Source organism: Pteropus medius, unplaced genomic scaffold (genome assembly GCF_902729225.1).
Source record: "Pteropus medius unplaced genomic scaffold, Ma_sr-lr_union100, whole genome shotgun sequence".
In the NCBI taxonomy this organism is placed as follows: Eukaryota; Metazoa; Chordata; class Mammalia; order Chiroptera; family Pteropodidae; genus Pteropus; species Pteropus medius.
Window position 1 is genome coordinate 14302502 of NW_024354499.1, and position 261016 is coordinate 14563517.

Genomic DNA, 261016 nt, shown 5'->3' on the forward strand with positions numbered 1-261016 from the left:
CTGAGTCACAGCAAAAAAAAACACCTGGTTCCAGACATGTGTTCCAAAACCACAACGTCAAGGACAGAGCCTCTGAATCTGCAAGCAAGTTGCCTCTCCTATGGGTCACCATGAGATGCAGCTCCCTGAAGAGGAGCAGAAGGCTGTGTTCATTTGACAATAGTTAGTGACACTCCTGAGAAAAGCTGGAGAGGCCAGGGTTTGCAAATATAAATAGGAGCAGCCTAGAAGAATGGACTGATGTTATCAATCATATCTCTGAGTGGTGGGATTAACTAATAATTTTATATTTTTGATATGTCCATATTTTCTAAATTTCTTTTCCTGAATAGATATCACTTAAAAAATTCTTATTAAGGAAAATTCAAATATATTAAAAGTAAAGAGACTACTAAAATGAACCTTCGTGTGTCCATCACTCTGTTTCAACCATTCTCACTCAACACTCTGCCCATCTTATTTCATCTATTCATATCCCAACTTTGTTTTTTCTGGAGTATTTCAGAAATTCCAGTTGCCCCATCTTAGGCAGTGGAAACCCCTTCGTGTTGCCTCCTGTGTCCTTTTGAAATGCCTCCATTAGTTTCCGATAGCTTCTGTGCTTTCTGACACAATGAAAGGCCCCCACTTGTGGTAGATTTTATTAAATGGTCATAAATTCCCCTCACCCCTGCATGAGTGCTCTTTGCAATATGACTTTGCAGCTTCTCCCATCAAGAGGTAGCAATCATTTCTCCTTCCTTTAGATCTTGGCTTGACCATGTGACTTGCTTTGGTCAATGGGACATTACTGGCAGTACATAGTGATACTGAGTTCATTTAGCCAAGTCCATTCTCAGTTTTGACAGGAGATGGAGAGGTCACTGATAAAGAGTGATCTCTGTACTGCAGAGAAGATGGTAAGCTCATGATGTCAGTTCTAATCTGTATTTGTGATCTATTGCTGTATAACGAATGACTCTGAAATTGACAAATATTTATCATGTCACAGTTGCTGTGGTCAGCTTAGGAAGGTGGTTCTGGCTCAGGATTTCTCATGAAGTTGCAGTCAAGATATCAGCTAGGGATTCAGTCATCTAAAGGCGTGACAGGGGCTGGAAGATACACTTCCAAGATGGCTTCCTCACTTGGCTATTGGAAGGAGGCCTTAGTTTCTCATTGTGGGACTCGTTATAAGGCCGTTTGAGTATTCTTACAACATGGCTGCTAGTTTCCCCCAGAGTGTGTGATCTGAGAGGGCAAGGAGGAAGCCACAATGCCTTGTATGTCCTAATCTTGAACATCATACACTGTCACTTCTGCCACGTGCTATTCATTAAGTGAGTCAATAAAAATAGCTCACACTGGAGGGGAGGAGGATTAGACTCCACTTTTTGAAGGGAAAAGTATCAAAAAAATTGTGGACATATTGTAAAACACTATACTGTCCACTCAAATTTCCTTTCCCATTTTCTTCTTACATACTGCTATCTTACTCACAGTGCAAACAAGCCTTACCAGTTTAATAGAATATAAAAGAGAAAATTCATTCTGAAGAAGAAATTTAGTAACTTAACTACGTCCGCCCCTGTAATTTTTTGCAGTTATTTTAAATATTTCAAAATGCGTATTGCATGTTAGAAGTGATGTATGTCATTATGCATTCATTTTTTTTTTTTTTTGGTTTTCTCATGTAAATATTTAATATAGCCTTCTGGTTTACATTGCATTAGCACTTGCATTTGTGTTTTACAAACATATTTGACAGTCCAGTTTGGTGATTTTTAAAGATACAGTGTGAAAATGAAAAGAAGAATTGTAGGCCTAGGTTTATAGATGTTTCTGATCAAGTTAATGGTGAAGATTTTCAGTCTTCTGTGTTATTTCAATGATTTAAGGACGATGGACATGAAAAAGTTAATTTATAATGAAAGGTATTTGTGAATGGGTTTTACATGGGCTGGTAATTTGAGGTGTTCTGTTCCTTTATGTATTGTCTGCAGTGAGCAACTTACACCTTCAGCAATGGCTCTACCTTAGTCCATTTGGACTGATATAACAGAATACCATAGGCTAAGCAGCCTATAAACAGTAGAAATTTATTTCTTACAGTTTTGGAGGCTGGGAAGTCCAAGATCAGGACACCAGCAGATTCAGTGTCTGGTGAGAACCTACTTCCCTGGTTTATAGACAGCTTTCTTCACATAGTAGAAGGGGCAAAAGAAAGGTTGCTTTTATAGGGGCACTAATCATATTCCTAAGGATTCCTCTCATGACCTAATCACTCCCAAAGTCCTTACCTCCAAATACCATCATACTAGGCATTGGGATTTAACATATGGTTCTTGAGGCGACACAAACATTTAGTCTATAGCAGGTTCTCAAACTGAAAGATACTTAACTACAAGTAACAGCCATTTGACAAAGGAAGGAGCTAATTATTATAAATGGCCACTGAAGTCTCCAAACAGAGCAAAGTTTTTATTTTAAAAAGTCAAAAACAGTGAAAAGTCTCATGAAGCAAATAATTTAGTAGCAGGACTTATTGCTCAGGAATGAAAAAGTTATGTAGTTGGTGAGAATCTAATAATGCCAGGTGCAAAATTAGAGTTGACTGAACTCTAAACAAGATATAGTGTGAGAAAGTGGAAAGAATTTTTTCCCAAAAAAACACAATACATTGTGCTGATGACTAATCACATGATACCAAAAAGGTTTTGTGTAATATGCTAAAATCAACAATATCTCTATCCAGGCTAATGAGTCAACATATTTTACCAATAAATATCATACCTTAATATTTATGATATTTATAAATTTAAGACCACTATTTCTGCTATAAAGAGCTGCTTTATTAAGAAAATATAACAATGATAAACACATATGCAGCTAACAACAAAGCTCCAAAATAGATGAAGCAAAAAATGACAGAATTAAAGAGAGATATAGCCAATTCAAAAATAATAGCTGGAGACTTCAAAACTTTATTTTAAATAACAGACAAAACAATGAGACAGAAGATCAACCAAGATAGAGAAGGTTTGAACAGCATTATTAATCAACTGTACCTAACAGGAATCTACAGAACACTAGGTGGACCTAACAACAACAAAATAGAACTTCTCTACCACACACGAAACATTCTCAAGATACACAAATGCTAGATAATAAAACAAACCTCAATGCATTTAAAAGGAAAGAAGTAATTCAAAGTACATTTTCCAACCACAATAAAATGGAATTAGAAATCAACAGAAAAAAATTGAAGACACAGAAATATGTGAAAATTAAACAACACACTCCTAAATAACAATTGGGTCAATGAAGAAATGAAAAGGAAAGTCAGAAAATACTTTGAAGTGGATAAAAATGAAGACACAAAATACCAAGACTTATGAGATGCAGTAAAAACACTTCTTAGAGAAATGCCTATATTTAAAAAAAGAATCTCAAATGAATAACTTAACTTTCTGTCTTGTAAAGTAGAAAGAGAAGTGCAAACCAAATCCAAAGTATGTGGAAGGAAGAAATTAACAAAGGTTAGAATGGAGATAAATGAAATAAGAATATTTTAAAAATACAGAAAATCAACAAAACCACAAAGATCAACAAAACTGACAAACATTTAGTAAGACTGACCAAGAAAAAAAGAGACATTTCAAATTGCTAAAATTAGGAATGGAAAAGGAGACCTTACTAATAATTTTACAAAAATAAAAAAATTTATAAGATAATACTATGAGCAATTACATGCCAACAAACTAGATAACTTAGATGAAATGTAAAAATTCCTAGATAGACACAAACTGCTAAAATGGATAAAAAGAAATATAAAATCTGAATAAATTTGTAACAGGAGATTGAGTCGGTAATTTTAAAACTTCCAACAAAGAAAAGCCCAGAACGAGATGATTTCATTGCTGAATTCCACCAAGTATTTGAATAAGAACTAATACTGAATCTTCTCAAACTCTTTCAAAAAAATAAGAGAAGGGACACCTCCTAACTCATTCTATGAAGCCAGTATTATCCTGATACCAAAGACATCACAAGAAAAGAAAACTACACACCAATATTCCTTATGAAATAGACACAAATATCCATAATAAAATACTATCAAACCAAATCTAGCAATATATAAAAAGGTTTATACAAAATGACCAAGTGGGATTTATCCCAGGAATGCAAGTTTAGTTCAATATGTGAAAATTAGCTAATGTACCATATCAATGAAAGAAAGGACAAAAACCACATGATCATCTCAACAGATGCAGGAAAAGCATCCAACAAAATCCAACACCCTTTCATGATAAAAACACTTAAACTAGGAAGAGAAGGAAATCTTCTCAATCTGATAAAGGACATGTACAAAAACCCCACAGTTAATATCATACTTAATGGTGAAAGACTGGATGCTTTCCCCCTAAACTCAGGAACAAAACAAGGATGTTCACGCTCGCCAACTGTATTCAACATCGTACTGGAGGATCTAATCAGAGTAGTTATCAAGAAAATATAATTAAAGTCATCAAGATGAAAAGGAAGAAATAAAACTATCTTAATTTAAAGATATTGTATATAGAAAATCCTAAGGAATCCACTAAAAAAACTATTAGAACTAATAAACAAGTTCAGTGAGGTTGCAGGATACAAGATTGAAATATAAAAATCTAAGTATTTCTATATATTTGTGATAAATAATCTGAAGATAAAATTAAGAAAACTATCCTATATTCAATAGCATTGTAAAGAATAAAATCCTGTGAATACATTTAACAAAAGCATAAAATTTATACTCTGAAAACTACAAAATATTGTTGAACTAAAAAATAATTAAAGGGAAAATATTGCATGTTCGTTGATCAGAAGACTTAATATTATGAAGATGACAATGCTCCCCAAATTGATCTACAGATTAAATGCAATCCCTGTTGAAATTCCAGCTGACTCCTTTGTAGAAATTGACAAACTGATTCTAAAATTCACTCAGAATGGAAAGGGATCTAGAATAGCAAAAACATTCTTGCAAAAGAAGAACAAAGTTGGAAGATTTACACTTCCTGATTTCAAAGCTTACTACAAAGCAACAGTAATCAAGATAGAGTAGTATTGGCATTAGGGTAGACATACTGATCAACGGAATAGAATTGAGAGTTCAGAAATAAAACCATTTGTCTATAGGCAACTGATTTTTAACAAAAGTGCCAAGATCATTCAGTGGAGAAACAATCACTTCAATAAATGATGCTGTGACGACTGGATAGCTACATGTAAAAGAGTGACGTTGGTACCTTACCACACAACATATAAAAAACTAACAAAATGGATCAAAGACCTAAATATAAGAGCTAAAACTATTAAAGCCTTAGAAGATAACATTTTTTACCTTGGATTTGGCAATGAATTCTTAGATGTGACACTAAAAGCACAAGCAACAAAAGAAAAAATAGATAAATTAGTCTTCACTCAAATTTAAAATGTGTGTTTCAAGAAACACAGCCAAGAAAGTGAAAAAACAGCCCACAGAATGAGAGAAAATATTTGCAAACCGTATATCTAATAAGGGATTTGTTATCTAGAACATATAAAGAACTCTTAAAATTCAACTCATTAATGAAATACAAAAAAAATTTTTTAATGGACAAAGAATGGCAATGTGAATGTACTTAACACTGTTGAACTGTACACTTAAAATAATTAAGATGAGTTTTATGTTATGTGTATTATAGGACAATTTAAAAAATGTCTTTAATGGGCAAATGTTCTGAATAGATACTTCTCCAAAAAAGATATACGAATGGCCAATAAGCACATAAAAAGATGCTTGACATCATTAGTCATTGGGGAAATGCAAATCAAAAACTACTAATGAGATACCACTTCACACCCTCAAGTATGGCTATAATGAAAAATACATATAATAAGTGTCAGTGACTTAAGGAAGGAGGGTGGTAGATAAAACAAGAAGGGCAGGTGGTTAACTATTGAAGCTCGGTGATGGGTACATGGGAATTCTTTGTTCCCTTCTCTCTACTTTTATGTGTGTTTGCACATTTTCTAATAGAAAGTTCCTATACATGTTTTCAAACATTTGCATGTGACAAGATAATACTTCTTAAATGTAGATAAACAAAAGGTTATAAATCACCTGCAATCTGTGGCTATACAGAGTAACTACCATTGACTTTGCCAACATACGCTTCAAATTTTGTCTTATTTGGTTTGGTTTTTTTGTGTGTGTCAGTCTTTCCATGTTGATAAATGGGTTTCTATTCTCATTTTAATGCTTCCCAGTAAGTATTTAAATAAGTAAATAAATAAACAATGTTTTTGCTCATCTTGAAAAAAACAAGTGTCAGTGAGGATGTAGAGAAATTGGAATCCTCATGCACTGCTGGTGATAATGTAAAATGGTGTAGCCACTTTGGAAAACAGTATGGTATTTCTTCAAATGATAATTCATACAGCTAACACACAATCCAGCAATTCCACTCCTAGGTATATGCCCAAGAGAATTTAAAACATATGTTCATATAAAAACTTGCACATGAATGTTTAAAGATAGCATCATTACTTATAATGGTCAAAAGGTAAGAACAGCCCAAATGTCTATTGTCATAAATTTATAAATAAAATGTGGTATACCCATACGATGGAATATTATTAATCCATAAGAAGGAATGAAGTACTGATACATGCTACAGTGTGGATGAGCCCTGAAAACATTAAGCGAAAGAAGTCAGTCACAAAAGGCCACATGGTATACAATTCCATTTAGGAGACTGGTGGTTGCCTTGGGCTGGGGGAATAGGGGAGAAGAGATCATAGCTAAAGGGTATGGGTTTTCTCTTTGAGATAATGTAAATGTTCTAAATTTGACTGTGGCGATAGTTGCACATATATGTAACTGTAATAAAGACCACCAAAGTATACACTGGCAATGGGTAAATTGCGTGGTATGTGAGTTACATCTCAATAAAGCTGTTTAAAGATTTTGTGAAAAAGAAAGAAATCTATTGATTTCCAGAAAGGTAAGCTAAGCTTGACTACTTTTTTTTTCCAACAAAGTTTGGCTAATGTGTTATTTTCAGTTTTCAATGGGGAGACAAAACCATGCATACCACATACCTCCTTGACATTTTGTATGGCAGAAATTCATAATCGGACTTTAGATTTGCTTGGATATTATAAAATAATCAAGTAGTAAAAAATTTTAAATGAAAGGCTGAAGATTCTTTTACTTACACTAGTGATTTGCATTGGAGTTGATACCCTTTGTGGATTAGAGGAACCACGTGCGCATGCACTCACACACACACACACAAGAGGGTGATAATAAGTTAAGCAAAATGCACAGTCTACAGGAAAAAATAACATTTTTTACTCAAAAGGGCATCGTCAATTATTATTGGGTGGTTATATCTACATTTTAATAATCATGCTAATGTACTGTGAGCTGTAGCTATAAGTTTAATGCAGGGTTCTCTGAGACCTAAACCTTATTTTAAGAGTTCTGGAATAAACAGATTGGAAAAGACTGCTCTGCAGGTAACTATGCTTTCATTGTTTCTTTATGAAAATATCAGCAAATGTATTTGTATATTCATATTTCCACATTTTTCTTACCCAAAGAATAGTAGCACACTATTCATTATTCTGTATCTTTTTTTTTTCCCATTTAGCAACATATAGAATCACTCCATAGAGATAGATAGGTATCTTAGGCAGTTAGAGCTGCCATAAGAAAATACCATAGATGTGACAGCTTATACAACAAAAACTGATTTTCTCACAGTTCTGGAGGATGAAAGTCCAAGATCAGGATATCAGCATGGCTGGTTCCTGGTGAGGACTCTCTTCTAGCAGATAGATTGCCACCTGCTCTGTGTCCTCACATGGTAGGGAGACATAGTTAGCTTTCTGGTGCCTCTTCTTATAAAGGCACTAATACCATCATGAGGGCCCCACCATCATGACCTCACCTAAACCTAACTATCTGCCAAAGGCCCCATCTCCAAATATTATCCCATCGGCGGGTAGGGCTTCAAATCATGAATTTTGAGGGGATACGGTTCAGTCCATAGCAGTGGAGAATCTTATTGTTTTTTAGATTGATATAATACTCTATTGCATGGCTGTAACATTCAACCAGTCCCTTTTTGATGAAAATTTGCAGTATTTAGAGTCTTTTTTTTTTAATTACAAATTGTTCTGCAATAAATTCCTTGATTGCATGTTGTTTCATAATTTTACCTGTGAGTCTTTGCGATAGATTCCTAGAAGTAGAATTGCTAAATCAAAGGATAAATAAATATTTAATTTTGCTAGATATTGCCAAATTGCCTTTCTAATGATTGTATCGCTTTACATTGAATGAACAATGTATGAAGGAGCCTGACTCTCACCATCAGAGTATGTTGTCAAACTTTTGGAATTTTGCCAATCTAATAGGGGAGAAATGTTATCTCAGGATAATTTTAATATACACTTCCCTTATTAAGAAAAAGATCGAGCATCTTTGCCATTTGCATTTCTTTTTCTACTATTTTCATATATTTTTGTTGTTTAAAAAATCAGAAACTTTATATATTAGGAGTATTGGCCTTTTTGTGATATAAGTTGTAAATACCTTTTCCCAGTTTGTCAATTTGTCTTTTGAAAATTTATGGTGATTCCTCTCAATCTCTCTTCTGTAAAAGCTCACAGGCATGCCTAGGAGATATCTGTGGATTCAGTTCCAGATGACTGCAATAAAGTAACTATCGTAATAGAGTAACAAATTTTTTGGTTTTCCAATGCATATAAAAGTTGTTTACACTATACTGTAGTCTATTAAGTGTATAATAGCATTATGTCTTAAAAAATGTACAAACCTTACTTTAAAAAATAGTTTATTGCTAAAAAATGCTAACCATCATCTTAGCCTTCAGCGAGTCATAATTATTTTGCTGATGGAGGGTCTTGCCTCAATGTTGAAGAAGGGGAGTCCACACATCTGTTCCATCCAAAAACCGTTGAAGCAAGAGGCAGATCTGTAAGACCACTGGGCACCCTGCTAAATCCCTTCCTTTTTTATTATTATATCTCTTATTTAATATGCTTTCTCTTGTATAGTATGTGTTGGCTAATACTTCCAAAATGATGTTAAATCACAGTGGAGAGAGTAGCATTATTCCTGACTTCAATATTTCTACATTAAGTAAGAAAGATGCTAACTGTTGGGTAGATATCAATAGATGATAGATAGATGATTGATAGATAGATAGATAGATAGATAGATAGATAGATAGATAGATAGACAGACAGACAGACCAGATATATGTGTGTGTGTATATATGTGTGTGTGTGTGTGTGGGTGTGGGTGTGTGTATACCAGATTTGAATTATGTCACATGCCTTTTTTACATTATCTTGTGGATTCCCCTGAAAACAGACAAAGGATTGTGTGCAAATAGTTTTTTGGGGGAAGGTGATCCCCAGGAACAAGAGTGAGGAATAAGAGAGAGTGAAACAGGGAAAAAGAGAAAGCCAATGATACAAGGATGCATGAGCAAATCGAGCACTACTATAGGTAACTAGTGCCTCATTCTGTGGCACCATCTGGAAGCCTTGCAAAATGTGCTTCAGAACCATTTGCAGGTAATGAAAGAGAGAAGCTTTTATCCCCCATTGATCAAGATACCTCATACCTCAGAGTTGCACACATGTAAATGCTGAGGGTTCTGCAGGCATGCCATGCCACCGCATCACAGAAGCCCTGGAGCAGACAGTAATTTTTTGTCTCACAGTTTCTCTGGGTCAGAAATGCAGAAGCAACTTAGCTGGGTGGTTCTGGCTCAGGCTCTCTCGCGGGATGACACTCGGGATGTCCACAGGTCTTACAGTCATTTGAAGGCTTAATCGGCGCTGGAGAATTCGCATTACGTTCACGTTCCTAGGAAGCCTCAGTACCTCATCACCTGGGTCTCTCCACTGGTTACTTGCATGTCCTCACAATATGGCAACTAACTTCCCTGAGAACTAGTAATCTACAAGGGGAGAGAAATTAGGCTCTACCTCCTGAAGCAAAAAATATGAAATAATTTATAGATGTATTTTAAATGCAGCATGCCATCCTAACATAGTCCAAAAAGATCTGGACCATTTGAACATTCTAAAGAGCATCACATTGGTCTGTTATGTCAATAGCATCATGTTAATTGGAGCACATGAGCCAGAAGTGGCAAGTATGTTGTACATGCTCTCCAGAGAATGGGAGATAAATCCTAGGAATGTCCTGGGGGTCACTATATTAGTAAAGTGTTTAGTGATCCACTGAAAAGGAAGTACAACACTTGGTAGCCTCTTTGGGTTCTGTAGATAGCATGTTTCATACTGGGCAGAACTGTTCTGACCTATTTATTGGATCACATGGAGGAGTGACAACTTCGAGTGGGGTCCAGAGCAAGAAAAGGCTCTGTAACTGGTTCATGTGACCTTACAAACAACCTTGCTACTGGGGCCATGTAATCCAGGAGACTTTGTGATACTGGGATTTCTATGGTGAAAAAAGACCTGTAAAGAGAGCGTATGTCAAGCCTGAGACAATTATAGCTATTCAAAAATAGCTCCTGGCATGCTCTTAGGCCATGATAGAGATGGAACGTCTGACTATAAGACATCAAGTAATCATGTGGCCTCCACTGTCGCACTGATACCTCTTCATGAGATTACTAGCTGATGGAAAAGCAAAAGTCCAGGGTTGATTCTTGGATAAATTGCCTTGACATATGTGTGTTAGCCAGAAGTGAATGGCTGATACAGTACTGCCTCACTTACAGGTGACCCTGAAAGAGTATTGAGGAGAAATCCTTCCAATAGTCAGAGCTTTGGGCAATACATCTGCTCATCTGCTTTGTGTAGAAAGAAAAGTGGCCCAAGATAAAAATATATACAGACTTGAAGGTAGTGGCAAATGTATTAATGGATCAAGGACTTGAGAGGAAAATTGGGGACAAGGAAGTATTGGAAAGAAGCATGAAGATCTGAAAACTTTTTCTACAAAGGGTGAGAGTAAATATTTTACACTTATGGGCCACATGGCTTCTGTTGCAACTATTCGACTCTGCTGTTCTAGTGCAAAAGCAGCCACAGACAATATGTAAATAAATTATCATGGTTTTGTTTTCAGAAAACTTTATTTACAAAACAGGCAGTGGGTGGATTTGGCTTGTGGGCTTTAGTTTGCCGACTCCTGGTATTGATAGACCTAAGGAAGTGGGCAAAAAGTGTGCATATCCTTGTGCTATATTTCAGTGACCACATGACAGCATCCATCCACAAAAGAACCACCAGACAACCAAACAGACAGAAAGACTCAGCCAGTTGATGGCGGCCAGCCTCTGTCATCACCCATCCCATTGCTGGCACGATTGGCTCAGATGGAATTGTCATTATAGCAGAGTTGGAGGCTCTGAATGGGCCCCTATGGCACTCCAGCTTCTACTGCTATGCAATGCCCAGCCTGCCAACAGCAGAGGCCAATGCTGGGTCCCCAGTACAATGCCATTCCTCAAAGAGACCAGCTAGCCACTTAGCGCCAAGCTGATCATTGGGCCCTTCTGGAAGAATTGTTGATTTCATCTTGAATTGCATTCTAGATATAGTCTTGCTTTTCTATCTGTTGTGCCTTGGCCATATCCTATGTGATGACTTACAGAGTAATCTACCAGTAGGGAATTCTGCGTCACATCACCTCTGACCACAAAACCCAACTTACAGCAAGGGAGGTATGGCAATGGCCACGTGATAATGAGTCACTGATCCTATCGCATACCACATAACACAGAAACTTCTAGACTAATAAAGTGATAGAATAGCCTTTTGAAAGTATAGCTAAGGTACCAGCTTAGAGATGATACTCAGTAAGAATGAGACATTATCCTCTAGGATGTAATATATACCCTAAATCAATGACAATTTTAGGTTATCGTGTCCACAATAGACAGACGGCAGAAAGTTGAAAACCAAAGAATAAAGTAGGAATGGTCTCGCTGCCCATCACTCCCATTGGTCAGTTTGGGGAATTTGAGCTTCCTATCACATCAATTTTAAGTTCTAGAGATCCTGGTTTGCAGAGGGGAATGCTTCCACTGGGGAACATAGTAAAAGTTCCCTACACCTGTTGTCCAGTCACTTTGGGCTCCTTGTGCCAAGAGACTAGCAAGAAAAGAAAAGAATAACCATACTGTCATGAGTAATTAATTGGTCACGATCATCAGAAGGAGCTAAGACTGCTTTTACTCAGTGAGGTAGGGAAGATTGCATTTTGCACACAAGTGATTCACTGAGAAATCTCTTGGTACTCCCTTACTCATCTCGTTTGAAGATGAGAAATCTGGAATTCTAGCTTAGAATGTGTATTTGGTGCAGGAGATTGTGGCTTGAGACCAGCTGAAGCAGTGAGGGCTATGGTTTGTCCCCCTATCCTTTCTCTCAAAACTTTTCTCATAAAGAGATTATTCAGAACCCTGGGGCTGTTCCCAGATGGAATAGACTGCCTCTACAAAGGAAGCAGATCTAGGTGGCACAAGGGAGAGACTGTAGTGGATGCTGTGGTGTGCCACACTGAATTCCCCCTTTAGGTCTGAGGTACTCATTTCCTCAGCCGTCAGGAGTATTGGCTGCCGGCGGCTCATAGCTAAACCTTTCTCTAGAAATTGCTCTGGGCAAAAGAGGGCTGCATTGCCCCAGACTGTGTCCCCACTCTGCTGGCGCCCATATTCAATGACTAGTCAGGCCTCTTGCCTCAATTTGAGGCAAGTCTAAAAGAATATTTCAGCTACAAAGTTCCTGTGGGATCTGCTGAATACTCTGTTGCAACTGCTTTGCAGTTTAACTTTTCCATCTATCCTGTTACTGCCTTCCTCACTCACTTACGGATATTCCTCAGACCATTCCCTAATAACCCTGCACACAAATCTGCATCTCAGAGTCTGTTTCCTGGGAGTGTGACCTAGAACTGCTCTTGCCGCTCTTGCTCTCCCAGTCTCCCTTGCAGCTATGCGACATAGGCTTCAACAAACAGACATATTCACTCTGAACTTTGAATCAGGAGTTAATAATGCGAAGGAGCAGAACCATGGCATGTGCCCTTTGGCGCACTGGTGGTTACAGCCTGACTGAGTTCCCCTGGGGCATAAGGCACCAGCACCAGCTAGTGTTTAGAGCCAGTGGTGTGTGTGATGAAATTGTGATGTACGATGCCAGCCATGACAAACATCTTGCCTATACCATTCTGCAACATACTTTTACATCTTTTTATCTTTCATTCTTCTTTCAATATTTTATTAATTGTACATTTTCTATAACAAGCACAAATTTTTAAAAATATTTATTGTTTTTGAACTGAATACATATCTATATGTACATATACATTTAGCTTATCTCCAGAAAACAGCACTGCTCACTGCTTGGTGGGTATTGCTTCAGACTTCTTTTTTATGTGGCCAATATTCTTTTCATAATTTGGAAAAATAATAATAGATTAATACTATTTTACAAAGCAAAAGATGACAAAAAATGGGATTAGAAACTAATACCAGAATTTAGTTCATCACTGGGCTCTTGGCAGCAAAATTTAACTCCTTTTATCAAAACTGGGCTCCAGCTACTGGAATACTATTTAAGCTGCAATTAGAAGAACATGCTAGAGTGTCATCTCCCCTTTCAAAATCAGACAGAAAGGAAAATAAAGCATATGTAATTTTGCCAGGAACAATAACACAAAATTATCAGAAGCCAGAAAGTCCATAGTAAACTGAGAAAGGAAAGTGAAAATACTAAATAGTAAGACATATAATTATCATCTCCTCTATACCGATATCAATCATGTTCAGATTTCCCCCAGTTGATCTCAAAGTGTCCTTTACAGATGATTTGTCTGTATAATCAGGACCAGAGAGGCATCTTGTGGTTCTGTTTCCCTGTTTCATAGATGAGGAAACCAAAGCTTCATGATACGAAGTTGACTTGTGCAGAGTTACATAATAATAATCAGAACCCAAATGCAAACCCAAATCCTATGACCTTGATTTACCATAGTCTTGAGAACCACAGGAAAGATGGGTATATTGTACAACTTTATTTTCAAAATCCAGAGAATGCTTAACAGCCATTTATTAGGATGATTCAGTGGGATTTTTATAGATGGGAAAATTCTTTAACTCATGGAATAAGTAAGCTGTGTACTCTTGCTCAAATATCAACCCATCCATATTTGCAAAAAGACTAAATGGCGTAACTGGAAAATTTCTTTATGACCACAGTAGATTTGTCATGAACAGAACTTAAAATGTATACCTCTATATGAAGCTGGTGTTACATGCCAAGAAACTTTTGGACCACCTGAAAGGAGTATTTATTCCTTCAGAAATGGTTATCCCAAAAAATGCAATTTAGGAAGAACTTTTTATGGGTAATTAATGCTATGTGAAAGGAATCCAAAACAAACAAAAAAAATGTAAATAACCTTGGACTTTATAGTAAACATAGGAACAAAACAAATCTCCACTTCCTCACCACCCTCACTGCTTCCACTCATGGTGTATTATCAGAACCACCATCAGTGATTGCTGCAAGAAATTATCCTAGATAGAACAAGAACGAAAAAAAACCTGTTATGTTTCACACTTCATTTGTCAGTTTGCAGATAATGCTCAATTATGTGGTCATATGGACCAAAAAAATGCAGATTTATTCATATAGTCTACTAACTAGAAAATAATATTAGCTTTTATTTATTTATTTTTATTTTTTCCCCTCTTTAATTCCTCCTTACCCCGACTTCCACCCCTGACCTACAGATATTGCTGTCTGTTTCCCCTTAAGAACTGGATCTCTGAAGGCAGGGCGTCTCCTCCCATGCACTTGCAGTATGCAGCACCTAGCCTGGTTCATTCTGGGTATGGTTCGTGGCTCCACCTGGGGCGCAAACCCAGAACCTTCTGCGTGTAAGCAGACGTGCTACCACTACACTATGAAGCCACCCCTAATTAGTTTTTAAATTAGCAACACAAAACTGGGCTTAGGAGCAGTTTCAAATTGGCATTCCACTATGTTCATGTTCTATGAAATTTTTGTGTGACTTTTGTGTATTGCTAAAACATCAAGGGAATAACAATAGATTCAGTGTGATCCCCATCAAAATACCAATGGCAATTTTTTAGAGAGCTAGAAAAAATAATCCTAAAATTTATATGGAGCCATAAAAGACCCTGAATAGCCACGGCAATCTTGAGAAAGAACAAAGCTGGAGGTATCACGCTACCTGATATCAAACTATGCTACAAGGCTACAGTAATCAAAACAGCATGGTACTGGCAAAAAAAAAAAAAAAACCCCACAAAAAAACAAATAACAAAAAACCCAGATACATTGATCAATGGAACAGAATAGAAAGCCCAGAAGTAAATCCACATCTATACGCTTACTTAATATATGACAAAGAAGGCAAGAATATACAATGGAGTAAAGATAGTCTCTTCAATAAATGATGCTAGGAAAATTGGACAGATATATGCAAAAGAAAAAAAAAGAAACTGGACCACATTCTTATGCTGTATACAATAATAGACTCAAAACGGATTAAAGACTTAAATGTAAGACCCAAAACCATAACATTTCTAGAAGAAAACATAGGCAGAAAACTCTCTGATACTGCTAACAGGAATTTATTTTCAGATATGTCGCCTCGGGCAAGGGAAATAAAAGAAAAAATAAATGGGACTACATCAAACTAAAAAGTTTTTGTACAGCAAAAGAAATCATAAACAAAATGAAAAGACAGCCTACTGAATGGGAGAAGATATTTGCTAATGATACATATAATAAGAGGTTAATATCCAAAATATATACAGAACTCATACAACTCAACAACCAAAAACAATCCATTTAAAAAATAGGCAGAAGACCTGAACAGATATTTTACTAAAGAGGAAATACGGATGGCCAATAGACATATGAAAAGATGTTCAAGGTCACTAAAATCATCAGAGAAATGCAAATTAAAACCACAATGAGATATCACCTCACAACTGTCAGAATGGCTATCATCAATAAATCAAAGAACAACAAGTGTTGTCAAGGACATAGAAAAAGGGAATTCTCACACATTGTTGGTGAGATTACAAATTGGTACAGCCACTATAGAAAATAGTCTCAAAAAAATTAAAAATGGATATACTTTTTGACCCAGCAATTGCATTTCTGGGTATTTATCCAAGAAAACCAAAATAGTAATTCATGAAGATCTATGCACCCCTATGTTCATGGCAACACAATTTACAATAGCCAAGATAAGGAAGCTACCTAAATGCCCATCAACAGACAATTGGATAAAGAAATTATGATTCATATATACAATGGAATATTACTCAGCCATTAAAAAAATGAAATCCTACCACTTGCAATGACATGGATTGACCTAAAGGTTATTATGCTGAGTGAAATAAGTCAGACAGACAATGATAAACACCATATGATTTCACTTATATACAGAATCTAAGGAACAAAAAGAACAAACTAATCAAAAACACACTCACAAATATAAAGGACAATCTGGTAATGGCCAGAGGAGAGTGGACTTGGGGGCTGGGAGAAAGGGGTGAAGGGTTAAAGAAGTACAAATTAGTAGTTGATAGATGGTCATGAAGATGAGGAGCAGGGCATAAGGAATGCAGTTAGCACTAATGTAATGGCTAGGTGGAGGGCCAGAGGAGAGAAAGAGCAATCAGGGGGATTGTTTTATAAACTATATAAATGTCTAACCAGTATACTGTTTACTTGAAACTAATAACAAAATAAAATTTTAAAAAAGAGAATATTAAAGGATATTTTGCAAAGAGGTAGGGTACTTTCTCTACCACATGAATCTTGAAATGTTTTAAGGATTTACATATCTATATATAGGAACATACAGATATATAGATAGTACATAATAAAAATATATTATATAGAGATATATATGTATTCCTGTACATAGGAGTACATATATATGTACTTATATACTTATATACAATTTATATAATATACATAATATAACAATGTATTATACATCTAGTCCTAAATTTCTAATTCCATTATAATTTACAAACTCAGAATAAGAATATTGCATGGCTTACTCCCCAAATCTCATTGCAAAAGGTCAGCAGGTTAAGCGCTCTATATCACTAAGCATTTATTTTAACCTTTTAAACAACACATTGTAGCAAGAGTTTGGGATGAAAAGTCCAGGTTTTATCAAATCTATTCCTATCCTTTTGTCTTTTGAGCATTTTTGTCATCATTTTATCTTAATTTATTAATAAAGATCTTTTAAGGAAAATCCTATCTGATCTCAGCAGAAGAAGGAGATGAAAGAATTTGTCCTCTTCCAGGCCGTGAAAGTCAGGGAGAACTGAAGGCCCAAGAGGTCAGGTGCAAGGGTGGCAGAGGTGATGGGAGCGGCAGGCGCACTGGTCATGAGGTGTGCCTGGAATCTGCAGTTGAACCAGATGGGGTAGAGAAAGGTAAAAATGAGGTGCTGTCTCTGGGCACTAGTGCAGTAGTCGTGTACCCTGGTCTACCTTCCTGACAGACGGCAAATGCCCCCAGGCACAAATTTTATCACATACTTAGCATTCTGTTAATAGCTGTTCAATTAATAAGCAAATATATAAATGAATTTCTGTCTTAGAGAAAGTTTCGAGACGTTATAGAACAGTGTATATAATAATAGCTATTATTAAGTCATTAATTTATTAACTCAATAAGTATTCATTGTACACCTTCTATGTGCCTTGGCCAAGTATTGTACTAGGAAGTACTGGAAACACAGCAATGAACAAAACAAAGCAAAACAACACTGCCATTCTCATGGAACTTACTTACATTATAGTGAGGGGGAAATTGATTGAGCACCTACTATGCTGCCCCTCAACTCCTGTCCCCTTGTCTGTATTACGAGCTTTGGCATTTACTAATATGCTATATTGAACTGGGAATCGTAATTTCATGTATGTATGCACTGTCTCTGAGGCCATATCTTACCCCGAGTACATTGCAGGATAGATTGGCCAGGAGTGATGAGAGAAACTTGTCCCTACTAGTTAAGGTACTAATGCTGTTGTTTTGGCTTGATCTGAACTAGAATGGGCCAATGGGAATGGATTGAATAAAAGAATCTAGGGCTCTAAGAAAATTTATAAGGAAAGGTCAAGAGAACTTGCATATTGAAGAAGGGGGAATTATCTAGAACGATTCTGAGGTTTTAAGCCAAAGATGATGAGAACTACGTATCACTGACCAACAGAAAATTAGGAGGCTTAGTTATCAGTAAGGAGAGTACTTCCTTTTTAAAGTAAATTGTTATTGACGTCAAACATATGTACACAAAAGTGCAAAAAGTGTGAGTGTACAGCTGGATAAATTTTCACACACTAAACACATCTGTGTAATGCCCACCCAGATGAAGATATAGAACGTTAAGAACAAACCTCATGCTCTTCTCAGTCTTTACTTCTGAAAAGTCCCGATTCTCATTCCTATCATCATAGACTAGTTTTGCTTGTTTTTGAACTTCATATACATGGAATCATACAGTATATACTCTTTTGTGTCTGACTTCTCTTGCTCAGTTTTATTTCTATGAGATTTATCTGTGTTATTGCATGTAGCAGTAGGCTTTTTTTCTGTTTTGAATTGCTGTATAATACATCATATGAACATACCATAGTTTATGTATTCATTTTTTTGTTGATGGATATTTGGGTTGTTTCACATTTTTGACTAATACAATAATGCTACTAGAAACATTGGTCTCCACATTACTGGATACCCACTTTCATTGAGTACAAAGCTAGGAATATGATTGCTGGGTTGTGGAATATGCATTTGTTCAGTCCAAGTAAATATTCTCAATGAGTTTTCCAAAATGGTCGTACCGATTTATATTCCCACTGATAATGTATCACTGCTCCACATTCTTGACCATTCCTAGCATTTCCAATACATATTTTAATACCTTCAGCCACTCTGGTGGGTGTATATTAGTAAATCGTTATAGTTTTCATTTATATTTCCCGACTGTCTTTTGTTGACTGTCTTTTCATTTGTATAGATATTCTCTTCTATGAGGTACCTGTTTAAGTCTTTTGCCTATTTTCCTTTTGTGTTAACTGTTTATTTCTTATGGGCTTGCCTGAATTCTTTATATATTCTGGATATGAGTATCTTGTCGGATATATATAATGCAAATATTTTCTTCTGGTTAGTGGTTTGCCATTTCACTGTAATAATGATGTCATTCGAAAAACAGAATTCTTAAGTTTAATATAGTCCAGTTTGTCATTGTTTTTCTTTATCATTAGTGCTTTGGGGTCCTATTTAAGAAATCTTTGCTTACCTCAAAGATATGAAAATATTCTTCTATGTTACGTTCTAAAAGCTTTACTGCTTTACTTTAAGTTTAGATTAATAATCCATCTGAAATATATTTTAGTGTATGACTTGAATTAGGGGTCAAGGTCCTCCCTTCCATATGTATGGTTGACAGTGCCATCCTTTCCCCTTTCATTGTGACGGCATATTTATGATAAATCATAACTGTAAGTGTGGGTCTGTCTCTAGATTTTTCCCCTCAGTTTATTTGTCTAAACTAGCATCAGTAACACGTTATAGATGTATTACAAGTCTTGAAATCTGTCAGTGAAAGTCCTTCCACTTTGTTCTTCAAGATCATCTCTGCTATTTTTGGTCTTTTCAATGCTATACTGTTTTAAAATGTAGGTTTTATTATTATTAAGGTATAATGAGGCCAACAGATCAGGAGATGACTCCCTTTGAAAAGATAGTCTGTGACTCATAGTTCCAAGGGGAGGGGGCATGCCATGTCAGGCAGGGCCACACAGGAAAGAACGAGGGTTGATTAGGAGGCTAACGGAGCAAGGAGAAAGCACTGACAAAAACTTTTATTGTGATATTCATAGGAAGGAATGGGTGAGGCCGGGTAAGCAAGCTAAGTGGTTTAGGATTGGCTAGTTTGAATAATTTTAGCAGGCTCTGGGGGGTCAGCAGGAGCTGTCTTGAATTATCTGGTCTCTGGCTCTGGATAGATTAGGGTAGGGAAATGTTGGCCTAGAGTATAAGAGCCCAGTGAGGGGCCAGTAAAGGAAGTAGTTGGGGGGTAAAGGCTTTGGATTGGTTGATTTGCATATGAAAGCCTCATTCGCAGGGGAACCATTTGCTATTTCCAAGAATTAGCTAGCTATGGGAGGGGCAGTCTCTCCTGACTTGGCAAGGACCACAACATGTCAAAGCATCATGAAATACAGAAAATAAAAAACATGATTAATACATGTCAATTTTAGAATAAGTTTGTCAAATTTCACCAAAAGAAAAATTCTGGAATTTTATTATTAATTTTGCATTGAATCTGTAGATCAATTTACAAAGAATTAATATTTGTATAATAATAAGTCTTCCAGTTGATAAAACCAGAATATTCCCATCTTTTATTTTTAGTGGAAGTCATTTTCAATTTCTGTGAATGATATTTTTTATTTTTCTATGTAAAGAATTTACACATTTTTTGTTTAACTTATTTCTAGGTATTTTGATATATTTTGATGGTATCTAAATAGTACCTTTTTTTTCATTTTCTCATTGTTTATTGTTAGTATATAAAATTACAATTGATTTTTGTACTATTGACTTTGTATCTAGTGACTTTCCTAATTTCACTTATTCATTCTAATAGTTTTCTATAAATTATTTTTAAGTTTCTTACATACACAATGATGTTGTCTGAGAGTAACAATAGTTTTATTTCTTTCTTTCCAATTCATATACTTGTTAATTCTTTTGCTTGTCTTATTGTATAGTCTAGGGTCTACAGGTTACAATGAGGATAGAAGTGATATTAGCAGGGATTCTTTTCTTATTACCAGTCATAGAGTGAGAGCTTTCAATATTTCACCATCAAGCATGATGCTGCTGTAAAATTTTTTGATTGACGGTGTTTATCATAGTAAGAAAGTTCTCTTATATTTGTAGTTTTCAAAGAGTTTTTTTAAATATCATAAGTGATTGTCAAATTTTATAAAATTTTTTTTATATCTATTGAGATGATCATATGATTTTGCTCCTTTATACTGTAGTGTGATAAATTATATTGATTTAATTTTTGAATGATAAACCAACCTTGCATTCCTGGAATAAATCCTATTAGTCATATTACCCTTTTAATACAAAGCTGGATTCAGTATATTATTTTGAATTTTTACATCTATGATGAGAAAGACTTGCTTCTAACTTTCCTTTCTTATAATGTCTTTATTAGTTGTAGTATCAAGATTATGCTGACCTCATAAAATTGGTAAATAAAGTTGGTAAGAATTTCTGTTTTTCTGTTTGGAAGAGTTTATATAAAATTGTATAGTAGTATCCTAGGGCTGGTCTAACAAAGCAACACAATCTGGGTAGCTTAAAACAATAGAAATGTATTCTTTCACAATTCAGGAGGCTAAAAGTCCAAAATCAAGGTGTCAGCAGAGTTGGTTTCTTCTGAAGGCTCTGAGGGAAAATCTGTTCCATGCCTCTCCTGATGGTTAATTTTATATGTCAACTTCTCTGGGCACAGGGGGCCGAGATTAACATTATTTCTGGGTGTGTCTGTGAGGGTGTTTCTGGGTGAGATCGACCTCTGAATCAGTGGACACTGTAAAGTAGATTGCCCTCCCCAAAGTGAGTGGGCATCGTCCAATCCATTGAGGGCTTGAAAAGAACAAAAAGATGGAGAAAGGGAGAATTCATTCCCTCCTGCCTGCTTGAGCTGAGACATCAGTCTTTTCATGTCCCTGGGCTAGGATTTACACCATCAGCTCCCTGGTTCCCAGGCCTGCAGAGTTGGATTGGAATTATACCATGGGCTTTTCTGGGTCTCCAACTTGGCAGTGGCAAATCATGGGACATTTCAGTCTCCATAATTGTGTAACCCAATTCCTCATAACACATCTCAATCAGTCTCTCTCTCTCTCTCTCTTCATATACATATACACACACACACATATATGCATGTATGTATACATATATATACGTGTGTGTGTGTAGTTTCTCTGGAGAACCCTGACTAAAATACCTCTCACCTCTCTCCTAGCTTCAAGTGTTAGTCAACAATCCTTGGTGTTCCTTGACTTGTAGATACATCATTACAATCTCTGCCTCCTTTTTCACATGGCATTCTTTGGGTATGTGTCATCACGTGGCTGTCTTCTTATAAGGACTCAAGACATATTCGATTAGGGGCCTATCCTACTCCAGTATGACTTCATCTGTAAGTAATTACATTTGCAGTGACCCTATTTCCAAATGAGGTCACATTCTGAGATGCTGGGGGTTAGGACTTCAACATATTCGTTTGGGGGAGACGCTGTTCAACCCATAAGAGATTATGTTATTTTTTTCTTAAAAGTTTGAAAGAATTAATCAGTTAAATCATCTGAGCTTGGAGTTTATATTGTGGGAAGATTTTAAATTACAGGTTCTACTCCTTTAATAGTATTCAGATTTTTCAGATTTTTCAGTTCTTCTTATGTTAGTTTTGGTAAGTTGAGGTTTTTAAAGGAATTTTTCCATTCATCTAAATTTTCGAATTTATTAGTATAGTTACTTGTTCATAATATTTTCTTACTTTTTAAATGTTAATATGTTTAATGTCTGATATCCTCATTTCATTACTATCTATACCTTCTCTCTTTCAAAGTATATTGCCTAATTCCCAAACATTTGGAGATTTTCTAATTTATTTTTCCTTTTTAAATTGTTTTTTAGCTTATCTCCACTGTGATCAAAGAACATAGTTTGTATGGCAATTCTTTGAAATTTGCATATATATGTAAAAAGCATGCAGAGTCTTTAGTTGTTAGTGAAATGCTTTGTATATATGTCAAGCTTGTGAATTGCATTGTTTAAGTCTTCTATATCCTTATTGATTTTTTTTGTTGCTTATTCTATTAGTTACATTAAGATGTATGTTGAGATTGGCAGCTAAGCTTGTAGTTTTGTCTATTTCTCCTTTTAGTTCTGTTTTTCTCTGCATGTATTTTGAAGCCATATTATTAGGTAAGTACAAACTTTCAATTGTATGTCTTCCTCTTTTATAATCATGGAATGCATCTTTTATCTCTGGTAATATTCTTGTTGTAAAGTCTACTTTGTCTAATGGTAGTTTAGATGACTCAGCTTTTTAAAGTTACTGTTTTATGTTTATCTTATTCCATTCTTTTACTGTATCCTTTACTTCAATCCATTGCATCCTCACATTACAGGTGTACTTTTATAAGCAGCATATAGTTCCTTTTGAAAACTACAATCTAAGAATCTTATCTTTAAATTTGGAGTATTTAGATAATATTTAATATAATTAATAATTACTGACACATTAGATTTTAATCTATCATCTTAATGTTTTTATTTGTCCCATTTGTCCATTTTTTTCTCCTTTCTTGCTCATTAGTTTGTTAGTAATACATTCTTTAATTACATTTTGTGAATATTAGCCTAGAGATGACAACATGCAACTTGACTTAGTAGAGTATACATTAAATTAGTAATTTTACCACTTCTCAGATAACTGTATTACAGTTTAATTCTGTTATCCCTCCTTTGCTTTTGTGCTACCATTGTCATATCTTTTAATTCTACATATATTTTAAGCCACACAAAAAATTAGATTATTTTTTCAAACAATCAATAATCATTTATATTTACCCATATACTTCCCTATTCTGATGTCCTTCATTACTTCCTGTTTTACCATGCTCTTTCTTGGGATCGTTCTCTTTCTGCAAAGAATTCCCTTTAATATTTCTTCCAGAAGAGGTCTACGGGCAATCAATTCTCACAGTTTTTCCTTGTTTATAGTTGCCTTTATTTTGCCTTCTTCTTCAGTTCAGTGCCTCCATTTTCACAGATATCATATTCTAGTTTGACAGTTATTTTTCTCAACACTTAAAGATGCCATTCCATTGTTTCCCTTGAAAAGTTAGCTGCTGTTGTTACCATGAGTCTTTTTTGCTGGGTTCTTTTCAAGATTTTCTTTTAGCCTTTGGATTTCAGAAGTTTGACTGTGATGTGTCTAGTTGTATTTTTGTTTTGTTTTGTTTGTTTGTTTGTTTTAATCTTGCTGGTATCTGTTTAGCTTCCTGAATCATCTGGGACTTTAGTCAATGTTGGAAAAGTCCCAGCTGGAGTCTCTTCAAATATTACTTTTGCCCTATTTTATCTCTCTTTTTTCTGGACTCTAATTAAACACAAGTTAGACATTTCACTATATTCATATGTCTCGTATACACTTTTGTTTTTTCATCTTTTCTTTTTTTGTGCTTCAATCTAGACTATTTTCTACTGTCTGATTATGATAGGCAGAATTTTAATATGGCTCCCATGACCTTTGTCTTCTAGGGTTACTTCCATGATTATGTTATCTATGTGTAGACATACGTTCTCAACTCTTTTGATATATACCTAGAAGTGGGACTGCTGGGTCATGTGGTAACTATGTTTAACCATATGATAAACTGCCAGACAATTTTCCAAAGTGGGTGCACTATTTCACAGTGCTACCAGCACTCATGAGGCTTCTCATTTCTTTGCATCTTCACCAGCACCTGTTATTAGCTCTCTTTTAGCCATCCTAATGGATGCGAAGTAGTTTCTCATTTTGGTTCTGATTGGTCTAAGATATATAATATGTTGAACAACATTCATTTACCTGCTTTGGTAAAATGTCTGTTCGGATCCTTTGCCAATTTTAATATTGGGTTATTTGTCTTCTTATTATTGAGTTGTAATATTCCTTAGATATGCTAGATACAAGTACCTTATTAGAAAATGATTTGTAAAAGTTTCCTCCCATTCTATGGATTGTCTTTTCACTTTCTTGATGGTGTCCTTTGAAGCACACACAAAAAAATTAATTTTGGTGATGCCCAATTTATTAACTTTTTCCTTTGCTGCTCATACGTATGGTAACATATCAACTGCAACTTTATATGAAAATGCAGACCTCACTTTTGATTTTAATTTCTGGCAACATGGCAACTTTTTAAGCAGCTCAAGAGGACTTGTGATTCAAACAACATTAGTTGTCATCAAGATTACTGCGGTGTGCATTTCACATATAAGAGCTTTTTTCCTTTTTAATTTTAGGTTAATTCATTTAGTAAGATTACCAAGACTACAGCAAAAGCTATTTTTCAAAGCCATTTAATGTTTGATGTTAACAGTTGAGAGCAGTTGTTCTCATTTAAAAAAATTTTCAATCACAGTCCTGAGCTCAAAAAGATTACAATAAAATTTTATCATTGCAAGCCATTAAACTGCTGTGCAGTAGGGCAAGTCAGGATAGTCAGCTTATATTTCTGACAAAAATTCACAAAACTAATGGTAGTTACATCCACCAGAGCAAATAAAGTTCACCGCTACTGGTTCAGTAACATACAATAGATTCAAGTATTTTCTGCAAAGTACTCGCTGGTAATAACGTCATGAACACCACAGGATATAAACACCTTGCTTTTCCATAAGCTTTGTAAATTTGTCCAGGTAAGCTTTTTTCTGCCACACCTATTTTGACTACTATCAGTTGTAATACACCTTAGCAGATTCTACTTCAGACTGCAATGGATTAGTGTTTTCTCAACTTCTTTGAAAATATTCTTGCTTATAGCTATTCCACACAGACTATTCATGATGGCTAGTTCTTCCGTCACTTCAAATTTGTCATTGACTTTGTGAATAAACAATAACTGAATAGTATTGTCAACATATGTCAATTCATCGAGAACCAAGGAAAACCACTTGAGATCATTTGCCTTGCTTTCTAATTGACAACTGATGTTGTTTCCAGTGTCTCAACTCTTTAAGCAATACTAAAAGGCTAATAGTTCTGTGCAAGTTATTTTCTTGGGACACAATTTTTTTGGCTACTGCAATCAAATTTAATTAACTCACCATCGGTAAAAAGCTTTCTTTGCTTGACTAACAAATGAGCCTCTAGGAAACTTACTTTGTGAAGACGTTTTTCTGTGATAAAATATTCTGTTTTCAATTTTCCAATTTTTTTGACCCTTTCATATCAGTTGAAAAAAATTGTGCTGCATGTTTAATCTTTTAATGGCGACACATATTCTTTTACCAGAGCTGGTGTCGTTGCATAATAAAATACTTTATCATCTAATTTGATAATAAAATAGTCCACACATACTATGCCTTAAAGCACAGCATTCATAGTCTAATTTTATTTTCTTGTTTTGACATACTGGGTATGCATCTGTTAATAAAAGAAATAAAATAAAATATCATGGTACAGTATTATATATGGCACTCAAAACACGGCATCACTACAATTTGTAGTGCAGTAAGCAGAGGTATAAAGCAATGAAAGCGCCACATACAGTCTTTGTTGAAACTTCTAAATTCTGGCATTATAGTGTGAAAGCAGCCATAGGCAAATGTAAACTAATGAGTGTGGCTATCTTCCAATAAAACTTTATCAACACTGAAATTTGAATTTCGTATAATTGTCACATGATAAACTATATCTTTCTTTGATTTTTTTGAACCATTTAAAAATGTGAACAACATTCTTAGCTCATGGGCCCTACAGAAACAGGCAGCAGGCTATCGTCTGCCTCTCTAGACAGTTGCTTTTTGTTTGTTCATTATGCCTGGTGTTGCAAATCACCAGACGTTAGGAAAGGATAAAACATCAGTAAATATAAACTCATGTCAGTGAACTTCCTTATCTTTGATATTTTGACTCCTTAAGTCCTGGCTGGTTTGGTTCATCCTAATGCCTTCAAATCGGCTAGGTGATGTTTTATGTGGTTATTTTATCCAGCATTTACAGTTGTTTTTGATGGAAGGGTCAATCTGATATCAACACTTCATTAGAATGGAAAGCAAAGTCTATGAATGTTAACTTTAATCTGTTACTTTCAGTCACTATCATGAGCTTCTTTCCACACTGACACTTTTTCATAATGTTATAGCATTTCACTGGATGAATGCACCATGGCTTTATTTAACAATTCCCTATTTGGGGACATTGAGATGTTTCCAGCTTTTCACCATAATGAAGACACTTCTACAAGTTTCCTTGTATATCTGGTTAGTTCCCAGTATAAAATTCTAGAAGTGCATAGATGAGTCAGGGGTTCACACTTTTAAAGGTTTTTCATAGGTATTGCCAAACTTTCCTTCAGAAATGTCACACAGTGGCATGACCAGATGCTGTATTTTTCTTAGCACAGGAGCCAATGCTGGGTGTTGTTATTTGTTTCTACTTTTGCCAATCCGACAGATGAAAAATGATATCTCTGTGCTGTTTCAATTTGCATTTCTTCAAGGTATGGTAAGCTGATAATGGCTCACTCCAAAGATATGTCCCTGTACTAATCCCCAGAATCTGTGAATGTTACCTTAAAAGGAAAAGGGGTCTTTGCAGATGTGATTAAGTTAAAGCTCTTGAGTGGGGAGATTATCCAAGATTATCTAGGTGGGTCCTAAACGACAATGCAAGTGTCTTTCCTTATAAGAGGCAGAGAAAAATTTGACAAAGACAAAGGAGAAGGCAATGTGACCACAGAGGCAGAAATTGGGGTGGTGAGATCTCAAGAAATGATTGTAACCACCAGTATCTGGAAGAGACAAGGAATATATTCTCCCTAGAGTCTCAGGAGAGAATATGGCCCTGCCAACACGTTGATTTTGATTTAGTGAAACTTGTTTCAGACTTCTGGCCTCCAGAACAGTAAGAGAATGCATTTCTGGTGTTTTAAGGCACCAAGTTTGCAGTGATTTGTTATAGGAACCATAGAAAACTAATACAATAGATTTTCATATGTTTATGGACCATATGAAAAACCTTTTGATTTTTAAAAACTTATAAAAATGAAATATCACACAACAATAGGAACAGTATAATTCATTTATGTGCAAGTAAATCTGAATATCTGTATATGTGTTTACATGTGTACATAACTGCCTAGGAATATGTCTGGAAGGATGTATATCAAATCAGTAACAGGAGGGAGGTTAACTGGAGGGAGGAAAGGGAAGCAGGGAAAAAGGAACTTTTACTTTTTGTTCAAGATACTACTCAACATCTGTTTGAAAAAGTTTTATGAGAATGCATTCATGTGTTAATTGTATAAAAAATAGATAAGGCATATATGTTTGTTATATACAATAAAATATGTAGAAAGTAAAACAAAAAGACTGTTCCTCTCCTCTTGCCTATCTCTTTTTCCAAAATTATTGATAATTTGGTGTGCATCTTCGCAGACTTTATGCAGAAATAAATATGTGTATGTAATTTTTTAAAATGAAAGAGTGTTACATATATTGTTTTTAGAGGTGTTTCTCCAAAATCATTCCAAGATCCATATGTGCAGGGGCCTTATTCTGTTGAGCTGGTAAGAAAGACCCCAAACTCATTTTACAGACCTCCCTGCTGCTTTGAACTTTCTTGGATCTGTGACTTTGTCCATATGTGGGGCGATAGCTGTGGAAAACTACCCTGTCAGTTATATTTAAAATAGTTTTAGGTATTGCCATAGTGCCTTACAGTTTGCTTTAAAACGTATGCTCTCAGTAGTAGTTCCCCACTAAGGATGACACAAGATTCACTTTTTCAAACTTTCCCAAACCGGTTGGAGAAGGATGTTATCTTAGCGTTATTACAACAGACATTTTTTTAAGTATGCGGCTGGTTGGGCATTTTTCATATATTCATTGGCTACGGAGACAGATTTGTGAATAGGCATTCTGGGCAGAGAATTTTCCTTCCAACGAACCAAATCCGAATTCTTTCTGAACCCTGGGCCGTGAGTCATTTGGTTAAAGACCTAGTGCGGAACCATGGGGCGAAAGCGGTCTTTGGGATTTCAGGTGACTCTGGACACCTGAACAAAGTCAAAACCCTAAACTTAGGGCAGGGGGCACGTTGGAACCCCACAGGAAAGAGGATCGGGGGCCTCCCAACATATTCCAGGGTGCCGTAAATTTCCCTTATTCTCTGCTCTATGTATCCAGCGAGTGCGACCAGGCTGGGCGGGATCCCGCGCTCTGAGCAACTCCAGGCAGCGAGCGTCGCCGGCCTGTCTGTGTCCGAAGTTTTCCCACAGGGGGCAGTACCGCCCTCCAGCGCGCCGCTATGGTGGGAGGGGGTGTGGGATCTGTGCAGAGTTCTGGGGGTTCTTTGGAAGAAAGTTAGGGGCTGCCTAAGGGTGTGGGCGGGACTCCAGCGGTTCGCGGCGGGTGGGGGAGGGCCGCCGGGGGTGTGAGGGGGGCAGGGGAGGGGGGCCGGAGTGAGGCTGGGGGTGAGGGCGGGGCGCGCGTTGGGGAGATGCAGCCCCCGGAAGGTGTGAGCGAGCGGTGTGCGAGTGTAAATGCGAGTGAGTGTGTGCGCGCCGGAGCTGGCGGGGCTCCGCGGGGCGCGCGGGTGTCAGCTTGCAGCCGGGCTCCTCCCTCCAGCCCCCCTGCCCAGCCCGGCGGGCCCTCCTTCCTGCCCCACTCGCCCCTCCCCGGCGGGCCAGGCGCTGGGACGCCCCGGCGGAGCAGGCGGCGGCGGCGAGTTGGGGAGCCCTGGGCTCGGCGCTGCCGGTGGGGCCCCAGCCGAGCCGACCCCGCTCGGCCCGGCTGCGCCGACCCCGCTTCCCGCCGGGCCACGCCCTGTCAAACTTTGTTGCTGCGGCCGCCGCGGCCGCGAGCAGAGCAGCCGGGCGAGCGGGAGGGAGGGGCGCCGGGCCGGGCCGGGCCGGGCGCGGGCGGCGCGGGGCTCGGAGAGCGGCGGCCCCGGCCCGCGGCCCCACCATGCCCCAGCTCGGCGGCGGCGGTGGCGGCGGCGGGGGAAGCGGCAGCGGCGGCTCGGGCGCCGGAGCGGCCGGAGGAGGAGACGACCTCGGGGCGAACGACGAGCTGATCCCTTTCCAGGACGAAGGGGGCGAGGAGCAGGAGCCGAGCAGCGACAGCGTCTCGGCGCAGCGGGACCTGGACGAGGTCAAGTCGTCTCTGGTCAACGAGTCGGAGAACCAGAGCAGCAGCTCGGACTCGGAGGTAAGGAGGCTCCGGCAGCCGACCCCGAGGACCCCGGCTCGGCGCCCGCTCACCCGCCCTCGCCTTTGTGTCTCCTCTGCAGGCGGAGAGGCGCCCGCAGCCTGCTCGGGACGCCTTCCAGAAGCCGCGGGACTATTTCGCCGAAGGTACGTGCCGGCGGGGACAGCCTCCGTTCCCGGTTCCCCGAGGCCGTGCCCCAGCTCTTTGCCCCTCTCGCCGGCAGCCGTCCTGGGGCGCGCGTGGGGGGCGCTCGGGTCCTGGGGCCCCTCCGGGGACCCCTGCAGCTGCGCTGTCGCGGGGGCCGGGTCTCACCCCCGCTTTGGTCTTGCCTGCAGTGAGAAGGCCCCAGGACGGCACGTTCTTTAAGGGCCCTCCGTACCCAGGGTACCCCTTTCTGATGATCCCGGACCTGAGCAGCCCTTACCTCCCCAACGGACCCCTGTCTCCCGGAGGAGCGCGCACGGTGAGCGCCTGTCGGACCGCGCCGGGGCGGGTGGGAGGCCGGGCCGGCGTGTTGTGCCCCCGGGCTCGGTGACGGGGTGGGGGATGGGGCCGTCCCGGGAGGATCCCCGGCAGAACTTGTTTTCAGAGTTGAACGACTCTGTGGCGGCCAAATGTTAGGCTGCGCTGGCCAGTGCCTGGGTGAAAGTAACGTTCCTTTAAATTCTCCCCTTTTGCTGGGGAGAGGCTTTTAGGTCCACGTCTGGAGTCTCCCTTGGCTTCCAAAATTCTTTGCTCGCGCTACAGGAAAACTTGGATTTGTGCCGGCTTTGAGGGGCAGGGAGGGGTCTTGCTTTTCTTCCTGGAAGTGGGTCAACTTTCCCTGGCATTTGGGCAATGGGCCGGGAAATCCGTATTAACGGCGTTGCCCCCCGACCTTGGTTTCACTGGGCTGTTACCTCCCAACCTCGGTTTCAGTTCCCAAGAAACCCAGTATTCGTGGCGGGTTATCACACACCCCTCTTCCCACCCTCGGCCCTCGCGCAGGGGCCTCAACTTTTCTGTGGAGCTCGGGATTTAAAACTTGCCGAGATGATTTCAGGGCAACCCGCGGCATTCTTCAAGTTGAGAAACTTGGCTTTTTTCCCCTTTGTTGCCTACTTTTCTCATTTAAAGCGAGCGCTGAGACACTTAAAACCTGTTAATGGGCGCGCATTGTGTGCTGCGCGCTGGCATTTAGAGCCGTGATTAAGCAAATTGACGGGGCCCCAGACGACGTGCAAATGAGGGCGGATTCCATCTTCCCCTCCCTGGCTCTGAACTCCTGCCCCCCGCATGGCAAGGGGCGCAGCCCGCGGCTGGCTAGGCTTTTGTATCCCCCGAGCCGCCACCCGACCTCAGGGCCCCCTGCCCATATGCTAGGTCCGATGGCAGATCTTGGGCGAGCGCCTGTCTACTACGTGCCAGGCTCTAGCGTGCTGCCCCTTGGGCGCCGCGCGCACGGTAGTGGTTCTTTTTGCTTCCCGCTCAGCCTCCCAGTGCGGGTCAGTGCGTGCTTGATTCGGGGCGGGAAGTGTTGGCGCCTTAGGAACGGGGTCCGACAAATGCACATCATGCTTAAGCTATCTTTAAATAATGATCACAATTAAATGTCTTCCCTGAGAAACGCTCGGTGCTGAATGGATGATCCCCGCTGTCATGGTCCGTGGAGAGCTGAGGCATCTGTTCAGTCGTTCAGTGGTGCGCTCTCTTGGCTTGTTGGGATGAAGGAGTGGAGGTGGCGGGGCTCTGACCAATGGAAAGGGGAATGGGACCACACAGCCCTCACTGTTAAAGCTGGGAAGACCTATGGCTTTTGTTAGCCCTGCTTTGGAGCACCCCAGGAACTTCTGAATATAATAAGCTGGATGTGGGCCTCAGGCTGTTGCCTTTTTCTCATTCGTATTTAAAGAAAAAAGGTGCGAGTAGAAGTTGGTCAATAAAAGCTGCAGCAACTTCGTTTAGGTTTTCACTGATTCCCTTACATGTCCACAGATGTAGCTCTCAGTTCTGAGAACTTTGGTAGGGTTCCTGTAACTTGTGTGAGAGCGTTATGCTACCGAAGTCTCATTTTCCCATTTCCCATTGGCTGTCTGGAAAGAGGGCAGGCATTAACATTGGTGAGTGAGCACTGATCCAGGGCCTGGTGCAGATAGTCACCAGACATGTTACAAAATGACCAATTATTTACCTCCAGTGGCCTATTCCTTCCAGCTAGCCATTTCTCATTAGGGCATTTGGGTTCTTCCTCTTTGGTGACTCTGACAACTGCCTGTCTTCATTGGCTGCCCCCCAGGGAAGAACTCCAGTGGGACAGCTTTTGTTTGTGTTAGTTCCCTCCTCTCTTCCTTCTACCACCTTCTACCACCCTTCCTTCTTTCTACCATCTTACATGTTCTTTTGCTTAAAAACTTCGCAAGGTGGGTCCCTCCTGGTCCTGAGGATTCCTGTACTAAATGCAGCCCTGCGTGGGTTTCCCAGAGCCCTCCTTGGGGAAGCCGACCTTTCCCCTCTGCATGCCTCTGACTGCCTTTCGGTCCCTGCAGCTGTTCCCTGCCCTGTCCCATACCACAATCCCTGTTTCAAGCCTCCGAAGAACTTACCCTCTTTCTGTTCACACTTTATAAGGGACTATGTCCTGGCCTGTTCTCATACCTGAATCTTGTCTCCCTGGTGGTGAATTGCCCTTGCAGAAAAGTAAGTTCAATTCCCCCATTGTTTCTGTGCCCCTTAAGAGCCTGCCTGCTTACAGAGTTCATTGATATAGGAGTGACCTTTCCTACAGTTCAGGCAGCTCAGCTGCTTTTTGGCCCTGTCCTTGGGCATCATGGGCTGTTAGGAAAGCAAGTGAGAAAACCCTAAAGTCATCATCTGGGCTATAGAGTTGAGGTGGTGCTTTCTTCTGGATGATTCTATTATGTAGTCGACGTGATTTTCACTTTAGGCAAACTATAGACTCTCTGTTGGTGTCCCAGCCTCGTAAAATGAATGTAGATAGATAATGGGGCAGAGGGCTAGGGAAGGAGGTGGCCAAAATGGGGGAAGGGTGCCTCGAATATATAATCTGGTCTTTCTTTTGGCATCCTAGGTCTGTTTTTATGTTATCTCTAAATTTCACAGCCTTAGGCTTTGCTGCTCTAAGGCCTATAAGTGGTATAAAATTGGGTGAGCTCAGTTCTCTGTTGCTCTACCACTTTCTGGAAATACTAAGCCAGAAGCAAAAGTGCTGATTGGCTGGAGTGTTTTAAGGGTGTTAATTGACCCTGGGAATAACAAGCAGCAGGGCTGCAACACCCTCACCACTGGCATAATTCCTGCTAGGACGATTGGGGGCCGGCCAGTCCTGCTGTGGGGCCATCTCCTCCCCCGGGCATTACCTTTGCCCTCCACTTTGGTTTGGCTGGAAGGCTGGGAAGTGGCCTCTTCCTGAGGCTCTTTAGAGAAGAGGTCCCCTTAACCTGGGGTGTGTGCCAAGCCTTTGAGCTGTGAGTCATTCCCATCTGGAGCCCTGGGTACCCTGCGGCCTAGGAAGAGAGGAATAACTGTCACAAACCATCTTTCACTCCTTCAAATAGTCACCCTGAAATGATACATTCATTCTTGAAAAGGCTTCACAAGTTTGCTGAACCACCTTAGTGCTGTTGACTAGAATTTTGTTAGGAAAATATAAGTCAACACTGAAGAAAGTGGATGTCAAAAATAGTTTGAGTAATAAGAGCCAAAAAGAAAATTTTGACTGTGGTTCAGCAAGCTAGCTACAAAGTGATGGAGAGTAGTTTGACTATGACCACAATTTTAGCACTAATGCCATTTTGAAAAGAGTACCACTTCTAGGTAGATTGCTGAGGGGATCTATAGTTTTTGTGTCCAGTTTACAAATTTAAGAGCTGCTCTTGCACAACTCAAGTACCATGTTACTCACACCTTTCTCAGACCATCTCAGCTCTTGTTTCTGTATGAAATTGTTTTGTTCTCCAAACGTGTGCTTGTTTTTAAGTCCTTCGTTTCCCACTGCTTCCCACGGGCAGTCTTGCCGATATCCTGGGTGCTCCTGTTTTCTTTCTGACATAAAGAACCCAAGCAGAAATCCTTGTGTCCTTGTGGAGAAGTTGTCTGTTTTTAGGGGTTGTATGTAAAAGCTAAGTAAAACCTTTTCTTTTGGAAGATCAGTATAAAGATGCTGCTTTTGGTAAAATTCTTTTATGCTATTTCATCTAAATATAACTTCTGTTCCATTTTTTTCTAAATATAACTCAGGGTTTAATGAGGGCTTTTCACATGGAACAAGCTTGGAGGGCCCTGCCTGTGTTGTTGAAGTTTTGGCATTTGGATTGCTGGGGAGACAATTGGTGACAAACCCTGTGGAGGGACTCGAACCCTGACAGTCTTTTTTCTTCGAATGGATGGATCTGGCAGGGAATACCTGCTTCCTTTGTTATAATTTTAGAAAGTTATAGGTGGTCTCATTCTTCACTGATCTCACTTCTATGGATTTTCCAGGAGAAAGTAGGCTAGCATGCGTGCACACACACGCACACACATCCACACACACATAATCTAACCTTTAGAGTGTTCCAGCCTTTACAGTGATGTGCAAAGTTAACAACAAAAAAGTTGGCATAAAAAAGAATTTAAATGATTAACTCATTGGAAAATCTATAATGCAAAGATCCTACTTATATTCCAATTTAGAGCTAACTTTTATTTGCTAAACTGGGGATATTTAGGTTGGCATCCTTAAGATTAAACTGTAATTCCTCAACCTTATCTTATGTTTATTGAAGACCCATCATGGGCAATGGCTACTGGACTGTGGGAGATGGGGTGAATTGGACCCAACTTTGCCCTAAAGGATTTAAAAATTGAGTTAGAAGTAGTGTTAGCACAAACAGCTATAATAGAAAGTCTATGTTAATAGTACATAAAGTCCACAGAAGAATTTTGAGAATAACGAGAATAGAAAAATTGTTTTGGGCTGGCATGTTCAAGGAAGGCAAGTAGAGGAAGTTTTTTTTAAACTAGTTCCTGAAACTCGGTCCTTCTTTAATTCAAAGTAATTCTTGTTAATAATAAAAAAATGTAAATAATACAGAGAGATTTAGAGGGAAAAGTAGACGTTTTCCTTCATCCTCGTCTTGAAGTTGAGACCAGCACAGTCAGAGCAGGGGCATAGAGGGAAGAAGAAAGTTCAGGGCTATTTGAGTAATAAAAGTTACTCCATTTACTTGGAAGGATAAGGGACCAGACAGACCTCAAATGCCAGTGAAGGAGTCCAGTCTTATTCAGGAAGCAGCAGAGAACCATCGAAAGTTATGCTGGAAAGTGATGTGACTCATACATGTTCTTAGAAGGAGAATAGTGATTGGAGGGAGAGGACCTGGAAGGAGCTAGAACTGGTAGGAGACTCACAGGAGTCCATGGGTGATATGAAAAGGGCTTAAGATATTGAAATGGAAAGGATAGGAGAGACTGGAATGGTTGGTTGAATTTGTGCCAGAAGGGGCAGTACCAGAGGCAGAAAGTGAGGTGACTGATGTCACAGTCAACTCCTGGTGTCTGAGCCCGGGTGACCTGGGGGAATGACTTGTAGGTGTGGCCCTGGCCTGCTGTCTTTGCCTCCCAAGTGCTGGACAGATGGCTCATTGACTACTTTGGCAATAACAAAGTCCATGTAGTCTGTGAGAGGCTCTCACTTGGAGAAACTGCTAAGTTTCCTTGGAGACACATTGGATTTGAGGGAATATTGAAGGAATAGTAGAAACTACAGCAACCGGGCGATGTAAGGGAGTAAGAGAAGAAAGGGACAGGATTCCCAGAGCAGAGAAAGAAGTCACCGAAGGAGTATGGAAAAGTGCACTTGCCAAAGCGGGAGGAGAGGTTAGGTACTGTGACATCAAGGAAAGTGTAGCAGAATCTTCAGTGTCAGATGCCACAGAGGGGAGGGGAAGGAAAGATGGAGGAGTCAAGAGGAGCTTTGGGAATTCACTAGTTAGGAAGTCAGTGGTTCCCACAGAGAGAAGTATTCCAGGCAGGTTGTGGTGATAAAGATCGGGAGGCAGAGACACTATCTTAGGGCTTTCCAATCAAGTGCCAAGGCACTGTGCCTTGGACTGGTCTTGGGTGTGGCCCATCCCTGGCTCCTCAGCCAGAACCCCAGATCAGACTCCCGCAGTGGCAAGCAGCCTCCTTTGTCTTCCCCTGTGTACCTTACACATTTCACTTTCTGTTCTACCGTAACCTGGAAGATGTTGGAAAACCAGACTCAAGACTACCATTTAAGAAGATTGGCTGTGGCATGAAGGGGGAAGGTAAGAGCTGCAGGCTTTGGAAAGTATATTTAGGATGCTGGAGTGGGACTTGTAGGAGCAGCAGGGCAGGGTGGAAGGTAAATCGGGGAGAAGGTAGGAAGAAGAGGAGACGAGACTGGGAAAAAAAGCAGTCATCTGCCTTCATTGATGGAGGATGCTTGACAGTAGGTGGTGTTCTTCTAATTTTGTAGAGTAGCTCAAGAGTTGAAGATGAGGATGTAGAAAAATGCAGAGGTGGAGTTGGTAGAAAATGAGGGGAAAGTGCATTGGACAGCTAGATGGCTTTGAGACTCTCAGTAAAACCAAGAATTTGGAATTTTGCTGGCATTAGGGAGACTACAGGCCTTTCTCTGTACCCCCATTATAAGGCTGAAAGTGTTGGGACTCTTAGCTACATGTTAAATAATGAAACATTTATGCATGGACTCAAAGATATGACGTACTTGGGAGAATTATCTTCTTTTTATTGTCTGGAGCTGGCTAATTTTGAAGGGGGATAGAGATGGGAATCAAAATACAACTCCTTTGTAGTTAGGAAAAGATACTGGGATGTGACAAGTACTTGGGGATGGGAAAGGACCGACCGCTTAAAAGCATGTATGTAGAAAATGGCCTCAAAATGGCTAATCTAATAATGGATTTTTGGAGGAGGTTTTTATATGTCCTATGTTTTATTATCTTCTCTCAAAGTGGATTGGATTCAGAAAACAATGAAATAAATGCAGTTTTCCAAAACCGTGGTATTTGGGAATGTAGGGAACATGAGGGAATGAGGGGACTTGCCTTTTCTTCTGTACTGTGTGCGCTGCCCAGTGAACACCTTTGGAGTACTTACTGTACAGCTTCTTTCTGAGACTCATAGGTGTTAGAGATGTTCTGAGTTACCTCGACTGATAGATACCTTTAAGGTTCTAAGATAAATTTCAGAATCCTAAATCTTTCCTTTTCATTGTCTGTATAGCCTACAGATTTTCATGGGCAAGTGAACATTTAGTTTAGAAATACACTTCAGAGTTTGAAAATTATAAAAATGGTTTTCTAAACATGGCCTTTTCAAGAGTTTTTGTGGAAGTGATGAGGGGTGATAAACTTAGTTACCTGGAGTACTCAGGACAGGAAATGATCTCACAGTCATACTCTCAAATGGTTATAGTATTTTAGAAATCTGTTTCATTTAAGAGGAGCAACAAGGCCCCAGGTGTTCCCCCTAATTGTGGAAAATAAACGTAAAATAAATATAAACAAAAAATTCACAAAAGAAGAAAATACAAATGACCACCAGACATGTGAAACTATGTTCAACCTCCCAGGTAGTCAAAAAATGCTAATAAAATCAAGAGCCATTTTTGGCCCACCAAATTCACAAAGATTTTGTCTTCATAAGACTTTTGGTGCTGGCAAATGTGTGATAAAGTAGGTGCTCTCACTTGCTGTTCCTGAAGGGAGTTAATAGCCCCACTCTGTTTGGAAAGCGCTTGGCAATGGCTGCTAAAACCTTAACATTTTTCATAGCTTCTGATCTCCTAGGAAGTAGGTACTCGTTATTCCTATTTCACTGCCTTGCAGACAGACTTGTAGAGGTCAAGCATCTTGTTCAAGATCACACTACTGGTAATTGACAGCACAAAGATTTGCACTTGGTTGTGAGTCCAAAGTCTAGGTCTTCCCTTTCCACCCTTGTGACTTTACACAAATGCCTGATAGAAGCAGCTCCTCCTCCTCTCCGGAGAAAGGCAGCTGACCTTTGTTTTCCGGTTCAGAAATCCTGATGTGAGTTATCAGTCGGGGCTGGAGGGTGGGTAGACTTGTTCCGACTCTACAGAGTGGACCTGGGAATGTATTTTCCCAAATAATCAGTTATATGAGTGAACGAGTGGCTGTGGTTTAAGTCGTTCCTCCAGTACTGCACTCCAGAGAAGTGAAATGACCTTTAGTGGGTGGCCCCAGGAACTTCACCTCCACGTTGCCCTCTTTCGGAGGAAAAAGTGATTATCTACTAACATTTGAACTATTTTGAACTTGCGGACTGTTTTTCCTTGTTGAAATTGATGAGGGTTGGAAAAATACACCAATGTGTCTTTAGTGTGGAAGAAGGTGGGAGCAGTACACTGGCTCACTACCCCTGCAATTTGGATTACAACATAGTTTGGTTAACAAACCAAGCTCCAGTGGACCAAGTGTGCAAACATTATTTCCTTATTGTTAATTTTACAAAATATTTTATTATTTGGTTGCTTTTTAAAATTTTCTAAGTTAAAAAGCAGTCCCAATCATCTATAACTATTTCAGTAAATTGACTACTAAATGTTTACACAGAGAATTGCAGAGAATGTATTAGTCTCCCCCTCTGTGTGTGTGTGTGTGTGTGTGTGTATTGTGTGTATGATGGTTTGAAATTAGGAAAAGAATCAGGTAATTCAGTGCTTTTTCTTTCACTTCCCAAATTTCCATATGGTCTCTTTCGGAAAACAGCATGGTGGGAAGATTAATAGGAGGACTTCTGAGTATGGTTGAGGGGGCGGTACTTGGGTTCCTAGCTAAGTCTTCCTGGAAATCTGGATATTGCAAGGCACTAAATATTAGTGAGATAAATGTCTTATACCTCATAAAGTAAAGGGAGCCATTATTTGTAGCAATGTCTATAGAAAATGTGTGGAAAAACAGAAAGGAGTAAATATGAGCGATAACTGTGATTAAGAGATAGATGGATCTGATGATAAGGGAGAAAATCAAAAGGAGTATAAATGAGTGGTGTGAAAAGCTAATCAATTTACAAATCCAGATTTGTTGGCAGATATGATTTCTGATGTTTGGAACAATACTCTTTTTTCCATAAATTCCAAGAAGAACATATCGAGGTCACTAAAATCAGTTGTATTTATAGCACATACCTTCTGGGGGTGGGTTGGGTGTTCCTCCCTGAGATTCTAATGCAAGGACCCGGTATGGGTATCCCGTATCCCTTAGAGCACAAGGGGCACCATCCAGCCCATCTCACCAGTGAGGAACACAAGCTCAGGGAAATTGTGAACCTGCCCCAGATCGAACGGTCATGAATGATGGGAAGAGGACCAGAGCCCAGCTGCACTCCCTGGAGCTTTAACGTCTCCACTACCTAGGGGGCTCCACAGCAAGTCCGACAGAAAGCAGCGCTACAGAAAAGATACATCTCAAAATACTTCTTTATTAAACCATAACACTTGACCCATGATAAGTGATTCATAGACATTTGTTGAATGTTGACAGCATGAATATTTAAACATCACTATTTTTAAAAAACAGCCCTGTAGTCACCTGTAGTGTTCCAGGGCATTCTATCACATCATTTACAACTGTTACCACATTCAACACTTGCACATCTGAGATTATAATTTCTGTTTTATCCATGAGGAAGTTAAGACTGAGAGAGTAAGTGAGGGGCCTAGAGTCACCTCTCCAGAAGGCGGTAAAGCCATTATTCTAGCCATAATGCTGCAATTTCCCTTCTACCTAAAGTTGACAGCCAAATTAATGTGAAGATGCCATTGGGAGCAAGATACAAAGAAACGGTGTGTACAAATGCAGTAAAAAATGAGTAATGAGTAACATCTCTATTCATTTTTTTTGGTGGCATTTCCAGCCCTTTCACTTAGGGGGCACTTTTAATCATTGCTTCTGCCTGAGGTAGAGTCAGACCCTTAATGGCTGGTCTCTTTACAGTTTCAGAGAAACGGTGATCATTGTAGTTTTAATTTTCTTTGCTTTTCTGTACTCTGTAGCTCCATTTAATCTCCTTTTCCCCTCCAACTTCCCTGCATTTTTCTTCTGACATTAGGTGGTAAACTTGGTTCTTCATTTTTGTTTTCTCCCTCTTCTTTAATTTACCACCTCCCCCCTCACTGCCACTTCCACCCCTGACTTGTGGATGTTGTCGTTTCCCCTTAAGAACTAGATCTCTGAAGACGGGGCATCTCCTCCCACACGCTTGTGGTGTACACCCAGGGCCTGGCGCACCCGGAGCACCCGGGGCATGGTCCGTGGCTCCACCTGGGGCGCGAACCCAGGACCTTCTGTCTGTAAAGCGGACATGCTAACCACTACACTATGGAGCCACCTCCAGTTGGTTCTTTAGATGCCATGATGTCTCGCATTGTTATGAGCAGCTGTTGACTTGGCTCGTTGCCTGCTTCCTACTCCTGACCAGCTCCACTTTCTTGTACATGTATGAATATTATTTTACATGTAAATTGGATACGGTCATTGTTCATTAATTATATTATCGTTTTATATTGTTTTCTAGGGTGGGATGCGTAAAGGAGAGGTATAGGAGGAATATTAGAGATACGTGAGATAAAAACACTTTATACTTTACAACATAAGCTTTTCTGTTATAGAAGGCGTGTTAGGGAGAGAGACACTTGTGCTGAAGCTTTGGAGTGGGAAACAGGTCACCTTTGCAAGGTGTTCCCAGGCTTTCTTAAAGAGAGTGAATTCAGGAAGGGACTGGGATGATGAGTCTGGAGTTGGGGGGAGCCCTTAAGAGATTCCTTTGACCTTGTGCTGAAAGCGAGGAGAGAGGAACATGTGTGGAGAGAAGCCTAAGGCTTGAGGGATGAAGGAGCATCCTCCACCGACAATCCACCTGTTTTTCCTTGGGGTGCCAGTATGACTAAGGGGTCTGGGACTTGGGTTTGGACACTGTCGGCCAGGCCTTGAGTCTCAGCGTAGCCATGGTCTGGCTCTGTGCCCCTATGCCCCAGGGCCCTCTTCAGCAAAATGGGGATAATGTTAGTATTTAAAGGTCGCTGAATTAACATTTTGGCTGAATGGACTGCATTTTAAAACCAGGATTTGTCCAAGGCTAAAACTAAATAGCAACATCATAGAACAAATCTCTGGGATATAAAAAGAAATGAAAAGTGTCATCAAAATAATGTACGCTATTATTATAACTTTATTAAGATGTTCAGTGGCCAAAAAAGTTTAACCAATATTTCAGTAAGTGGACATTTTCTTGCAGTGTTTTAAACTATTTGTATAGGAAATGATTGAATAGTATATAGTCAGGGGAAACCAGAAATGCTGAACAAAAGTAATTAGTACATCAACTTTCGTACTTAGTGTAGGTTTTGCATTTACATGGTTATCAATTCCCTTTGCAAAGACTTACATATAACTCTAACAGATTTGCCAGTTTGTGAGAATTCTTAATCAAAGGGCTATCAAGAGGATGATATAATATATAATTAATTCATATATGTGGAATTTATATACAGTTGGCCCTTGAACAGCACAGAAGTTAGGGGCGCTGATCCCCGTGCAGTCAAAACTCCAGGTATAACTTTTGACTCTCCCCAAATTTACCCTCAGTCAGCCCTTGCAACTGCAGATGCGAAACCTGCGGATACGAAGGGCTGGCTGTATTTATTTTTAAAAATCTGCATATAAGTGGACATGTGCAATTCAAACCCGTGTTGTTCAGGGGTCAACTGTATATAAATTAAAATTAATTTAACTTTTTATTTTGGAATAATTTCAGACACAGAAGATGCAAAGTAGTATGAAAGATTCTCATGTAATTTTCTCTAGGCTTTCCAAAACATTAACATTGACTACATTTCCTTTATCTTTTTGTCCTTCTATAACTTTTTTCTGAGCCATTTGAGAATAAGTTGCAGACACAATGCCCTTTATTCCTAGATAACTTCATGTGTGTGTCCTAAAACCAAGGAGATTCACCACAATATAGTTATCTAAATCAGGAAATTAATACAGACCTCATTCAGATTTTGTCAGTTGTCTTCCTAGTCTTCCTAATGTCTTTTGTAGCAAAAGAAAACATTAAAACTTTTTGGTCGGGGGTTGGTACAGGGTGAGTCCACATGTGTTATACTTAGTTATCTCTTTAGTCTCCTTCAGTCTAGAACAGCTCTGTCTGTGTCCCTTGTGTTTTTGACTTTTGAAAATTGCAAACCATTTATTTTGTAGAAGGACCTTGAATTCTGCTTTTTTTCAGATCTTTCTTCATGAGTAGATTCAGGTTGTATATTTTGGCCAAGAACACTGCATAGTTGATGTGGTGTTGTGATGTCCTTCTCAGTGCTTCTCGTCAGGAGGCACCATCTATTGTCCCATTACAGGTGATGTTAATTTTGTTCACTTGGTTAAAATTATATATCAGGTTTCTGGAAGGAAGTTACTATTTTTTTTCCTTTTTGTAATTAATAAGTATCTTGTGGAGAGATACTTTTTGACCATACAAATATCTCATTTCACATCAGACTTTTACCCACTGGTTTTATTATCCATTGATGTTTCTTGCCAGAATAATTGTTTCTGTGGTAGTGGCCAAATTAATGGTCATATTTTTAAAGTTTGACATTATAGCACAGGAACAGTAATTTCTCTGCTCTATAAGTTGCTAGATTGTTTCTGTGATGCTCTATCGTATATTTGTGAATACTAAATGAGATGAAATAAAAATAAACAAGGTATTTTTGGTTCCACATATTTTAAAAAACAGTTTCTTCTCTTCATAGTTTTTATAGTCTTTATTATGTCTGGGTCAAAGATGGTTTATCAAGAAATTATGGTACATGATTTTGAAATCTTGTGAAATATTGAGGTAGCAAGGTTGACATTCTGCTCTGCATTCTAAATAGGATGTAAAGAACTTTCTAATTAGGTTTTGAGTTTTTTATCTGATGACTCCTGTGGAGTTTTTCACAGTCTGGGTTTTGTTAAATGCAACCCCATGATGTCTTTTAACATGTTTTCTGACCCCTGTAGTTCTTGAAAATTGTTAGCTGGATTTAGACTTGATCAAGCTTTAGGGTTCTCTCTTTCTCCCTCCTTTTAAATTTATTTTTGCAAGATTCTTTTATATATGTTGTCCTTACATCATGAGACACTTAATGTCTGGTTGTCTCTGATATTAGCAGCTACTGATGATCATCACCTGCATCCATTACTTCATCAGCAATTTCAAAAATGGTAATAGTCTATTTGTATCATTTTTTTCATCTATCGACTGTAATATTTTTAAAAAGAGAAACTACCCCTCGACTATTTGTTACCTTACATTAGATGTCAGCAAACTAAGGTCCACAGGCTAAATCCAAACCACTACTTATTTTTGTAAATAAAGTTTTATTAGAAAACAGCCATGTTCAGTCATTTGCATATTGTCTGTGGCTGCTTTTGGACTACAAGGCTGAGTTGAGTAGTTGTGATGAGGCCATACCTGGTCTACAGAGCTGAAAAAATCTGGCCCTGTATAGAAAAAAATTTCTAACCTCTGCTTTAGACCATATGGGCAAAGCAATTTAAATGCTTGATTCTTTCTCTTTATTTTCCAGTTTTCAGTTGGTTTTCTATTAACCCTGCAAAGATGACCAACAAAGTTATTTTTTTATTGTGATAAACTCATAGATTTAAATTTATTTGGTGTATTTCAATCCATTTGTGATTATTAACCTGATTGATACTCAGATTGCCCTATCTTTTAGGAGCCTCTTCAGGTTGGCTCCTCAGTCCTTTTGACACAGTCCAAGTGGTCTTCGATGCTCCCCTGCTTGCTGGAATGGCTGGTAGGATGTTCCAAGCTCTTCTTGTGCATTTCCTATCCCCCACCTGGAGCCAGCCATTTCGAGAAGGAGCTCTGATTCCTTTAATGAAATATGTTACTTAGAGACCATAGTCTGAACGCTAAATGTTATTATGTTTACTGTTATAAGTACACCAAGCAGTTCCATACAGTTTAAAAGTATACAGTTGACCCTTGGACCACAACAAGTTTGAACTGCATGGGTCTACTTATATGTGGACCTGTGAATAAGTGGACCCATGCAGTTCAAACCTGTGTTGTTCAAGAGAGTCAACTGTAGAATATAATATGCCTACTGTGATTTAAAAACATTTAATAAATGCTTGCTCTAAAAATATATAATGTCCTTTTAAAAAATGTACTCTTAATATTAGTAATACTGTTAATTAATGCTATTTATTTAATAATTGTAGTTGCATATTGCAGTTGCTTTCTATGTAAAATTAATATCTTTAATTCTAACATTTTATTCTTTCAATAAAAATGTACATATATACTTCTGCCAATTGATAGCCTTTCACCAGCTAAAGCTCATAAGGAGATTTCCACTCAAGTTAAATGTAAAATGTGTCCCTTTTTTTGAAAGGGCATATTTAGATAATGACAGCAAATCAAACATGCTTTGTTTTCTTAGTTCTCATGGTTACATTAATTAGATATGTCGGTCACCTCTGTGACCACGTGTCATTGGTCAGGCAGATGTTCAGGCCTTCTCGAGATCGAAGCCATAGCTGAGGAACAGATTTCCGCTGAATGCTGAGTGCAAGGCTATATTTTGATACATTCCTAGGTCCTACTTTATTGTTGCAAAGATGAAATAAGGTCATGCACAAGTGCACAGTAAGGGCTTTTTCAAGGTAAATTCATTAATAGCTTTAGTGGTCCTGGGTTTTCAGGACTGCCCTAGCCCCTATAAAATTTAGTCTCTACACTGTACCAGCTCCTGGGCACTTACTTATATTCAGTTTTGTATTTCTAGTTTTCTAGGATCCATATTTCTAAGAACCTTAGTTGTCATATTTTTCTTTTGCATACCGTTGCCCCTAGCACAGTGCCTTGCACTTAAAATCTGCACATGTGTGAACGCTTTTTATTATTTATTTACATTCTCCTCTTTTTTATGTGTAGTGTGTAATAAACAGTAAAATTCAGTCTTCTTCCTGGACATTTTTAGGCTAACAAGGGAAATTATTTTTCACTTTGGGTATTTTTCAGGGTGTAATCTGTCATAAGTTCATCATTGATGATTGATCATTTTTATTTTACTTTTTATAAAAGTTTTATCATTTTATCCCAGTATTGAGGCTTGTACATCCTTTTAAAAATAAAGCAAATGTCTGTGTTAGAGGTAGAACTTTGAATCTATCCTATTAGTTTGTAACTGTGGACTTTATTTCATCTGTGATACTGGGAGATGTGGAAGCCATATGTTTTTATAGGCCTGTGCCAAGGAAAATACTTTAGAATTACATTAGCAACTCTGAGGTATTTTGGCTGTTCTGAGAGGACACATGATAGTTTTCCAGTTATACGAACAAGAGCTTTTGTTTTATGCAGAAGTTTCTTATGGGCTATGAGAACAATAGTGCCTCTATCAGCATTTCCCGGAGTAACATCCTTGAGATGTTAATAGGTGGGACATCCCGGGCTTCATTTCTGCATGGCTTCTTGGGCCTTTAACATGCCAGCATGTACCAGGAATCTCTTAGAGGGGAGTCATATTGTGCAGGATTCCTCCAGCTCATTTGACCAAGGCTTTCCTTGTATTTTGAATACTCTCTCCCCACCCTATGCAGAAGTCTCACTTCACACTCCCTTTCTCCCAGTCTTAGATACGGTTCTCTGCTGCAAATTCTCAGCTCCCTGTATGTGAGCACATTTCACTGATGGTAAATATGTGGCCTACTAATGATCCGATACACACTGCTTCCTCTGGATCCTAAACTCACTGAAGAAGGCAGAATTAAGGTCTGTTTTGTCCTCTATTGTAGTCTCAGCACCAGGCATGTAGAAGGTCCTCAATAAATATTTGTTGGATGAGTGAAGGAACCATAGAACTCTTTATTTCCAAGTAGCACCTCATGGGTTTAGTGCTCTACAAATCTGCCTTGGGAACCATAGTTGGGTCTGTGGTACCATCCTATTCTTGGTACTTTGTTTTTGATATGAATAATTAGAATTCTGTAGATCTTCATAATTCTGCTTAATTTACTCAGTGCATCCAGCTGGCAGGAAAGTGTCAATGTATTAAAGATGAGGCTCGATGCTTGAAATAACTTGTCTCAGAGGTCCATAATGAATCAGCTGGTTTTAGAACCTTAATTTCCTGATACCTGTCTTAGGGTCATTACCCAGAGGCCCGGCTCTAGCCTATTCTACATAAATAGGAACTAGTGTTTGAGACTGTTGGGGGAGGGGGAAATCAGATGCCCCTTTGTACACTCATTAACGCAGGCAGAACGAAAGGCCCAGCTTGGTTTTCAAGTTCAGGTTTGGCTCATATGTGGACCTCAGTAAAGATTATGATCTTGGATAAATGAAAAACAAATGTTAAAGAAGTCATAATGATGTAGAAAGGGAGTTCAGGATTCTTGTTTTTAGAAGCTTCGGGTAAACAGACCTCTTCTTAAAGCAAACATTCATCTCCTTTCCTCCACTTTACCTCTGAGTTCCATCTTTATGATTACTCTCCATTTTTACTTACATTAGCAAGGTGGGTAGATATGTACCTGTGGTCTCAAGACACTGTGCACAAGCCTCATTCGCCAAGCCACTAGCTCTTCTGAACTGGGAAAACAGAAGGTCAGTCAAATCCGCTCACACGTTTGGCAAAATGCCCTCCTCTTAGGAATGACCCCCAGTGGCCTGCTGCCCAAGGCGCTCCCTTTTCCTCGGTGTTTGAGTGCTGGGGAGGGAGCACACAGAATCCCACTGTGTCTTCCCCTGGGCCGAGTTCCCCAGCACATTCTAGAGTAGAGCTGGGAGCCTGGGGCCTGGCAGGTTTAGGGACTAAATGGGACTCTGTATGTATAAGCCAAATTAAGTCTGCGGGCAGTCTTTACGAGCACAGTAACCGTTTTACAGATGTAAAGAAGCTCAAAGGTACTGTGCATGTTTGTAGTCTCAATTCCAGCAAAGTTTCCATGAGCACATTGGCGGGGCTCTGTACACAGAATTTACTTTCTCTCTTCTCATTCTGCTCACCTCTTCACTCTGTCAAAGTATGCAGCATATTATTTCATGTCTCTCTCTCTCTTTTTTAAACAAGGGACCTTAGAGATTTCAGTTGCAGTTGAAGAAACTGAGGCCCAGAGAGGTGAAGAGAGTTCCTAACGTCAGAGCTAGTGAGAAACACAGCAGAACTGTTACCCGAGCTTCTCTTTTCTCTGAATAGCACCTTTTGCAGTGAAAATTTTATTCCTTTTGCGTGTTTCTCTATGTCCCAGAGGAGTATTGCAGGCATTAACTCATTTAATCCTCAGAATGGCCCTGCGAGTGGGGACGGTGGTTATTCCTCCTTTCTTCCAGAGGAAGTCTAAGTGCTGAGAGGTCAAGATCCTTGCTTGAGGCCACTGAGCAATCCAGGGCAAGGACAGACATAGAACCCAGATTTGCCCAGCTCCTACCATGTGTGCCACCGCCCCGTGGGCCACGCTGATGGCTTGCGTGAGCTTGAGGGACATTACCTGTACAGGCGAAGACGCTGAACTGGATCACCCAGGGGTTCCTTTCAGTGGTTGCATTCTAAGGCTCCATTTTGAAACTGGTCGAGAATGCCTGAACTTTTTCTCTAAGAAACCCAGGACTATAGGACCTACAGAGCTGCGCGTCTCACTGCCTTTTGGGGGGCGTCCAGAGGGTCTGCAGCACCTTCTGAGGAGGCCTCTGGGTGGAAAGCAGGAGCAGTGGTGGCAGATTAGTCTTCATGGACCCAGGAGGAGCTGGGTGGAGCGGGACGGGAGAGACCCTGACTGGCTTTCTTGCCTTCCCCTCTTTCTACCTTCCTTCCCTCCTTAGAGGCGGTTTTGGGGTTAGTAAGAGGTGAGGGGAATTAGTGATAATTACTCATAGTTTGTACAGACAGCAGGCCTAGCATCAGAGGTGCCTTCTGGGACAGAGAGAGGCTGAGCACTCTAGTCAGAATGTCACATGGAGGACCCAGAAGATAGCAAGGGTTCCATGGGAAGGAGGGAAGGTGCAGTTGCCTGTTAGGGAGGTCAGCTTTGGATCCTCTCAATAATAAACAGGGAACCAGTCCCACAGCCGTGTAAGTGCTGGCTGTGTGAGCAGAAGGCAGGGGCAGCGGCTAAGAGAGCTGGCGGGAAGCGGGGTATAGCCTATGACATCAGCCCAGAGCTACTCTCAGCCTAGTCCAGGACTCCGGCTCCTGTGGCCAAACCCTAGGCACTGACCCTTTGTCACCTCCGGCATAGGGACTTTACAACACAGATGGTCCCATTCCCTTAGTCTGGGACCCCCTTGTCCTTTTGGGTTTGGTGTCCAGGAGACCATTACACAAGTCTGTGTGCAGCTGAAACCTGTCCAGAGCTTTGAGGTCCCAACTTTTCTGTGGGCTGTTTTAGCACTTTTTAGATGTATTTTGTTGTGAGGAGCTAGGAGCCTGTTGAAAAATGTCTGACCGAACCTTTTGCCGAGAGAAGTCTGAAGGCAGAGAGGATGCCCACATTATACGTCCTGAGAAAAATTGTTTGAACTGCCAAAATCACTATAGTTTAGGCTATATTAGTTTTAGGGGATAATAAAGTTTTCTGTCTTTTTTTGGAAAAAAAAAAATTCTGGGTTTTTTTACTATGGTTCTATCTTTTATCTACGTGTACTGCTTTGATAAAATGTTATTATGGCTCTCTTTAAGTGGATAATTGAGCAGAATAGCATGTTAATTTATCTCTCCGTCAGGCCCGTGGTAAGGCCTACTTCTTTGGAAATGATCCCAAACCAAATAGCCACAGCTCACCTGCAGAAGGGCCTCCTGGCACCGGGCTGGGCCGGAACCCCTGCCATACTTTTCTGACTGTCCTTAGAAGATGGTTCCCACCTTAACAAAGGTCTCCGTTATTGAAGGTCCAGGCCTTCAAATCTGACTGTTTCCATCCCTGGTACAGATTGTCTTCCCTCAGGCAAGTTTCTGTCTCAGAGTTGGCTGTGAGGATATGGAAGCACAATCAGGCTTTGTGGTGCAGGAGGGCTTTGCGGTGCCCTGGAAGGTGGGGTTTAGCCTTGTATAAATAAATAGCAGCAGGCTCTAGCTTCAGGAAAAGGGGATTCCTGGAATGAGAGAGACTGGTGCTCAAGACGGGAAGCTCTTCCCGGCTTTTCTGCAGCCTCTGCAGCTTCTCCTAGCCCCACTGTCCTTTCACATGGCCTACGGGCAGCCTGCTGTTCTCCTGGAGCTGCCCTGACTCCCAGAGCACCTGGGACCAACCACTGACCCTCAGGAACTCGGCTGGCTCCCCTTTCGTCGTCCACAGAGACACACTTTGCTCCTTGTGAGGCTCATCTTGAGCTTGGTAGTTCTAGCTGTTGGCTGTTCCAGTCACTCAGCAACCTGTCAGGCAGACGCCCACCCCGCTTTGGCATTTCTCTGCATCTGCGTGGTGATCATTGCTGCCCAGTGGCACCCTCTCCAGAGCAAACCTGGAGGCCATGAGGGGCATCTGCAGCTGCCTGCACTCTGGAAGATCTGGCTGGGGGTGAAGGGAGAAGGCTGCAACCATTCCTACTGCTTTCGTATGCCGCCTGCTCCTGGCTGTTTAGGGGTGTTGGCCCTTTGACATCAGACAGAGATGGGAGCAGCCCTGAAGGGATGAAAGACCAGATTCAGGCTTTCTTGGCCCAAGGCCCCTGGAAGACTTGATGAAGGGGATCCTTAAGGCGAAGTGTGACATATGGTTTTTCAAGGCCCCCTCGTAGCCGGCCTGGTCTTAAACCAAGTATCCTGCTGGTCTCACTGCCCTGGCAGTCTCCTCCTGCCATGCCCGCCAGTTGCCTTCTGCCCCTCATAAAGTCCTTCTTTGCTCACTCTCTCCATCTGTTTAGCGGGCTCCGCTTCCTCCCAAAGCTTCTCTGTTGTCTTGGCTCACTCGTCCCCAGCGTTCCCCAGCGCTCTGACTGATGGTCACTTGGTTTTCTGGGTTTCGGAGCCCACCGGCCAAGGAGACCTTTGCCAAGTGAGCCCAAGTGGAGCCCTGGGACACTGTCACATGAGTGAGGAAGGACGTTAGCCACCATGTCCTGTCTCCAGCCAGCACTTTTCTCCCTCTACCTAAAGACTTTGTTGTTGATTTTTTTCTTTTCAAACCTAAAAAAAAAAAATAGCATACAGGAAAATTGTCGGAGTTCAGTTTTATAAGTTTTAACACAGATTTGTGTAACCGCCGCTACAATTCCGAGTCCCTAAAACTCCTTGAGCCGCGCCCCTGTGGTCGTGCCCTACCTCCCACCTCTTTCCCCAGTCAACCATGGCTCTGTTCTCCCGCTCCCCACAGCGATTTGTTGGTCACATTATGTGTATCTTCTCAGAAGTTTCATTGGTACCTATTAGTGTAAGATAAAAAGATAAAAATCAAGACCACACTCCTAAAAGCCTCCCGCCTTCCTTTGCCCCTTATTTTGTGCTGAGCTCTGACACCTACTTTAGAACCTCTTCACCGGACAGGTCAACATTAACTCAGCGTTCCCCCTCCCACCTCCTCGGCTGTGTGTACAGTTCAGTATTTTTTAAATTTATTCTGTCCCTGTTTTCCTGCTCATAGCAAAAATGTTTCTCTTAGTTCAGTGCTTCAAAATTATGTGTTATAGGAAGAAGCAGATGAATTCTAAGTTTCAAGGAATGCTGTCTGTAATAATAACCCTAAGCTGGAGATTGCCCAAGGGAAAAAGAAGAGTTGAAAAATAGTGCACAGGAAACTCTTGACAATGGATTTGAGCCCATCTTTTATTTTTTAAGCCTTGGTTCATCTTTTAAAAAAAAAAAGGTTGAGAGGCTTAATTTTGTTCCAGAAGATCATTTGCAAACCTCAGTGAGAACGCACAAACCATTCCTGTTTAATTGGAGTCAGACAAGGGGTGGTTGTTGAGGTCTGATGAGGCTCCCTTTGCTGATGTGGAAGAAACAGACCTGCAGACGTGGGATCCATCAGTCCACAGACGTATGAATGCCCTTACTGGGCTGGCTTTGGGACATGTGCCAGTGCTCGTCTGGCTAAGGATTTACCATCCACCTTGCCCTCAGGAAAAAACCTTCCCTGCCCACCTCCTCCTGAGTACTGTAACAGCTCCACTCAGGAGAGAGGCTTTTCTCATTTAATGAAGTGTCGACTCCAGAGTCTCCAGAATAAGTTGCAGTTGCCCAATTTCCTGGTAAATTCTCAGATTCTCTTGTGGTTTGAAGGTGTGAGTGAACTCAGGATATTTTTTTAGGGTAAATAAAGTCTATAAAGTGTGATTTGGGTGCTTGGTTTTCAGTGCCAGAACTTGGTTTTCAGCGATTGGCTCCTATGAGAGGGGAACAGAAGTCAGTCTGAAGGCTGTAATTTTCTTGAAGGTGAGAACTGGATTCTGAGCTGTGAGCAAAGGGAGGTGTGCCTGGGTAGGTGGAGCTGGTTCCCTGGACATGGATGGGGTTCTCCCTTGGGCCCAGCCCTTGCCCCTCCTGCGTCCTGGGAACAGATAGTTAGTTGACTTAGGAGGAAGGGGATGAAGATGCTGGCTGTGCGCAGAGGATGAATACTTCCCTGCGGTGGTGGTCTTCAGTCTGTGGGGCCAGGTTAATGGGTGAAGCACGTGGGACATAAAAGAAGATCCTGTTTGTACCCTTGTGCATAGTCAATGCACATGAAAGGGTGAGAATGATTTTCCATACTGTGGGCTGAGGGTTTGTGGTGATTAACTCATGGAGGGGCCTGTACTCTGAAGGCGACCCTGTGGCCAGGTCGGTGCCAAGACTGTGGCCTGGGAGCAAAAGCCAGAGCTGGAAAGGGAGCCGGGCCTGGCTAGGTCCTTACAGGAAGAACTCAGGCTCCTGGTGGTCAGCCTCCTAGGGTGGGAGCCAGGTGAGCAGCCCCACAAGGAGGGGGGGAGGGCATGGTAGTGGGTGTGATGGAGGCTGAGGGTCTAAGTAGGCCGGCCCAGCAAGGCCAGCCAGTGGTGGACCACAGGCCTGGCAAACTGCTCTCAGGAACAGAGGTTTGGAGAGCAAAGCCAGGAGGTGCCCTAAAGGTTGAAAATGACTGGCCCGTGAGAATTCCCTGGACCCGTGTGTTTTTTTTAAGTACATATGCCTGACCTTTGTGCCCAGAATCTCTAGGTTGTAGGGCCCCAGAACATATATTTATTAAAAGCTCCCTTTTAAATGTTGGTGCACAGCTAGGATTTAGACACACAACCCCACCCCTACCTCAGGCCACAGTGGGATCTGGAGGCTGCATTGCAGATACTGGCAGAAGCCAGCCCCAGCTGGAAGATCAGAGAACCATGTCGGGCACTGCCTTACCCGAACCAGGCCACCCCTGTTAACTGCCATATTCACAGAGCAATGGTTCTCATGTTTTCTTCATCTCTGCAGACGTATCATCTCTTCTGTTTCTAGCTGAACAAAATCTTTTCGGCCTCTCATGGATCAAGCCTTCCTATACTTTTTTTTCGCTCGTGGAAAACATTCTTGTTTCTCCTTTAAAATCACCTGAGTCACCTCCTGTTGTTTGTGGGGTAGTGACTTGATTCCCTTTCCTATATGTACCTCAATTGTGGTACTTCTCACTTTAACAGCTGTCACCTTGTTTCTGGAATGAGACTGAGCTTCTGGAGGTCTAGCTAGTAGGTATTTTTTATGGTTCATCTCTGAGTTCCTGGAGCTTAGGAGCATTGTAACCAAAGCTTAGTGAATTGATGTTTTAATGAAAGGACAAAAGGCATTTTTAACTCTCTCTCCTCTTTGCCACCATCCCCCCCATTCATCGGAATTAGTCCTCCGCTCGTACCCAATACAGGCCACTGTAGCCTGGGCCTGGAGGAAAAGAGACCGAGGCTGCGCCCAGCACGCTCCTGAGAACCACTAAGATAAACACAAAATGCACTCTCTCCGAATTCTGAGAAGACAAGGCCCTCAGAGGTCATAGGGTTCAGTGTCTCTCAACCCTAGCTGTGCATTAGAATCATCCAGGGAGCTTTTAAAAAATGCTCATGCCCAGCCCCCACCCCCAGAGATTTTGATCCAGCTGGTCTGGGGTGGGGCTCAGGCTTGGGCGGAATTTTCTTAAAGCTCCCCAGGGGCTTCTGCATATGCAGCCAAGTTTGTGAACCACTGCTCTGTCCAGAGCTCCTCACTGAGTATTTGAATGAAAGGATTAACCAGATCCCTGCCTGGTGAAGTGATGGCCCCCCAGTGGGACCATGGTCTGGTGGTAGAGTCACCAACAATGTACCCTGGATGCTGTAAGCCCTTCCTTTGGCCAGTCCTGTCATCTAACAGAATTGGACTTTGACCATCCCTCTTGCTCAGAGGCCAGAAGCAGACTGAACAAAATCTAGTTTTAAACTGATTAGTGGCAAACATAAGGAGACAGGATGTGATGGGCTCTGAATTAAAATCTTTTTTTTCAGGCCATTTATTTGACTTTGAATATCGTATTAATTTGTTAGGGCTGCTGTAACAAAGTACCACAAATTGGGTGGCTTAAACAACAGGAATTGTCTCACAGTCTGGAGACTGGAAGTCTGAAACCAAGGTGTTGGCAAGGTTGGTTCCTTCTGAGGGCCGTGAGAGAAGGGTCTGTTCCAGGCCCCTCTCCTTGGCTTGTAGATGCTGTTTTCTCCCTGCGTCTCTTCACATCTGCTTTCCTTTGTGTGTGTCTATGTCCAAGTTTCTTCCTTTTGTAAGGACACCAGTCATTGGATTAGGGCCTACTCTAATGATCTCTCTTAAGCTTGATTCCCTCTGTAAAGACCTTATCTTTAAATAAGGTCAAATCTGAGGTACTGGGGGTTAGGACTTTAACATATCTTTCGGGGGAGCATACAATTCAGCCTTTTACTAATACCATCTAAGCTTCCCACCTTAACTGTACCTTTTAAAAATATTCTCTTTTTTTTTTCCTTTACACCCACTCCCAGCATCAGATCACTCAGAACCTGGGGCCCAGGGCTGCTGCTTGTAGGCATGCGGCACCAACTTGCCAGCCACCAAGGCTGACATCTGTTCCCTGGTTATGGGTAAACTTGGAGGATGATGGTTTATATTCAGGCTCCCCCAAAGGTGGATATAATTGCTCTAATTTCTTCACAATAGCAGGAGCAGTTTAGTCAAGAGGCTGAAAGAAAAGGGGAGCTAGAGATGGGCCTCCCCTGCCCGAAATAAAGGCCCAAGTCAGGTGCTAATGTTAAACATCTATTTGAGTGGATGCGTGAAAACTAATGAAAACTGATGAGCAGGCTAGTACTGTGTGACGGCTTTTCTTTGGAATGTATATAATTATTGGTAAACAGGTGAGGGGGAGACATGATGTGGAGAGGAAGTGGTGTTTCATTCCTGTGAAAGTTGTGTATCAACTGCTTACTCCAGAGCTGCTTCATGAGTCAACCCACAGGCAGAATTCAGAGGAGGGCCAAAAACTTAGATGGAAAAAATTACATTTGATTTTCACTAATTGAAATTTTGCATGCTTTTGATTGTGAATGTAGACAACAAACCATACTGTATTAGCAGTACCTGTGATGGCCACCACTAGGAATTGCTGAAAAAAAAAAATGTTTTTTTTAAATATGATAAGAGTCATAGATATCTCAAAGTATCATTATCCTCATCACTACTTCAAAATTAAGATGCTTATCCCTCTAGGTCTTATATAATATGTTAATTATATATTAACCATAGCAAAAATATTTTGATAACATTTTATTGTAATTGGTTTTCTTTGCAAGGCTATGTATTTATTTTGTGCATTTAATAGCATTCTGAGGAGGATCCATAAGCTTCCCTAGACTTCCGGGGGCTCTGGGGCACTGAACAGGAGGCTTTGGTTTGTTTGTAATAACCCCTTCCTGTCCCCAGTGGGTGAATAACTCCTATCAGTAAAGTTTAGATTACAGTTTTGATAATCGCTGACTTAGTTAATATTCGTAACTTATTTTTGGCTCCTTGGGGCTAAACTGTGTGTGCATATGTGTGTGTACGCTGTGTGTAGGTGTGGTGTTTGTGTACATATAGGTGTATATATGTGCATGTGCAATGTGTGTGTGTATGTATGTATGTCTGCCTTTATGTGTATGCACATGCACTCACATGGACTTGGACTCATCTTTTTTTCAAAGATGTCAAAGATTGGGTAGACATTTTAAAAGAAACCCAGGTTTAAATTTGCCATTCAGCCAAAGCTGGTCCCTGTTTAGCCAATCAGTCTCTAATGAGTGGGGCTTCGAAGAGGGGCTTTTGGCAAAATAACCACCTGCTTCTCCCAGAACCAAATGCACTGGGATGTGCTTTTCTTGGTCACTCTGGAACTGTGCAAGCCTGCGCTGGTGCCTGAGCTGCCTGTGTTGGAAATGAAAGCTGGGCTCGAAAGACCAGTTCCAGATGGCCTGAAAAAATATATAATGGCACCAGCTCACAGGTCTTAATGGGTATGAAAATGATCTGAATATAGATGATTAGGTTTATGGGTTTGGGTTTTGGGAGTGTTTTGGGGTTTTGTTTGCTTTTTACTTTTCTTTTGAAATAATTGCTATCAGATAGTTGCAAAAATAGTACATAAGAGTCCTGGGAACTCTTCCCACAGTTTCCCACAAGGTGATATGTCATAGAGCTCAAGCTCAATATCAAAGCCAGGACATTGACACTAGTACATTACTGTTAACTAGATTACAGGTCTTATTCAGTTCCTGCCATTCTTCATATGCCTTCACTGTGCGTGTGTTTGTACACTTCTATGCAATTTTATCCCATGTAGAGATCTGTACGACCACAACCACGATCACAATACAGAACTGTTTACAGAACATATTTTCTAAACTTGGTTGTGAGGCATGTCATACAGTGAATTATTATCAGTTGTTCTGTTAATCAGAGCACTGTCTGTCAGCCTCGGGGCTGGAAGTAGTGATTGCATGTGTTCAGGGACCTGGGTGGAATTTGGATGTCAGTACTAGGCGTGGTGGCCATTGACAAGACCCAGTCTGGACTTGGAGCCCTGCTGCAAGAGTCTTAGGTGGCGATGTTGGTTGCACTCTGCAGGAAGGCATCCTGTGTCCTGGGCTTGGGATCAGAGTGTTTCTCTGGGCTAGGAAAGGAGAGTAAAGCAAGAGAGAGGCAAGAAACAAAGGCAGCAGCCAGCTCGGGTTCAGAGAGGAGCTCAAGGCCTCATAGGAGATGGGGGGAACAGGTAGGGAATAGAGACACCCCAGCTGGGCCTGAGAAGACATGGTGAGGGCTGTGGTGAAGGGTGCCTAGGGGCCCTGCTCATCCTTCTCTGCACCCCTGAACTGAGTACCCACTCTGCTGGGCCTGGCTTCCAGATGCAGGATGAGAACGATAGCTACCCAAGGCCCATGCTGTTGTGAGGCCCGGTCTCCATGGTAGGAGAAGGAGATACGTGATACAAATCTCAGAGCACACCTAAAACGAAGGTGGTGATTTTTTCCCAACTCCAGCCCTGTGCTTACTGTGCCTTTGGCACCTCCTAGTTAGCCAGGACATCTGATTAAGTGGGATACTCCAGTCTCCAGCCACAGGATAAGAGTGCTTTACCGTGCCTGGGGATGTTGGTGCATGTGTGTCTTTTTATTTTTTGTTTGCTGGTTTTTCCAGTTTCTTTGGTTAAGGTGTTCAGCAAGGCACTCAACCTTTATAGTCAGATATAAATCCTTGCTCCATAGCTGCAGCCATACCTCCCACTCCACGCCCCCCCCTCCCTTTTTTTTGGTTCATTCCAGCAACATGGGGCTGCCTGGTGGGAAGAGCTAGTACATGGTACAAGACCAGCTCCCAGGAGCAAGTGCTGGGACACAAGACTAAAGATGCAGAGAGAGGGAGGCAATGACGGTTTGGACAAGCCAGCCCCACCCTCCATGAGGAGGCTCCAGGGGGGCTCCATGAACCCAGGTCACAAACAAGGAGGGCCTCACAGTGCCAGAGAATTGGGGGAGCGTAGGTGTTGCCAGGTACGAGCGCCACCAAACAATTGGCAAAGCTGGGGGTTAGACAGTCTAGGAGTTGCAACCCTGGGCAGGTTATCAGAGGAAAGCCTCAGATCCATTTGGAAATACAATTTTTGAAACTGAACTTGTGGCAGGGGACCAAGGCTACCACCATCCCCAGGCAGAAATCTAATTGAGATAACATCCTGCCTCCATTTCCTTTATTCAGCTTGCCCTGCCCATGGGTATCAGTTCCCTCTTCTCCACACACCATCATCCTATAACTTCATTTTTAGGAAAGTAGCCATTGCTCCCTTTCACTTCACACACCAAGTCTAAACTTCTCTACCTACTTCTCAAGGCCTCCCACATCTGACCTCACTCAGCTGGATGAATCCCATCATTCAGCAGGCTCTCATCCAACCCCTGTGTGTCTGCTTCCCTCCCAGACTCCATCCCACAACATTCTGTCCCTTTTCTAACAACAATGGCTTTGATGACCCAAACCCCAGATTAGCCCACTGTCACATTTTCTTCTACATACCTCACAGTCAAACACAATTGGTTTGTTATGTCATGGTATTGTCTTATAACTCCTATATGTTACTTATCTATATGTGATTAATGAACAAGACAAAGCATATTGTGTTGTTCTCTAATTGTTTCTCTGTGTAGGCCTTGTCTCCTTAACTAGGAGGAGGGCAGGGCCCCTGTGCTGTATATTTTGTCCACTCTGGGAGCCCAGTGTGGCCATGTTCATGTTCTATTGATGCCGGCTGAGTGGTAGATTCCGCCAACTCCCATCATGAAGTGCCAGACAGCTCTGTTTGGGGTCCTTATTTTGCATACTCTTCCAGAACAGATTGGAATTTAAGCTACAGGCTTCTTGATTAATAGTCATTATCCTGGAATGTAAGAGGCTGGCAATCGAGATGTTTTAGCGAATGGTTAAGCTTTACTTTAGCGAATGGTTAGGTGTGAAATAGTTAAACTCATTTTGAGATAACTGTGATAGATCAGAATTGGAAAAAAAGGACAATATTTTCTTGTAATTAATAGTTGAGGTAGCTGAATTCTGCTTTTCTAGAGCATGACAAAGTAGGCTTGAAAGTAGTATTTCAGAGGGCAGAAGATGAGATCCCAAAGGTCAACAGTGTGCTGACTCTGGAAGGGCTCCATCAGCCAGTGTGTGGAGATGTCTACACCGCCTTCCCTTTGGTGTGGAGAGGGGAGCTGACTTCACCGTCAGTGTTACGGTTGGAGCAGACACCGTGTGTCCATAGGTGGCCCTCATTTTCAGAAGCATCAAGTCTAGCATTTTCAACAAAGTGAGCAATCTGACTATAAGATTAAGGCAGTTGGTGGAGGGGAAGTCATACATATTCATCAGAAGAAAATTGAGCAACACAGAAAATTGAGATAGTAAAAAAAAAAATTAAGAAGCAAATAACTTTGTTCATGATTTTATTGCCAAATCACGGGTTGCTCCTGGCTGCCATTAAACTCTGTTCTAAAACAAGCCAGGATTTCCACTAAGAGTCAGTAGGTCCTCCTTGCTAATTTTTGCCTCCGCCTTCCTGCTGCTCTCCAGACTTCCCTTGTAAAGGAGAGAGCTCTCTCTGACTCTTCCTACCTCTGTCTGTAATTGAAGTGGCTTCTCATACACATCTTAGTACTGAGTGTCTCTAGAAAGAAAAATGGTACCTGGGAAACTCGCCTCGAGTGGAGCCTTGAAAATTGGTTTTTTTTTTCCCGCCTGCAAGAAGCCAGCACACGGTAGGTGTGGAGGTAGCTCCTCTTCTGTGATCACTTCCCGACTGGAGCCTCAGCAGGGAACATAAGTGCAGGTGGCCTGTGGATTCCTTTGGATTTTTCTGCCCAGGAACATTTCGAAAAATACACAGCTTGAAATTAGTTTCCACTTACCAAAGGAATAGTGAGGCAGTTAGATTTTCAGACCTTCTTCGGGCAGGATTGTGTCAGAGTGATGTGGGATAGTGGGCAGGCATCCTAGAATGCAGATTGCTGGACTTCTGATCCAGAAAGGCCAGGCTGGAAATCTGTAAGGACTCCTGGGGTGGTTCTGACCACAGTTTTGCCAGACTCCGAAACTTTGTTGTGTGCTCTCAACTCACAGGCTCTGACTTAATGAGAAGTTCTAGAAGTTCTGCCTCCGGGGAGAAGCTTCAGAGCTTATTTTGTGGGTAACTATTGAGAGTTTCAAGCCTCTCCATGTGGTCCTGGTGAAGCAGCCATTCTTGTAGTTCAGAATTAGTTGCTGATTCAACAGTTCCATGTGATCAGACTGATAGAAAGATCCATGAAGTGAAGCCCACTTGGGCTTGAAACCGAGCATCATCCATCTGCTAGCTTTACAGCTTTAGCCAAGTCACTGGGCCTTTTCAAGTTTCCATCTTGTCACCTGTAGAATGAGAATTGTAACTTTACCTTTGCCGGATTATCATAAAACATGGAGATCACACACGTCGGGTGTCTCTGGTACTCTCGGTAACTGCTCTTTTTATCCTGTTGAGATAACATTCCCATTTTCCCCCACCTCACTCGTCACTCTAAAACACATTCCTTATTACTACTTGAGTCCCAGTAGTTCTTTGGGGAGACCAGTTTCTCGGTCTTCATTGCTCCGGTGTGTTCTCTCAGACTATTCAGTGAGGTGGGCAGTGCCATCTCTCACAGCCTGGTTGAAACGTTGTCTTAGTATTGCCTCCAGAAGGCAGATGCCAGTCATGTGTCCACCAGGAGCCCCCCACGGTACTTCTTACCTCAGGTCACGCTCAGTTGTGTGTCCAGCTAAGTACACCCAACAGGGTTGCATGGCAGGCACCAGATAGTGATGTCCCTCCCGGTAGCAAGGTTACGTTGAGGTACCAATGAGGTAATCGTCCTCTCACTCAGCGTAGAAGCCAGAGCTCTTCCTATCTGAGCTGACCTCCCCATGACCACTCTGGCCTCCACTCTCTCACCCACTTTGTTCAATCCAGATCTCTTATTCTCAAACACACTTGGCAGGCACTCTCTTGTCTTTGCACTTGTTCTGCGCTCCCACCACCTGGAGCATTCTCCCCTCTAACTGCATGGCTTGTTCACGCCCCTCCTTTGGTTTGATTGTCACATCAGCGAGCCCTTCCCCGACCACTCTATTTAAAATTGTAGTGCTCCTCCCTCAACCCTCTTTGTCCCCTACTTATCTCCTAAATCCCAATTTGCCTACTTTCCCCACACAAACCTTGTTTCCAGAGAAAAACTCGTCAAATAAATCTTTCAAAAAGAAAATGAAGATAACATAGTTATCTTCTCCCCCTTTTTCTGCTCGGTCTCAGCAGAGGGGCCTCACCCAGGTGCCTGATTGACACGATTCGTTCTGAGCATTGCCACAAGCTCGGGCCTGCACTCGCACAGCTGAGGTGTGTGGGGAGGCAGCGTCCCAACAGCAGGTAGGTGTTGGCTGGCAGCCTGACAGCGAGCACTGGAGACAGAAACAAAAAAGGGGGCACCATGCAGGGTATTCAGAAGCACTTCAGTGAGGGGCACATTATTTTAATTATAATCAGTGGTGCCCATTGATTGATAATTAAAATGATGACCCTTAATTATTAATAGTCAGTTGAATCAGATATACCTTCTCTATGAAGATAGGGGACTAGCAAACATATTTAGAAAAACTCCCGTCAAGCCAGTTTTTAAAATAACAGCTTTATCGGGATATAATTCTCATACCACGAAATTTATTTTTTTAAAGGTACAATTCAGTGGTTTTTAGTGTATTCCCAGAGTTGTGCAACCATCACCACTGTATAAATTTGGTACATTTTTATCACCCTATAAGTAATCTCCATTCTCTTCCCCCAACCATTGGCAACCACTAATCAAATTTCTTTCTACGTTCTGGATGTCCCATATAAATGGAATCATGCAACTTGTGGTTGTCATGACTGGCTTCTTTCATGTAGTGTAGTGTTTTCAAGGTTCACCCACGGTGTGGTGTGGATCAGTACTTTATTCCTTTTTTATGGCTGAATAATAGTCCATTGTATGGCTATGCCATGTTTTATTTATCCATTCATCTACTGACGAACATTTGCGTTCTTTCTGCTTTGGGGCTTCCACTGAGCCATTCTGAAACGTAACAAAAGGCTCGATGCTGATGGGGTTTCCTCGTTCCTGAAATGAAGGCGATGTTGCCACCTCCCAGGTGGGTGTCAGGATCTGCAAAGGTGCAGACATCTCTTCTAGCTGGTCATTGTCCACTCTGAGAGTGGAACTCCCCCACTCCTCTGGTCTTTCTCCACTGGTATACAATGTGCGATTTTATCAAAGTGTTCCTTTCCTCTGACCTGTGGGTCAAATCTGAACTTACTAGCTTCCCCCACTTCCCACTGTCTCCACTCCTGCCCCACTGGTTTCTCCACAGTCTGCTTTAACACCTCCAGCTCTCCCCAGCTTGGTGTCCCTGCTGAGTGTCCTGGACTTCTGCAGCCACTCCCAGTCCCTGCCCAAACCTACCTTCTCCTCAGGACCCTTCTGTTAGGGACTTTTTGACATTACTGTCTCAACTGTTACTTGTGTATAAGTGTACATTTTTGTGCTTATGTGTTATGATGTTTTCTTGCCTTATGGCCTCAACCAAACCATACCTATGACATGGCACAGACAGTGTCTTCTTGATGTCCTTGTCCCTCGGCCCGCCCCATGCAGCGCACAGTGGGCTCTCTATGACTGCTGCCTGGAGGTGTGTGGGAGTTGTGAGCCCTTTGCCATGTAACTGGAGAGGGTGGAATGTGTGAATGGAGGCACCTGCTCAGCTGTACAATGGTCTTCGGAGGGGGATCAGGTTAAATCATTTCGAATCCTGCTTTAACCTTCTATTGTTAATTCCTAAAAGTGCATAGCTGAACTGGCTGAGTTTTGATCAAAAATTAAACCTTGGATATTCTTTTGGACTATGCATATCTGTGTAAATTCCACAGAATAGCAACCCGTGCCTGGCCACCTTTCAGTGGGGACCTTTGAGAACTCCCATTCTCTTCCCTACAAATCACAGACTTGAACCTTCTCGGTTAGGATTAGGGGCGGGCCGCGACTTGAGATAACCAAATCAATAGCAGTGAGATACACCCCGTTCTTTGTCGGCCTGTCTTTCTCTGTCTTCCAGACAGATCAGGTAATCACCATTAGCAGGTAACTTCGTTGAGTTTTTTCACCGCTTCTGTGTTATCTGTGTTCATTGTGTGCTGAGATAATAGTGACCAGAGAAAGAAGAAAATTAAAATAGGAAGCTGGGAAGGGCAGGAAGAGAATCTGTAGGCCAGTAAACAAAAGTTGGCTGTAACAGGAGCCAGGATACGGAAGTGCGACCGAGTGCTTTTGACTATCTCAGTGCAGGCCCCTCAGCATTTCCATTGTGCTTGGCTCATCTCCCTGTCTCACTGTTAGCAGGCATGTTTAGGTTGGTCTGTTCTTTATTTTTGGCTTTTTTTGTTCCTGAAGAAAAAGAGAGATGATCAGATGGATCTCTGAGATTCAGAGTTAAAGATTGGAAGGCTAGGTGGAACAATTCCTATGAAGACAGACTTCCTTCTGATAAAATATTTACTAGCTTTTGTAGGAAGCTGTCTCTTCCTGTTTGCTGTGGTGGGAGGCGCTCTCTACCTTTCCCCCTCGTGGCAAGGGTATAAAATGATGATACCTGTAGGACATACAGGGGTGGGCGCAAGGCTGGAGGCAGCCCACCCAGCAGGCGCTGGGCTAGGGCCTCTGCACTGTTTCGGACATACCCCAGCCCATTTCGAAGCCAAGAAGCACTGACTGGTTTGGAGGCTCTGGTGTGGTGGTCCAGGCCCTGGGAGGTCTGGGCTTGAGGCTTCCATTTTCCACTGACCACATGTTTACGCTGCAGCCTGTGGTGTTAAGAGGTGAGATCTGGAAGCACCTGAGCCCACCAGTTCCTGCAGGTAGATGACTGTTCAGTCCCTCCCCACACATCTGCTTGGTTGGGAGACCAGGGCTTGGCAGTTACTTCTGATGTTGGACAACTCCACTTGTGGGGAATTTCTTGCTTGTATTCAGCTATTGCCCTCTCCCTTTCTCCCTCTGGAGTCCCCCAGGGTAGGCTGCACCCTCTTCCTTGGTGTCTCAAGGTAACTGGTCCTCACGTGGCTGCGCCCTTCTTACCCGTCACCATCCTGGCAAAGTAATGGCTTTGGCAAATTACAATTTCCAAAGAAGATCAGTGGATCCTGGAAGCCTGCTGTGTTTACTATATATATTTTTTAAATTTTAAAGTGTTAAGTCACTAAATAAAAAAGGAAAGATAATAACCCCATCACCTAACCAACCTATTTTCATGTGAGTATTACCTATGTCTTTATTCTGATGCCTCCACATTATATAGTTATAATCAGAGTATATATACAAAATTTTGGCGATTTCTTCATTCTCTATAAAACAATCTCTCCCCCAGTTCTAGGCATTATAAGACAAATATCTTAAAGCTACAATAAGCACTGGGATGGCTGTACCTCGTTCTGTGGACAGTTACAGACTCATTTTTTAACCAGTGACACTGACTAGCTCTGACTAGACAGATCAGTGATGTCGTGGTCCCCTACCCCTGAGAGAAAGCAGGGGGACCTTTGCGGGGAGGGGGAAGGAAGTTATGTGAGGTCGGGCCACATTCTGTGCTCGTAGGAACATCTCCATATGTAGGACAGCGAGCTCTTTAGAGAAGAAAGGAATAAGTTTTTGAACCATTTTAATCTTTTAGAAGGAAAAAGAAAACAGTATTCTTCTTATATGCTTTTCAGAATTTCCTATGTGTCACATTAGCTGGTTACTGTTCAGGCTTCCTTTCATGGTAGTAAACACTGTTTTGTTTAGCATTTCCTTCCCCCTCAAATACCATCACTGATCAATTCTGCCTTTGCCTGAGTCAGACATCCACAAGTCTCTTTCCTTCGCCTCTCTCCCCTAATTCACTCCATTTATTCAGCTCCTGCTGTGCACTCAAGATTCCAGAAGGGGATGTGGTTGGAGTTTGAGGGAGAAGGGTGTTGGAGGGCAGTGGGTGCTGGAACCCCAGCTTCCAGATGCTTCTACCCCCTCTCCCAGAGGATTCATTCTCTCCAGGCCAGGAATTGATGACATTTCATGAATGCTTACTAGATAGCTATTTGTCCATTTTGTAGATAGGGAAATCGAGGGCTAGTTGAGTCGCTGGAATCAGAGGTCACCGTGCCTCACTAAAGCCCAGGTTTGACCATAGTTTCCACCTGCCCTGTCTGAGCTCTGAGAGCCGTGGAGACAGATGGTCAGTGATGCGATTTTAAACACTTGTCTTAGGTGTCTTGAGTTAGAGGACACTGTGGGCCCTCGGCCGGCTCTGCTGGGGTTGGGTCTCCTGGCTGCAGCCTGTTGTGGGTGAGTGGAGTATGGGTGGAGGAGCCAGTCAAGAGGAGAGCAGATAGGAGGAGGAAGGAGCTGGCGAACCTGAGGTTAGATAAAGTGGTCAGCCTGTGAGATGGGGCTTTCAGACTCCTTGCTAGGAAAGGCAGGGGTCGTGGAAGGCTGTTCCTCGGACACCGTTGAGCTGCGTTCCCTCCAAAGCCACCCATATGCTGCAGGCATTGTCTTCTTTTCCTCCAGAATAGCAAAAAGACAGTAGTTGCTTCTACCGCCATGTTAAAATCAGTAGAGCCACTCACCTTGAACTCAAAATGACGTTGACCTTTCCAATATAATTAGGAACACCTGGAGTTTATTTCCTACCAACTAGGAACAGAACAATTTCTGGTTTTCGTTGAAGTGGAACAGAGCTTCAGTGCCGGAGTGAGTAATGGTTCTCAAATGCACCAGAATCACCTGCAGGGCCCGGGAGCACACTGCTGGGCTCCACCCCCAGAGCTTCTGATTCAATAGGTCCGGGGCGGAGCCCTGAGAACTTGCACTTCTATTAAGTTCTCAGTGATGCTGATGCTGCTGGTCCAGGGCCACACTTTGAGAACCTCTGTCCTAGGGCACCTTTCAGGTTTGGGCCTTTGTTCCCATCTTCATCCCCAAAACCAATACATTAAGTGTGGTAAGAAAAAGAAAATTCTCCAAAAGAGGATTTCTTTCCTTTCAGTGTAGTCAAGAGAGTTCGGCTAAGTCTCAGAGCCGAACTGTCCCCAGCCCTGCCCACACACCCCCTGCCCCCACTGGGCCCTTCCATGACCTGCCGCCCAGTGTAGGGGTTAGAATGGGGCTGAGTGAGCTGCCCAAGTGCTGAGAGGCCGTGCTGCACTATTGGTTTAGCTCCTTTTCACATGCATAAGTGCATAAAAAGATTTCTTATTCTTTTTTGAAAAAGAAATATAACTCTTCTCTTGAGTCATAACTATTATTAGATGCTGAATGAAAAAAAGACAGTTACTGTTCTGTTCTTCTAAACAATTTTCTCTGACTTTCCTTAGCTCTAGAAGATCTATTGAGTTTGAAAAACTTAACTGGAGACAATAAATGGGCTTTTTAGTTTTGTTTTGAGTAAGTATTCCTGATGCTTGGGGCCCAGGATGCCATTTCGATAGAGAAAATAGAAGCTTCCCAAAGTCTCTCTTGCTCCTGAGAAGAAAAGCTGAAACCGGAACAGAGTGGGGGAGCAGAACAGGGTCTGGGAGGGCTGCTGGAGGGGCCTTAGTGTTCTCCTGCCCATCAGATCACCTGGGGGATATTGGGTCAGACTTCAAAAGGGACCTAGACAACTGGAGCTTGTGAGAGTGCGGATGGTCAAGGTGCCATGGGGTCCTAAACTTTACTAGAGGAGATGGCACTTTGCTGAGCTCAGGAGAAAAGAGAGGAAGGGGACAACAGCTGTGCCTCAGATGGTTGAAGGATGTCACAGGGTGCCGATTCGACTCTTAATAAGGGAGAACAACCAAAAAGTCTGATCTGTCCTAAGGCGGGATAATAACCCACTGTAAATAATATAAAGCTGATTTTTTTTGTGGGGCACTTTATAGTTCACAAAGCACTTGCATGGAAGGTGGTGAGCCCTCCTCCTCTGGAGGGATTCAAGTTCACGAAGGCATGTTGGGATCGAGGGGGTTCAGGCCCTCCTGAGACTAACGTGGATCCAGATGGGTGTCTTCCAAATGTGTATCAGAATTATATGCACTGCTTAGAAATACTTGGTGTTTTGGGGGGTTTGCCCAGATCTACTAAATCAGCAGCTCAGGGTGGGGGAGGGGGAGGTCAGGCAGCTGGTCTGCCCAGCACCCCTGGGAAGAACCCTGCCTGGCATGTTCACCGCTGAGTCCTGCTGCATGCCACAGAATGGTAGGAGCTCGACAAGTGTTTGCTGAGTCCATGTGCTGACATTTGCCAACATAATTTTATGTCCTGATTTACTGCCTTCTTCCATGTTGTCTACAGTGCAGCCAGCCCAGGCTCTCTCCTGCTCTTTAACCACTACATAACATTCACTCCTCCCAGCCTTTGCTCACACTGTTTCTTCCACCGGCCCTCTTCTCTGCTTTTTCTACTACCAAAGTCCCAAGTTTTTGTTGCACGCTGTTGGTGTAACGAGCTCTGTGCTAGATGCGGTAACCCTAGCCAGCCCGCCACATGTGCTGCCTTCTTCGAGGATCTTCCCTATCCCCTTTGTCTCCACAAGGGAAAGAAGTCCTCTGGGCTTCTCTCAGACTGTAACATTCTTTATCATCCAGGTGCCCTTCCTGGTGCTTATCAGTGAAAGATATTTGCAAGCACAAAAAAATATATGTATGAAAAAAATATATGTGTACACGTACATGTTGATGTGTATATACCCATGTATACATTTTTAAAAAATTAGTCTTCAAAATTGAAATGAATAAGTAATCGAATCTATTGTGTAATTAAATGGCTTCTAACTGTGAAGTCATCACTGCCAGCTTAGTAAATTACTACTCAACCCAAGTCCTGGACGAAGGATTCAAAAGGACTGAGCTCTGTCCAGCATCATAATTGTGAAGTTTTCCAGATGTTCTTCCATGGAGGTCAGGGTTCTGGAAAGTTCTGTGGCCTTTGTCTTCTGGCCTACAATGGTCTCTCTACTCCTTGTCTTTCACATTCTTCAGACGTTAGTGACCCCCTAAAGTGAGGCTTGAGAAGTTAATAATCACAGTAAGAGTAAGAGTTGACCTCTGTGGAGTGTTCCCTATGCACCAGTTACTGTTCCACGTGTCTATGTTTATTTGCTCATGTAATCTTTACAGCAGCCCGAGGAGGTTAATGTATATTAGCCCTATTTGCAGGTGGAGAAACTGAGATGCTGTGAGGTTTTATAATTTGCTCAACAGCACATGGCCTGCAAATAACAAGTAGCTAGACTGCCTCCTCACTTGCAGGTCTGAAGCACATGATCCCCAGCTTGCTGGGGCTCCCGACAGGCATGCACCTTATTCCGCTGGCATGCGGAATAGCTGCTCTCTGCTGCCTGACAGGCAGTCATTGATTTCTCCTGATGGAAGGAGAGAAAACGGAGGATGGTGGTTTCAGGTTTCATAAATCTTTGAGGCAGGCAGCCGTGTGGTCTCAACTGGCTTGGGGCTTATTTTGGGGGATTGGGGAAGAGATTTGCAAAAGATAGAAGAACAGTGAGGAGGGGCACCAGGTGAGCAGACCTGCCTAACAGGAGTGGCCAGCATGCCTGGGGGTGGAGGGAATTCTTTCCTTGTCCATTTTGGTGTGTGGCCAAGAACCAAGTGTAAGTCAGCCACATCCTTTAAAACTGCTCAGGGGAAGGCCCCGCTATAGAAGGTAGTGAATATGGGAGGCTCACAGAGCTATGTGTGCTTCTGTGCAGGGCCTGGGCCCTACTTGCTGGGGACAGCAGCAAAGGACATAAATAAATAGCTCATAGGAAAAAGAATATGTGGTGGGGAGAGAGGTCAATACAGCAAGGGAGCCCCGGGTGGCTCTCAGAGCCAAGGGGACATGTCCCTTTTGTGCTTGAATAATCATAGTGGGGAGCAAGAGCCGGCTGGAGGAGAAGAAAGAGAGCTCTGCTCGGATGAGAAAGTGTGGGGCCAAAGTGTGCCCCCAGGAAAGAAGACTGGTCTGTGTCTCTGTGTCTTAAATCTCAGTTTACTGGTCCTGCGGGTATATGCACAGTGTCATCAAGGTGCTCACCTGGGTGTTGCCGACCTTCCAAGTCCCTCATTAACCAGTCACTAAGCAAGCATTTAGTGAGTGCCAGTTTAATGAGTGCCGTATGTCTGGTGCCAAGGTTAAGGGTACATGGAGGATGTGCAAAACACAGCCCTCAAGAACTGTGTTTTAATGGGGAGGCACAGAACTTCATATAAAGCAGTTAACCTGAATGGTGTGGGCCCTTTGATGTCTGAGGCCACAATGAGTCTCAGACATAGAGTGTCTAAAGACACAGGAGAAGGGGGCGGTCAGTGGACTTGTGGGAGAGGCCAGATGTGTACGTGTGTGGTGAGGGGTGCTTGAGGGATAAGTGGGATTACATTTAGAGAGGAAAGGGGAAGATGGCAAAGAGAGATAAGGGCCTCAAAACTGAACCTGCGTGTCACAGATGGAAAGGAAAGATGGACTTCTAAGCTTCTTAAGACAGCCTGGGGCCTGGTTTGTTTTGCCACAGTAACTGCTGGCCTGCGGGAGCTGCAGGCACAGGGTCCCTGATACTTTCTGTGACTTAGGGCCCAGATGCGGGCTCTAGACGCCCTTAACTGACAAGCAGGCAGGTGCTGGCTCGGGGTGCCATGAAGCCTGTGTTAAGCAAGAGTGCTGGAGGGAGACAGGAATGTGTTAACACCAGCAGCTGGCTGCTATCTGATCCTGGCCCTGCAGTGACTTCCGCTTCCCCCATTGTTAACATACCAACCAGACTGTGAACGAATGAATGAGTGAGTGGGTAGGAAGAGTTGCTGTGCAGGCTGTCACAGCCAGGATAAAATAACCCCAGCTCACTGCTCTCCAGAGAGCTTGCCCTGCCAGCCTTTGACATTAGGAAATCCCAGATGGGAAATGGCCCCAGAGGGTAGAACAGACCTGAAGCCCAGTGTGATTATCCGTGGTTTAGTTGGGGCAGAACACCTGCTTTACAAAATAACCCCCAAAATGGCTGAAGACAGTACGAGTTTATTTCTGTCTCCAGAGTGGATCTGTAGCACTGCTCCATTCGTTCGGAGACCCAGAATTTTCTGTCTGAGAGCTCTGCCGCCTTCTGGAGCAGTGGGTCCCAGCTTTAAGTAGGTGTCTGAACCACCCGAGGGCTTATTCAAACACAGATCGTAGGGCCCCACTCCCACAGCAGTGGGCCTGAGAATTTGCATTTCGAACAAGTTCCTGCTGCTGCTGCTGCTGCATCAGGGACCTAAAACCACTGTTCTAGGGCTTTCTCCATAGTTCTCCAGAGGCGCTTCTGCATCCACCCTGGAGATGAGGGATGGCAGAGAGCAGATGTCAGTCACAGTGCAAGGGTGCCTGAGAAATGTGGTCCTTTTGTGGGCTCAGGAGGAAAATGAAGTGGCGCTGTCTATGCCACAATTAAAAAGGGCAGCCCAGATCCTGAGTGCACCTGATATTTGTCTGAAATACTCAATTTCAAAATGCATTTCAAACATGTGGAGCAAGTCGACCAAGTATTTACTCATGGCATTAGTGTCTCTCATAAAGGCCGAACCTTGATGGAGCTCATTATTCAATTTCCAGATTGTCCCCCCATGCTAGTACAGATGCGAGTCATTTGAAACTCATGTTGCTGTGATGGATGGTTTGTAGTCCAACCTTTATATCTCAGGCCTATGGAAGAAGGCTGCAAACAGTAGTCAGATAATTATTGTACATAATGGACTTTGTTATGAATGTTCCCAGTTCCTTCTTGGTGTCTTTCTTTGTCTTTGTTGCCTGATGGCTCTCAGAGCCTATCACCTTGTTTGCTTACATAGGGCAGGAAGTGTTTTTAGTCAGAATTTCAGCCATGGTGATTAGGCAAGTCGTATAGTCAGGCCTGATTTGGGGCAAAATCAACGGGTAAATGAATCAGCTGATAGTTGTATGCCTGTCAGTGCCCAGCACTCCGGAGGGTGCAGGAGAACACGGTTCAGGCCATTTTCAATGAACTTATTTAGTCATGGAGATCAAAGCAACCCAAATACGATAAGTGATGGCTATAAGTGTATTGGCCAGTGGTTGGATATTAGAGCCCAGCTTGAGGTAGAGAATGGCCCAGACAACTCGTACTGCTCCACCCACTTCTGCAGTTTGAGGCTTAGCTCTGGGAGCTGCAGCTTCCACAGGCCTTAGACACACAGATGGTAATGAGCAGTCTGTGGGGGGCCCTGGCCTGGAAAACAGGTGGGTGATGGGGCTCCTCGGCCATCAGCCATCGTTGACCTCAGTGAAGCTGGGCTGTGGCCGTGGGAGGAGGGTTGAGGTCATTTGTAATTTGAGACATGGGGGCGGGGGGCAAGAACTACGGTTAAGTGGGAGTCAGACAGAGTGAGGTGGATCTTTGACTAGGGGTGTGGCAGGAGAACTTTTGAACCGCTGTGGCAGTGCAAAAGCACAGTGCACTACTGCCTTGCACAGCACCTGGACTTGGATTCCATGTTAAGGCAATGTCTTTGGGAGAGAAGTTGGTCTAGAAGTGTCTACGTGGGCAGGAAGTCTTGAAGGACCTTTTCTGTGAAGCAGATTTTCAGCCAAACTACAGAGGCCTGGCTGGACCTGGGTGGATAGAAGGAGGGGAGGGTTTCACAATATATACATGCATCAAATCATATAAATTTATGCAATGTTATATATGTCAGGTATAGCTTAGTGTAGCTGGGTGGAATAAAGAAGAAGGCATTCTAGTCAGCAGACAGGCACTGTGGGTGGAGCACAGAGGAGAGGGCCTGAGGACTGGCCTGAGCAGGCCTTGGTGGCTAAGAAATGGGGCTGGACCAGGCCTAGCAGAGGTAGCGTTCTGGAAAGTGGAGTCTGGCTGAGGATTTGGGATCTTCCAGGGTAAACGTGACCTGGAGGTGGTTTTAAAAGTTTGGTGGCATGTGCCCAGACTGGGTACTGGAGGAGAATGAATGGACAAGGGGCACATTTAATAGCCAGCTTGCAAGAAAAAAATCCTGCAGCCATGGAGTCCTTTGTAGTTCTGGCATCTGTATGATGATGATTATGAAGAGGCCTCCCTGTAACTCCAGCCCTCCGAGCGTGAAGGTTGGAGGCCAGCTTTTTTACCTGGAGAGCCCAGTGGAAGCTGATCTCATCAGCCCACCCCTTTCTTGGCCTGACCTGCTGGGTATGAGGACAAGGCGGCAGCCCTTGAACTCTCTCCTGGTGGATGCTGCTCTGCCTGGGCCGAAAGGGTGGCCCTGCTGATGCTCCCTGCCCCTGCGGATGGGGGCAGGATGGGGTGAGGCAGGCCCAGTGACTGTGCTTGCTTCCGCTCGAATGCCAAGTCCTGCGCTGTTCTACCCAGACTGCCCATGTCAGGAAGCCAGGCCTTTGCTGTTGGATTCGGCCCATGAGTTCCTGTTATGACCTGGAATGCTGTGCTCTCAAAAGAGTCCTCCCTTCTGATCCTCTTGGCACTCCCGCGAGGTAAAGACTCCTACCATCTCACAGAGGTCAAGGGCCGGCCCCAAGGTGTCACAGTAACGTTGAGTGTCAGGTTCTGCCTGTGTCTCAGTTTTCTGACTCCACATCTGGAGCTTGTTCCAGCATATAGGATCTTTCGTAGCTCTGGATGAAGAATTTCACGTTCCTTAAGAATGTGACCACCTGGGCAGAGACTATCAGGAAATCAGTTTTAAGCAAGTGTGCACTGGGAACGATGTTTGGAATCATAATAACAGCCTGTGCTGAGGGCCTGCTCATGAGTCTGTGTCACCGCGTTTTACAGATGAGATGACTGAGGCACGGAAAGGCTCCGTGGGCTGCCCGTTCCCGAGCAGGAGTCAGGCGTTCGAAGTGCCTTCACACTTAACTTCGGGGCACCTAGGGCACCTCACGAAAGCTGCATGACTCAGAGTGGCCTCAGCTCTGGAGAGCACTGTCCTGTCCTGCTTTTACGTTTTCTCAGGAGGGTGCCGTGAGTGAAAGAATGACTGTGCCTCAGCTTGAGGAGCCACACTGAACTAAGGCCGTGGTGGGTCTCTGTGACTAGCTGGTAGAGAGGAAAACTGTCAGAACTGGGAGGGCCCTGTCGTAGGCACGGCCCACTGTGGTTGAGGCTTTGCGTTCTGGTCTCTTTGTATGCTCTACTGCCTCATTTTAATGCTGAGTGGCCTGGCCAGGAGGGAAGGGTTTGGCTCCCAGTCGGGAGAGGATAAGGCAGAAATGTTTTCAGGGCCCATTGAAAGTAACGTGGAAAACTTAAGGCTCTCTGTGACCTGCTGTGGCTCCTCCTTGCCCTCGGGGGACGCCATGGAGACTTGATGCCTCTTCTCTGAACACTCCCCACTCAGATGAGAAAAGCAAGCATAGATCTCATGGGACCACATGGGAACCACTTCCTTGATTTAAATTTTTCCTTCCCGTTGTTTCTAAGATGCTTATTCTTCAGACTATATGACATAGATTTATGGTTTGGTAAATTTGATCACATGACCATATGGTTTCCATTGTGCCTTCTGAATTAGCATAGATGAAGAATTTGTTTCTATAGTGTTTTAGGATTGAAAACACTTGATCGTTTTTGATTCTTTGGGAGTTGTTAATATGCCCAATATACCTGTAACTAGAAGACTCCATTCCTCAACCATGCTGCACACAGAGTTAAAAACGAGTTCCAAAAAAAAAAAAGAAGAATTTGAGTAGTTACATAAAACATCCACATAAAAGAAATAATAAACCCAGGAAGAAAAATACTAGATATATAATAAATATATTTTCCTTACTCTTATCCTTTTTGGAACACAGAGTCTTTGTTTTGAGCTAGATACGGTCTATACTAATGAGGAAACGTCAGCAACCTCCCATCTTCTTATACCTGTATACACACTCCGCTTTGCACATGAGTTGGTAGACAGCTTGTATGACTGACTGTCTGCTCATGTTGGGTGGATGTAGTTTGGTGAAACCTCATCACCACCACCACCAGTGGTACTGAACCAGGTAGAGATTTTGGAAGAACTGATCTTAGCATTATCAAGTAGGTGGAACTTGTCAGAATGTTATATTTTTTCTCTTACTCTTTTTCACCCTCCTCAATTCTCCAAGTGCTTAGTATCTTTTTCATTTTACTTCCTTTCAGAGCCTCCTCTCAGCTCTCAGCTGGAGAGGACTTGATACTCTGATTCACCCCAAGATTTAGAGCTTATATCTTATCTCTCCCAAAGAAATTTTCTGGACAAGACCCTAAGCCAAAGGTATGACTCGTCTAATAGTGGAATTTCAGTCATTTGGGACAGACCAGAGGAGATGTGTTTAAAGGCTCTTCCTGATGTTCTGTGAATTACAGAAATCAGGAATCATATCTTCATATGTCCTATTTTTTTTTGAAGTTTTATAATTTTATGTTTTACATTTAAGTCTGTGATCCATTCTGACTTTTAGTATAAGATATGAAATTGAGGTTGGTGTCGATTTTTTTTTCCTTGAGGTTGTCCGGTTGGTTCAGCATCATTTGATCTGTGTTATCTATTCCTCTACCAATATCATGCTGTCAGAATAACTGCAGCTATATACTAATCTTTAACAATGGAAAGATTCCTTTATTGTTTTTCAAAATTACTTGGGCTCTTTTAGGGCTTTTCTCTAATGTTCACAAAGCAACTTATATATGAATGTTCGTAGCACCGTTACTCAGAATTGCCGCAAAGTGGAACTATCCAGATGTCCTTCAGCGGTGAATGGCTGGACAAACTGGTACATTCATACCATGGAGTACTACTCAGCAATGAAAAGGAACAAATTATCAACACATGCAACAACACAAAATAATAAAATTATAGAGATAGGGAACAGATGAGTAGTTGCCAGGGTTTAGGGGTTGGTGCCTCCATAAAATGGTAGCATGAGGGAGTCGGGTGGGAAGAATACAGATTAGTATCTTGATTGTGGTGGTTACACAAAGCTACACATATGATAAAAATGCAGAGCCTACCCCCTCCTCCCGTCCCCCGCCCCCCCCACACACTCACACTTGTAAAACTGGTGAAATCTGAATAAGCTCTGTGGATTATGCCGGTGTTAAGATCTTGGGTTTTCATAGTGTACTCTAGTTTTTTCTGCAAAACGTTAACACTGAGAGAGGCTGGGTGAAAGCTGCATAGGACTTCCCTGTGCATTTCTTTTCAGTTTCCTGTGAATCTATAATTATTTCAAAATAAAAACTTAAAAAAATACAAAAAACAGTATTATAGTCTGTTTATGTTGCATCGATAATGGCAAACCTATAAAAATACAGATAAGTGGTTGCCTCTGCAGGAGGGCAGTGGTTTCTTCTGGTTCCCCAACATTTTATTTCTTTAAAAAGAACAGGACCTGAAGCAAACATGACAAAATTTTAACGTTTGCACATTTGGGGTGATGGATTTATTGGCATTTATATCTTCCTCTGTTCTCTTTTTATATATTTGAATTATCTCATTATTTTAAAAATAAAATAAATGTCAACAAAACTAATAATTGTGCCAGGGTACATCTCTGTCTCCGTGTTATCTTGACCTTTTCACAGAATTGGTCTGAACATTTAATATTTTCTTAGTAAGACTGCTGCTCAGTCACAGACTTCTCTCCATGAATTACTAACTCTGGGTTGGGAAGCCTAAGAATGTAATCCATCTTTTTTATTATGACAAACTAATTTAATTTTAATTGCTCATTATAGTATTGCATTATGAGGAGGAACTATCTTTAATTATCTTTTGGGGGGTTGTTTCTAAAGTAATGTGATCTCGGAGCTGAGAAGCATCCTTTCCAAAGTAGCCACCTGACTGTGAGCTTGAAATATTTGTGTGCAGCAGTGTAAATAGACTTCTCTGCTCTTCTGACCAGCAGAGCCTGCCCTTCCCTCGAAGCAGTTAAAACAATTCCAGGTGGGTGGTGCTCCCCTTCCTGGTTCTATTTAAAAATACAGATGTTGTTTCAGAAATTTTTTTTCTTGGAAAACACCAAGTGAGTGACATAAGAATGGGACCGTGTCTGTCCAATCTTCATTTAAATATTGGCTGTGTCCTTTCGAGATCATTTTTCTTGGTGGCATGTTAAACAATCTCAGGTCAGTCCGAGTCCTTAAAGGTCGCCATGGGTGTCAGGAATGTAGCCCTAACCGGGGACAAGTTAGGCACATGGAGGCGCCCACTGGCTATTAAAGGAAAGGGTGTCTTGCTATTAAAGAAAAGGGTGTCTGTTTATATGTCGTTTATTGGATTTTAATTTCTGCCCGTAGCCCTCTCAGCCTTCTACATACAGTGCCAGCCTCTGCCGCTGTTACCCTTTGGGGTAGGGGGTGTTATGTAGTTGGCACCAGAAGATGCCACTGAATACGGAGAGAAGTCTTCATACTGTCCTTTCTGGTGGGATGGCCTCCCTTCCCGTGGGCAAACCCCAGGGCTGGAGCCCTCCCGGCTGCCCAGTGGCTTTTGTGTGTGTGCAGCTTTCAGCTCCTGTCCATCAGCCTGAATGGGCCCATTCAGGGGCATTCATGCGCCTCGGAGACCCCGGCCGCCTGGACACAATCAGCTGAGAGGGGTGCTGTGGGCCCCGCACATGAGAATGTGCCTGCTCAGCCTGCCTCCAGAAGCCTCTGATTGTTCGACGGAGCCCAGGGCCCAGGAGTGAGCCCAGAGGGGTGACTCTGGACAGCCATTTGGGGCTCATTCATTCTGTGTTCTTGGGAGCTCTGGAAGGGAGGGGCAGGAATACCTTTCAGGGTGGAAGGAATGTGCAAGCTTGGGCCTGCACGAACTTATCTTTGACTCTGACCTTCAGCTTTTATCTTTGTGTACCACCCATCTGATCCCTCCCCCGCGCCCCGCCCCCTTAAAAGACTGAGAGATCTTGTCTTTTATCTTCATAGTCCTGCATACCTGAGGCACTCAATAAGTGCTCTTGACTGGGTGAACTAAGTCGGTGCTCCTTCTGTTTAGGCCGAGGGTACACTGATGTACTTTACTGTTCCTTTGAAGAGGCTATAATGTACTCTGCCCTTGGAGATGTGGGCCCCTCTGAGGGGTTCAGGCAGCCTACTAAAAGAATTGAGATCACCTCATGTTTGGAAGGACAATAGATATGAGACCCTGAAGGGACAGAGGACATTTTCAAGGTGGGAAAAGACCATAAAGAACAGCCTTTTGACAGCCAGGAACCTACATCTGAAACTTGAAAGGCTGTGTAGGGAGTGCCCGAGGCCTCTGCAGGCTCCGCCTCCTGCGTGCAGGGAGGGGCGGTGCCTTGGGCCCACTTGAAACCAATTGGTGGTAGATGTGGATTTGGGAGCATGGACTTAACTCCCTGTGGCTTGTGCCATTTGGCAGCCAGTACCCTGGAAACCTCTGGCTCTCAGCTCTGGTTTGTGTGTCCTCACTGTGGACAGGGACCCAAGGACCATGCTGAGAACATGGGGAGAATGAGAAGCCAGGCCAAAATGCCAAGGAGGCTTTGTGTTCCCCAGTTTTACAAAATTGCGTTTGATGATCGCAGCCCCAGCAATTGTAGTTCTAGCAGAAGAAATAGTAGAATCTTTCATTTGCTGGGAACTTACTAGGCTAAATACTTTCAGGGCTGCTGTAAGCATTACTCTGGTGCAGTGTCATAAATTCTACCTCAGTTTTAAGTGTTAAGAAAAAAAGAAGAAAAGGAAACATCTTCATTGGGGCCACGGCATTCAAAAAGTAGACATCTTAAGAAGTCTTTAAGAGCCTCGCAGTTTAGTTGGAGAAATATAATATAAACATAGAAGCTGTTCCCAAACCTCCAGCAGCCAGAGTGGCGGCAGCATCTGTGCTGAAGAGAGAAGGCAAGAGCTTTTCCAGTGTCACTTAACCTGGGGAGGTGGTCACAAACCTCTTGGGATACATGCATGGCCTTTCCTTACGAGGTAGGATTTGATTTGCTCCATGGCTAATGGAGGAATGTGGGTCTACTTAATGTGATGTTGGCTTCAAAGCATCTGGCCCCCACAGCTTCTCCTATGATGCTATATAAGCTGCAGGTGCTATATAAGGTCTCACAGACTTGGTCTGGTGCCAGCTTGGCCCAGGGAAGGTCACAGAACCCAGCGGTGAAATGAGATGGCACCCCTCAGAGGGTTAGTCAGCACTTGACACATAGTGTGTGCTCAGTACTCTTTCTAATAGTGCATCAGAGGTTAACTTCTTCATTGACTGTGGCCAATTTCCTACAGAAGACCAGACCTTATATGCATCTCCATAGAGAAGCAGCTCTTCATAGGGTGGGGATAAAAATTCAACTCCAGGCCACCAAAACTAAGTGTTTTTTGCAGCATGAAACTTGGTAAAGTTTTGCTTTCACTGTGATCACAGAATCCATTTCTTCTCTCTACTAAGGGGACTGTGCCGCACATGACCAGAGTGTCCAGGGCCATGCAGCTCTCTGGGCCTTGTTCCTCGTGGCCACTGCAGCCTCGGTGGTCTCTGTTTGGAGCTTCTGCTTCCCTCTGATCCAGGGGCCTTATTTCAGCCTAGAGAAGGTTAGTTGGACTGTGAATGACAAGGTGTGTTTACTACCCTCCTTGTTTCTACTCCTGAATTTGAGCATTGGAGAGACCTTGAGCAAATTACATAACCCCTACAAACTCAGTTTCTTCATCTGCAAAATGGGATAATGGTGGAAATGTGGGGATTAGATGAGATGATGCATGTAAAACACATTGGGCTTTGACATCTGGTAATCACACAGTAAAATGAACTTCTCCGTTTTCAGTTAAGTGAAGGTGACTATGCCTGAGGGAAGCTGAAGGTTGCCAGAGTAAGCTGTGACCCCACTGGCTAATTGCCTTCAATATATAGAGCAGTCGGGGTACAATACCCATGACTTTTCTATCTTTTTATCCTCATGGGGTTGGAAAGTGGAGCCCAGAGAGAAAAGTGACTTGTCCGCTCTGGATGGTGGGTGCAATTCTCTATCCAGGGCTCTTTCCACAGATGGAATCAAAGGTTTCAGACACGTCTAGAAGCTGGCAAATTCAATCTAAACAGTGTTCAGCCTGGATTGGATCTTGGGCTATTGGCAACATTTGAATAAAGTCTGTAGACTGGATGGTATTATTGTATCAGTGTTAATTTCCTCATTAGGTAATTAAACTGGTAATGTAACAGAATGTCTTTTTTAGGAAATGCATACTGAAGTATTAGAGATAAAGGGGTATCTTGTGTGCAACATAGTCTCAAATGATTCAGAGAATAAAACAAGGAGGGGAAGAAAGAAAAGAGAAGGATAAAGCAAATTAAGTTAAATGTTAACATTTGGGGTATTTAGGTGGAAGGAGTTTATTTTACTATTGCACCTTTTTTGTAGGTCTGAAACTATTTAAAAACAAAAGGACAAAAATTTTCATGTGGCTAAGACTCATAAAAAAACAGCACTTGGTTGTTAGAGTTATTGCAGAATAAACTGGTAATCAAGGCAGTGTTTCTAGAAAATCTTGCCCCTGTGTGTGGTAGTGGCGGGTTACTATGTAAGGATGAGAGTGAGGAAGGAGCCTAGGGTTGTGGCCTTCAAGAGTAAAGAAATGACCATCCGAGTAAAAGAGGAGAAAGAGGATGAATAAACAGAAGGAAGTGGCCCCCGAAAAGTACATGGTATTTTTCTACCAACAAAGGAGGGATTTCACTCAGGAAGTGATGTGGGCAGAGAATTTAAGAAACCAAAGTTGCCAGAAGAACTAGCTCTAATTTAGGTCTTGGAGAATGAAAATTATGAGAGAACTAGGCAGGATGGATGGACAGGGCAGTGGATGGATAGGTCAGAGGATGACTGGGGCCACATGGTATTTTGAGGCCAAACTGGAGGAGCGTTATATAGAATTGGGGCTCCCAGGTGCTCTTGTCCCCAGGGTAAATAATTACTTGTGTGATTTCTACACCCAGCTGTATGTGCTGCATCACAGTAGACACCCCAGGAGTGAATTTTATCACAAGAGAACCAGGAGGAAACTCCAGGCATGAGTTTGTAGCTGAATCTTCAAGTCTTTTGAGAGGGGTGGAAGGCAGCAGCAGGAAACCAAGACAGGCTCAATGGAGTCTCAGTTGCAAGGGGCTTTAGTTTGCAAACACTCTGGTTCAGGTGTAATCCTACAAAAAACACTGCTTTATCTGAAAGTAGCACATGAATAGTTCTTGTTGCAAACGTTTCAAACAATAGAGAAGGAACACATCAGAAGCCCCCTGCAACCGTACCTCACAGTCTCATCCCAGAGACAACAGGTGTGGATAGTCTCCCTACAGCCCTTTTTCGAAGTATTTTATTGTCCTATTTCCATATAGCTGGGATTGTGGGTTCTGGGTTCATGAACCATTTCTACTACCTACAGACATTGTAACTTTGGGCAAGTTATTTACCCTTTTCTATGCCTCCGTTTTCTCATCCGTAAAATGAGAGTGATAGTACAGACTTAATAGGGTTTTTTGGAAACTAAATGAGTTGGTACCTGAAAAGAGCTTAGAACAGTGCCTGCACATGTTAAGTGCTCAAGAAATGTTAGCTGTCATTATCTATTGGCACATAAGGGCCTATTTTCTTTTTAAAAAACCAGTCCTACTCTGAGTATCTTTATCAGTAGTGTTCTCAGTTGTAAGCAATAGATGTCAACTGACTGATATCAGCAGAAAAGGAATTTCTCTAAGGGACATCAGGGTGGTTCCCAGACTCTCTTGGAAGGCTGCGTGTGGAAACAACTATGCCATAAAACCCGAATGGCGAGGGTACTGCCGCTGTTGAAGTTGCTGGCATTTGCAGCTTCCAGGGTGGAGAGGTGGATCCTGCCTCCCAACCAGGCCTCAAAAGAGGGCAGAGATTCCTTAACACAGGGAGTTCAGATGCCCTGGGGCCAAATTCTCCTTGAATAGTATATTACTCATTGGAGCTGGACAGACTATCTCACTCTTTTTCATGGTTGCATAGTCTTCCGAAGATGGACCTCAACTTGTTTAACCATACCCCTAATGATGAACTTTTAGGTCATTTTTGCTTTTTGTGCCATTACAACATGCCCCACTGAACATACTTGCACAAATGTAGCATTTCTATTGGATAGATTCTTAAGAATGGAAGAGTGTAAATGTGTTCTTTTAATTACTTTTCAAGTTAACATTGTTTCTTATACAGGCATACCTCCCTTCCTTTGCTTTTCACTTCATTGCTTCACAGATGCTGTGGTTTTTACAGAGTGAAGGCAAGACCCTCCGCCGGCAAAAAGATTACGTTTTGCTTTATGGCAGTACTCGCTTTATTGCTGTAGCTGGAACCAAAGCTGCAATAGCTCTAAGGTATGCCTGTATTCTCTGGACATTGAAAGACATCTTGAATATAAGTAAACAGTACTTTAAGCAGTTTTTAAAAATTTTATGGTAGCATACACACAACACAAAACTTACCATCTTAACCATTCTTAAGTGTATACTTCAGTTAAGCACATTCATATGGTTATGCGACTGTAACCACTATCCATGTCCAGGACTTTACCTTCCCAAACTAAAATTCTGTACGCGTTCACCTATAACGCTCCCTTCTCCCCTCTCCCCCGGGCAGCTCTCTTTCTGCTTTGAGTCTCTGTGAATTTGACTGTTAAGCAGATTTTATAGTTTTGTCAAAAGTTACCTGTACAAGAATGATGGTAGAGAGTTAAGAGATGATTTTTTTTTTTTAAAACGTCTACAGCACCTGGTCCTCCTAGGTTGTCTCCCATCCAAGTACTAACCAGGCCCGACGCTGCTTAGCTTCTGAGATCAGACAATATCAGGCACATTCAGGGTGGCATGACTGTAGACTAAGAGATGATTTTGACTGGAGGCTTGAGCATTTTTAGACAGGTGGAAGGAAAGACTGAAGACACCACTAATGGTAACACCTCGCATTTTTTTTTTTTTTTTGAGCATGTCTCTCGTTCCTGGCATTCTGCCCACGTTCTGCGACAGTGGTTATTCCCGCAGCTGGACATTAAAATAACCTAATGTCCAGGTTCCCAGGCCAGGCCTGGCAGTGAGACCCGCATGTCAGGTCAAGGTCAGGACCCACTATGTCTAGAGTATCACTGCGTTTAATCACCACCCCATCTGGGGTAGGGATTATGATTATTCCTAATTTACAGACAGGAAACCAGGTCACAGTGAGTGAGGCATTGTCACATCCCAGGCCATACCCCTAACTGTGGTGATATCACTGCTGCCTCTCTAGATGTGGAGGGCAAGAAACAAGCCCCTCCAAGAAAGAGTCCCTCTCCCGTACCCTTGGAGCTCCCGGACTCATCAGCTTGCTTTCAGGTGGCCCAAACTTCTCCATCTCTGGGTCTCCTGCTTGGCGTTTGCTCTGCCTAGAATGTTGTTAGCCTCACTCCTCACTCAGATAATTTCCACTAATCTACCCCACCCTAAATTGGGCTCCCTGATCTTTTTCCTTCCAAATGCTAGAAATAGCTTGTGATTATGTGTTTAGCTGCTTTGATTCTCCAGTTGCTGGCACATAGTAGGCATTTAGTAAATAAGAGATGAATGAGTGGGATGAAAGTAATAATGACCAGAGCACACGTGCAGGCAGAAAGTCAAGAGCACTCCCTTTTCTAAGAGTGGTGGCGAGAAAGAACAGACATAAAAGCGGTGTATTTTTCAGGTGCAAATGAGGGGATTGGACCAGCTGGGTGTGACTTTGCTCAGAGTCGGGGTTACCTTCTCAAAATAGCGACAACAAATAGAACTAGAACTGCAGCCCTCAAGCCCGCTGCACATCACATCACCCAGAGAGCTTAAAAACCAGTGCTGCCTGGGTCTTTGGTGGCGGGTCAGAGGGGGCAGGTGTGGGATGCCACAGCAGGAGGCTGTCCCAGCTGTGGGAGCAGCATCCTCAGTCAGACTAGACAGCTCAGAAAGTCATTGGGTGTTTCTCCACTAGGAGTCCAGGGCTTTGGGGGTTTCTCAAATGTCGAACTTGATTTTTCTTTTAATTCTGTTTTTTACCATGTAAAAATGTGCAACTGAAATAAAACATGTCTGATTAAATATCTCACATTTCGATATACTGGAGACCACCGGTGCATTAACTGGAGCTACTAGGGTGGCTCACAGTGAGTAAGTCCCCTGCCTCTTTCTGTCTGTGTTGGAATTTCTTATAAATATGGTATTGGTTAGGAATCTTGTTAAATATTCAGGCATGCATAACTCATCCAAATGCTCATAAATGCCCCTGGTGGGCCTGGCTTGGGGTGTCTTCACTGCTCAGTGGCCAGTTTGTTAACGTGTCACTTTGTGGAACTGTGTCATGATGAGTGGTTCCAGACTTATTGCAAGTTAGGGTGCATCTTGCTTGATTTTTATTTTTGTGATAAGGAAATGAGCATTCGTTCAGTAGCATTCAGGCCTGATTCCCAGCTCTGCCATGTGTCACATGTGTGGCCTTGGGCAAGTCATATAACTTCTCTGTGCCTCATTTTCTTTATTAAGTGAGAATACTAATAGTACTGTGAGACTTACACAAGTAAGTAGAAGTAAAATGCTTAGGAAGATGTCTGGCAAATAATTACTATTTAAGAATTTTCCATTGTTGTTTCTAGTATTATTATTTTAATGATTCTACATTGAAACACAACTTTTGTTCAATAATTTCAAGCTTTGGATCAATGAAACTCATGCATTTCAACTGGAGTGGTGTTGTCCCCAAGGGGCAAAAAAAATCTAGCAGTGACAGTGTTGTACAGCCCTCCAAGGGGCCACTATACATACACAGATATGCAGTTTATCTGTGGTATTAAGATTTCACAGATGGGGAAGAGCACAGTAAGGCAGACATGTCTACCAGTGTTCCTAAGGGAGGCAATAATGAAAGAAAGGCCAAGAAACACTGATTTAACTAAAGATCAAAAGGCAATCTCCTAACAGCCTGTTAGCGTTTGCTACCACTTATCTGTGGAAATCAAGATTTTCTCAGAAATAAATTACCAGATGATGCGGCTGATATAAGACAACTCTCAACCATAACCAAGGATTTCAGGATGCATGCAGCAGAACACCTTTTTCTTCTCGTTGATTTATCAGATTTTTATGTCAAGGATTTGTATGCCCATTGACAAAAAGGTTTCCTCCGCTGAGAGTTTGAGCAGCTTCCTGAGTGGCCAGCCCTGTGACCCCAGGTTGGTTAGGTGGCAGGTATGTCACAGAGCTCTGTGAGGGAGCCTGCCTGTGGTGGAGGCAGTTGGTCACCCTGGCTCTTGTAGAGGTGGCCATTTTGGTGAGCAGAGCCGGTGTCTCTGCCCAGAGCCTTGGGCAAGGTAGCAGACGTAGGGAGTGCAAGCAGTGGTTCTGGAGCGTGATGAGGCGATGTGGTCGGCAGGACTCTTCGGGAAGGTTCAGGCCCATGTTCGCTGTGAAGAAAGACAAAGACCCTGCTTTATAGCCACGAAGGCGGGTGGCACTGAAGCCCCCAGATGGTATACAAGCTCGAAAACCAAATCGAGTTGACCAGCGACCCTAGCTTACAGTCATGTGGCATCTCTACTACTCCTGAATTTCCCGTGTGGGGTTTTATTAGCTTTTAGTCAAAGGCGACATTGTGAAGAAACCCAGATCAGAATTCAACTTAGGAAACAGCTGAGTGAGAGAGAAAGTGGGGTGGAGAAGCCAGGGAACTGCATAGAAAATCTTTGAGAGATTACACAACTAAACCAGAACCCAAACAACTGCTGTCTGTGTGTGTTCCTTTCAAGTACGGGGGAAGGGGCACTGCGCAAGAGTCCCTCATTTCTGGTCTTTGGGGCCTGGTGTGTCCTCTGATCCGGGAAGAATTTCCCACGGGCAGTGGCTGGGTTGGGGCCCGGACAGCCTCCCACAAGTACACTAATGAACAACATGCACTGGCCACGACTTTACCAATTGGAAACAGCTTTGGTGCTCCAAAATGAATGTGACTCCTCATGTAGACCCGACGTGGGTTTCACCAGTGTAGGGGAAAATAATGAAAATCAGACAAGCAGTGTTCCAGATAAGTGACACTTTAGGATAGCTTACCTGACAAGAGGAGATGAAATCAATGTGGGCTTCCCAGCCCTGTAAGGAAAACAGGCTTGTTATTTGTGGGTGGGGGCAGGTAGAGGGGTGATTCCATTTTACCAAATCAGAAGGTGAAGACAGTAGACTTGAGAGTTTGCCGTTTTCCCGGACTGAGGCTCCATCCAGCCTCTCTGCCTCTTGTGCCAGTAACGACGCTGCCTGTCCCCACCACTGGTACTGAGTGGATGTTCCTAATGTTTCAACTGGAGTAACTAGAAAAAGAAGTGAGTTAGGTTCCCAAGCACTAAATTGTAATTTGATCCTTACCCCAACTCACTCTGGTGACCTCAGGATGTGTCTTAGCCATTTTGTACTTAAGATTCTTTGTCTGCAACCTGCTGATGTTTGTTAAAAAATGTTGAAGAGACAATAAAATAAAATTCCATATCTAACAACCAGAAACTGTCAACCATTTAGAATTTTGTTTGTCTCATGTTTACGAGAAAGGATAAAATGACGGATAATCTAAATCAACACCAGGGACTCTTTTATAAAAGCTCAAATTCTAGGGCGGCTGTTCTCAATTCTGGCTGCACATTAGCATCAGCTGGGGAACTTTTGAAAAACACTAGTCCCTATGCCCCACCCCAAGCCAATTAAATCATAACCTCTGGGAAGGAGGTCCAAGCATGTGTGTTTTTAAAAATTTCCCGGGTGATTCTATTGGGCAGCCAGGGTTGGAACCATCGTTCAAGGTATGCGAGTTGGATATCAAGATTCAGGCTTATTTCCAGAAATACTGTTCAAGATCTTTTTTTCTTTCATTTCCTTAGTGGCTTAAAATATACCCTATTTATTTTATTGAGATATAATTTCCATACCATAAAATTCACCCTTTTATTAAAGTGTGAACAAATCAGTGGTTTTAGTATATTCAGCGTTGTGTGAACCATCACTGCTCTAATTCATAAACATTTCATCACTCCAAAAAGAAACCCTTAACCATTAACAGTCACTCCCTCCAACCTCTGGCAACCACTAACCTTCTGTCTCTATGAAGTTGTCTATTCTGGATATTTCATATAAATGCAGTCATACAACATATAGCCTTTTGTGACTGGCTGCTTTTACTTAGCATACTGTTTTCAAGGTTTAGTCATTGCATTGTGAATCAGCACGCATTGCTTTTTATGGCTGAATAACATAATGTATGGATACACCACATATTGTTTATCCATTCATCAGTCGATGGACATTTGGGTTGTTCCCATTCTTTAGCTGTTGTGAATAGTGCTGTTATGTACATTCTTATCCAAGTTTTTGTGTGCACATACATTTTCTGTTTTCTTAGGTATATAGCGAGGAGTGGAATTGCTGGGTCATGTAGTAACTCTGTGTTCAAATGTTTGAGGAACTGCTAGCCTATTTTCCAAAGTGGGTACACCATTTTACATTGCCACTAGCAGTGCGTGAGGATTCCAGTTTCTCTGCATCTTTGATAGTACTTACTGTCTGTTCTTTTGATTATAGCCATCCTATTGGGTGTGAAGTGGTATCTCCTTGTGGTTTTGATCTGCATTTTCCTGATAGCTAATGATTAGCAACATCTTTTAATGTGCTTATTGGCCACTGGAATGTCTTCTTTAGAGAACTGTCCATTTAAATCTTTGACCTTTTAAAACAGGTTATTTATTTTTTTATTGTTGAACTGTAAGAGTTCTTTATGTATTCTGGACACTGGATTCTTATCAGATCTGTAATTTGTAGATATTTTCTCCCTTCCCGTGGGTTGTCTTTTCACTTTCTTGATGGTATCCTTTGGCACAAAAAGTTTTAATTACCTTTTCTTTTGTCTTTTTTGCTTTAGGTGTCATATTTAAGAAACTGTTGCCTAATCTATGCCATAAAAATTTACGATTGTGCTTCCTTCTAAGAGTTTTATTAGTTTTAGTTCTTACATTTTAGGTCTTTGGTCAGTTTTGAGTTAATTTTTGTATGTAGTATGAGGTAGATTTTATCATCTCCAAAAATTAGGGGTCCAACTTCATATTCTGTGCAAAGTAATTTGATAATCTTATAATATTAGAGCAGGCCATGGGACATGGAGGCTCCAGCCCCCTTATTGTAATGGTGAAAAACTTGAGGTACTGCATGGTTTCAATTGGGGGGCAAATACTGACCCTAGCATCCTATAGGAACCTAAACTACTTCTGACTCTTGTGAAAGGTTGGAGTATATTCTCCATGGTTTCAGTGACTTTTAATAACATTTCTAATATTTGAAAGCTAGAACTTATCCCTGAGGTACTGTGTGTATTTTAACACCAGTTCAACTAAAAGGACCAGAATACTGAATGTCCGTCCCTACCACAGATAAAATGTCAAGTCAGTATCATCTCTTTAAAGATATTAAATTTTGAGTAGCTAGGTAGTTGGGAGTACTTGAAATGCAAGTCGAGATTATACATACGTCAGATTCAAACTAAATAGAAAATGATATCATGAAAGAAAATTAATTCCAAATGGATTCAAAAGTTAGGAAGTTAAAAAAATTAAAAGGCACTTTTAAAAGTTTTTTAAAAGATGTAAAAACGTCCTATAAAACAACAGTGAGGATAATGATACAATAACACCAAAGGAACATAAGAGAGAATTCAAACAGGCTTAAGCAGATATAGAGGAAAAGATGGTTTGGGAGGGAGTAGTTAGATCTTTACTTCATACCATATTCAAGTACATCCACTGGATTAAAGATTTTATGCTTAGTAGAGAACTGCATGCTAATCGTAGCTGAACATGCAAACAATGCAAGTACAATGAAGTTCTTTCTAGACTCTCCCTTCCCCTCCCTGCCTAGGTCCACTCTACACTCTTAACAGTTCGGTGTGTATCCTTCCAGACTGGTTTACATGTGTACATATACAACTGCTGTGTATTATTTTATGTATTTATAACACAAAGAGGATCATATTATACATATTCTGTAACTTGTGGGTTTTTTTTTTCTCCCATTTAATAGCATATCTCAGAAACCTTTCCAGACCAGTACATATGGGTCTACCTCATTCTTCTTGGCTGCTGTGTTGCATTCTGAGGTAGAGATTACCTTGGTAATCATTCTCATATTAATAGACATTGAAAAAAAAATCCTCGTACATGTCTCTTCGTGCCCACAAGTTCGTGTTTCTTTAGTGGAGATTCCTAACGGCAGATTAACTGGGTCTACTAGTATGTGTGCTTTTTAACTTGTAATAAGTTCTGTTAAAATAACATCCAAAAAAAAGACTTTCTGTAAATGGATGTATAAATGGAAATTACGCTTTCATCGACAGTACCCTCATTGACTTTTTTCTATTTAAACCAATCCAATGGGCAAGATTTTCTTTGTAAGCAGAAAAATATCTTTATAAAAAAGATATTAGGTCTTTTTTTCCCCTTTACTCTCTGCAAAGAAAACTAACTGGCAGTGGAATGGGATTATGAGGACTTTTCATTTTCTAGATTTGAATAATGTTTTGAGTTGTTTTAAAATAATAAATATATATTGCTTTTGTAAGTTGAAAAATAAAGATTTTTTTAAAAGAAAAACAAAACAAAAATCCCTGAGAGATAGTTTACTGTCTCTATTTCTCTCTCAGTACAGAGCTGACCTAGAGTAAGTTGTGTATTAAAAGCCGGCAGTGGAGACACCACACCTCTGTAGGACCTGTTGTCAACTAAAGGTCGAGTGTTGGAGTGATGGATTCGTGCGTAGATAGGTTGTTGGATACACCCTCACTCTGGGGCGATTGATATATTGATAGAAGACTGGGAGCAGCAGACAGGAATGCTTGTCAGCTCGTACCCTTTATTCTAGTTTGCTCATATAATAATTTCCAAGTGGTTTTCTCCACTCCTGTACATTTGTAAAACAGCGGACAGTATGGAAAAATTCAGTGTTATCTCTTTATTGGGTCCTGGGGGATTGATAAGGATTGTCATTTGCTTGGATGTTTTCTTTGGAACCTTATTTACCAAGGTCTGACTGGCAGTTCTTTTCTTGGTGTGATTCACAGCCAGCCTTTTACCACTGACAAAGATAGTACTGAGAAGGTTCAGCCACTGGGGGACATTAACTCCCTCCTGCTGGGCTCTGCCTGGAGGTGTCACTGTTGGGGCCTATGGAAGCGATTGGAGGTGGTGTCAGAGTTCGGTATTGGCCCAATGTTGGGGGGAGGGAGAAGGTAACAATGGCACAGACATGTAGTTAGCATTTGTCCTCTGTTCTTCTGCAAATGACCACAGTGAAGAATCACGGGTCATTGAGATTTAATAGTTTTATTAAAAGTATATTTTAGAAAGACAAAGAATGCCCCAAGAAGGCACATGGTCCCAGGGCTGTAACCAACACAAAGGGGCCTAAATGGCTACAAAAGGGCAAAAAGGCCACAAAAGGCCACCAAAAAGAGAGAGAACCCAGAAGAGTGAAAGGGGAGGAGCCAGAAGGGCAAAAAGCGGGGAGAACCCAAAAGGGCAAAAGGACCCAGAAGCGGGAATATCTGTCCTATATTTGGGCCGTGATGCGTGGTTCCAAAGGCATTCCTAGGTGATTGGCAAGTGAGGTCATTTTGATGGACACCTGGCTGTCATACAACTTTGCCTAGTGCACATGTGTGTACCTAGAATTCCACTATCGTTGGGGTGTTCTTTGGGCGGTCTCTAGGCTGAGCCCCTATTCCTTTGTTCCCTTGTTGCTCATGTCTGACTAGCTGCCTAACAGAGGGGCTTGGGACAGTGGCCATGGTGAAAAATAAGAGCGGGTGGCCTGAAGGCAGTTCCTGTGACTTACCTGCTGGGATTCTGGGGAAGTTGGTGACAGTTCTTCTACCCACATGACACTGACCTTGCCTTGTTGGTGGCTCCTTTATTCCTGAGACCTTTTGTGTTGGTTCTTGAGCAGCCGGGCTCTGCAGTCCTCCTTGGCCCCATGGGGCTGTGTGACCACAGAATGGGTCAGTAGGTTAGTGGTTCTGTGCCAAGTTAAGATTCTGATAGAAGACAGTTAAGATGATAATGCAGAAGCTACATGAACAATCGTGGTTCTGCTTGCATTTTAGAGACAAAACAGTAATCCCTGCCACTACTGATTGACTGCCAAGTCCCAGGCTTCAGAATGGCTACTCTTCATAAATCATCATTTCATTTAATTTTCTGGAAAGTCAGTTCCAGAGCCTGCAATTCTACAGATAGCACATGGCAGACACTGGATTGAGAGCGGGCCTTGTGCTAAACCAGACTAGCAAAATCATTAAACTGAGGCCCTTTCATGTCATTAAACTTGTTCTGAGGGTCTCTTATGGGCCAGGCACGGCCCTCGTTACTGGGAATCCAGAGACAGTGCTGCTTTTCAGGGAGCTTAGAGTTCAATAAGGAGACCCTGATTGCACTTGAAATTGTTGCTTCTATTGTAATCTTAGGAGTAGAAAATAAACCCTAGGAAACAAACTTACTTATACGAGATAACTTGCTCTAGTAAATTAAGTCTTCTAAGGATTTGTCTCAAGGATGGTGTAAAGTAAATACAGCCTCTGAACAGGAGCATGGACTCCACTCTGATCAAAATGTCCTTCTGAACTTCGATGCGAGGCGGGGCTGTGTGGTACCCTAACACCAAAAAATGCTTTAGCTACATTTACCCTTAATAAGATTTTCTCAGACATTTAAGAAACTTGGTACAGAAATAAATGGGGATTTCAACCCATCTTTTAATATTAGTATTCTTTTATAATTGGTGTAGGAGTAAACATTTCAAGATTGTCTAGTCCTTGATTCTATAAATCTTATAAACAAAGTTGCTGCTTGATTGTCGCTGATTTATTTCCAGTGTGCCTGCCATGAGCACAGCACCGTGGCGAGGCCAGGTGTGGTCTGACTCCTTTTTGTCTTTTGTGCTACTTTCTCCTTCATTCACGACCACCAGGCTCTTCCCACCCTGGACCTTCCTGCTCGTTTCCTGTCCATGCCAGTCTTCATCTTAAAACCCCCTCTCAGCTTCCAGATCTCAGCTTAAACATCACTTACTCAGGAGAACTTCCTTGAGCCCCTAATCTTAAATAGGTCCCACCTTTTTCTTTCTCAGAGCATCTCCCCATTGTCCTTAGGCACTTATCTCAAACATAGCTTTGTATTTTATATACATACATCTGCCTGGTGTCTATCTCTCCAAGAGCAAAAACTGTGTCTATTGTCTTCTACCCATTTATAGAACATCCATCATGATGTCTATGTCATGGTCCGCATTTACTAAATGGCGGACAGATATTTGGGTGGACAGATGGACTCATAGACAGATGGGCAGGTAGATGTATTCCTTCACTGAACAAATGCTTGAGTACAGTGACATGGTAAACAAGGTACTGGGTATGTGGCCATGAATAAAATATCAACTCTAAAGTTACTTACCCTCTGGTTGGGGAGAGATAATGAGCAAATCGACAGTGCGTCAGGTGGTAATGAATAAAATCAATTGGAGCAAGGTGTGTAGAGAGGAAAGGTCAGGATACCGTTGTACGTGGGTGTCAGGAAAGGCCTCGTAGTTTGAGCAGATACCTGAAGGACATGAGGGAGTGAGCCATACCTAATTCATGGCAGAAAAGCTAAATTCTTGCCATTCCGTATTTTCAGACTGATATCTAGGTATGCGTTTATCTTGTCACATATGCAGTTTTAGTTTTTGCCACACGTCTAGAGCTGAATACTCAAAAGTCTAATGGACAGAGAGCCTCTGGAGTGATAGGAGCTGCCTCTTTTTGTGGAAGAAACAATTCTAGGAGGAAAAAAAAGATGCTACAGTTCACAGGTTTTCTATCTTCAGTTTTTATTGAGGAAGTGATGAATTATAAAAAAATTGAAATTTTTTTCTTCTCCTTGGGATTCAGTATGAAATTAATAATAGCGAAGTTACTTTTCAGAATATTCTGGACTGGGCAGGGTTAGCCCCATTTGTATGTCATTGATATCCTTTTCCTCTACATCTTTTCTAGAATTTTACAGTAGTCATTGAATAACAGGATCAGATATTTCTCTGAATCTAAAAGGTGCCACATTAAAACAGGGGAGTACACATCCAATTCAGATAGCAGACAAGTCACCCAGGAAGGACCTACCTAGATCATAAATAAGGAAGTAAATCTCCAGGCAGCGGCCCAAAGGAGGAAATTGGGGACTGTAATGAAGGGCCCCAGAAACCCAAATGACATCACTCTCCTTTGCTCAAGGCTGTGAACAAATACAGTTACACATGAGGCCATTGGCACTTGTCCTATTTGGGTACATAAATGAAACAGGAGGGCTCAGTTGGATGTTCTACAGCCCCTTCCACCCCCTGCAGTCCGGGGGTGGGGAGCATGCAGTGCCAGGAGTTATTGGTAAGCCTGCTGCTTTTCCTGTGGCTGCCCATTGCCTGTGCTCCTGAAAAGAGCTGCTCAAGCCCTAGATGTCCAGAGGGGCTTTGGGTGTCAAAAGAGGGAGTGGGGAACTCCAGGGAGGATGCTCAGAAGCTTCAAACCCGCAGAACCATCAGGGCGGTGATTCTCAAAGACTGGTCCACGGGACTCTGCTTCAGACTCTTCCCCTGTGCTGTGGAAGTGCAGATTCCTGGGTCATCTCAAGAAGCAGAAGATACAGCATTGAGACTACAGGGCTGGCTCGCAGGGCTGGTTTCCAGGGCTGACATGGGAAGCGGGCCCAGCTAATGGGGAGAAACAAAAAAAAACACCTTCGCACAGAAACCTACTGCTGCAAATATTGCATTTCCAAATTATGAGATGATCCATCTTTCCCCAAATATGTCCTATATGCCTGTTCCCAAGGAGTCTAAGTTAATAGATGTAAGGTGGTTCCACACAGGGAAATTGGTTAGAATCTTAATGAGTCAGAAAACTGTTCGCCTTCTTTGAAGGGGCCTCCATTTGAGACATGGGTCTCTTGGTAAGAAAATCTGGCATTTAGATCTCCATGTACCTAAAGTCCTGGAGGAGGACCTAGAAGGGCCTGTTCTAAGTTGTGCCTATGGGGACAGGACATCATCTTCACAGGTCAGTGTTGATTCAACAGTGCTTCTTGAGTCCTAGCCCTGTGTCAGGCCTCGTGGGAGACACTTGTAATGATACGACCATTGCCAGCTCTTTATAGTGACCTCTTCTCTGCCTCTCTCCCTGCCTCCTGAGAGGCCCCCTCTCCCACCTCCTCCCTTTTGCACACGTGCTAGGAGTCACTTTCTAGCTTCTCCTGGGAGCTGCCCGCTCTGCTTGGGAGCCCTTGGGCCTTGCACAGACACAGCTCCGTGCTGGAGCCCTACAGTTTCTCCCCTTGACAGTCATCTTTAGTGGTGTCTCAGGGTCATTGCCAGGTAGACAGGATGGATGGCCTTCTCCTTTCAGCAAACTACAAGGCTATGAAAGGGGAGAGAGGGATTGCCTTGGCTCAGTGGCCAAGACAATAAAGATTAGAAGAGGGAAAACAATCACCGTTTGCAGATTGTCTACCTGGAAAATCCAAGAGGATGAAGTGAAAACCCACCGTAAACAGTGAGGATTCCGAGACTCCTCCAGCGCAGGAAGAGTTTTCACTATGCCACTGGGGAAAGCATCAGATGACTGTGTAGGGAACTTGTTTCATTCAGGTTGTTCCCAACCCTGTGTCCTTGTCTGTTAGGGCCTCGTCCTTCCATGGAAGGTGACTAAGGAGCAGCAACTTGGGGTTCTAAATGATAACACCACATCTAGAGTGCTTGCCACGTGCCAGACATGGCTCTAAACATGTATGTCAACCAATTAAATCCTCACATCAGCTCTGAGAGACAGCGATGCCCGTTAGTACTATCTTCATCTTCCCCATTTCGTAGGTAGGGAAGCTCAAGTTTGGAAAAGCAAAGACACTGATGTTAGGGACACATAGTTCATGAGTGGGAGAGCCCAGGAGTCCGCACTGGCTCCATTCATGCTGTGCTGCCTCTTGCCCAGCACGATGGGTCTGTTCCCCAGAGACGGCTTTGCTTTTTCACTCTGAGAATGAACCACCACCCCCGCTTCTCACTCCGAGCAGGGACTTAGTAAACCTTGCTGAATAAGCCTTTATCTCTAGGGCGGTGCTCAATCTTCAGCGCCGACGACATGGCCCCGAGAGCTCTGTGAATTTGGGTATCCAGGGATCCAAGTGCTTTATTATTTACTGAGAGCCTTTCAAACATAAACAGTTCCCTCATTAATTAATTCAAAATTGATTTTCCTGCCTGGAACCGCTGAGATAGAGCATACTTACAGCTCTTCTGTGAACTGGAAGGAGCATGCGTGGTGCCGTCACTGAAGTCCGTGACTTCAAATGAGAGACTTAACTCCTCTTAACCTTCACGATCTTCATTTGTTTAAAAAGAATAAACTAGGTCAACATTACTGACATCAGCAGGTGAGGAGAAGTAAATGTGTGGATTCAGGGAAAGGTCTAGGACAGCGCCAGCACGTCGTAGGGTCTCCGTGAAGGTAAGTCTCTCCCCTGTCCTTCCCAGGAGGCCAAGGGGCTGTGTCGGATTTCACAAAACATGGTGATTCTGAGACCTGCTCCCTGTCATCCCTTAGCTTGTAATTTAGGCAAGAAAGGCTGTCTGAAACCATGAACATTTAAATCATAATTCCAGGCCACAGAAGGAGAGGCACCACTTAGTGGTGCCTGATCAGGGCATGAAGTATTGTTCATGGCAGGTGTGACCTGTGCCCACCGGCCCAGCCCCCTTTCAAATGTGGTTTGAGGCTAGAACAGTGATTTTACACAGTTAGAAAATGTCACGTAAAAATCTAGACTTCCAGCTTCTTTTGAATAAATCAGAGGTGTCATAGGGCTGGGCTTAAATTCCTGCATGGTAACAGCAGTCCCCTCTGACAAGCTGTGCCCACCCCTCCTGGAATGCCACGATGTAACAGGGCTAAGACTGGGACTAGGTTCAAACCTTGGCCCCACCACTTAGCTGCCAGCATGACCTTGAGCAGGTTATCCAACCTCTGTTTGTCTGGGCAGTGACAGTGCTTGTTGCATAGGTCTATGGTGGGTGATTTTGTGTAATGGCCTAGATACTGGGCCCACCTCTTAGGAAGCACCCGGTTATTATTGTGGCTGCTCTTACTGTGATGGGCGCTCTCTGCCTGGCCCTGGGAAGCATTCGTGTGTTTTACTGTGACACCCAAGAAGGAAGGCTTCATCACAATCTGAGATCTTGTTCTTTTTTTTCAGGGAATTGTCTTTTGAATTGAGCCTGAACCGGGAGAGGGATGAGAGAATGCCAGGAAGGGAGAGTAACAAAAGCAAAACTGGACAAGTAGGAAAGTGCGTGCTATTCTAAGTGGCTGTAAACACTTTCAGTCTTCTTTTTGTCACTGTTGACAGTTTTCTCACATGCTTCTGTGTGAGTTGCAGATAGGTTTGGGCCTAGATGCACACTAGTATTTTCAACCCCTGGGGATGCTCGCTCAGAGCTTGGGTGTGCACAGTTCTTTGGACCACAACGCTAACTCACTGAGCAGGCTGTGGTCGTGATCCCTGGGGGGTCTAGAGTCATGGGAAAGTCGGTTACAGGGTCAGAAAATAGACTGGCCTTTCAGACCCCCCCAGGACTAGAAGAGGACAAAACTTGTCCCCTGTTTGAATGGAAGAGTCCTGCAAGTTGCTGAGGTAGGAGGTAGGGTGAAAGGGAGGTACACAGGCTGAGACTGGGGAAATGGGGTGACCTAAGAAAAGCCCAGAAGATGCCTTGAGGAGGAGAACATAGAGAAGGAGGGAGAGGCACCCAGTTTCCCTGTGTGCCAGAGCAGGAGTAGGCTTTCAGAATGGACCCCAGCTCCTGTTGGACCCTAGCAGCAGTGACAGGAGACTGCTTTGGGTTTCAGAATGCTGAACTTGGGAATGGCCTATGTCCATATCGGTTTCAAGTTCTGAAATTTTCTAGCAGTCCTCATCACAGATAATAAAACATAGCTCCACAAATCAAGAATATGCTGTAATTACACTATTTCTGAATCCAAATGACACCTCTTCAATTATCTCTCACATCTAGGGGTAATGTCCAGAAATATCCCTTGTGGAATCTCATGCCCCAATGTTTTATTTGGAAGGTAGGGTTACTGTATTTATGTGTCAGCCATAAATACTTAGATGAGAGTATGAATTCCTAAGGATCTGCCACTTCCGGCTGGCAGCATTAGATCCTTTGGAGGTGTCCTGTGTCATAATATGCCAACAGATTTAGAATTTTAAAATAGTCATGGAAACAAACAGGTGCTCAGTGCAGCTAAAAATAACCGCTCTGGGAAATGAAATTGGGGCGGTGCCAAGGAGTTAAGGTGAAGAGCACTGTGCTTTAGGAAGAGGTCAAGACTGGGAGAAAGCCAAGAAAAGACCATTCTTCCCCTTCCACTGTCAGGAGTGGGTTTGCTTTTCTCAGAATCTCTTTCTGTTGTGTTAGCCTTTTTTGCATCATCTCAACTGAAACTTCTTGCAAACGCCCCCCCTGCCCCACCCCCACATATACACACACCCCTCATGAAGCTTTTCTGCCCAGATTTCTGAGTGAAAAGCCCAACCCAACAGAGGGTCCCACTGTGTGTGGATGGGGAGTGGGTGGCTGCCTCTTGCCAGGATGGGGTGCTCCCACTGAAGACCTCCCGGGGTGGTGAGAGGTGTGAGGGATGATAGGGGAGCACTTTGCCTCAGCAGCCTGAACCTGAACCTGAACCTGAGAGCACTTGGAGCCCAGACATTCCAGCCTGTTTAATCCTCCTCCTCCCACCAAGAGCCTCAACCACATCCTCCATGCCCTGCTGCCCTTCCTGAGGAGTGAAAGATGGTGGCTGTCAGTGGGTAAAGGATGAAGGGTGACAAGAGGGGTAAACACAGCTCGTTATTACCAGATCCCGTTACCAGGCAGTGCTCGAAGACAGATGGCCAGGAGCTTGTCTACCCCTTGAGGACAGGGCGTCTTAGGCACCACGTGTAACGCCACCTCTTGGGAATAGGAGTTAGGAGGGTCATGGAATAGGCTCGTGAAGCTGGCGTAAGCAGACAGGACTGACTGTTTTATCTCATGTTTTTATTGTTGGTGGTTTTGATTTGGGAGTCTTGGTTTGACCTTGAGATTAACCAAAACTGCACAAACATGTCTTTACAGCAAATATACACAGTGATTCCTTTTCCTTAAAAACAAGCAAAACTATCTGTGATGATAAAGGTTATAATAATGGCTACCTTGGGGACAGAGGAATATTGACTGGGAGGGGACATGCAAGAATTTTCTAGATCTTGTACAGGTTTATATGTATGTAAAAATTAATTGAGCTGTATATTTAAGAGGTGTGTTACTATATGTATATCTCAATAAATAAATTTAAAAATAAAGAAAAACATACATAACGAGAAGGTCTGTGAAGAAAAACACATTGGCAATGTTTGAATAGCCTAGCTTTTACCACACTTTGGAGTTTGCCATTCTTGGTCCCAGGTCTTAGAAATCTGAGTTGGTTCAGTCCAGAAATTTAAAATGCTGGCTCCTATGGAGAAATAAAATAACTATAAGTCTCTTCCAAGTTTGACAGTCACAGTAATTTGGAAACTACCAGCTCCACATCCTGAATCAGAGTTTCTCTATCACTCCGTGGTTTAATTATTATGAGGTTATTGGGGCATTAGGGTCAAGCTGACCCAGCTTTGAGTTGCTCTGCCGATGACCCTCACTGGCCTTCTAGAAAACTGTTGCCCTCAGTTTCTTTGTCTGAGAATTGAGTAATCTCTTAGGAGTACTCTGCAACCAGGGAGTAACCTGTACAGTACTTGGCTCAGTGCTTAGTACTTCACAAGTGATCAATGAATGTTAATGAATGTTTGTCACTGTCACCACTATCACTGAGTCGTGCCAGGTTCAAGGCAACCTAGGAGCCACAGTGCTCACCAGTGATAGTGCCTTGCACCTCTGCAGTGGCTCTAACAAACAGTTCCCACATGGCCCAACTTTTCCTACAGTTGGTCCGGCTCCAGGTTGCAGAAGCCCCCTCTGGCTTGGCAAGATTCTTTGACTGGAGTCTCTGCTGGTTCTCAGAGTAGCAGCGTGGTCGAGTTGGACAACAGTGTACCCATGTTGAAGCAGCTGTGGCGAACATCTGGCTCTGATTATCTGGCTGGGAATGGCTGGGGGTGGGAGCTCCATGATTTATAGATTGCTCCTCTGGCTGTAAATCCCATCTGTAATTGTGACTTCTCTGTCCCTAATTGTTTGCAGAGAAGAGAGCTCATCAGTTCTGCCAAATTCTCTGGCTAATAAAGCACGCCAAAGTAATAGTTAGGACACCACTATCTTTGTTTTGGTCCCTGCTCAGCAGTGTTTTTAAGGCCCTGTATACATTTCTCTGTATTGTTAATGTAATTTGTTCAGGCAGTGAACAGCCAAGTTCAGCTGAAGGAATCCGATACTCATAACAGAAACACCAGAGGCCAGGTTTTTGTGGTCAAATTAGGGTTTTGAGGCCTAGGAAGAGAATGAAATGTTTGAGCTGAGCAAGGGGGGCAAGCTGCCTCTCTCTCCTGTGCTGACTCCGGCCTGGGTTCAGCTGCCTTGCGGAGCTCGGCTCGGGGGCACCGAGTCTGCCACGTTCAGGACTATGTTAGGTGAGGAGCAGGGCTGCCCTTCTCTGAGAAAAGGAATGCAGATTTTATTCAAAAGGGATGAAAGGAAGCTAACAAAGTATGGGCAAGTTTGGACCCTCTCTGCCCAGCCTTCCCCTCACCCTGGCTCCAGGCACCTTTTTTCTACCCCCACTTCCCCGCCCCTGAACTATTTGACTGGTACGGAAATAATACTTGAGATCTGTTGAGAAGGTATGTGGCTGTGCAAAATGCAATTTGCCCATTTCCGTTGCCCACGAAGACCGGACAGCCCAGTTGCCGGCTGAGAACCACGCACCCTGCTGTGCTTGGAGTTTTCGGAAATGGGTGGATTCCAAACAACTTTCAGTGAGTGGTTAGTGATGTTAACGTGGTTCATCCTACCCTCTTCATTTTGCCTCAGAAAATAAAACAAACATACCAGCCCACAAACATCTTCCATGCTTTTTTTTTTGCTTCTAGAATGCGTACATGTTGTGAAATTAATCGGACAGACATTATCAACCGTCTCCCTCCCTGTCTGCCTTGGGAGAATGCCCGGTGTGCATGCATCTGTCCATCCATTTAACAATTACTGAACACCTTTTGTACTTACCAAGTAGAATATGATAGGGTCCCGGCCTCAGGAGCTCAAAATGCAGGGGAACAAATAGGAAAAGCAGTCCTTACAATACATGTGACAGGTGGCTGATAAAGCAGAACAGCAGCTGGAATACCTGAGAAAGAAGCAGCTCCAGGCCAGAGGAGTGAGGGGAGGCCCTTGCAAGGTGTTTGAGCAGATCCTTGCAAGAGAACACCACTAGCCTGCCTTCCATTCCAGTCACTGGAACCCCTGGGGAGGAGTGAGTTGCCTTCTTCTTAATGACCCTATTATCCCAGATGTCTTCAGAGGCTACTCATCTTCTGTTCAGAAGGTGAAGCGCATGTGTGTTGAGCATGATGCATGGTATAGACACCTTCTGCACTAACCACGTCCAGACATCAGCATCTTAAACTTAGGACACGTTTATGTGTTGTGGGCATTTTCACTCAGCGGTAAATGTTCATAAATGACTTGACCAAATAAGCTCATGGACTTCGTGTTCTTGATCATGGTCAAATTATATACTTGTCCCCCCAACACCCTTCACTAGCATTAAATTAGCACCAGTCAGTTTCTTTTTTGTCTCCTTTATTAGATCATGAATTCCTTGGGATCAGAAATGGTGTTCTTCTCTCCCCATGCCTAGAAGAGTACCTGAGAGGTATTCACTGTGTATTTATGGAGTAAAAACTTTCATATATATATATTTTATCCCGAAAGAAATTTCATTTTCCAGACAATAAATGCTCCCTTTTCCAAATGTTAAAATTAACATTAGCCATTTTTTATGAAAATGCTCCAAAACACAACCTACGGTTTTCTAACTTCTTAAATGATGAAGATAGTCTTTTTGTGTCATTTTGTTTTTGATGACTCACGATCAGCATTATGAACCCCAGTTTGTGTAGGGATGAATAAAATGAATTTTTCACAGGCTTTTCTGGTATTATAGGACCATTAAATGTTTAATTTGCAAGAAAAAAATCTATATCCATCAAGTTGATCTTTTTCCAGACCAGGAAAGTGAGCTGGAACCAACCAACAGCCAGGTCTGACTTCCAGCTGGGTATATTTCCCCTCATCACATGCCCTCTGCCCACCCCATCTCTCTCCACCCTGTACCCCTCCTGAGTAACTGAAGTGAGGCTACTTCGTTTCGAACACCTGCAGTTGAACGACTCAGGTCTCGGGGGCTGTGCGCCTTTTTGTCGAGGGAGGCGATGAGTTTGTAACCTCTGTCTTTCCCATGTTTCACTAGCTCCCAGAGTTGTGAGCCCGTGCTACTTATCTAGATGTTAAACTTCTAATTGCTTCAAACGTCTATATTAAAATCAAGAACTAGAAACTGTTTAGTGAAATGGGCTTTCGTGACACTGAAAAATTAGTCCTTTATTAGAGTTCTTGCTTAATAGGAGGGGGTCTCTGGGCCTTTACCAGGATTTACTGACTTCATCTAGGCTACATGGTTATTGGATTGCCTGGTCATCTGCAGATTAAGTGGCAGCTGACCAGAACAGTGCTTTGAAATGGAGAGCTGTGACAACAACATAGAAAAAGGTTAAATGTGTTCTATGCTTTCTGTTTAAAGAAAGAACAGGATCAGGGAAATGCTAATTAAAATAACAGTGAGATGACAAAAATTAAAGTCTAAGATACAGGAGTCAGCAAGGATATAGGTTAATAAACGATGCTTAGTATTCCTACTTTGAGGAATGATTTAGCAATATCTAGTAAAATTGAAGATGCACATATGAATGACCCAGCAGATCTCTTATACATGGCACAGGGGACATAAAGAAAAATAATTATTGCTGCATTGTACGCAGTAGCATAAACTGGAACAACATGTGTAGCCATCAAATAAAATAAATAGATAAATAAATCAATATGATAATTCATTTTGGTCATGCAGGAGAATGTTTTGATGCATAGGTATTGAAGGTAAGATGTCAGGATATCTACAAATTACTTTCAAATGGTTCAGCAAAAACAAAAGTGTATGTATGTATGTGTGTATATATATAGGGAAGGGAGGTAAACATAAAGCAAACTTGGAAACATGTTAATGATGGTAAATCTGGTTGAAAGACAGATGGGTTTATCCTACAACTTTCCAGTAAATTTGGAATTTTTAAAAATAAAAAGTTAAAACACCTAAATCGAGTCTGTAATTTGTGGATAATACATATTTAATGAACGTATAGAAACATGCAGAGGCACAATACACAGCATGTTTGGACAATAGTTACTTATGGGGAAGGTGGAGAAGTACATGGCTGATACTGGGTACTTTAGCTGTGTCATTAGTACTCTTTTTTAAAAGAAGTCAGGGGAGAGCTCTGAGATCACTATGGGAAAATGTTAAATTATTCAATATGAGTAATGGGCACAGTAGTATTTCCAATTATTTTCTCTACTTTTAATAAATATGTATATAGTTTTATTTATAGATATAGTTCCATAACTAAACATAATATTTTTAAGAAACTACAGAAAGCAGGTAAATGATTTTAAATTAAAAGTTATTTTTAGAAAGTATTTCTGTTCTTAAAGAATTGTGGGTCATCTCCTTCACTCTGATAGACACATATTAGATGCCCACCTGGCGTTATCTCACAGTGTGCTGGGATTACAGAGGTTCCTGGAGCAAGATGGGAGTAAACAGAACTGCAGATAAACCAGTCAGCTTTAGGAATAGCCGTCCACCCAAATCACTGTCGAAAGGGCAAGGCACACTCAGGCTTTATACCAGCCCGGATCCATGCCTGTCTGAGCATGCAGAGTTTCTAGAGGAGCAAAGTCTGTAGTCAGGTGTCTGCTGTGGTTTGGGCTACATCTCTGGTTTGCACCAGGTCCAATTCTGGGTTGGAGCTGGCCACAAGCAGGCAGGATGTCACGCCTCCAGCTAAAGGCTGAAAAAGCTTAAATCCAAAGAACAGAACCAGACTGAAAATCAAGAGACCTAGACAAAACCGATTGTACAAATACAGTAATTTGTATATCCATAGTAGGAAATGACATAAGGACCAAAAGAAGTGCCCTCCCACCCCAAAATACTGTTTTCATTAACCACGTTAGTGATGGTGGTTGTGGTGGTCTGAGTCTGTTGTGTATGTATTATGAAGGGAGTAAATGAGTAATTATGTTATTGTCACGGAGAACAGGGATTTTCAATGTGGGAGAAAGAATGTACAGATCGAAGATCAAGGAGGCTAAGAAAAAATCTTGTACTTGTCCTAAATGCAAATTGGAAGGACCAATATAAGCTCACAACATATTTTTTATATATGAAGGAAAAGTATCTTTTCTAACTCTGTCTACTGAAAAGGCCTAAAAAACAGTCATCATCTCGACAGCAATGACCAACTCTAGTGCTCAGCTTGTGTTCTCTTTCTACCATTTCCCACTTAAAACAAGGCTCCTCTGAGGGATAGGTGATTTATTGTACAAGACAAGCCCAGAGTATATTGTTATATAAGGAAGCATGAAAGCGATCCAAGACCACGGGAGACTTGGGGCTACTATCCAGGGACTCAGGTACGAGGACTACTAGGTCAGAAGGACTCGAGCCAACCTGAACAAGAGGGAAAAGATGAAATCATTTGAGCGTCAATAACATCATATTTATTTAAACCTTCAAGTGTACAATGCTATATAAACAAAACCAAACAAGCAACAACACTGGTCTCCTTTGGAGGACATCAGAGAGCTAAGTCATTATTTCAAATTTGGTAAATAAAGGGAAAGGATCAGCTGTTTGTTTTGCCTGAGCTATATGCCGTCTATCGCTGGACCACAAAATAGTCAGGAAAGTTTTTTTTACAGAAGTATACCAGCTAATAAATGAGGAAGAAATAGTCTCATTCTCTCTCCCTCATATAAAATAAAATAATGCCAAAGCTGGATTCGATCAAGCCTCTAGATCGGATTGATTTACAAAAAATAAATGGTTCAGAGGAACATGTTAAACGATACCTTGAGGATGTGAGTAGAAAAATCCGTACTGTAGAAAACTCTACAGGACCAATAACCTGATTTCTTCTATAAATAATACAGAGGGGTGGGGGGTAGGGAAGGAAGAAGAGGGTAAGTGAGAGACCCCTTAAAGATTAAGAGGCTGAAAAAGGTTAAAGGCTAAAAAAAGAAAGAGATACGTTGGCCTATGCCAAAGTATGGGCCATGGCCACATTTGGGGCTTGATTGAAATAAATTGTAGGAGGGAAAAATCATAATATAGTCAGGAAAATATAAAAGCTTAACTATATATTTCATAATATTAGAGAATTGCTAAATTTCAAAAACAAGATAATCATTTCATAGGAATTTTTTAAATTTCTGTATTCTAGAGATACATACTAAAATGCTTACCAATGAAAGATACGCTTTCTGGGATTTACTTCAAAGTGGGCAGAGTGATGGGCAGACAGGCAGAGTGCGGGTGAGGGGTCGATGAACCAAGATCAGCCATGACCTAGCTATGGAATCGGGCAAGGGCCTAGCCAGGTTCTTTATATTATTCTCTCTACTTTTATATATGTTAGAAATTTTTCAAAATAAAAAGTTTTAAATGTTTTATTTTTATTCACCTGGAAGAATCCAAGATGGGAGTTGAAGTGCTCGCCAAATAGTTGAGTATTTGAACAGCATGCACCAAGACCAGGGAGGGAGAGGCTGCTGGTGCCCGTGGAGGAAGACCTGGTCAGGAGAGTGGCAGGAAAAGGTTCTCTAAGAAGTGGGTGTGTGGATGTGGCCTTCCCCAGGTAAAACTGGATTTAGGTATGCTGAGAATGAGGAAGAAGGACCAAGAAGAGAGCAGAGCCCAGGGAGAAGTTCACCGGGGACCCTTGAGGGTAAAATACGGAAGTCTGTGTAATTCAACACTGTATGGCACACACTTTCTAGGGCTTTACAGATAAGATTGATTTCATTCCTTAAAGATAAGGTGTGTGCTGATCTTCAACCCTATTTTACACTTGGTGAAACTGAGGTGCAGATAAATTACTTGCCAGGAGTTACCCATAAGTAAGTGGCAAGGTCAAGATTTGAACCTGGACAAACCTAGAATCTGGATTCTTTATCCTTTTGCCGTGCTGCCCTTTATGTCAGTGCCACTTCCATATTTTGGCGGAAATGGAAGACTCTTAAAGTTTCTCCTTCCAACCTCTCTGTTCTTACCATCCTTCCCATTCTCCTGATCACCTAAGCTCATTGTCTTCAGCTCTTCTTTTCTTCTCTTGCTCCATAATCATCACCTGATCCCCAGATCCTACTGATCCCTGGGACTGTCCTTCAACCCCGGAGTCACCCCGAGAAGACACCGCCTGTAGACTTCAGGCCTGGCGCACTGTAGGAGTACTCCAACTGCAGCTCTTCTTTTTTGTTTATTACCCCCCCCCCTTTTTTTAAAACTTCCTAAAGCAACACTTTCTTTATATCACTGTCCTGCTTACAAACCTCCAAAGCATCCTCATGGACCATAGAATGAACACAGACAGGGTCTCGCTTCTACGACAATGAGTAGAAAAGTTAAGGAGATGGTCCTGGGTTTGCATCTACCACCTCTACCACATTTTTCACCCTGAACCTAACGTATGGTAGCCTCTCCACAAAATGGGAGCTTTGAGATGGTCAAGGCACACATCAGATGCCCAGGATAAAACTAGCTTTTGGGCCCCAGAATGAATTAGTGCTTAATTTTCCCTCCTAAGCTGTTCTGCTTTTCCGGGATCCACCTTATAAGAGCACTTTACAAAAAATCATCTACTAAGGACCTTTGGACTTCTCAAATTGTACATAAATTTAGCTTTAGAAACAATTTGCCTCCTTTTAGTCTTATTTCTACCATTTGACAGGAACCACTGATGTGTACCACATCTTTGAATGTATATATATCTTATTTCCGATCCTCATTATAAGCACTTTGGGTTCTTGGAATTTGTCTTTATTGAGAAATTTTTCATTAAATATATTTGGCTTAAAAACAGTCATAAACAGTATGGTGGTATTTGGGTATTAGTTTTTCATTCAACACGTAATCATTGGGCAGCTGCTAGCAGTCTGGCAATGTCTTAGGGACTGAGATATAAAAAAGAATTGAGTCCCCATTCTGGAGGGACTGCATCAAGTGAGGGAGACGAGTTACTGTCCAGGTACAGCTAAGGATGCGGTGCTGGAGAAGGGCAGCCTGCCTTCCAGGGGAGCTTGGAAAGAGCTGGGAAGAGCTGGGAAGAGTGGGTTGGGGCCTACTTCAAGGTAGGTAACTTGACTTGGAGTTCCCAAGGAGTTCACAATGGTTTGAATTTAGTCAGAGGAAGCAAGGAAGGAGACATTGAAATATGGGCTGTTGAGGTAACAGAAGAGGAGGAATGACAAAAGCAAAAGATGTGAACGTGCTCATGTATGTGTACAGATAGCTATACGTTCTTGAAAGGAGATGGGGAAGATTCCTGCCAGACTTGGGGAGCATCAACAGGGAGCCGTTTCCTTCTGTTAATTGAGATACTAGAAAAGAAAAAGGGAGGGAGAAGTATGTTGTTAAAAGAATATTTGGAGATTGAAGGAAGATTTTTTTTTTTTTTAATGTCACTTAATAATTCTGTCACCCAAATATAACCATTTCCGTATGCTGGTCGCATGTCTACCAGACCTTTCTTCTGTTGTGTAAGTTATGTACTTGTTTCTCTTTTCAGACAGCTTCTTCATCCTGAGGTATAATTTGGTGTCTTGCTTTTTCACGTAATATTTTTTCATAATGTTGTCTGCAGTTGACACACTCAACTGTTTCCCTATTTTTAGAAACTGGTGCGCTTCTGATATTTTACTCTATGAACAATGGTGCAAAGCATGTCTTTCATATATAAAGCCTCTTCTGAATTTAGAATTATTACCCTCTAGTAGATTCCCAGACGTGGGCTCATTGAGTGCAAGGGACACTCAAGCCATTTGTCATACTGCCACATTTCCTTGCAGTCGGCTGAACCAGCTGGTACCCATTTCTCCTGCATCCCTACAGCGCACTGTCTTTTCTGTGGGGCAGAATCAGTAGGAGTACAAGTCATTTAAAAAAAGAGCTTAAAGTCAAGTTTCTCTTGGGTCCTGGGTCTTGCATGTATACTTACACGTCAACTTAATTGTGTTGCTAGAGGAAAAGCCTGAGGGATGGGTGGCTATCTCCTTTTAATTGCTGTTAGTTTGTCGCAAAGGAACTAAGTTTGTTCCTTTTGTCGTAAGCTTTCCACAACTTAGTCTAAGCTTGGATAGATCCCTGACTTTTAAAATCTTCCTTCAGGATTTATGCTCTATTTAGAGGTAAGAACATGTAAATGTTCCCAGAAACGCTATAGGGTACTTGAAAATCCTTTGAGTCATCTGCAGGAACCTTGCTGATGGATGAGCTTGCTAAAGCTGACCAAAAGGAGCAACTCCGGCTGCTTGCTTGGATAGTCACCCGCAGTGGGAAATTGGGCCTGTTAGGGTGCCCTGGGCTGCAGGGTGCCGTCCTGTTCAGAATCTCTTCGCAGTTGTTGGACGCTTCCTCCCAGCAGCCTTGTTTTGTTTCTCCTTTGAGTTGGACCTGTGCTCTTCCAGTCCCAAATTGCTCTCTGAGACCTGAGGACCACTTCACATCTGAGAATAATTCATCGTTGGCTGAAATCACAGGGCTTTCTGGTCCAACGATTTGTTGTCTGGCCTCTGCCTGGACACCTGCAGTGATGGGGGCAGCAGAGCAAATTGAATTCCTCCTTGTCCACGTGAATGCCTTTCACTTTTCAGAAGACAGCCTTCTTGTGTTGTCTACTCTGGACCAGAACAGCATTCTTTAGGTGCCGTGGAGGATGTCAGCCCTTGAAGTAGCTTCCTTTTTCAGGCACCTACGGGGCAGAATTGACTTCCCAAAGTTATTGTCACTTGTGTAGCTGTCAGTTTGGCCAAATCCCCCCTTCCACGCCCATTCCCATCCTTAGTGGTGGGATGTCTATCGGTGTAGGACTTTATCATCTCTGTTAACCTTGGTCTTTATGGGTTGATCCCATTTTTTTTAAAACAGTGTAAGGGTTATGCACACAGACCCCAGGGTCAGAGTAGGTTCAGGTCCTACTCTGGGCTAGTCTGATAGCTTCTCTCTGTAAAATGCCCCCACCTTAGATAGCCACGGTGTGTTAATGTTAGTAAAGTACTTAAATGGTGCCTGGACTTGGTAAGATAATAGAAATGTTAGCTATTATCTATAGTTATTGCCCTTTTGAGATTCTCTGGCATCTTCATTGAGTTCTCTCCGGGTCTGACCAGGGAGCCTCCCAGATCAGCAGCCAACGTGGTCTACAGGTTCAGGCTGAGCAGCTCAGGGCTGGAGAGTTAAGACTCCTGTGCCATTCGCTCTGGTCTCTGTGTCTTTCGCTTTGAGGTTTTATTTTGTGGGGTGTTTTGTGTTTTTGTTTTTTGCTTTATGTGTTTTTGGTTTTGTAATTGGCTTAAACCTCTCAAAGAACAGTTCATAATTCTCAGTTTGACCACATGATCTGTGTAAATCCTTCATGTATTTCTTCTCCATTTCTGTTTAATCAAATATTCTCCTCTGAGCTTCTACCCTCAGACTTATTCATTAATGAGCAAACACTGATTATGCACCTCCTGTGGACCCCATATTGTTCTGGACACTGGGGCCACAGTAGTGATGTGAATGTCCTGGTGAAGCTGACAGTCCAAGGATATTGGTAAACATCTATTTGTCTCATCCTTCGAGTCCAGATGACCTCTGTGAGGTCACATTGACCCTATTCATGAAGACCTTGAATTTGCTCACCCCTCTTCAGCATATGGGCATTTATTTAACCCACTTGAGATCACAACTGTCATCTTTTCATCCTTCTTTCCACTATTTTCTCCCTTACTCATTAAGGAATGTTCCCTCCATCACATTTTTTCTTCCCATAGCATACTCAGAGAGAGCAAGGCCTCAAAAGATATAAATATTGATGTTCTTCACCCATCCTGGTTGTCATCAGGGTAGTTATCATTATCCATCCAATACTTCAATCCTTGGAATACTCATCTTTCCCTTAACTTGGTTAGCGATCACCTTGACAGGGATTGAAAGGAGTGGGCTGCACTTAGAACTTGGCAGGTATAATTTAGGAGAACAAAGTGGGTTCTTTATTGTTTTATCCTGGCCTGAAGAGTCAGCACATGATTGACTTGCTTGTTCTCTAAATTCAGAGAATTTTTTTTTTTGACATACTGTAAAATTCATTCTTCGTGGAGCAGAGTTCCATGGTTTTGACAAATCAAACCACCACAGTCATGATATAGAATAAGTCTGTTTCCCTCCCCCCAGTTCTCCTTGTAGTCAACCATCCCCTATAGTCAGTCTCAGACCCTGACAACCACTGATCTCCTCTCTGTTTCTATAGTTTTGCCTTTTCTAGAATTATGTGCAAGTTAATTCACACAGTATGTAAACTTTTGAATCTGGCTTCGTTCACTTAGTAAAATGCGTTTGAGATTTATCCATGTTGCTTCGTGGATCATGTTGCTTCGTGGATCGGTACTCCCTTTCCATTACCCAATGGTGTTCTACTGAGTGCGTTAGCCAGTGTTTGCTGATCCATTCACCTGTTGAAAGACGTTTGGATTGTTTCCAGTTTGGGGTGGTTATGTATAAAACATTCACTTAATGTTTTTGTGTGAGAGTATAAAGTTTTCACAAGGCTTTTTACTTTTTTAGTAATTTTACCGTTCAACTCTATTGTTCCACTCTGATTTTAAAGCCTGAGAATTTTAGTAAAATCTGTCTGGTAAATTAAAGGTTAGCAATGTTGTTTTTAAGGAATGCGCCCATTCTTTCAGAAAAAGGGATTTCAAGAATTCCCAGACAAATGTCAAAGAATTTCTCACCTCAAAGGCTCTTGGTTTTGAACCATATTCTCCATCCACTGGAATTTATTTTATGCCCAAAGTGGATCGCCTACTTACATTTCCATTCTGTGTCTTTGGTTGAGATCTTTCTAATCACAAAAAATACAACAGTGCTGAGCAAATGATGAAGATGCCAGAGGTCCAGGAATCTCAGAACAAAGGTTTGTTCTCTCAACTTTGGACTCTTGGGAAGGAAGGTGAGGTGAGCCAAGAGCGTGTCGACACTGGCATTATCCTAGTACAAGGGGGGAGTGTTGGGAATGTGATGAGACCTGGGGATTTAACTCGTTTCCGAAGGGCATTCCCAAATCCTGCTCTGGGATAATTCCCCCACTACCATTTAATCAGCTCCATTAAACTCTGCCCTGTCTAGTGCACTGTGCTCCAGACACAGCTCTCCTGGGCTCTCAGTAATAGCTCAATTGTGTGTAAGTGGCTGTGAAGAGGCTCTGTGTGCTGGATGAATAGGCCCCATCTCCATGGAAACCAGCACAGGCGGAAGGGCTGACCTTTGACCCACTTGTTTCCACCATACTGTTAACCACTGGTGCCTCTTGGGTGGAGAAAGAAAGCAAAGAAATGGCTGTCAAAGTTGTTTTCAGTTTCCCTCGGTTTAGGTCCGAGACCATACTAAATAGAAATAACACACCAATATTAATCCAAAGCACTTGGATATTATGTTTAATTTAATTATAGATGCTGTCTGTCCTCCCGCACTCTGCCCCAAGCCCTTTCCTTATTCTATAATACAGAAATCAACCATGTGTGGCAGGATTGGTTTATCATCCCCCTCCCAAGGTGCCCGAGAGTGTGGTTCCTAAGGGGTGGAGTGACTCCCTGGACTGGGAGTCACTGTGGTGTGGCCATGGGCACATTTCCTCATCTGTATAGTGCTGCTCTATCTTCAACCCAAAACCGTTGTGAATCTCAGTGAGAAGATGTGTCCGGAGTGTTGGAACAGTGAGGCTCTCCACTAACCAATGCACTAGCTGCCGGAGGGTGAGGGTAAACCATGTACCTTTTGGGCGATGATAAAAACTTGGCCATACAGCAACCTCACAGGTCGGCCACAATGGCTTCAGCACCCCTGAAGTGATTTCTCAGCTTGGACCCTGTCTGTATCAGCAAGAATTTTAGTCCCTGTGGCACTCTCTGCACACAATTAGATTTTTTTTCCGCACTCCATCCTTTGCTCTGGGCTGACTTGGGTCCTCGTGGTTGTCCTGGACCCCGTGAAGACATCACAGACAGAGTCAGATCTGTCATCCTCAGGTTTTCCTGCAGAGGGGCCCTGGCCTGAGTCAGACCCTGGGGGCTCCACTTCTAGGTGTGTGGTTGGAGGTCTCTGGGTGGGATAGTGTAAACCTGCCGATGTGTTTCTGGAGCCCAGAGGTAAGAGTGAGTGCTTCAAGGGAAAGCTGACAGGCAGGTGTTGGGCTTGTCAGGTTTCTGGCAGGGGCCACCCCATGAGAAAAGTCAGGTAATCTCTTGGAATATTTTTCATTCCATTAGTAGAAAAAGAAAGTGACCCTGGGTTCCTGCAGTACTAAGGTCTATGGAGGCCAGAGGGAAGGGTGTTGTATGTATTTATCATTCTGACAATGTGCATCTTGGGGGAGTGAGAACACAGAGGTAACAAGAGCCTCAGTCTGAGTTCCTTGAAGAAAGTCAGAATACAAAAATAATTCCTTCTTTAGAGACAGAAGCCTAAAAGTGCCTTGGCTTTCCAGGAATTGCAGACTGAGGAGGACAGACAAGGAAGGACTGACTTGACCTCAGGGGACATTTGCACTGACTGAGATTTCCAAATGCTTTGTTCCCTAAACCTGCTGACCACCATGGGAGTGTCAGAGCACCAGCTTCAGCCTACATTGTATCCAGACAGGTCACTAACTGCCTTGAGTTCCTTGGTGAGTACAGGTACCCTGATCCCACAGAATCCACATTAGTCCAGATACTGCTGTTACCATCCTAGGCTAATATGTGGTGCTTTCTGGAGGTCTGGTTTGATTTTCCTATCTGACCTCTACTGTAGTCAAGGAGGTGATTAATCATTTAGGGTACATTTTAGCATTGGAGAGGCCAAAAATACTTTCAGGGTCTTCAGTTGTAAGATATTTGTTAAAACTGGACGATTTGTCTAAAGGGGATTTTTTTATTTTAATTTCCTACAACTTGCCACAATATTTGATCAAGCCTTGGATTCTAGGATACTCAAATCAAGGATGTCCATTGTGATTGTCCCTGGTTGGAACCCAGTCACCTGGAGGTCTGCATGTGACCGGCCACTTTTCAGTGCTCGCTTTGTGGCGCTTAACATACCATGAACAGCTGCTCCTGTCTTGGGCTGCAGGGCTCGGTGCAGCCTGCGGAGGTGGCCACAAGATCATTTACTGTAAGCGGTTCAACATGAGTTTCCAATCCCCAGAAAGTGCCATTATCAGCATAGGGACTGTTGACAGGAGATTGAGTTGGGGTAGCATTCCCATTGCCCCAAGTTGTGAGGAGCTGGAAATACACATATATTAACCCTGGGCTTGGGGAGGGTTATTCTGCAGCTGTGTCAACAATCCAGGGGGAGAAAGCCCGAAGCTAAGGAGAATGGGGGAGAGAGGTGCTGTGGCAGGGGCTGCCCAAACAAGGGGCCTCCATAGGGGCTCTCTGAGCGTGGTGGGGGAGGGGCGAGCAAGAGCAGGAGCCTTGGCGGGGGTGGTGGGGGGCGGGCATAGGCTCCCAGGTTTTTCACAAACGGAAGACACAGTTTCATGAAAGGAGTGATGCCGAGTGATGGAAAGTATAAACAATCTAGGCCTGACTGACTGACGGAAAACAGAATGAAAGGAAGATGATGCGGGAAGGCCGGGCAGGGAAGGTGGTGGCATTCCAGATGAGAGCTTCTTCCAGCCGGTACACCTTTGGGGTCAACGTGAGGAAAGGCTCTCCTTCCCGAATCAGTCGTTTGTTCAAGCAGCAAACGATTTTTAGGCCCTGCTGGGTACCTGAAACAGTCTGCGCGGTGGCAGCGGCGAGGAGGCTGGAGACTCACTTGTAGGACCCTGTTCACTTAGAGTCCATCAGCGGATGGGAAAGAAAAGACTCCTGTCCTCCCCTTCGTGTCCTGGGAGGGGTTTGGGGGAAGGGGCGGAGCCGCGAAGTCAGGCCGTGGGAGCGGTGCAGAGGGAGGAGGCCAGAGGATCTTTCGCTGGGGCGTGTCTTCCAGATTTTAGGGGAAGGGCTGGAGCAAAAAATAAAGTAAAAGCTAGACACAGTGATAATGGAGAGAGGAGCACTGCCTAGGGGCCAGATCCAAGTTTAAATCTCAGCCCTCCCTAGGCACTTGCCTCCGAAATACAGCATCTCACCAAGTACATTGCACCTGTGGTAGGAACTCCGTCAACATGCACGGCCTGGGGCCACTCCTCGGGCTCCCTGCACTCATTCTTCAATCAGTACTAGTTTATGGGTTGCCTTCTGTGAGCTAGTCACTGTTTTAGGAGCCGAAGTCTGGGCAGAAAACCAGACAGACTAGCTCTCCGCCCCCAGGGACATCACTCTCTACTGGGGGAGACAGGGAGCAAACAAATAAAACAGCACAGTCACGATGTGCTGTGCAGACAACTAAAACAGGTCGGCATGGTAGTATTTGAGGAGCTACTTTAGATTGGGGGACAAGGAGGCTGCTGAGGCAAAAGTTGAGATGGAGTGACAAGGAACTAGTGGTGAGGAGACTCAGGGTGAGGGTGTCCCTGGCACAGGGAACAGTTAAAAGGCCATGGGCTGGGGGCAGCATAGGAGATGGAATCAGAAAGGAGTGCAGAAGCCAGATCAAACTGTACAGGTTGGATTTTATTCTAAGTGCAGAGGAATTGATTGGAGGATTTATGACAAATTTTAAAACAGTTCTCCAGCTCCTGTGTAGAAAAGGGATAGAAGAAAAGGACAGGAATTGGGTCTTAGAAGTTACCTATTTTGGAGGTGGTGTATGTATTTATCCTTTTTTTTGTAGGACACAGCTGCCAGGCTGAGGTCCCTCTGCCACCTCAATGCAGGCTGAGGTGCAACCCTGTGCAGGCTCCCCTCCAAGCAGGCCACCTCCTAGCCACCCTGGGCTCCTTGTACACTTTTCCCTGTGCTGCTGTGAGGGTTAGAGCCCTGCTCTACCATGGACACAACTGGGCAGGGGGCACCCTTCGCCTCCTTCCTGGGTGGAGTGCAGACCATTTCTCATCCTTATGCCTTGGGAAACTCTGTGCCCTCCAAACACAGTAGGAGCAGTGGATTTAGCCCAGGTCCGCTGCCAGCCTGCTAGGTGACTTTGAATTGATTCCTCTACAGCAACACTGTCCAATACAAATATAATGGAAGCCATAATTTTAAGTTATCTAGCAGCCAGCCACATTTAACAAAATTAAAAGGAAACAAGTAAATTAATTTTAATGATGTACTTTATTTAAGCCAATTTATCAATATGATCATTTCCACATATAATAAATATAAAAATTGTTTCTGAAGTGCTTCTTCTTCTTTTTCCGAACTAAATTTTTGGTGTGTGTTTTACGTGTGTTCGTTCAAGTGCTCAGAAACCACTTGTGGCCAGTGATGCTCTGAGAACTTTGCCTTTCTCCTTCCTCCCTCCCTCCCGGGGCTACTGTGAATATACAGGAGAGGAAGTCTGAGGGCTGCCTTAGACCTCAGGCTCTTATCCCAGAAGGTGTGGTTGGGAGTAAAAGGGCTGATGTGGGAACTTCTCTCCTTAAGTCTAACGGTTAATGTGTTACAAGCGAGAGAGATAACTGAGAAGCACACATTGACGATTAAAACCATAAGTTGCTTAAAATAGTGCATATACTTTTGGACTAAAGTATGCACAGGCAGAATTTAGTGTCCCACTGAAATTTGAAAAAGTAATCTTTCTGCAAAAATTAAAAAGTATTTTTTCTTAGCCATGGTAACAGTGAAAGTGTGTGATGCTTTTTGTTAAGTTGTATTTTAATGGAAATATTAAATCTGTGGCTTTTGTTTTTGTTTTTAAGGAAATGGAGAAAGGAAGGAAGCTGGAGGGTTTTAATTCGTTATGCTAGCTTTGGATTCTGCAAAATCAGGAAATCAGAAAGTACAAGTTCTCAGAGCAGTGACATTTAACTCAATTGGGAAGGGCACGCCCAAGGTCACCCTTTTAAGGGGTTTGTCTTCCTTTTCAACATTCTTACACAGCACGTCTTTTGGAGCTCAGCTTTTTTTTTTTTTTTTTTTTTTTTGGTCTTTCTTTTTCAATGTGAGAACAGAAGTTGGAACACTAGGGGTTTCTCACTTGCCTCTGAGAGTGCCCTGTCCTCAGTGCCTTCTACATGGTAGCACTCAACAGAAGTTTGTCAGTTGACCCACAGATCCTGCCTCGAGGAAGGGGAGCAGTAGGGGGGGCGCTCTTCCCTTTCTTCAATACTGGATGCATTTTTTAGCAGTCCTTGTTCTTATGAGATAATTCAGGCCCCAGGTATATATTTTATTTTATTGGCTCCATTAGAAACTTAAAAATATATATGCGGCCACTGTTTATATTTAGTGTTTTAACTGATCTCTCTGTGTTTTAGGACCTGGACAACTGCATGGGTCCAAGTATATCTTGTTTCTATTTCTCTGTACTTTCAGGTTTCTTTTTGCCCTTTTTTTTTTCTTGGCAAGGAAAGTTTTTTAATTACCTAGACTCTAAAAACATCTACCTTTAACAAGCTGATGAGAACTTTTTCCACTATCTGGATCACTTCAAATCAAACCAGACATTCACCTATGGGACCCTAGGGGAAGGGAGACTTAGATGCCATCCCGCAGGTGTTTTTCATCCCCGACATTTATGATTCCATAATTCTTCCATGGGTGCCATGAGGCTGGAAACCTTGTGGCAGCTGACTTCCCCAGGGCATTCCTGCCAGCCCTGGGCTGCCACCTGCCAGCACAACCCATGTCAGAGAAAGAACCAGCCTGGTAAAACACCAGCATCCGGCCAAACCTGCACTTGTCCTTTTGTGAACATGTGGCACTTAAGAATTTCTTTCCCTTCTTCTTATGTGAGATGCCTCAAAGAACGGAAAGAATGGTCCTACCATGCCTTGAGGTTTTGTCAGATTAACTTCTTCATCCAAGCCTGGCCAAGGCCATTAAAACAATATGAAAACAACCACCATCTCTCTTGGCCTCAGAGACACACTCTGTTCTGTGTCTGCTTTTCCTCTAGGGAACAGTCACTGAGGTTTGTCTCCAGCCATCCTCCTCCTTGAATGGAGCTTGGAATTGCAGTTTGAAGTGATGGTGTGCAGAGGGCAAGCGGGAGGCCAGCCCATTGCCCCAGGCTTATACCTCTTGAAGACGTTCTCCCTTGAGCCTCCTGCTTGCAGCACCCCTCTGCTCAGGCTTCCCTTCCATGCAGGATGTGTTGCTTCCTTCCATTTCTTCTCTGCAAATCTCTAGTTTCTGTCTCCTTCAAGAAATCTCCCACAACATTTCTATCTTCCCTCTTTCTTTGTTTCCCTTTGGTTAGATGCAGCTATTTTGCCTCAGACCTTCCTGGTATGCTGCTGCATTTTTAAAAACTTGCGTGAAAGGGCATGTTTTTCTTCCCTTTCCCCATTTAGATTACTGACTTCTCGAGGTGGAGCCTCCCACAAGTCTTAGAGGCCTCAACACAAAGTATCAGTGCACAGTAGTCATTCAACAATAAGTAACTTCAATTGGCGTCTGATTGAATTTCATGTGTCTTGGTTAACACGTGCAAAATTGATAGGCATTCAGCTCCAGTTTTTCCACCCTCAGTTTATTTTCACAGTTTGCATGCTCTTTCAGAAGAACTAATTCTATAACATGTTATAGCTACTCCTTGAGATCCCCTTGCTGTTTCTTTGTGTTTGGTGAAAAGGATCACGGTGGTGTCTACAGCTATCACCCAGAGGCAGTACAGAAGATTTGGCTATTGTAACTTATCGCCAGGAATGGTGAAGCTGAATGGAGGCTTTTCAATAACTCCGATAGGGCTTTGCACTTTGTCTTGAGTTCCTAAAGGGCCATGTTGTGCCTTACTCATGAGGAAGCATTATGTGACATAGTGCCCACCTCTGTACCAGGTGTGAGGAGAAAGGCACTGGGGACATGCCTGGTGACTCTACATGTGAAGCTGTGTTTACACATTATTCACGGAGGGATCCAGTTGTTTGAAAGTGAATGGAGAAATAAACCATTTTTCCTGTGAAACCATTGTCTGTGTCTGAATAGCACAAGAGGTACTGGAAGCTCAGCAAGGAAGGGGGTGACTGAGACCTGGGGAAGGGCTGGGATGTGAGGTGGGGAGAGTAGTGCTCCCCAGCCAAAGAGGCAGGCCTAAGGCACAGGTCTAGGGGTCTGAGAAGGTAGGATTCTTGTTCAGTGTGAAAGATGAGGCCATGTTTGCTTCACTCATTCATTCGGTTGATAAATACTGAGCCACCCACTCTATGTGCTCTGAGCCGCACGAGGAGCCAAATACATGTATTATGACACACAAGATACATATACTCCCTGTTCACAGGAAGCATACAGGCCACCAGAGTCAGCCTCCAGGGATAGACCCCTTTTAATCATGGACCACACTGTGAACAGCACCCCCTGGAGGTGTGAGATGTGGTGGCAGAGGGTTCAGGATCCATCCACAGGGAAAGAACTAATGGGCCAGCAAACTGTGGAACCAGGCCGACCACTGAGGGCTCAGAGTAAAGCTGCCAGTTCATTTGTTCATTCATTCGTTTAACAAATATTTATTCTTGGCCTCACTGGGAGGTGACTTTTCAGTATAAGCCAAAGGGAGCCAGCTGTCTAGACTCATGAGGGAAGAGCATTCTAGGCAGAGGGAACAGCAAGTGCAAAGGTCTTTAGGCAGGATCCTGTCTAGCTTGTTCAAAGGAGCGAGGGAACCAGTGTGGCTAGAGCAGAGTGGACAGGGTCAGTGGGGGAAGCATTGAAGCACGTGTGATGAGGAAGCCAGTCACAGAGGCCTTGCAGAGCGTGGCTCAGGTCTCCCTACTCCAAGTGAGATGAGGGCATTGAAGGGTTTGAGCAAAGAGGTGACATGATCTGATTTGTGGCTGCTGTGATAAAAATGGACTGAAGCGGGGCAAGGGTAGAGAATTGGAGACAAGTTAGGGGGTCAGGGTGGTTTCGATGCGGCAGTAGAAATGAGGGTGGGAAAAGTTGTCAGATTCTGGAACTGTGTTGACGGGGAAGTGGCAGGATCTGCTGATGGGGTGCTAGAGGAAGAAAAGAGTCAGGAACAGGAATGTCTCCTGAGCAGGCAAGATGGAAGTGACATGAACTGAAATGAGAGAGACTAGGGAGAAGCACAGTTGGGGAGGGAATAACCAGGAGCTCCGTTTAGGACATGATGCCTTTGAGCTGCTTTTGGGGCATCCAGTGGGGATATGAGCACTGTGGTAATTGAGTCTACGTTTCAGGAAAGAGGTCTGGGCTAGAGAGAACGACTTTAGAGTCACCATCATTTAGGTGGTACTGAAACCCAGGAGGAGCCTGGAGCAAACCCCAGGGGATGAGCCCTGGGCACTGTGGCTTTCACACGTCACACGCTGGCTGGCGAGAAGAGCTGGAACTGGTCAAAGAGACTGAGAAGCAGCAGCCAGAGCGATAGGAGGAGACCCGGAGGGTCTAGAGTCCCTGAAGCCAAGGAAACCAGCACATGAAGGGAGGAATCACCTGAGTCAGGTGCTGCTGAAGGGTCAGGTGAGCTGAGAGTTTAGTAAATGGAGATCAATTGCTGTAGAGCACTAGGAACCACAATGGGGAATTTTCGAGCTGCAAGACCAGGCCTAAATGAACCTATGGCTCTACACTGAAGGTGTTTGTCAGGTAGAAGCTGTTGGAGGGCAGCCATGGCCCTCGTGGGCAGTGCAGTGCTGGCTTTGCTTTCGTCGAGTGACTGGCCAGCTGGCCTTCCCACACAAAGTCCTCCAGCTGAGTGGCAGTCGGGTTCCTTCTGACCAGTGGCTTAGGACAGGACCATCCAGCTGCTGATTTGATACAATGGTGTTATTTATTGCCGCAGCTAGTGGTAGCGGCCGGCTTGGTTCTGGCCTCCAGGTGTAATAAAGCCATCCAGGGAGCTTAAATCATGCATCGGAAAAAAATTGGTAATGGACATCTCAACACAAGGGAATACGGCGGAGTTTCAGCTTCTAGTTACTCATAAGTCTCACAGGCTTAGAGGAACCTTAAGCTGCCCTCAGAGGAAAACTCAATTAGGTCAAAATGGATTTAATTGCTTAACCATTTCTAAATGTGTTAAAATTTAAAGGCAAGCTTGTTTGGGGGCCTGGCAGGGAGAAGTACTATGAAGAGTGTCACATGCCTTTTATGGCAGTGAAGAAGGCAGCTCACCCCCAACACACACAGCCTCATCCACAGATGTCCCAGATTATATCATGTACACTTGGGTTACTGGCTGACTGACATACCTAAGGACTCATATCTGTTATATCATTTGATCCCCAAAATAGTTTTAAGAATTAAGTGAAGCTGGTATAATCACTCCTATTTAATAGACAATGAGCTGAGGCTTATTGAAGTGACAGATTGGCCCCTGCCGGGTCCTCAACCCCGGTCTCCTGGTTTTCACATCTGGCCATTGCCAGGAGAGGGCAGCAGGAGGAAGAGGAGAGAAAGTAGCAGGAAGTAGCCCTTTTGACAAGTGTATTCACAGATATTGCCACTGGCATTTATTAATAACAGATGAGCTGAGGACTCCGCAGAATGGGAATCCTAAGGGCTTCCAAGCATTTGACTCAAGGATTTTTTTATCTTGTGAAATCATGCTATTCAGTTCTCCAATACTTGTGACCCCAAGAAGAGACCACCCAACGTCAGCTTGGAAGATTGAGGTGACTAACAACCTTCTTTCCCTCTTGGTCACTTGTTGGACTAGAACATTGCCCTATGGCTGTTGTCATCATAGGTCCTGGCTACCCACGATTCTCTATAAGGCGTGAATGCTGGTGCTCTCGGTGAGGTGCATGCCATTTGAGTTGGAGGATTTGAGTGCTGTTTCCTTCATAACTAAAACAATTGATTATACTAGTACCAAGTTCTGCTTGCTTGCCTCTCTGGGTTTGCATCCCTACAGGAGGCTCCTCCGTTCTTTCTGCAAATGTTTGAGCAAGTACGCATGCTGTGAGCAGTTCAACAGACTCCTTATTCCTGGAAAAAAACTGATAAAGTGAACAAAGCTTCCCAGGACCTTGTTTCTCCAAAGATGTCCAAATTCACAAACTACCTGTTGCTATTACAGCACATCACATATAGTGTAGTATATGTAGTACATTATAGTATATCACTGTACTATTGGAATATGACCATTGTTATGGATAGTCTCCTCTACCAACAGTCACTCTTATATATCCTATTTCAGAAGATTTATCTTCTTAAAGGCTAATAAGCTTCTCACATTTTTACTTTAATCACTGAAAACAAGTATAAGAGGCCAGAAAGCAACAACTAAGCTAGAACCTAGTCCTTAAATTCCAGTGCTTAAATTAGAAGAAATCCCTTCCAATTAGACAATTTTTTTCATTTTTTACTGTGTCAAGGTGAATATTTCGAGAACCTTTGCATCAAATCTATTCGGATATTTGTATTTAACTTGCAAAACTTAAACATGGACTTTATATATTTGCACCATTTCAGGATTCACAGAAAAAAAAAATCAGTCTCCTTAAGCAGCTAAATTTAAATTTTAGCTAAAATTGCGAGGGTTTGAAAATCGTCTTTAAATTTAGAGCATGCCCATGGTGAGGTTGTTGTGTGTCCTGTGATTCTGTGGAATTACGCTTTAATGTCGCAGCTGGATTCTGTTCCTTTGTGAACATGCAAATTAACATCTTCAGTGGCTCCCTCTATCTGAAGACTTATATACGAGTCTCCAAATGTGTTGTTATTAAAATCACCATATTTATGTGTGGGGGTTTGCAATGACTTCCCCAGGTGTGGTGACCCTAATTGTAACCATAGAAGTATTCAAACGTCCTTGGATATTGAAAACAGAAGAGAATCTAGGCCAAGGTGCACTGTTAGTTGAACGTAATGTAGACTCACGACCAGGTGCCTTGAGGCCATTTGCGTTCAGTTCTGTTATGCTCCAAGAATGTATCTTCCTATGTTGATGAAAGAAATGTACACTTGATCTGGATCCTTCCAGGTGACTTATTTTTAAATCAAGAGTCATATTTACAAATCTTTAAGCTTTACTAATATTTGCTTTTTGTGAAAAGAAAATCTAGGGAGCTTACTAACTGGCCCCCTGCAATATGGAGGACAGGTGTTCCCCAAATGTGACTTTGGGGTATCCGCAGGCTTTAATTACAAACTGTTGCCCGGTTATCTGGACTGGTGCATCTCAAACTTGCATGTACTTAGGAGTCACCTAAGGACTGGACTGAAATGCAGATTCTGCTTCAGTAGGTCTGGGGTAGGGCCTGAGACTTTGCATTTCTAACATAATCCCAGGTGATGCTGATGCTGCTGTCCCAGGGTGCAGCAAGGCCCTGGACCAAGTGAATCTGACCCAGTTTCCAAACTACAGGGGGTCAGGCCCCCAAAAGGCTGTTTCTGTCAGCCCTAGATTTTCATAGCCTCTCTCTTCCAGCTCACACATATTTACATTTGCAGAGGAAAAATTGTGAACATCTAACATTTGTTTGACTAATTTTGATTGTTGTGGGGCCCTTTGGGAGTTGAGGGAAGAAGAGCATCTCAGCCAACCACCAGTCCCCACCCCAGAACCATCAAGATTGTTGCATCCTGCTCGTATTTTCCCAAAACTGTACATGATCATGGCTCATGGCAGTTCCACCCACTTTGGCCTCAAATTAACAGAGGCCTAGCAGGCCGAAGTTTACAATTGGTCCAGAATACCCTCCCCTGGGGCAGCAGTTAGTTCTTTACTGCCCTGTTTAGACCTGGCCTAAGGACTGATATTTCCTCTTACTGTCTCAAGTGAGAACTATCCTAGGCTTCTTCCAGCAACCTCCATCTCCTCCCAGACTGCAATCTTGTGGGCGCTCCATAAATACTTGTTGACTGACTTGACTCATTCTCTGGGCAGAAAGAAAAATGAGGGGGGCGGGGGGCGGGAAGCAGGAAGAAGTAGGGAAAAGGGGAGTGGATTTGGTTTTCTGTCTCTCCTAAATATAATAAGGCAAGGCCCAACCTAATGTTTCGTTTGCAGGGTATGTCTATTTTCAACGTATCTGAAGTAGCATTAAGAAATTTAAGTTTTGTTATTCACTAACTGCAGTGTTGTGCTTGGGATGCTGAAGGCAGAAAGCAGTTCCCTCCAGAATTTCCAACTGGGAACCCAGCAGGCACACCAGCTGCCGCCGCCACTGTGACTACTTGGAAAAACTGGCCCTCGCTGTCCCGTGGTGGTGTGGGCCCGTTTCTTGTGCAGCTACCCTTGGGAGGGTGAGCAGACTTTCAGGGGGAGTGTTTGCTCTGGCGACACCCAGGTTCTTGATGGTTTAAGGGTTGGTTTTTTTCCCAGTTGTTCAGCTGTGAGAATCTAAGGATGTGTTGTTCTCTCATAATTGGATACTGTGCTTCATTTTATCTCCTCCAGAAGTGGAAAGGGCTTTCCCTGGCTTGACAAAGTATGCTGGGGGTGGCGGGGGCTGGTGGGAAGCAGGTATTACAAGAAGAAGCCTGTTGTATGTAAAAAACCCCTTTTCTCAAGCTGGCCTGAACTGCTACCCAGCTGCCCTTCCTGGGGGTCTCTGGAACCTTCCTCAGAGCTGTTATATAACTTTTATCACTTCCAAGAACCTTTCCAGGCATAAGCCTCCATAAACTCATTTGCTTTAGGATCTCAGCCCTGATGCAGCGTTTCTCTGAGGTTTTTTGCATGTGAGTGTCACCCGGGCCTTTTCTTCAGGACAATAGAAAACCCATAAACTCCTCCGTTTCCTCATCTGTGAAAAGGAGATCATAAAAGTTCTTTACCCACAATGTTGTGAGGATTAAGTGAGTTTGCATATGCAAAGACTTAGGGCAGTGCTAGATAGAATAAATTAACTGTTGATGTTATTGTGAGTCATTAGCATTATTTTCCTGCTTTATGAGCTTATTCAACTGGTCTTTGGGTTCCAGTGTCTGATTGTATGCTCAATAAATGCTTCTTTTAAGTTAATGATGGAAAAGAAGGGGGTTGGTTTCAAGCAGTGATGTTCTGGTAGAGGTTTAACAACCTGCTCCCGGGATGGAGGGCACCCTGATTTGTAGCGTTTGTCATTTTTATGGTGTAAATACTCCCACTCTGACCAATTTCAAGCTACCAACATGGCAGCACTGAACACTGAGTTAAGAAGAGAAGCTGATAAACCAATGTCAGCTTGCTCCAGTACATCCTGGGCAGGCATCTGTGACACAGGGAAGCCGTAAAGCTTCCTTGGCCTTCTCCCCCTACAGCACATATGAATGGGTAATTCGGCCTTTTAAACAAGCACTCAATGCTTTTAAACATAGCCTAGTTCAAAAGTGAGATTTTTAATAAGCCTGCATAACTTCGTAGTGCACTATTTTGTGGGGTTTTTTGTGTTAAAAAGCCCCCAAGTTGTACCGTCCTCTCCAGAGGAAGCTCTGAATGCAGGGACTTGGGCACATCTGGGCCGCAGATAAATAACCTTTGAGAGACCTTTCTAAGGCACTTAGGAAAGGGAAAGCAGAAACTGGAGTCTCTGGAGGGTACCTATTGTTCAGTCCAGCAGCAAAAAGGTGGTAAAGAAGTCATTAACAGCGTGAGTCTAAATAGCAGCGGCTAAGCGACGGTGGCCTGAGGCCACCAGCAGGGGGCAAGAGCTCCACCAGCCCCTGTGCAGGAGTGAAACAGATGTTAGCATCAAGGTCCTACTTTGTATTTAGGAGGTTTGTGTGGTTTGTTCGAGGGTTTGGGTCTAATTTTACAAGTTAGTAGTGGAAAGAAAAATTAAGCAATCGATCGTGCTGTCTGAATAATATTTTGGAATAACCGAGAATAGGTTAGTGTAACAAGTGGGTAGGTCATTGCCCCCCACTTAATGACCCACATCCAGATAGTATTTTTGTCTAGAATGATAATTAGCACTCATTCTCATCATACACAAGGAGAAGGCTTGTAGGGAAGAAAGAGAAAACCTCTGCCTTTAACTGTGCACTAAATATAGTGTAAATAATGGGTGCTTAATACATGTGTGTTTCAGTTAAGGCTTTTTCTAGCAGCTGTGCTCAGTGAGGGGAGGGCCCTGTCTAAGGTCACACTACTGGTCCGGCACAGCCAACCAAACCCAAGTCTCCAGCCCTGGCCTCATGCTGTTCACTTCTCTTAGGACCTCGTAAGAGACCAGCCGGACATAGGAACTAACAAGTGGGGCGGGGGAGTGGTTGGGTCAGACAACAGCCTTGTATTACATGCTTGCCCTTCATCTCTAGGGTCGCTCTTCAAGTCTCTGCTTCTTCATTGTTCCTTGTGACTGACATGATTCAGAAAGTGCCACAATAAGAAGCTACATCCTACTTGCTCCTTAAACGAACTGACAGTTTCCCGTTCTAGTTCAGATTGCAGTCAAGAGAAACTCTAGAAGCTTTCCTGCCGGAGGGGCTGTGCTTGAGTGTTGGAGGGCGAGGGGAGTGACCCAGGGCTGGAAGGAGGTAGTGTAACAGAAGGGACTGCAAGATTGAGTGATCTCCCAGGAAAGAGGAAGCCCCTGGGTTGGTTTCCACCCCCAAGTTAGCCTACACCTCTGATTTCCAGCGTGTCCCTTCTATTGACGCCATAGTCATGGGCCTGAATGGGCAGCTGCAGGGACTGGCTTCTGTGTAGTCACGGGACTTCCAGATAATTCCCATCCACCATTGCAGGCAGTTACACCCTTGTTATAATATGCAGACAGCTCTCCAGGCAGACAACACAAAATGAGTCCACTTCCTGTTACACCCTGATCCAGACCTCAGTGTGACCCCTTCAAAAGAGGTTCCTGCCTAGCACGGCTCTTTCCTGGGAATTTGGGGTAGTCCCTGGCTCCAGGGAGGTTGTAGCAGAACAGCCAAGAGGGAGAAGAAAGAGGCCATGAAAGAGTGGTGTGTGTAATGGTGCTGCTGTTTCTTGCAGCCCATTGCTGAAGAAGAGTTCCAGAAGCGTCATGTGAATAAACAGTGGTTCCCAGGCAACCCATACAAGCTCCCCTAGAACCCTGGGCCTCCGACCAGGCCCACCCCTGCCTGAGGAACCCTACCCCAGCCCCGACTCAGCCCCATCCAGCTGGTGGGAAAGCTTTGCTCAGAGCTAGTTCCAGCCTACTAGGGGCCCAAAAAGGTAGGCCGAACCTTCTAGGCCGAATAGATGACAGTTCAAGGAAATAGAAGCACTTTCTGATTTTAAAACCTCAGAAAACCTAAAAACTTGATCCTTGCCTGCTATAGGAAATTAAGCCTGGGAAAAACAGCACAGTGGTTTCTCAGAAGGCCTAAAATTAGACCTATACTACCCCCAAAGAGGCTGTTACTGTCCAACTGAAGCATGTCATGACCTGGAAGAAGGTGGTCCCTGACCTTATGACCCATTTCCGTAAAAACAAAGAAGGATGTATGGACAGTGCAGTAAGACTATTGAACAGTACACTCTGAGCCTGTGTCTCAGTGAATATAAATGTTAAGGATCCGTGTTTCTGAAGAAGAATCAGAAGGCCTCAAACTACATAGGTTTGTGATAGATCACAAGTGGCAGATATATTTAGTGTTGAGTTTTAAAAATAGTGTGTTGGTGGGAATTTTTATGAAGTGTTTGGTACTAGGTCAGAAATGCAATTCTTATTTTACTGTTGTTCCTAAGGACAGAAACAGAACCTGCTTACAGTAGGTGAAAGGTCTGGTCCACTGGACCCACCTGGTTATGGTGTCCATGTTTCTTTGTTGACTGGTTCATTCTGGAAAATCAGTGCAATAAATACCATGTTCCTACTGATTGCAAGCACTGGACTGAGCACGGCAGGAGGATCAAAGATGAGTAAAAAGATGACCCCATACATGTGACCTTGTGCTGTCTATCAGGGCATCAAGACTAGTAGCTGAATTGACCTCAAGGCAGAGAAAGGTCAGTGTCTCGAGAGAAAAATGATACGCTTTGTAGCCTCAAAGAATGGAGGGGCATTAGACCATCTCCCTATCTTAAAAAAAAAGTTCCTACTTTTTATTACTATTATAAGAGCTTACCTAGTCCAAGCCCTGTGCTTGTAAACATTAACTCAGTTAAACCTCAACACAGTGTTACAAACTGAGTTATACTAATACCTTTTTTAACAAATGGGAACTGAGGCTCAGAAAGGGCACCTTTAAACCAAGGTAACACAACTAATAAGGATGCAGTCAGGATTAGTCCTAGCTTGGCCAGGCCCCTTCCTCTTTCCTGGGAGATCACTGAGACCTTGCAGGGAGCAGGGAGTGACAGCAGGAGCCCTTGAGTCTTTGGGATAGGTTAGCCTTTAGACGTCTTGGGCCCGTCTTACTGTGAGGTGAGCCTGGAGCAGGTGGAGGAGCAGAAGCCCTAATGAGTGCTTTATTTAAGGTTGCTCTTACATCACTTCATTTGGAATTATGATTTGTAGACCTGCTGCCACTGCAAATGTAAGCCCTGCTCAGATTTCCTCTATAGCAGTGACTATGAAGTGATTGTCCTGGCAGCACTTCCCTTGAAATACAGTTCATTCAGATTTGGGGTGCATGTCACTATGACTTAGGGAGTCTTCTGAATTATAAAACTTTTCCAAAGGAGTACAGGTTTATTGCATCTGAACTTCACCAGGAAGTTGAGCTGGGCTGAGCAAGGGCCTGTGTGTCTCCATTGCAGGTCAGCGGTGCTCTTGCCTTGTCTGGGGGCTCAGAGGTTGTATCTCCATTACAGATCTGTTTGACATTAATTTGTATATCTGTAAAGAAAGGGTTTGACCAGTAATGATCACCTCTAGCACCCTGACCCACACTAATGAGTTTTGCCTGGGTAAACCATATTAATTGTGGTAGTTGCTTTTTAATTGTCCTTAAGTTCTTCTATGTTAACTGCCCCAGGGCTGGAACTCTGGTTTCTGTTTCCATTTGGGAGCTCTGTTCCCACCCTTATCCCAATAGCCTTACCAATCTGCACCACGCCCCCACCCACCCCGCAACTGTTATTAGTACTATGAAAACAGAATGAGGATCAGATAGATGGTCTCATTAAAAGATGGCAGAGTAGGTAAATGCTGTGCTCACCTCCTATAACCACATCAGAATTATCGCCAAACCACAGAACCATCATTGGGAATCGCTTGGAGTCTACCTGAACAGAAATCCTATAAGTAAGGATATAAAGAAGAAGCCATGTGGAGACTGGTAGGAGGGACAGAGACACAGAACAGGCTGATCCTACACCTACATGGGATGGTTAAAAATCAGGAGGGATATCTCAGCTGCAGAGGTCCCCACTAAGGAGCAAGGAGTCCCAACCCTACATCAGGCTGCCCAGTCTAGGTAGGGTTCCAGTGCCAGGAAAAGAAGTTCCCATAATTTCTGGCTATGAAAACCAGCAGAGATTGTGGTTGAGTGAGACAGAGGGTGGTGGGAATCACAGACTTTTCTCTTAAAAGTTCCCTCTTAAAGGACTTACTGGCGGACAGACTCACTCGCTCTGAGCTCCAGCACTGGGGCAGCAACTCAAAAGTCTCTAGGGACATATGAGGTATAACTGGTCTGGCTTTAGGGTGAGGGTTGGAGGGGCAGCTTTCTCCCAGACAGAAGTGCTGGCAGAAGCCATTGTTCCTTTGTTGAACCCTTTCCCCACACAGTCTGCACTCATAAGTGGGTACCATATCTGAGTCTCCATCAACCTAGCTAACACCATTTGCCCTGCCCTGGTAAATCCCTGAGAGCCCATCCCACCCAACTTTCAGGCCCAACCAAGCCACTTCCAGTGGCTTTTTCATACAAATGGCCTGTCTTGGCTCATGCTGTGGACTTTCCTAAAATCTTTCAAAGGTTCACAAACCCCAGACAAGCAGCATATAGCCTTGATATGCCCCGGCACTAGCTCAAAGCCTGGCACTAGTGGTAGCCAGCCTCATTTCACAGCTTAGCCTATCTTAAGCACCTACAAGCCCAGCACAAGTGACAACCATCTGTTGATCACTTTGTAGCTCATACCAAGTAGTCCCAGGCAGAGCACAGGCAGCAGCTGACCTCAGCCTGCAACAGAGCCCCAGAACCAACACGCCCTAGTGGCCAGCTTCAGACCACAACAGAGCACCACCCAACCACCTCCACAAATGACACACCCAAAGGGCAGACTGAGCAGGCACCAGAGCCCAGCTAAAGCCAATCCTTCTCTGTAGGGTCAGCCCCTACACAATAGCTCCTCAACTGTAGTCATGGCTAGTCCTCAAAACCAATCAGACTGGGGGTCAGTCCTTTCCATTGACATGCAAACAGCAACCAAGGCTCAGCTACAATAAGAGAACATAGAACCCACACAGGGACACACCTGGAACACCCGGCCAAGTTGACCAGGAAGATTGTACCACTGAGCTCCACAGGATGCCTACTATATAAGGCCACTCTACTAAGACAGGAAGACATAGCAGCTCTACTTAATATGTAGAAACAAACACAGTGGCAGCCAAAATGGGGAGATAGGGAAACATGTCCCAAATGAAAGAATACAACAAAGCTCCAGAAAAAGAACTAAACAAAATGGAAACAAGCAATCTACTAGATGCAGAATTCAAAACACTGGTTAATAGGATGCTCAGTGATCTCAGTGAGAACTTCAACAAAAAGATAAAAAACATAAAAATGGAGATAGAAAACAACAACCAGTCAGAAATGAAAAAATGCAATAACTGAAATAAAGAATACATTAGAGGGAATCGACAATAGATTAGAGGAAGCAGAGAATTGAATCAGAGATTTGGAAGATAAGGAACAGAAAACACCCAATCAGAACAGCAACAAGAAAAAAAAAAGATCTAAAAAAGTGAGAATAGTCATGGGCCTTTGGAACAACATCAATCATCCCAACATTTGCATCATAGGGGTACCAGAAGAAGAAGAGAGAGCAAGAAATCGAAAACCTATTTGAAGAAATAATGATGGAAAACTTCCCTAACCTAGCGAAGGAAGTAGATGTACAAGCCCAGAAAGCACAGAGTCCCAAACAAGATGAACCCAAAGAGGCCCATGCCAAGACACGTCATGATTAAAATGTGAAAGGTTAAAGACAAGGAGAGAATCTTAAAAGCAGCAAGAGAAGAAGCAGTTCATCACCTACAAGTGGGCTCCCATAAGCCTGTTAGCTGATTTCTCAACAGAGACTTTGTAGGCCAGCAGGGATTGGCATGAGATATTCGAGTGATGAAAAGCAAGGACCTACAACCAAGATTACTCTACCCAGCAAAGCTATCATTTAGTAGAATCGAAGGACAGATAAAGAGCTTCCCAGACAAGACAAAGCTAAAGGAGTTCATCACCATCAAACCATTATTACAAGAAATGTAAAAGGACTTCTTGAAGAAGAGAGAAAAAAAGAACAAAAGCATGAATAATGAAATGGCAATAACTAAATAATCTATCAACAATTACTTAAAAGTAAGTGGATTAAATCAAAAGACAGGGCGGCAGAATGGATAAGAAAACAAGACCCTCACATATGGTGCCCGTAAGAGACTGACTTCGAATTGAAAGACAGACTGAAAGTAAAGAGACAGAAAAAGATATTTCATGAAAATGGAAGTGGGAAATAAAAGCAGGTAGCAATTCTTATACCAGACAAAGGCTATAACAAGAGACCAAAAAAAAAAAAAAACACAAAAAAACCTAATTCCACTTCTGGGTATTTATCCAAAGAAACCCAAAACTCTATGCATTCCTATGTTCATTGCAGCATTATGTACAATAGCCAAGGTATGGAAGCAATCTAAGTGTCCATCAATAGACAATTTGATAAAGAAGTGGTACTTATATATAATGGAATATTAGTCAGCTATCAAGAAGAATGAAATCTCACCATCTGCAACAGCATGGATGGACTTAAGAAGGTGATATGCTAAGTGAAATAAGACAAAGACAAATACCATATGATTTCATTTATATATGGAATTAAAAAAAAACATAAACTCATAGATACGGAGAACATTTTGCTGGTTGCCTGATGGGAGGAGGTTAGAGGGGGTGGGTGGAAAAAGAGAAAGGATTAAGAAATACAAATTATAATTACAAAATAGTCATGGGGTTGTCAAGTAGAGCATAGGGAATGTAGTCAGTATAATAACTGTAAGATGTCAGGTGGGTACTAGACTTACTAGGTGCATCACCTTGTAAATTATATAAATATCTAACCACTATGTTGTACACCTGAAACATACAATATAATATTGCACGTTAGCTGTAATTTAAAAATTAAAAATTATTTTTAAATAAAAAATAAAAGTTGCCTCAAAATAAAAGAAGAAAAGTGGTCTCATTAGCATAGACTAGAAGCCTCAGACACACGGAGAAAGCAGGCGCATAAGCCGAAAGGTTTTCTCATGTGGGCCCAGAACTTCCAGGTCAAGAGAAGAGGAACTTTAGATTGTCATGGGAATCGCCTCCGTGTAAGGAAGGAAGGACTCTCAACAGAGCTGAGCAACGCTGGAACTGGCTGCCTTGAGAGAAGGTTGAAACTGAAGCCAGCCCACTGCTTGGAGCATGGGGAGGATTCAGCCTCCTGATGTCGGTGCTCGGCCTCAGTGCCTAGTACACAAAGTGGTCCTCAGATAAGCTTTACCTGGCCCCAACCTTCTGAGCCAGAATCTGCATTTTAACAAAATCCCAGTCTGGTTCATATGAATTGTCTTTGCTTTGAGGCTCTGCTTTAGGACAAAGCTGCAGTTATTTTCACCTGGAGATTTTTAAAATACTGATGCTGGGCCTTTATCATGCAACTGGAGCTGAGAAGCCACTGGTCTAGGACTTTTAAGGACATTTCCACACCTAATACTCTGGTTCTCCCTTTCCTACCCCTCTGACCTGCTGCTGCTTTTCCAAGCCGTGTGTGTGTGTGCGCGTGCATGTGCGCGCACCTACATACAAGAAAGTAAGAAAGCAGCATCGATGTGATGCCTACCAGGGGCTTTGGTGGGGCTTTGGCTTTCCCTGGGAGCCTCTGGTCGTGGCCAGAGTAACCTGCTTCCTGCTATTTCCCTTAGAGACTAAATTTTTCCAGAAGAAGGAAAAAAGTTAAACATGGTCTAGCAGGCCTGCCCGAAAGCTCCCCATCTCAACCCTTTAGTCCTGGTCCCTGCAGGCCTCTCTTCGGAGCTGGGGATTCCTTTGAGGCCTGAACTTGGTCACCACAAGGCCTGACCATCCAGATTGGTTGTCCAGATTGGACTGGGCAGGTAGTTTCCCAGTTCTTCAGGCCCTTGGTAGGGAGAACACTCAGCCCTAACTAGTCCCTTGGGCTGTGCCTGCTTCGCAGTGACTGACTGGGCCTGGAGTGGAGCCTTTGTCAAGTCCACTATCTGGTGGGTGTGTGTTAATCTGCAATACCTCCCCCACCCCACCCCCAAGCCGCCCGGCAAGTGGGAGGGCAATGTGCAAACAGCAGGGACTGTTGTCAGCCTGGGAAGCTGGACAGCAAGTAGGAGGGAAATAGTTAAAAAAATCCTATTCATGGTCCAGGAAGATGGAGGGGTGGGCTCAGGAGCAGGCGGGGCCTTGCGCTAATCTTGCTGGAATGTAACCAGTTTGGGCAGTTTCTGGCTTAGACTGCTCCCCCTACCCCACCCCTCCACCTGGTACAGGCCCAGCAGTCCAGGCGCCTGGAGGCAACTCTTTGTTTGCAGCAGCCAGACTTTAGAGGGGTCCAAGTTAGCTCGCTTGAAGGTGAGAGGACAGGGAGAACTGACTCCCCGTACTCTAGGTCCCAGGAGGATGCTCAGTGAGGCAGCTGTGCTGTCCCTGGTGCATGTGTGTAGGAGCCTACAGGCTCTCTTATCTGCTGCAGGAGTTGGATGGGGGTAGGGGTGGGCATAAGAGAATGAATGTTCAGGAGGAAGATCCCAAACCTGTTTGGTCAGGCTGCTTCATTGCCTGAAGGCCTGGGAATTTGTAATGGGGGTGTGTGTGTGTGTGTGTGTGTGCGCGCGCGCGCACGCTAGGAGGGAGGTCAAAGGGGAGGTCAGCTTACTTGTGCATTATCGCTTTACAAGGAGAGTGTATTCATGTGTCACTTCTGCAGTTTACAATTGGTTTTTAAAACCAATTGTAAACTGCAGAAGTCTTGCTCAAGGTAGTGGTTATATAATATGTACATTTTAAAAATTCATTGAGCTGTACACAGGATTTGCGTACATACCAATATACATTTTATGCCTTAGTTTAAAAGTTTTTAAAAAATCAATTTTAAAAGAAGAAAGATCTTCCTTTCCGACCAGCAAGGCCTTGCCTGGCCACCACAGCTGCGGGGAGGGGACGGGGTGCCGGCGGCTGCGGGCACCCCTACGCGCCCACACGGGAGTGGTGTGAGCTCCCGCACTGGCACTTGGAAGCCACATGAAGTTGCACAGCGGCAGATCCCACCACAGTCCTGCTCTGCTCTCAGGATTTGGAGAAAGCATCAAAGGCAGCGGCTTTAGGGAAGGACTCCCAGGGCCTTGCTCACAGAGGGCCATGAGGCCAGCTGCGGGCCACACATGCCTGCTGGGCCGCCCTGGCTGCCTGCCCTGCCCCAGTGGCTTCCTGTACACTCCAGGGAGCCTGTGCCCACTGCACATCAGGGACCGCCCAGCTGGCAGGACCCTGGATTCCTCCTCTGCACTGCCCACCAGCAAATCCACATTGGGAGGGTTGGACGTAATGACTTCCATGGTTCATTTTGGCTCAGGATCAGGAAATGATTTTCTTCTGAGTATTTTTAGGCCACGAGACTCCGTATAACGTTCAAATCCTAGCTGTGTGGCCTTGCTTAAATTAAAGTCTCCCTAATCTTAGTTTCCTCATATGTGAAATGGGAATAACAGCAATACCGAACTCAGGCTTGATGAGAGGATTAAGTGGAAACTAATGTTGTATTCATTGTCTGGGATAAAGGTTAGCCTCTGGCATCATCATAATCAAAACCACACCAACTGTGCATCACTGTCTGGTGAGTCGAATCCTCCCCTGTACAAAGTGTCACTGTGAGCAGGAGGGGCCACTGCATTGTGCCCCCACTTTAAAGGGCCCGCTCTGCCACCCTCAGCCCCCGTCTCGCCCACAGGGTAGAGCACCCATGGGGCCTATGCGGCAGGGAATGGGGTTCTGAGACTTCTGGGCCTGTGGTAGGTAGTCTCTTTCTCAGGTCGGTTGTCCTGGGCATGGGCTGAGCCCCCTGGTGTGCACTCACTCACTAGGCTGTGTTGTCTTGCCTGAGGCTGTTCCCATGTGTGGTCTTGAGACCTCATGGTACAAGGATGGAACTGGGATGGAGGAGAAAAGAGCAGCTCTGCCACCGCCAGCACATTCTGGTCCAGAAGTCAAAAGTCTAGAAATTCTAAATTTGAACCCAGCCTTTTTGTATCATTGGGAAGGTAGGAGAATGGAGCATAGGTAACAGTTTCTTAGCTCAAGCTATAACTCTTATTTTTTATTTTTACTTTATTTTATTTTATTTTTTAGGTAAGGCAACCCTCAGTTGACCTCACAGATTGCAAGGACTTGTCAACTTACCATCCCTTATTTTTTATTTTTTTTACGCTTACAGCACCTGGTTTTCCTAGGTGGTCTCCCATCCAAGTACTAACCAGGCCTGACCCTGCTTAGCTCTGGAGATCAAACGGGATCAGGCTCTGTTATATAACTTTTAAATATGTCGCTATACGGGCTTGCATCTAGATTCTTGTCCTGGGCCCCGCAGGTCTTGGGTGTGGACCTGCCTTGGGTGTGCGCCCCTCCCTCCCCGATCACAAGCACTGACCTCGGAGACCCCCTCCATAGTTGTCGCTAGGAAAACATTATCCCAGATCCTCTTAGTTCAGAACTTTTACTTATTTATTAACACATTAGTATTAGAATAGAGCTCTACTCTGTGTAAACTGTCTAGGTGGCAAGCTGGGCTCTCCATTCTTAGAAGTCTGGGTGAAATCCCACCTCTTAGCCTCTCTACGCGCTCACACACTCTATGGCATTTATCACTTGAGGCACTAGTCCTGTCTTCCCTCCCGGCCGAGGCCACCTCTCAAGCCACATTGTCTTTCTGTCCCCCACATCACTTCACGCGGTGCTCGAGCACGCTGGATGCACAGTGAGTATTTGTGGAATGAGAGGCTGCGTTCACTGCAGACTAATTAGTGTTCTCTAGGCCTGTGTTGATTTTCTCAAACTGCTGTGTCAGTAAGGCCCCCTCCATGTAAACATATTCAGACCCTAAAGAAAATCAGGCAGCCAGCCTTTAACAAGCCCAATAAACCCAGCCCTTATTTTTATTATCTTTAGGGTGGGGTGGGTTTGCCGGGGAATTTATCTGTAGAAAGTCTTAGTGTTCGCTGCTGTGAGGCAAATTTTTTGCATTCATTTATTCTTTCAGTGGTTTGGCCCTATAAAGCAGAGGGCCAGCCTGAGGGAAAATTGTGAAAGAATTTGAGTTTGTCTTTGGTGGTTAGAATTAAACAGTTTCTCTAGGCCTTGCCCTCAAACTTCAGCCCAGTTTACTATTGAAAATTGTGTCTCAGGGGGTATAGAGATCCGTGGGATAATGGAGACTGAAAAAATTAGAGATTTAGCCATTTTGTTTTCTTTTTTCCTTAGAGAATAATCCTTTGGAAAATAGTTGGATGGAGACCCTTAAAACCACATAATTTTTTAAGTCGAAGTCAAGCCTTAAGTCATCAAGCCTTGATTCATTTTTTTCTGAACAATGGACAATAATAAATGCTGGTGGAGAGATATGAAATGCCAGGATGTTGAACGAGGAAAAGGGGAGGGCAGGGTTGGCCAAGAGTGTTCCTGAGCACTGGCCAGGGACACCAGACGCTGTGTGCGTGTGCGGGAGGAGCCTCACAGAGGGACAGGCGCCCCAGCACACTTCTCAAGCTTGCACCAAACTGCAGGACTTTCTCGCTTCTCCACCTCCTGGGTGCAAATCACAGCACCTGGAACTAAGACATCCCTGCGGGGCAGGCCTTGCAAACTTGCCCTCGCTCACTGAGGCAACGCTGTTCTGTCCGCGGTGTTTTAATAACATCGACAAGGAGAATGATGATAATGGCTAATGGCTACTGAGTGTTGACAAGGAGCCAGCCCTTCATGTGTATTTCTTCATTTAACGCTCAGCACAGCCAGCCGTTTCAAAGGTTGGGAGGCTGGAATTCAAACTGAAGAAGAGATGTTGATGTTTCTGATTCATCATTTAAAGAAACCTTGCATGTGAAATTCAGATTCGGTCTGGCCATTTGTTAACACCTGTCAGAAAGATGTTTCGCTGGTCATTTAACAAACATGTATTGAGTGTTGTGCTGTGATCTGTAGCACAGATACGAAAGTCAAAAAGAAAAAAAAATCCCTCTTGCCTTCAGGAAGCTCAGTATCACCTCAGTCCTATCTAGAAAGAACAAATACATTCAAATGACAAAATTCCAACACGGTGGTCCTCGACTCTAGGATATAGAAGTAGTTCTGCTGGGATTTGGGGGTTTATCACAATTACTAAGCATTCGCTTATCCTTATTCATCATCATATCTAGATGAGATAGGCCCTGCACACGTCTTCTGAGATCCTTCCTACCAATAACCCTTCTGCTACTTTAAATTAGTATCTTCGTGGTTTAGAGTTACTGTGTTGTAGTTGAATGTATACTTAAGTATTGTTATATGTATAGAATTATTGCTGGTGTGTGTGTGGGTGTGTTTTCCAAAGCCAAAGCTATAAAGTTTACTTCTAATAATACTGGAATTATTTAAGCCCCTAAAACCCACTATAAAAGTTAATTATAATACCAGAAGGCTTGCAGGCCTGTATATGGGGGCATTTAGATTCTTTTGGGATGCATCACACATACCACACCTGGACGCCCTGCTGCTATGGCCATGCTCAACACAGGCATTAAAGGAAAGGGCATTTTTAGTAGGATTGTGATTATGAAGCACAGGAGCTCAGGGCCACGGAACCAACCTGCTGAAGGGTCTGCCGTCGACACCTCCTGATGGCGTGGGAGACAAAGGTGCCAGTCGAGGGCTGTGTACGATTCCACCACACTCGTGGGTCTTGACAGAGATTGTAAGGACAAAAGCCAGCCTAAGCAATCAGGGTGAGTAGAAGTGGATGTTGTTGAAGCTAAAAAAGAATATGATGTGACTTCAGGGCTTCCCGTCCTGAGGAAGTATCTCTGTTCCCTCAGGCCTCTGACAAACGGAGTGGAGGAAGAGAGAAAGCAGGCTGCTGGGCTCAGAGACTCTGGCTTGGAAGAAATAGCATGCCTCTAGTCCCCAGTAAAGATGTGGTGGTTCCAGGCACTGTCATCAAAGACTTGTTAAAAACCCAGGCTCAGAGTCTCCCAGAAAGATCCTTCCCTCCCCGGTGCCGAAGATATTGCCAAGATGGAAAGAAAACTGTGCAGAAGAATGAATCACTGCATACGTGGGGATACCCAGCAGCCATAGGTAGGGTGTCTTGGAAACCTTGGAAGCAATCGGAGAGTGAGGATATGGACTGTGTACCTGGAGTTGGTGCCTAGTGTTATCCTGGAGTCTGTCCTCCAGCAGATTCCCTTTGCCGTCTGATAACTACTATGGACCAGACCGAGGGAGCATTACGCTTGAAGGCAGGAACGGGAGAGTAACACTAGGTATTTGCTTACTGCTGTGTCTTCTTATAACCTGTCCTCACCCCTCACTTAGGACTCCAAAAATGATAGGCCACCAAGAGGCTTATCTTCTGTGTAGGAAGGGCCTCAGTGTCTCCCTCCTACCTCTGTACCCCCACCGCCTTCTCTCTCACACCCGTTCTCTCTTCCCTCCTCTGCCCTCACTTTGTAGTGGCTGAACGTCCTCTAAATGCAAGTGAGAAGAGCTGAGGTCCCTTCCTGGCACTTGGGCACTGACCAAAGAGGTGCCTAGGGTGGTGGTCCAGCTCCTGGCAGAAGCATGGCAGCTTTTTGCCAAAAAGTTCAGGGGCTTGGACAGTGAAATGCTCAGAGAACAGTAGTGCCAGGTGACTAGAACATGGATGGAGGGTGTTGTTGGAGGTTGGGGACAGGTGGCTGGAAGTGGAAAGGGTAGTCTGGGGCCTTAATGCTCACTGAGCAGGAAAGTTTTGTTCTGCAAGCACTGGGGAGCTGCCAACTCTCTTGGCAAGGCAATAACACAGCCAGTAGCGGCTGTGGAAGGGCTGCAGGCAGGAGGTCAGTTAGGAGTCATTGCAGAAGTCCAGGGCAGTAAGGAGGAGAATAGAAGAGGAGAAACGAGTTGAGAGACGTTTCAGAGTTAGAATGAGAGGCTTGGTCCTCCATCAGATGTAGGGATGAGAGGAGGAAAGAAGAAACCAAATTTATCTTTAGGTTTGTACAATTGTCAGGGTGACTGTATGTCCTGGTTCACATCGATTGTCTGGTATATCAGGGTGCTCCAGAGAAAGAGACCCAGTAGGGGTTTTGTGAGTATGGTGTGTGGTCTCTTAGTGTTTGTATGCACACAGTTACGGAGACTGGCATGTCTGTCAGCTGACTTAATTTGGAGAGCCATGGTTTGATTTTGGCTTTGATTTAGCCAAAGACCCGAGAACCAGGAGAGACAACGATATAGCTTCTGTGTAAAGGTCAACAGGCTCAAGACACAGGAAGAGCTGATGTCTCAGGTTAAGTCCAAAGACAGGAAAAAAGCCCATGTCCCAGTTCAAAGGTCATCAGGCAGGAAGAAATCTCTCTTACCTGGGAGAGGGTCAGCCTTTTTATTCTATTCAGGCCTTCCACTTATTAGAGGAAGCCCACCTATGTTACGAGGGTAATCTGCTTTATTCGGTCTACCGATTCAAATGACAATCTCATCAAGAAACACCCAGAGTAATGTTAACCAAATCTGAGCACCCCACACTGTGGTCCAGTCAAGTTGACACAGAATTAACCATCACATCCAGTATAATTGTTAAGAGTGTTCCCTTTTGCTTTCTAAAGAGTCCTGGTTTGTAGGATATTAGGAAACCGGATCAGTGCTGGGGTTTGGTGAGTACATGTGAGATAGAGCTGCCTGTGGCAGGATGTAGAGGAGGAAGTTGGAAGTGAGGGGTGAGGGGTGAGGGGCAGAGGTTGGGGCCAGCCACAGAGATGAGGGTGATCCGCATGTAGGTACTGACCAGCCAGCCTAGAGGTGGACAGGATTACTCAGGGAGGAGGATTGAGAAGGCCAGCATTTGAGGGGTAAGCTAATACACTAAGGGGGTGTGGTTGGTGGAAAACCAGCTGGGAGGGGTGTCCCAGAAGCTGAGGTGCTTCTTAGGGAAGAGACCTGAAAGATGACATTGCCTTTGGTTGTTAGGAGGTCAGCGGCAACTAGAACAGTGTCAGTCACATGGAAGCCAGATTGCAGTGGCCCAAGGCATCAGAAGGAGGGGGAGGGACAGCGACAGCGGTGTGGTGTTTTTGGTTTTTGTAAAAAGACTATATAAGGGAGAGATGGCAGCAGCACAGGGGCCCACCCCACTGTGGGACTCTGGCCAACTGCACTGATTTTCTTTCTCTGTGGGCAAAAATGGAAATTAAAGAGGAAGAAATTAATGACCCACTCCAACCATGACTTCGAATTTAATTCAGTATGTGTTTGAGTGACTCTGAGTGAGCATCCCTGACCTCAAAGAATTGATAAGTAGAGTGGGGCATTTAAGAATGCAACAGAGAAAATCGAGGGGTGTCAAATCAAGAGTTTGGCCAATGAACTTACAAAAACAGTGTTTAGATGAGCCGCACATACCCAGTGTGGCTCTGTGCGCATCACGGATCTTGGGACGTGGAGATGAAGTTGTCACTCAATTTAGTGATCACCTTTCAGAGTCAGTGGATAGGAACCAGGGTCCCAGGAAGGAAGTGGAAGATATCTTAGGGTCATCAGACACAGGCAACACAGGCACTGAGCAAGACCTGATCACCTCCCAGTCCCGCTCCCCAAACAGCTGCTTGCAAAAGTTAAGTTCTGTGACCAGGCTCATGCACAGGCTCTGCCTAAGCTGATATGCTACCAGGCCACTTGGGGGATGACATGAGATTCAAGAAATGTTTTTAAGGCTTCTGTGCTCTGAAATGTACCCCCCCTGCCCTAACCCAATTAGCCTGGCCCGGATGCTTGAAATTCCATTAAGACCAAGCCCTGGATTTGGTTGGAGGGGTTGATGCTTTGCAGCCCCTCTCCCAACCCAGAAATAGGGCACATGACAAGCTGACGCCATTAGGAATGTTAAAGGAGTGCTGGCTGTGATGGTGAGTTTGCCCTGTAACACCAGCAGGAATTACGGTGCAGGCGTTTCCTCTCTCCCCTCCTGACGGTTCATTTATGAGACCCTACAAGCGTGGACCTCAGGTTGAGGATTCTCCACATTTACCAGAAACTTCTACTTGGAGCCTATCCATATAATCGTTCCTCTGTAATACAGATAGTATTCTGGTCAAGGATTTGGGCAGGGACAAACAAACCATGGTACTGGCAAACAATAGCACTAAAAAATGTTTAGTGAGCAGCTGGGTAGATGCCTGCTGTGGGTGATAAGGGTGTAAAAGAGATAGGACCGTGGGTCCTTGGAGGTCATCTTTGAACAAGAAGCCCAAGTTGTGAGTAGAAACTACATAAGTTATTGGGGTGATGAGTTGTTAGCACATGGGTCAACTCTGAGCTCACATTAGCATCGCTTGGGGAGCATTAAAAAAAGAGATGCTCAAGCCTTACCTTAGAACAGTTAGATCATAATGGGGAGGAGACACAGGAATCAGTGAAGCTCTTGCAGTCATCTCTGATGCCCATTGAGATCTGAGCTCCAGCAACTGGGTTATCTCCATGACTCTTCTCCTCTAGTCGAAATGGCACCCAGACTTTCCTCGTTTGGGGCACCCATCTGTGTTCCGTCAGGGAAGGAAAAGAGCTGGAGGAGGGAGTCAAAGGGCAGGGCCCCTTTCACAGCACAGGAAGGGCCTGTGCACCTGGTGGTCAGAGCACTACTGCCCAGGGGCCACTGGATATTCCCAGGTGGCTGAAGTCATCTTTTTTCAGGTCCAAATGGAGATGGTTGGGGAAAGTTATCTGGGGACAAGACACAGCTTTCAAGGGAAAACAGCACTTAGAAGTTCGGAAATGAGAGAATAGAGATTTGAATATAGACTCTACTGATGATTTTTTTTTTTCTGACTGGTTTCATCTGTCTGGAAATTTTCTGATAAAAAGTAATTCCCATTGCATGTATTTGTTTTTACATTTTAAAAGCAATATAGGTTTTGCTAAAAGAAGAAAAAGAAAAACACCCATAACCTTGTCATCCAGATATAAGTTCTGCTTACCTCTTGTTATGTATTCTTCCGGACCTCTCTTCAACACACATACATATAAAGATATGTATTTTACAAAAGTGGGACTCTAAACATGTTTTGTACCTTCTTTTTCACTTAATAGTATATAGTAAACACCCTCCCATGTCTCTTAAGTATTCACCTACTTTATAAATTCACATATCCTAATTGTAGCATGATATACTTAATATTGTTTGGCTATTTTATTATAAACGACTCTTTAGTAAGCATCCTTAATTATTTCTTTAGGATCCACTCCAGGGGTGGTAAGCCTTTGGAAGACCAGTTATATACCTCCAAATTGTACAAGAAAGGTTTACTAATTTACTCTCCCACCAGCAGAGAATGAAAAAGTGCCCATGGTAATTAAAGAGGAGAAAAGCCTTTGCCAGTACGACAGACTGAAACTATTTAACTCATTACTGAGTTCGTAACTTCTTTATCTTAAATTCTACAAACAAATGGAAGTGGATCCCAGAGATTTTCCTTGAGCGCTTGGGTAAGTGTCTGGCCCTAAAGGATCTTTACTGTCTGACCCACTAGGTCACTGCCTTTAGGATATCTAAACCCCCGATGTGGTTTTCAATATGACATACATCCTTATCCAGAGCCTTTGTTCCCGGATCATTGACGCAGCCTGCTTCCCTCGTATGTGTGAGAACCACCAGGGGGCAGTGTGGAGCCACGGCCTCACTCAGGTCCTCCAGTTTCTCTATAAAGAAAACTTGAATAATACAATTCCTTGGTTGTGTGTTACATGAGTTGACAATTGACATTCATAATATTGATTTGCTTAGGGTGACATTTCATCCCCTTCCAATTATTTTTATGTTTTCCCCTATGGTTTATATGTTGGTTGTAAAAAATGACCCGATCCAACCTAGTTCTACAACTAAGGGCCAGGACGTTGTCAATCCTGCTCTGCCAGTGGCCTGAGTGCCCTTCTCTGAGAAATGCCAGGATGGGCTGGAGGAGTGGTGTGGTTTCTTTCTCTTCCAGCACTAGTATAATGAAAGGGTTACAAATGTGGCCTTTGAGATGAATCAGGACTTGGGTATATTACTTAACCTCTCTGAACCTTAGTCTCTTCATCTGTTCAATGCAGATAATAGCATCAATTTATCAGGCTATGAGGGTTAATTGAAATAACACATGGAAGTAGTTTGGTACAGTGTCTGGCACAAGGTGACTAACTAATTAGTAAACTCTATCTTTAAAGAAATCTGTTTATTCTTCTATTTAGAGTTTGCTATCCTTGGCTTTCACACCTATTTATCTTCTTCCCTGAAATTATACCAATATCAGACAATGTGAATTTCAGAAATGCTATATCCCACAGCAGAGCTGAGCAGCACAATCCCAGCATCATGGCCTCAGCTACAGAAGAGCTAGGCTATATCAGGTTATTTTTTGTAATTAATATGTAAACTGTAGGGAAAAATATAAAAATAGTTGGAACCAGATGTGCTTTCAGTGAACATTTGATTCTATCAGTCTTATTGATTTAAGTAAATGGAGTCTTTATCGGCAGTGGACATCCCATTCATTCTATCCATTGCCTTCCCAAAAGGCTCTGCTTATCACTGCTCTTACCCTAGGCCAACAAGATTAGGGTCTCTGGCAACAACCCCAAGAGCATGGCCACTGATTGCTTTTGGCCTTTGATATTTGGATACATTTCCACCTAGAGCTGACTGGGAGGGACACTTGTGTCTCTAATTCAGTGAACTCTAAAACACTCTGCAGTAGTCATCAAGCACCTCTCACAAATGATGTGCCATGTCAAGGGCTCTGGAGACCCAGGGGACAAATAAGGTTTGGTTCTTGTGGCCAAGAAGCTTAGGGGGAGATGGAAGGGACAGTCCACAAGTCTGGCTATGAGCAGGGAAGTCAGTGGGGCAGCAGTGTGTGGCAAGGAGAAGAGGGGTTAGGAAGCCCTTGCTCGGTCAGGGCTGGTAGAGATGGAGAAAATATTGCGGCAGCCAGCAGACAGGATATTGTGGCTTGCTAGGCAACAAACAGTGAGGAAGAGGGTAGAGGGAAAGATTTCTGAGCTTTTCACCTGGAATTCACAAAAGGATGGCGGATCTGGTAAGAAGCATTTGGGAAGAAAATAATGGTGTGTCCTGGGACACGTTGACTTTGGGTTCGTGTACAGAAGCTCTTCTGGGTCCTAGGGATACCCTCACCGGCAATTTTGCTGTAGCCTCTCGATGGCCATAAACATGGTTGTACAACAGTGTTCTTCAGATGTCTCTTATTTGCATAATCTTTGCCACATAGCACCTATACTTTTTATTTAATATTTTCCTTTGAATTGACTCACTTTTTTCCCAGTTTTAAAAAACAGAACTTCATTGTAAGCAAGAAGTCAAACTTCCCCATACGCATACACACACACACACACGTGCGCGTATATGTATATTCCTATAATAATGGATAATTTAAATACTAAAAGATAATTGTTATGTATTAGAATTGAGATGGCAATTGGGAATATGGTGCAATACCTTTTCATGAAGTGAGGAGAAGAAAACATGATGAATTTGGGTATTGGGATAATGTATATAAATTATATACTTATAGCACATCCGCAATAGATGTTAATTTCTTAGCTCTTCCACTATCCTATTCTAATTTCCTGTGCCCTTACTTCAGTATGAATACAGAGCCCTTTTGTTGTTCCCTGTGATTATCCCACTTACGTACCAGCACTTGCATGCACACTAGAATAGGGCGCAGGAACCTGTACTTTCGGCTCCTTTATCAGGAGGGATGGCCCTGTGTAGAGGTGGCTGATGTGGCCTTATTCTTGGCGTCCTCTCTCACCTGTGGGAGATCTCTCCCAAAACTGCCCGTCTACTGAGGGATCTCCTCAGACATTTTCCATTTCCCGGTGCCCAGGAGTTGTTGACTTTGGCCAGCTGCTGGACCTGCAGGACCGCTGGAGAAAGGTTCTGGAGAGAGGCCCTTGAAGCTCTGTGCTCTGGAAGGCAGCTCCAGGCCGTCTGGCTGTTCTTTTGTGTATTTTACTGGCCCAAGATAAGCACTTCCTGTTCCCCATTGATTATACACAGATCCCGCTTCCTTTCTCCTCAATACCTGGGATGCTTTCCAGCTTCTCCTCCCACAGGGGAAAATCCGTACACTTCAGAATTCCCAGGCCCGCTTTGGGTCAGTGGGCTTTCTGCAAATCATAACCGTTTTTGCTGTCCAGTCACATTCCTTGCGGCTCCTCACGTCTGTGTAGTCCTCATGTGCCAACCAGGATAGAAGTGTTCCTGAGGTCTGCTCTCGGCCTCCTGCTCAACAGCTGGAACATCTGTATCTACCTTCAGACTCTAATCAGAGAGGATAAATAGACTGCACCTCACAGATCAGTTTTAACCAACTGTCAGTGGCTTCCTGGTGTACTGGGTTGATTCTGAGGTCCAGCATTCCTGGGGAAGAATGCAGAGATCAGTTACCAATGTCTGTTCCGGGTACACAAGGGAGGTGTGGCAGCACTCGTGCCCCATATTTGCTGTCCCAAGATTCCAAGATGAGATTGAAGCTTCTAGAAGACAAAGAGCAGTCCCTCATACCCTTTGAGTCATACCATAAAAGTCCAAAGCCCTGTATTCTAATGCCTGCCAGGCCATCAACTAGTTCATGAAGTTAGGTAGACGCAGGAGCTTCCAGCAGGCTGGGTTACCCCATTTTTATAATGAAGATGATGATAATAACTTTTATATTTAGGGGTCAGTCACATCAAAAGAGATAATTAACATAAAATGCTTTAAAAAATGAAATGACTGCAGAAGGCTATTGTGCCTGCGTGACCCAGCTCAGATGCTACCCCGCGTAAGGCATCTTCGGTTTTCCCCTGAGAGTCCTCCTACTGTGATCCTTCCCTTCTCTGAACCCGTCATTTGCTGACTTGTATTCTACTTACTTATGCACTTAGAAAAAATCTTTCCTGTGGCAAATCGTGCACGTAAACAGCCATCTTATGTAGGAGGTGCCCATTAAACATTTATGGAGCGCTATGCACAGAGCGTTCGCTGCATCTTGATCAGTTCTGTGTATACGTAAGCAGTTCTGTAAGAATGGGAAGCCACCTGCTAAATAGCATAGTTTCTGTTTTAGAAAGATATTTCTAGGGGCAAGTAAAGGATGGACGGGAAGACATGGTGGGCAGAGGGGACAGGAGCAGTGGTGAGTGTGGAAGAGGCTTTGGGACCCCTTAATCTCCATCTACCACCCTGTTCTTTAATGTGGAGGACACTTTGTCATTCTGAGGCAAGGTGGCCTGTAGCCCACCACCCACCCACCTCCTTCAAACCAGGTAACTACCTTCGAGTGCTTCCTGGATATAAAGTCTAGAGCCAGGAGACCAGATGCAGACAGACGGCTGCTGCAGGGGCCCAGCCATGAAGCAGGGAGGGCCCGAATCCCTGGGATCCAGAAAGATGCTGAGAATCCACAGAACTTGGTGGCCAGAAGGCTGTGGGGAAAGCAGCTAAAGACATTAAGGCCGATTTTGAGGTTTCTAGTTGGGTAAACTGAGCACAGATTGGGGGAATGAAAGTAACTAACCCAGGGTTATTTTTAATAGCTTTGCTTACTGTTGTGATGATACAATACATGATCATTGTAGAAATTTCAGATGAATAAGGAACGCACAAAGAAGAATGTAAGAAAATTGCCTGAAAAGCTAAAGCCCAATGAGGACATTTGGTGACTGTCCTTCCAAATTCTGCAGCTGTTGTTTCTCACGGAACAGTTCGCCCGAGACATTTATTCAAGTCAGTAAATGTAGACCGACCAGAGGGCACCCAGAACCTGAAACCACAGGCGACGAGGAGGAGAGGGCTTCTGGGCAGGAAACGTGTTTCCCCAGACCTGCCGAATAAGATGAGGCCTGAGAGACGCCCGTAGGATTTGGCGTCAATAAAAAGTCAGGTGCCTTTATTTTCTTTCTCAAGTCATCAGTATTGGAGTAATAGAGACAGGAGAGTAACTGGAATAAAAACCAGATTGGTGAGGGCTGAGGAGTGGATGGGAAGGTGGTGAGGAAGTGGAAGCCCCCCATATAAAGGATGGGGACGGGAAGGAAGGAGAGCCAAAAAGTGTGGCTGTGTGCCTGCTGCCCTGTTCACCCAGCCACGTGCAGCGCTCCCGGGCTCTCCTCCTTGCTCATACGTGCCGACTACGCCCTCCACTCCCGTCAGATCTGCTCTTCCATCTTAGTGGGGGTCAAATGCAGTAGAGGTTACATAGTCAGTTGTGAGGCGCCTCAGAGATCCCTCCCCTGCATATCTCCCCCAAGCCTGCCTCTACACCTGCAGATGTCATGCTCGTTCTCACCCCGTCCCCGCCTCCAGTAGGTTGAAAGCCCACTTCTTCGCCACACACATCTTTTTTCTAGCTTTCAAATCAGAACCTGTACGTGTGACAATTCCCAGTCTCACTTGCAAAAAGAGAAAGGGGAACTGAAACTACAATGAACTACTTTATCACCTGTCAATTTGGCAAAGATCAATGAGTTTAATAACACTGTATAGGCAAAAGTATGGGAAATAAGCTTCTTCATGGTGCTGGTAGCAGTGTAGACGGAGATATTTGGTAATATTCTCAAAAAACCTAAATGTAGCCACTTTGACCTGTGGTTTCCCCTCAGCTGGAAATGTATATAACTACACATTCTAAATGAATTAAAACTGACCATGACTGTTGGAATTTTTGTTTCAGCCAAGGAGCTTTGAAGGAGAGCTTTATCTGCCGCGTCCGTGGATCTGCTGGAGACTGTTTAAAAGCAACATGACTTGACACCACCATGCAGTGGTACTGTGAAGCTGTGGATCGTTCCACTAGAAAAGAAGGTGACTCACTTTGATGATCCCAGCTCTAATATGTTGCTAGTTGAACAAGGTGGGGGGTGGGGGGGCGGGTATATGTGCAGACCAGAGAACAGGGCAGAAGTCACACTGTGAGCCAGGGCAGATGATCTCACCTGATGGGAGAGGTGTGCTGTCAGTATACACAAGACATGGCGATGACAAGGCCCAAGCCAAAGGGAGAGGAGGAAGTATCAGGCAGGGTTCAGTTCAGGGAAGGGACTAGGCAGCCATGGCCAGTTTCTATGAAGAAGCTTCTCTATGGCGTGTCCATTGTAGATCAGTGCACACAGAAAATGCCAGGAAGACATGCCTGGCTAAGTGTCCAGCTCTGCATCAAGGCGTTGGGCTCGCTTCAGCCAAGGGCCATGTGAGTCAGTATTCCAAAGCCACCTGAACAGAGCCAACAGCCCCAGCAGCAGGATCCGAGACCCACCTCAGCTCCTGTCCACAGGCAGAGCTGTGCCAGAGCCAGCTGCTGCTACTCAGCCAACTGTTAGCCTCCCCTCCCAGCACTGCCATCAGCTGCTCCCCATGGTTGCTTGAAAGCAGCCATGATGGGAATATTTACCCCGTGGATACCAGTACTTGCAACAAAACAGGGTTCGTGTTTGTGTTTTTGCTTAGAGAGCCAGTTGTTAAGCACTTAACGATACCACTGCAGAGGACCTCTCGTCCCAAAGCATCCAGAGATGAGTGAGTGGCCAACTATATGTTAAATCAGTTCTTCTCTGTCCTGGGTAAAGTGCAGGCCATAGGCTTCTTGAACAAAAATAATGTTAAATTTTAGTGACCAAATAAGGGCTCACCACATGTCCAGCACTCTGCTTAGTCCTCTCCCAAGTGGCTGATGTACTTGAGATAATTATCCTGCCAGGTGGTAGGTGCTGTTAGTCCCATGTTGCAGGTGAGACACCAGAAGCTCTGTTAAGGCGAGGTGACTTCCTCAGCTATACAGTTTTATGAAGGGATTAGCTAGGGCTCCTGATTCTGTATTTATTGAGCACCTCGACACAACCTCCACTCCCAGGAACCCACCATGGTTTAAACAAACCAGCTGCATTTGATTTTTTTCCCCCCATGGGAAACCATCTGGTCCAGGTCCCTGCCTCCAGGCCAGTGAGTAAAATAGCCCCATTTTAAAGGTGAGAAGATCGAGTCCAGAGCCTGTAACCCTGGTCTCTTGCCTCCTGTGCTTTGTCCTTCTACCACTAGAAATTGGCCTCTAGGGGGGAGCCAATTTTTAAAAACAAACCCTTGGCCAAGTCTGGTAGGCAAACTTGCCAGATTCTTTGAAATACGAGGGGAAAAGAATACTTTGAGGCCATCCAGGAAAGAAAAGGAATTATTGGGGTAAAGGAAGGAAATAGGTGTTTATAGGGAAGCTGAAACCCAACTCACCCACTCTTATTTTCAAGTTTACTATTCAGTCATGAAATATTTTTGAGTCCCTCTGCTGCCAATGCACAGAGGGCCTCCAAAAATATTTGTTGACTAAATGCTGTGATAGGTGCTAGAGAGAAAAAAAAGTCACTTCATTGGTTTAAAACACTACAAGAATGCGGTTCTAACTAACTTTTCCGAAGAAAATTATTTGTCGTGTTAAATTTAAAAGTAGCTTATTTTAGGGCATTGTGGCCTTCTTCGTTGGATTGATTTGTAACAACTCCCTGATCAACAAACCCTCAAGAAGGAACCCAACTTTCTACACTTTAGTAAAACAAAACTAAGCAAATGCAGAAAGTACTCAGCTTTGGAATAACAGATAGGCATGTAAAGCTTTTTTTTTTTTTATACTTTTGCTCCCGGAACTTGTCTAATTCATTATGTTTGGGGACCAGTTCTCTTAATACTTTCACTTTATCTTCTCCAGTGACTCCTGAAAACGAAATCCTTGTTCCCACTTGGGAAAGCCTTTCTCTCTCCTAATGAGTTCATTGCTCAATGTTGGTATATTTTCAAATTTAGATCAACTTTTGCCCATTTTGACAGAAGATGGAAGATCTTAAACAGGCCTCCAGGAACTGGCAGAGTAGGGGTTCACAGCCTCCAAGCTGCATTTACAAATTCTTGGCAACACTAAGCCAATTAATGTGAGAACCAATCACTCAAGAGTGAAAGAGGTTCCACTCTGTGTGTTGCATGCCTCTAAAGAATTTGAGAAGAGGCTGGACAAACTAGTGTCACAGATGTGGAAACGGGGGCTCATGGCGATAATATGTTGAAGCTCGAGGTAGGACAGGGTCTGGACACATGAATGCTGGCTTCTGGGTGAGGAATTGGATGCAACCTTTGAGGAGCTCACAGTCCAAAGAACAGAATTTGCAAATGGATAACAGCACCACATGCTGAGTGCTGTGAGAACACCCAACAGAGCTGGGGCATAGAGGGGAGAGTGACTGGCTCCTTGGAGGAGCTGGAGAAGGCTTGTCCAGCCAGGAAGGTGACCTTGGCACTGGGTTTTGAAAAAGGAGTTAAAGTTTCCCACGAGTGAAGGATGCACCAGACCAGGGACCAGCCAAGTAATATGGCACGTTCAGAGTGTCGCAAAAACTGTAGTGCAGCCGGTGCTGGGAGCGGGGAGCCGCAGGTGTTGAAGCGGAGGGATGTTAGCCGGTTGCTGGTGAGCCAGGCAAGCATTTTAAGCAGAGAAGAGATCTGATAGATTGGGTTTTAGAAGCCTAAACTCTTAACAGAGTTTGAGAAAGCATCTGTAGTAGTTTTGGTGAGAAATGATTTCATCCACAATTGTGGCAGAAGGGAGAGTTAGGAGAAACTGATACTTTGTTCACATTTTCCTTTTATAACAATGCTGGGTGTTAAAATTGCCTTTAAAAAGAATTGGATACATAGTCCTCATGGCTGTGTGGTGGACAGCCATCTGTCTGTGAGGTTCGGTTTCTAGCCTGTTTTCCTGAGTGGCTGGTACACCATATGATTTCCTGAAAGGGAGGTCTGGGAAAGCCTCTCTTCTCTATTAAAGGGGTCCTGGCTCTGGGGTCCCAGAATCTGTTTACTGTTGGGGACCAGAGAGACAGGCATGACTAGGGAGCTAGAGAAAAGGGCCCGCCCTTTCTGCACCAGGCCTGTCCTTCCCACCAAGGAGAAGCAGCGGGGGTTCTGTGGGGTGGGATGTTCTCACCTGGGAAGCTTTTGGGGATGACTTGTTGCCTTGCTTCCAACTGTTGTGTGCCCCTCCTGGGAGCACTGCTGTTGATTCTGTAACATGAAGCTTTGCTTCCTCTCCAGCCTGGGCCCTGCGTAAAGGGTTTTCTGTGAGAACGTGTGACTGGGGAGAATGTGGGCATCACGAGTCCCATCTACACCAAAGCAAGCTTGGGACGGGAGGCATGGCTGGGGAGGGGCTGGCCTTACCTTCTGGGGGGCGGAGGGCTAATCTCCATAGCTCATTGGCAGTTCTGCCTCTGTACAGAGCATGCCGGGATTTCCTCCCAGCTGTTTTACATCATGAAGATTTGTATGTTGGGGAAATTCCAGGGCACAGCTGCAATTAATCTGCTGCACAGTCTTCAAGCTCAGCCGGGATTCTGTAGGACTGAGTCTCCGCCTCTCTTCAGGAAAAGGGGCTCTGGCTCCTGTGAGAGCACCCTTCACAGGGGCCCTTCCCTCACCCTGAGTCCAGCATAAGCAGCCCACCTGGCCAAGTGATCACCCCAAGGAGAGCACTGGGGGTTCCCCAGAAATGAACCCAGAACATTAAGTAAAAGGGAAAGAGCACCCCTTATAAATATTAAAGCCAAAATAACATCAGTAGCAACATTTGATAAAGATGTCACAAAGAAAAGAAAACCTTTGTTCAATCTTAGGAATGTAGAAGTAAAAATCTCAAAATACTCATGGTTAGCATTCCACAGTCTAGTACGTGAACAAACAAGCCACCGTGACCAAATAGGGTTTACCTAGGAAACGCAAGGATACTTTAGTGTAAGAAAAGCCATCACTATGTCTACGTCTCATGACTGCGTCAAATAAATGACATGACCGTTTTAGTAGATACTGAGAGAATTCTACACTCTTCCAGTGAAAACGATTTAAAAATAGGAACAGAATCATCCTTCCTTAGCAAGGTCTAAACCACAGCCGCACTCTACTTAAGTGCGAACTACAATAGCACAATTTCTCCAAGCATGTTCCATGGAACCCCTGTTCCCCAAAAGAGTTTCCCAGGTTCAGTGAGATTGGGAAACTGTGTATCCATTCTGTCACAGAGAGTCACAACACACAGTAGCATATTAAGCAGCATATATAAATCAAGGATGGTATTACTCACCATTTAGGTAGGTCTGGTGTTTTCTTTTTGTTTTTGAGTATCAGAGAGAACAGTTATCCCACTGGTGGCATCCCATAAGTGGTGGCCATTGCCACTGCTTGGTCATCAGTTGCATTGATACCACATAGGTCCCATGTTTTACATTCCAAAGAACATCCTCCAGGAGAGAGGTAGGTGTAGCTGGACCATTTCTACTATGTGCTGCAGTCTGGACATGATGCACGGGTCAGAGCCAGTCATGGCCACTTGGATGGAGCCCAGACTGGTCTTGGAGAAACCAGTAGTTGTAATTTGCCCACGTGCCATTACTACACGAAGAATCTAGACTCAGCCACGTGTCTCTTAATCCCCAAGGACATGCACCCACCAATGAGTGATTCCCCCAGGGGTGATTGTGGGCCTGATTCACATGAGAATTACAACCAAGAAGAGCTTTATTTCTACTAAACATTGTGCAGGGCCTGCCCTAGCGATTCAGAACTTCCCAACCACCTCCAAGTTTCTGGTGCCGAGATGTGGGAGGAGAACAAGGGGTGTTGCTGGCTCCTCTGCCCTAGTTCATGGTTCTGGGAAGCTCAGCTGTCCCTTTAGAATTCCCCTTTCCCTCAGAACTGCAATCCAGAGGCTTTCCGTGGCTAAACTACAGGGGGGCTCCACCCTGACCTTCACTTGTTTTAAAATCTTGAAAATACAGAAAAGTACAAAAGTAGAAGTGACAGTCTTTTATTACCCTACCTCCCAGAATGCATTTCTCTCTGCACACATGCACACCCCCGCCCCCCGCCGACACACACACACATACACACACCCAGGATAGGATGGAACTGGGAACAATGTACATCTGCCCACCTCTGACTGATCTGTAAGGGACCAGACTTCAGTGGTGGACAAGGCTAAAACGGCTAAAGATTTCCACTCATCTTCCAAGCTTCCAGGTCTCGATTGAATCGGTGAATGAGAGTGGACTGTAAAAGGAGAAGAGGCCAATGGGGTCGTCTCCTCCCACCAGAAGTCCAGACATCTCGGAAGGCAGGCGAAGTGCCAAACACATGATAACCAAAATGATAGCTCCTACTGAAAGTCCTTACTGTGTGTGTGTGTGTGTGTGTGTGTGTGTGTGTGTGTGTGTATGTTTACCTCGATAGCCCCAGTACCAAGGCAGATAGACAATCATGCAACTCATAACATATTGGGTACCAGCTCCTCAGCCATGAGAGCAGTGGTTCTTATCAGGGAACAATTTTGTCCCTCCAGGAGACATTTGGCAAAGTCTGGAGACATTTTTGGTTATCACAAATGGACAGGAGAGTGGAGGCTACTGGCATTTAGTAGGTGAAAGCCAAGGATGCTGCTAAACATCCTACAATGCACAGGACAGCTCCCACAACAAAGAATTGTCTGGCCCAAAATGTCAATAGTGCTGAGGTTGAGAAACCCTGCGCTAGAATTCTACAAGCCTCTATGCCTGACAACACATATTCTACAAGCCTCTATGCCTGACAACACATATAAGGTCAGCTGATAAGATCTAAAACTCTAACATGTCCCAAACTAGGACTCAGACTTTTTCGGGCCACCCCCATATGATGTAAGAACATCTTTGGCAAGCCAGCGAGAATGAAGAATGATCAGTGTTTATTTTTATGACTCTAAATAGGGAATCGGATGCTGGTAAAGATGATGGATTTTAGGAGCCCTCTATTGTGTTTCAAGGGGAGTGGATGGGTGACACTTCTCTTTAGCACCTAATTTTGTGATTGTAGTTCAACTTTAAAAAACAAACAGAAGCATTAGGGTTGTTGTTTCTAGAGAAATGAGTGTGATGTTTAGCACTCAAGTGTAAGCTCTGGCCACCTCAGATGTACACCTCAGGAGTACATTGATGTATAGTCTTCATTCAGCTTCTGAGCGGCCAGCTCTGTTTGAGGCAGAAAAGGAGAGAATAAAGCCCATCGAAGCAAAGAAAAGGCCAGGAGGCGAGGGTGGGGTGTTTAAGAAGATGGTGTCATGAAAAGTTTTATGACTCATGTTGTAGTGAAAAGTGTGGGATTTGAAGTTGAGAGACCTCGGCTCCAGCTCCAGCTTTCATAAAGTTAGACAAGTCATTTACCCTGTATATTTACCTCCATTAGTTCATCTGAAAATTTGAGACCATCATCCTTACTTGTCATAGCAGGGTAACCATGAAGATTAACCTAAGTTTTGTGTGTGAAAATACTTTGAAAACTGCCAGTGTAGCACAAATGCTGTTATTCACTGAGGGAATTAGTTTTAACTAATGATACCAATGTTTGTCAAGTACTTTCTTAACTTGCCAGAAGCCTTTAAATCCCATTCAGGCTCTGGGTAGAAAAAGAGATAGGTGGGGGTGGGAAGGGAGGAAGAAAATAAGATCCTCAGAGGAAGGGATAGAGTTGAGACTCCATATAAGGGGGTGCAGGGTACCAGAGGACCCCGAGTGGAAAGACTGTCCATATTCATGGGGCCCCTGATACCCTTTCATTCCCACCTCCCAGGTCTCCCACAGCCAGGCCTGCTCAGCCCATCCCACCTCCTGTCTGTGCCTCTTGCTGGCCCTTGGTAGATGTGTCCTTGGGTTGCTCTTCTTGCCTGCGGATGCCTATCTGAAAGCCCAGCCCTTGCCTTCTCAGTCAATTTTTACGGTTGATGAAAAGGAAAGGGGCTTTCTGGCACAGAATCCATCCTACTTTCCTGATCCTGTGCACGTAGCTCAAGGCCAAATCATGACTTTTTCCTCTGAAATTGTATGACCAGAGCAAGGGATGACTCAAAGATTTCTTTCTGTCTCTCTGTATGAAACTCTTTCCATTAGATTTAATTTTCAAAGTAGCCTCAAGGATTCTGCAGTCTGCATAGCTGGTCTGCTGCCAGAAGCACCAAATCAGTGTTGACACTAAGACAACATGTGTGCTTTTGTTCATGGCAAAAACTAATGGCTTGCTTATGAAAATTATAGCTGTCTTTTATCAAATGTCTCTCACATGCAAAGCACCGTGTTCGATACTTGACATTGTCCCTAATCCTTCTAACAACATGTAAAGTTAATGATCATAGCCTTGCCTTACAGATGAAGAAACTGAGACTCAGAGTTAAGATGCTTGTCTGGGGTCACAAGCCTACACCGGCAGAATGAGAACCCAAACCCATGAGGGCTTAGGTCCAGAGCCCAGGCGGCCCCTCCCAGTGCCCTCACTGCTGTCCAGGCTCTTGCCAAAGACTGCCATGCTGGGATTAAGAAGGAGCTTTTCGTTTAAAGAAAGTGTGTGTGTGTGTGTGACTTACTGTTTAGTTTGGATTTTCTGCAGTAATACATGGGAAAAGGCAGGGTGTGTCGGATTATCTTTTTAAGGTTGAGAAACACTAATGAAGTAAAAGTTCAGCACCCTTGAGAATGAACAGATATTACCCGTGACCCTGCAAGCGTCAGGCAGATGGTTTTTATTCATTCATTCACCAGATACTTCTGGAGAGACTGTTTCTTAGGGAGCACCGTGTGTGATGTGGTGAGAGATGGAAATGAATGGTGCGGGATCGCCATCTGGGAGCCTTTGCTCCCTCGATGACTGACCCCTGCTTGTCCTGTGACTGCAGCGGACTTGACTCTCACCAACAGGTTCTCTAAATACTTTGGTCGCTTGTCGGGTTGTGTGTGTTGCCCCAAAATGACGGAGGGGGCTGGTGGTGGTAGTGGCGATGATACATGTATGCTCTACACCATGACGACTATCTGGACATGGCCCAATGAGGAGCGTGTGCCGTCAAAGGGAACCACGTCCCTAACTCACCAGTAGCCCAGCTGCAGGGCTTCCCTCTGCTCTCCCAGACGCACGAGGCCTCATCTCACCAGCTGCTTTGTGTTTTCTGTCCCCTGTACAGTACCTGCAGATGAAATGGCCCCTCCTCGATGTCCCCTCCAGCGCCACAGTCAAGGACACCCGATCACCGTCCCCAGCACACTTGGTAAGTGTTTCTCCTTAAAGTGCTGAAGGGACACTGTTGCTCACCTTGTCCATGTCACCGTCTCCGCTCCGTCCTCCCGAGGCTGCTGGGGTCTAGTGGCATTGCTTCCACGTGTGAGCATGCCGAGCGGTCAGAGGTGTAGCAGTTAGGTTGTGCACTCCCCCCCACGCCTTCCACCTCAACACACACACACATACCACCTGGGATGCTGTGTGGTCGAAAGTACTGCGGGACCCTGGCTGGTAAGCCCGGGGCTTCCCGCGCTGCCGGAGCCCCTCTGTGGGCAGCGGCATCTCCTCTCTCTCTCTGTCAGAGCTCGTTCGGCTTCCGCTTCTTCCTCGGAGCTGCAAGGCAACTGTTAGAGAGGCTCTTTAGTACAGGATGTTCTAGCAAAGAATGAATTGAAACGTGTGCAGACAAAAACCTCGCGGGGCAGCCGAGGCTCTTCTGCCAAGCCCTGCAGCACCACGGGCTTCAGGGCAACGGGGAGTCCACATGGTCTTGGGGGGCAGGGGCAATGGGGCCCAAGCAGGTCTTCGTACCACCTCAGGACTTGCAACAGATTGAAATTGAGAGTAAATAAGAGATGATCCTGGAACCTTGCATTTCCCTTTCCTGGACTTTTCTTAAGAGGTTGGGGCAGCCCTTGCCTTAGGACTATACACCGCACAAGCTAACTGGTGCTACTCCATGTACAGTGAGTCTCAGAATTATAGGAGGTGCAGCTAGAAAGAGCCCAGCTGGCACAACCTAATCATTTACAGACAAGGAGACCTGGGAATGCGCGTTTTTAAAACTTTATTGTGGAAAATTTTGCCTCTTCCCTCCACCCATACTCCCCCTCCCACCACACTACGTTGTTTTTACAGCAAATCCCAGACACGTTATTTCATCGTATTCAGGACATTTTAAGATATCTTGATAGTACTCTTCATTATAAGCTTAGAGTCTAGTTGAAGAGAAAAAAGACATAGAAAGATAAATAATGGCGTGGTGGCCCTTTTTGATTTTCAGTGATCATGAGACCGCTTATAGGAGCAGAGCCCTGGGCAGTTTACAAAGCAATGTCATGTGTAGTCATCAGATGACTGTCACAGCCACCTATTGGGGAGACGGGAGGAGACTGCTATTTCACACAATCTGTGGGAGAGACCAGTGACTGTGAGTGGCAGGACCGGCCGTCCAGTGCAGGCTGCCCCTGAGAGGTTCTGTGGCCGGTCACTAATACGTGAGCATTCCGTTGAACAAGCACCCCAGGAATAGACCCGGGTGGTGACTGTCCCTCCAGATTCTCATTTCCGATGGCCAAACATGAGGTACAAATGCCCTCTAGTGGCATGAGTCTCTCACGGTGGAGAACGTGGCATCCCACATCTACCTGCCACAAACCTGGCTTGTCTCCTCCCAGCATAGCTCTCTTTTAACTGTTTCAAATTTTTGCTGGCCCCCACCCATCCTGTGGCATCCTGTGGCATCCCCCAGCCCACTCCAGCAGACTCTGAGATGGCAGGGCCCTCTCTCCTCTCTTCCCTCCACATACCATCTCTGTGCATATGGTCTAAATTCTCTATCTACTTTTAGAGGAAGTGAGGTCCCTTCAAAAAGTCTCTTTAACATTTCTTGTAATACATGTGCTAGTTTTGACTTGAAATTCTACAGGTTGGGAAAAGAACACCATTTTCAGTTTTCAAGTCTGAGCATCTCATTCTAACTTCTGAGATACATGTATGTGTAGGAGCAAAACCTGAGACACCCCGGGAGGGGTGTATGTGTTGGAGGCTGTGGGTTTGAATCCCAGCTCCACCTCTTTCTGTTTTGTGCAGCTTCAGGCAAATTACTTCATCTCTCTTTGCCTCGGTTTCCTCATCTATAAAATGAGAATTTGAAGAGGACTTGACCTCATAGAGTTGTGTGAAAATGAGCCAGTGAATTGCAATAAGTTTAGAATTATGCCTAGAGGAAAGTAAGCCCTCGGTAACTATTCCTTACTACTATCACCACTACCACCTAAAATACCATTTAATTATCAGACTCAGAGATGACGAGGTCCTGAATTGGGTGCCAGATCAAATGGACAGATTGCAAAGGTAACAGAGATAATGAGCCTGTAGAATTTAGCATCTAACTCCCGAGGATATGATTTAATTGGTCTAGGGCGGGGCTGGTATCTTAGTGTTTGAAGCTCCCCAAGAGATTCTAAGGGATAGCCAGAGTTGAGAATCATCACCCTAATTGTAAACCGGAAGCAAAAGAGGAAAGAGTTCTAGAGATGAGCCCAGTGTACTAGGTGCCGATTTCTCTGGGCTACAGGTAGAAGCAGGACCTGAAGGTTGCCGAAGTAGTCAAAGAGGTTTGGACACTGGCTTTCTTATTAGAAAAATGGAAATACTTGATTACGAAATTTATTTTAGAATCATGAGCAAAATATTCTGAGAAGTTTTGCCCTGGGAGAAAGGCAGATGAAGGAAACAGTCTGCATACTTGCAGAGATTTAGTGAGTCAGGTCCAAGCTGCCTCTTAAGGAGATTTGTGTAAACAAGTCGTAACCGGGCCAGGGTGGGGATGGAGTTAAGTGTCATTACTGCTTGGATTTTACGCCTTCAAAATAAGCTGTAAAAACTGAACAACAAGGACGTTTTATATTTTATATGTAACCCCTCACCATGGCCACATGTGCCCAGCACCTGTCTGTCCCTCCACTCTCTCCCTGGAGCACTGTGCCCAGCATGCAAAACAAATATACACACCTCCAGAATATAATCAACTCAAAGATAGGACTTACATCTGTTTTATTCACATTTGTTTTACCCGGCACCTGTCATAATGTCTGGCTCAGAGTAGATATGCAAGGAGCATTTGTTGAATAAATGGAAGAAAAAGTGGTCTGGGGAAAGATTGATATACCGCTTCTAAAACCACTCTCTACCCTTGGATCCAGTCCCTCTTGTCATTCAGGATTTTTTTAAATTAAATCTTTTTTAAACCATAAAAGTAATGCACGTGCGTGTAGAACACGGGAAAACGCCAGAGTGCACAGAAAAAGACCTATAACCCCACGACACACAAACATTTTGTTATATAGCATTTCCATCTTGTTTCTGTGTGTGCATGTGTGCTTGCGCCTGTAACTTGTTTTCTAGATGATGATCGAATGCGTTCTTTTAATAACAGTAAGCACCCTGTTTCAACTTTAAGCTTTAGGTCACTCTCAGAAGCAAATTGCAGAACTTCGTGTCCAATGAGCGATGCCTTGAAACCCTCTTAAAGGAAGACTGTCTTGCTGCTCCGCCTTTGAGCTGAGAAGCCTGACTGCTTAGCATGCCACTTCTCAAGGAAAACATTGATTGGGGTTTCCCTTTTAAAATTATAGTCATCATCTTCTCATCGGTATGCCTGTATAGACACAAAAACCTCCAAAACGCATTACATAACTGTTACTGTTCTGTTCTACCTCCAAAAATGATTTCAGTTCTTATACAGTATTGACTTTAATTTAGATAGCATTTTAAACCTCCAGGAAATTACAAGATTAATACAAGGAATTCCCATGTACATTTCATCCAGATTCAGAAATTTTGCCCCATACTTTGTTCTCTTTCTCTGCGCATGTTCTCTTTCTCTCTGAGTGCTTGCTCGCTCCCTCTCTCTCTCTCTCTCCCTCCCCCTCCCCCCACACACGGTTTTCTTTAAAACAATTTGAGAGTAAGTTGGAGACACTGTGCCACTTTACCCCTAAATACTTCAGATACGTTTCCTAAAAAGAAAGACATTATCATTATCTTACAGTGACCACAGTACAGTTATCAAAATCAAGAAATTAACATTTCATATTATTATCTAACTCACAGTATATATTCTAATTTTGGTAAATGTCCCATTAATTGTTTGTCAGAGCCATGTGTTTTACCCTGGTCCAGAGTTCAGTCTGAGATCACACATTGCATTTAGTTGCCGTGTCTCTTTAGCTTCCTTTAGTCTAGCAGAGTTTCCTTGCCTTTGTCTTTTATGACCTTGACATTTTTTGAGAAGTACAGACCACCTATTTTGTAGAATGTCCCTCAATTTGGATTTATCTGATGTTTCCTCGTGGTTAGATTCAGGCTGTGTGTGTTTGGCACGAACACCGCTGCACCGATGTTGTGTGTCCTCTTTTCATCACGTCGGGGAGGCAGGCCTGTGGTGTTCGTTTGTTCTAGTATTGGTGCTGTTAGCTTTGATCATTTGGTTCAGGTGGTGTCTGCCATGTTTTTCCGCTGTGAAGTTATTTTTTTCCCTTTGTAATTAATAAGTGCTTTGTAGAGAGAGGCTTCGAAGCTATGTAAATGTCCTCTTTCTCATCAAATTTTCACCCATTAGTTTTGCAAGGCATTGTTGATTATCTACCTCCATCATTCCTTTTGTTAGTTTCTGCTATTGAGGTTTATTTAGTTTTAGGGAATTCTTACTCGTATCTCCCAGCTCATTAATCTTAGTATAGAGCCGAATGGACATGGTGGCAAGTCACCAGTCTACAAATAGAATTCCCGAAGAGACTAAAACAGGTGAAAATGAAGGAAGGCAGTAAGAGGTGATAGTTAAACTGGGCTTTAAGAACAGAAACTTGAATTCATAGAGCTCTCACCAGAATTCTACAAAGTAAATGAAAATTGACATTCACCTAGACACCTCATAGGTGTGATGGGCTCAATTCAACTATTCGAACTACAAAAGTTTAAAACTTTTTTCCTACAAGCATCTATATAGGGGGCGGAAAAAGAAGGCCAGTGCCAAAGGAACAAAAATAAAGCTAACCTCAGGGTTTTCTTCTGCCATCTTTAATGCCAGCAAACAGTGGAAAAGGGAAAGCTTTGATCAGGAAAGATTTATCTCAAGATAAATCAAAAATCATTTCTCCTTGAAGCCTTCCCTGGACAACCTGTGTGATTTATAACCCACTCCCCCTCATTTCTTATCTGACGTAGTTTTTCTCCTTAACATTTATCGCTATTTAATATATTATTTATTTATTTTGTTTATTGCCTGTCTCTCTGCCTAGAATGTAAGTACCACGAGGACAGGTATTTTTATCTAAACAGACAAGATTCTCTAGTGTATTCACATGATCTAAAACATTGCCTTGCACATAGTAGATACAACATAAATACTGTTCTTATTATGATGATCTGTATTTTTTTTCTCTATTTTAAAAAAAATTTTATTGAGGTATAATTGACATACAACATTGTTAGTTTCAGGTGTACAGTGTAAGAGTTCAATATTTGTATATACTGCAGAATGATCGCAATAAGTCTGATTAACATCTGTCACTATACATATGTATGTTAAACAAAAACTTTCACAACCTAGAGCTTTTCTGAAAGAAAGGGTTTATGGAGCCACATACTAGCCAGAAAAGGATGGGGATCCTGGAGCATGCAGTCCAATCCCTCAGCAGCAGGGCTAGATGGAGAAGACAAACCTGTCCACCATCCTGGGGTTGACAGGGCTCTTTTATATATTAAGTTTGGAGATGAGAGTTGTTTTCAAAGAATTTACATCTGCTGTAGATAAAAGAGGTGAGAGAAGGTGAAGCAGGGCTGGTTCTGGGATAGGTACATAATCCATAAGGAGGAAGTGTTTGCTCCTTTGGATTGGTTGTTGGCAAAAGCCCAGAAAGTCCATGTGTAAACAAGAAGCAGAGGCTCTGGTGGTCAGCTACTTGGCTATTCTCTCCAGATAATCGTGAAATAGCCACCTGGAAGTTAATTCAAAGTTTTAGCATACATTCAGGAATGTGTGCGGTCTTTGTTGGTTTGGGCCTGCAGTTGTTAACTGATTAACTTTCTCTGTCTCTTCCTTCCACCCTCGGGCCTGTGTAATTTAACTTAGGATGTGTCAGAATTTTTTTCTTGTCACATAGGTACGGAATTTATTTCTAGTAATGAAAACTCTTAACATCTACTCTCTTAGCAACCATTAAATACACAAATATGTATATTCCGTGCAGCCAGGTACTTAAGCAGTTCAGCCACGTTATATCCGAGACCCAGGTTCTTACCATGTCTGCTTTTGGTACCTGTGGTGTAGACAGTCTCCACATTTACCCAATAAATGAAAGTGTGGATTTCCACTTCTCTCAGTAGAGGAAAATTCTGTATAGGAGACATATGTTCAAATTTCCTTTCCTTAATAGGATGACAGCATCAGTAAAGAGCTTATATTTTGCCTTTAAAGAGATATTTGTTAGAAAGGGTGTGGAGGGTGTGTGTGTGTGCAGAGAGAGATTTGGATGGTATGTGTTTTTTCAGCTTCAATTAAGTTCCTGTTCGCCTCTGCTTCAATTATTTGTAAATCCTTTGACCTTATTTTCTACACCAGCCAACCAGCCAGCTCCCTCTGGAATATTCTGCTAATTTCCAGAGAGATACGGGGGTAACTTGGAGACAGCTGTCCAGAAAAGAGTGAGGAGTCCAGAAACTGTGGCATATAAGGAAAATAAAGAGAAGGCCTTAGGAAACAAAATAGCTATCTTCCAATTCTTTATGAGTTCTCATTAGATAGAGAGAATAGTTATCGAAGTGATGTGCCAGTGTTTGGTGATAGGAAGGAAACATCTAAGGAATTTCAGTTTAAAGAATTTCTAGGACCTAGAATGAAATACATACAAATAAAGTTGTCATCTCTCCAAGAAGCTTGAGCAGTTAAACTGATTGATCATATCTAAAAAGGAGTGCAGACACAAGATGTTCTATCAAGGTATGGTGGGGAGGGGACACTGTCACTTATGTGTGTTAATCTAAAAACATTACGAAGAAATTAACCTTTACCGCATGGACCAGGAGGGGATCAATTATAGGAATTTAACTTATTGTTGGCTTTCAGTGCATTGCAGCATAGTTCAGCTTACCTGCGCCCAGCTACATGGATTTCAGATTACTTAGTTTTACTAAATTAACCCAAAAGGAAATGTGTCAGTAGTTTTGAAAGATTCCTACAACAAACCTTAGAATGAAAATAACTGCTAATAACAGCACAAACCCAAAAGAACATGGCAAAACTGACACTTTTTATTGGTTGAGTTGCATGATCAAAAAATTTAGAGACCCCTGGCCTCTCTGATTATCTGTCCCAGATGTTAGAATCAGAGTTGCAACTGGAGCCTGAAAGTCCTTGGAAATGCTCATTCTTTTATAGTTGAGCATTCTCAGCAAACATCCTAGCCTTGCAGGGACCAGGTTCCCTTCTGGCCTCTGACAACTTTAGATCCTACCCTTTTCCTATGGCTATTAAAATGCTGTGAGTGGGCTGATGTTTTAGGAACAATTCCGGTTTCCTTTTTTCCCCAAGCCTTGTGTTTAAGCGTAGTCCCTTGAAAAAAGTTCTGATCGCCAAAAAAGAAGGTTGCCTTTATCGGTAAATAAACAATTGAAGGCAGATAGAACAGATTTCGTAAATATATAAAATCAGACGTAGTTAGCGATCCAATGAAATTCTGAGTATCTTTTCCTAGGCAGTCTGTTGGCTGCTTTGTGAGTGATGTTATAAAGTGAAGGCACCTCTCTTTGCCTGAGCTACAAATCCTTATCCTTCTGATCTCTGAAATCAGGGTCAGGAAGAAAATAGTATAGTAAGTGAACAATAGGAGCAAGGAGGCTTTGTGAGGGCCTCAAACTAGTAGCTGAGAGAAGCAGCTGGAGGAGAGCGACAAGGCCTTGCAGAGAGCAATTCATGGAGAGGTGGCTGCTCGGTCTGCGGTGGAGCTTGAAAGTAAGTCCTAAACAGTGAGAGAGATGATACATTGCTTCCTCGGGGATCGGAATTTAAAGGACTTTGGATTGGATGAACTCTAGAAGCAGACTGAAGTAGGTGAGAAACACTTGATGTAAGAAAGAGTTGGGTGGGCTTAACTGGACAGAAGGATTTAGATCCAGAATGGCTCTGAGATGCTCTTCTTTGGTAAATCGGGACTCTGCTGCCTTGCTGAGTGAACACTCGTGCCTTCTCTGGTGCATGCTGTTGGTACTGGGGTTATTCACTGAGAGTGGTAGGGTGGTTCCCAGCATTCGTGCCCTGGGCCTGAGATTATACTGTGGACATATTGCCCCTGAAGACAGCTGAGGAGTAAAAGAGCAGGAATTTCTATCGGGATAGTACCTTCCAAGGAGAGTCTTCCCTGAGTCAGCCCCAAAGAGCTGTTCTTGCCTATCAACCCAGGCCACATCTTCCCAGAGTGACTAAGGAAAAGTTTACCTTCCTCTTTCTGTGAACCCGGCTCCTCCCAGTCCATTTTCTGGACAATGATGCCACCTACTGGGAGCCAATAATAACTCAAAGCATTTAAGTAAGGATACCTACATTTTCAAATATGACTCACATTTTCCTGCTTCATACTTGACTCCACCTGTTATTCAGTGCTGTTTGCCACCTCCTGATGAGGCCAAACTCAAGAGCACATAGGCAGTTGAGATTTCATAATACTATTAAGTGTTTTTAAATGAATATATATATACACTTGATATATGTATATATATCAAATCATCACATTGTACACTTTAAATATATTAAAATTTTGTCAGTTATGCCTCAATAGAGCTGAAAAAACCTTTTAATTAAAAAAAGATGGCTATAGTCCAGTCAAAATGGCAGAGTAGTTAACCGTTGTGCTTGCCTCCTTTTACGACCATGTCAAAATTACAACTAACCTACTGAAAAACCACTCTTGAGAGTCGCCTAAAGTCTAGCTGAAGAGAAGTCCTATAACTAAGAACATAGAGAAGAAGCCACCTGGAGACTGGTAGGGCAGAGATGCAGAACGGATTGGCCCCACACCCACGTGTGCAAATGAGAATGGGAGGGATATCTCGGCTCCCGAAGTCCCCCCTGAGGAGTGAAGAAGCATCCCAGCCACACATCAGGTTCCTCAGCCTAGTGTTTCAGTGCCAGGAAGAAAAATTTCCACAATTTCTGGCTGTGAAAACCAGTGGAAATTACAGCTGACTAAGACGGAAGGCAGTGGGGGTCTCAGGCGTTCCTCCTAAAGGACCCCGCACACAGACTTGCTCACTGACAGACTCATTGGCTCTGAGCTCCAGAGCTGGGGCAGCAGCCCAAAGAGTGCTGGGAACATATGGAGGGCAACTGAATTGTCTGGCTTCAAAGCGAGGGCTGGAGAGGCAACTATCTTCCAAACAAAAGTACTAGCAGAAGCCACCATTCCTTTGTTGAGTCCTCCCCGCTCCCAGTGGGCAGATGCAGGGGGTACCATAACTGAGTCTCCATTAATATGGCTAACACCATTAGCCCCACCCTGGTGTTCCCTGAGACCTTGCCCCGCCCAACTTGTGTGCCCACCTAAGCTGCTTCCAGTGATTTTTCCATACAAATGGCCTTCATTGGCACATGCTACAGACTTTCATAAAATCTCTCAAAAGTTTGCAAACCCAGATACGCAGTATTTGGCCCCTGTGTACCCCGTACCTCTTGCTAAGCAGGTCCCAGCCCAGAACTAGTGACAGCTAGCCTCGGTTCACAGCTTAGCCTCTCCTAGGCACCTCCAAGCCCAGCACGAGTGGCAACTATCTGCTGATCACTTTGTAACTCATACCAAGTGGCCCCAACCAGGACACAGGCAGCAGCACAGAGCCCCTCCCAAGAGGCCCCAGAACCAGCACACCTGGTGGCCAGCTTCAGACCACACCAAAGGTACCACCCAAGCACCTCCACAAAAGACACACCCAAGGGGCAGACTGGGCTGACACCAGAGCCCAGCTGAAGCCAATCCTGCTCTGTAGGGTCAGCCCCTGCACAACAGCTCCTCAACTGTAGTCATGGCCAGTCCTCAAAACCAATCAGACTGGGGGTCAGTCCTTTCCATTGACTTGCAAACAGCAACCAAGGCTCAACTACAATAAGAGAACATAGAACCCACACAGGGACACACCTGGAACACCCGGCCAAGTTGACCAGGAAGATTGTACCACTGGGCTCCACAGGACGCCTACTACATAAGGCCACTCTACTAAGACTGGGAGACATAACAGCTCTACCTACTACATAGAAACAAACGCAGGGAGGCAGCTATAATGGGGAGATTAGGAAACATGTCCCAAATGAAAGAACAGAACAAAGTTCCAGAAAAAGAACTAAACAAAATGGAAACAAGCACTCTACTAGATATAAAGTTCAAAACACTGGTAATAAAGATGCTCAGTGATTTCAGTGAGAACTTCAATAAAGAGATAGAAAACATAAAAATAGAGATAGAAAATATATAAAAGAGCCAGTCAGAAATGAAGAATACAATAAGTGAAATAAAGAATACATTAGATGGAATCAATAGCAGATTAGATGAAGCAGAGGATCGAATTAGTAATTTGAAGATAAGATAGCAGAAAACATTCAATCAGAAGAGCAACAAGAAAAAAGAATACAAAAAAATGAGAATAGTTGAAGAGGCCTCTGGGACATCAAGCATCCCAACATTCTCATAGGGGTACCAGAAGGAGAAGAGAGAGAGCGAAGAATTGAAAACCTATTTGAAGAAATAATGATGGAAAACTTTCCTAACTTGGCAAAGGAAATAGATGTACAAGCCCAGAAAGCGGTGAGTCACAAACAAGATGGACACAAAGAGACCCACACCAAGACACATCATAATGAAAATACAAAAGTTAAAGACAAAGAGAGAATTTTTAAAGCAGCAAGAGAAAAACAATTAGTTACCTACAAGGGAGCTCCCATAAAACTGTCAGCTGATTTCTCAACAGAAACTTTGCAGGTCAGAAGGGATTGGCATGAAATAGTCAAAGTGATAGCAAGGACCTGTGACCAAGATTACTCTACGTAGCAAAGCTATCACTTAGAGTCAAAAGACAGATAAAGAGCTTCCAGACAAGAAAAAGCTAAAAGAGTTCATCACCACCAAACCAGTATTATAAGAAATGTTAAAGGGGCTTCTTTAAGAAGAAGGAAAAAAATAAAAATACGTGAATAATAAAATGGCAATAATTATGTATCTATCAACAATTAGTTTTGATGTAAATGGATTAAGTGCTCTGATCAAAAGACTTAAAGTGGCCAAATGGATATGAAAACGAAACCCTTACATATGCTGTCTACAAGAGACTCACTTCATATCAAAAGACATATTGGAAACAAACAAAAAAGCTAGGGTAGCAATACTTTTCCCAGACAAAATAGACTTTAAAACCAAGGCTAAAATAAGACAAAGAAGGACCCAGTAATCTCAATTCTGAAGAAACCCAAACAATACTTCAAAGGAACATGTGCATCCATATGTTCATTGCAGCATCATTTACAACAGCCAAGACATGGTGGCAACCTGGGTGTCCATCAGTGGATGAGTGGATAAAGAAGAGGTGGTGTCTATATATAATGTAATATTACTCAGCCATAGAAAAGAATGAAATCTTGCCAACTGCAATAACATGGATGGACCTAGAGGGTATTTTGCTGAGTGAAGTAAGACAAAGACAAACGTCATACGATTTTGCTTATATGTGGAATCTAGAGAACAGGATAAATGAACAAAACTGAAACAAGCTCATAGGCACACAGAGCATTTTGATGTTTGCTGGATTGAGGCGGGTGAGGAGATTAAGAGGTAAAAATTGGTAGTTACAAAATAGTCATGGGGATGTTATAAAGTATAACCGGGGGAATATAGTCTGTAGTATCGTAATAACTATGTATGGTGTCAGGTGGGTACTGGATTTATGGGGGTGATCACTCTGAAGTTGTATAAATGTCTAATCACTGTGTTCTACACCTGAAACTAAGATAATATTGTATGTCAATTATAATTGAAAAATATAAAAATTTGTTTAAATGGCTATAAATTATGTAACTAAATGTAAATTTAAAACATGCACAAGACGTCTAAGTGAATGGAGATTTACCAAAATGATAAGTGTGACTGGTTTAGGCTACTGTGACTGTTTTCTAAATGCTTTATAACATAGTTTTTATTTCTTTCTTAGAAAAATTGTGTTCATCATAAGTATATATTTTAAGAGACAATTAAAGTTGGAAAATACAGAAATGGAGACAAAACAAAATCACCGATAGCTCCACCACTGAAACATACCTACTGTTTACATTTTAGGATGCTGCTGTTATTAGTCTTTTTTTTTTTTATCATGGAGTTTATGTGGTTTTTTAATTGTAATCATTCTTTGTAATTCTTTTATCATTTACTATCACTCTAGTAATAACTCTATGGCTTTTATAATACCGAAAATCACCCTTTAGACAAAGCTGTTTCCAGGAAACCCCAGTGTATCATTTAAATAAACCAAGTTCCTAGAAATCTGACTTTAAAATAACTTTTATATTTTATTTGTGCTATATGTTCATGTACATGGAGACATCTTCAAAAGGGAACAGATGAAAACAATAAGAAGGAAAGAAAATAACTTTAGAATTAGAATTTTTTTTATGCAACATCAAACAAGCATATTGGGAGGTGATAGGAAGTTTTTCAAGGCAGGTACTTGCAGAGCCCAGCCAGGTGCCAGCGCCACCTAGTGGTTTTAGTTCAGAACGGTTTGTATTCTCTGCCCTACATCTGTGGATCTGGAAGCAGAAGCCCTGGGTTCTGGGCCTTTCTCCAGGACTCTGCCTGTGCTTACGCTCCCAAAGATGTAACACTGACTACTGTCAGCACACAGATACCTAGGAAGTGTACAGATCGAAGTTTGCATTATATGCACCGAATGGGCACCATCTCAGAGTTAAAAAGGGCTCGTAGAATCTATAAAATGTAAAGTTCAAACTGTGAGACAGCATTTGGATCTCCAGCCCTTGGGCTGCCTCCAAATCATCATTCTTTTTACAAATCTCTTTGTTAAATAAATCTCTTCTCTATGTGTAATTCATTTAGCTTATTTTTTTTTTAAAGTGTATGTTATTCCTTTCTCTCTGACCAAGATGTTTTGATCAAGTTCTTGGGAAGGCAGATTGTACAAGAGAAAACAGTCTGGTTTGTTAAAACCATAAAGGATGATATGAATCAGTTCTGCCACTTACCAGCTAAGTCACTTAATCTCTCAGAGCTCAGTTTCCTCATTCCTCAGATGGCAATAATCATAGATAGTTTCTTTGCTAGGTTATAATAAGGACTAGACACGCCTAGCCCTGTGCTTGCAGTGTAGGTGGTCAGTAAATTATAGCTATTTTTATGAGAGATCCTATTGTTGTTATATTAAAACAATTTAAAAATTCAGTTTATCAATTCTAGGACACACAGATTTTTCCCATTTTAACATTTCTGAAATCAGGATGTGTCAATGATATGCTAGTGTTTTTTCTCTCTCAATAGTTATATAAAATAATGGTACTCCTTACATTTGTTAGCGTTTTAAATGAAACAGGGTAATTAGGTCAGCAGAGTGAAGTGCTCCAGGGAGAAGTGCTCTAAGTGCTTTTGGGTTGTGTCCGTACAAATCTGAAAGTGACGCGTGGTCTCATGGTGACAATTCCCCCACTGCTCTGTTCCCAGTCTCAGACTTGAATATGTGAGGTACTATTTTTCTGAAGTTTATTTGGAAAGCGTATATTGAACCTTTTTAAATTCACTGAGATTGCACAGAGCACAGTTTATAATTCAGCAGCCTGTAGCATTCAGCACCACACAATATACATGAAATGAATAGCGGTGGATTGTTTTGAAGAGAGTATGTCGGAGGGTGGGTATAATTCTTCCTCTACTTCTGCTGGTTCTCTGCTATGTAGACAGCTACTTTCTCTCCAGGGCTATATGAGGACTGAATGGGATGGTGCATGGAAAATACCTGGCACATATTCAACTCAATAAGTAACAGCTGATTTTACTCTCTATCTCCTTGGCAACTGCCCTAGTCTTTTTCTCTCTGTCTTTCAGTCTAATAAAGTTCCTGTTGTTCAACACCCACATCACATGCACCCGTTGACGCCCCTCATCACCTACAGCAACGACCACTTCTCCCCTGGCTCTCCTCCCACACACCTCTCCCCAGAGATTGATCCAAAGACAGGTGAGTGTGCTGCTTCTTGGGCTGGACCACATGTAGAGCTGGGGAGTGGGGGGGCGAGGAGGCAGGCTTTTCTTCTCAGGGAGCATCCATTTGACTTGGATTTGAATCATGTCTCCGACTCTGTCAGTCCAGGATTTCCTGTATAGCCTTCCCCACCGACTTCAGTCTCTTCAGGATTTTCATCTGTGCCTTATCTGTACCTCCTATACCACGGGGTGATTGTGGGAATAAAAGGAAATTAAATGAGATGATGCAGAGGGCCTGGCTCCGTAGTGAGCATTTAGTGTTTCTCTGCCTCTGTTTCTTTTACTTTAGACTCTCTTAATACTTTGGGAATAGAACGAGCTAGAAGGGGGAAAAAAAACCCTCTTTTTTCATTGACTTTGAAGTCTAGCCCACGACGGGCTGCACCTCCCTAAACCCAGGCCATTTCCCTAAACTTAACATTTTCAAATAGAGTAATCAAATCTAGCCAGGCTGTACAACAGCAAGTCTGAGTTGGCTCTTTTTTTTTTTTAACTTGTTCACCAGAACTGTCTACCCCAAGGAACCATAGTTTTCATAAAATTCCCACAGAGTTGCCATGGCTCGAAGCATTTTTGGGAGCCTATCTTTAGAGAAATCACTGTTATTCAAGGTTACAGGTAGTAGAGAAGACAAATATGGACTAGGAATCCAGTTTGTTTCTCCATGGATGAGACGGGTTTTCTAGAGAAGAGTTAGCTGATGACTCCAAGGATATCTTGGGTCTGTCAATCCAGGATTTCCTGTTCCTCTCTTGGATAATACTAACTCCTGCATAAGCAGCTGGAAGTTACTCCTGCCAATAGAAATGGGATCCACTAAGTCGGAGAAAAGCTATATTAGTCCTGCCTTCCCAGAATATGTCCTTGACCAATGGGCCAGCAGAACTGGGGAGGTGACAAAAGGCAAGGATAATGAAAGAAAGGGCCTTCTAAGCTCTGGAACACCTTGGGGACACACAAGATAAGGAACCTCCCGGATGATGTTATTTTAAGGTGTTGCAGTAGGGCCAGGGAAGAGTCTGACACATCTTTCTTTGGAAGCAGGAATCCCCCGGCCCCCTCATCCATCTGAGCTGTCTCCATATTATCCACTGTCTCCTGGAGCTGTCGGACAAATCCCCCATCCCCTCGGCTGGCTTGTCCCACAGTAAGGAAACCTGCAGCCTTTCATACCCTTCTTCCTTTCTTGTGCTGAGTTCTGCCTTCTGTCCCTCCAGCCACCCCACCCCACAGGGGAGCCCTGTCATCAAAACGCAAGACTCAGACCTCCCTGCTCCCCCTCCTCCCTGCAGCTTCCTCCCAATCCTCACTTCCTACTTCCTGCCCTTTCTCATTCTCTCTTCCTAACTCCTCTCCTTCCCTGTCCTAAACATTCCCATATTAGCCAAGATGCTGACTACATTTCCTTCTCTTGGCCCCTGCAGGCAAGGACAGCCCATGTACTCCCTTCCTCCTGGTGGTTTCCGGCACCCCTACCCTGCCCTCGCCATGAACGCCTCAATGTCCAGGTGAGTCTGGGGACAGGGGCTGAGAGCATGAAGTGGCAGTGCAGAAAATGGTTCTTTGCTAGTGTCCTTGCCATTTCTGACCATTAAACAGCTTTCTCTTGGCAGTAAGCGAGGAGGCGCGGGCTCACCTTTCTTCTCACCTCCCTTTGATAAGACTCCTGTCACATGGTGGGAAGGGCCTTCATGCCCACAGGGTCACTCCCAGTCTCTAAGAGAAAAATTTCAAAGCCCTAGCCCTCAACCCTCTGGCCACATCCCCCAACGTGCTGGGCTTTGGCACTGAAGCATTTTGAGTATAATCATACTGAAGCCAGAGACTGGGAGATTAATTTTTCCTGAAATGCTGTCAGGAGAAGGGACAGTAAAAGGGGATTTCTGCTACCGGTGACAAAAGAAATGCAACGTACATAATCCCTTATCTTTCTGTTCTGTACCCTGGCCACTGACCCATGACACCTTCTGTGTTTTTCATCCTATATCTGCTTCCAGGACCAGGTTTCCCAAACCTGGCTCTGTCCAGCAAGGTCAACAGCCTTCTGTTCCTCAAACTCTGCCATAGCAGAGGTATTTACATGCCTCTGCACTGAAGGCAGAGAGTCACCCACATCCTCTGCTGAGTGACAAACCTTCAGCCTAAATCTCTCTATTGTCCTTTGTTTCCACCTGGTACACAGCCTGGTTTCCAGTCGGTTCTCCCCTCACATGGTGGCTCCGGCCCATCCTGGTCTGCCCACCTCAGGGATTCCCCACCCCGCCATCGTGTCCCCCATCGTCAAGCAGGAACCAGCACCCCCCAGCCTGAGCCCAGCCGTGAGCGCGTGAGTAACAGGCAGCTTGGACTGGGAGTGGCCAGTCTCTGAGCAGCAGTCGCCGTTTATTATTCTCCTGTGGCATTTAGCAGGCAGCACAGCCTCCCTCAGCCATGTCCTCTCCCCCTGGGAATTGTTCCCTTTGGCTCTCTGTGTGCCCATTCGCTCAGACATCACGCATCTTTTCTCGCATTAAAAAAAGGATTTAGAGGCTGCAAGAGAAGCTGAGAAAGCTTTTAGCTTCCCTCCCTGCAAAATACACATGAAAACGTGAGGCCCAGAAAGGAGAGTGTTCTCATAGTCACATGACTGACTTGTGGCAGAGTTGAGATCAGCACCAAAGTCTCCATTTTTCCCACTGTGCCATAAAGGGCAGGAAAGCCAGTCAGTGCCTCAAGGCTGAGGAGAGCCCCGCCCCTTGTTTCTGTCCTCCCCACCTCCCCATCACCTTTAGCCAGTGCATCCCAGCTCTCACCACCACCCTCTGCTCCTTCATCAGGAAATTATCCTTTCATAGACTACGGCCTGAGGTGATTCAGAGGCTTGGAACTACTAGTGGAAAGATGCTCAAGTGCTGAAAGCATCCGCGGGTCCCTTGAATCAGCATCAGTGATGCAGCTTATCTCCCCTCCCCGGAGGCAATGGGCTCGTAGTCGCATTGAGAGGCAGGGATTGGTGAGTTAGATGACAACTGATACATGCTAACCTACAGCTTTGCGACTTCTTAGGAAATCACCAGTCACAGTGAAAAAGGAGGAAGAAAAGAAACCCCACGTGAAGAAGCCTCTTAATGCCTTCATGTTATATATGAAGGAGATGAGGGCCAAGGTGGTGGCTGAGTGCACCCTGAAGGAAAGTGCAGCCATTAACCAAATCCTAGGAAGAAAGGTAAGATCTGCCCTTACCCTCCAGGCTGTGTGGTCAGCGTCCCCTGCACTCACCTGCACTCACCAGTCCCTGTCATCTCTGACCCCCCTCTCACAGTGGCACAACCTGTCCCGAGAAGAACAAGCCAAGTACTACGAACTGGCCCGGAAGGAGCGGCAGCTTCACTCCCAGCTCTACCCGACCTGGTCGGCCCGGGACAACTACGTAAGTGCCCACTCGGATCCCAGAGCAGCGTCTGCAGGAGGAAAGGGGGGAAGGAAGTTGACGACGTGTACGGAGGACTCTTAAGGCCAAGGAGAAGTCCGTATATTCCCCAGAAATAAGGAAAGCATTTCATTTCTCGGGAGGTCAACAAGGACGTGGTTTTGGTGAACAGACTTAGATTTGTGCCCCTCATATCTGACTGGACTCGGCCTTTGATTCCCTCCTTCATGGCCAGTGTGAGCTGTGTGGCAGCTCTGGTGGTAGACTGTCTCTAGCCAAGGCTCCCTAACCTGGGACTCAGAGACCAGTGCATGAGCTCAGCCCACGTGTCTGATAACTCCCTGAAAGTAGGTGGATTTTTGTATGTATGTTTCTTATTTGCTTTGTTTTTCTGGTAAGAGGATTCGTAGATGTATTAGATTTTAAGTGGGACCTAGGACCCCTCATAAAAAGGTCAAGAAATAGAAAAACAAGCCTAAAGTGCAGTGAAAGGGTGAGGCCTTCCAAAAGACCAGCACACCCGAGTGGGAGGGGAAGAATCGAATGCAGAAGGGAGGCAGGGAGGCAGGGAGGCGGCGCCCCAGGAAGGAGCACTCTGCCTCCTGTGGGGCATGTGATCTGAGTGGTTCCCCCTTCCTATCTGGGCAACCCCTGAAAAGCTAGTTGTTCTGTCCCTATTACCTCTTCCTTCTGGCCATATTTCTTTTAGGGTAAGAAAAAGAAGAGGAAGAGAGAGAAGCAGCTGTCGCAGACACAGTCCCAGCAGCAAGTCCAAGAGGCAGAGGGTGAGTCTCAAGGAGGGCACTGCCTCTTTTCTTCACCTTTCCGCTGTCACAGCTGCACCTGCCTGTGCATTAAACCCGGGTCTGTGACGTACACAATGACAAGGCTGCATTACAACAGCTGCCATTTTCAGGGGCTTCGCCTCATGGGAGCCTCCTGCATACTCAAGTGGGTGTTACTACTGTCCTCTTTTTGGAGATAACCAGTTACGAGGCTCGGAGAAGTCAAGGGATTTTCCCAGTCACTCTGCTTGTTAAATGGTGGAGGCAGGATTTGATCCCAGCACTTTCTCACTTCAAAGCCCAGGCTTTTTTCAGTTTGGTTAAGTTGCATCTTACTTGAGGGTTAGGTTCTAAAATCAATGTATGAGATAGAAACTGAATGTAGTTGAAATTGTCTTTGAAGTTCCCTTAGGAAGGTGGCACGTTAGAGACTGACATACCACCTATCAGTGAATCCAACAGAATCAGGTTTGCCTCCAGTGTTTGGTTGGTCGAATAGCAGAAGAAGTAGTTTGCTCACGTTTGGGGGCCACTTCATGCCAAAAATTGTACAGCAGAGATGTACAGAGATGTTCGCACTAGGACAGGCATTCAGGTCGCTCCTCTCATGCTCACTCCAGGACAAATGTAGAACTGCTGCTACCATCTAAAGTGCTTGTGCTCTCTCCTTGCCTCCTCACTCCTTCCCCTTCCCTCGTCTCCCCTCCCTTCTTTTCTTTTTTTTTCTTTCTTTATTTCTTTCTTTCTCTTTTTCTCTTCCTCCCTCCCTCCCACCCTTCATTCCTAGTATCTGTATAATTTGTGTATCCAGCTACATATGAGCACACATAAATAAAACATCTATATGATGCAACATCCACTGTATACCATGGGGCTTAGCAGGTGCTACACTATCTCTGGTAGTACCATAAACCAAAGATTTTAAAGCAAATTGAGTGGTGATGCAGCCCCAAAACGATGAGATTTAGGCAAGGAAAATCAGATGATGTGACAGACTGAGCTGTCTTCCCTGCAGTCAGCTACTGAATAATTCTTTGCCATTTGGGCGTTGCCCCTTCTCTGTGCCCTAGGCGTCCTTGAATGCGTCTGCCTAGCCTTGGAATCCTTAGACATAATTGCATGTCCTCGCTTCCCTCCCCAGCGGGGTTCTTTTGTTTCCAGAGTAGATGCGTACAGCCAAGGCTCTCCTGCAGCCTCCATCTCACTAGAGCTACTAGCTGCTCACTCTTTCTTGTGTTTCTTCCCCAGGTGCTCTGGCCTCCAAAAGCAAGAAGCCATGTGTTCAGTACCTGCCCCCTGAGAAGCCCTGTGACAGCCCTGCCTCTTCCCATGGCAGCATGCTGGACTCCCCAGCTACCCCCTCTGCAGCCTTGGCCTCACCGGCTGCCCCTGCTGCAACCCACTCAGAGCAAGCCCAGCCCTTGTCCCTCACCACCAAGCCAGAGACCCGGGCCCAGCTGGCTCTCCACTCGGCTACCTTCCTGTCAGCTAAGGCTGCAGCCACCTCCTCTGGCCAGCCCCCACTCCTCTCCCGGCCCCTCCCCCTCGGGTCCGTTCCCACGGCTCTGCTGACTTCTCCCCCTTCCTTCCCAGCCACGCTTCATGCCCACCAGGCCCTCCCAGTACTCCAGGCCCAGCCTCTTTCCTTGGTCACCAAGTCTGCCCACTAAGCTGCCCTGTGACCTATGCAGGCTGTCAGGTGACCTATCAAGTAGTAATGATACAGAAGTAAAAAAAAGGAAACTTTATTGGTCAATATTTGACCACTCTGGACTGTTCTGTAAAGTGACTGGTAACAGCAGCACTTTACATTTTGTAGATGTAACCAGTAGCTGACCTTAAGCTTTTTTTAAAAAAACAAAAAACAAAAAACAACAACAACAACAACAAAAATCTTTAAAAGAAAAAGTACTGAAAAGTAGTGTGTCATTCTTCCTGTATGTGCAGTGGTGGATGGACCTGGGCAGAAGACCCTTTTCTCTCTACCTCTGGCACTATCTGCCCTCCTCCCTCTTCTCATCGGCTCCACATGCCCCAGCTCCCGCATCCAGTCTGCATGGTGGCTGGCCATTGCTGCAATTTCTGTCCTGTTGCTTCTTTGTCTAGATCCCATTCCTGGACATTTCCTTTTATCTCACCGAAGTTTTTCTCTTTTGCTCAATTCCGTGAGTTCCTACCTTCATCTTCTTTGTCCCCTGCCCAGTGTAAGGCTGTCACCACATGAGAAGACACCTTTGCCTGGTTTGTCTCTACCAGCATCACCTTTCCCTCAGTAGGCCCTAACCTGCCAGCCTCCAGCTTCTGGTGGCAAAAGAGGCCTTCTGAAATGGTTCTTCCCCACATTTAAAGGGACTCAAGGTGCCTGCCACTTCCTTAGTGACGAAGTCTGTGTTCTGCCCCTTTACCAGTCAAGATCTCCTTTTCACAGTCCCAGCATGGCATACAGGACCTGCTCCAAGGTCTGGTTCCTGTCACCTGGGTCAGTGCCAGCACAGTCTGCCAAAGTTCTAAAGACCCTCCTCCCTCCCCCATCACCTCACGTGCTTCTATGTGTATTTCTTTTTGTTTTTATGGGGGTTTTTTTTGAAGCAATTTAAACTCCCAATGAGCTGTTTATTTTCACAAAAGAAAATAAAATTGCAGTTGCAAGACCTTTTCTGAGTGTTTTAATCTTCTCGTTGAATCAAGCCCCCTTCATACCAAGCCCTGTGCTAGATTTTTGCAGATGTGCAAAGAGATTAGCACTTATTGATGGGGCATATAAAACATGCCTGACACAATTAGACAAATCCAACCCAGCTTTCAGCCTCAAATGTACATCAATCAGTCCATATCGATAACTGAGATCCAAAGGGAGGAACTCTTTTGTTTTCATTTGTCTTCTTATAATTGCCAAGATGTGACGGACATCCTTTGTCTGCTTTGCATGGTATCCAGCACGGCAATTAATTTTTTTGTAACAGCTTTATTGAGATATAAGTCATATAACATGGAATTCACTCACTTAAAGTATACAATTCAATGGTTTTTAATATGTTCAGAGTTGTAAATCCATCATAGTCAATTTTAGAACATTTTCATCACCTCGAAAAGAAATCTCATACATACCCTTTAGAAGGCACCCTCCATTTCCTCCAGCCCTAAGCAACAACTACTTTCTGTCTCTGGATTTGTCTATTCTGGACATTTCATTTAAATGGAATAATGCAATATGTGGTCCTTTCTCACTTCTTTCAGCTATTGACTTGTCAAGGTTCATCCATGTTGTAGCACGTATCAGTAGTACTTCATTCTTTTTTTTAAATTGTGGTAAATATATGTAACAAAATTTGCCATTTTAACCTTTTTGAAGCGTACAATTCGGTGGCATTACTTACATTCACAATATTGTGTAACTATCACCACAAACTACTTCCAAAACTTCATCACCCCAAACGTAATCTCTATGACCATTTAAGCAATTACTCCCTAATTCCTCCTCCCCCAGCCCCTCTATTCTACTTTCTGTTTCTATGAATCTGCCTACTCTAAATATTTTATATAACTGGAATTATAAGACATTTATCCTTTTGTGCCTGGCTTATTTAACAGCATAATGTTTTCAAGGTTCATTCACATTGTAGAATGTATCAGAATTTCATTCTTTTAAGCCTTGATAAAATAATTTAGTCTTCCTTTTCTTTTTTATGAGTACTTGCCAGGTCTTTCATTCTACTCAGATATATATAGTTTGTTTTAATTGCAGTAAAATATATATAATATAAAATTCACCATTTAAACTTTTTAAGCAGACAACTTAATGGTGCATTTACAACACTATGCAACCATAACCATTATCAATCTCCAGAACTGTTTCATCATCCCAAACAGAAACTCTGTGCTCATTAAGCAATAACTTTACATTCCCTCCTCCCCCCAGACCTTAGGAAATTTTAATCTACTTTCTATTTTTATGAATTCTAGGTACCTCATATGAATAGAATCATACAATGTCTGTCCTTTTGTATCTGGCTTATTTCACTCCACACAATGTTTTCATGGTTCATCTATATCGTAGTGTATACCAGATTGATTCCTTTTGATAGCTGAATAATAATCCATTGTATGTACATATCACATTTTGTTTATCCATTCATCTTTTGATGAATGCATGGATTGTTTCTACCTTTTGGCTATTGTGAGTAATACTGCTATAAACATTCACATACAAGTATAATGTTTGAGTCCCTGTTTTTAACTCTTTGGGTTATATACACCTAGGAGTGGAATTGCTGCGTCACATGGTAATTTTAATTTTTTGAGAAATTGCCAAACTTTTCCATAGCAGCTGCAACATTTTGTATTCCAACCAGCAAAATGTAGGGGTGCCAATTTCTCTACACCCTCACCAACACATTATTTTATGTTTTTCTGTTGTTATAGCCATCCCAGTAGGTGTAAAGTGGTACCTAGATGTGATTTTGATTTGCATTTACCTAACACGACGTTGAGTATCTATTCATATGCTTATTAACCAGTTGTCCTAGCACCATTTGTTGAAAAGACTATTCTTTCCCTCCTGTAGCTATGTTGGCTCACTTGTCAAAAATCAACTGACCACAAATGTAGAGGCTTATTTCACCTACATGTCTTTATGCCAGTACCATACTGTCCTAATTACTGTAGCTTTCTAGCAAGTTTTAAAATTAGGAAGTGTGAGTCCTCCAACTTAGTTCTTTTTCAAGCCTATTTTGGCTCTTCTGAGTTGCTTGCATTTTCATATGGATTTTAAGATAAGCTTGTCAATTTCTGCAAAGAGGCCAGCTGGGAATTTAATAGAGCTTGTTTTGGTAGATCAATTTGGGGAGCGTAGCCATCTTAACAAGATTGTCTTCCAATTCATGAACATCAGATGTCTTTTTCATTTATTTAGGTCTTTACTTTCTTTCAATAATGTTTTATAGTCTTCAGAATATTAAGTTTTGCACTTCTTTTGTAAAATTTATTCCTAAGGATTTTATTCGTTTCGATACTATTGTAAATGAAATTACTTCTTTACATTTTCAGATTGTCCATTGTATAGAAATACAATTGATTTTTGTATATTGGTCTCACATTTTACAACCTTTCTAAACTCATTCTAATAAATTTTTAGAAAATTCTCAGGGTTTTTTATATACAAGATCATGTCATTTGCAAATATAGTTTTACTTCTTCCTTTCCAATCTAGATGACTTTATTTCATTTTCTTGCCTGTGTGTCCTGACTACTTTCATCACAAAGTTGAATAGATGTGGTGAGAGTAGACATCATGGTCTCTTCTTTATCTCAAGGGGAAAGCATCCAGTCTCTTATCATCGTATGTTAGTTGCAAGGTTTTTGTACCTGCCCCTTTTCAGGAAGTTCTTTTCTTTTTCTAGTTTGTTGTTTTATCATGAAAGGGTACAAGGAAATTTTAAGATTCGTTAAAATTACCTTCTACCACTCCCTTAAACCAAAATTGGTGTGAGCTAGCAGTTAGTGCTAAAATTTGCCTTTACTCCTATCCCAGATAGAAGCATGGCCTGGAGGAAAACCACAATTGAAATAGGTGCCCCTATAGATTCATGGTGCCTAACATCAGCCAGGCCCTCAACGCCACTCATTTATTACACTTGTCATTTGTCCTGAGCCCCTCGACAACTCTTCATTGTTTTCAAGCCCCCAATTTAATCCCCACCTTCTCACTCAAAGACTGCTTTGCCTCTTAGAATATCAAGAAATTGAGGCCAGCTGAAATACTCTATTTTGATCTCCCACATCCCTACCTAACTATACCACCCTCTAACCATTCTAATTGCCTTCCCACAGGTCTCAAGGTCAAACCCTGGTTCAACTCAAGGTCAACTGCTCTACTGCCTCTAGACCCCAGTCCTTCATCTCTGTGTACCTTGTTCTACCAGTCATCATATCTGTCTTGTAATCTTGGTCACTCTGTCTAATTAGTTCTTCCCCTCAGTCAGTAAAAAAGTTCAATCCTTCCAGTATTGGAAACCCTCTGTTTCACATCCAAACTTCCAGAAAAGGTAGTTTCAACTTACCTTCCACCTTCCACTACTTACAACCACAACTAGGTTTTATTCTCACCACTCTACTGAAATATATAATTCTAAGTCCTTATCTTACTTCAACTCTGTGCTGTATTTGATAGTGTCGATTTCACTTTCCTTCTAGAAATTGGGACAATTGGGATTCCTCAAAGGATGTTGAATAAAGAAACTGGAAACAAGGAGATGATAGTGTCCTGGAAGACAAGCGACATGACTAGTCGTAGCACTAAAGCTACAAAAAAGCCTGTAAGATAAGAATCGTATGAGTGGTTTTACAACTTGCCTTATTTTCAGTTAAGCTATCATATGCACATAGATGCCTATAAAAAGGGGATAATCAACAAAATATTCATAATAATAGCTCAATTACAAGATTTTTATTTCCTTACTTTGGTTTTTCTTTATTTTTTAAATTTTTGTATAATTGTTACCATTGGGGCTATTGGAGTTTCAGTAACACACAGGTCTCAGTCCTTATCACTGTTGACGAAATGAAATTACACTCAGTTAATTATGAGAAGTGTTATTTATTAAAGGCACATTTTGAAGTATAAGATTGGTCAAGCCTAAAGCTGGCTAGCCACGCAGAAATGAGAATACTAACCCTGGTGGCGGGGAACGGGGCGGGGGCAAGGGTTAAAGCACAGGTTACAACCAGGGGAGATAGCTGTAATGGCGGGGCAGGGCGGAGGTGGGGGGGGCGCATCTGCGTTATAGTAGGGCCGTGATGGGTAGTTATAAAGGAGTTCTTAGGTTTGGCACATGAGGTCATTTTGATGGATACTTGGCTGCGGTAGCATATTTTGCCTAATGCCCATGCGCTTACCCAGAATTCAGTCTGTTATAATTAGATTCCTGAACTTCCAAGCATAAACACAGTATTATAATGATGGCATAATGAGGCTGAGGTTGTGGGCAGGTTAGGGTAGTACCTTCTGTGCAGCCTCTGTGACCATTAAACCAGCTATAGATTATGGCCCTCCTCCTGTCCTTGGTCTCTAGGGATGCAGGAGGGATTCTCTAAGTACCAACAGGGTGTTTGGGGGGCAGTCTCTAGGCTAGGCCTCTATTCCCTTGTTCCCCTGTCGCTCATGTCTGACTAGCTACCTAACATAGTGAACATATTAATTATAATAATAATAACTTTTGGAAGACTTAACTATATGCTACTGTGTTAAATACTCTGCATTATCTAATTCTCAACACTTTTATTTCCATTTCATAATGAAAAAATTGATACTTAAAGCAATTAAGTAACTTGCCCAAAATCATGTGTATTAGTTGTGCAATCAATTTTAAGGAAAACAGTTAAGGACTATTTTTCTCCTATCAAATTGGGAGATTAAGATTACTCACTGCTATCAAAGGTTGAGTAAGATAATAATAGCATGACCTTAAGCAAGTTGCTTAATCTTTTTGAGGATCTGTCTCCTCTTAAAATGCACCTAACCAGCATCTGGTAATAAATGTTACTAACAGTAGAAAATTGAAAATAATTTGGATTTCTAATAATAAGGGAACTGTCACAAAATTATGATAGTCATAAATTACTTTTCATGAAACCATTAACAATTATGTTTTTTGAACAATATTTAAATTAGTTATAAAAACAGTTCCTATGTTTTACCTTTGAACTCCATGCTCACATTTCCAACTACCTCCCTGATATCTCCACTTGACCATCTCACAGCATCTTAAATACATGACCAGAAGCAAATTCATTTTCTATGCCCCACCCCCATCAAATCTGGTTCTCTACATCTTCCTTGCCATCACTCCTCCACACCATAAGCAATCCATCTCCAAGGCCTGTTGGTATCACCTCCCAAATTTATTAAGTCCGACCACTTCTCTCCATTCTCACTGTTCCTATGCTAATCCTACTTGGACAATTGCAACAGTGTCCTAACTGATTAACTCCTAAGTCCACTCTTATCTACCTACCCCAAGACTAGATTCTTTACTCTACAACCAGATTAACCTTCAAAAAATTTCATGTCTGATTATATCTTTTTACCTGCTTCAATATCTTTGATGGCTTCTTATTACCATTAAAATAAAATATAAAACCCTGGGTGTGGCCCACAAACTGCAGGATTTGGACCCTTCTTTCATCTCCTGCCAATAATGTGGACACAAGCTTAATAATTTGACATTCCCCTCCCTACACATACCCCCACTAAACCACTATCCTTTACTGCTAGTCAAATATTTATCTATGAGACTTGGAGAGAATTTCCTTTTAGAGATTCATTTACCAATTCATTTCCTTTAGCCAAAGCAGTCATGATTCTAAAATAATTTGGCAAAAGATTAATCTTCTTTCTGATCCTTATTCTCTCCTCAGTAATGAGAGTGTGTGTGAGATTTTATTGAAACGCAGAAACATTGAGAAGCATATTAAAGGGTTTTTAAATAACACAATACTTGTCCCTGAAAACCATATTTATACCATCAACAGTCTTCAGAATTTCAAGTACTAGAAGTGAATGCAATGTAACCCAAATATTGTACTCAATAGACTACAGAGGAATGTTATTGCCCCTGGGGGCTGTGGTCCTTTTGGGTGGGATTACCTTTTGGCCTGAGTTAACTGGCACATTTTCTACTGCACTTTTGTGTCCCATAAAGATTTATGTTCTGGACAACTTCCAAATCATTTACTCTTTAATCTGGCTCTGTCCAATCTCATGCCCTGCCATCCTCCTTGTTCTCTGTTATCTGACATTCCTATTCTCATCTTTGGATTTACACAAAATATCGGCTTCCCACTTGCCTCTCCAGGCCTTTGTACCTCCTGTACACTCAGTCAGGAAAGCTCATCCTCCCTGCAGCCTTATCTGGAAAATACCTATACTCTTTGGTCCTCAGCTCAAAGGTCCTTTCTGAGAAGAGCACAGTTTCTGTACTTTTGTTTTTTGGCATTTCTTGGAACACACACACATGCACACACACTCGTGTAAATATTTGATTAATATTTGTGTGTCCTACTAGATTACATGTTCCATTAAGTTAGGGCTGATCATTTTTTAAATCACTGTCTACAAAGCACCTAGCCTGGCCAATGTTCATAAAACAATTTCAAGAAACAGTAATTTTAAACAGTAAAAAGTAATTTTAATACAAAACTATTTACCCAATGATACCAATTTGGGAGAAAATGAATATGCATAGAAAAAGGACAGAGAAAGTATACTAAGGAGAGAAACATAAGTACACTTGTATGTTTTTTTTTTAAACCCACTGAATGTAAACAATAAACTAATGTAGGTGGTAACCTGTGGAGAGGCGGGGAGCAAGAACTTTTTAATTTTTACTTTAAAAATCCCTCTTTGATTTTTAACCATTAAAATGTATTTTCTAATCAAAAATGTTAAATCCTTGCAAGACGGAAACACACACTGAAACATTAATAGTGATTATCCTGGAAGAGTGGGACAAAGATTTTGTTTCCTACTTCTATACGTTCATTAAATTTTCTACAGTGAATACGAACAGCTTTTATTATTAGAAAAGGAATATACTCTTTAAGAAAAAAAGAACTTTGGCGACTTCGAGGGCAATTTCCATGGAGTTAGAAGAGGGGAGCGGCGATGCGAAGGCTCCCGCTATAAAGGTGACGGAATGGATTCTAGGATAGAGATGAGCACAGCACGTCTGTGCGCTGCGGGAAAAGGATCACGAGAAAGGAGAAGTTAAAAATACGAGCAGAGGATGGGGAGAAGAGGCGCCCGGCCCCAGCGATGTCACTCCCGTGGGATAGTGCACAGGCCGAGGAGCTTAGAAGTACGAAGGGAAAGAAGGATATGGGGAGTGACGGTCTGTTGCCGAGGCTACGGAACAAAGAAACGGAGAAAAGGTGGACACGCCTTCCACAATGGTTGTAAAGCGCAACCACTTATACATCTGACAACTCGAAGCACAACCGGACCGAGACAGCGTAACTGCGCGCCTCCCCGCCTTTCCCCAAGCCCCTCCCCTCGTCCGGGCGGAGCTGCGGCGGGCGCACAGGAAGGGGCGGGGCTATGAATACTGAGTCCGTCCGCGGATCTCGCGACATCGGTAGATCGCGGAAGCGCAGTGTAAGCAGGATGCGGTTCCTGGTTGTGGTGGTCCTGTTGAGCGTTGCGGCGGCAGGTAAGACCCTCCTCATCTCCAAAAAACTTTCACTCATGCGTCACAGTCCCCATCACCGTGGCTGGGCGCCATCGGAGCTTGCTTCTTCCCTGTCCGACTCACCCCTCCCGTCGCCATCATCCCCACCGCCACCGTTTGCCCGTTGCCCGGTTCTCTTAAGCCTTTGAGGATTCCTTTTTCCCAGCCTGCCTCTCTTCAGAGCCAACTAGTTTCTCTTTTTCAGGAGCCGTGCTGCCCAATCCTCCCTCATCAGCCGCCGAAAAACTCTTCAGTCTGGGAAAACGAGAGACTGCAGCAAGAAACTCCAACGCGCCCGCCTCAAGCCAGCTGTCTGAGGATCTCTACCCACCCACTCTGGAACATCATTCTGTGAAAGATAACCCTGCCAAGTTGAAGTCGCAGCACGAATCCACAGGAGACGAATCCACAGGAGACAACTCGGGCAAATCAAATAAGGAGCACCAGTCTGGGAAAGATACTTCTGACAAGTCGGACCCAGAGAACCAGAACGCCAAAGATACTTCTGACAAGTCGGATCCGGAGCAACAGTCCGCCAAAGATAGTTCTGACAAGTCGGAATCCGTCATGGAAAATACTTCTGACAAATGATCCGAAGCAGCAGTCACAAAGATACTACGATGGGATCGAGAGCAACGCCAAAAAGATACATCTGATAAGTGAATCTGGAGCATCAGTCTGCCAAATAGTTCTGGCAAGTTGGATCTGGAGCACCAGTCTGGAAAGATACTTCTGACAAGTGGGATCCAGAGCAACAGTCATAAATAGTTCTGACAAATTAGATCCGGGGCATCAGTCAGGAAGATACTTCTGACAAGTGGGATCGAAGCAGCAGTCCACCAAGATACTTCTGGGGATCGGAGCAACAGTCCTCAAAGTGCTTCTGATAAGTTGGATCTGGAGCATCAGTCTGCCAAGATAGTTCTGGCAGAGTGGGATCTAGAGCACCAGTCTGGGAAAGATGCTTCTGACAAGTCGGATCCAGAGCACCAGTCCGCCAAAGATATTTCTGGCAAGTCAGATGGGGAGCAGCAGTCCTCAAAAGACAATTCTGGCAAGTTGGATCTGGAGCACCAGTCCACGGAAGATGGGTCCAACAAGCCAGTCTCCAACCCCTCCTCTAATAACAAGGAGCCCACCAAGCCTGACTTAAGCACACTCACTGACAAAGGAGAGACCGCTCCTCACGCTTCCAGAACTGAATCTGGGGAAAGTGTATTACTGGACTCTGACTCCACTTCTCCCCAGCAGGAGGGAGAAAGTAAGTCTTCAAAACCTGCTGAAGACGTGAAGCCCAAGAAAACTGTGGAAGGTGATACAGAGCTTGAAGAGGGTTCTCCACCCAAAGAAAAAGAAGTGCTTGGCCCTGCCTCTAGAGGGAATCATGAGGGGACACTTCTGGATTCCATGAGTAATGAGAAGGACGACCTTTATAAAGACCATCTTGGAAGTGCCAGTGCAGAGAGCAGCCATTTCTTTGCATACTTGGTGACTGCAGCCATTCTTGTTGCTGTCCTCTATATTGCCTATCACAACAAGCGGAAGGTAAGTCAAGAGTTACCTTAAGAGAAATAGGATATTCTCCACCCTGAAAACTTGGTATATGGGCCAATATCCATCATTCATCTATCTGCCTGTGAACACTGGGGATTTTAAGACACATTTCAGTTTTTTTTCAGACCCTGCTGGGCTCTACTCTTGTTTTGTAAATCATTTGTTTTCATGTCTGTTTCCTCTGAGTGCCCTCTGCTGCTACATTTGGTGCCAAGTTAGGACATTTTTATGATCCGACCTGAATTGGGGTCTCCTCCCATAATCTTGAACTTAGATCCTAATTACAGTTTATAAGTAGTTAGAGCACCTATCTTCCTGTTTCCACTCTCAAGACAGTGCATCATTTCTAGCTTCCTCTGTAAGCATTATTTTCCATCTGCAGTGGCAGAAAGAATGGTTACGTAGTATTCGACATCAACAGCAGAGAGCCCAGGGACTATCTTGTGCAATTAGTTTAATTTCTGATTAGAAGAAAGACCAGAAATTGCGTGGATACACTCATCTTTTACTTGGTTTGGTGTGAAGTAATATCTGTGTTGCTTGGCAATCACTCCAATGACAAAATGATTGCATTTCTTATTGAACTCTAAGAATTTAGTAGTTTCTGTAACCTGATTAAAATTAGAGTTCAGTTCATGATGGCTGTAAGGCCTGTGGCTCTAAAGAATGAGGGAAGACATTTAGTTAAAATGGTGCATTCCTTATTCTACATCTAACATCATGGAGAATAACTTTAGGTATGAAATGAAAGAGGCAAGGTTAAGATAAAGCAAAGTATGGGGTGAAAGGGTACATTTGTAGAAAAGAAATAATTCCTTTAAAAAAAAAAAAAAGTCTTAGCCTGGAGCTCTCTAAAGAAGGAGTTGGCAGATCTTTGACTGTGTACTCTTGAGTAAATCAACTGACTCCCACAAGCTAGCGCCCAAACAGCCTTCCCCCATCTGCCGTTTCCTATTTAGCAGTATTAAGGATTCTAATGGAACCCTAGGCCCTGTCCTCCCTGAAACTGTTATAATTTAAATAGGCCTCTTTGTAGGTGTACTGCTCTTTTTGCTGTCAGGGTTATTAACAGACTGAAATACGTCATTATAGAGGCACTTGTTAATCATTTTCTTTTTCCTTTCCCCAGATTATTGCTTTTGTCCTGGAAGGAAAAAAATCCAAACTCACTCGGCGGCCAAAGGCCAGTGACTATCAGCGTTTGGACCAGAAGGTAAGAAGGAAGACCCAGGTCCATGCAAGGGATGTGCAGTCTCAGATGGGCCCAGCAGTGGACTTCCATGGGTGTGGCAGCAGCTACCATTGCTCCTGCCCTTTTCAGACACAGAGACATGTATACATGTACGATGTTAGCACTGAAGAGACCTTCAAGCACTCTACAGCAGCTCCCTTGATAGATGAAGAAACTCAGGCCCAAAAACATGATAAATTTTTTTCCCTAAGTTCCCACCTCAAATTCGTGGCAAAATCAAGACCTGATGGCAATTCCCTAGGCTCTTGTCCTGTTCTTTTTGTGCTATACCAGTTCTTCACAAATTTTAATAGGCATTTTGATAGAAAGCAAAATCTGATTCTCTAGGTTTGGGGTGGAGGCTATGCTTCTACATTTCTAGGAAATTCCCATGTGGCTCCATATGCTGCTGGAACCACACTTTAGGGAGCAAAGCACTAAACTACACTCCCTGAAAACAAGTCCAGGAACATATAGGCCTCCAACTTCCAGACCAGCCCTGCTAAGCACTGTGGACTAGATTTCCTTAGTACAGCCTCTGCCAGAAGCAAAGCCCTCCTTCTACCCTGCAGCAGCAGGAGCTGAGTAACGTTCTCCCAAGGGCAGCCTGAATAAGCATGAACAGTGTACTCCCACTACCTTGCTGCCAGCATGCACCCTTCCTTTCTCCTGTGTAGCAACGGCAAGGGCAGGGCATTGGTAAAGAGTTGCAGGTGCCCTAACTGTGAGTTGTTCCCAGACTCCCTATAAGGAATACAATTCTTGTGCACAGCTTGTACCAGCTATAGAATAAGCCACTCAGCCTAGAACATCTTTGCTAATAGCCCAATAGGTCAGCTTCACAGTATGGTGCTGGCCTTGTACCTTCCCAGATACTTTAAGGATTTCTGCCCCGCCCCCCATTATAATTTTTATGATTAAAAATATGCACATTTAAATAATTCAATGTAGAATGGTATAAAATAGAAGCCAAGATTCTCATATTCCCTCCACTTAGTACCTTTCTACTGTTTTATTTCAAACTGACTTTTAAAGTAATTTTATGTGTTTCATTTTATCAATTGCTATTTGTATGGTGGAGAGTCAGTTTGTCTTAATTCTGAATTTTTGCCCTTAGCCGCAACTCTTGAGATCTTTTTCCCTTGAAATCATAGCCATAAGGTATATTTCTCTGGGGACAAAAAATTGAATATTTCCAATTATGTTTCTCTCATTTCAGATTTGATTTTTCTGTTTTTGAGAACTGTGTCCTTCCTGCTGATTTGTTTCTAAATCAAGAGAAATGAAGAGAAAAGTAATGTGACCCAAGAGACCCAGGAGACATCAAACCTCTAGGGTTTGGTGGCAAGTTTGGGCTGGCATAGGTTGGGTGGGGAAGGATTGCTTTGTTTTTTGCACCTGTACTTTGGTGACCCTATATTCCTGTGTCCCTGTTATTTCCGCTAGTGTCTTCCATCCTTTCCCCCTGAGTGTGAGGAGGAGCATGTGGGAACCCAGCTGTGACCAAAGGGAGATCCAGCCCTAGGCAAGCTAGTGCTGCTGACCACCCTCCCTTGGACCTTGGCTCTGTAGTAAAGCTACCCCTTGAAAGTAGCATTGCATTTGCCACTATTTATCTTCACAGACATAAGAGAAAACTCTGCAGGTTGAGGTGCTTTTCTGCCAAGGTCTCTCTGGGGGATGTACCCTACAAAAGATGTAGAAGGTGAATGCTGATGGGCAAAGGGCTACTTTGAACACATAATTCTCTTCAAAGGCTTGAGCAGCAAACCAGAAGAGCTGCTTTTTTTAAAAAAGTGCTTTACTGCCTGCAGGTCCAACCTGTCTAGCATATGTTCCTCACATTTTTGGTATTTTCATATTACTTAAGACAAAGTGAATCAACTTCCATTTGGTTGTACTGAGCATAAAACTGAACTTGGGGATTCTAGGAGTAACGTTCTAAAGCCACTGTTCGTCACGGATTTTTAAAAATATAGTTGTGATTATTGAAACACTGCATTCTCCATACTCAAAATTGTAACAGGAACTTTGAAATAAGGTAGGTTTGTGCTTGTGCAAGCAAAGATGTGGAAGGGTTTTGGATAGTTTTGGTTTTGGTCTGCATTTTTTTCAAAGGCCTTTTATGAAATAGGTTGCCCACAAACTCTATTTTGCCTTTGTTGCCTAAAATAGACAAATACTTTTGTTTAGAAACTAACTATACTGTCTTTTACTTTAATCTAGTTTAATGATCCTCTCATCTGTAAAGTGCTAAGGGTAATTTAGTAAAAATTCTTTTTATATCCCATTTGAGTTATTAAAATTTAAGAAATTCAGAGTTCTCTTAGGATAACTGAGAGTAGTGTTTAAAGTTTTATTTAAATCTTCTAGTCATGCTACTCTATTATAGAGAGCCTAAAAAGAGTTGTTTCTGAAAAGAAAAAACAAATACAATAACTGATCTCAGGGAAGTAAAAGGATTGCGGGAAGTGAGAGGGATATGATGAATTCTGTGCTGTTGAAGAAGTAAGTCTAAAGAAGAGGTCATCCTGTGTCGTATAACCTTCTACCTTACTTAAAATGAGTTGAGATTTTCATTCTCTGCACATACCTATTCGTAGAGATAAGAAATGAATGTTCTTCTTGGCATCATTCTCTCTACTTGTGCAGCAGTCTTATAATACTTTCCTCCAATCCGAGGAGTCTTCTGTCAGGCTCTTCTAGCATTCCATAAGACCATGGTTATTTTATTCCCTTTTCTGTTTCCCTTTTCCCTTTCCTCCTCTAGTGCTGTCTGTTCCTGCCCATCTACACTAGCACCTTTCCTCCAAACGTCAAGCTTGCCTAGATTTCTCCCATGCCCATCCATTCTGTTTGTTACTCATTCTACTATTCAACTTCTCCAATAAGTGTTGCTTCCATTACCTTGCCATTCACTTTGGTCCTTGACTTTCTACTGTTTTTATGAAGGTTCAGATCACAAAATCCAGTGGCTTGTTCTCAAAACTTAGTCTTGACCTTGATAGAATTAGATATTATTGACCAAGTAGACATTCCCCTCTTCTAGATTCTCCTACAAACTGTCCACGAGTCTAAGAAGTCCTTTGCCTGATGCTGGTCCTCAAAGCCAGGTCTCTCTAATCCTTCATTTCCTCAGAAATTCATCCATTCTTCATCCTCTGAGTAAGTGACTCCCAAGTCTTTATCCTTCGCCTAGTTCTCAAAGAAACCAGTCTTGCTGTGTGCTGAATACTTCAGCTTACTTGTCCTACTGTCACTAAAACTGAATTTCTCTCTTCTACCCATTATATTGCCCTTTGCAACTGCTCAGTTTCTTTAATCCTCTCCAAACTACATTTTTACCATTTTTATCTGTCGTAAAAAGTCCTATACATTTAAAAAAAAAAAAAAAAGTACGATAGCTCCAGCTACAATCTTTTTCCATTTTCTTTGCTTCCTTGTCCCATACTCCCACCCATTTCACCTCTCCTGGATTTTTTTTTCAGGAGCCACCTTAATGGTTCTCCTATCTTCTCTTGCATACATATAGAAACCGGATTGATCTTTCTAAAATACTTGCCCTGATCTGAAGCTTCTGTCTGTCTCTTGGCTTAGAGAATCGAGTTTATAGGCTCTTTAGTATTGAGGACTCTGCAGATGGGCACTTTCCTGCCCATCTTTCTTTGCATCCTAGCCAGGCCCAAGGCCCCTGTTATGAGGTGCCAGTCTAGGCCTGTTTTTGTTCTTGCTGTGTCCTCCGTTCCCTGACTTCCCATGGTTCTTTGGTTAGGTTGCTTCCCCTTACTTTTCTTTCCTTTACCTCCTCAAAATCTGTTTCTTTGGGGCCCAGCTCAAGTTTTGCCATGTACCTAATTCCACCTCTATGATTGACTCTTTCCTTTCTACTTTCATAGTTCTTAATAATGCCAATCACAAATTTTGGAACTTTAGCAAAAAGTCAGTATGTGATGTGTCTGATCTCCCCAAGAAAACCAAGCTACTTGTGGGAGTGCCCTTGGCACTGTCTGCATATCTGCCTAGCATAGTGACATTCCTTAGGTACTTCAGTTCCTTTGTTTAGGACATCTGGTTGCAAATTAACTGAGGTTTCACACAGCTCTTTCCGGTTACTGGTTTGTGTCCCTTATTGATGGATTTTGTTTATAAAGAGAGCAGAAAGGTTAGTTGGTTTCGGGAACCAAGAGTGTTGGCATCAAGTGGACACGTAAGTATTGTGAAATCCATGTAACTCCACTTTAGAACCTCTGATAAGTATCATTTCTTGTACTGAAAGAGTACAGTAGAATTTAAGTTTCACTTTAGAAATTGCACTGAAGGAAATCTCTCACACCAAAGAAAAACTTGTTTTCTGCATAATCTTTTAAAGAGACTGAAGCATGTTTTCCTAAGGATTGTATGGATGAGGGCTAGCTGGCTGAGGCATCTCAAGACGGAGGTGGGCTGGGCAGGCAATGAAATCCAGGGAGCCATGACAGGCACCCCTCTCTAGACAGCTGTGTGCTTCCTTTCCTGCCCCCAGCTTTTGGTTGAAGGGTGATTTCTATTAGGAATCTATGCATCAGTCATGGATGTTAATAGAGGAGCTTGTTTTCCTGTTGGATTACTGAGCAGATTTAAAGAGTATTTTTTGGACTCTGGGAGAGTAGAACGCTAGTCTCTCTCAAAAGGCTAAGACCACTTGGAAAGACCTGACAACTAGCTATATATACTTTGGCATTTCTTTTCCCATGATGGCTTTTAATGAAATACTTGGCAATTCTAAACCTCTAAAATTCTCATTGTTCCAGTTCCTGTCATTTAAATAAAGAAAAGAAAAAGGAAGCCTGCCCCTTGTTTTTACAGGGTAACTTGATACATGATGCTGCATGTGTGATAAAAGGTAGCATGCTCTTTGCACATGTTCTGAAGTGCTGAATCATTTGAACAGGGAAGAGAGCATGTTACACACCAGACCTTGTAGTTCTATCAGCTGTTTTCTGAAAACTTGCTGGCAAGGTGGTTTGGCATGGCTTCTCTTATGTAAGGATCCTGGGAAGAGATTTTCAGGTTTACTTTAACTGTGTATCTTGGTCAAGACTGAATCACAACTGAGCTAGTTCTACAAGCTACGTGAATTTCCTAACTATCCACGTTTAGAAACTCCTCTGTAAAGGGTTGAGTCTGAGCTGTGAAATTTGAAGCTGCCAACCAAGCCAGCCTCTTCATACTCTGATAGATATTCCTTTAATTCAGAAGTTTACTGTGTTAAATAATGATTGCTTATTGACATGGTTTCCTTTTTTGTTCACCCAGTTAGTAGACTGCCACTGTTTTGCAATGTTTTGTATTTTCAGCCTTTTGTAACTTAACTATAATTAATTTTTTTAAAGTTTATTTGGTCTGGTAAGTATTTTTCAGTACCTAATGTTTTCTTGAGCTGCTTCTGTGAATACCATCTTGATGTAATTTTGTATTGTTGCACAGAAACCAAAATGTTTCAAATATTAAAGCTATAAAACCATTACATTTGTTAATTGCATTGAAATGGACTGAAATAAGGCTTAACATAAGTGAAAGGTCATTTTATTTTTTATTTTTAATCTTTAGCCTTCATTCACCTTCCCAGCCAATCTCCATCTATGTACCAGTAAACTGGAAATGCCATTCCCAGGCTTTATACATTCCGTAGCTGTGTGGTGGACATGACTGATTTCTAGCCCCACTCCTCTTCCCCACTGGGCAGCCCATGTTCTAGGTTTAGGAGGTAGCAGGATCCTTTGTTATTATTCATTCAGTTACCTCTTGGCACCTGTCCTCTGCTCTACCCTTGGCCTGGAATGCTCTTGCAGCCTGCTTCAACCCCAGTGAAGTCATTTTTCCAGTCTTGTACCTGACTACTAATATCACCCTTTGCTGTTTATCTTTGAAAGATAAGCTTTGAGGCTCAGGTACTGAGCTCCATGAGGGTATCTCTGTACTGCCATTTTGAGAACCCAGTGTCTCCCCAGTCAGGAAGGCCAACCCAGGGCCTGTCTGCATATGAACTAGATATTCTAACATATACTATGCTAACTACTATATCTTGTAATTATCCCAGCCCCCACCACCACATTGAACCTTTCACAAGCATTTCTCCACCTTCTGCAAGAGCCACTGGAACCAGCAGAAACAGGATCTGGAGACCTTTGAACCTATACAGATACAATCAGCACCACACCCATGTTTTGCACCGTTTAATCTCATTAGCACCCTTTTTCCTCAACAGTGTACAACTGCAGGACAGCACTACGAGTGGATGACCAACACTTTCAAGAGTTCTGACCAAAAGAATATTCGGTTTGATTGTTCAGAGTTAGGAAGTATGAGCATGGGACGTAGAGCACTGCTTGATTAGACATTAAGGCTATCCAAATCAGTAGCCCACACTGGGCCTTTTAGAAAGGCTAGCATGTTATATAAGGTATGAAAGATCATCCCTTGCCCCAGATGGAAGAGCTTCAGTTAAAGAACTGTGATCTATATTAGATGTGTGTCAGACCTCCATGCAGAAATCAAAAACAAATGAGAGTGCTATATGTGAGCAGAAACTAAAGCTGAAAGACATGATGGCTAAGTCAGGGGCTTTGTCGTAGCACTGGCTGAATTCCTCTGACTCATTCCTGACCGAATTAATTCTTCTTCTTCTGTGCCCGGATCCTTGAATGAAGCTTCTTAAGGTCTAAGTACAAGTTCCGCTTCAGGACAGCACTGCTGCACAGCAGAGCCCCTTGCAGGGCCCCTATCAACCCACAGGTGGAGATATCCTGGCCTAGGAGGTAAGAGCAGAGGCCCGTGAGCAGCCCCCCAAGTGGGGAAGAGGGCAAGGCAAGGGCTCTCATGTTTATCCCTCCATGCTAGGGCCACCCTGAGATGGCTTCAGATCAGGCCCAGGATCCACAACCTGCCAAGGCAGCCCAGCTAAGGGTGTGGGAGGCTGCAGGGGACAGCAGAACCCGAGGATATGAACTGAAGACTATGGCTGATGGGGAGGTCTAGGGTCTCAGGTCATGGCAAAACAGGGCAGTATACCTGTCAGGTAGAGGTTGGGAATGGGGCTTTGGGCCCTGAGGGAGGCCATCACATGAGGATGCAGGCGGCCCAGGTCATGATTAGCCCCATAACAGGCACCCCGGGGAGCAGCCAGATAGAACTGATTGGTCAGCGGGGATCCTCCAGTCACACTCTCCACCTAAGGAGGAAAAAAGGCAGCCATAGGGTGGGACTGAGACTTTGTGAGACCCTCATCTTTTCCTCTTCTGTTCTCCTTGAATGAGCTGATGCCTGTGTGGGCTCTCTGCCTTCTCTGGGGCTCAGTTATCTCAGGGTTTTATTCTCCTGCCCCAAAGAAAAGGGAGAAATGGTACCAAGAAGTCTGTCACCACAACCACATGGTCTACCTACCTTTCCTTCTAGCTGTGGGAACAGCTTCATGATAACCAACAAACAGGCTTCAGCAAAAGAGGTTTTGAGGGTCTCATAGTCACTGCTTCGCTTTCCCTTTGGCTCCTCCTGCCACTCCTCAAACCACTCATAAAAGGACGGCATCAACACGACCATGGTGGACCGGTCTAGGGATGCAGAGCCTGGGTCACTGCTGCCCAGTCACTTCCCACCCCAACACCCTCCCCACAGGACTTTAAGCCCCACCTGGGAATCGGTCCTCCCAAGTAGGGTCCTTGGCTGATGGGGAACTAATGAAGAAAAAAGGTATGTGTGCTGCAGCCTTTTCCCTGGGCGTAGAGAAGTTCTAACCTGGGAGTGAAACAAGTGTGACTGCCAGGCCTGAGGCCTCCGTCCTCACAGCCACCACCACCACCCCAAGGACAATTCATCTCCAGGTACACCTGTCTTCCTCCCACCTCATACCCCTAGGCCCCAGAGATGAAGCTGAGGCACAGCCTAGGTGTGAAAAAGCCCTTCCGGGAGTAAATCCTTGCCCACTTCCTTCCATTCTATATCCTGATTGCCCAGTGTCCAGGGAGGAAGCAGAGGCCCTGTGGGCTGTAGCCCACACTGACACTCTCTCCCCGCCACATACACACAAATGTCTTACGCTTTGTCCAGGTCTGTGTCAAAATAAACATAGTAGTTGTTAGACGGCAGCCCCAAGTCCTTCCTGGTACCTCGTAGGCAAATGAAGACAGACACCATGCTCAGGCTGGGCCGTACCATCTTCAACTGCTGCTTCACACCTGCCAGAGAGAGCTGGTGAGGGCTGCTCACTGTGCCAGAGATCACCACTGCCTGTTCATGGTATTGGCAGCCTATCCTCAGCTGTCAGCCTAGTGCCCTGGCCATTTTATGTTATTTCAACATGACTTGGCAGGGGCCTACTCTCCTGTCTTCTGCCTATAAAGGACGCAAGCCCAGACTCTTACTCTTCCACTTCCACTCCCACTCTAAGCACCTTTAGAAGCAGCTGGCACCCAGCCTCCCTGGGTGGACCCACGACACCTGCAGGACAGTCTCAGGCCAACCTGCCTCCATGCTGTGAAGACCAGATGTGAACAGTAGTTTGTTATAAGCCTTGACTTCAGTATTAACTTTAATATAAGCCACCTAATGAATGAATATACATAATTCCTGTGGTAAGCAATGCAGATAAACAAATGCGAACAGCATTGTGGACATTTGGCATTTCAGGATTCAGCTGGAGAGGAGGGAAGAACAGCACTGTGGTGGAAGACAACAGCCATCTGATGTCCCCCGGACCTAAACAGCTGGGCTTCCTCACCTCTCAACAAATCACTCCGGACCAGTTTTCCAGAAATTGCTCGCATTAATTCTTAACCTTTGTTCCATTCCCAGAACCATCTCTAGCACTACTATGCTTGATTCATTTAGCAACTACTTGTTGGGGTCCCAAAATGTGCTGAACCCTCTGCTAGGCGCTGGGGATGCTACAAGGAATCGGATAGATAGGCTACCTGTCTGCTGGAAAAGAGACTTTCCTGAAAGACGATGGCTAACCCCAGAGGCTGCAAAGAAATAAGCGGTATGGGTAGTGTGACCATAGAATCTAACTTCCCAAACAGGCCATTTTCAAGAGCAAAAGGGGGCGTTATAACGCTTACAGTGGGCAAACAGGCCATTTACAGACACCAGCTGTGGGAGCACACCGAGGATGAAAGGGGAACTGAGTTTCCACAGCCATAGCCAGGAGCAGTGGACTGCCCTGGAGCCACAGAAGCACTTTTATCACCTGGGTTCAGCATCCAGCAGTAGTCACGCTGCTGGCAACACCCTCTCTGGGTGGGGTGTGGTGAGCATGGAGAGAACCAGGAGCCCAGGAATGAAACCCCTAGGTCTTCAGAGGCCCCTTAGAACAGCAACTACCTTCTCTGAGCTCCTGCTTTCCCTTTCCCCAACTAGAAGAGACCCAAGAACCATATAACCGGCAGAATATAATCTTGGGTCCCAAACAAGGCACAATTATACCAAGCCCTTCCTCTCCATGCCAGCCTTATCTTCCCTTGCTGATATTGTCAGACCAGTCTTTCCCACTCAAAAAATTTCCTCTCCAAACCATCTCCAGTCACCTCCTCACGGCTCAGCAGTGAGATTTAACAAAGGTGCTCCCATTCCCAAAGGCCAGCAGATATCTGGTTCCCATCTCTGAGAGGCAGAACTATGAAAATCTCTACCCCCAAAAGTGCTGGACACAAAGGACCCCAGCACTGGAGTCTTGGTAAAGCATCATCCCTGAAAAGTTCTCAAGCTGGGATTCCTCTGGGGCAGCACCCAACTCCACACCCAAAGGGGCACTCGGTCCTTCAGCCAGGTGGGGGCTGGTGCCATTAGCCTGTTTTCAGGGCTGAGCTACATAAGAGCAGTGAAAACAGTAACCATACAGTGAAGAAGGGCAAGCTGAACAGGTAACATGGCTGCCTGGAGAGAAGCAGGCCTGGGTGGGACCCTGGGACCTGTCACAGGACAGTCCTCAGGGATCAGAGGTCCTGGCAGAGAGAGAGGTAGAAAGCACCAAAGGCAAAGTCTGTCGGTCAGTCTATTTAGCCCTGCCCCGGTCTTTTACCTGGCAGACAGCGGGCATTCTCTGGCAATAAGTACTGGTAGGTATTGAACAGTCCTGCATCAGAAATCACGATGGGGCAGTAGATGTTCATCTGCTCTTGGCCCTTCTTCACACTGACACCTGCAAGCACAAGAGCTTGGCTGAGGTTCTGTACACTCCAGGAGAAAAAGGCCCATGTTGCGCATAGGTCTCTCCCAGCCTATGCTTTGTTTTTTCAGATCTGAGCATCCGCGCCACTTAGGGCTAGGCAGGCAGGCTCCAGGGAAACTGCAAAGTCAGTTAAACATCCTCAAGCACTCTGAGCGTGTCCCACAATTGCTCTGCACTCACCTTCCCTAGCTCTCTCTCCATCCGGTGTGGGCTACCTTTAGCCAAACCCAAGAGCCTTCACACTAACCTCAACAAAGCTCAAGAGCAGAAGCCCTTCCACTGGAATCGCAGGCCCTTCACTGCTGCCATAATTCTATTTCTGATATATTCTCTTTAAAACCCTCCAATGACACCTCAAGCTCTACAAGATAAACTCCAAAGTCTTCTATCAGCCTTCCATGATTTGGTCCCTGCTACGTGTCCATCTCAACTCTGACCACTCGCTAAACTCTTAGGTACAACCGTATGAAACAGCTGGTTGTCAATCATTTTTGACTAAAAGGTTACTTTCTGATTGTTCAATCTATTATTTTCAGATGCCTAAAAATACTCAGCTCTTTCATACCTCTGTTCCCCTGCCTGGAATAACCTCCCCCAACCTCTGGATGGCTAGCTTCAGACCTTTTATGACCTGGCTCAAGCACCTCTGCCTTCCCTCTGAGGCCTTCCCTGTTCCACCATCCTTTATTTCAACTCCAGTTTTAGTATGTGCCTCTTTGTGGCACTCATTATATTGCCGTGACTTTCCCCATGAGACTGGAAACTTCTTGAGTTAGAGATTAGGACTTATCTCTTTATTTACATCTTTTATTGCTTACCACATAAAAATACAAATAAATATATTCTGAACTGAATTTAATTGAACTGATAAATCCACCTTGCTTCACAGACCCCTTTAGGCTGGAAGGAGAATTTGCTCATGAACATGAGAGAAAATCTCACACTACTGACAGCCACCTCTCTCTTACCACCAGAAGCTTCCTACTCTCTTCTATAAACATGTTCTCAGAGATCACTGATAGCTTTTTGGCAGGGGGAGGGTGCACTGGGCTACCCACTCACCACCTTCTCCTTAAAAGATTTATCTGGTGAATTCACCGTCATACCAGCCCTATTTTCTTCCAGCCTCTCTGTCCCCTTCCCTGATGCTTCTGAAGCACCCATGAGTCATAGATGGCCTGTTTACCAGAGTTCTTCCTTGCATAGACCGTCTCCTCATATAGTTCTTCTACAACGGGATTTTAATTCTCCGTGCAGGTAACAGCAAAGACCTGGGTGCCAAGATAATCAGATTCTAGGCCCCACTCTGCCATTTATAGGTTGAGGCATGATATCCTGCTGGCCTCCACTCTGCCCTAGGGAGTGCCTAGGTTATTTATTCATTCCATCAATCACTGAACAAACATTTATTGAACCTCTATTACATGCTAAAATCTAGACATAAAGATTAAAAAGACACAGCCCCTACACTCAAAGAGGTCATGGATTACTAGATAACTATTCTTATCTACCGAGTAAAAGATTAAATAGTGTTCTCTGGAAACCATGAAACCCTTTATCCTTCCTGCATGCTCTTTACCTCCAGACCAATCGCTCTCCCCCCACTGCTTGGGCAGATTCCAGCCTTTATCCCCAATAAGAAAGTCAATTCTTCTACACTTTCTGCTTTTAGTGCTTTCTTTTCTCTGCATCCCAGGACTTTCCCGCTCCGGCACAGGACCCATGAAGCATGATGCAGGACTCACCACAGGCTTTTCCAGCTGAGTCCAGCAACACACTCTGCACAGTGGCCCTTGTCAAGACAGCACCTCCAGCCCGCTCAATCACAGGAATGGTGTGAAAGGCAATTTCACTGGAACCCCCTCGGGGATAAAAGGCCCCATTCATGTAGTGGGCAACCAGCAGAGCATGCATGGAAAAGGTGGTGTTGCTGGGGGGCACGCCTACAGAAGGAAGGAGAGAAGAAGCAAGAGCAATAGCAGCACCACTCAGAAAGGAATGTGGATTCCTCTCAGAAAATATGGGCTCAGGGCAGGCAGAGGGCCAGTTTCCATGCAAATATGGGGTTCATTACAGATCCTGGGGCCAGTAGGAATATTCTCCCTGCAAACTGCCATGCTGCCAAGACCAGGGAGGACAATGCTGACTGAAAGGAAAAATCATCCAGGGTGTGGATGAAGGGCATTTTTACCAGAGAGTGCAGCAAGTAGGTGGGCAGACTTCTCATTCATAAGCTCCAGAGGGCTTGGGGTTTATATTGCTTCATTTCAGTCAGCCAAGCACATTTGGGAATAAAGACTAAGCCAGGAGGGCAGCACCTCCTCTTCCAGGAGCCACCCAAGGCCAGTACACACCGTATGTGGGGAAGATGTAGCTGAGCACTGCCTGGAGCTCTGGGGAAGCTGGTAGCTGCCGCAAAGCCTCAGCCAGGCTCTGAGTGGATGCACGAAGGAACGGGGAGAAATGTGTGAGCAGCCCACACTTGTTGAGAAAATAAATCACAGGCAACGGGAGGATCTTCAATAAGATGGCATAACTGGATCCCCTGGATACTAACTGAGGAAGACAATGAGCAGAGAAACAGGTTTTATCTCTAGAACTGCTGAGACAGAATCACCATTCCAATAGCCTACACCAGCAGAGGGCTCAGCCACACTTACCCGTGGCTGAAATTGGCTGAATTTGGATTTTTAAAAATCGGTACTTGGTGAATTTTTCCCATTCTACATTCATATGAGTCTTTTTGCTTTCAGTTGCCTGCCCAAATTCTTTTTGAAAAATCCCAATCTGGTGTCAGATGAATTAAAGAAAGAGCGGTGATCCGACCACACAGAAGACAGCCTGGTCAGGGAGGAGAGCATGGTGCCCCTTAGAGGCCAGAGTGACAGTGACAGCTGCTGAGGCCAGGCTCTAGAGGCACAGAGACCAACTAGGGTGGAGGCTGATTTCAGGATAGACATGACTCTTCCTCTCTTCCTGCCTCCCTCACCAGTGGCTCTGCTGATGAGAAGGCCAACCTTGTCAGGAATAAACAGGGGATCCTAAGCATGTCTATGTTACCTTAACCAGCTTTATATACTTGTCAATGGCAGCTTCTTCCCGGGGAAACTTCTCCTTGAGACTCTGAATGTAGGCTTTCTCTCCACTATACATAGGGAACTCCTTTCGGCCACTGGGCTCTTCTAGTACCATGATATCAAAGGGAGAGGACAAGCCAGCCCAGTCCAGCTGCCCTTCAGTGATCTGGTCCATGATAAAACGGCCAAAGCTTCCTTCGTGCATGTGCCCAATATAATGAATTCCTGTTGGGAAGCAGACAAACAAGGTGTCTTAGGGATAAGGGGATTGAGCCCTGGAAAGGTGGACAAGAAAGCAAGGTGAGAGAGCTCTGTTGTCCTGCATGGCTAAATCTATACCCAAAGAAAGCTACCCACTCTTGTTGTAGGGAGGAGTTAGAGCAGAAACCACCAAAGCCCTGCCCAGTTCAGTTCCCAGTGAATATGGCTGTCAGACAAGGAAAGAGGTGCCCAGAAAGAAGACAGGGCCTCCAAAACAACAGAAATGCCCAGTATCCTCCCACAACGGCTATTCCAAGCCTCCTGAAGATAGAGCCATGCTCCCAACCCCTCTCCACATAAACCTTACCTGTGTCAAATTCAAGACCATTTTTCCCAAAGGTATGACAACAGCCTCCCGCCTTGGTATGTTGTTCCAGAACCAGAACTCGCTTGCCGACTTTGGCCAGAATTGCAGCTGCAGCCAGGCCCCCAAAACCACTGCCAATCACCACCACATCCAGCTTCTCCGGCACTCGGCTGGCTGAGAAAGCTGCAGCAGAGGGAAGAGATGGAGGGTGTGCTTCTCAGGTAGGGGCAGAGAAAGAGCAAAGATATGGAAACCAAGGAAAACTTCTCTAGCTTGTACAATGCCAGAAAACTCTAGAGCACAGAGCTCGTTACTAGAATATCTCAAACATTTTACTGGAGAAATGCTCAGGACCAGCCAGGCAGATTAAACAAAATGATTTGGTGTGATCTAAACTGATTTAACCAAAGCTGCTAGTCATTTTTCCTACTTTAGAAGACAGTAGGAATCAGTAAATTATTATAGGAACAAAAACAGAAAGCTGACAACAATACAGGCTGAGAATTCTAAATGCAGACACAGAGCTAGGGAAGTAAGGAAACAAGGAGGAGGGGGCCGGAATGTCATGAGGCAAGCTGCTGCATCATGGAACTGTCCATTCACAAGCCAGTTATCTTTGGAAAATGTGGAGACTGCAGGCACCAGTGGAGCAGCCTGGTGGTACGGTTCTTTAAGATCCTGAAGCAGAGGCTTGAGCTGCTCAAAGGCTGCTACTCTGAGATATCGCAGCACCACCCTCTCACAGCAGGAATGTCTGGAGGCAGGGCTGAGGGAGGCAGCACCTAAACAAGACAAAACTGGACAGTATGAGGTGCCATATGGGCACTTCCAACACAAGGTCTGTTCTTTAAAGATCACTCCCGAAGAACTGGAATTTGGAATTTTTCAAGCTGCAAGAGAACTTAGTAAATTTTTAACTTTTCAAACATTTTTAGAAAGATCTATAATGAGAAATACATTTTATATCATAACCCAGAACATATTTAAGTATATAATAAAAACACTTGAAACAAGTTTCACAATACTTATCAGAATTAGAATTATGTATGGCACACTCTGACATTCTCTCTTCTACTGCACTGAAAATGCTAGTTGCAACCCACTAACTTGATTCTGTGATGCACTAATAGATCATAACGTGGTCTGAAAAAGGTTAAACTAGTCATCTCATTTTTAGGAATGATTTGCTAACGTTATGCAGTAAATTAGCTAAAACTCTGATCTCAGTTCAGAATAATATAATAGTCTTTCCACTTAGAACTATGTAGCAAAGACGTGTCATACACTCTAAAATTTTAAAGTGAGAGGGACTCTATAGAGATCAAACAAGGGATCCAATTTTTTCTTAAAGCAGGACTTTCTTTCAACCCTAGAAGTAATCAAAAATATGTTTTAAAGCTGATAGTGGAGGTACTCTGGTTGACAGAAGAGAGTTCTGAGCCTGAGGGACCCTGCTGAGTCTCTCCCAAAGTTTCAGAACCAGGGTTCAACCACATGAGTTGGAACCATGCATAGCCAGGCAAATCACATAATGGGCGAAATGGAATTTCCTACACAGGTTGGAAGAGATTTCTGTGCAGCAATCCCATGCCCCTGAGCAAATGTGGAAGGATAAATAATCTCTTCTTGTCTATAGCATCTTGTTAATGTAGCCACGATCACATTATTGTAGAAAAATCCCAAACCAGTCCAACTAAACACCAAGCAGTAACTCGGAGAGAAAGGAGAAAGGAGAACTGAAGCTAGTGCTCTGAATATCTGGGCAGTGGGCTCACTTACAACATTGCTTATATACCAGAATTTTTACACAAGCTATTTGGTCAGTTTGAGCTTAAACCCTTACCAACAGCACGAGTTGCTATGTAGCAACACTGGTAAGGCCGGGAGTTGTCACAGGTGTGCCAACAGATACGAACTATTACAGAAAGCCAGAGCGGCTAAGGGTACAAACAGTAACATTTATTGAGCAAAAGGCAAGAAGAACAAGGTGCAAAAGAGCTCTGCAGTGAGCTATTGCATGCAGCACGCACATTTACAGAAGCGGAACAAAAAAGCTGATTAGCTTTCAATGAAAATCCTGAAATTTCCTCTGGCCCTGGCTTTGCCAAGGCCTTGGCACCCGAGGAAGGTGCCTGCGCCCACGGGTCCACTATTCCGCGGCCTGCCCAGGCAAAGGCTCTCGTGGGCGGGGGACACTAAAGCGGAGAGCCTCCACCTGCAGGCAGCCTTCCCAGCACTTTACAAAGAGAAAACTAAGACCCAGGTACGGCAGCGGCTCGCCTTGCCAGAAAGGGAACGCAAACACGGAGGATGTCCTGGCGCAGCTTCGGACCCCACGGTCCCTTCCGCTGACCTTGTTTGAGAACCTTCTTCCGGACATCTTTATCGGTCACCAGGGGCGCGGGTGGTCGTTTGACGTCCTCGGAGAAGGGGTTGGGGGAGCCGCTTGCGAACAGCCCCTGGTAAACTTTGTGGACGACGGCCAGCAGCAGCACGGCCAACAGCACCAGCGTTAGCCACATGGCGCCGGTCCGAGCACTGGGTTCACGGCGTCGCCGCCCAACCTGATAGCCGTGGCTCCGCCCAATTTGTTCGTCCTGCCCAGCCAGGAGGCGGAAACAGCTTTGCCCATTGATCAGCCTTGGCCTTTTTGGTCAGAAACCCAGACTCCAGCGCACTTTGACGCTCCGCCTCTCACTACTTACTTGGAAGCCGCGCGGCGACTCCACTGCCTGCTGGGAGCTGCGCTCTTCGACTGGAGCGGCTGCGCGGGAGAGTTCTGCGCATGCGCAGGGGCCAGCCCGCCCCCCAAAACCGCAGTGGGAAAGCTCTGGGAACTCGGGACGTGGCCGGCGAGTCCCGGAGTCCTGAGGAGGGGGAATGTTGGGGGGAAACGATGGCCCTGGGGCGAGGCAAGGCTGAGAGGACTGAGAGAGAACCCCGACTGGGAGGCCGGAGACCTGGGTTCCGGTTCGGGCTCGGCCGTGGACTCGCTGGACGACCTGAGGCAAGTTGCTTAGCCCAGTTTTCCCCCACCAGGCAGTGAGAACGTTTCCGTTTGGAACCCCCACACAGCCTTGGCTGGCTGGCTGGCTGGCTGGCTGTGTTGTTGGATGGAGATTTCTCTGGAGATATGCGCATGGCAGCTGGCGATCGCTCGACCCTGTGTACCCCAAATTGGCCAATAGTTTGGCCGCAACGTCCTCCTGGGATGGTGTTGCCTGCCACGGGGCTCTGCTGACACCCCCAGGTCTCTGGCTGGGTCTCCATGGCACCTCCCTCTGTAGGAGCCGTGAGGGGATGAGAGCGGCCCAATGACAAGCCTGATGAAAGGATCAGAAAACTGTCATACTTAATGTGCTCATTTGTATTTAAGGTATGGACCCAGTGTCTAAATTAAATACCAACTCAGAGAGTTTAAGCTACAGCAAGCAATTATAAAATTATACTCTGTAATGAAGCTCTTTACCTAAAATGAATGCACCATAAATACTTGATTTGAAAAGGATCCATCTTCATATTTATAGGAAGACCATCTCCTCAGGTCCAGCTATCAGGAACTTGCCTAATATTGGTGGAGTGACTTAACTTCAAATACCTGCTCCTTTGACAGAGTATTTGCTCTTTTCTTTCTCGGATACAGATAGTATCAGTCCCTATTGAAGCCCCCCAGTAGTACTCCAGCCAGAACAGAGGCACTAGTAGATGTATAAAGCTGCTCATGCTTCTACGCTGCTTGATTCAGTTCATGCACAGTAACAGATGGGCCTTCCTGAAATTACTGTTAACATACCTGCCTGTCACCTTCCTAAGGTTGGCTGATGTGTGAGTGTTTTGTCATATGCTGTCAGGGAGGTCAAAGAGGAGGGAGGAAAAGGGAGGTAGATGCTGAGGACCTAGAGGACATAGAGCTTGTTCCTGAGGTGCCATGACTAAGGGGCACTGCCATCCTTTCTAAATTACAGGGAGCTACATTGAACATGGACAGTAGACTAGTGGTTACCAGAGCGTGGGGGGCAGGTAGCGGGTAGATGGGGTAAAAGGGGTCAAATATGTGATGACAGAAAGAAATCTAACTATGGGCGGTGAACACAATGCAATATATATATATGCCTTACTGTTGAATTGTACACCTGAAACTTACTGGATTTCATTAACCAATGTCACCATAATTAAAAAAATAATTAAAATAAAAAATAAAATAAATTACAGGGAGCCAAATGTCCAGCCCGAGATCCAGGAGATATTCCTGCTCTTGGTTTTAGGAATCAGTGCATCTTACCCTCAACAAAGATTCCATTTCGTTGCTGGCAGCCAGTTCTTAGGAAATCCAGATCATATTCTCACAGTGGAGGACTGACCTCATAGAAATGCTACTGTCCTTCCTTAGTCATCTGTGAAGTATGACTGTCAGTTGTGTGCAGACCATCTGCTCATTATGATCTGGATTTTTGTTGTATGTATCCATGATGTCCATTTCCACCATGATGAAGTATGAGCCTGTCCAGCCCTCTTCCTAAGGTAGACTCGTGGAATGAAAGACTGAGCCAAACTGACTAAGCAGCTGCAACATGTACAATATCGGTGACAACTGAAGAAGGCTAGGCATTGTGTTGCATATTTAGTTTCTACCATATCATAGGGGCCAGATCTAGTATAAGTCCCCCAACCCAACCTATATCTGAGACCTAAGCAAAGCCTAAGCACTTCAGCTAAGACCACCCACCAAGGTGCCACCCATTAACCTCACCCCTTTGATAAATTGCCTCAGATCCCATTAACTTCATTGTCAGAAACAGACCCCACCCCTTATAGTGGTGCTGCTGCCTTCTGGATACTGAGAATTCAGCCCTCAGACTCCTACAGGGTCCCCTTCTTTCCATCCAGTGTCACAGGTAATAAGAGGTAGGCATTTGGCTTAAGCAGCTTATTTATTCAGGGTAAATTTACAGCTGCCTAAAGGTTTTTAAAGCCTCAACAGAGGCATAACTGAATGATGAAACTAGTTTTAGTTTTTGTTTGTTTGTTTGTTCGTTTTTACAGGGCCGAGGCTTCAGAGACCCCAGGGACTTTTTTCAGTACTCACAGAAACCTCCTGCACCCTGGTGATGGCACATAGGGACTGTTTTCTTGCTCTAAGTCTGAATGACTGCCAAGAAGGAAGGCAGAGATAGAGCAGTTGGATCTCTGGCTCTCCCCATAGTTTCTAATCTCAGACCTTATTAATCTTTCTGAGCCCAAGGACAAAGCTACCTTGAACAAATGATTTTGAGTCATGAATGAAAAAGCTTGCTCTTTCCATAATGAGAAAGAATCAAGAGATGGGCAGGTAAGCAGTCACTTCCGTTCGGAAAAAATGGTGTTGGTTTTGTATATATCGTTGATAGTAATGAGACAGCATATATGAAGAGAACTTGAAGCTTAATGTTTAAGAAAATGTTTAGGAAAAACCCACATTAAAGTTCTCTTTGTTCTATTAGAAGCTTCTGTTCACCTCTGCGTCATTTGCTTTTCCTGAGAGCTTATTTTCTAAATGGGTTATGTGATTTGGGTTTAGATTTGCTTGGGTGGGAGGAGAACCTCAACGAGGGATTATTCCAAAAGTTTGTATTCCATCAATTTAGATTGTTCCTTACTGGCCCTTTCTCTGTCAAACATTGCTTTGGCCTGATTATCCTCAGGAATCTTGGTTCACTGTGATCTGTCTTTGCGCAAGCCTGGCAGCTAACCTTTTGTTCTTTACCTTTCCCACTACCTTGCTCAGAAATGGTCTTAAATGGAGCCTATAGGATTCAGTGGCTGGAGTTGGGACAAAGCCTTTCAGGAATGTTTTCTTCACTGTACTAAGACAGGTGAACTGTTTTTCCCAAAGGGAAGCCTTTGGACACTGGAGAAGACTGAGCTAGAGAGGAAAAGGAAGGATGAAATGAATCCAGAGTACACAGACTGCTGGAGGAAGTTGTTCATGATGAATCACCAAATATTTTTGGGAACATACTTTGTGCCTAATACTATGTGAACGAATATGGGAAATATTAAAGAAGTGTAAAAGAAAGTCCCTTCGCTCAACGCAGCAGAATCTGATTGGAGAGATAGGCCTTTGCATAGGAACTTATGCTACATACAGGAGGGCTATGAGACTTTAGAGAAGCAAGAGACCATTGTAGGCCCAGTTGATAAGATAGGCCACCTTGAGGAGATGGAACTGATCTTGAAAGGAATAGAGGACTCAGAGAAGTTGGAGCCGGGTTTGTATTCTGGAGGAAAACGACATGACTCAAGGGGTGGAGGTGAGAGGAACTGCAGAAAGTGTGTTCATTGGATTAAGATGGGAAATACTAGTGCTTAGGCATCCAGTTATGGAGGAGTTGGCTCAGGTATGGTATGTTTAGATGTCCATTCTTGTGTCCCAAGCATAAAGAAATCAAAGTTTAAGGACTATTAATTGGCAAAAATATATAGGAGGGATTAGAGTAATGAGATAATCTAGGATTCCAGGGCCTTGACATAAGCAGTGATTCCTTTATTAGTTATTTTCTTTCGATCATTTTTTAAATATTTTATTTTACAGAAAATGATATATTCTCATGGTTCAAATCCCAAAAGTACAGAGGGTGTACACATAGTGAAAAAAAATTACCTTCTACCCTTGTCCCCTAGCTATCCAGTTTTCCTGTTGGAGGCAACGTTACTACTTCTTGGGTATAATTCTGGAAATAATCTCTACAGAGACAAGCAAATATGTTTATGTTTTTTAAAAAACACAAATGGTAAAATAGTGTACATACTTGGCCCTTTGCTTTCCCACACACTGTATCATGAAGACTGTTTCATATTGTCCATAAAACATTTTTTTATTCTTTATGGCTATATAGGATCTCATTGAGTGGATATACTTTCATTTGTTTAATTAGTTCATTGGTAGACATTTAGGGTTTTTCTACCCTTTTGGATAACAAACAGTGCCACTATGAATGACACTGTAAGCATTTTATTTTGCATATAGATGAGTATATCTGTTAGATGAATCCTAGAATGCAATTGTAGGCCCAAAATGTGCAGAGCAGGTGTGATTTTGTCAGGTGTTGTCAAACAATAGAAGTGGTAACAATTTACTCTCCAACGTGCTATAAAACTTAACACTCTAGCCAAAACAGTGTGTTCTCAAACTTTTGGTCTTTGATAATATGCTAAGTGAAAAATACTATCTCAGAGTAGTTTTATTTGATATTTGTCTTATCAAGAGTAAGGTTAAGCATTTTTTCATATGTTTAAGAACTATTTGTGTTTCCTTTTGTGTAAACTGTCCATATCTATGCCTGTTTTTCAACTGGGTTTTTTTTTTCCTTATTGATTTGTAGGACTTTTTTTTTTTTCTTCTAAATATATTAAGAAAATTAGCCCTGTTTTGTGATGTGAGTTGCAAAAAGTTGGTCAGATGGGGTTTTTTTTAAAGCTCTACTAAGGGAAAGATTTGGCTGAGCAGAAAGGCCAAAAGTGAGGAACCACCTCTCTGAACTTTACTTACTCAGAACCCTGAGACCTTTCATGGAGCCAGGAAATCTGTGTAAGAGTTTTTGAGATAACATTAAGCTTTTTCCAGTTCTTAAAACCAGATTTTGTGTGTGTGATACTAGGAAAAGGTGTGACATTTGAGCTGTTGCCTTTGGAGACTGACATGTGCCTGGGAGATTGACTCTGATTTGTCTTACAGGTTGAAAATGTGTCTGCTGGGTACTCTTCACCGTATGGCAAGGACAGCGGTGCTCTTCTGGCTTTCAGAGGAATTCCTGTACGTGTCGCCTGCACCTTAGTATCTCCTGCCATTGCAGGCTTGTGTTGCATGCTACCATGTGGTGCTAGGAACCATGACACAGGATGGCATAGACCCTGTCCTCCGAGAGCTCATCCTCAGGGGAAAGGGTGTGGGGCACAAACAAGCAAACAACCTCTATCTATTAAGATGATTGCTGTAGTGAAGCAGAATATAAAGTGCAGCAGGAGTACTAGAGACACACCACAGTCTTAGTTGAGTTGTGTGAATTTTTGTTTGTTTACTATTCAAGGGGGACATAGGATGTGGTCCCCACATCACCCAACTTCTACATCATAGTTGGAGTTCTCCAGGTGCCTCTCTTTAAGATGGACTTTAATCAACCCATCTGGGTAGGATAGATCCTTCTGGCCTGCAGTTTCAAGGACATTCAGTACAGTGGTGGGATGTGTTTGTGTGTATGGGGGACATGAATTCTACCCTCACACTAAAGATCACTGCTCCTACAGATCTCAGAATTGAAGAACCACAGCATCCTCTGGGCCCTGACAACAGAAACTAATGGATGGGTGCCAAGTGGTAAGGTCCCCTTCAAGTCCCTTGGATCCTGGGTGGAGCCCAAGTCAGAGCTCCCAGCAGAGCTCTGGCGCCGTGCAAAATGGGTATCTGAGGGCAACAAGACCCAAGGCAGGCAGGTAAAGCTGGGGCTGGCAGTGATCCAGACACCGAGGTCTCAGGGGGGCATCTTTTCTCGCTGTTGCAGTTACGAGCACAGAGGTGCTCAGAGCCCAAGAAGAATGGGAAGCTGTGGATAACATCCAGCCAGAGACAGGTAACTGCAAGAATGGCACTATCTCCTTACAACAAGCTGCTAGTAAGACACCGTCCACATGTGAGGCTAACGTTTCCCTGACTCTAGGATTAGGAGTGTTCTGATTTTAACTGTGTGACATAGAATAAAATCTCTTTCGGATCCAAAGATGGTGACATTCTGAAGGAAATGGGAGTAAATGCCATGGAGAAAGGGCCGCCATCCACCCAGCCCTGAGAGAAGACAGGGAGGACCTTGGTCAGGGTTAGCTCCTCTAGGGTGATGAGGTTAGGCAGAAGGATGGAGGCAGGCAGCCAGGGCCCCTGCATAAGGATGAGCAGGTTGTTTACTGTACAAAGAAATCCCTACAGGTGAGAACTGAAGCCATCTGCTGGAAGCCCCTGAGGGCTTGGTAACAATGATCTAACATCCCTTTCTGAGAGCGGTGGGAAAGCAGAACTAGGACCCATATCTAGCCTGAGCCCCACTTGAGCTCCTGGAGAGATGTTCCAGTGGACTGTATCAGCTATCACCTGTATTGCTAACTGATAAGTTAATTCCCTATGGACTGTCACAAAGGATGGAGAGGGTGTGAGAAAGGGCAAAGTAGAAATTAGGAAAGACCACTAGGCAAACCTGTGGCACCCTCCTGCATGAGTGCCTCCTCTAAGCAATGACTTGCCCCCTCACAGATGAGTGGAATTTAAGGAGCCCCTTAGGGCCAGGTCTGTCCCTGCTCACTGCAGAGGTCAGTCTAGCAAGCTTCTGAAAAGCCTGGTCTGAAAAGAGCGTTGGCCCAGCAAGTGATGCCACTTCCTTGAAATAGGGTTGGTCATCATTTAGGGTGTCTGATGTTTACAGCTGGAAGCCAGTTCTGGGCTTAGAAGTGAGAAAGGCCCTCGGGAAATGTTTGCTGACACAGTAACTACTGTTAATCCCAGGGTGCCTTCCTTCTCACCACAGGGAGCCAAGCCAGCTCAGACCAGCCTGTGCAGCTAATCTCCTTCGGTGAGGCGCTGCAGCATTTCCAGACTGTGGATCTCTCCTCCTTCAAGGTATGACAGTAGGGAGGTTTGGGATCTCAAGCAAAGCACCTTCCCAGGAACCAGGTTTCTATCCCACCAGGGAAGGGCACTGGGCAAGCAAGATGGAAGCTTCCAGTTGAGGGCCCTATCTCACCCAAGAAATCTTGGGGCACGGAGTCATAGGTAGCCAAAGACCCGTGTGTTTGTGCAGGGTACTGGTGGCCTTTCTGGGATTGTGGCCTTTCAGGGCCCTGGTGGCCTTTCTCTTCCTTCTTAGGAATGGAAGGTCTGGAATCAAATGCTAAGTAGTTCCTTGGGGAAGTAAGGCAGCCTGTCCAGAGAGCAGAGTAATTCATGGCTAATTTGGGAAAATCTTCCATTCCCTCAAGGTGCCAGAGCCATCTGGGAATTTAAAAAATAGGTAGGTCTGGAAAAAAAATAAATATTGCGGAGAATAAAAGCTAGCAACCTATTTGGGGCATCTTGAGTGACCAGTATTAAGTTTCGAGGAATGTGATTTCAGATCTTACACCTAAAGCCTGGCTCAAGAGAGCTTGAAAAGACAGGAATCAGGTTGCCAGAAGCTACCCAAATCAGTATATTCTAAGACCTCTGGCAATGGCCTTGAGCAGTGAGAAGTCAGTATGGATGGAAGGCTCTAGCTACCCCACACAGCTGTCTAGCGCCCAAAAAGTCTCCATTAAACTCCCATCCCCACTGTCTGTGTCTCATCCTGGAAGTTGAGAGTGCTACTAGCCTTTATAAATTATGTCCTTTACAGAAAGACATAGACATACAAAGGCTGCGTAGAAGCAGCCTTTCTGGGAAACACGGTCTGATATTTGTCAGACCACAAGGGGCAGTCCCTACACTCAGCCATCTCTATAATCTCCTAGGCTCTCAGTGGAATAGCTAATGGGACCAAATGTAGACAGCTGATGGATAATGCCTATGCTTGGGGACATCTTTCTCTTTACAAAACACCTGGGAACTAGAAGAGCCTGTGTCCATAGATTCCACAGACGCTTCACAGCTTCCGCCCCCTCTTCCTTGCCCAGAGACCAGCCACTTAACTTGGGGAACTACTTCTTTCTGTAAGAACAGTCCCTGTACTGAGCCTGATCATAAGTTCATTAAAGCAGGTGAACCCAGCATTCATTACCTGCATTTTTCTCCCAAGAAAAGAATCCAGCCCACAATTCGAAGAACCGGGCTTGCTGCCCTCCGGCACTGCCTCTTCGGGCCTCCAAAGCTTCACCAGGGACTCCGTGAAGAAAGGGACTTGGTCCTGACCATTGCTCAGTGTGAGTGCGTGGTTGCCGCCACAAAGCAAGCACTGCATATGAGGTCAGGCAGAGCACTGTTCACCCACCCTGTTACTAAGACTAACCCAAGGGTCTTGCATTTCCCATGTTGGGATAAGGAGTAGGAGCCAAGGGGTAAAATTAGGGGGGAACAGGATGTCTTGAACATTGTCTGGATCTGCCTTCACTGTACCATTCTCTGAGAGGCAATCCAATAGAGAGCATGGTGTGTTTTGGGGCAGGTGGCCTGGATAGCCAAGACCCACTGCATGGCCGAGTACTCCAGACCATCTACAAGAAGCTGACCGGCTCCAAGTTTGACTGTGCCCTCTACGGAGATCACTGGGAAGATCTGGGCTTTCAGGGTAAGAGGAATGGTTCGTCTTCTTTCCCTGGACATGATTCCACGGTTAGAGTGAGAGCCCAGATTCTCCTCTTCCTGTCATGCCAGAACTATGAGACAGGATATCTGAGGGAAAGCATTTCAGGAAGAGAGAGTGGAGCATGTGCAAAGGCCCTGAAGTGAAGGATGCTTAACTCCGAGAAATAGGATAGCTGAAGTGGAGAAGAGAGCGAAAGGAGAACAGTTCATTTGTGGCTTTGCAGGCCATTGTAAAACATTTACTCTAAGTGAGATGGAAAGCATTGGAGAGATGTGATTAGGAATCTAGTTTTTCTTTTTCCTCTTTTCCATTAATATTGATGAAAATTTTTTTATATTTTATTTTTTGAGTGAAAATGATTACACCTGGTTTTGAATTGTGCTCTTTTTCAAAATCATATCAAATTATATTTGTGTAGAATAAGAAAATATTTTAATATAAAAAGGAAACTTCGTATATCCATAATTGATAGTCTATTGGTATGGACAATGTGCTTTAAGTCCCTTTACCCTCCCTCTGGTATATTATAATTGTCTTAAATATTTTCTCTATGTATATTGAAAATCACGAGTGTTAGGATTTTTGTTTCAACCATTAAGCAATTTTTAAAACTCAAGAGAAACAAAGTCTATTGTGTTTACCCATATATTTGCTATTTCCACTATTATGTCTTCCTTTCTGATATTCCTTCTTTCATCATTTTCTTTCTGTTTTAAGAACTTCCTTTAGCCGTTTTCTAAGGTAGGTCCACTGGTGATAAATTCTCTTAGTTTTCCTTTGTCTGAGAATGGCTTCATTTCCCCTTCCAGTGAGTTTTTAATTTTAGTTACTATGTTTTTCAGTTCTAACGTTTTTATTCAGTTCCTTATATCTGATATTTCTCTACTGAGACTTTTATGTTTCTTTATTTTTTCTAAGTTTGTTGGTAATGGCTTATCAAAGACATTACCATGATGACACATTGCTGCAACAAATTACCACAAATTGAGTGGCTATAACAACACAAATTTATTATCTTCTAGTTCTGTCATTCAGAAGTCTAAACTAGATCTCACTGGGGTAAGATCAAGGTGGCAACAGGGCTGCATTCTTTTTTGGAGGCTCTAGGACAGAATCGGTTTACTTATTTTTTCACCTTCTAGAGGCTACCTGCATTTCTCCTCCTCCATAGCATCTTTCTGAGCCTGATTCTGTTTTCACATCTCTCTCTGACTCTGTGTTTCTGCCACCCTCTTTCAATTTTTATATTGGGTCCACACAGGTAATCCAGGATAATTTTCCTATCTGCTTATTAACAACCTTAATTCTACCTGCACTCTTAATTCCCCCTTGGCATGCAACATTATGTAGTCATATGTTTTGGGGAAATCATTGGAGAGGCCATTATCTGCCTACAACAGCTATTTTAAAATCCCTATCAGATAATTTCAATCTCTGTGTTGTCAGTGTTGCTATCTACTGATTGTCTTTTCTCATTCAAATTGAGACTTTCCTAGTTCTTGATGTAACGAGCGACTTTTTTATTGTGTCCAGGGCATTTTGGATATTATGCAATGACATTCTGGGTCTTTTTTAAATCTTTTATTTAGCAAGCCTCCTCTAACATAGAGCCATTGGAGGAAGGGAAAGGTCACCCTGTTACTGCCAGGTGGAGGTGGAAACCCTGATACCGCCAGGTGGAGGTGGAAACCCTGATACCCTGCTTGGGGCAGGGGTGCCTCGTTACTGTTCTCATGTAGCCTCCACTGACAACCACTTTACCTCTACTGACACCACCAGAGGAGATGAGGGGCTTCTTAGCACCGGGAAGGGATAACAGTCGCAGCCCCCCACTTTTCTGACTTCCCTGACAGAGCCAAGAGCTACTTTATGACACTCAAAGGAAGTAGAGCCTCTCCATTTGGCCTGTAACCAAGTTGTTGAAGCTCACAGGAGCAGGGATTTCATTACGTATTGTTCCCTGTCACCCTCAGTTTTCTCACGGTTTCTGTTATAGGAGCAAATCCAGCGACAGACCTGAGAGGAGCAGGCTTCCTTGCCCTCCTGCATCTGTTGTACCTGGTGATGGACTCCAAAACCTTGCTGATGGCCCAGGAGATTTTCCGTCTGTCCCGTCACCATATCCAGGTGGGGCTTTGGTGGGAAGCCAGCAAAGAGGGCAGTGGAGCTAGGACCTGGGTGCAGGGCTCTTCTGAGTGGCTAGGCGGGCCTCACGGGTAGATAATCTGTAATGGCTGAGGGCTCTCAGGACGGCTGAGGCAAACCAGGAATGGTCTTCCCCTGTCAGCACTGGAATCTGAGCTCCACTACTCATTAGCGTGTGTCTCAAGCATTGCCTCAACTCCTGAGGGCCTTGGCTTCCTCATCTGTAGAATGGAAATTATGGAAACTTGAAGCTGGATGGTTGGGAAAATTCATTGAGATTATGTACACGAGCACCAGCTACAACTGTGGTGTTAGTGTTTTGCCTCACCACCCTCTCTGAGGAGGTCCCTGACCCTGAAGGAGGAGAGTCAGCCTTGTGTCACCCAAAGGGGAAGGCGTGCCTCTGATGGTCAGGTGACACGTAGATTTACTGGTAGGCCAGAAGTGGCTTTTGTAGCCCTCAGTCTCTGCCCAAGCCCGCTCTCTGGAGTTGGCTTTGGTGGTTTTCCCAGGTAGTAAATGGTGGTAGTCCCTCCATTTTAGAAAACAAATTTGCCTGTCTCTTGACATTCATCTATCCCAGGTTCATGAGACCTGGAATTCATTCACTAAACAAATATTTATTCAGCATTCCCTGTGGTACTTATTGTTTGGGGTCCTTGAGATACATCAATGAGCAACACAAAGATCCTTCTAGCAGAGAAGACAAGACAGTAAGCATAATAGATACATAAATTATAGAATATGTTAGAAAATGATAAGTGCTAAGGTAAAAGAACAAGTGGGGTAAGGTTAGGAAAATGTGGGGAGGGAGTTACAGTATTTATGGGTTGGGTCAAGGTAGTTCTCATGAGAGGGTGAGACTTAAACAAGGCCTTGAAGAGAGAAAGATGTTAGCCAAGCTGATATCTGGGGGACAAGCATTCCATGCAGAAGGAGCAGCTACAGCACCTTCTCAGGACCTGTTTCTGGCAGGAAGCCAGCTGGTGCAGGAGGAGGATGGGAGGATAGGAGGGCAGTAGGAAAAGAGGTTATAGAGTAATAGGACCAGATGACATAGTGTCTGGTAGGCTATGATAAGGACTTTTGATTTTACTCTGAGTGAAATGATGGTTTTCAGTCGCCTGGAGTACGTGATCCAGCTTGAAATTTTTTAATGGATCCTACCAGCCACCAGGTTGAGAACAGTCTAGGGTTTTATTATCAAGTTAGAGATGATGGTGGTTTGGAGCAGGGTGTTTTCATAGGAGATGGTATGAAGTGGTCAGATGCCGGATGTAGACTCTTGAGTGTATGGGCTTAGGAGAGTAGAGCCAACATATTTTTCTAATGGATTAGATATGGGTATAAGAAGAAGGAGTCTGTGATGATTTTTAGTCTGAGCATCTAGAAGGATAGAATGGCCATCAACTGCAGTGGAAAGGAAAGAGTAAGTTGAAGAGTTCTGTTTGTCATATAAATGTTAGATTGAGGTTATGCATTTTTGGTCAGAACACAGAAATGATGTGCCCTTCTCTGTGCCTCATATTGGAAACACATAATGTCAACATGTCTTACTACTGGTGTGGCTAACCTTGAACACGTGGTTACGTGGTTACATGGTTAAGGTGATGTCTGTTGGTTTCTCCACTGTAAAGTTACTATTTCTCCCTTTGTAATTAATAACTATCTCGAGGAAGATACTTTGAAACTATGTAAATATCCTGTTCCTTCTCAAACTGTTCCAATGGCGATTTTCTGTTTTCCTCCTTCTTCCTACATTTATTAATTCCGTAAGAATTAATAAATTTTGTAAGAAAGAATAATCTGTTCTCTTGTTTTTATTTATTGTTTTTATATCTGTGTGGACTCATGGATATTTATTTTCTTCTATGAGTTATAACCCAACACTATCATTATTTATTTTGTCGTTCAAATTGTTCCATCTTTGGCTATTTTAAGAATTCTTTCAGGTTGGCACCTGTGCCCTTTCAACATGCCCTATCCATTTTTTGAGCACTTTTTAACTTTCTAAACACCAAAAGATCATCTAGGCTCATCTTGTATTTTCCAGCCCTGAACTCAACCACTTCTCCAAGGAGCTCTTGTTCCTTTAATTGGAGAATGATATTTAGAAACCAAGATCTGAGCACTCAGTGTTCTCACTGCTATTAAGATCTCACTGTGTCTAAGCCCCTGTCAGTGGCCAGAGCTTGTTATATACGTATATGTCACTGGTTCACTCCCAACTCTGATAGGAAGAGGTCTCAGTAGCCCTGCACAGAGAACAGGAAGGTGGGTGCGCTTTGATTCTGCCTGAGAGAGGAGCCCGAGAATGAGTGGCTGAAGGTCAGACCTACAGCATTTTCATCAGATCATTTTACCTTAGAGGGTTGAAGTTGGGCAATCTTGAGTTGCAAAAACAGACTGTTGCAATAACAGTGTTGTTGGCCACGTTATATCCTTAATTCTCAGGACCTCAGTTTTTTCCTCTGTGACATGCGAACATCATTCAACCCTATAGAATTACTCTAGATTGAAGATAAACTATGTAAAGAGCCAAGCACATTAGTTATTAGTTATTCAGTGAGTGTTACTTATCAAAGTAACTTTTGATTTCCATGAGTAAAAATACATTTTATGTATCTTATATATAATACATCTTATATAAGATGCATCTTATGTTTTTAAAATCAGTTAAATACATATTTGTGTGTGCTGTGCACACACACATACACACACACATTAGTACAGTAAATCTCTTGAATCCAAAACTTTCTGAGTACAAAACAAATAATCATACAGTTCCTGCCACCTGGGCAGTTTTTCATTTCTAACATTTACTGAATATCTCTATCTTTTGGGGAAAAACAGTCATTAAATCTTAAGGCTTCACATATGTCTGTCTATTCCAGGAAGCACTGGAGGAGGCAAGAGTGGGACTTCATGAGTGTCTGGTCTTGAGATATATCAGGACTCCACAGGTTGAGAATAGGCATATTCTGTGATCTTTATGATTCAGGGTAGTATGTCTGGGTCAAGTTCAAGAACTGTACCAGTTAGCTTATGTAACGATGCAGTCTGTTGAAGCAACACTGCTTTGTTGTAACAGCCTCCCAGAGGTTGAGAAGTAGCTCAGCATTCACTGATCGGGCCCTCATTTTAGAGATTGGGAAATGGAGACCCAGAGAGGGGAAATGGCTTGCCCAAGGTCCCACAACTAATGATTTCCTACAAATTATCTCTGATCTCAGTTTCTCCCTTCTTGTGATTTATGAAGACTTGTAAGACCTTCCTGAAGAAATATGAAAGCCAGGGTAGAGGGTTATTGCCAACTCAGAATCCCTCATTTGTTTTCAAGAACAGGCTGGAATGAAGTGAGGGCACAAACCATGCAAATATCTGAGGGAGGAGTGTCCCAGGCAGAGGGAACAGCAAGATGAGGAAATACAGGGTACTTGATCTTTGACTGACCACTTTGACCAATCTGTTTCTTATCCCTTCAGCTGCTGGCCTTGGTGGAATTTACTGGAGATTTTTATATTTACTTCACAATATGAATGTCAGAAAATATGAAGGAAGAGTAGCTTAGTAAAATAAGAGGGCTGATGTAAGTGTCAGGAAGCTAGATGCTAGTTTCATCTGCAGTATTATTATTTAGCTATGATTTGAGGCAAGTCTCTGGGTCTCAGTTTGCTCTTTCATGAAATAAGGGGTTTGGCCTAAATTCTAATGTCTCTTCCAGCTTTATAAATCCTTGAAGTATTAGTAATTCCAAGGTTTTAAAGTAAAACATGAACTCAAATGCTTATGAATCTTGAGCACACAGTTTTCCAGGAGGCATGTCTGAGATCGAAGTAACAGTTGGGGGACACAGTCTTACCAGCAGCCAGCCCTGTTTCTCTCTGAAGGGGAGAGCTAAAGTTTCAGGTATCTGTGGTGCATCCTGCTAAAGAGAAATTGGCCAAAAACTACAACCTCTAGAGGGACCCCAGGATGCCCATGAACCCCAGCAGCGTAGAACCGCTTAGCCCACGCTGTCCTGAGGAGTGCTGCAGCCAAGAGAGGCAGGCCACATCAGGCTAACTGCTGGCAAGCACGGAAGCGCCTTATACTAATATTTACTCATGTCCAACAATTTGTATAGCTTTCCATGCAATTTCCATCCATTATTTCATTCCATCAACGTGACAAGCCTGCAAAGAGGTAGGGCAGAGATGATCCTTATAAATCTCCTTTATAAGGTGAAGGAATGAAAGGATCAGAGAGGTAAAGTGTTTCTGTGCAAAGCTGGGTGGCTCGTTAAGTGAAGCCGGGACTGGGACCCACATCTCCTGACAGCTAGCTAGTGACAGGCTCCTTACCAGCAAACACACTTCAGAGTCTCCTGGGGGGATGTGGATGCTCAGGACTGTCCCCTGAGCTACTGAACTGGAATCTCCAGAGGTGGAGCCATGTTAGCAGCAGCCACCAAAGACAATCTGGTCTTCCTGCTTCAGTATTTGGAGGTATTTAAGCCCAAATATGAGGCCTGAAGAGAAATGAAATTTTAAATGAAAACTCAAAAGTGTCCAGATCTTATTTCTTCTGCTTTTAGTCAGTTCCCTTAACACAGCCTCAGCATAGTATTTTAGCTCAAAGGGACACTTTTCAGGTCCAAGGGAACTGCTGAAGGAAAGGAGACATTTAGATCTAAATTCTAGTTTTTCACTGCTTTTTAATAAGTGGGTTTTATAAGAATGTTCCCAAGAGTGAATGAACACTAGGTTTAAATCCTCTGTTAATTATATTGCTACCATATTCTTGTTCCCATATTTATTTTTAGACTGAAAAAAATCAAGGGAAGGAGCCATATTATGTAGATACATGTGATAATTAAATAGGCAATACATGAAGATATAAATGCATTGGTTCTGACCTCAGCCACACACACTGAGGCAAAGATAATAATTGTAAATGTTTGTTAGCACCTATTTAGGCTGACGCCGTGCTTACTGTTTTGTATATGTGATCTAAATTACTCCTCAGAGCAACCCTGTGAGGCAGATTATGAGATAACAGAAAATGTAAAGTGTGGATAATAAAATCTATCTCATAGAGTTTCTGTAATGATTAGTGTCTGGACTCTGCCCAGTATGGCACTTGCATCGGGGTCCCCAAGAACCCCCCAAGTTCTATGATTCACTGGGAAGACTAACGAGACTTGGCATATGGTCGTATAGCTGTGATTTAGTACAGCCAAAGCAAAATCAGCAAAGGGAAGCAGTGCGGGGAACAAAATCCATAGGAAACCAGGTGCAAGCTTCCAAGAATCCTCTCCCAGTGGAATCACATAGGACACACTTAATTCCTCCAGCATCAAATTGTGCAGCACGTGAAATGGTGCCAACCGGGGGGCTCATTATAGATTCAGTACCCAAGGTTTTTATTGCGGGCTGGTCATGTAGACCCCATGTGTCTAGCACGTACCAAAATTCCAGAATCACAGAGGGAAAGCAGGTGTTCAGCGTAAACCATATTATTTGCACAGAGGGTGTAGGCACAGGAAGTTATCCCGAGGGAATGGTGGGACTCCATACGTTCCCAGATGCTCGCCAAGGGCTAACCTTGTAAGCAGGTCTTTCTCCAGGCAGCAGTCTCAGGCCTGTTGTGCTCACTCTTTTCTGCACAGCACTCAAAGTTTATTTCCTTTTTGGTTTTGAAAGAGAAGAAAGCTGAGTCTCACAGAATTTGGACTGCCTTACTAAGGACACACAGCTAGCAGGTGGCAAGGCCAGGATTTGGAATCCAAGTGTCGTGTAAGACCTTGAGAAAAAGGCCCTCCACAGTTCGGTGCTGTCAAATAGAATTTTCTCCAGTGGCCGAGATGTTTTAGACCTGCACTGCCCAATACAGTAGCTACTGAGCCCATGTGGCTATCGAGTGCCTGAAATACTGTTAGGATGACTAGGGAGTTGAATTTTAAATTTTATTTACTTTTTAATTAAATTTAAATAGGTACATGCGGCTAGTTGCTACCTTACTGGACAGCACAGGTCTACATCATAATGTAATAGAGCTTCCCTCTTCAGGCAAGAGCCCGACTTTGGCTCTTGTTTTAAACTAATAAAGAATGCATTCATCTGTGTGTCCCTGTCAGTGGGTGTCCTTGTGTATGTGCCACAGTGGAAATTAGCATGTGATATTTGTAAACTCCCTGGAAAAAGCCTCTTTTCATTTGCTTGGTATTCTTTTTGTTATCAAATAGGAAGGAATTTGCTCCTCCAAAAGTAAAGCTTTGGCGTGGATCCCAGGGGGTTCTGAGGCCCATCCTGGTGAAGTGCCCCAGCTGGCCTCCACGCCGCCCCCTCTTAGGAGCTTGTTCTCAACCTCCACTGCTGGTTCTCAGGCTCCATGTTGCTGAGAGGTGGGGTGTGCCAACAAGTCAAGGTGGACTTCCCGCCTACTTGCACCTTCTCTGCTTTGAGATGAAGTGCTTATGAGCAGTCAGATAACCAGAAAGGGAGTTTGTTAGATAACTGGGCCTTATTTCCCTTGTGATCATCCTAATCCCAAGGAGTGATGTGGTCCATGGGTGGCATACAGGTGAGTCTGATGAAGGCCAAGGGGAGTTAATGGGTCGGATGCTGAAGAGGCGAGAGAACTAGCACGAGTTACGCATACCAGTTTTGGAGTGAATTAACCTCCGCTGGAATCCTGGTTCCACTGCCTTAGGAAAGTTATTTAAGGTCACTGATCTGTAAGGTCCTCAACTGTAAGATGGGAAAAAGATCACTGTGAAAATTAAATGTAAGCATCCGTAATATTGGCTGCTGCCTCTGGGCTATAGCTACTGTTACCGCCTGCAGGCCAGGCTAGGTTGTAGAAGATGGGAGACACAAAAGGCATGGCCTGGGTGGCCACTGACCTGGGGCCACTTCCATTCCAGCAATTCCCCTTCTGTTTGATGTCTGTGAATATCACCCGCATTGCAATCCAGGCCTTAAGGGAGGAGTGTCTCTCCAGGTGAGTCCCCACACTGCTCACCCCACACTGAGTGGCCCAGCAGAGCCTGGTTCCCTCCCATCCCTGCTGCATTCTCCCCAGCTTTCATCCTCACCTGCTGGCTCCTGGGGAGCCTAGGCAAAGTCCCCGTTCACCAGTCTCCCAGCCCATCTCTCCTCCCCAACCCTGACCTCGGATGTGATGGCTGCCTGGGGAATGGCTTCCCTGGAGGAGTGGGGGGTCACCCAGGTGTCAACCTTTGTCCGCTGCTGAGCAGGTCACCTCCCTTGTCCTGCAGGGAGTGTAATCGGCAGCAGAAGGTGATCCCAGTGGTGAACAGCTTCTATGCCGCCACTTTCCTCCACCTCGCCCACATCTGGAGGACGCAGCAGAAGACCATCTCAGACTCAGGCTTTGTCCTCAAAGGTATGCTCTTTCTTCTGGGGAGGCCTAGCTCCTAAACTGGTATTCCCAGGCTCAGGGACCTCAGGGTGGTTCCAGACTGGTTTGGGCTGCAGTTCCCTTCCCGCCCAGCCTCTGGAGCCTGCTAGTCCCTTTCTCCGCCACCCCTCTCCTCCCTTTCTGGCATTATACCTATGGTGATATTATTTTCTGAGTTGAAAGCTGGGTCCAGCAGTTGAACTCTATTCAAAATTCCAGCAGTCCTGGACAGGGTAAAGTGTGGGCTCCCTGTGGCTCTGTCTGGTTCCTTGATCTCCCTCTCTGGTGTGCTCTACATCTAAGACGACTCCTTTACCTTCTCTCCATAGGCTCTGGGCTGGGGGTACTTCCTAGAGCTGCTGGGCCCCGACTGTTCTGCAGCCCAAAGCCCACTCGAGCCTTCTGTACCCCAATGCTCTATTCCAGACGTGGAATTGCTGGCCAAGAAGAGCCCACGGCGGCTGCTCAAGACCCTGGAGAGCTACTTGGCTGGAGTGTCAAAGGGGCAGGCCTCCTTATTGGGAACACAGAAGTGCTATGAGCCACAGGCCCCTCACTCCAAGGATCTCACTTTCACAGGCGTGTGTGACCTGCCACCACATTCATCTGAAGGCACATGGCTGATCTGACCAACCCCAGGGACTGACATAGGAAGACTTAAAGGTTGGGCCACCAGGGCTTTCGGAGGGCACATGGCCCACCCTGTCAGGAACACCCTGGCTGGGCCAAGCCCCTTCCTGCCTCAGCAGAAGGGATGTAGGAAGCTCCTGGTCCTGGTCGGGGAAGCAGAGGACCCTCGTCCCCATGAGACATCAGGTGCAGTTAGACTTGACCCCGCAGACCTGTCTCCAGAGCAAGAACTTTGTTAGGACCTTAGTTGAGCTATAGCTTACCAAGTTGGGTTCCAGGTAATCTCAATTGTAAGGTGGGACAGCCTCATCTGGGTGTCCCACATGTCCTCACAATGAAGGACATACCCAAGTAGAGGCACCAGAATTCTGACTCCTGGGCAGCAGGGCTTTCAGGCCTCTGATGGCATAGGACAGGGACCAGACGGACATTATAGTAGTTAGAATCGGAAGGGAGAAGGCAGCAGTGGCAGCAGCCAACAGGGGGCAGCATGAACCAGAGCAAGCTGCCCAAGGCTGCATCTGGGCTGGCTTTAATCTTCATTCACCAGGCCAGTACCAGGGCCCCTCTGGGGTTTCTGGCCTCGCATTTATTCCTCTCTCTTCTCTCCCCATCCCTCCTTCCCAGTAAGATATAGAACAGGGCCTTCGGCTAGGTATCTCCATTGTCGTCCATCCTAACTGCCCACCAGCTGGACTCGCCCCATAGAGACTGTGCAGTTCCCATCAGAGATGGTTTTCTAGCCTGCTGAGGGAAGAAAATTCACATACCAGCAGTTTTTGAATAAAAGAATTGTTCTGGGTTAAAGGTCCCAAGTGTTTTCCTCTAAGACAAGCCTTGCACCTTCCTGGGGCCCTGTTGTTCCAGACAGCTGCAGTCCTGCCAGGCCTCCAAGACTGTGGTCCAGGCTTACACAGCTCCCTCCTTGCTCTCGCCCCCCACTACCCCTGGGTCATGCCCTCCAGAGTGGGACTGCTCCATTTCCCCCTCATTAGCTATCTAGCCTCTTTGACATTCCAGCCACATACCCATCATACAAAAGAATGAACTAAGTCCTAGACAAGGAAAAACAGCTTGCCCAGGATGAAATGGAAGCAGGATAAGAACCAGAGCCCATGAGTACTCCTGACAGCAGTCCAGGCATTTCTGGCAGCCCCGTGGTGGCCCTGGACTCATCACCCTAATACGTGATGCAATGTGCCTACAAAGTGACAAGGCAGACTTCTACACAGTAGTAGGAAGTTGTACTTTTGCTTGGTGAGCATACGTCATGTGGAAGCTGCCTTGCAATGTTTTATTAGGGCAGCTGAGGAAATACTGGCTTGACAGAGATGCACCCCCAGCCTCTTGCCACAACCCTGTCCCAGTTGGGAACGTGAGACTGAACCGAACCCCTGGCTGAAAGCGATCCTGAGGCCTGGCACTGTGCCACCTACCTACTGGGTTCACAGCAGTACCTGCCAGGCCCACTGGGACTCCAGACCCCTCTACCCCAATCATGCAAAGCCAGTTCTGGCCCCTCAGAGTGGCAGAATTGTCACCTGTGTCCTACTCCACCCCAGCATGGGAATGAGCCCAGGTGAGCTGGTAGGGCAGGGAGAATTAGCCCAGGGCAGGCAGTGCAGGCAGAGTGGGGAAGGCACTTGTCTCCTTTATTGAACACCAGCAGGCGCACTTGAGAACTGACCAGGCAGGAGAAGGAGGAGCAAGCAGGCAGAAGGTGGGCACAGGGAGATGCCCACTCTCACTTCCAGTCTTTGAAGAATAGCTTGAAGGTGAGACTCTCGCGGCCCTGGGGCAGAATCTCCACCTGTAGGGACAGCAAGGGAGAAGTCCTGCTCACAAGGTTGCCACCTCTGCCTCTACCAGGGAGGGCTGGAGCCATGGAGGAGGGTATTGGGCACCAGGCCTGAGTCTACATGCCATCCAGGCCGAGGGTGCTTCTCCAGATAAGCTAAGAGATGAGAAAGATTACAGGGACATGGGCTGGGCAAACTGATGCTTCAAGGACGGAGGTACACAGTTTGATAGATGTACCAGTTATAGATGAGCCTTATCAGCACCCCTTAGAATGACGTGGAGTCACCATGCTGGCATGAGAAGAGGCAATACCAGCTAAGGACAATGGCCCAGAGAAGGCACAAAAGCTGTCCAAAGGTACATCTGGCTCTCTGGGCTCCCAGGGGAGTGCTGCCCTGCAACCTCTCAGAAAATAATACATACTTTAAAATTTTAAAGGAATGAGAAGAGCTTCTCCACTGAGTAGGTCTGGTAGGGAGGCCTGACTGTTCTTGCCTTTGCCTGAGGCTTTCCTGCCCTTCTTATCCAGTATGAGGAGTAGGAGGCCATGGGAAGAGCCCGCAGTGGAGGGCTTGGGGCACGGGGTATCTCCTCACCTGAGTGTTTGGGGCGTACCACATGCGGGAGATGAAATCCTCCGCCATTCGGAGGGCCGCCTGCCGCTCCTTCTCATTAGCTTTTCGTCCTGCATCATTAAGGAGATTTTTAAAAAGAGCAAGGACCTTCTCTAGCCCACATCCCATTTATCTCAAGAAAAATTTAAGAGGGTCCATAGACTAGCAGGCAACTTTAAAATAAATGGACCAAGAGGTGCTAAGAATGCTGAAGAGCTCTTTGGAGGTATGAAGTCAAGCCCTTGAGACTTCTTCCAATGTGGTAGCTCCGAATCAGACAATAACTGCTGTCCGCTCTAATCATCAAAACCTTCTGCTCGGACTAGGGCCCCAGGGACATTCATAAGAACTGGTGTTCTCCTGACATCAGATGTGAGAGCCGTGGTCTCAGCCCAGGACCCCTCGCCTCTCATGTCTGCCAACCATTCTGTTTATCAAGCTTTCTTTGTACAACTGAATAGGACAAAAGGCTGTGATTTACTCCAATCTTACTCCCATAATGCCAGATAGCTGACATCAGCCTAGTAGTTATGCTAACTAAGAGTTTATAAAAAGGGAGACAGAGTCATCCATTCCCTCCTGTAGGCATTCCCTTTTTACATAAAATGGGCTCCAGCCTAAACCATTTTTCCAAGGCAAGAATCGTGATCTGTGGTTGGCTCGCCAGTGCTAAAACAAACAACAGACCCAAAATGGAGTCTCTTGTGGTAAGACCCACCAAGACTTAATACCTAACCTCACTGCAGTTTCAGTCTCTCCCAGGAGCAGAATTTTAAAACCAATTGGTCTAGAATTTCCTAGTCAACACTAGTGAGGTCATCCGTCTCATAAGACCCCTGTAATCCCCTAAGGGAGTGTGACCTTGTCTGAAATATTCCACTCTTTTCACTTCCTTGTCCCATTCTCTTTCTGCCTATAGAAGACTTCCATTTCGTACAGCTCCTCTGAGATCCCTTCTGTTTACTAGATAGGACGCAGCCTGATTCATGAACTTTAAATTTAAAGCTTTAAATTTACTCAGTTGAATTTTTGTTCATTAATGCTATAGCCACAGAACCAGCTTAAACTGGCCTTATCCTGTTCCTAACAAGATACTGAGTTGTTTTCAGAGACAACAGAACAAAACCATTAAGTCACGCAGCTAAAGCAGGCTGCTTGCTGCTCCAGGCCCTTTCCTAAAGCAAAAGTATTATTGCCTAGTAGCAACCATCCTTTGAACAGCTAACAAGTCTCCATCTTCCTGACCAGGCTAGAGCTGTGAATTTCTCTTGGCCTTGGTTGACCCCACAGATATTTATTGAGCAAATACTATACCATCAAGACGCTAGATACATATGGCTCTTGCTTTCAAGGAGTTTATAATCTGGTCAGAGAGGTAAGACATGCTCAAGAAAAGACAAGTGTGGAGAAGGTAGGAAGCTCCCAGTATCACTCCTACGGCAGTTCTGTTTCAACATTTTGGAGTCAAACCAAGGAACAGGCTTCTGCACAACAGTGTTTCTATTTCCAACCAACACAATCTCTTGGAAAAACAAGTTCTACCAGTTTGCTACCCAGTGCTTAAAGCAAAATTTAATTTGTCTCAATTTCTGTCACACGACAAGGCAGAATGTCAGGATCAACAGTCTCAGCAGCCCGGGTGACCTAGGAGTTCTCTGTGTCAGTGTCCACAAATGTGGTCCCAGGACCTGCAGCAAGGCCTAAGAGCCAGTAACATATGTAAATATTCCTCAGGCTCAACACCAGACATAGTGAATCAGAATCTGGAGCGGGGCGTGGTCCCACTATCTGTTTTCAGAAGCCCTGGGCCCTCGGGTGATTCTGAGGCATGCTAAAGTTTCAGGAAGTTTGCCTGGAATTTAGAGGGTGGGAACAGCCAAGAGAAAACCCTCAGCCTGGAGGTCAGGTCTAGAGCATCCAGGCTCCCAGAGGCTGTCTTTTGAAAGAACCCAGGTAGGCTGAGCCCTCCAAGGGGAAGCCTGCCAGGGCCAGAGAAGGCACAAGTCTCAGTCTGGAGTGCAGAAGCTACATGTACCCTTCCAGATGTAGATCTTGCCACAGAGCCCGTTGTCCAGCACAAAACAGTCATCAGGTACCAGCAGCTCGAGGGGAAAGGGGGTAGAGTCAGCCACCTTGGTCAGGTTCATTTGTCCAGTGGCATCAGAGACCTGGGGGAAGATGTGTCAAAATAATATAAATGCAGCCACTTTAAAATGGAGCTGGAGCAGCCATCCCAGAGGTACTGCCTTGCACATCTTATACCTCAAAACTTTGGGATGTCAAACAGGACAAAATTACCTTTGGACTGGGCCTAAGCAACATTGTGTCCCAAAGAACTATTTGCAAAGATAAGAGAGCAAATATGATGGTACCAGATAGAAAATTAAAAACATTCTTTAGAATTAGCATCGCTTTGTTATCTGCACCAACAGAAATGCCTTCCTTCTATTGATGTAACGGTTCCCCTTCTATTTCTCATAAATACCTATTATCTTTGTCTCCTAATCAGAACACTATTTGGGCTTCTGCCTGAATCAATGTGTCCAGAATAGCTATTCTTTTGATCTCAAATAAATGCTTGTTGCTTCTCACTTAGAAAGGCCTTTTCTATTTTTAAGTTAACAGATGAGCAGTGCTGGATCACCCTTCTCCCCCCGAAAACACAGCCCTAACTTCCACCCAAGGAGTAGGCTGCCACCCTGCACCACCGCCCCTACCCGCCAATGGCCAAGGAGCAGACAGGGGACAGGGAGGGAAGCACTGACTAACAGGCAACCTCCCCACCTCACATCACCCTCACCACTGCAGCCCAAAGGCCCCGATTCCATTTGAAAATTAAGTGGATTCCAAATTACAAATAAATACAAAGAATTAAAAAGTAAAGCTCAACATCTTCTCCAAGAATGGGCCGGAAATAAAGTGGCAATCATCGGACGTCCACCCACCTCCCATCCTCCTCTCACTCCTAGCCCCAAGTAAACCGCCCTGGTGCCCAGCCCAAACTTCCTACTGCACTCTCTTCTCTCCCTTCAGCCCCCGGTGCCCCAGGCTCCCGGGCTCCCGCCCCCTGCCTGGTCCCAGGGCAGACCCAGAGTGCCCACCTTATACAGAGCCGCAACATGGGCATTGGTCCACTCAGCTGTGAGGTCTTCCTCAGGTTTGCCCTCCTTCAGAGCGGGCTTGGGGCCCAGAACCTGCAGGGGTCAGGGCAGACCAAGTTTCCAGGGATTCCTGGGCACCTGTCCCAGACCTTCCCAACCTATCAGGCCCTGTGCAGTGCCCCAGGTGCCCTCAGCCCAATTATCCAGTGACCACCCTCATGCCCCCAGCTGATCACCGCCTTTCTCGGTAGTTTCCAAGCAGAGGCCACCCACCCCAACATCCCCTCTACCTGGATCATCTCGGCAGGCTCCTCCCCATCAGTGACGATCTCCACCTGGGCTTTGCCCTGCCGCTCACTGTCCCGGATGGCCAGGGCCAGGTCCCGAGCCTTGTTGCGCTCCAGGATGTTGGACTTTCCACCAAACCAGGCAAAGATGTTCTAAAGGGAAGTGGGAGGCCCAGGTTAAAGGAGGCAGGAGGAGAAGCGAGGCTTCTCTGGGAATGGTGACAATGACACTGTAGGAGTGTTTCTCTGCCTGGTCCCTATCTCCCTCCTGCTCTATTTTTCTCCTCATCATTTACTGGCATATATATCAACATCTTTATCTTGTTTATAATCTATCTCCCCTGACTAGAAAGTAAGCTTTATTAGGGCATGAGTGTTTTGTTTTGCTTTGCTTTACTCACTGCTGTATGCCCAGTGCTAAAACAGAGACTGGCACATATTTAAGTACAAAATAAATATTTATCGACTGAATGAATGAATAAATGAATGAACAAATGGGTGAATGCTATCCTTCAGCATCCTACCTGCAACCCAGCCCTCATCACTCCTCCAGAGCTGGCCCCCCTGCCTCTGTCTCACAGCTTCTAGACTTCCCTCTAGACAGTTCTTGGGCTGATCTTCCTACACAAAGTCTTCAGCATAAGTCTTGGTTCAGACTCCTCAGTCAGTCTCCTCATGACCTGGCTCTCACCCTCAGCGATTTTCACTCCCATGGCTCTTGTTCCCACCCTGTCCCTGCTGTTGACGTGCATTTCTGCACTCTTCCTCACCTTAGTGCCTCAGCTCACCTGTCCCTTTGCTTGGAATGGCATTTCCCATTTGTGAAGGTCTAGTCAAATGGCATCTTCCTGGGACAATGGCTTCGGCTCAGGCTAGAGAGCCCCTCCCCACATTGCTGCCTCTCCTAAAGCCCTCAACACACCTCGCCATGGATTACAGCAAATGACAGGCCGGACTCATCTTTATTGCCTCCTCAGGGCAAGCAATTTGTGGTCCCCATGCTGGCTCAGAGCAGGCATCACAGATTCACTGAGTGAACCAATGAGGGAACAGATTAATGAATGGTCTGGCAGGCAACTAACTCAGGGTGACAATGGCTGTAAGAGAAGGAGCTGGTGGGCCCCAGTGTTAGAGCCAATGGCTGGGAAGCAGAGGGAGGTTTCTGTCCTTCTGAATGCAAGGATGCTTCTAATGGCTAGAGTGGTCCCACTTGGAATACATGCTTCTCAGCTTCTCTCTCTCCCCACTGGCTGCCTTGTCCCTGCCTATTTATTTATTTATTATTTTTTTATAAGTATAAAATATAACTTTCTTTTAATTTTCAAGTTAATTTTAATTATACAAAGTAATATGAGTAGATTCTTTATTTAAAAAATTAAAACTTTACAAATAAAATCCCTTTTGAATATTCCCCTATACCTATCCCCAAACCTTTCCCCCTCCCTACTTCCCCCAACCACTGTTATTATCAGGTAGGTGAGGTTTCATCTACTCTTTTCTAAAGTTATTCGTTCACACATCGTCATAATGCTACATATTTCAATATATTTCACGTTAATATAATTGAGCCCTAAGTAAATAATATGATCAACATGTTCCTACTTAAGCCTCATTTCTTGAGGGGCCTTTCGAGTTGGTCAATCCCCAAGAGAAATGCAGTTTGTTAATTTTGTTTGGTATTTTTAAGTGCTAGACAAATTCTAATGTGTGGCATGAAGGTGAGAATTGATAGTCACAGCCTATTGTTATTATAATTAGAAATCATCAGAAGTTAATTAGTACATTAAAATGATAAATTATGAACTAAAATATCTTTACTGAGACCAAGATCAATTCCCTAAATTTAAAGATTTATTAAAAAAAACCCAAACTTGCTTCTTTCACAGCTTTTAATGTTCTCCACCTCTCTTCTTAAATTAAGATTTCATATAGGTTTCAAAATATTCTACACCACTTTTCTATAACAGCACACCAAGTCTGACTCAGATCAGCAATTTTATTAAGATGTTTTCTACATTTAACTTATAACTATACTTTTTTTGTGATAGTTCTTGAAGCTCGACAATTACCTTAGCATGTATACCATTAATAAAACTTTAATCAATTGAATTAATACGCTGAGTTGGAAAAGAATTAGCAGTTACCAAGAAATCGATTGTATCTATTTTAACATTGATGGTAAACTTAAGAAACCTAATCTAAAGATATCATTTTGCTCCACTCCTGCTTTCTAGTTTATGCATGTTCATAAAACCTGCCCTTTTAAAAGACGGTGCCAACACAGAGTGCTCAGTCCTGTCCCGCCTACCTACCTGGCCCAGGTCCAGGATGAAGCAGTCCCCGGTGTTGAAGCTGTCCCAGCTCAGTGCTCGCTCAGTGGCACGGATGTTCTTCCACCCCTTCACCTGGTAGAGTTTCCTGACGGCAGCTGGGGTGGCCCCTGGGGAGGTCTTGTGAAATGCTGACTCCACCCCACCTTCCTGCAGTCCAGATGGCCCGCCTGAGTGGGCTGGTGGGAGGCCCAGGGCCCTGCATAACCCAGCCCACTGGGAGACAGGCGGAAAGGTGGGGAGGACCCCGCCCCAAGGGCACCTGGGCCTTTTGCAGGGTAAAAACCAGCTGGAAGTGGGGCAGCTGAGAGAAGCCGCGTGGGGGGCTGACCTGGTACTTGAGGCCCCTCGGGAAGTAGCTCATGAAGAGGTCGGACTCGTTGCCCTGCACCTCTCGGTGCTGCACAGGCCTCTCCCCAAGCCGGCTGTTGAGGTGCACGGCCAACACAGCGCAGGCGCCCTGCTCATCCCTGGACGACTGCAGGCCTGGGGCGGTAGGAGGGGCCAAGACCAGGCCTGTGAGACCCATACCAGCCCTGGGACCCAAGATACCTCCCTTCCCCCAGCCCCTTACCAATCCACAGGTGCAGGTGGGAGAGCTCGTCCGGGCCATTGTGCAGCACTAGGTAGGAGTCCCCCGAGAAGAAGATGCCGTGGTTCTCACGGGCCACTGGCACCGGCTTCAGCTTTTCCACCCTCCACACATGCAGGCCAGGGTCCTGCACTGAGGCCGGGAACGGAGAGCCGCTGCGGGAGGGGAGAAGGTTGGCAATGGCCAGGGTCCCGGAGGAGTAGCCGCAAGCAGAGAGACCGGGGGCAGGCCTGGGGACTGTGGTGTGGGGCGGAGGGGGGCTGGGGTGAGGGGCAACCCCTGGAAATGAAGGAGAGGAGGGGTGAAATGGGATGAGGTATACAGCCTACCTCTGAGGGATAGGCGTGTACATGCTGTCTCTGGGTCTGGAAAGACAGAAGAGGCCATTATTATTCAAAAGTCATGACAACCACCTTTCACATTGCTCTGGAGAGGCCTTTCCAGGTAGCTAAGTGTTTTCATGTTCATCAGCTGCTTCATCTCCCAGAGCCCAAGAAGAGATTATCCCTGGCTCCATTACGCTAGCAAAGAAACTGAAACTCAGAGAGTCTAAGTCCAAAGTCACACAGCTAGTGAGTGGCTAGAGAAAACCAGGTCTGTGGCTCCTGGGCCAGTGTCTTCCCCTTGCTGTGACCTCTCGGCCACACTTCTATTCTGCTTCCAGACCCCTAGCTCTGGACGTTGCATGAGGCTAGAATACAGTTCTCTAAGCAATAACTGCTTATATTAGAAAAGTCTAAGATTGATGACTTAAATTTCTACCATAAAAAAAGGAAAAGCATACTAAACCCAAAATAGTCAAAAGAACATAAATAATAAAAATAAGAATAGACATTAACAGAAAACCAAAAAAAAAGAGAAAGAGAAAAATCACGGAAACTGGTTTTCGGAAAAAATCAGTAAAACTCATGAACCTTTAGACAAACTGATTAGGAAAAAGAAAGGATACAAATTCCCAGAGAGGCGACATCACTGCGGATTCTACAGATATAAAACGGATAATGAGAATATTACAAAAACTTTATGATGATATATTCAACAACTTATATGAAAGAGACAAATTCCTTGAAGGATACAAATTAGGAAAGTTCACTCAAGAAGAAACAGATTACCTGATAGTTCTAATATCTATTAAAGAAATTGAATTTGTACTTAAAAAGCCCTAACCCCTCCCCCCCAAAAAATTCTGAGACATAGTACCAATTCTATACAAATTCTTCCAGAAAATAGAAGAGAACACTTTCAATTTGTCTTATGCTGCCAGCATCATCCTGATATAAAACCAGATAAATATATTATAAAAAAGAAAATTATACCAATATCACTTATGAACACAGACAAAAAATAGTAACAAAATTTTAGCATATGGAATTCAATAATATATAAAAAGGATAAAACATATGACTAAATAAGGGTTTATCCCAGGAATACAGGCTGGTTTAACATCTGAAAATCAAAGTAATCCATCCAATTAACTATTTTGATCTCAGTAGATGCAGAAAAAGCATTTAAGCAAAATTCTACATCCATTCCTGATTTTTAAAAAAACTTTCGGCAAACTTCATTAACCTGATAAAAAGCATCTACCAAAAATAAGAAAAACAAAAAACTGAACAGCTTACATTAAACTTAGTACCTTCTTTAATTCTAAACCCCTTTCTCAGGGAATTTCACCCATTCCCAGGCATCGGCTATCATTTCTGTATACCCAGCTCCTCTCACATGCCAGGATGATGAACCTCACCTTTATTCTGTTGGTTAGCGACGGCAACTTTTTTCGGACAAAAGTTATTCAGGGAGAAAAATGCTAAAGGCAAACACTTAAACTTCAGAGTTGACACCAGCAAGCACTGCAACACAATTCATGCAAGGCGAATCCTTTCGTAAGGGCCAATCCAGGCATTTTTGCAAGGTGAGCCCTAGTGATGTAGGATAAGGGCCTAGGAATTTCAGACTGAAGAGGCAAACTGGAACCATTAGTGGACTCTTGGGGGCTGGGCAAGCAGGAAGGGCAAAGAAAAATCTTTGGGAGATGGATGTTTTGAGTCTGAGAAGCAGGACTAGTGGTTGTAGGAAACAATGTGAATTATGACTTTCCTTTTCCATGCCTAACTTACAACATAGCTGAAGACACTTTTTGGAACCACATTTCCCCAAAGAGGGGAGGCAGTGAGGGGGAAGTTTGGAGGAAGGAAACTTTAACATTTCTCCAACCCACAGAGGATCACATGCTGTGCCCACATCCCCTACCACAGGCAGCCCAGCCTGTGACTCAGGTCTGAAGTGGTGAGGTGGCTGCCCCTAGCCCAAGAAAGTGGGGAGAGCTTAAGGGAAGAGAGAGAATGTGAACAAAAGGGCCAACTGTCAGCTTTACTATTTTTCATTCTGTTACTGATCAGAGAGCTCAGACCCTAACCCAAAAGCAGGCAGCTCACATGGCGGGGCTCCGAGCAGGCAAGAGCCACTGTAAGGTTTTGATGAAAGGGTTTTGGCTGCCTGCTCCATCATCACTCTGGCGCTCTGCCCTGGCTCCTGTTATAATTACCTCATGATTTTATAAAAACACGGATGCCCAAACTCCAGCCTGGAGATTTGTATTCCACAGGTCCAGAGTGGAGCCTGTGTGTTGGCACTTTGAATGTATGTTCCAGTTTCTGATGCTGCCAGTTAACTGTCCAGAACACGGTCTCATACTTGCCTGAGCATTACTATCATCTGATCTCACAAGGCAGCCTCTTCCTCACCTCCACGTTACAGCCTTTGCTTTTTCCCACTCTGCCATAGTATGGTGAGTTATGGGCCTGCCCATCTTCCCTACTAGACTATAAGGGCCTTTGGGGCAGGGACTGTATTTTGCCTCTCTGAATCTAGTTGGAACCTCACACCGTGCCTGTCACACTGCAGGTGCTCAGAAAATGCATTTGATTAACTGGACTTGCTGGGCTCCAATGAGTAGATCAGATGGAGCTTGAGAGAGCAGAATTTCAACAGTCTGGAGCTAGAGCAGACAGGCTAGAGCAGCCCCAAGGCAGAAAGCAGATGGGGCTAGAAATCCAGTCAGTAGATGGGAGGTGGGGTTCGGGGAGGGGAGGTTGTGGGGAGTAGTGTGCCCAGGAGCTTGTCTTTGAGGATGTACTAGGGCCAGGGTTGGGGGGAACTCTGCTAATATGGGTACCTTTAAGGCAATGCTTGAAGGCTGTCAAAATGGCAAAAGTCCTCTGGTAGGTGCTATCTTAGCTCTCCTTAGGCCCTGATGCCATTGATCCCTAACAAGTCCCTTCACCTCACAGTCCCTGTTTGTCTCTAGTTGTGAAATGAAACAGCCCCTACCCCTCTCCCCCAAAAAGGTAGAACGGTGAGTGTCAACAATAGAAAGGGCACCAGATCCTCCCAGTCCGAAACAAGGGCATTTAGAGAGCTGGATCCGGAGGCTTCATCAGGGACTCTTTTCCCTGACACCAAGTCAGCCGCCTCCCCTTCCCCTGTTGCACCTTCACCTCTCAGTCCCAACTGTACCCCAGGCAGCTGGCCAGACCCTCAGCGAAGGTGTTGTTTAATGTGCAAAATAATAGACTGGAATTCAAATGCTAGGCATGCTCTGACCCCTCCCCCAACCACTCCAGCCCACCTATCTATAGTCACACCACTGTCTTGTCTTAGGAATAAGTTTCTTCAAATCTGAATGCACTTCCGGGCTGGCTGAGGGCTTTCAGGAGTCCAGGTGTAATGGCCTCTGTCAGGAGGTTGGGCATCACCTCTCACACGCCAGGACAAGCCCCAACCCAGGAGTTCCTTGTCAATATCATGATGACAACCCCATCAACCCTGGGTGCTGAGAGGCTCCCATCAGATAATGTACCCATAGCCTGGTGGAGAGCTGCCAGGACAGTGGGCTGCCAGACTTGGTCCTGGACAAAGCAGCTTCCAGAAATATGAGTCTCTTTCCAGATCATGGCAGCCGGCCCTCATCTGCCCACCTAAGAGGGTCTCAGACAGCCAACACCAAGCCCACTCTCACCGTTACACAGCTCTGCTTCTGCTTCTGCTTCTGCTTTTGCTTGCCAGGCTCTGCTTCCCCCACAGCCTGCCCCACCCAGCCTCTCACTTCCCTCTGACTCCTCCCGCGGTGCCCCACCCACCTGCCACACCCCTGCTCCATCTCCAGCCTGTGCTGAGGCCAGGCTGGCTCCTAAGAGGCACCTACAGGGAGGCTAAAAGTCTACCCCAGCCCCCTCCTCCCCTACTGGCCTTAGCCAGCTGCTGGCCCCTCCCCCAGAGTCAGCATCTGAATCTGTGACCTGCCTGCGAGGAGAGCCACACAAAGACAGAAAAGCTGCCACAGGCCCTGTTCCCCACTCACCACCAGCTTAGGGCAGTGTGTCTGCCCAGCCCCAGCCCATGCAGAGTTAGTCACTTTTCCTGGGTGGGGCCACTACTTCTTCAGTGACTTTTTCCTCCTCCCCAGACTGCTCTTTTTCCTTGCTCTGAATGCAGATATTTGATTTATTTGAAAGCTCAGTTCTGAAGGAGTCGCTGGGGTCATCAAACATTCTGTATTGGTTCTATACTGTGTCCTGCATGCCTGAGGCCTTTCAAGTCTATGCTTGGTCAGTTTCTCATCCATTCACCACATCTTTACTGTCAGTCTTTACTGTCACACCAAGCCCTCTGAGGGACAGCAACAACTAAGTGTGGTTCTGGCTCAAACCATATTGCCTACCTCACATCATAGGACCCTAGAACTAGTCTGCTCCAACCTGCTTGCTCACTTTCCAGAGGAGGAAACTGAGGCCCTGAGAGGCCCTAATGACTTGCCCAGTCTCACAGGGAGCAGGAGGCAGAGCAAGGGAAACTTCCATTCCCTTCTGAATCCATGAAGGAGGATGAAGTGGAGTCCATGTGGCTCCAGGAAAAAGTGAGCACCCAGTCATGACGCCTCCCTGTACCCTTCCCCCACACACATGTGGGTGGCTCCTTGGCCAAGACTGGCCCATCTGTCCTGGACACAGACCTGCCCTGGCCCAGGGCTGGTCAGCAGGTGAGTTAAAGATAAAATTCAGCCTCCTGGGTCAAGGCCCCACCCAGGGGGCAACAGTGTGCACATTGGAACTAAATCAATCCATGTTAAAATTTCTGAACCAGAGCATGATGAGAAATGAACATTCTCTTCAAAAAACGCAAACTCTAGCTGGCATCTGAGTGTCTCCATAGACAAACTGCTGGCCTTAAAAATAGGGTAATCTGGGCTAGAGCCCCAGCAGGGCCTTGTCCCACCACAACCAGCGATTGGGCGGATAAACTAATAGAGTGGAAAGAGTTGGACAATTTGGCTACTCACTGGCTGTGCTTCCTTTGATAAGTGACTTAACTTCCTGGAGCCTCCCTGTGCTCTATCTGTAAAACAAGCATAAAGATAAATGTGAAGATTAAATAAAACCGTACAATGAGCAAATAATAGATGCTTAATAATCCTAGATTCCCTTCTTTTCCCAACTCTGAGAATTTACTAAGGGGACCCCAGTAAATGGGCCCAGAATCTCTGGAAGCAAGGCTGCTGCCCCGTCCTCCAGCCGGTGGTGCGGTGCAGGGGGGATGCAGTTAAAACTACAATCGCTCCTCCTCGCCCCGCCCCCACTCCCACCCCAGGGGGTTCAAAGACTCTGGTGTGCTCGGGAGCAGAACCTGGGTGGCTCTTAGGTCCCCGCCTCTGTGCACCTACCCAGGGCACAAGGATGTATGGGAAGGAATCACTGTTCTCCACACTTAAGTCTCACCTGGCTAAAGGTGGCCCCGTCACCACAAGGGGAAAAAAAAAAAAAAAAAAAAAGAGGTATGCAAATTAAGAGCGAAACAGAGCCAGTCACTCAGCTTGGAAGTCTCCAACACCTTGTAACTAAAACAATGCGCACGTTAACGACATTATCCGGTATCAAGATTCTAAAACTTGTTCTTACTAGACTTATATTTTTCCTCCCTATCCGATCTCCCCCAGCAGGAATGCTCAGAGTTTGTCCCAAACGAAGTAAAAGAAAGCTTTCGTTAGCACGGACCCGCCTTCTCCCGCCCCTCCTTATAGTAAGCCAGGAGACGTGATTAGACACGCGGGGCGCCCCAAAGAGGAGAGCGGGGAGCGGGGCGCGGGAAGGAGGCGGCTCTGGAGCAGCCTAGCCTCTCCGACTCCCAAAGGGGCGCCCGGGCGCTGGGGCGGTCAGACACCAAAGCGCTACTTGCCTGGAAACGTCTAGCAGGGTTGCTGAGGCTGCGTCTCTGCAGCCGGTCGCCCCCGATGTGAGCTACTGGATGCCCAGCGAGTGAGTCAGAGGGCGGAACCCGCCAGCCTGAGCTGCCCGGGGGCGCCTCTGAAAACTGGCCAGCTTCAAAATTTCCAACCAGCATGAGTTTTTCCCACTCATAGATACTGGGATAAGGGAAGGAATCCAAAACCTGGTTCTACCCTTTTCCATGTGGGTGATGCTGGGCAACCACAGTCCACGGAGGAATGCTTAGAGACCACCCTTCTTCCTCCCCTTGTCTTCCCTCCTCTGGCCAACTACTTGCCTGCAAACCCAGCTTATATATATCCCTTCTATACAACCTACGGTGATCCTCAGTGCTCCCCGGATGCTCTGGGCATCAACGGCCACTGGGCCATCTGGGTCTACAGCCTGCAGGGGAAAACCTGCCAGCCACACCCCACAAACAAAGGTGGAATTGTATCCATGGGCAACCTAGTCGGCCCTGCTTCTGTGACAGCCACTAAGACCTTGCTAGGCATAGTCCTTTCAGAGCATTCCCATTTTCTACATTTCTTTCTTTTTTTTTTTTTTGGTAAAATTGACAGTAAAATGCATGAATTATAAGTGTACAATTGGATGTTTTGACATATGTAAACACCCATGTAACTCACATCCCTACCAAGATATAAAACACTTCTACCACCACCACTCCCAGAAAGTTCCCTGGCCACCACTTTTTATTGTCTACGATATGTGTGCCTCTTCACAGGGACCATGTCAGGTCTCCTTGTGACCCCCCCAGCACCGAGCAGAACACTCAGCAGGTAAAAGACCATCTCCCCTCAAAAAATTTTTATTGCTGTTTTAACAGATTAGAGAGCAAAATGCCCACATTCTGCTACTGCTCTGGCCCCTGTCGCCTTGGGAAAGTTGCTTAAACAGGTTCCTTGCCCATGCAACAAAGACAATATCCCAGCCCTGCTACCTTGGGGAATCGTGGGGACCTAATGAGACAATCTATGGTAGGCTCTTTGAAAAAAGGCCTGGACACATGTAAAGTGCTGTTGATGCAGAACAGGGCAAATTCTCCAGAGAGGGGGAGAAACTGAAGCCCTGCACTGAGAGAAAAAAAGGGTTCTTGGTTGAGCACAGGAAAGACTTCAAACTCCATTAAAGTTAATCAAAAGGAAAATTTATTAGTGAAGAGGTAACGCTCCATACACAGAACATGGTCTCCTCTCAGAGGCAGAGTGAGAGAGCCTAAGAGAGACTCAGAGGGACAGAGATAGAAGTGAGACAAGGACAGTGAGAGACAGAGTAAAGACACTTGAGAGGGACCCCAACACTCAGGGAATTCAATTCACATATTATTATTTAATTTCTGTGAATTACAGGTTAAAGACTTTGTTCACCCATTTTCCTCTGATGATACAGGTATACAGTGAGGAAGGATAAATGTGTAGCGTGAAAAGGTAAGAATATGTGGCGTGAAAGTCCTGCTGGCAATTCCCAGCCTTTGATCCATAGGTCCCCCATGCGTTTAGTCATAGTGAACGAATGATTTTATTTTGTGTATGGCAACCACTCAGAGACTCTGTTTTCCTGTTTTCCATTCACAGTGTGGGAAAATAGGTTGTTAGCAATCCCAACAGAAATCTTTCTTCGTTCTGCAGTTTTCCTCTTAGTCTGTCTGCAGGGCTGATCGGCATATTACAGTCTCTGAATATAACTTGATTTAACATTTTAGTTCTCTTGCCTCCTCCCTACGTCACTGTGACCATTATTATTAATAAACTCCTACTTCTAGGACAAACATCTGGCTGAAAGAAACCGGGAGAGAGAGGCATCAGACATTGACTTCCGGGCTTGGCCGCTTGGGCTGCAGCCAAGGTCTAAGGACGCCTAAGAAGCTTTCTGCTTCTGTGTCCATGGACCTGGGCTATGTTATGCACTGATTTCCAGGGCTAAGAATTTCCTGAAATTGCAAAGGATTCTCCCTAAGTGAGTTCCCTAGACGACTTCTAACTACCCTATCTCAGTTTCCCAGTAAAATGCAGACACCAGACAAGGAAAGTCCCTTCTGGTTCCTCTGACTCCAGTCTAGAGGCGCAGCTCAGGTAGAGGTGTTAAATTTCCTCAACCTGCGATACTTCAGGGATCTGTTGCAATACCTAAAAAATTTCCCAGAATATTCCTTCGAAGGCGTTAACTCATGCTTCTAACCTTTAAATCTGATCTGCAATGAATTTTTCTAGATCATTTCAGCCAGTTCTGAGGAATGGCCAGGGGTCTGGGTGGCCGTATTTCCTGCATAAAGCTCAAGATTTGAAAGGTTTTTGTTTGTTTGTTGTTCTGTTTTGTTTTGTTTTTAATCACTGCTGGGTGCTCGGAGGCATTCTGGTAATGCAGGATTTCCCCGAGTTGGGAGGAGACCGAGAGAAGAAGAAGGTCCTTTGGCAGAGAGTGTGGAAAGAATTCAACACACATGCCAAAGTTAGAGTCAAAGGGAAGTTTATTAGAAAAGGGGTAACAGACAGATATGGTCTCCTCTCACAGGCACAGAGTGAGAAAGCCTAAGAGAGACGAGGACAGTGAGAGAGACAGAGTAAAGAGTACCTAGAGAAAGACAGCGAGAGGGACAGAGAGAAAGACACTGAGAGTGAGAAAAACACTGAGAGGGACCCTGAGTGTTCCTGGAATTCAGTTTATATATCATTCTTTAGTTCCAGTGAGTTATAAAGATTTTGTTTACCCATTTCCTTTAATATAGACATACAGTGAGGAAGGAGAAGGGGAAGAGTATGTAGGGAGAACAAGTAACAATATGTAGCTGTGAAAGATCTGCTGACAGTTCCCAGCCTTTAATCCATAGGTTCCCTATGGTTTTAGCCATAGGGAGTGAATGATTTTATTTGCGTAGGGCAGCCACTAAAAGACTCTGTTTTTCCTGTTTTTTTTTTCCCCCTTCAGAGTGTGGGGAATGGGTTGTTAGCAATCCCAGCAGAAATCTTCCTTTGTTCTGCAGGTGTCCTCCTGGCCTAGCTACAAGGTGATCGGCATATTGCCATCTCTGAATGTAGTTTGATTTAACATTTTAGTTCTCTTACCTCCTCCCTATATTACTGGACAGTGATACTTTGGAATTCCTTGGTAACTTCTTGGAAAAGTGGGACTGTCCAGTGCAGTATGAATGAGCAGGTCAGGAGCACAGGTGGAGCACTGTGATGGTGGAGAAGGGTGCTGTGTCATTGGGGCAGGAGGGACTCGTCCCCAGGAAGGACACAAGAGGACAAGTTTACTTCTTAAAGCCAGGGTCACACTGAATGTTCATCACTACTGTAAGGTCATAGGAGCTAACACTATTGAGTGCTGGCACTATATGCCAGGCACTGTCCTTTATATAATTTTTTCCCATTTACCCTCTAAAGTAGATCATCTTATCATTTTACAGATGAAAAGATGGAAGAAAAGCGAAGTCAAAACAACTTGCTCAGGGATTCCCTTAGTAAGTGGCAGAGAATGGGTTGGGAGCCAGGAGGTGGGACACCATACCTCTCCCCCACCCCCAGCACTCACTTCCCACAGCCTCCTGAGGTGGAGCTGGGCTGAGTTGGGTCCCTCCCCACTGCCAAGCTCTGTTCTTCCTTCTCCTCTCCCAAGGCCCACCCTGCTCTCAGTATTGAATGCTAGTGCCAGCTGTGAGTCCTTTCACATGTACCTCTGCTCACTCTCTAGATACCTTGTGTGTGTGTGTTTTTTAATACAGACTCAAAAGAAGTTGCAAAAATAGTACAGAGTACTGATACATGCTACAACCTAGATGAATTTTTAAACATCACACTATGTGAAATAATCCAGGCACAAAATACATATTATATGATTTCTTTTATATGAAATATGTAGAATAGGCAAATCTGTAGAAAGTAGATTAGTGGTTGCCTAAGGCTGGAGGGGATGGGGGGTACCTTGGGGGGGTGACTGCTAATGGATACAAGTTTCTGGCGATGAAGATTAGATTGTGTTCATGGTTGCAAAATGCTGTGAATATGCTAAAAACATTGAATTGTACACTCAATAAAGCTGTTAACAAACAAAAAACCTTTGAGTGGCAAGGCCATCCTTGACTCATTTGCACCCTTAAAAAAAAAAAACAACAGTATAGAGAGGTCCCATATCTCTACCACCCAGCTTCTCCTAATGGGGACATCCTACAAAGAAGTGTACTTTCTCCTTGAAAGTGGGGCTCCTGAAGGCCCAGAGCCCTTTCTTCAGCACTTCAGGTTCAGATCCTGGCAATGATTAACACCTCGTACAAGCCCTGGGATTTATAGTGTACAAAATACCCCCATCCTCCCTACACACACCCCATTTGACCCTCAAAGCAAACCTGTGGGCGCAGTCGCCCCATTTCTTGGTTTTCTTGATGACAAGACACTTCTTCCCACCGTGGGCTATCTCTGCAGGGTTGCCAAATTTAGCAAATAAAAATTTTATCTGTTAATCCTATAAGGTAATTGGCTCTAATGTGCCAGCCAGTCCTGGACAGGTCTGTTCATTTTGACACAGCATTGATCACAGACTCTTAAGAACTGAAAAGGCTCGGGACTCTCCCCTAGCCCAGCGTTGCCCAGGAGACCCAGGCTGGGCCTCCCAGGCCAAAAGCCTCACGCTGGCCTTTTTCTCCCGCCTTTACACTAGGCTGGCTCCGCCCCTCTTCGTGCCTCAGTCTGCCCATCTGGAGGATGGTCCTGCGTACACCGACAGATACATCGGCGGGCGAAGGGTCGGCGGACAGGGAGCCCCGAGGGAGTTGGGAGCCCTATGCTAGGCCTTCTTCCAGATCCAGGACACGAGAAATAGGAACGGCACCACTCTAGCTCGGCTCCGGCAGACCTAACTACAAATCCCGGCAGGAGCGAGCCGCGGGGCGGGGCTCAGGAGCTGCGGCCTAAGACTTTTGCGCCGAGCCGAAGTCTAATGGACCACCGCGAGCGAGGTCTGGAGAGGGACGCCACAGCGGACCTCGGGACTCACAGACACACGCACGCGCCGGCCCCGCCCCCATGGACTACAAATCCCGGCAGGTAGTGGGCTGAGGGGCAGGGCCTCGAGGAGGGGGACTTTTGTGCCCAGAAGAGAGCGTTCTGCGCGATGAGATCCTCATCGTGGGGTGGGGGCTCCCCTACTACGGAGGAAGGGGACCTGCCTCCCCGCAAAGCCGACTCCCCGCTCTTGCACACACTGCTTGGCCGTGGGGTCGCCGGCCCGAGCCCTCCTTCATGAACCTGAACCCCGCCCCGCCCTCCCAACAAGGCTGGGGCTGCCGGGGAAGGGCGTGGCGGGTGGGGGTTTGGGCCAGTCACCTGGGAGGGACGCAGCCCTTCCATCTCCTGGAGCGAACTCCCTTTTCCTGAAAGGAGCATTCTCGACCCTGACTGAACCGTTTAAGGTCACTGGGTGCCTTCGCTGGGAGAAGCCCTGGGAAGGCTTGGATCCTCTGTATCCTGGGTTTTAGGTCTGACCGCTCTCAGTGCCCTGAGCCCAGGTATCGACTTTACATGGCAATGCCAGATAAGGCTGAGAGGCTGCTAGGAAGTTATAACCAGGGCACTCTCGTTCAATATGCTCTCTCTTAAAGTGCTCTGCTCGCACCTACAGTCAAGTGCCAGAACTCTTGTCCTAACTTCCCAGGTTACCCAGAGATCCTCTGTGGCTTTACAGAAGGGACTTACCCAAACCCTTCGGTGCAAGTCAAGAACTCAGGTGTCCAGCCTGCTCGGTGGGATGAGCTGTGCTGAGGCCTTACTTCATTCACCCTCTGGGGCCGGGTCAGGCTCTCTCCAGAGGCTTCTTCTCAGCTGATTTCTGGCTCCCAAGTGGGGATTCAGGTTACACCTGTATTGGGAGCAGTGACACCACAGCGGCCAGAAACACACTGAACTTTGTGTCTCCAACCCCATTTTCAGCTTTACACTCTCTGATCTGATCATATACTGCTGCGTCCCTGACCATCAAGGTTGATAAGAAAAACCCTAGTTTATTAAGGTGTAGCCAGGACCCTGTAATGTCCGTGAGATTTTATTCTCTAGTTAGGTCAAGACCAGCGACTTCCTAGAAATAGTTCATTTGATCTTGACACAGTTAGAAACAACTCCAAAAAGGATATTCCAAGTAGATTGCTCAGATTCCCTTGGTAGTGGGAGTGGGGGTCATATTAACCGGTCAGGTGGTCTCTAAGTTTGCCTATTTTTGCCTAGGAAGTTCTCAAAGGCTTTCCAAGTATTTCTGTTAAGACGACTAGCCTTTTGTTGAGTAGCCTCTGCCCCTGGACGTGAAAGATAGATACCATAGAAACTTGGAGACAGCCGTTGCCCCAGTGTCTGGACTCTTTAATAAGAGCCTATTCTCTCCTGCTACAGAGAGCTTCGGCATTCCAGGGCTTAGCACCAGACTCTTGAATCAGTAAGAGCCTGTGTTACTTGCCCATGATGTGCCAGAAGCCATTTAATGCCTTTCTTTGCTGCCTGAAGGTCCAGCCAGCAGGGTGCAGTTAAAGCCACAGGGTAGTGTTATTAGGTCATTACAGGGAATGTGTTTAAAGATAAGGTGCACCTACCTTGGGGGCTACTCAGGAACAAACATATTCTGTACATGGAAGTACCTGCACCTACACTGGTTACGCATCCTGATGCAACTGCAAGATTCCCATTTTAGCAGAGACATCCTTAGCACATGAATATTTTTAATAAAAGTGTGTTAAAACTAGCATTTAAAAATTCTAAACAAATTCATTGTTTTAATAACAGCTTCCATGTACAGTGGAATTGTGGTTGAATTTTTGTCAATATTGTTTATACATATTTTTTAAATCTTGCATATTTATAGGACTTCACAGATTTCTGCCGATTTTCGAAGTAAAGTTTTTGCATCAATAACAGGTGATAAACCTGTGCTGGTGGTCCTCCAGGCCACGCCTCTTCCTGTCTGCCTGTCCTGGAGGTGAAGGACAGGCCGCCATGCTTCTCCTCGCCATCAGGGGTCGCCCTTACCCATGGAACCAGTGCTCGAGTCCCTATGGAGGCCTGAACCCCAGAGATGGGACTGAGGTCTTTGGTCTTGTGTACATAGTTAGATGACCTTGGCCCGAGGTCCAGCATTCATCTCCCCTTTAGTATCAGCTTTTCCACTGGTAAAGGTGGGGAGAGTGCTCTCAGGGCCTTCCACACCCATCCAGGAAGGATGTGGGGATAGAGACACATCCGGGAGCAGCAGTGCCTGCTCTTTCCTCAACCTATAAATGGCAGAGTGGGGCCTAGAATCTGATTATCTTGGCACCCAGGTCTTTGCTGTTACCTGCACGGAGAATTAAAATCCCGTTGTAGAAGAACTATATGAGGAGGCGGTCTATGCAAGGAAGAACTCTGGTAAACAGGCCATCTATGACTCATGGGTGCTTCAGAAGCATCAGGGAAGGGGACAGAGAGGCTGGAAGAAAATAGGGCTGGTATGACGGTGAATTCACCAGATAAATCTTTTAAGGAGAAGGTGGTGAGTGGGTAGCCCAGTGCACCCTCCCCCTGCCAAAAAGCTATCAGTGATCTCTGAGAACATGTTTATAGAAGAGATTAGGAAGCTTCTGGTGGTAAGAGAGAGGTGGCTGTCAGTAGTGTGAGATTTTCTCTCATGTTCATGAGCAAATTCTCCTTCCAGCCTAAAGAGGTCTGTGAAGCAAGGTGGATTTATCAGTTCAATTAAATTCAGTTCAGAATATATTTATTTGTATTTTTATGTGGTAAGCAATAAAAGATGTAAATAAAGAGATAAGTCCTAATCTCTAACTCAAGAAGTTTCCAGTCTCATGGGGAAAGTCACGGCAATATAATGAGTGCCACAAAGAGGCACATACTAAAACTGGAGTTGAAATAAAGGATGGTGGAACAGGGAAGGCCTCAGAGGGAAGGCAGAGGTGCTTGAGCCAGGTCATAAAAGGTCTGAAGCTAGCCATCCAGAGGTTGGGGGAGGTTATTCCAGGCAGGGGAACAGAGGTATGAAAGAGCCGAGTATTTTTAGGCATCTGAAAATAATAGATTGAACAATCAGAAAGTAACCTTTTAGTCAAAAATGATTGACAACCAGCTGTTTCATACGGTTGTACCTAAGAGTTTAGCGAGTGGTCAGAGTTGAGATGGACACGTAGCAGGGACCAAATCATGGAAGGCTGATAGAAGACTTTGGAGTTTATCTTGTAGAGCTTGAGGTGTCATTGGAGGGTTTTAAAGAGAATATATCAGAAATAGAATTATGGCAGCAGTGAAGGGCCTGCGATTCCAGTGGAAGGGCTTCTGCTCTTGAGCTTTGTTGAGGTTAGTGTGAAGGCTCTTGGGTTTGGCTAAAGGTAGCCCACACCGGATGGAGAGAGAGCTAGGGAAGGTGAGTGCAGAGCAATTGTGGGACACGCTCAGAGTGCTTGAGGATGTTTAACTGACTTTGCAGTTTCCCTGGAGCCTGCCTGCCTAGCCCTAAGTGGCGCGGATGCTCAGATCTGAAAAAACAAAGCATAGGCTGGGAGAGACCTATGCGCAACATGGGCCTTTTTCTCCTGGAGTGTACAGAACCTCAGCCAAGCTCTTGTGCTTGCAGGTGTCAGTGTGAAGAAGGGTCAAGAGCAGGTGAACATCTACTGCCCCATCGTGATTTCTGACGCAGGACTGTTCAATACCTACCAGTACTTATTGCCAGAGAATGCCCGCTGTCTGCCAGGTAAAAGACCGGGGCAGGGCTAAATAGACTGACCGACAGACTTTGCCTTTGGTGCTTTCTACCTCTCTCTCTGCCAGGACCTCTGATCCCTGAGGACTGTCCTGTGACAGGTCCCAGGGTCCCACCCAGGCCTGCTTCTCTCCAGGCAGCCATGTTACCTGTTCAGCTTGCCCTTCTTCACTGTATGGTTACTGTTTTCACTGCTCTTATGTAGCTCAGCCCTGAAAACAGGCTAATGGCACCAGCCCCCACCTGGCTGAAGGACCGAGTGCCCCTTTGGGTGTGGAGTTGGGTGCTGCCCCAGAGGAATCCCAGCTTGAGAACTTTTCAGGGATGATGCTTTACCAAGACTCCAGTGCTGGGGTCCTTTGTGTCCAGCACTTTTGGGGGTAGAGATTTTCATAGTTCTGCCTCTCAGAGATGGGAACCAGATATCTGCTGGCCTTTGGGAATGGGAGCACCTTTGTTAAATCTCACTGCTGAGCCGTGAGGAGGTGACTGGAGATGGTTTGGAGAGGAAATTTTTTGAGTGGGAAAGACTGGTCTGACAATATCAGCAAGGGAAGATAAGGCTGGCATGGAGAGGAAGGGCTTGGTATAATTGTGCCTTGTTTGGGACCCAAGATTATATTCTGCCGGTTATATGGTTCTTGGGTCTCTTCTAGTTGGGGAAAGGGAAAGCAGGAGCTCAGAGAAGGTAGTTGCTGTTCTAAGGGGCCTCTGAAGACCTAGGGGTTTCATTCCTGGGCTCCTGGTTCTCTCCATGCTCACCACACCCCACCCAGAGAGGGTGTTGCCAGCAGCGTGACTACTGCTGGATGCTGAACCCAGGTGATAAAAGTGCTTCTGTGGCTCCAGGGCAGTCCACTGCTCCTGGCTATGGCTGTGGAAACTCAGTTCCCCTTTCATCCTCGGTGTGCTCCCACAGCTGGTGTCTGTAAATGGCCTGTTTGCCCACTGTAAGCGTTATAACGCCCCCTTTTGCTCTTGAAAATGGCCTGTTTGGGAAGTTAGATTCTATGGTCACACTACCCATACCGCTTATTTCTTTGCAGCCTCTGGGGTTAGCCATCGTCTTTCAGGAAAGTCTCTTTTCCAGCAGACAGGTAGCCTATCTATCTGATTCCTTGTAGCATCCCCAGCGCCTAGCAGAGGGTTCAGCACATTTTGGGACCCCAACAAGTAGTTGCTAAATGAATCAAGCATAGTAGTGCTAGAGATGGTTCTGGGAATGGAACAAAGGTTAAGAATTAATGCGAGCAATTTCTGGAAAACTGGTCCGGAGTGATTTGTTGAGAGGTGAGGAAGCCCAGCTGTTTAGGTCCGGGGGACATCAGATGGCTGTTGTCTTCCACCACAGTGCTGTTCTTCCCTCCTCTCCAGCTGAATCCTGAAATGCCAAATGTCCACAATGCTGTTCGCATTTGTTTATCTGCATTGCTTACCACAGGAATTATGTATATTCATTCATTAGGTGGCTTATATTAAAGTTAATACTGAAGTCAAGGCTTATAACAAACTACTGTTCACATCTGGTCTTCACAGCATGGAGGCAGGTTGGCCTGAGACTGTCCTGCAGGTGTCGTGGGTCCACCCAGGGAGGCTGGGTGCCAGCTGCTTCTAAAGGTGCTTAGAGTGGGAGTGGAAGTGGAAGAGTAAGAGTCTGGGCTTGCGTCCTTTATAGGCAGAAGACAGGAGAGTAGGCCCCTGCCAAGTCATGTTGAAATAACATAAAATGGCCAGGGCACTAGGCTGACAGCTGAGGATAGGCTGCCAATACCATGAACAGGCAGTGGCGATCTCTGGCACAGTGAGCAGCCCTCACCAGCTCTCTCTGGCAGGTGTGAAGCAGCAGTTGAAGATGGTGCGGCCCAGCCCGAGCATGCTGTCTGTCTTCATTTGCCTACGAGGTACCAGGAAGGACTTGGGGCTGCCGTCTAACAACTACTATGTTTATTTTGACACAGACCTGGACAAAGCGTAAGACATTTGTGTGTATGTGGCGGGGAGAGAGTGTCAGTGTGGGCTACAGCCCACAGGGCCTCTGCTTCCTCCCTGGACACTGGGCAATCAGGATATAGAATGGAAGGAAGTGGGCAAGGATTTACTCCCGGAAGGGCTTTTTCACACCTAGGCTGTGCCTCAGCTTCATCTCTGGGGCCTAGGGGTATGAGGTGGGAGGAAGACAGGTGTACCTGGAGATGAATTGTCCTTGGGGTGGTGGTGGTGGCTGTGAGGACGGAGGCCTCAGGCCTGGCAGTCACACTTGTTTCACTCCCAGGTTAGAACTTCTCTACGCCCAGGGAAAAGGCTGCAGCACACATACCTTTTTTCTTCATTAGTTCCCCATCAGCCAAGGACCCTACTTGGGAGGACCGATTCCCAGGTGGGGCTTAAAGTCCTGTGGGGAGGGTGTTGGGGTGGGAAGTGACTGGGCAGCAGTGACCCAGGCTCTGCATCCCTAGACCGGTCCACCATGGTCGTGTTGGTGCCGTCCTTTTATGAGTGGTTTGAGGAGTGGCAGGAGGAGCCAAAGGGAAAGCGAAGCAGTGACTATGAGACCCTCAAAACCTCTTTTGCTGAAGCCTGTTTGTTGGTTATGATGAAGCTGTTCCCACAGCTAGAAGGAAAGGTAGGTAGACCATGTGGTTGTGGTGACAGACTTCTTGGTACCATTTCTCCCTTTTCTTTGGGGCAGGAGAATAAAACCCTGAGATAACTGAGCCCCAGAGAAGGCAGAGAGCCCACACAGGCATCAGCTCATTCAAGGAGAACAGAAGAGGAAAAGATGAGGGTCTCACAAAGTCTCAGTCCCACCCTATGGCTGCCTTTTTTCCTCCTTAGGTGGAGAGTGTGACTGGAGGATCCCCGCTGACCAAACAGTTCTATCTGGCTGCTCCCCGGGGTGCCTGTTATGGGGCTAATCATGACCTGGGCCGCCTGCATCCTCATGTGATGGCCTCCCTCAGGGCCCAAAGCCCCATTCCCAACCTCTACCTGACAGGTATACTGCCCTGTTTTGCCATGACCTGAGACCCTAGACCTCCCCATCAGCCATAGTCTTCAGTTCATATCCTCGGGTTCTGCTGTCCCCTGCAGCCTCCCACACCCTTAGCTGGGCTGCCTTGGCAGGTTGTGGATCCTGGGCCTGATCTGAAGCCATCTCAGGGTGGCCCTAGCATGGAGGGATAAACATGAGAGCCCTTGCCTTGCCCTCTTCCCCACTTGGGGGGCTGCTCACGGGCCTCTGCTCTTACCTCCTAGGCCAGGATATCTCCACCTGTGGGTTGATAGGGGCCCTGCAAGGGGCTCTGCTGTGCAGCAGTGCTGTCCTGAAGCGGAACTTGTACTTAGACCTTAAGAAGCTTCATTCAAGGATCCGGGCACAGAAGAAGAAGAATTAATTCGGTCAGGAATGAGTCAGAGGAATTCAGCCAGTGCTACGACAAAGCCCCTGACTTAGCCATCATGTCTTTCAGCTTTAGTTTCTGCTCACATATAGCACTCTCATTTGTTTTTGATTTCTGCATGGAGGTCTGACACACATCTAATATAGATCACAGTTCTTTAACTGAAGCTCTTCCATCTGGGGCAAGGGATGATCTTTCATACCTTATATAACATGCTAGCCTTTCTAAAAGGCCCAGTGTGGGCTACTGATTTGGATAGCCTTAATGTCTAATCAAGCAGTGCTCTACGTCCCATGCTCATACTTCCTAACTCTGAACAATCAAACCGAATATTCTTTTGGTCAGAACTCTTGAAAGTGTTGGTCATCCACTCGTAGTGCTGTCCTGCAGTTGTACACTGTTGAGGAAAAAGGGTGCTAATGAGATTAAACAGTGCAAAACATGGGTGTGGTGCTGATTGTATCTGTATAGGTTCAAAGGTGTCCAGATCCTGTTTCTGCTGGTTCCAGTGGCTCTTGCAGAAGGTGGAGAAATGCTTGTGAAAGGTTCAATGTGGTGGTGGGGGCTGGGATAATTACAAGATATAGTAGTTAGCATAGTATATGTTAGAATATCTAGTTCATATGCAGACAGGCCCTGGGTTGGCCTTCCTGACTGGGGAGACACTGGGTTCTCAAAATGGCAGTACAGAGATACCCTCATGGAGCTCAGTACCTGAGCCTCAAAGCTTATCTTTCAAAGATAAACAGCAAAGGGTGATATTAGTAGTCAGGTACAAGACTGGAAAAATGACTTCACTGGGGTTGAAGCAGGCTGCAAGAGCATTCCAGGCCAAGGGTAGAGCAGAGGACAGGTGCCAAGAGGTAACTGAATGAATAATAACAAAGGATCCTGCTACCTCCTAAACCTAGAACATGGGCTGCCCAGTGGGGAAGAGGAGTGGGGCTAGAAATCAGTCATGTCCACCACACAGCTACGGAATGTATAAAGCCTGGGAATGGCATTTCCAGTTTACTGGTACATAGATGGAGATTGGCTGGGAAGGTGAATGAAGGCTAAAGATTAAAAATAAAAAATAAAATGACCTTTCACTTATGTTAAGCCTTATTTCAGTCCATTTCAATGCAATTAACAAATGTAATGGTTTTATAGCTTTAATATTTGAAACATTTTGGTTTCTGTGCAACAATACAAAATTACATCAAGATGGTATTCACAGAAGCAGCTCAAGAAAACATTAGGTACTGAAAAATACTTACCAGACCAAATAAACTTTAAAAAAATTAATTATAGTTAAGTTACAAAAGGCTGAAAATACAAAACATTGCAAAACAGTGGCAGTCTACTAACTGGGTGAACAAAAAAGGAAACCATGTCAATAAGCAATCATTATTTAACACAGTAAACTTCTGAATTAAAGGAATAGCTATCAGAGTATGAAGAGGCTGGCTTGGTTGGCAGCTTCAAATTTCACAGCTCAGACTCAACCCTTTACAGAGGAGTTTCTAAACGTGGATAGTTAGGAAATTCACGTAGCTTGTGGAACTAGCTCAGTTGTGATTCAGTCTTGACCAAGATACACAGTTAAAGTAAACCTGAAAATCTCTTCCCAGGATCCTTACATAAGAGAAGCCATGCCAAACCACCTTGCCAGCAAGTTTTCAGAAAACAGCTGACAGAACTACAAGGTCTGGTGTGTAACATGCTCTCTTCCCTGTTCAAATGATTCAGCACTTCAGAACATGTGCAAAGAGCATGCTACCTTTTATCACACATGCAGCATTATGTATCAAGTTACCCTGTAAAAACAAGGGGCAGGCTTCCTTTTTCTTTTCTTTATTTAAATGACAGGAACTGGAACAATGAGAATTTTAGAGGTTTAGAATTGCCAAGTATTTCATTAAAAGCCATCATGGGAAAAGAAATGCCAAAGTATATATAGCTAGTTGTCAGGTCTTTCCAAGTGGTCTTAGCCTTTTGAGAGAGACTAGCGTTCTACTCTCCCAGAGTCCAAAAAATACTCTTTAAATCTGCTCAGTAATCCAACAGGAAAACAAGCTCCTCTATTAACATCCATGACTGATGCATAGATTCCTAATAGAAATCACCCTTCAACCAAAAGCTGGGGGCAGGAAAGGAAGCACACAGCTGTCTAGAGAGGGGTGCCTGTCATGGCTCCCTGGATTTCATTGCCTGCCCAGCCCACCTCCGTCTTGAGATGCCTCAGCCAGCTAGCCCTCATCCATACAATCTCTAGGAAAACATGCTTCAGTCTCTTTAAAAGATTATGCAGAAAACAAGTTTTTCTTTGGTGTGAGAGATTTCCTTCAGTGCAATTTCTAAAGTGAAACTTAAATTCTACTGTACTCTTTCAGTACAAGAAATGATACTTATCAGAGGTTCTAAAGTGGAGTTACCTGGATTTCACAATACTTACGTGTCCACTTGATGCCAACACTCTTGGTTCCCGAAACCAACTAACCTTTCTGCTCTCTTTATAAACAAAATCCATCAATAAGGGACACAAACCAGTAACCGGAAAGAGCTGTGTGAAACCTCAGTTAATTTGCAACCAGATGTCCTAAACAAAGGAACTGAAGTACCTAAGGAATGTCCCTCTTAACTCTCAGGAGGCCACCTTCTCCCCAGGTTGAGGCCATCATTATTGTTAGCTGTAGACATTAATGTGCATGTACCAAGAATGAGGCACTGGGCCCACAAGGAGAACTAACATTTATGAAGTACCCAGTCCCATGTACACAATACCATACAAACATTTTACAGTTATTACCTCACTTTATTGTTGATTATAACTCTGTAAGATAGGTATGGTTATCATCATTTTACAGAATAATAATAAAAAATAATACTTGTTAAATGCTTAAAAGTATTTAACATGTATTAATGTGTTTAATCCTCACAACAGCTTTGTAAGGTAAGTATGATTATTATTTATCACTACTTTTTGGAGGAAGAAACTGAGGCAAACTGAAGTTAAGTAATTTCCCCAAAGTTACTGGTAAGTAGTTGTGGCCAACCGACTGTTTTTGCTTAGATTAGTTCCCTGCCTTTCCTATGTCTGTGGTATATCATAGAGGACTACATTTCCCAGGCTCCCGTGCTCTCTGGCTTCCAAGTTGATCAGCCAATGGAAAGCACTAGTGAAAGCTTGGAGAGAGGAGGTGAGAAGCCATAGGACCAGAGACACCACAGGATGGAGAGAGAGAGAGGAAGGGGGAGAGGGGTGTCTGTGGTGTCTCTTTCTCCCTCTGTCCTTCCCTCCCTCCCTCCCTCCCTCCCTCTCTCTCTCCCCATCCTGTGGTGTCTCTGGTAAAAGCTACTTCTCCTACGTGGCTCTGGTATCTGCTCTACAGGCCCTCACTCCATGATACTAGCTTCCATCAGGCAGCCTTCGTGGGGTTCTAGATCCCCCCACATGACTCCCGCTCTGGACTTTAACAACATTACCTCCTCCTCCTGTTGGCCCCTCAGTAGAATAGCTTCCTGTTCTTGCATTAGGCTTTATAGCCCTGTCTCATGCCACCAACTCCCTGTATTAAATGCCTTCTGCTTAAAAGACTCAGTCTTTATCTTTTCAGATGAAGAAACAGACTCAGATTTACTCTAGGTTGTAAAACTAATGAAGTACAAAAAAGAGCCAAGAAAAACTGGGAAAATAAAGAAAATGAGAGCCTGTCCTTTTAGATAGCAAAATGTACCTTGAATCTATAGTAATAAAAACAATGTGGCGCACACACAGAATCCATGGAATAAATCAATGAAACAATATCCGGAAACAGCTGTAGGAATAAAAAAATATTTTACTTGTTAAAGGGGGACATTTCAAATAAATAGGGAAATGCTACTAAAGGGATTAACTGACCCATCAATTTGGCAAAAAAATAAAATAAATTTCAGATGGATTGAGGAGCTAAACCATGTGAAAATACTAGAAATAAGTACAGAACTTTTTTTTCCCCCTAAATCTTGGGATTAAGAAAGTTCTTTTGAAGCAAGACTAAAAATACAAAAACCATTAAAGGATAAAGCTGACAGGTTTACACTTTATTTAACGATTTAAAATTTTGATATGGAAAAGAACTCAAAGCTCTAATTAACTTATTGCCTAATTGGCTTTGTTTGGGCTCTCTGCAGTGCTCTCAAAATGGGGAGAGAAGCTCGGACTCAATTTCTTGGTTGCTCTTCTTGTTCCTTGGATGGAGAAATTGTGCCTTTCTAGCCCTTCACTCAGCTCAAGTCACAAGGAGCCACCTCACAAAAGTCAGGAGGTCCTGCCTGCTCCCTCATGGCAGCTTTCAGTTTAATCTTTAAACTACAAAAATGAGATAAGCTCAAGCAAAAGGTATTTGAAAAGCGGAGATGAAGAGGACAGGAATTCTGTATACCTTTTAAGGAAATTCATCCACTTGGTGTACTTATTTGCTCATAGTTGCTTGGGAGAGGGCAAGGAGGAGAGAACAGAGAAGGTTCTGAATAACTGAAAAGTGGGCATCTAAAGCAGCGTGGGAGAGGAGGCATCACCCAGAGCAGGACAGTCAAACAGACACAATTCTTAATTAGCTTATGTTAATTAGTGTGAGGCTTTTCCTCTTACAGAAACTTTAGCATAGAATGTCTTTACTTATTTTTCTCCTATGGTTAAGAATGGTCTCTAAGCTGTTTAAATTATTTTGTTTCTAGTTTGACTGTCTTTTTCCACATTAATTTTTTTCTGAATTAGAGTTTTTTGGTTAACTTATTTAAATACGTACAGTAAAAAGTAAAATAAATTCAAGTATTAGAGGTTTCTGGTTCAATTGCTAATTGGACATTTTGCCCCAATTCAGACACTGAACTTTTCGTCCAAATGTGCTTTGTCTCAAGGATTGTTACCTTTGTGAACTTATTTAATTTTAACCGTTCAAATAAATAAAACTAGTTTTTTATTTCTGAGTAAATAAAACTTTTTGAGGGGGAAAAATTGAAAAAGAAGGTAGATATATCCAAAGAATATCTACGATGCTTTTACCAAAAAAAAAAAAAAAATTCAAGACATACATAAATATGGTCTTTTCTTTGTAAAAATTTAAAAAGTGAAAAGAAACTTACACATGATATGTATATATGTGTATTAAAAGGGAACCCGACAAGTGGTCCACAGCAGTTATCCTCTGGGGAGTGGGAGTGAAAGACTTACTTTTTACCTTATGCATTTCTGTATTCTTTTTTCTTCAAGAAACACATGTTACTATGTAATTTTTTATTCCAATAAAAAAATGTAAGCAAAGCCAGCAAGGCACAGAGAATCCAAGGTGCCTCATGACCCCAGGCTCATCTGGTCATAGAGAAGATGGGAGGCTGGTGGAGGGAATGACCACTGAGCAATGGGGTGGATAGAAAAGGAGGATGAGGACCTTCCAGGCCAGGGGAGTATGAGGGGAAAAAACAATAAAGTCCTCAAGGCGGCATGGGGATGATCAACTGGGTTGGAGTCCGAGGGGTATGTGGAAACTGAGGAGAATGTAGGTAAGGAAGGCAACGGACAGACTTAATTCTGAGAGGATGGGGAGCTATTGTTTTGAGGAGAATGATCTAGATGGCAGTCCCCAAAGTGTGGTTCAGAGACCAACAGGGGTCCCGAAGACGCTTCCAGGGTCTGTGAGGTCAAAACATTTTTTATAACAATACTAAGATATTACCTGCCTTCTTTACTCTCATGCTATCCTGAGTATTTGGTGGAATTTTCCAGAGGCTACATGACATGTGATGGCATTATCATTCTGATGTTTGAACCTGTAATTTTTTTTAATGAATTAATAAATATTTTTAAATTTCCCATATTTAATTTTTAATGCAATAAATATTAATAGATATAATCTTCATAAACAAAACTCTTTGGGGTTCGCTTAGCAAACTGTCTTCAAGGGTCATCCATGTTGTAGCATGTGTCAAAATTTCCTTCCTTTTTAAGGCCAAATAACATTCCATTGTATGTATATTCCACATCTTATTTACCCATTCACCCACTGATGGACATTTGGGTAGCTTCTACTTTTTGGCTATTAGAAATAATGCTGCTATGATCATGGACGTACAAGTATCTCTTTAATTAAGTCTCTGATTTCAATTCTTTTGACTATATACCCAGAAACGTTCGTCGTTTTAAGCCACTAAATTTGGGAGTAATTTGTTTCATAGCAATAGATAACTAATAGAGGAGCGGATTTGAGAGATATCATAAACAGAAACTTTTTCTCCCATTCTATTATGAAAATTTCCCATGTATAGAAAAGTTGAAAGAACTTTTCAAAGGACATCCATATACCACAACTGAGATTAAACTATTGATAGTTAGCTATATTTAGTTTTAAATTAGGTTAAATCAAATGCAATTGCTGTTTTGATAGGTTAAAAATTATATAATATTGACAAATGTCATATGGTTCAGTCTTATATCTTTCTACATTTTTTCTGAACCATTTTAAAATATGTTGCAAACTTCAGATATTCCGCCTTTAAGTATTTGAGCGTCTCCTAAACATCAAGTTATTCTCCTCCATAAGTAAACACCATTATTACATCTATGAAAATTAATATCACTTAAGAAAATTCCCTAATAAAATCTAATATATATATTTCCAAATTAAAATTTCTCTGGCAGTGCCTAAATGTGTTCTGTAGCTGGATTTCTGAACTAGAAAATATGATTCATATATTACATTTGGTTATTATGCCCCTTTAGTCTCATACACTTCTAAAAGAAAGATTCTCAGCTCCATGTCCTGAAAAAGGTCTTCAGGAGATCTCTGATAGTCTCATCGCTAATATACAATTGTGTGTTTGTGTGTGTGTGCACAAGCATGTGTGTATGTTGGTGAATAGATGTACTTTTGGGAGGAAGAGAATCCATAGTGTTCCTTAGCTTCCTAAGTGATTCACCAAAGGTTGAGAACTGGTGATTTGAAAGTAATATGTGATTGACTAGAAGAGAGAGAAAAGCGAAACACCATGACTGAGAAACAGTTCACCAGGAGGCTGATTTTGAGGGGATTAGCATGGCTTTTGATGAGTAATGTAACCTCTCTGTCTATAATTTAGGAATAATAGCATTGGTCTATCTACCCTGTGGAAAGGTGCATGTGAAAACACATGTACCTCAGAGATGGCTCAGAGACCATCAAAATCTATGCCAATGTTGGTTTCTAAAATTACAGGGAATTCAAATTTCTGAGACCTTTGCACCCCAGTGTATCCACACTGCACTGAAGAAATTGTGACGTCATCAGCTCATATTTTGCATTTCCCCTTCTAGTCCCAGAAATGGAACCTGAAGAGAAGATGAGGTCTGGGCTCGATTCTTGATTGATGTAATATCTGTACGTCCACACATCATTGCTCTTGCATTGTCTTGCTGAGGGCCTGCCTGGCAGCTTGGCTAGACTCCTGCCTAGAAATGGGATGAAATGGGAATAGCCCAAAACTGGTTATTTACTCCCAATGGAGCCCTTTCTCAGGGACTTAACTTCCCCCTCTTACCATAGGTAGCTTGCACAATATCCTTCCTATGGGAAATGGTAATCTTATTTTTCCGTACTTCTTTCAGAGGCCCTGGAGTATTAAGTATTTCTAAGGGAATTTGTGCCTAGGTCAGGGTGAGTGTGAGGAAGGGGAGGAAATCACAACCCAGTCTTCCTTGGCCATTTCAAGCAAGCAAGGTAAGGATGATGAATGCCAGGTGGCTTGTGAAAACTAGAGCCCTTTCTTGATTGCAGTTGAGGAGAAAGAGCTACAAAACCATAATGATTTTGATTTTAACGAAAACAGCCTCTGTATTGATAATAAGCTTAGGATGATTTAGTTGGGCAAATTCCTAACAATAGTTCCTCCAAGTTCTATGCCACCTTTTATTCTCGAATGCCTTCTGAATTTCTCATTGTAATATCTTTATGAACCCTGGCGAGTTTAAACACAACCATTCTACTACTGTCACCTCTGAATTCTGTTTTATGTTCTTGAAATGGTTAAGATTTTTTAGGTGTTAATTAATCTTTCAGTAGCTTTCTATTTAATAGCTAGGAACTTGACCAAGTTATGTGATCCTTATAAAACCTTAGACTCTTTGGGCACCAGTAAGAAGATGAAGTCTAACAGATGTTGAGTGTGGATTAGCTGGTGACCTAATAGTTGGTAAGCTTTTTAACATCTCTAAGCCTTGATGTCCTCAGAATTCATTTGACAAATACATTTTGAATGTTTACCATATGCAAGCACTGTTCTAGGCACCAGGGGCACAAGAGTAAACAAGAAAGAGATGCTCCTGGCTCTGATTGAACTTATCACAAGATGTGGATACTAAAAAGATTGCATAATTAAGTAGTTAATTCCAAATGCAATGATAACATCTACCTTGGCAGATGTTGCGAGGATTAAAAGAGTCAGGCAAATTAAAAACTAGTGTCAAGATGCGATTTATTAGTTTTGCTAACAGTCCTAATTGGAACAAATATGTGTTGGGTATTAGTTCTTCCTAATTTTTTGTAATACAGTTGAGCCTTGAACAACATGAGTCTACTTAATACACAGATATTTTTCAATAAACGTGCATGGTAAAGTAAATGTATTTTCTATTCCTTATGATTTCCTTAATGACATTTTCTCTAGCTTACTTTATTATAAGAATACGGTATATAAAGCATATAACATACAAAATATGTGTTAATCGACTGTTTATGTTATCGGTAAGGCTTCTGGTAACAAGAAGCTATCAGTGGTTAAATTTTGGCCGAGTCAAAAGTTATACACGGGTTTTCAGCTGAGTAGAGGGTCAGCATCCCTAACTCCCATGTTGTTCAAGGGTCAAATGTATTTAAATGGTTAGAAGTAACAGCTGTCATGTGACTTAGGTGTGTGTCCCTTTTAGCAAATAGAAAGACAAGCATTTCTCCTTATGTTGGGAAAATGGTCTTCCCAACTAAAGAAAGAGGCTGAACTTGTTGCTAATTGCTGTCAGGATTAACATTAACTAGACCCTCCTGCCTAAATTCTGAGCCCTCAGCCCCAGGGGAGTGGAGGGTGTGGGCACAAAGTTTTGTGAAGGGTCTCTGAATCCTGATGTACACCAAGTATTGTTCATAGTGTTAAGGGTGGAAAATTTTCAAATGAGCCAACTAGCTAAGTCAGCTACAGGAAAGAAATATCTTTAGATACCAGAAGTTGTCCTACTTGCTTGGGTGTGGTTTAGGAGGTGTATTGTATAAGATATGAAGATGGCCAATGTCTGCTTCTGTAATCCACTTACTCGTTAACCAAGGTGTAGTACTAGGTGATGTATTGTGCTAATGGCCAATTTCTGCTTCTGTAATCTGCTTGCTCTTTCTAAGCTTTATAACTGCCTCACTCTCAAACCACTCTCAAACCGCGTGCTAGAGAGTCAGTCACTGGCCAGCTAATAAAGGCTCATAATTAATCTCAATTGGCTCTGTGGGTCTTAGAATCGTTCACGCCATAACAATAGAATGAATACATAATTTGCCCACATATGAACATTACTGCACTCTATGTAGATGCTGATGTGATTAACGCAGTATAGATTCTTTTAAATGAATTAACAAAGTCTTACTAACATTTTTTTCATTACATTTTTCTCAATAAAATCTTATTCTAACTCTTCCTGGCTTGAACCTTTAACAGCTGCTCACTGCTTAGGATAAAGTCCAAATTCTCTCTCAGGCAGCACAAGATTCTGTTGATTTTTCTTGGCATCTGCCACCCCACCCCTGTCTATCCACCAAGCTCTAACATGAAGTCTTCCCTAGGCCATGACTTAGAGCCTTCAGCACTCAACTCAATACTTGTTCTGGCATGAATAGCTCTAGAGCTCTTGTGTGTGGAAAGATACTGTTAAAGAGCTCAAAACAGTCAGGAAGCTTTGGCTAGAAATAAATGACAAAAGTTTATTCAAGGGTTTTGAGATTTGTGAATCAAAAACACTACCAGAGTGTTTTGAAGAAGAAAGACAAGTTTGAGAGTTTTTATAGTAAAAAGCACACATTTGTGAAAAGTCCATCCTGCATTCTTAGCCTACATATTCGCTCAGGATGGGAGTCCAGTGGTCTGGATAATGGATGCCAGGTAGTCTGGATAATAAAATACTCTTTCTTAAGCATGCCAGGTGGTTCTCTCTCTCTCTCTCTCTCTCTCTCTCTCCCTTTCCTCTGGGAGTCATCCAGGCCCAGGCAGAGGTGAGATCCCCTTAGCCTTCTTTCTCTGTCACTGTTGCATAAATCATGCCTCACTGCGTCCCTCCAAAGAAGTGCACAAGCCATTTTCTGATTAATAGTCATTTTCCTTTCAAGGGTTTAAAAAATAAACAATTTTGGAAGTCACGAAACTTCTCAATGTCAGTTTTCCATGGCTCTTTCTTTAATGTTATATGGAAACTCAAGTTCCATGATGCCCCATGCCTTTATGTACTATGCATTCAAATTATTCAAATCTCTAGGGCATCATTAATGAAGATGGGAAAGGGGGTATTTTTACTCTTCTCCCCATCCTTAAAACCCTCGAAAGAAAGAAAAAGAAGTAACTCCATTTTTTAAAAAATGAGAGAAAAATAGAGCAATCACTCCATTTTTATTATGAAATATCATACTAATGAAAGAATGTACATAATATATGTGTACACTTTAACTAATAACAATAAAATGAACACATGTACCTACTAACCAGCTTTTAAAAATGTAATTTAACTAGTGCCTTAGAAGGTCCTGTGTGGATTTCCCTAGTCACACCCCTTTTTCCCTCCAGGCCGCATCTTGAACGAGAGTGCCCTGGTTATAACTTCCTAGCAGCCTCTCAGCCTTATCTGGCATTGAAGTGCTCTGCTCGCACCTACAGTCAAGTGCCAGAACTCTTGTCCTAACTTCCCAGGTTACCCAGAGATCCTCTGTGGCTTTACAGAAGGGACTTACCCAAACCCTTCGGTGCAAGTCAAGAACTCAGGTGTCCAGCCTGCTCGGTGGGATGAGCTGTGCTGAGGCCTTACTTCATTCACCCTCTGGGGCCGGGTCAGGCTCTCTCCAGAGGCTTCTTCTCAGCTGATTTCTGGCTCCCAAGTGGGGATTCAGGTTACACCTGTATTGGGAGCAGTGACACCACAGCGGCCAGAAACACACTGAACTTTGTGTCTCCAACCCCATTTTCAGCTTTACACTCTCTGATCTGATCATATACTGCTGCGTCCCTGACCATCAAGGTTGATAAGAAAAACCCTAGTTTATTAAGGTGTAGCCAGGACCCTGTAATGTCCGTGAGATTTTATTCTCTACTTAGGTCAAGACCAGCGACTTCCTAGAAATAGTTCATTTGATCTTGACACAGTTAGAAACAACTCCAAAAAGGATATTCCAAGTAGATTGCTCAGATTCCCTTGGTAGTGGGAGTGGGGATCATATTAACTGGTCAGGTGGTCTCTAAGTTTGCCTATTTTTGCCTAGGAAGTTCTCAAAGGCTTTCCAAGTATTTCTGTTAAGACGACTAGCCTTTTGTTGAGTAGCCTCTGCCCCTGGACGTGAAAGATAGATACCATAGAAACTTGGAGACAGCCGTTGCCCCAGTGTCTGGACTCTTTAATAAGAGCCTATTCTCTCCTGCTACAGAGCTTCGGCATTCCAGGGCTTAGCACCAGACTCTTGAATCAGTAAGAGCCTGTGTTACTTGCCCATGATGTGCCAGAAGCCATTTAATGCCTTTCTTTGCTGCCTGAAGGTCCAGCCAGCAGGGTGCAGTTAAAGCCACAGGGTAGTGTTATTAGGTCATTACAGGGAATGTGTTTAAAGATAAGGTGCACCTACCTTGGGGGCTACTCAGGAACAAACATATTCTGTACATGGAAGTACCTGCACCTACACTGGTTACACATCCTGATGCAACTGCAAGATTCCCATTTTAGCAGAGACATCCTTAGCACATGAATATTTTTAATAAAAGTGTGTTAAAACTAGCATTTAAAAATTCTAAACAAATTCATTGTTTTAATAACAGCTTCCATGTACAGTGGAATTGTGGTTGAATTTTTGTCAATATTGTTTATACATATTTTTTAAATCTTGCATATTTATAGGACTTCACAGATTTCTGCCGATTTTCGAAGTAAAGTTTTTGCATCAATAACAGGTGATAAACCTGTGCTGGTGGTCCTCCAGGCCACGCCTCTTCCTGTCTGCCTGTCCTGGAGGTGAAGGACAGGCCGCCATGCTTCTCCTCGCCATCAGGGGTCGCCCTTACCCATGGAACCAGTGCTCGAGTCCCTATGGAGGCCTGAACCCCAGAGATGGGACTGAGGTCTTTGGTCTTGTGTACATAGTTAGATGACCTTGGCCCGAGGTCCAGCATTCATCTCCCCTTTAGTATCAGCTTTTCCACTGGTAAAGGTGGGGAGAGTGCTCTCAAGGCCTTCCACACCCATCCAGGAAGGATGTGGGGATAGAGACACATCCGGGAGCAGCAGTGCCTGCTCTTTCCTAAGGGGGAGGTAGACGGTGGGGCAGATTTTTTGGTCTCTCTCTGCTCACCAGTCTTAGGAGAAAGGAACAAGGATGCAGTGGAAACAGGAGATGCCTGGTTCCTGGGCTCTGAGCTAAGAAAGGAGCCTAAGCAGGACCATATTACATCTGGCCAGGGAGTTAGGGGTTAGGGAAATGGGGAGGGGTCGAGTGCTACGGAGGGTGGGGGAGAAATACATGCCCCCTTCCACTCAGGAAGGTAGAGGAAAGAACCCTTTAGGGGGAGGGCAAGATAGGTCAAAGGTACTTAGAGAAGAGTTCTTGGTAATCCATCTGCATTTAGAGAAGGCAGTTGTCTGCAGATAACAGGGAAAGGGCCTCATGTACTGTGCTCAGTCTAGGTCTGGTGGTTGATGTCCAATGCGCAGGAAAGGAGCAAGCTATGGGCCTTCCAGAGGAGAGAGATGAAGGATGTTTGCAGAGAAGTTGGCTTTGAGTAAGATTTGAATATGCAGTTCCAACAAATATTTTTTGGGAACTCGCTATGTGCCAAGCTGTGGGCTGGCCCTGTGTAATTTGGCTATGAAACAAACACAGCCACTGCCCATTTAGAGAGTTTACAGTCAAATGGGAATCTATAGTCTAGTCTGGAAATAAACCTGTAGATTTCATTGTGGTGAGAGTGTGGGGTGATAAACCGCCCTGGTTGGGACTCCTGCTGAGGGTCACTTAAGCTGTGGCCTGAAGGAAGGAGCGCTGCAGCAGAATGGCAGGTGCAGAGCCCGGGGATAAGAAGGGACCTATTTGAGACCTGAAAGAGATGAAAGAAACCATGTAACATAAGTGTTTGCACCTTACCCGGGCTTTTTTATTTTTATTTTTTTTTAGAAAATGACAAAGTGTTTAATGATAATCCTCAGTAAAAAAAAAAAAAAAAAAAAGCTCAGACTCACACAGGCTACACAGAATAGCCATATGGCTTTTGGCTGTCTCTTCAGTAATAGATGAGGGCGTAAATCTGCCACATTATCAGATCGAGGTCTCTCCATTCTGGGCTCCAGCAGGAGCACCTTCCTCCCCAGCTGAAACTTCTGCCTGATTTTTGGGAACATTTGTATAGTTCATCAACTGGGATTGCAGAGAAGAAGACAACCAAAGAAGCTATGTTTGATCTGCATAATCGAGGTGGAGGGGGAGAGGAAGGAAGAAAGTAGCTTATACAATAAAACGAGAATGGATTTGGGAAGTGGGGATGGCGTACATATAAAAGAATCTTTTTTTTCCTTTTTTCCTGTTTTGCTATACATTAAGAGCACCCTCCCTTATTGTATTCTCTAAAGACTGAGTAAAGATCTAAATTTCTTCCGATTGAAATTTCCTTAAGGCAATAGGGTACATACAAGAGTAGGCCTCCTGGGGCTCCAATCATGTTGGAACCACAGAGAGAACGTGAGTGTGAGTGAGTCCATGGGAAAAAATGGAGGAACTGCAGCAGGAGAAGTGAGTAGGGGCCTGATCTACCCACTTAGGGGCCAGTAAGAAGCATTTGGTCTCCATTTAAGGGGCCATGAGCTGTCACTCAAGGGATTTAGGCAGAGCTGTGACAGGACACA

At 44.0% G+C, this 261016-nt stretch overlaps 6 protein-coding genes, 1 long non-coding RNA gene and 1 pseudogene across 14 annotated transcripts; 5 read left to right on the forward strand and 3 right to left on the reverse strand.

Annotated features, from left to right (window-relative positions):
* The first annotated feature begins 29583 nt into the window (after window positions 1–29583).
* On the forward strand, window positions 29584–173159 carry TCF7L1 (transcription factor 7 like 1). The gene is made up of 12 exons (XM_039852770.1): window positions 29584–30114; window positions 30197–30260; window positions 30450–30577; window positions 153122–153205; window positions 167085–167217; window positions 168288–168390; window positions 168668–168751; window positions 169426–169569; window positions 170289–170448; window positions 170545–170652; window positions 171362–171437; window positions 172686–173159. Exons 1-12 carry the CDS (start codon window positions 29872–29874, stop codon window positions 173105–173107), a joined length of 1749 nt encoding a protein of 582 aa, XP_039708704.1. The 5' UTR covers window positions 29584–29871; the 3' UTR covers window positions 173108–173159.
* LOC120594658 (uncharacterized) lies at window positions 80974–81092 on the reverse strand (annotated as a pseudogene).
* On the forward strand, window positions 106136–111048 carry LOC120594604 (uncharacterized). The gene is made up of 3 exons (XR_005650643.1): window positions 106136–106147; window positions 109734–109737; window positions 110096–111048. It is a non-coding gene; the product is annotated as an uncharacterized LOC120594604 (long non-coding RNA).
* Window positions 173160–181497: 8338 nt separating the features above from the next.
* On the forward strand, window positions 181498–186439 carry TGOLN2 (trans-golgi network protein 2). The gene is given in 6 exon segments (XM_039852505.1): window positions 181498–181642; window positions 181866–182381; window positions 182384–182488; window positions 182604–183205; window positions 184344–184427; window positions 185665–186439. Coding segments are annotated over 6 exon segments (1425 nt in total). The 5' UTR covers window positions 181498–181530; the 3' UTR covers window positions 185671–186439.
* A 3555-nt stretch (window positions 186440–189994) lies between these two features.
* RETSAT (retinol saturase) lies at window positions 189995–200849 on the reverse strand. The gene is given in 12 exon segments (XM_039852504.1): window positions 189995–191235; window positions 191496–191655; window positions 191868–192034; window positions 192114–192212; window positions 192509–192658; window positions 194500–194619; window positions 196395–196592; window positions 196841–196894; window positions 197004–197205; window positions 197710–197951; window positions 198295–198477; window positions 200648–200849. Coding segments are annotated over 12 exon segments (1884 nt in total). The 5' UTR covers window positions 200817–200849; the 3' UTR covers window positions 189995–191095.
* An 80-nt stretch (window positions 200850–200929) lies between these two features.
* Window positions 200930–220580, forward strand: ELMOD3 (ELMO domain containing 3). 4 transcript variants are annotated; one of them, XM_039852497.1, is made up of 12 exons: window positions 201392–201670; window positions 203338–203623; window positions 206009–206086; window positions 206578–206647; window positions 206832–206900; window positions 207843–207934; window positions 209085–209208; window positions 209451–209573; window positions 211588–211718; window positions 218644–218720; window positions 218998–219125; window positions 219470–220580. In XM_039852497.1, the coding sequence occupies exons 2-12, from the start codon at window positions 203570–203572 to the stop codon at window positions 219679–219681; spliced, it is 1158 nt and encodes a 385-aa protein (XP_039708431.1). In that variant the 5' UTR covers window positions 201392–201670; window positions 203338–203569; the 3' UTR covers window positions 219682–220580. The 4 variants fall into 4 exon arrangements, with proteins under 4 accessions (XP_039708429.1, XP_039708430.1, XP_039708431.1 ...); XM_039852498.1 differs by having other exon boundaries at window positions 201396–201670; window positions 219567–220580; XM_039852495.1 differs by lacking the exons at window positions 201392–201670; window positions 203338–203623 and adding an exon at window positions 200930–201301.
* An 818-nt stretch (window positions 220581–221398) lies between these two features.
* CAPG (capping actin protein, gelsolin like) lies at window positions 221399–234854 on the reverse strand. Of its 5 annotated transcripts, none has more exons than XM_039852500.1 (11): window positions 234726–234854; window positions 233833–233888; window positions 228824–228859; window positions 228477–228649; window positions 228234–228388; window positions 227885–228052; window positions 225576–225725; window positions 225286–225378; window positions 224220–224352; window positions 222167–222255; window positions 221399–221580 (listed from the first exon to the last, which is right to left on the reverse strand). In XM_039852500.1, the coding sequence occupies exons 3-11, from the start codon at window positions 228844–228846 to the stop codon at window positions 221515–221517; spliced, it is 1050 nt and encodes a 349-aa protein (XP_039708434.1). In that variant the 5' UTR covers window positions 228847–228859; window positions 233833–233888; window positions 234726–234854; the 3' UTR covers window positions 221399–221514. The 5 variants fall into 5 exon arrangements, with proteins under 5 accessions (XP_039708434.1, XP_039708435.1, XP_039708437.1 ...); XM_039852501.1 differs by lacking the exon at window positions 234726–234854 and adding an exon at window positions 234454–234685 and having other exon boundaries at window positions 233833–233884; XM_039852503.1 differs by lacking the exon at window positions 233833–233888 and having other exon boundaries at window positions 234726–234848.
* Window positions 234855–243370: 8516 nt separating this feature from the next.
* On the forward strand, window positions 243371–247996 carry LOC120594463 (all-trans-retinol 13,14-reductase-like). Its single transcript, XM_039852506.1, has 6 exons — window positions 243371–243490; window positions 245332–245470; window positions 245772–245876; window positions 245956–246122; window positions 246335–246494; window positions 246755–247996. Exons 4-6 carry the CDS (start codon window positions 245967–245969, stop codon window positions 246892–246894), a joined length of 456 nt encoding a protein of 151 aa, XP_039708440.1. The 5' UTR covers window positions 243371–243490; window positions 245332–245470; window positions 245772–245876; window positions 245956–245966; the 3' UTR covers window positions 246895–247996.
* The last annotated feature ends 13020 nt before the right edge of the window (window positions 247997–261016 follow it).

Excerpts from the sequence above, each read along its gene's own strand:
- CAPG (XM_039852499.1), bottom strand. Across the intron at positions 225,726-227,884 it reads TCATCCTGGACCTGGGCCAG|AACATCTTTGCCTGGTTTGG; the intron begins GTAGGTAGGCGG and ends ACTTCCCTTTAG. Across the intron at positions 225,379-225,575 it reads AGCCTGCCGAGATGATCCAG|GTTCTGGGCCCCAAGCCCGC; the intron begins GTAGAGGGGATG and ends TGACCCCTGCAG.
- TCF7L1 (XM_039852770.1), top strand. The coding sequence starts at position 29,872 with ATGCCCCAGCTCGGCGGCGGCGGTGGCGGCGGCGGGGGAAGCGGCAGC. Across the intron at positions 30,115-30,196 it reads GCAGCAGCTCGGACTCGGAG|GCGGAGAGGCGCCCGCAGCC; the intron begins GTAAGGAGGCTC and ends TCTCCTCTGCAG. Across the intron at positions 170,653-171,361 it reads GGTCGGCCCGGGACAACTAC|GGTAAGAAAAAGAAGAGGAA; the intron begins GTAAGTGCCCAC and ends TATTTCTTTTAG.
- ELMOD3 (XM_039852495.1), top strand. The coding sequence starts at position 201,080 with ATGCGCAGGGGCCAGCCCGCCCCCCAAAACCGCAGTGGGAAAGCTCTG. Across the intron at positions 201,302-206,008 it reads GACTCGCTGGACGACCTGAG|GTTGAAAATGTGTCTGCTGG; the intron begins GCAAGTTGCTTA and ends TTTGTCTTACAG. Across the intron at positions 206,087-206,577 it reads TGGCTTTCAGAGGAATTCCT|ATCTCAGAATTGAAGAACCA; the intron begins GTACGTGTCGCC and ends CTGCTCCTACAG.
- LOC120594463 (XM_039852506.1), top strand. The coding sequence starts at position 245,967 with ATGGTCGTGTTGGTGCCGTCCTTTTATGAGTGGTTTGAGGAGTGGCAG. Across the intron at positions 246,123-246,334 it reads TCCCACAGCTAGAAGGAAAG|GTGGAGAGTGTGACTGGAGG; the intron begins GTAGGTAGACCA and ends TTTCCTCCTTAG. Across the intron at positions 246,495-246,754 it reads TCCCAACCTCTACCTGACAG|GCCAGGATATCTCCACCTGT; the intron begins GTATACTGCCCT and ends CTTACCTCCTAG.